The sequence below is a fragment of the Hesperophylax consimilis genome, chromosome 3 (assembly GCF_061612785.1).
Source record: "Hesperophylax consimilis isolate HC1 chromosome 3, BYU_Hcon_1.0, whole genome shotgun sequence".
In the NCBI taxonomy this organism is placed as follows: Eukaryota; Metazoa; Arthropoda; class Insecta; order Trichoptera; family Limnephilidae; genus Hesperophylax; species Hesperophylax consimilis.
Genome location: NC_142838.1, coordinates 37,646,617 through 37,934,974, shown reverse-complemented (window position 1 = coordinate 37,934,974; position 288,358 = coordinate 37,646,617). Strand labels below are relative to the sequence as shown.

Here is a 288,358-nt window from a genome sequence, read left to right as displayed (position 1 = left end):
AACTTATAGACATTGACGGTTGTAACACATATTTAAGCACTGCAAGTCTCCTATGAGCAAATTATATTAGGTACCATAACAGTTAATATCAGTTGTAGACATGTAGTCAATAATAGTGTTTCATTTGAAATAATCCATCACAAAGACGTAAAATTTCATTTATTCAAACAACTGTCATTCTTATTGTGCCTAATTTGAGCATGTTATTATTCATGAACTCCTTCCTGTTCCGTGTTTTAACAATATATACTCACCCTCTCTCTGTGAATGACCTAATATCTATCTATTAAATGTAACTGTTGTTAGTATCACTTAAACTGGGCGCAGCCCAACCAAGTGCCGCCCGCAGGGCCTAGCGTCAAAAACCCGCGGAGCGGGTTTTTAACTGCTAGTTTAGTTATGAATGTTCCATCTCCAGGTCATAAACACCGTATCCGGAAATTGTTAGTCATATAAGTGGAAAACTGGGGAAATACACAGAGAATGCAAATAACTTTTTTTGAATTTTTGAATTTAAAGAAAAACCTTATTTTTATACAATTTAGAATTAAAAAAAAGTTTTATTGGCAACTGAAGGGTAAAAAAAAGTAAGAGCTCGGTCTACACTTCGACACATTTTTAAAAAGAGTATCCCCCTAGTGATCGATTTCTTTTCAAATTCGACCTAAAAAATTGAATTTTCGGTCTCGATTTATTCCAAAACGAAAGCTTAAATCAAAAAATATTGTACCACAAAATAGACTTAAACGTGATGTAGATTAACCATTTTCCAGCTTATACCACTAGTTTTCGGACATAATGTAAAGAAATGCACCCTATTTGTAAACTTAACAATCAACAGTGGCGCTCATATTATTTTAGTAAAATAAACGTTTTTGGTCTGCACAGGAATCAACCCCAAAAACTATCGATTTTTTAATCGAGCTTTTGCTAGTAATCTCTTTTAAGTTCTTAAAAAAGATTTGAAATTTGAAATACAGTTCGAATTCACATTTGTACAAATTCATAAATGTACTTGTTTGTCAATACATAATAATCTACGAATATAAGAGGTTTGATAAATATATTTTTTTAAATTTATTTATCAAATAATATTAAATAAATTAAAAAATTGTATTGGCCCCCTGGCACAGGCACATTAATAAAGGTTTTATCGATAATGTCGACGACAACTGTTGTTAACTCATTGACAAAATCGATAAAACAAAGGGCCGGTGCGGCGCTGGTTTTTAGAGCCCAATTTGGACCCAGATTGCTTGCAGATTAGTTTATTTGTAGGTTCTCTTCTGTAACCGGCCCTGATTTGGTTATCCCTTCGGCATGATTCAGACTTCAGACATACATATTGTGAAATATTGTGGTTGTGAAAGTAATCTTTGCTTTCGGCAGTCTAATTTCTCCAACATTTTTTTCACCACGAGTTAACTGAAAATTAAATATACGATTGTAGTTTTGGACACATAAACACGTTAGTAATCCAGCTTAGATTTTACATTAATGGTAAAATTAAAACCTTTTCTAAATGAAACTAAAACATATGGCGTACACATAAATAATTAACATAATTGTATATTTTCCCAATAAATGTCCACGAGGATAAACATACGTAATTTGTCGTCGGTTTTAACGGGCGCACGGTATTATCGTTATCGCCACACATGAAAGTTTGTATCTATCTGAAACGTGCTTCAAGGGATTCCGAAATTGGTGATTGTTTAGCTTTGTGGTTTATTTGTGCATTTATCAAACGCCTAAGGTCTATTCAATATTTTTTGGGATGCAATCAAACATACTGCGAACGTTGATAAATACGTAATTACACCTCCATAAGTGCAATTACATTGACTTGCGACTTAATAGACGAATACCATTTTTCATTTTTGGTACAACTCCACACATAATTTATATATTTGTGATGACATAGGCCCTCAGGGAAATAATTTCAGTCAGGGCCCATGTCATATTTGGAGATGCTGTATACAGATTATATCAGGTCGTACCCGACAGACTTATTTAGATACAGACAAATTTATTTAGAGCTTATTTAAATTTGTTTATAATATATTGTTTGCACTTTTGTCTTTGGTGACCATGGTCAGTATTTTTATTAGTATTAAATTACGAATTAGCGAAATTGAAAATATTAATTTCGGTTGTTGGTGCATGGGTAAACTGGTAAGTGGTGCTTAATATTTGTTTAGTGACGCTGAATTGTTTTAACGCTTTTTCCGCTCCAACCAATAAGAAGGATAGGATTCAAATTTTACTAGTTTCAATCTGCGCAGTGTGGCTTTGAGTTGAATCTAGCCGCCGGCTCCGCGCCGTAGCGAAAACGTCATCTAATGACAGTTAACAAAAACACCGTACCGATAAAAGAACCGATGTGTCAATTCGAATATTATCCGGAGTTATAATTAGCTCAATCTTATACGAGTGCCTGTGAATTCCTCCACCATACGAGCGCTATCAAAAGAACCATATCATCTAATGTCACAACCAACTCTTCCGTAAGTCACGTTGGCGAATACCTATATTTTTGGTTCAGCGAACAGAACGTTAATTTACATATGCACATACTTTGACGGCCGGCGTGGTCTAGTGGTATACGCTTTTGACTACAGATCCGAAGGTCGCGGGTTCGAACCCGGCGTGCGCAAATAAATTTTATTTGATTAATTTGTGTTATTTCACAATTAATTAATTTAAAATAATATATAGTATATTTGCGGCACGTTCCAGAGTGGAAGATACTCTCAGTATCGCCCTGGTGTAAGACCACCATTCAGAATTGAAACGTTGCTTGAAATGGCTTTAGCCGTGTTTGGTGACCAGATCTGAATAGCCAGGTACTTCCCCACCTTCCTCTTCCCCATCTCCCTCCCCTCCCCAATACCCTCAGCCTCACAACATACCCCAATTGGGGATGCCATAGTCTCACTGGCTCCAGACGGGAGCAGTTGGGACTCTTGTGCGGTAATACTGTAAAAACAAAAAAAAAAAAAAAACTTGCCTAGATTATAACCATTATTATCTAACCCATGTTTCGATAGTCTACGCGAATATCACACATATTATTAGGGTTTTGTGAAATTTTATTTCAAAATTGAAACTACTTTTCATATTTGACAAGCGATAAAGTAGGCATAAAAATTATTCTATAAGGACGGGTTTTTTCACAGAATTTGAACAATGCATCAAATTTCAATGCTGTTTTTTAAGTTCTGTGAAGGTAATAATAATATGCGCATGAAATTGTTCATGATAAGGGTTACAAATTGGAGCAATGAGTTCAAATTAATCCAAAACAGGAAATTCGATGGATCGTTTCCTGATCACAAATAATTAACACCGGGGAAAGGATCTCGATTTCCATTCCAATTAAATTCATTTTACGAGACGGCGTTCATGTTAGAACAAAGATAATAATTATGCTTTATATCTATACATACACCTCCTTGTTATGGTCGCATAATACATTGAATAACAATAATAATTTTCTTCGAAAGTGGGTACATTCTCTTTTAATTCACTTCATTCAATATAATTTAGCTAATATAGGTACCTATCTAACTTACTTTGGCAGGGCTCATATATCAAGTAATCAGGTTGACATAATTATAGCACCTACTGATAAGAATTAGATTGTGTATAGTGCATTGGCCTAGTGTCTAGTCAGTATCTGGTCGCCGGTGTTTAGTTATAGCAAAATCCTAAACCGGTCAAATATTTGCAAAACAACAGGTTGGGTTTCGGACTGTGGGAAGTTTTGTCGGACAATCTGATCAAATTGCAGAATCCAGAAAAGTGATGTAACAAACAATAATAACTAATATTCGTGCTTGCATTTTACAAATGCTAGACAACATGCTGATAGAATTCCTGAAAACCAAAATCAATATCTCGTTTTCCAACTGTAGATCACAGAGACGTTACCACGATCTCTAATTGGGCACAAAATCTTAAAAATAGTGGCGTTGAGTACATAATATTTTTTTTAAATTTTATTTTTAATACTATCTCTTTTAATGTAAGTACCACACGATAGTCCCAGCGGCTCCCAATCTTCTGGAGCCAGTGAGACTAAGGCATCCCAAATTAGAGTAATCTGTTGGGCCAAAGATTGTAGGGAGAGGAAGAAGGTTGAGAAGATTAAGATGGGGAAGTACAGTATTCAGGTCTGGTCACCAAACATGGCTAAAGCTATTTCAAGCAATGTTTCGATTCTCAAAAGATGGTCTTTCATCAGAACGATACTGAAACTATCTACGACGAGTCACAAATAAATAACACAAATGTATCAAATATAATTTAGTCACGCCGGGATTTGAACCCACAATTTGTGGATTCGTAGCTAAGAAGCTTAACCAGTCAACCACGGAGGTCGACAAACGTATCGTATACGGGATATATGTATGTATATATGTCATATATATGTCCGGGGATAAAGTGAAGTTTTTTACTTCTCCGTGATAAAAAGTTTAAAAAAAAACATAATTTTACTCGAAAATTCCTACGTTTTAAGGTACTTTTCAGGTTAAAATTTTGAACTGAAAAAAAAATTTTAGGAAAAAAAAAAAAATTAAAAATAACAATGAAATTTCGAAAAAAGTTATTATTTTTTTTTTATTTTGTCCACCATGAAGACATAACTTCCCGAAGTTTGTGCACTTTACCCCTGGACACCCTGTATAAATATTTCCAAATGACTATGTTTCACACCAGGATACTTAAGAAAATGTATCCTAAAAAAATGTTCGCGTCAACATTCGCTGCAATACCTGTAAGCTATAAGGAAGACATTTATTTACATCAAATCTAACACGTACAGTAAATCTTGTCAACGTGCAAATAGTTAGTATCGTTTACTAATATCATTCCATCGAAACACTATTTTTATTAAAGTACCTTGTAAATCTCTTAGGCCTTTCTCCGCTTGACTGACGCGTGACTACCTCAAGATGGTCGTAATAAATTATTATCTTGAAAATGTAACTGCCATAAGTATCCTACGTCCAGTATCCATTCTGTCCATACCGTTTTGTGTGTAGTGTTTGTTACCTTCTGCAGGGGCGTCCCAGTGTTGAGAGCGATGGTTGCAGCGCACACGGGCGGCTGGATCAAGAGGCGGTCAAACTGATGCATTACATCAATGAATTAATAAATTACAGATAAATTCTTATCTAAGCGTATGTATACAACACTGAATGCCAAATATTATCGAACTGAAGTTATTTTTATTATTAAAAAAAACAATTATTAAAACACCAATATTATTATTAATATTATTTGGGGATCAGGTAGTGAGGCACGAAATAAAAAGGCGGGTGTCGAAGGTCACTGTGTTTATTGATGAGTCAGTGTAGCCGTAACGAGAGTTGACGCTGGACAGAAGAATACACCGGTTGCTGCGGTGATGGCAGGTCAAGCGCGGGTCGGTGAGTCGACGCCGAGCGCTGGTGACCGGGACTCGATGAAGGTCAGGCACTGGCGAAGAACGTAGGTCTTCAGGCACTCCAGTGCTGACGAGACGGCCGAAGGTGCGGCGGACCTTGTAGGCGGTTGAACGGGAGCGGCGTGACCAGTGAGGATGCTGCGTGTCCTCGTGATGGTCATGATGGCGTGGAAGAAGCGCTGGTCAGAGACACTGGAACCAGGGCGGTTGTAATCCGAGTAGCGCTTGCCAGGAACGGCGATCTGGACAAGGCGCTAAGATGATGTCCCGATAGAGTCCATAATGGTACGGGCGAAGCCGGGTATATGTCCTTCGCGGAGGGGCGCGGGGCGCACCAGTTGTCACTCGTGAGATTAGTAAATCGTTGGCGGCAGAGTGATGACTGACTGACTGACTCGCTGCGTCGGGCATATTTATACTACACGGCCGACGGCGGCAGTAGGTAGGTGGATGGCAACTAAATCCTAGGCACTCGCACAGACTGTATGTTTCAGGAACCTTCGATAGCGCGGCAATTATGCATAGGCCGTAGGCCGTAGGTCCTGGGTAGAGAGATGGACTGTGCTTAGAGTTGCTGATTTAGATTAAAATCATCTTTGTTTCAGGTGCCAAGCGTATTGTTCCTGTCACTCCACGGTTACTCCTCTTATAACAAATTTAATATTGTTTATGCGCGATTGCTTTATGTTTTATTTTTATTTTTATATACTCATTGGTTTTACTTTCTTTGTCTTATGGCATGATCGCAATGCATTTATTATTTTATTTGTTTGTTTTATTATTTCTTATTCATTTATTGTGTATACTGGCTTTTTACACCGTTTTTGCCAATTCTTTACACTGTTTTTTTTTTATGCACATTCTTCCTTTTACTTTTGAATTTGGGCCTTATTTATTAGGAACGCATTGATAATGATAATACTGTTTCTTTTTGTGTTTTAGCTCTTTAATACTATGTTAATCTTTTTTTCCCTTCTTTTTTCTTTCTATTATGAACGGTCAATTTGTTGTTGATCACAACTTATTTTCTACGTTTGTTATTTGCCTTTTTATTTGTTACTAACAAATTGGTTTATGAATAGGTTGTCGAACTGAACTCTATCGTACTGTATTGTTCATTTCCCCACCACGGGGGCGGATAGACCCTGTTCCTGCATCCAGTAAGGTGACATTAATCCGGGGCGGCTGTCCCACGAACCACGGGTGCCTCCCCCGGCATCATGAGCGGGCCTGGGGAATGTTTGCGCGAGCCCGGTCCCCTTCCGTCCTGCCTCCGGTGACCTGAGGCTCACTTCATTCCCTAGGGTCTTTGGGAGTATCTCCCCCCCCCCTCCCCCCATTTACATTTCTTCGAGGGTACTCTCGGAAAACTGGCTAAGGGACGCGGGTGCTTGGGATCGTTGTGGCCAGGCCGCTTGCCACGCTCATTCTTGCCGGGACCGCCCCATGATAGTGGGGTAAACTGCCCTCGATACGCGGCTTGTATATTTTTATGTTTCAATCATACTTCCACTTATAAAATTAGTGCTCCTTATTTATTATTTAATTTTAGATGCCAAACCACCAGGCGAACACATTTCATATGTGTTCTTATGTTGTGTTACTATTATTGTAAGTATGCATACATTATTTCGTACTAACAATCATGCATGCAGGGACATTGGAGGGTCTAGAATCGTTTTAAAATAAATGTAGCTTCTTTTTACAAAAAAAAAATTAGAGTCCTGACGTGTGCGGCTAAGGAGGTTAAACAATCAGTTTCCTCACACAGCCGTCGGGAAAGGGTGGGTCCCCTCCAGGCCGTAGACTCGAACCTTCTGGCGAGTTCTCGTAATGTGTAAGACCGACTTGCGATATTATTGTTGTCGTTAGACAAGTAGGTCTTGTAGTACGTAGATTACTTTGTTTACGTTGCGGTTTGGACTGCAGGTACATAATTTGGGAGTAGGTACTAAGTAGGTCGAGCGGTTTATTATTAATTAGTTAATCTAGATTTTTCTCGACGCTATAATTATAAAAATACCAATTTTGGTTTTGGCTCTGGTCTCTCTGGACTGGATTGGAACTGATTGGGCTAAAAATTCAGACGAGCGCTAAAGTATATAAAGAATATTTTTACCTGTGATAAAATATTTAAAAAAATATATATTTTAACTGTCTTTTTCAAAATTGGTACTGATGTGTAAAGAATTCAGACAAGCGATGGAATACCTACCGGTAAAATACTAAATTCTCTTGAATATTTTTTTCTTACTATCTAATTAATTTATACCATAAATATATATATTTTTTACAGCGCCCTTGGGGTGAGTTTTTACGAGAACGGCGCTATGTAAATCAGCAAAATATTATTATTATGTGTATATTATATGCACATGTGGTATTTTACGAACATATATATATTAATTCCTTGGAACAATATTCAAGAGTAAAATTTTCTTTTAAAATTATGTAGAAACCGCGCAGAAAAAAATAACTAACCTTAATTGTAATCATTACTGTGATATGTTATAATAGTTTTCTTGCAATTCCGTGCAACACATCTACAATTTCTGCGAAAGTGTTGCCAGCAAAAAGTAGGTTCAATCGAACATCTAAATGACTCAGTCCAGATATTATTTTTGCAATCAAAAATAACTACTTATAAGGGTAGCATATTTTAGATGATGGATATTTTAGACTTCCGAAAGAAAAATTTGTTGAGAACCAAAAATAGCGGGCCTGTCTATCTGTCAGGTTACGTAAGGCTCCCACCCCCACGGAGTAGGCAGTGCGCCGAGGTGAGTAGTGAGTAGGTACCTGCCGGACCCCTCCTTGGCGCACGTTTCACTGCTCCAGTTTTGCACAACTGTTCGCACGGTGATCGGACATTCTCAAACTTCTACTTACGTTATCCGATCATACGTATTACAGGGTGTCCGGAGTGATTATTTTATTAATTTTTCAATCATGAATTAAAGATTATTGTAATATGAAGGGAATTTAAATATTAGTTATTTATTGAAGACTGAAGAGATGTAGATTATTCGCTTAATTACCACACATAAACACACATTTCACCACAATTTCAGGGACAGTGTAACGCTGTCCAAGAAGGAGGAACCGCAACACGGCATTAATACTCGTACGCCAAAAATAAATCACGTGTAATTTCGACTGAGAAATTCTCAAATCAAGTCTGTAATTAATTATTATAAGTAGTTTTTTTTTGTGAAATGTCTCTAGCGAAAAAAATTGATTTATCCTTTCATGTGAAGATTATGGTGTTCAATGCATAAACCCGTCGTATTTCAACAAAAAATCAAGCCGTCTGTCAGAAAATCTATGTGCTACACAGTAACACTCGAATGTTAAGGTCTAGATGCCATCGGGAAATTTGAAAAGGTTTATTGTGAAGTTTAATAACCAAACTATTTCCACCTCGTGCCAGGAAGCATTAATATATATATTAACCTTAACTGACAAAAAATGAAGCAAGAAGCCATATTTTTATAACCTCTTGAATGGTCACATCAGCAATCAAGAGATTTATAAAATCAATATATTTTAACTATTTCATGCTTCTATTTTTTAATTACTTACATTATCGTCAATTATTTAAGGATTTTTTTGACTGCCACCTTTTTGTTGTGATTGACGGGGTGTAATTAGGAAGCGATAGCTCAATTGGTAGAGACGCCAGTCCCCCCACTAAGCCTAAAGGATCTGGGCTCGATTCTCCATTGCGACCGTCACCTTATATTTTCTGTGTCTTCGTCTCTTTCAAAACAGATGTTACCGGCTTCAATTTTTTAAATTATTTATTTCTATACTTGTTCGTACATTTTACATGTAAATAGATGTTAAGTGCTAGTACCTAATATAAAAATAATGTTGGTAATGTAAAACTTGGTGGTAGAGTGTAAAATAATCTGTAACTGTATGTAAATGGTTGAGGCGATGCACGATGTCGTGTAACATTTGGAATCAGGCCGCTAACAATAACACTCCTTATGTTACTTATGTAGATGGAGATAAGTATAATTCCCGCTCAACACCAGCCGCCTTAAAAAAACAGGGCAAAAATGTGTTTTGTTTTATTTTTTAAATTTAGTTCAGGTACAAATATTTAAATATTCTGCTATCATTTACTGACGAACTTAATTTGCCACATTATACAATAAAACACAAGTAGGATATATTGAAGTTTAAATTGGTTTTTATAGACCTGATACTACATATTTTCTGGGCTTATAAAAATTATTCGATTATTTCAAACGCGAAGATTTGTTCTACCTACTCGCAGTTTTTCACTAAAGCATTTAATTTTATCAAAAACATATACTTTTGGTTGTTTACAGGTGAAAAAAATATAATAAGCAGTAATTGTTGATTGAGGTACTAGTACATATTGAATCATTTGGCGGGTTGGAAATAAGCCGAAATAGCTCATTGGATACAGAGTACCTGACCGGACATCAGAAGGCACGGGTTCAATTGCCGTTGGCGGCATTTATTTTTACTCGGGAGATATTTTCATATTGCATTAATATTTCGCGCAACTAATTATTGCTTATAATTATTTGTTATTCTTTAGGCTATGCATAAAACCTTGTCTTATAAACATTAGTTTATCATTAAAAAATGACTTTGCATTACTTAATGTTTTGTGAACATTTCATCAAAAACATATAATTTTGCATTACTTCATGGTTTGTGAACATCTCATCAAAAACATATAATTTTGCATTACTTCATGTTTTGTGAACATCTCAGAACCTATGCTGGGGTATTCGCACGTTTTAGATAATGGTTAGTGGATTAAATATAAACTTATGTTCCCCCCCCCCCCCTGTATTAATGGTCCCGGTCGGTGAATGTAGGAAATACTTCGGCGCAGCATGCGATAATACCCTAAGTTCGCTTTTCCAAATAGCCGGGTTACATTGGACACTGCGCCCAACGACCAACGATCGACACGAGCCGCGGACACACGGACAGAATATTACGCTATAAGCTATAATGTTATTATGTAGTTGCACGAGTCTCGATTGCGAATGGTGTCAGATGACTTGCAACTTTACGTAATGTAGATTGTTCAAAATGTTCAGTGCCCGCACAAAAGATCAAGTGATTCAAATTCGAGCACAGCATGGAATATATTCAATATATCAACGGGAAATCGGAAATAAATTTACATTGCTGATAGAATGCATGTAGCGGCGAATACAATATAAAATTAAGTTTCATTTTCACTTAGGTATGTATTCTTAGTAGCGTTGGATTGCGATTAATGTTGTTTACGTAAATAAATTGGCAAAAAGATTGCAACAGGAGTCACGACCCTACATTCCGACAAAGTGAACATTTTTCCAAGTCTTGTGATATCGAAGTCCTTTTCATTCCGCAATAAAGGGTAGATAAATTTACAAAATAAACATACACATCCAAATTGATAGGAAAATCTAGGTATCATTTCGACGAGCTTAACCACATAATTATATTCCAGGGACATCAGTCTTACATTGACCGCCGAAGAGCACACATTGATAAAACCAGACCCTGTGCAGAAAAGTGAAGTTCGCTAAACAATGGCAAAGATTTGCAGCCCTGTACATTGCGGAACTTTTCTGCGCAGGATCTGAATGTTCGTTTTTAAACTAAACTACATTTTCACTATTAAACTACATTTTTGACAAAAAAAAAATAATTTTCAACATGCACAAAATAACGCTAACAGACCAGTTAGACAAGCGTACAAAGAAAACTTAAGAACTCCGAAAGTAAATTCAAGCTTTGGACAAAGACACTACCAATACCATGCTATAAAAGCTTTCAACAGTGTAAAACTTGAAATTAAAATTGAGGAAGATAAAAATAAATTCACACACAAAATTACAAAATGGATTAAAGAACAAAAAAGACAATATTACCAAAATGTCGTAGCATAAAATTAAAATAAAACCTACACGTAACACACAAAACCAATATAAACACACATCACTCACAAACACACAAGATTATTTTCAATGTTATTATTTTTTTAATTTTAAATATATTATTATGTATTATGTATTTTTAATTTTTAATTTATTATTTTCTCTTTAAATGTATTATGTAGATTATATTTTCATATTATAAAATGAAGGCCTCAGCACGGGCAAGTCACCCAGTGAGGCCTACATTACTGGAAAACTTATAATGTAAAAAATATTGTAACAAATAAAAACAAGCAAACCGCCTGGCTTAGCGACGCTAAAAATAACAGCGGTGGATAAATTACATCACATTTGTGCCTAATAAACGGTTTACCAAAATATTCAAGGATGGAAACAAATCCGAACTTTTGCTTACCCGATTTGGGATTTGTAGTAATTTGTCAGCAGATTTTATTTTCGAGGATTGAATAGTGATATTACAATGCGAGTTGCCTGTATACTGTCAGATTAAATCTTTCTGGTCGATGAATTTAAATGTCTATTGTAATAAAGCAGTGTAAAAATGAGAAAAATGGGGAAAAGGTATGATTCAAAGATCTGGAAAACCACGCACCTGGTGGGCAGGCGTATTCTGAACAATATACTGCTATGTCGCCAAACGTAGCGAGCCACTTGGGGTGACGTAAGGCAGAGGTATTTGTTATCCAGTAAATGGTTCCCGAGGCGACTTAAACCCGCCTCCCAAATTTAAGATTGACTCTGGGGGCTATCGCCAAATATGTCCGGAATCTTGCCACTACAGTGATTATTATATTCTTTGGAAAGGAATATGGAAAGTTTCGAGGATTCTTGATTGTGACCAAGAGGGAAGATTCCATATGGTTATATATTTAAGTATTAATTATGCCCCAGTGACAAAATGAAACGACATTGAACGTTGTTGAATAATATTCACATACCTTCACACCACGTTCCAGAGTTCATTATGTAAATCGAACTGGTTAAAGACTTATATTCTATTGTCTGAGAAAACCATTCAGAATCAAAACGTTGCCTTGCTTAAAATGGCTTCAACCGTGTTGAGTGACCAGATCTGAATAGCAAGGCACTCCTCTTCAACTTCTTCTCCTCCCCACGACCGTCAACTTCAAAAATCCCCAAAATTGATTATGACATTGTCAAAACGATAACGGAACTCTACTGGAACTCTTGTGCGGTAATCTCACAGAACCGATTAGTGGCTGAATTAACAAATGCGTTTGGTTCCCACCCAGGAGTCGCTGGTTCAATTCCTCGGCAACAGATTTCTAAATCATTCCAAAAGCAAAATCTACGGCATATATTGATGGTAGTAGAATTTTTTCAAACATCATCAGGGTATTCATAATCAGGGAATGTTTATTTCTTTTGAAAACAAAAAAAAGCTTTTAAAGAAAAGGATCATATTTATCTTGAAGCCTCTAAGAGGATGGAGATTTTGAGACCAGCTTATCAGCTAATCCGGTACTGCATGTAGGTCACATAATAAATTGAGCTACCTAATGTTTTTTAGGCGCTAACGATCTAAAAGACAAAGAAAATTCCATCCTAACACCTTACATAAATACTAATAACATATAATAATTACACGTTTTAATTCAAAGATTGATTGAAATAAACTAATCTTTGATGAAGGACATATCGCAATCTCCCGTGTAATTATTCAAATAATCATTTTAATTCAACAGTGTTAATAATTACACAGCTTGAATTAATCAACGTCCGTTTTTATTCGTTTTAATAGTCCGGTTAGGAAATAAACTCCAAGTCATAATTTGTATAAACGATATAATATTTTTCCTACTTAATTAAATATTAAGCTATAGATATGATAGAAAAAAATAATAACACATCTGACTGTATAAAATCCACATACATTTAGTTAGAGCAAGATGTAAATTCAAGATAAAAATGTTTTTGTTGGTGAAACAACTTTGCTTCATCAATCTCTCGAGATAAAAGGCGGTGAAGGGACATGAACTCAAAATCTCACCAGGCCAATGCTCTACCAACTAATCTTAACTAACTAAGTATCATGCAGTTTCCCGTAGGGTAGGCAGCGAGGATGGACAGCCAAACAACTTGGTCATTCACATTTATATATCGTCACACACTATCATAAATAAAGCACTCACTAGATCGATATCTTCGGGCTTTTTGTTGAAAAAAATTGGCCCTAATAACCATAGATATGCCATTATATAGAAAGTGTAATTAACGTTAGGAGCCTACTTATTATACTATACACCAATAGAAAACTCTGAAAGTTTAGTACATAGACTTTCAGAGTTTTTCATTGGTGGATATAGTTAGGCAACAATATGACGTCACAATATTCACGGTTCGAAATTTCGATCGGAGTTATACCCCCCTGCATATTATGTACACCCTTCTGTCCTTCTGACACTTTACAAGGTCCGAATCAAGTATTTGGTTAACTTAATCGTGCGTTGTCTTCTCCGGGCGGCCCCGACTTCTTTCACCATTTGCATTCGCGTCATATATTCTCATTACACTCTCCTTTCTACGTTCATTAACTCTAAATGCTTAAACGCTTTTTAGCTAACATTGAGCCCTTTTGCGGAAAAATAACTTTTTGTGAAAAAGTGAATTCTGAGATTTTGGTTGTTAAACATTTCATTTGACTGTAGTGAGCGTATACACGGTGTCCGGAAACTCGTAGTACAAGCGGGAAACTGGAGAATCTACACCACATGGGGAACCCAAAAAAACATAAAGTTTTTTGATTTGAGCATTTTCAAAAAAAAAAAAAAACCAAAAAAATATTTTTTTCGGCTATTTTAGGGTTAAAGTTTTTTCTGGTGTTTAGGGTTGAATAACAGATGTTTTAACCCTGCAGAGCAAAAATATTTTATGATTACACCGGGTTAAATGAAGGGTGATTTCAAAATAATGCTTCAAATCCGAGTTTCTTCTTTTGTTTTACTTTCAATTAGTTTTAATTAGTTAGGTACTTTGATCTTCAGTAATAATTTATAAGAATTTGATTAAAAAAAAAAAAAAAAAAAAAAAAAACCAACTTCAAACTCGATTTACTCTATAACGAAAGCTCAAATAAAAAAAAAATATACTACAAAATCGACTCCAAATGTGATGTAGATTCACCAGTTTCCCGCTTGTACTACGAGTTTCCGGACACCCTGTATTTCATTTAATAGACAGCACGTTTTACGTATTTTAATCAAGCCATTCATAAATTTTGAATTCAATACACTTAAAAAAAATAGCACCATTTTTCCATGTGTCAATATTTTTTTCGATTTAATGACAAAAATTTCCATAAAATTTGGAAATTAAAAATTCTGGACATGTTATTTACATATTAACAGGTAACACATTTGAAGAAATAAAACTATCTCCATAATAATGACAAATATGCCAAGCGCCGATCGCTCAAACCGGCAGTTTCAATTCAATAACGGCCAACTTGAACTGAGAGCGCGCTATCGGCTGTCACCATAGGCCCTTCTACCGTCGCGGCGTCGTCAATGGTTGAGATTTCAAAACGATTTTTTCTATGAACATAGTTTGATATATGGCACGTAATTTGAACAGATAGACAACCTTATTTCGATAACGTTTTTTTTTCCATATAAGGGTTCAATTATCAATCTACTGTCTGAGCTAGTATATAATATATATTATTCAAACAAAATATTGTTATTTTGATAATAAAGCCGTTCGTTTAAAATACTATTGTTCAAGTAAGATATTAATGCTTGAAGTAGGCAGGTACTCGTATATCCTCTAATAATAAGTAATATATTCTGAATACTTGCCTGTAAACATAATTCTAATATATTTATTATATCAGTACTGTAAAACGGAGTGAATAGGAACGTTTTCATATTTCAGACTCAATTTAAATCATATTTATATTTGCTGAAAGGCTATATTCGTTTGGAAAAAGTTATTTCTACAATCCAGCTGCATGGTGTGGTCATTCAAAACTCTCAATATTCACCCGATATCGATACTTTCCAAAAAATATGGTCTATTCCTATTTACCACCAACAAGGGGTCAATAGGAACGGGAAGGGGATGAATAGGAACGACATTTTTTTCTGAAGTTATTATAGGAAAATTGAATAAAAAGTGGGATATAGTGAAAAAATGTATTTTTAAATATATGTAACGTTTGAATATAGTATTCCAGTTAATATTCTTCCTGTTTATTTTCACACCGTCTGCGTTCCTTTTCACTCCTTTCCCGTTCCTATTTACTCAAAAAAATTAACTAACTTAATGAAAAATATACTAACAAATTTGAAAGGTCTTAGGAAATGAAGGATGCTTTTATATATATATTATTTTTGATTTGGTTCCATGTGTTACGTAAAGTTTTATCAGACAAGAAAAACACGGCGATCGCAACAAACTTTTTGACGTTTGATAAATAATACACGGTCAAGTTTCCTATCCTGTCGTGGTTGGTCAAAAACTAAATAACCCATCAAAAAACATTTTATTTTATTTTATTTTATTTGGAAAATATATGATAGAACGGCAATGATAGCATTGTGGTGATGGTAACACTTTAAATCTTTTTCCTGTGAACTGTTCCTATTCACCACGTTTTGTGAAACTTAAACTTTATTAATAACCATTGATTTTCCTGGGAAAATCTAAAGTAATGATTCTCAAATGCATCCATGAATATCCTTATTTATATCAAGGTCAATCCAAGAGATGGTCGATATTTATGTAGTCATCTTTATGTGTGTTATTGTACTAAACCAATCTATCATTGAGTATGGAATAATCGCATGGGGAGGTGCAACACTATCAGCTATAGATTCATTATCGAAGGCACAAAAATGAATTATGAAAGATATTCTTAAAGTTCCCTTAGAAACAAGTACTGCAGATATATTCTACAAATTCCATGTATTAGATATTCGACAAATTTACACAAAAACTATCTTAACTCATAACTCAACACAGTGACAATTCAACACTCTTTTAAAAAGTGATATAAAGTCATTAGAAACGATGTAAAAAAAATTAAACCTAACCTAACCTACTTAACCCAGTTAATAAAGTTTTTGTTTCATTACTTTCCATGACTTTATATAACTTTTTAGGGTTTTTCGCGGAGAGGAAGTAGTGAACACTGGTCTTGAAGAGACCCATGTTGTGGGAAGGTGGAAATACAGAGGCAATCAAACTTAAGACCGAATCGTAGAAACGACCTGTTCTCATGTGACAAATGTTAGCCGAATTTGGCGGGCGCGCGTTTGGCGTGTTTCCCGACTGTGCACCGGTGCCGAAGGGATCCATGACGCTAGTTCCTCGGAGCATCTTCCATTGTGATACCGATAGAACAAGGACAGCATACCTACCTAACGCCTGTGCTCTAAATATTGCAATCCGTTTAAGATGGGGAATCTATCAAACGGACTGCCTGTTTCTGTAGAGTAAAAGGTTTTATCATGTATTTTAGGGCTCCAGACCAGAGGTGGCTGCCAAATTCAACAGTGGGGTACAACTGGTACCCTGCCAAATTTGTACAGTGTCAAAAGTTGTGCTGCGGTCCCTGTACACTGTACAGTACGCCCAGCTTGTGAGAGGCTAACTGTCTCTGGCTTCGATGGAGCCGTTTGGTTAATGTGAAATATGTATACCTACTTCGGTTGAATTTGTTTAATTTGTCACGAATATATATTTTTCCCAAATAGGCTCAAGAGGTTACGAGAATTCCATATATCTAGTTCCAGAGCGCGGCCTTTCACTGAAGGCGTTGCCACACAACGCAACGTGACGTGCGACACGGGGCGCAACGAATACGAATTTGTTTAACAACGTAGTACACTGGAACGAATCATGCAATACTTTTTTTCTATTCAGTTTTAAATAGATAAAGCAAGGATAATACAAATTATAATATCATAACACAGACCTGTGAAAATCACGGGATATTATGTTAGTAAATCCAGTTATTTTGTAAATAACTCTTTCTTGAAAACAACAACAACAAAAAGTGATATTTTGAATTTATTGTTAACGCAATATGTATAAACGTTGATTTCTATGATTTATTGACCTTCAAATGCAACAAAACATTAATGTTATTAAAAAACATCACTATTTTAGAATTCTTATTAAATTCACACGGTAATGGTCGATTAAAAAATAATGTGTCCGAAATAACCTAACTTTTTTAAGACCGGAATTCCACATGTCAGTCTGCGGAAAATCCAACGTTGCCAGTTCTTTCGGAGCACAGTTAAAGATTTTTTTATTAGTACCAACTCGAATCTAATATTTTACAGTCTTCATACATTCTATCCGAAAGGTCCACCAGATCCTTAGCAAAATGTAACTATAAAGAAGAAAATAAAATTTATCAATCATTGGAGGTATGTAAATAATTTACCCTGTTATTTCTTAAATATGACTAAGATCGCCCTTAAAGCCTAGAAAGCCATTGTATACAGAGATTTGTCTACCGATAGTCTCGTGTCCTGCCAATCGCCATTTGCATTTTTGGCGTATTTAATTATGTCAGTTAAAACATATTTTTACAGGACAATAAAATACGACGCAGTTAGTAAAATAAAATCGCCCCAAGTTAATTTGATTTTAAGCGTATTTTTTGCATTGATTACTTTTGTTTGCTTCCTGATCCATTCGTTTCCTTTCCAGTCTCTATTTGATTATTTTATTAGTAAATATAGATTACTCTTCGAGTACAGCTTGCATATTTCCATCATGAAGAAAGAAATCCGCGAATTTAATTTGAAAACAAGTTCGATGAGTAATGATGATGGACTTTGTCGAATGAATCTTATTTTAATAATCTATAAGGAGCATGATAGTACTACCCGTGGATAAGCATTTTATATTGTTCTTCGCTTGCGGGAAATATATAATTAATCTTTACAAAACTTCTTTTGTTCATCATTTACAAGACAATTTCATAACAAATACTATAAAGCAGTTCATAGAATTCAAATATGCCTAAATTGTCGGACAGAAGTATTTTTACCAACTTGGTATTTAAATTCTAAATGATTCATGTAAAACTCCAGGTTTCTTGCATTTCGAATTACAATACGTAATACTAGAAGTCGGGATTTGTTTCAGTGCAGAAATTCTGGGACTAACTACCATATGTATTCCTCATTTACCCGAATACATCTTCAATTTATCACTAAACAAATACAAAAGATTGTTAATAGATACGTATAATTTTTACTATTCATTTGTAAAATCGGATTTTAATAAATAAACAATAGATTTAAGTTTCAAACTAAAAATCTAAATAAAATGCCAAACCGTGCCTAATATGGAAAATGTAATACAATACATTTCATAAGAAATTTTAATCAAACCGTGAAAGAACTCGACTTCTACTCGAACAAAGCGAATAGTATGAACAGTAAAAATAATGCACAATTTAGTTAAATTTCTCGAAAATAATTAACCATCGAAAGTTAACTTCCTTCGGAGAAAAGAGTACTCAGAATATTGTTATTTTTTTATTTGTTTTCCGACTAAAGTGACAATGACACGAAAAATAAACCCACGCAAGGTCACTTTGATTGATTAATTGAATATCTGCTGGAACTAATCATCAAGTATAGAACTCCGCCATGGAAACCCACGATGCGCGATGGACGAAAAGCAGGAAATGTTCGCTAGAATGACCAATGGTTGATGTTGAAAAGTGGTTCGGGCTGCATTTTCTTGGAACTAAACCAAGGCGAGCGGGAGTGGCGCCACCTCTCTAAAATTATATTCACATGATCGACAAATGAAATGATGGATTTGCTATCATATACATGCTTCAAATTCTTGTTACACATTTTTTTAACTCTTTGCATTAAAATAATCCACTTCGATATCGTATTGCATTGTAATTGCTTATAGCTTGTTTTATGTAACTACTAGCTGAAGTCCCGGCGTTGGCTGGCTTTACATAGAGTTTCTCGAAATCAGATGTAAACATTAATTTTCCTCACTTTGAACGTCAAGTATTGACTTCCTGCTTTTAAGGGGTGGAAAAATGAGATGGAGTGGTTCATCCAAATCTCATGTAGACAGTGACCTTCTCCTTGTTTTGAAGGTCAAGTGTGCAAAATTTCATCAATCTCGGCATAAAACTGTAGATTTATACTAAAATCAAATCAACGCCGCCTGCCCGCCATAGACAGCCTCCTTTATACAAATATATAGACTAGCTGAAGTCCCCGGCGTCGCCCGGGCTTTTAAGACAGTAATTTTCCTCTTATTCTGAACATCAAGTGAGCAAAATTTCATCAAGATATATGAAAATACTGATGAAAGAGTGGGAAAACGGGATGGGATGGTTTTTAGAAATCTAACGTACAGTAACCATCCTCTTGTTTTGAAGGTCATGTATTTAAAATTTCATCAATATGGAAATAAAACTATACACTTGCATAAGAATCAATTCACACCGCCAGCCTGTCACATACACTCTTCATTATAAAAAAAATAATAGGTAGTAGATAGATTTTTGAGTCTTCTACTGAATCAATTATTTACCCTTCATAAACTTCGAAATTTTATTAAGTTGAATGTATATATATATTTTTTTAATATTGTTATCAGTCTTCCACTAAACTGAATTAAATTACCCTTGAAAAGTGTCCTCTACAAGACAGGTGAAGTTCTAGCTTGAAGGTCAATATAATCCGTATAAAAATAAACAATATGATAAGAAAAAAAAATAAAATGGAGTCAGAACTAAGACGAAGAGCCCCCTCTAGGAGATGAAAACTTAGGATGGGTTGTTTCACAGAATTTGAACAATTCATCAAATTTCAAAGCTGGATTTCAAGTTCTGTGAATGATCTATTCAAGTTTTGTTATTATATCACGATTGGCCAGTTGTCTCACAATAGTGAAATAATAACAGAATCTGAATAGAACCTTCACAGAACTTGAAAATCAGCTTCGAAATTTGATGAATTATTCAAATTCTGTGAAACAACTTGTCTTTAGTATAAACATAGAGTAAGAAAACAATATCCCCAAACAAATAGCGATAAAACGCGTTCGCATTCGGTGACACACGTATAAAATACAGACAAAAGGAATTATTCCAGTAGTCAACTTTTTTTAATAATATCCCCGATTAATGACGTTTTTAAGGCATATTTTCATAGAGAAGATGGATGACTTTTTACTCGCAGTAAAAATGACAAATGTTCCCGAATTGCGAATAAACTGACAATATTTGAAAAACTCTTACTACCATCATTATTAATTGTGTTTGTGTACTGACGGAGGACTTAACCAGCAGATAAATTGAAGCCACTACGCCTAGGTAATTAAAAATACCCTCGTAATCAGAACAAACCTTTGTTGAACTACGATTCTATAATATGGATGGCTTTTGTGTTAAGTGATTATATTAGCTAATTATATTTTCCAAGATGAACCACAAAACGAAACAATAATAATTGCAGGTAACTGAATGGTAATCCAGCTAATGAGACAACACAATGCACCGGCCTGATCACGTGTGACAACTTTAATTTACTTTTACCCAGCCAAACGTAACAGTGATTTCACATTGAATTCTGTTTTCTTGTTGCGGGCACAGTTGTATTACATTTGTTTTTTAACTTCAGAGTGCCTGTGCCCTTGGAGGTCGAGTCTCGCGTCCTTCCCAATTAAAATTCAATTACTTAGTTTATTCGTTACAAGCTACGCCAGTAATACATAGTATAGTCTCACGGAATAAAAATATCGTATTGCAAAATTCAGGTAAGATGGAGGTAGGTACTACATCGTTTGTCTGGATTCCAATTTCGAAAATGTAACACTTGTAAAGATGCCAACGAAAATTTATCTTTTTTTGCATCTCAGCAAAATTTAAAAAAATATATTAATTCATTGAGAAAGAGAAGTCAACAATACGACGAAAAACGGAAGGAACTGAGCTCCGTTCGAATTTCTACTTGACTTCCGGTATTTTGTCCTACTTACAGAATTATTATTATTGCAATATTACAAAGATCATTTGTTATAAATAAAGCAAAGTGAACAAAACGGAAACGTGAACTTAAAAATAATTTTCCACTGTTTTTGTCGAAACGACATAACAATCTTATTAAAATCTTTTATTTTCTCCGGTTGTTTTGCGAATTTCAATGAAATATTGTATAGTTTTTTTTATTAATCTGCTAATAAAAACACACCATAATACGCGTAAGAAATAATAATTACCTTATTGAGTTTTATAGAAAAATCAAGGCGATTTTTATTTTTGATATTCGTTAGGTACTTCGTTGGCAAATCTATCTACTTACAGCAAAATAAAACATAATTATATCTCCAAAAACCCAAGTTGGATTTCCGTAATGAAAGAACATGGTTTTTCATAGAATATAGAAGAACACTAAGAAATTCGATGTGGGCGTGTTTGTTCCGGGCCTTAACTAACTAACCAACTAACCATTACGCCGTTTCCCCGCAGGGGTAGGCAGAGAGGACGGACCGCCAAACAACTCGGTCTTGCCACATACTTCTTGCCTCATTCACATTCATACATCGTCTCATACATACTTTTCTATTATTCCGACTCTTGACATGGCCCCACTCAAGTATCTGATTCACCTGATCGTGCCATGTCTTTCTCGGGCGTTCCCGACTTCTGCTACCATTCGTATTTGCGTCATATATTCTTCTTAGACTCCTTTCTTCGCTCATTCGCTCGCTCTACATGCCCAAACCATCTTTGCGGATCTCCACATTTCTCACACGATCACACATGGTTTTACCACACATACGCCTCAGGGAACTCATTTCAACAGCATTCAGTATACATGATATATTCATATATCCTTTCTCTCCCAGTTCCATGCCTCACTTTCAAACATCAAGGGTAGGTACCAGCACTCCATTGTGGACTGCTAACTTCGCTTCTTTTAACATTATTTTGTTAGCGCCAACTATCTATTGTGTATTTTCTATTCAGTGTTGATATTGGAATAAGTACCCGTAATATTATGGTGATTTATTTTTGGGGTATTATGCCGTGTTGCGCTGCCTCCTTCGTAATGATTACACATCTGCCCCTGACGATGGACACTGCAATGTTGGCTAAAGAAGGAGGTAGCGCAAAACGGCGTACAATCCCAAAACTAAATCATTATAATACTCTTGGCCGTGAAAACCATATCTACTTACAATATTTTTTTTCAACACAATTATTTTTTCAATATGTACCTATATGAAAATATGTAATACATATTTTTCGTTTCTATTGTAACAAAATTTCTCAGTTTCAATCTTGGCAATATTTTATAGAATCTAAGAAATGGATCAGTTGGCTATATATGCCATAGAACGCCCGATGGAAATAGAAACACAATGTTGACTCCAATAACTAAATAAAATACGAGATCAACTTCAACTTTCGATCTAGATTCTAGAGTAATAGAACATTATTGTCATTAACGACATCTTTTTACGTATAAAGAAACTAAATGAAAAATTTGGTTTGGGTCCTCGCTTAAACTTGTTATGCGAGTTAAAGTTTGCTGATGTTATTATTAGGCGGAATACCATACATAAACCACCGTAATGCCATACTAATAATATTATAAAAAGTTATTACCTTTACAAATTTTATTGTAATTCAAATTTAAATATTTATTAAGTTTTTTTTACTATTTTTGTGGGTGACATGTTTTTTTATTATAATAATATCGTTACATTTTTTGGCTCAGCTTTGTGTTATATCGCTTCAAGTGCACTTTAGGTTTGTAAATGCCCTGTGGGGCTACTTTATTTCTCCCCACATGTGGCAATACTAACGCGAATTAATCCGCTGCTATACGCAAGCGAGCATGAGAAGAGGAATTTTCATTCCTGTTTTGGCGTTCGATTCAACCGCCAGTACTACCACTCTTTCTGCCACCGTCACCGCGTTCTGTATAAATTATAATATTTGTCACGAATAAACTAAATCAATTGTGCAGACACTCGTTTCAATCTCCCATCTCCTGAACACAATTAACGGTTTGGGAAGGCGCCGTAAATTACAGCTAATTACAACCCACAGCCCTATAGGCGCTCAATAAATAAATGTTAGAGAGAGAGTCATTTGAAGTCCTATTATTATACTAATAAGCCGATATGAAATAAAATCGAAATGACAGAATGGTTCAATGATCTCAAATGATGAAGTCAGGTATTTCCAAACCTCAAACCTCACAACCTCACTTTGTTTTACATTACCTCCACGCTGGAGGCAATGAGAAAAATAATTCTCAGGGATGCAGTGTGGAGGGTCTTTTTTAAAAATGGAAGGAGAGAAAGTTCTGAGAAGGAAAAAGGTAAGAGAGGTGGGTAGGAATCTGGGGGTCGGTGTGTCCAGGATTGACAGACATATGAATTCATCACTCCTACTGAAGTGCAAAGCGATGTTCCGAGAAAGGCCTGTTGGAGAGGTCAAAAGATCTCCCTCAACCAGTCTCTTCCGATCTGGTCTGCCACGGACTTGGGGGGCAAACGCATCCGCCGCTAAGACCCGGACAAACTTCACGAACACAAGCACCCTTGCTGAGTCACCAAAAGTAGCAAACCACCCAGGGTGACCTATGGCAGAGGTGTTCCCGGGGTGGACCCAACCAATACCCTTCTCCCAAATTACAAAAAAAACATGGGGATGCCACAGTCCCACAGGGCCCATGGGTAGCTGGAGTTCTTTCCAGCTGCTGCAAGAATCCAACCTGCAATATCTCCACATACAGTCAAATGCATGGAATTATATTGAACAGTATTATACAAGTAAACACTGTGGAGGTTGTCAAGTTTACACAAAGTTATTTCAAGTGTTATTCCAAGGTTATCAACTATTAACGGACATCTTATATTAATAATGCAGGGATTAGATAAATGTTTCAGGATTCAGTTTTCATTTTTAAAAGAAAACACAATAACTTTTAGCATAGTAATATATTATTAATTTGTAACATTATAATATTACACAATAAATGTACCTATTCAAATTTAGCACCAATGCAATGTATAAAAAGTAATACTGAAAGTTACATATTTTGTTTACATTATCAACATTTTTCAAAATGAGTATTATTTTTTTATAATTTATTTGTCAACCAAAAATTGGATCTGAAAAAATATTTTATAACAAGAATGTAGTACATAATTTGATGTAATTATGTAATATAAATCAGCACATATAAATAGCAGCGTGAAATTATTTTATTTGAAACTTCTAGCAAAAATATCATTCACTACATATTTACAAAAATACAGTAAAAAATTCATTCATATAAAATTAAGTATAAAAACACAGAATAAAGTTTAAAAACATAAAAAAGAAAGATAAAGGTAACAGATTTAATTATAAAACAAGAAAAATTACAATTAATATTAAGTGTCTTTGTTTTTTTTTTGTCATGCTCGCTCCAAATTTGGATTTAGATTCACCTCATTATTATAGTAAATTTAAATAAGTCAATATAAATAATTATAGATTAGTCAACGCAGCAATATTTTACTAGATTTAATAGAGGGAAAGGTAGTCGTACCACCACCATTGAGTATTATAAAATTTCTTAGTATTAATTACTACAGCAAAATAATTTATTTGTAAAAGGGATTCTCAGTACTCACTAAATAATTATATGCCTAGATGAAAACAATTTTTAAAATGGAGTAAAAGTAAAATCTGTTAAAATGCTAGTAACAATTATTATTGGTACAAAATATTCCCTAAATAAATTAAATACAAATCTAATGGAAAACAATAGTGATTCAATTCCACAGACAAATCATTGATGAATGTGTATTAATTTGAATGAATGGAATATTAAAAAATTACTTTGAACATAATTCGGTTTTAAACAAAAAATAATATCAGTGGATATTTGTGCAGCTTAACGGACTACGTGCAGCACCAGGGTGGCATTCTTAGAGGACACTCTCTCCAGGAGGCGATCTCCCAACTCTTTGGAAACTTCTTGCCAAACACATTTTCCAATAATAGGGACCTCCTCCAAAGGAGGTCTGAAAGCCACGAGCAGCGTCAGGCAATTTCCATCTGCTACCGTCTCTGTGTTGTTACAATGCTCCACCGCAAGCAGCCCGTGGGGTCGGTGCTGCGGTAAGTCCGCTCCAAATATCTCCACCAGAAACTTCCTCAAAGTAGAGTGAACGCTCTTGGACGGATTGATCTCAGCAGTGGGAAAGTGCATGGCGGTCTTCTCACTCAACAACACGTGAACTCTATTAGTGGAGCGTCTTTTGATAATCACTACCAGCCGTAAGAGATTTTTCTCATGCGGCTGCGGGGATGGCATGATGTGAGGATGCCAGCTCTTATCGTGCCCTCGGTGAAGATGTGCCTTCGCCCGATCAATGAGATGAACAATGTCAGATGCGCGCAGATTTATCTCTGCCAGGTTCCCCACCCACTTGGCTTGGAGAGATTCTTTATCGGCTCGGGCCGGGGTCTTGAGCTCCCCTCCCACTACGTTAGCCGTCAGAACAAACCTGAACCACGACCCACCGGCACACTCCACAGCCAACAGAGTAGTCGGGACGCAGTCTAATCCAGTTTCCTCGAGGACCTCTCGAGCTGCAGCCTCTATGATATTCTCGCCCTTCTCCATCCGGCCCGCTGGTAGGTACCACTTGCCCGCGCACATCTGCTTCGCTTCCTGAATCATCAGCACTTCATCCTTATCGTTAATGATGACGCAGGCCACAATGTAGGTGACACTTTCGCCGAGAATGGGTTTGTAATTAGAAGGAGCTGCCGGGACAACTCCTTGCGCCTCGGCAGCCGCATTCTGTTCAGCAACAGTAAAATCACATAATTGCGCCTCGGGACCCTCGAGGCCGTGCCCGTCTAATACACGAGTAACACTAATATCAATGGAATGCGGCATGACAGGTGCGGGTTAAATTTTTCACTTTCTAACAACACAACATATTAATTTTTGGTATTTCACGAGGATTGTGGGTAAAATGTGAATTTAATTGCCTTGCATTTAGTAAATCGTAGTGTTTGAAGTCACAAATTAATTAAATAGACATATGTTTACAAACAAAGTCACTCTCCGTCACTCGAACATTCCCAACAACACCTGTACACACCTGAGAATCTGAGATTTCGCGACATACCGGAGATACGTCAACAAAATGTTTCGTTTTACAGTTAAATTTTTGGAGTGAAAATATTACTAGCCAGTAGCTGCCATAGCTGCATAATAGCTGTGAGCTGCTGTGAGCGGTAGAGCCAGTCATTGTTTTTATTGAGAAGATAGAGATAAGTAGTAAACGTTAAAAATGTAACTCTCCAGCTTTTGTTACTTTTATTGTAATTAACATAAATTATTATCTGCTTTTAACCACCTTTTCTTGCGAAATTTATAAAATAAAATATTCGAAAGTTGAATTCAGCACAGTTGGACGGTAATTGAAAAAATATATATTTTACCAACCAACATCTGAAATCGAATCATACTTCTAAAAATCATAAATATCCAGGCAGAGAATAAAATGGATCCTTCAAATCTATGCGTCGTGCAATAATTATAGCAAAAGACTGACTCCTTTACTTTAATCCGGTTTTTTTGCCTAAAAAAGGCTTTTTCGTTTGTTTTGCACTTGAATAAAAATACATTTGCTTTCAAAACCCAAATTTGTGAAATTTCATTTCGTAATTTTTTTTAATTCTACTTAGGAAAGTACCTAGTACCTACTACAAGTGATCTGGCTGTCTATTATTTCACAAATCAGCTGTCTTTATTCTTTATCATTTTTTCTTGAACGTTAAAATTTAAACAACAAATCATTTTTTCCGTTGTTTTGTTCTAAAAAGTTATTTTATTAAAGTTTATGCATATTGTATTTCGAAAATGGATCGTTCTGCCGGCGAGAGGTAAATTAAACTTCCACTAAATTGTGTGGTTCATATTTTTGATCCGAGATGTTCAATTTCAAAAAATGACATTTGAAGTGCGCGCGTTTGAAAATTAGATTTATTGATTTTTTGGGGAGTTTATAAATACTTGTCAATGTAAATAAATAAGTGCATGAAATCCAAATTTTCACGTCAAGATGCCTTTCAAGACATCACCTTTGCACAAGAATAAAAGTGTACTGCTTTCTTGTCATCAAAATAACAATTTATCGAGTTGCTTTGGTATTTTGTGTCCTAAAGCATCTATTTTCATTGCAGTTTTCCATTTGATGATCCGAATCCTCCTACTCCGCTCCGCTTACATCCTTTGAGACGCGTAAATGAACCATTTTCACCAGAACACCTCAACAAAATACCATCAGCAGTATGTATAATGATGTTATTATAGAATTATGGGATTTGTTTTATTTTATGATCCAAGTACAGCAAAATTGCACAGTATTTTTTTACGGAAATGTCAGCTGTGCGCGTCATGTTTTGACGCTTTATACATGAAATATTTGAATAAAATAAAGGTCAAATTGTTAAATATTAACATTCAAATTATAAACTTTAGGTAAAGGTTACGAATTCCGCCTCACGGTAAATACGCAATATTTTACTTTCAAATAAATGGATTTAGCTTTATTAATTCAAAACATGATTTATTATGTCGGGGGAGACGGAAAAATACGCACTTTTAATTTTAATTTCGTTTATTAAGTCACTTACGCGATATGTCACACGAGATTTCAAAGAAACAAAATAATGTGACATTTGCCGGAAATACCACAACTAGTTATTTACCTAGCCAGTGCTCGGGTTAGGTTCAGTACCTACCTACGAACTAATTCAGTTAAAGAAAATAAAATCTTGAAAATATTAAATTAATGTATAAAACCTAACCTAATCTAACTGTGATTTTCTATAGCAAAAAAATGCCCCTTTAATAACGCCTGCTCGCGTCCCCTTTAGAGTTACATCCCAGTTTTCAAATAGTATGTGGGCTACGCTAGGTTTGTATAGACTTGTTTGTGATTTAATTCTAATACCTATTTTCCATGTTCTAACCTAACCTAACCTAAACTACCTAAACGGAATACGTTTAATCACATTTTATTCTATTTGTTTGTTATTCGGGTTATTTAATTTAATTATATGTTGATTATTTGTTATAAATAATACATTGACTTACATATTAATATTGATTAATTATACACGATAATATTATTTATTTTATATGGCAATACTAATTTTTTTTTGGTTGGCAGCAGCGTCTATGAAATATTTTGTAGGTATGAATTACGATATTATGAATATAATCCAACTCTTGATATGAATATAGTCGCTTTCGGCGGCGCCGCATACTAATTAACATATCGCGTAAGTGACTTAATAAACGAAATTAAAATTAAAAGTGTGTATATTTCCGTCTCCCCCGACATAATAAATCATGTTTTGAATTAATAAAGCTAAATCCATTTATTTGAAAGTGAAATATTGCGTATTAAGAGTGAGGCGGAATAGGAGAAAATTAATAAACTTTATTTATGGATAGCCTAAAGCAAAATATTTATATTATATTGTTAATTTGAATGTTTCCTCTAACTGTTGAGATTTAGGATGTTTTGATTTAGTTAAAGAGTAACATTGTAATGTTGTTTTGCAGAATGTTTCTTTTGGAAAGCAGTTCCAACATGTCGAAGCGAAACGGAGACTTCTTGCATCACCTTCAACATATTTATCACCGCATCGGCTAAATAAGTAATTATATTATTTTGTTATCTTCCGTAATACATAATAAATATTTAATCATAGTCTTTTTTTTCAACTGTTTTTTTTACCATTGATGGTGCATATTTCGCCACTTTCATAGTGCACATAATTCGATGTCTAGTAATAAGTACAGTGAAACCAATTATAAACTTTATTCCATTTGTTTATTTTTTCTGACCAGACCGGTTTCAGACAGTCAGATGGACATGATCGTCTGGTCAGAAAAAATAAGCCAGTGGAATAAAGTTTAAAATTGGTTTATAATAATAATAGCATAGCATTTATACAGCGCAGTTTTGTGTCATTTTGTGCTACTTGATATACTTAATAATCATACTATTATATGACTAAATTGATTTGCTATGAATTTGAAATACAATATATTGTTATTATGTTATGTCAGTTCCATTCCGTTTATGTTTATTTGTTTTTTTTTACTATGATAGGTGCAGAAGAAGAAAACTGTATGATTCTATGAACTACGGGAGACCACATGATTATTCATTTGAAGCGAATCAGAGTTTTCCTCGGATAAGTACGTCGCACAAAGCACCTACAATGGACAACGATACGTCTCTCCAAAAAGCAAAACCAACCATGGAGTTTGTCAGAGGTAAATAATAATGACTTATTAACACAATTCGGCCGGGAAAGGTAGTTCTACCCGTTCTGTTGATCGATGCTTGAGGCCAGGAAGGGTAGTTCTACCTTTTGCACCGGCCTCATTTCAATGGCAGAAAAGATGGAATTAATCAATGTTTTTATATGAATATTATGTACCAATCTCTTGCATTTGCAGTGTTGAAGAATCGTGCCCACGCACGGTAAAAAACACTGCAATTGCGGTGTCAACCTTATGCATTCATTTTACTTTATCGGGTATTGTATTGTCTATGTGTTGACTTCCACAAAAATATCTTTTTACTTGTTAAGGTTTCTTGTCCTTAACTTTCATAACTACTAGCTTCATTATTTTATTCAAATTTCAATGAATTGAAACTCTCCAGAAGGTGGGAAATGTTGTGCATAGGTAAAACTATTCCATTTTTTAAATTCAGTTGGGACTGAATAAAATTCTATTTTCCTCTCCTGTTGGAGGTTGGAAATCTTCACCCAGCAGCCTGCACAAAACTGAATAAATGGGGTCTGCTTATTAATAATGGATGTACGTATGTTAACAGTGGATGGGCCAAACGGAGTGCGGTTTAATTCGTCTCTTGCGGCCCTCAGCGACTCGCCGCTGCCAGGCTCTTCCGGTCCCTACCTGCCCGTTGACCGCGTGGCGCAGGGCATCAACCCCAACAAGGCCGTCTTCACTATTGACTCCAAGACCACACAGGCAAGCATTACCACATTATTCAAAGTGGATGGACCAAATGACATGTGGTTTAACCTCTAGGGTGCCAAGAAATTCGTAGCGGATTTCTGATGTTTGTACCATTGGCGGCCGGTGCCAAAATATGTGGGGGTTCACCAGAGTACAACATTAAGGACGGGTTGTTTCACAGAATTTGAACAATTCATCAAATTTGAAAGTTGATTTTCAAGATCTGTGAAGGTTGATTGTATTTTCGTCATTTAAAACCTAATTTTATTTTGTGATAAACAAAATATAAATTGGCTAATATTTGTATCGAAAACAGCTGTTGACATGCGGAATTTAACTCTTAAAAAACAATCTTTAACTCTTAAAAATCAATTTTAACTCCTCCTGACAAATTACGTTTTTGACATGTGGGAGGTATTTTCGCGTTGACAAGGATATAATTTTTTAAAACATTAGAAGAAAAAAAATCATTTTTCCACTATCCTGGGTGGAAGGGATGTCCTGTCTCTCACATGGACTGTAGATATGGGGTGTCGGTCAGTAATGAACTGCTATGGTCAGGGTATCCAGAGGCGAGAGTCCAGGGGAAAGCAAAGTCAAAGTTCAAAGTGGAGATCCAGAGAGAGGTAGTGAGGGCGAACAGTAGAAGTACAATAGTCCGTAGTAGAGTTCCTGGTGAAGGCTGGTACTCCTGTATTTATTCTAAAACCCCCCCCACAGTCAGTTCGGTGCCTTCTTTTGTGGACTTACGTTGTTTCGTGGGTTGTGACGTCCGCTTCGATTTACTTAACGGAGGTTGCAACCTTTGAGGTTACTCTTCTCATCATGCTCTTTCAGCCGTCCTCAACTACCTGTCTCCAGCTTTTTTTTTATTTATTTCACAAACCACATACAAAGTTAAAATTTGGTGGTATTCGGCCCAACATTGTTCAGAGAAATTCTCTTAACATTCTTGTCCAGATCTATTTTACATTTTTATCACTTATAAGGGAAGTTCGGCTTAATTTTTTCTATCATTTATTTTGTAATATTATCATCCAAACTCCCGTAAATATTACCTAAAAATTATATAATGTAACATATTAATAAAGTATCCTTAAGTATTAGTAAAGTCTCTTAAAAATGCCCGGGTTTGCCGAAACGTTCTGATTGGCTGGAACACTCGGCGAACGCGGATACGCAGCCGACCAGCCGGGCCAGGGTAAAGAAGGAACAGGTTAATGGTATCAATGCTTCAAGTAAAGTTTAAGAGCTCCCCGCATGCTGTTCATTCCCCGCCGAGTTCTCAAGCCGTTCACAGCGCAGAGGCGCCCTGCAATAGCCTACTGCAGTAGTGCCTCGAAGGGTTGCAAGCGCGGGGAATAGATGACGAGGACAGAGGCAAAAGTTTCTTCGTTGTTACGCCATGACCCTGTCCGGTATACTAGGGAAACTATATGGTATAGATATTTACAATTTTCATAAATATATAAACACATTATGTGGTAAGAAAGTACAATTTACAAGAACATCATTTTGCAAAAATCAAGCAAGTTATTACAAAAATAGCAATAAGCGGAGCACGGCGGGCAGTTTGATATTTTACCCTGGCACACTGGGTAATTTTAGGTTGCAAAAACCTGGAATTCCAATGGTTAATTCATATCTGGCAGTCGTCAAAAGGGCAAAATAAAGTGTATCAAAATCATTTGTGACTAGAATAATATATTTGGACACTAGTGTCCAGCTCAAGTGTTGCACGCCTCTGGGAGTCTGGAAGAAGCCAACAAAGCAAGGAGTATGTGCCAAGAAATGGTGTGATGGCTAGTTAAGATCTCATAGAGGAATAACTTAGTATCTGTACCCGAAATAAAAGACCTGGGGATAATATTTGACACCAAATTAACATTTATCTCCCACATTAACAATATAACCACCAAAGCGATGCAAATGTTGGGTTTCATATTAAGAACTTCAAAAGATTTCAAAAATTTAAAAACTTTAAAAATATTGTATTCATCCATTGTCAGAAGCCATTTAGAATTCAATTCAACCATTTGGAATCCATTTTACAATATTCATGAAAAATCTATCGAGCGAATCCAACATAAATTTTTACGAAACATAAATTATAGATTAGGTATTCCTATTGAAAACATTAACTACACCTCACTGTTGAAAGTCATGGTCCTTGCCACATTAAAAGAAAGAAGAATATGTTCCAATCTATTTTTTCTTTATAAAATTGTTAATAATATGTTTGACTCCCCTGAACTCCTTAGGTTGATGGACTTTCATGTGCCTAGTAGAACGGTTCGTCAGAAGGTACCTTACCATTGTAACATTGCAGGTACCAAAGCAGAAATAAATTCAGTAATGAACCGACTACACAGTGCAGGAAATAAATATTGCGTGAACACTAACGGTACTGAATGTCTATCAGCCTATAAACACATTATTATTAAATCTGTATGTCAAATATGAACTTGACAAACATTAAACGGGGTATGTGCGAACTATTTCTACTACTCTGCAAACTATTTTTATACTTTCCTATAATCGTTACCATTGATTTGGAGGATTTTGGCAGATTCTCTATTTTTAATCTCAATTATTTGTACCTATATTTTGTTAACTCGGATATTTTTTTATATTATTTTGTATAACATATATTTATCATATAAGATATAAGATCTGTATAATTAAAAAAATATATAAATAAATAAAGATGTACATTATTATCTGTAAAAGCCCTAAGGGCGTTTAAATAAATAAATAAAATAAAACTTTCTGACCTTCCTCTCTCGCATCTCCTTCCTCTCTCCCATTTCCTTCCCCTCCTCACTACCTTCAGCCTTACAACATACCCCAATGGAGATGCCATTGTTTCACTGGCCCCAGGCGGTTGGGAGCAGTTTTCACATAAAAAAAATAATTTTAAAAAAAGATAGCATTATCAGTATAAACCACACATTTAGGCAGCCCGCATAGAGAAACTTTAGCTGTGTAAACAGTTGCGGTGCAACATTTGCTCGCATAAAAATTATTTTCATTATAAGGCGCACACAAGAGACTTTTTAAGAATTTTGGAATAGTTTCCAACTGTTGCCGCAACTAAAGTCTCTCGTCTGCGGGCGCCCTTATTATTTAAATTAACTAAGTTTATTTTTTTTGGTAAACTAATGTTTTAAGACAAGATTTTTTTATGCATAGCACAAAGGGTAATAATTATTTTACAAGCAATAATTATTCGCCTGAAACACTCATCCACATTTAAAAATCTCCTGATAAAAGATACATGACGCCAACGGGACTCGAACCCGTGTCCCTTCGATTTCCGGTCGACAGCTCTGACCACTGAGCTATGGCGGCTTATCTCTTACCCGCGAAATGATTCAATATATACTAGTGTTTCATTCAACAATTACTGCTTAGTCCCGTTGGCGTCATGTATCTTTTATCAGGAGATTTTTCAATGTGGATGAGTGTTTCAGACGAATAATTATTGCTTGTAAAATAATTAACTAAGTTTGTATGTTGATGTGTGTTGTGTTTCGGTTGTCCAGATCCTGATAGTGAACGGGCGCGCCTGCTCCCTGCTAGGCTACTCCTCGGCGGAGCTGTGCGCCCTGCGCCTGGAGCAGTTGCTGCGTTCACGCCCACCTGCCGGCGTGCCCGCTGCTGCACTCAGCGAGGGCAGCCTCAACACGGACGACGGCACGCTGGTGCTCATGAGTGGGAAGGTACACTTGTGCTTTAATGCAACCAAATAGATTATCAGATACAGGACAGTGGCATTTTAGTTTCGTATGGGAATGAAAAAATAATTTATATTTAAATTAGTTGATTTATTAAGGGGTCACCAACGGTTGAGTAACTACACGTCAAGAAACCTTGATAATAGAATTATCACGGCGTTAAAAACAGGCAATTAGTCGACGGGTAGCTTTAATCATCAGGTGGTGAAACAGATATACACTACTTAAGGACTATTCGATAGTTTACTCAGGGGTAGTAAAATTCTTCGTTATTTTTTTTTCCATTAAAAACAGCATTTTATTTTTTTAATACATAATTAACTATAAATGACAAGAAAGAGCAGTGGTAATAATATTTCTACCGTTATTTCTGCAACACCAGTATGACAATCACTGCACAACTAGAAATTTACTAATCTACTGTATATACTACTAGCACAGAGATGTGAAAATCACGGGATATATTTTTAAATTGCCACAGCCGAGAATCGAACCTCGAGCACTGCTTGAAAAGCAACTATGCTGACTATTACTTCACCCTATTATAAGAACAACAGTAAATTCTTTAATGTATTGAAAATATAAGAATTATTTGAAACTAAAAATTTAAGAATTACGTACACATTTAGAATGTTACATGTACATCCGATCTGCATTATTAATTAGTATTTGTTTGCAGGTTGTGGAGATGCTAACGGGGAGTGGCGAGGTGGTGGTGGTGTCTCTGTGGATCCGCCAGCTGGACCAGGAGGGGCCCTGCCTTGCCGTGGCGGAACCCGTGCACATCAAACAGGCTGTGGTGAGCCCCTTCACTTGCTTACAATACTGTGTTGTACATCCACGGGGCTGTATTCACATGATGCACAGTTGCAGGTTAAAAGACTGCTTATGTAGCCGCTAATAGGTCTGGCTCCCTGTACTTGGAAGTATATAAGAAGAGAGATTGCAACGCTGAGGGAATACAAGAAGGCACTGCTAAATAGTGCAATACCTTTACATGAAGATGTCGTCTGTCACGCTGCATACCTTCTAAGTTACCAAAAACCCTGCTGGATGGAAAGAAAACGGCTTCTCTGGATAGCAGATTCTCCAGAATATAGGTTGAAACGTAAGTGACAATCAGCTCACATGAGAAGTGCCAATCTCGTACACAACCCCACTGAGAGACAGCCTGGGTTCGCACTGCCTCGTCAACTTTAGTTCTCCATCAACAGGATAAGATGCTCCCACTGCCAGCAAGTCAGCGATGTGTGAATGTGGTGCCGTCCAGACCATTGAACAAGTGGTCAGCAAATGCCTACTCCATTCATTCCCCAGCGGGATTAATGAGGTTCACAGGATGAAACCTGAGGCCCTAGAATGGCTCGGACTAGATGTCCCCTTCTGAATCCCCCATTTTACAAAAAAGAAGTAGGTTGTTTATCTGTGTTCTATTCAACACATTTCACTGTATTGGGGTTTTACTGTTTGTTTCTGATTTGACAGATTTACGTAGATGGCGACACGGGGCTAACTGTGGGCTGTGACTCGGAAGAGGCTGCCTTAATATTCCAGTGTGACCACACAGACCGACTAATAGGACTACACATATCTACACTGGTGCCATCTCTGAGCATGCCCAGCAAGGAGACGTCAGACATATCCAAACAGATCTCCAAGCAGAAAGCTACAGGTAAATACATATATGTACATACATTATCTTCTAATCTGTTTTCTGACAATATTTAAAAATAATGGATAGTATGTTGACTTTCCTAAAATGGGAATTCTTCCTAGTTAGATAATCAAAGTTCCTCATATCTGTGAATAAATTGTGCAACAAATGAATAAATAAATACATTTACTCTGTATTTAAATATTTCATTGGGTTTGATTGAAGTTCTGATTATTATTATTAGATGTAAATTAGAATAGTATGCTGGCGTTAAAAGTGTTATTATATGGTTTATTTTTATATACATATCCAAGTCCGCCCAACTATTGAATTTGGGAGCCACCTTTGGGCTGGTGCCCCAAAATACTTGATAAACCTGCTTGAATCTGTGCAAAGGAGAGCGATCCGTCTGATTGACAACCCGTTGTTAACAGACCGATTGCCTTCTCTAATGCATAGACGCAATGTAGGCATGCTGTGTCTGTTCTACAGGTATTTCAATGGAGCCTGCTCCAAGGAGCTAGCAGCATTGATTCCTGATGCACCGGTGCACGTGCGCGAAACTCGACAGACACGAACTGAACACCCGTTCACGGTTGACGTTGGCTTCATGAGAACGGGCCGTTTTTACGACTCGTTTTTGTGTAAGTCGGCTCGTATGTGGAACGAGCTACCGGCATCTGTTTTTCCTCCCTCCTATAATCCAAGCCTCTTCAAGGCCCGCATTAACAAATCCCTTCCTACAGCCCCTACCTTATTCCGCCTCACAACGCCGCCCAACCGGGTGGTGACATAGTTCCCCTGTCTGTACACTGCACAGGCAGGGACACTCTTGTGAGGTGTCACATAAAAAAAAAATTAAAAAAAAAAAAAAACATTCTCCTTTATTATTATATGTATTACAATAAAGTAGTTTGTCAACGGTTTCTGTGATTTAATTGATTGTTTCAGGTCGAACTTTTGATGGCAGTACATTTCCGCTCTGCTTGTGGATAAAGCATCATGAAGTTATAGAAGGGAACAAAAATCAAGAAAAGGACACACATGATAGCAAACGATTATATGATATTACTGTTAGGGTAGGCAACTCTTATACTGTTTTATCTTTTCTCTCGACATGTTTGTTAATAAATAGAATAAAATTTATTTTAACACCGTTTTCATCACATGGGGTATTCATTCTTTACCAACCCCTTATCTCTATCAGATCCTACCAGCATGAGAGTAAAGATCTTTAAATTACTTTAGTTTTATAGATGAATAAAGAATTTGCAGTATTTCAGTACCAGATTAATTCACTATATACAAGTAATTAGATCTAAAGATGTACAAACTTTGTTTGTAGGTTTACCACAATGTGAGTGGTCTGCTGGTGGTGGACGAGTCAGGCATTGTGTCCGCCTGCAACCACCACTTCACCATGCTGACGTTCGGCAAGGCGCATGGCGAGGTGGTCAGCAAGCCTATCTCCTCCATCATCACGGCCTTCTGCCACGAGTCCCACCTCATACAGCCCCCGCAGCCTCGCAGTCGCAACATCAGCCTGTCTCCCGTCAATAACAACCACTCTGGTAATAACAACATACATGACCGCAAAACCCTTTAGTTATACTTCTCAGGAACAGGACATGTTAATTAATATATGGTCCGTATTCTGTTTCCTAGATTCTGACTCTGATGCCAATGAGGAAGAGGGTAGCCGCAAATCACCCCTCAGTCAAAGTGTCCAACACTCTCAGGTGTCTCAAGTGACTCGGGACAAGTCCTCCAGCGCCATGTGTGTGGACAAGTCCTCCTGCCAGAGCTGCCAGAACCTGGACAAGACACACACCCCCACGCCCACACAGGACATGGTGTCCAGCATCAGCACCTGCGACCAGCGCCTCGACGCAGACCTCTCCCTCATTCCCGACGTCATCTCCGCACTCTCCAACATGTCCATGGATGATGACTACCACAATTCCAGCATATCCAAATCCCGCTCGGAGAACATCCTCGGATCGGAGAACAGAGAAAATAATCTAAACCTCGCTAACAAACATAATGACACAACCAAATCAACGGATAGATCGGACTCTGTATATTTCACTTCGAGAAAGTCGACAGATTTCAGTATGAACGGATGCCAGCGGGCCAAATGTGCAGATGCAACGGCAAAGCTGAACTTTGACACCAGTAAAAGTTCTACTAAGATGTGTTCGGTTAAGTCAGTGGTCTCCCTGCTGGACCGGAGCACCATGTCCTTGGACCTGTGTGACTCCAATGAAACCAGCGCTGACTTCTTGACCCCCATTAATGAGATGCCTCTCTCCAGCGGGGAAGGGTTTACCGATGACACGGACCTGCTCTCAGAGAAATCTATCGCTTTTAAGCCGGATAAACTTAAAATTGAAATTAAAAGTGCTGAAGTAATCCCGGACAATCCCACTGAACGTAAGTATCTTCTTTATTCGCTTACATTTACTGGTCACTCGCTCTACATGTCCTATGTTGGATATACTTAACCTTTAGGCTGCCTTCAAATGTATGGGCGATTTCACCTCCCCGCCGGACATTTTTTTATCTCGTTTCGCCGACCAATAATGCTTTTTAAAACTGTAATTCAATATATTTTCCATGATCATTCTTTAAGTAATCCTTGCTCAAATTACGCATCCATATCTTAACTAATCATAAATAACTCAAAATAATTGTTTTGGGGCGAGGTTTATATACCTAAGCAAAATCAAATATTACGGAACAGATAAAACATTACTGCATATCAACGCCAGCTGGGCCTTACCGGGCGGTACTTATGTCTGTTTGTGTTTGAATTTTTATATCACATTATTCGACCTATGCGCCGATATCACAAGCGTTTTTGATAAATAAGGATTTATTCATGAACTTATTTGCAATCTTTCAAACATTTTTCTTTTTAAACTTACATATTTATCCACTGGTTGCACATCTAAAAAAATTACCATATATTTAAGTTTAACAGCTCTTATGAGTGTTTATATTAAACATTTACTCAAAATATTTGTTTTGTTCCAGCGATATGATATTGTCAAATGTAATTCCAAAAATCACAATTGCTAAAAAACTGTCGCAAAATCAGCCTAAAATGACACCGCAGTTTCAACAATCGTCTATTGCACATGCGCACCGAGCAAGACCGTTTGAACGGACGCGGCAAATTTGAAACAAGCTGAATGGAAAAACCTGTCTAAGATAAACAAATAAATTTCTGGAACATATTTCTAGAGATATGAATGGGGAACTTTTAAAAATGAATTTCGATTCTGTATCATGCTTGTACGCTTACAGCGAGGACTCAAACCTAGAAATGACTATAGACGCCTTCCGCGTGTTCGGGCAAGTGTGATGAAATGACTATAGACGCTTCCCGCCGGCTGGGGGTTAAAAGAATTCATAATGTGCTCTTTCTTAGAAGGCGCCAATCTATTTATTTTGGGTTTCGCCAATCTCGCCAATCTTCGCCAGTTTCGCCAATCAAATTTTTTTTCACTTTTTTCCAGTTATACTTTAAAATATTTAGATGAATTATTTGTTTGCGCCCGTCCATATACAATATGAATATGGAATTTTTTCCGTATTCAAACTCAATTCTTTCCAGAAAGGCATTCAAATATAATATTGTATCAGTAATTCAATCCAATATTTAAGAAGTATCGTTTTTTCCATCCCTTGAAACTCGTTTTTTTTCCACGTAAGAAGTTTTAGCTAAAACTGCTTATGTGGGAAAGGAAGAGAGAGCCTAAGAAGTTTTAGCTAAACCTCCTTATGTGGGAGAAGAAGAAAGAGCCTAAGAAGTTTTTGCTAAAACTCCTCATGTGAAAAAAGAAGAATGAACCTAAGAAGTTTTAGCTAAAACTCCTTGTGGAGGAAAAGAAGAAAGAGCCTTAAAAATTAAAAAAATTAACGGTGAATCCATCGCAAACGAAAACTAGTTTTTTCCTTTTTCCGAAAGTCATAAAAGTTATCACTTTGTTATTATTTTATGCATCCCATTCAAGAGGTTTTAGAAGTTCAGCAGTAAAACAATAATTTTATTTTTTATAAAAATAAAAAAAAATGTTACATAATTTACACAAAATATATAAATCATTTCACATTTTATACATAAGATGAACCACCATAGTAAAGCTAGGCTTGTGTGTATGGGGGATGTGTCATTTTGTTAATTTGTTTTTATGCTCAAGTACTCAGTTTATATTTTCAGTGTGTTTTTTAATGTGAAGTTTAAAATCTTTAATGCTATTTATATTTCAATAATAAACCGAAATTAGTGTCACAATGTAGGTACCTGAAATGAACCCTTTATTCAACACTAAAATGTATAACTTTGTTGTAGCAGATTATGTGAGTTGCATAATGATTGAAAAAATACTACAATATTTATAATGTTGTAGACGAAAACAATAATATTGTTTTAATTAATTTTAGTTTTGTAATTTAAAAATACATAATACTAATAACTATGTGAACAATACTAGAAAAAAATATTAAAATTGCCTGTTCAGTCCCTTGGAAAACTTCTTGAGAGTTTCACTGTATACCCTTATCATATAAATGTAGAGAGTTGTTGTTAACTGTATGTTAATTAATTGCATGACAGGTGAGCTGATCCACGGCACGCCGCGCATGTTCCGCAGTCACGTGACCACGTCAACCCCGCAGGCGCTGAGGGGGTCCCGCGCCCCCGCCGCCCACGCTGCCCCCCTCCACCCGCTACATCCGCTGCACCACCAGCTACACCGGGAGGCCACCTACAGAGGCACCGTGCTGCACAAGGACGGCACTGAACTCAGTAAGTCAACCCACATACATTACTGATCAACATACATCGCTGGAATAAGGAAGTTGAGTCCATTTTTTTTATTTTTTTTTATCAATGTTCGCATTCAAACTTAAATACTGGTATTTTTTTTTTTTTTTTTTAAAGTTTGTTTTCATAGTTAAATTAATTCTCAAAGTTTAAATTTTATTAAGCCCGCCAAAACGAGCGGAATCCGAGCGGTAACAGGCGGGGTGTAGTGTGACGTCATTAGAACTGTGAAAACCACGTCGCTTAAGCATTATGTATGGAAAAAAATGTAATTCTTCAACAAGGAATTCCAGTAATTTTTTTACCAATGTTAACCGTCTATTATAATTGATGTTATTAAAAAAAAAAGAAAATTGATTAAGATTTCATAGTTAAATTAATATTTTAAGTTAGAATATTTGCTTTTCACGCCCGATACGGTACTTGTACGGTATCGCCGTCGCTACTTGTTGACGTTCCCCGCGCGAATTCAGGACCACCGCGCAGAAAAGTAAAGACCAAAAGTAAAATAACGGTTTACAGCCCAGTTCACTGTGAGACTTTTCTGAGCGGCCGGCGGCCTGAAGTGTATCACATGCTTTGTGACATGTATAATAATAAAAACATCTAAGTTATGCAATAAACAACATATTATTATAAAGCACTATACGAATATGTATCTTTAGAAATCCATTTCATATAATAATAATAACAAATACGTACATATATTTGACAAACCCAAATAAACCTTTGGCCTATACACCTCTCTCATCTAAATCGACCATCTCTCATGTAATAGAAAGAGATGCACCATAGGTGTTCCGTTGTACGTACAAGTCACGACACATGTGACGACAGAATTCTTTCGACCAATCGTGGAGCGTATACAGTATATTGCTATTGAATGCTTTTTCAAGAACGTTTAACTAATTGTAAGAATAATAATATAGAAATATATTTATATATTTAGAATCGATATTTTTTGATCTACATGAACATATTTTTTATAAGTCAAAATATTTTTCACTCAACTTCCTTATTGTGAAAAGAGCAAATTCACTAACATATCTAATCAGGAAAACCTTCCTTGACCTAACACCGGACATGATGTTAAAAATATATAAAACATATGTGCGACCTCTCCTGGAATATGCTTTCCAAATATGGAGTCCTTACTTCGCAAAGGATATAAATCTGTTAGAGAGAGTACAGAGACGTTTCACTAAAATACCAAGAGCTCTGAAAGATCTACGATACGAAGATAGACTCAAAGAACTAAGATTACCAACCTTACAAGAAAGAAGATAAAGGGGTGACTTGATCGAGACTTTCAAAATTTTATCTGGACATTACAGTTGCCCTAGCATCCAAGAAATCTTCACTACTAATAAAAATATAAATCTCCGTGGACACTCAAAAAAATTACCAAAACGCCTTTTGCATCTAATCCTAGAAAACACTTCCTTGCAAATAGAGTAGTGGATGCTTAGAACAAACTCCCACAACATGTCATCGATGCAACAAATATAAATCAATTCAAAGCTCTATTGGATTCACATTTGGAGAGAAGAAAGGACTTAGTTCAAACTTAAAACAGCTCAATTACTGTCAAACTTGTTGTGAAATCAGATATGAGCGCATCAGCAGAATGCTGCCTGCTCATTACATAATAATAATAATAACTAGCCATTAGAAATAACAGCTAGATGCCGTCAACCTCCAACGCTATTGACGCTTTTCTTTCAACAGCTGGATAATCAGTAACTATATACAAATATAATTTAACACAACGCACCGCAGTCTATGACTATGTAGTATTTTAGCAGCCTTAGCCAAATAAATAAAAAGGTGTAACAGTTTCTACTTTGTGAATGATATTGTGTGTAATCTCTCGCATTAGGCCTTGATTTCTTTTGCCAATGACTATTTACCAGCCTCTCCAGGTTTGAGTTCCCTGTATGTATGATTTGTGAATATTGAAGTATCATATTATATATGCTTTGTTTTTTTGTTGCATTCCAGGCGTAGTGTACACAGTGTCCAGCGTAAGTCTGCGTGGCGGCGGCAGCGTGCTGTGCGTGTGGGTGAGTGTGACTAGCCCCGAGCAGCCGGTGCTGCACCCCTCCAGCATCAACTCCACGGCCGAGAACTCCATATCTATTGTACGTACGGATGATAATATGCTCTACACACCCAAATTGTACTAGCTTCATACCGATGTCGACAATTGTCAGTTCATTTATAGAGCGGAGACGGTTTACATATACATAGTTACCGTGAGCACTTAGGCCATAGTCCCATTGTGCTATCTCCCATTTTACCTCATTCCTTTAACAGTCACCCGGTCCCTTTTATAATGTTCACCATGGTTGTGATTGGATATGTGGCTATGTCTTTGGGTTCCACAATGTGTCTTCCCAGGCCTCATCTCTCCTCTCCAATCCCCCTTGTTCCCTGAAGGCCCCACGAGGGAAGAAGGTTTCGTCTCTCCTCTCCACTCCTTGGTTCCCTGAAGGCCCCACCATGGAGGAGTGCACTCCCCCTTGGTTCACTGAAAGCCCCGCGAAGGAAGAGGGTCTCGTCTCAAATCCTCCTTGGTTCCCTGAAGGCCCCACGAGTAAAGAGGGAGTTTTCGAATGGTCCAATTTTCATCCCACTAGTATCTAGGGAAATAGAAGTTCCACTCCAGCAGAGCCCTGAGTGCTGGGGTAAGGTCTAAATCAAGGGTGGCCAACACGCAGCCCGCTGGATGTCTACTTGCTCCCCGCGGAGCATATGCACAATTTTTTTTCTTTTAGTGTACAAAAAAACATTCCAACGTTCATAGTTCGTATCATATCTCGTGTGTGGAAGTATCTCAGTACATTGATTAAACTATCAGTATTGCGCTTCTTGCGAGTATTGTGCTTCTTGCGAGTACTGCGAGTCCAAGTCTTGGACGTCTTTTGCATCCCGTATATGCAATACTTGCCAGCCGCACGACGCTGAGAAGATTGTTCCTCTAGCCGAAATACGGATTATCCGCAAAGCAAATGCACCAGAGGATATGAAAAAAATGGAGGTAATTTTTCGACAGGATATTCTAGAGCTTCTCCCCCCCATGGATTTTTATTCTCTAACAAACCCCCCCCCATGGATTCTAAAAATTATTGTGCATCAATAATTAATCCAGCACCGAGTGAGCAATACCCCATACAATATTTCCTTTCGGCGTACCGTTACTTGTAAAAGTAAGTGCAAGTGCGAAATATTAGGAAACAGGTATTTGGACTAGGTATTTATTCATATTTGTACCAGTTGTTCCAAATATCAAGACGAGCTAGTACGACTCACCTGTAGTACGACCCGGTAGGAAATCTCATTTCTCTCATCAAAAAGGTTGGCCACCCATAGTCTAAATCGTGGTTGGCCAACCTTATCAGCAGCCGGGCCAGATTTTAGAAATGAGATTTCCTACCCGGCCAAACAACTAAATTTATTTTATTATTCAAAGCAAACAAGAAATATATTAAGAAGATAAGATTTAACAAAAATGAGAGTCAAACATATTTATTAGATTAGAGTTAGGCAATACATCAAAATAAACAAAATATAATAAATTTTAGTGAGATGTCTGATTTTGTTTGTCAGAAAGTTTGTTTTGTTGTCATAATCACAAATGTTCATCAGTGATTCGTGTTCTCATTGATATTTAATATGTTTCATTCGACTAAAAAGCTGTTCACACGTGTAAGTGTTTCCAAATAGCGAAATCATCGATAGAGCATGTTTGTAAAATGCAGGATTTTCTCTTTGTCCAAATATTTTTTGTAAAATTCTTCCAAACCAACCTGATTGAATTTCTCCTTTAACTATGCATCACAACACATTTCACAATGTTCCATTTGTAAAATTCCTGGCAATAAATTCACGTCAAAATCTTGAAATCGGTTTTCAAATTCCAGGTTATAGTCGGATATCAATAAAGCTTATTTATCCGCCGCCATTTGTATGACGTCTGGCTGCAATAACAATGCAGAAAAGTGAGTGAATATTTTTGTGCTTAACTATTGTTCCCAAAGGCCAAGTTTAATTTTAAATACGGAAATAAAATCATACATGTTTGATCTTTCCCTTGTAGATGAGTTTTAACAACATTTAGGTGGCTAATTATATCGACCAGAAATGCAAAGTCGCTAACCCACTCCTCGTCTTCAAATTCTGGGATACTTTTTGACTTGCTTGTGAAGAATGATTGTATATCTACCTTCAAATCAAACACTCTTTTCAACATTTTGGTACGGGTCAGCCATCTTACTTCCGCATACAATGTAACGTTATTATACTGTGAATCCAAAGACTTGAGAAGCTCTTGGAACTGACGGTAATTCAACCCCTTCGACTTAATAAAGTTAACTGTTTTGATGACCACCTTCACGACATGTTCCATTTTAAGGGTCTTAGAAAATAAATTCTCCTGATGAATAACGCAATGAAAATTTAGCATCGAAATATTACCAACTTTACAGGCCTCATTTTCAATCAATTTTACTAAACCTTTGTGTGTCCCAACCAGAGGCGGCTCTAGGGATCCAGTCGTAGTAGGTCATTTGAAAAAAATGTGTGACTAATCTTTATTTGATATTGTGAAAAATGCCCATATATTATTATTTTTATCAATTTGTTATATATTATATATTTGTTATGTTATATGTTAACCTCTCGGACAAAGACTATTATTTACTTTGTGTTCCTTTGCGATCTGTCAAAACGTGAAAATTTTTGTGATATTTACGAGTTTTGTTAAAAGCTTCATAACTCACGTTTTGGGAAACGTAGCCTTATTCTAAAAGATGTTTTGGAAAGATTATGAAATTCACTATCGTATTGTATTGTTATACGTAAATATTTGCGTTTCTAAATATACATTTTCTGAAAACGTCAAAAATATGTAAAAATCGCTGACCATTATTTCAAAGCTGTGAAAAATGTACTTTTTTCTGAGTATCATAAAGAAATAACACTTTATATATTGAAGAAATATAATTAAAAACTATTAGTCACCTCAAAATATTAACCGTCCAAACTAAAATATTTTTAATAAATTATTTAGAAACGCAATAAATTATGAACGAACAAGATGACAGATCCAATCGACTTAGATAATGCACCTCTACATTCCATAGATATTCTTGAATACAGACGCGTAGCGTTATTCATTATCGATACTCTGTTTTTTAAATCATGGCAATCCGTATACTAGTGATGGAAATAAATCGTTTTTTGTAAAATCTCGCGCGTTTACGTGAAAAGACGTTCTAATGTCTTGACCGCTATAATCATATTTACGTCTTTTGACGTTCTAATGTTCTGAGTGGTTAATATAGTAAATTGGAAGTTTTAATGTAGTTGTGCACAACATTAAAGTAAATAAAATAATAGTTTGATTCTATTTGACAATGATCTTTTACGTTTTTTGTTTTGTTTCATTCTTCAGCTTGATTCTAAATCGATAACAACTTAAATAATTATTCCAAACCTTTCCCGAACTATCCAATTGAAAAACAACCATTGTTCCACACACTGCAAGCATGTAAAATGAAAAACCGACAGTTGTTTTTGTCACCATCTCTGTAAAACATATAATATTCATCGTATTGTCTCCCCCACGGTCATGACCTAAGCGTCCCTAAACTTTCTTCGGTACCCAATTTTTACTTCGACGAAAAATATAGTACCATCTCATTTATTCTATGGCGCGCATAGGGACAGAAGATGCCAAAGTGGACATTCTTTAAATTGACCCAGTGAATCGTGTGGACTTGTGAATGAAAGCTTCTATTAGAGACAACAGATGTCACTGCTGTTTCACGTCACATTTTAAATAAATTAAGAATAAGACCAGTTGTTTTGATGCACATAATTGATTATTATTGTTGTCTCATAATTTTGGGGGTCAAACACCAATTGACCTAAAGGAAGAACCGCCACTGGTCCCAACCATTGCTGCACCATCTCTTGTTAAACCCGATAGGTTGTTGAGTTGTAACGAAAAGCGATTCAATGTTGATGTAACAGCTCCTAATAAATCTCGTTAGCAAGTAGTGGATAAAGTGCCGCCAATTCTTCTATTTTGTTAAAATGCACATCAACACCCCTGATAAAAATCACCACTTGGGCGATATCTGTGCTTTCATCCAATGCTAGACCACGCCTAGTAATAGTTTGACGAGACATGCTTATTTTTGAAAAATCCGTTTTCTTTTACGGGCACAGAATTTCAACAACACTCACCAAACATTCATTAACCATTTCACCATCTGAATATGGCTTCGATTTTTTTGCTAGTATCATGGCTACTGCATAACTAGCTTTTACATAGCATGTTGACTCTTGAGCTGCTCTAGTAAATATCCAATGTTGTGCAGAAAGTTTTCTTTTTAATTCATTTACTTGTCTTGTCGAAATTGCCCTTCGTACTTATCAAAATTATTTGCATGGTTAGCCTCATAATGACGTTTAATGTTATACTCTTTCAAGACAGAAACAATTATTGCTTATTAAGTTAAATTAAATTCCACGAAAAGATAGTTTATAGTCTGTCTTGAATACTTCTCAGTTCTTCTGTGACTCTTCTCTTCTTTGGTACAACGTCTTTTCTACTCGACGTCATTGTGGGTTTTCGTTTTTAACTTAAAAAATTAATAAAAGGACATCATTATTACATAAACTTTCAGACAAAAGTTTGAGATGTTTGGCGCATTGTAAAATATCTGTAATGACATTAAGGATTTGATTGGGGCTAATTCATTAGTAAAATAAAAATAAAGTAAAACACTAAAGAAAGGCCTTTTATTTTATTTTTTCTAATAAACTTAAAAGTAGGTACATACTCAGACAAAAGCCAGTAGTCAGCACAGTTAGTAATTTGGTAAGATACCTACAATTAAACACAAAACAAAAAAATAGAACTCTACAAAATTAAAGCCAAATATCATAGATTCATTTTAAAAAATAAAAGCTGGGTTTGCTTACCTTCATTGCACTTAAAAAAGTAGACAGGATACTCGGTTTTAGCAACTTGGATTTTTATCAATGTGTATTTAAAAGTCGATCGCAAAATCTCACGAGACACATACATGGCTGTAACGCACACAATGCATTCACACTCACGGCCATCCACGCAAGATTGGCGTGCGCGCTCTTTAAAATCAGCTTAACGATGTGATTGTTTGTTAACACGAATATACCATAGAAGAAATTTTCACGATAGTTGAATCAATATACTGAGATACTTCCATATACGAGATATGATACGAACTACGAACGTTGGAATGATTTTTGGTGGTTTTATGTACACTAAAAGAAAAAAATGTGTGCATATGCTCCGCGGGCTACAAGTACCCTAAGTACACTGTTCCCCAGGTCATTCAGCCTGAGCACGGTAGCCCATACCTTAGCTTGGGATGGCTATTACAGGTTGTGTTTCCACTCCCTGAGCGATTGGTTCGCCATACTCCCTACGCTAATAGTCAGTTAAAGTGTTGCTGTAATTGGTGACCCCATATGCATAGCGAGCTATTTCCAACCCGTCTCTTCCTATTTATTCTTCACCCCCCCCCCCTTGAGCAATATAATCGTAAGCCTCCAAGTTTAATACTTTAAACAGGACAGCCAAATTGTGCACTGTTACTTGTTGAACAATATTAGTGATTATCGTGATTAATTTTTGGGTTATTATGCTGTGTTGTGCTTCCTCTTTCTTTAGCCAACTTTTGAGCGTATGTGGATTGTGGCGAAGTGTGTGTTTATGTATGTAGAAGTGATACCGTGTTGTACGCGTCAATCCTCTTAGGACCGGTATTTCGGTATACATAGGCATTTAATTTTGGTGTAGCCGTCAAGTACAGTACCAAGGACTAACTCTTCTTCCATCCACTTATAATTTGCAGGTTCACAAACAAGGCAGCCACAATGTGAGCCGGCCACTGTCCATTTCCTTGCTGAGCCAGTGCGGCGAGGAGCAGACCTCGGGAGAGTATAATAAAAACTATGTTACTCTCAAACAGATTGGTAAGTTCCTGCAACCGTTATAATGTACTAAATTATTAATTTCCTGCAATAATATTTCGCCTCAAGTATGCTAGTATGTATAAAGAAATAGGTGCATTGGTTGGTATGGGCTGAATAAAGGGTTTAATGTATTAATAATGTAATGTTTGTTGTTGTTGCAGGTAAAGGTGCCTACGGTTGTGTTAAGATGGCGTATCGGAGATCCGATCGGCTGCTGGTGATCGCCAAGTTTATTCTCAAAGAGAAAGTAAACCAACAGTTTTGGGTAGATTGTCCGGACAAACCCGGAAAGAAAGTGCCTCTAGAAGTTAGCCTTCTTCAAACGTTAAAGCATCCTAATATTGTAAGCATACAGTGAAATTAAATAATACATATTTTAATTTCGTAACAGTCTGCAATATGATGTACCTTTTAATGTACATAAATTATTATTGTAAAGTTGTCAGAGTAAAGTTTTGGTATTAAGTTCAAATAAATTTATAGTCTGAACTATTAAACATTTTTTATCTTACGATTGTCATATTAAACATTTTTTATATTATAATTGTCGTATTAATCATTTTTAAACATTAATAATAATTATTGACACATTGTCAGTTATGACTTTCTCACAGGTATGAATGTCATAGATACATACATATAAAGGCTTACAAAATAACTATTTCTTTCAAAATAACTAATACTTCACACGACAAACAAAACATGTTTTTGTTTTATGTTACAGGTTACTGTATTGGATTTGTATGAAAATGAAAAATATTTTCAAATGATAATGGAAAAGCATGGCTCGGGAATGGACCTGTTTGAATTCATCGAGCGCTGGCCCAAGTTGGATGAACCTTTAAATTGTTACATCTTCAAACAGGTAATCTCAACTTCATGGGCTTTTCACGACTCCTTTTAAGTCTTTGTCTGCCCTCCTGGCACTCCTTTCTCCGTCCATGTTTGAAATGGCTTTAGCCATTTTTGGTGGCCAGATCTGAATATCCAGGTACTTCCCCACCTTTCTCTCACCCTCTCATTCCCCTCCTCAAACCCTTAATCCTCACTGGCGCCAGACGGTTCAGAGCAGTTGGGACTCAGGGTTTCACACTTTCGGGCAGTTGAAGCTGTTAAGAACTGGTTAAAGTGAAGTTATAGTAATTTATTTTTGTCCATCGTCAGGACACATCTGCCGTGATGATGCTGATGATAATGCTGTCCGAAACGTTGGCTAAAGAAGGAGGTAGTGCAACACGGCACAGTACCCCAAAAATAAATCGCTATAATACTTTCGACCGTGAAAACTCAAATCATATCCAAAGTGAAGTTAGTAGATAATATGGTTTGTTTGTTAAATTGTAGATAGGCCTGGCCGTGCAGTACCTCCACTCACTGAACATCCTGCACCGGGACATAAAAGATGAGAATGTGATCATCGACAATAAGTTCCATGTGAAGTTGATAGACTTTGGGTCCGCAACCTTCCGCCATGACACCATCCTGTTCTCTACTTTCTACGGCACCACGGAATACTGCAGCCCCGAAGTTCTGGCTGGGAACAAGTAAGTAATCATCATTCATTATACAATACAGTACTATAATATATATAATACAGAAACCGCACAAGAGTTCCCATAACTGCTCCAGTGGAGCCAGTGAGACTATGGCATCCCCAATTGGGGTATGTTGTGAGGCTGAAGGTAGACTGAAAGATACTCTCGGTAACGCTCGGGTGTAAGGGGCCGTACAAGTATTATGTAAGCACTATAGGGGGGCAGGGGGGTCTTTGCTTTGCTTATTTTTGATGATATGGGGGGGTGGGGGGGTCGAGATAGTGATTACGTCAGCAGTAGTTATTTTTTTTACACATTGGCAACCCACTCATTGTCTATGTTTGAACACCGAATACATATTCGGGGATTCCCACAAATAATTAATACGTTTAGGTACTCGCTTAGAAGCGAATGGGGAAATTACCGCGCGCTACTCACTTTTATAAGTGCTACTTATGAATCAATAAAAAAACAGAATACATTAACAGAAAAATGCATATAGGTACCAATTTTTACGTAAGCATGGGAGGGGGGGGGGGTTAGAGCTTTGCTTACTTTTGGTGACAAGGGGGAAGAGGGGGTAAATAATTTTAATAAATCTGCTTACGTAATACTTGAACACCCCTTAGACCACCATTCGGAATTGAAACGTTGCTTGAAATGGCTTTAATCATGTTTGGTGATCAGATCTGAATAGCTAGGTACTCCCCCACCCCCCTCTTTCCTATCCTCTTCCCTCCTCACTACCCTTCAGCCTCACTACATACCCCAGAGACTCTTGTGCGGTATTCACATTTAAAAAAAAAAAAAAAGAGGGGAGGGAAAGGAGATGGGAAAGAGGAAGGTGAAAAAATAACTGGCTATTCAGATCTGGTAACCAAACGCGGTCAAAGCCATTTCAAGTAACGTTTCAATTTTTAATGGTGGTCTTACACCCGGTTAATACCGATAGTATCTTCCGCTCTGGAACTTGCCGCAATTATAACCAAATAATAAAATTTACCTGCGCACGCCGAGATCAAACCCGCGACCTCCAGCTCACTAGTCGAGAGCCTTATCCCTCGACCACGGAGACCATCAGTATGCTTATGTACTTCCCGTTAAAGCTAATTAATAATGTGTTGCTGTGCGTACTGCACAGGGCCCGCGGATGCTTTAATAGTGCACAACTGCTGACCCCGTACAAATCTCAAGTGAAATCTATCGAATTTGGCACCCACCTCTGGTCTGGAGCCCTAAAATACTTTAAAAACCCTCTTGAATCTGTGTAGAAACAAAAGGTCCGTTTGATAAATTCCCCTATCTTTGCAAATGAATTGAAATCTATCACAGGCGTCATGTGGGAATACTGTCCTTGTTCTACCAGTATTTCAATGGAAGATGCTCCGAGGAACTAGCATAATTGATGCATTCGGCACCAGTGCATAGTTGGGAAACACTCCAAATGCGCACCCAACATTTGTACATGGTTGACATTTTTTTTCACATGAGAATGGGTCATTTCTGATTCTTGAGTTCAACAACTCGAATGTGGAACGATTTGCTGGCTTTCGTATTTCATTCCTCCATGTTTATTCCTTCCTCTCTTCAAAAAGACTCTCCATACACCATCTCCAAAGATGACATAGCTTAAAAGATTACTATGTGGAGTTAATGTAAAAAAATTATTATCAATATTTTTTAATTTTGAAATTAAGTTAATCAATAATTAATCATTGTAACAGTTCTACTTCTAAAGTTTCTGTTTAAATTTAGATATGCAGGACCCGAGCTGGAGATGTGGTCCATGGGCATCACGCTGTACATCCTGGTCTTCTTTGAGAACCCATTCATGGATATAGAAGACACCATCCAGGCACATCTGGTTCTGCCACAGAGCATCAGTGCGGAGCTGGAGCACCTATTGCGCTGGATGCTGTGCAAGAAGCCCGAGGAAAGGTGCACCATCTCCCAGCTGATGGCGCACCCCTGGCTGAAGCAGACCGTCAACATGAACAACTACAACTTCAGCGACATCATCGACTGCGAGAGCCAGGAGGCCGCCCCCGAGGTATACTACTCGGGTTGGGGGTGCTCGGGCTCCCCGCTATCGGCCGAGGAGGATGCGCCCTCACTCACCTCGCACTCCGCATCGCACACCGACCCGCCCCTCAACGCTCAGGCTCTCGCACAGGCCCTGCCCCCTGGCACTGACAGACAAGATGGACAAGGTTCTTATTATTTCTTACTATGTTTAGCATACAAACTGTATATCTGTTTAAGCAATTCAATCATTCAAAATACATATTTATACACACCGTGTCCGGAAACTTGCGAACTTACATCACACAGAACCCAAATAAACTTTTTTTTCGATCTGATTTTTTTTACCTTTTTTCGGCAACTAAAATGTTTAAAAAAAACTTTTCTTTTTGAATTCGACATTAAAAATTACAACTTCCCCTAAAATCCTTCAAAGATTTACCCAAAAACGATGCCTAATAGTGATGTAGATTCACCAGTTTCCCGCTTGTTACTAGAATCTTCTTGACGAACAATATTTTCAGATTTAACTGTCAAGAATGATAACACATCTAAAATTACAGCAGTGCAAAACCGAAAATATGTGCCATATTATAGACTTCTGGCTCCAGGTATTATGGGGAAACTCTGAATTAATGTAAATTATTACCGTGGTAATAATTTAATCTAATTGGGGATTGACATCATCCAGAAAACAAAAAATCCATTATGAATACTTTTTACTGAAAACCCTACAAAGAATTGTTATTTTTGGGAAATTCAACTACAAAAAGATTTTTTTAAAACTATCTGTCCTTTTCGAAGCTGCCAAATCACATTATTTTTCCAGGTAATGGAGGTTCTGTATTATTAACCTTTCCGGGAGTAAGTTACGTAATGCTGGCCGTGCTCTGGGGAGTGAGTTTTTTTTACATAAATAAAAAAATATATTTTTTGATTAAATTTTATGATAGTATGCAAAATAAATAACATCTCTGTCGATAATGATGTAAAATGTTTAAAATTGGTGTAAAGTTACAGGAATATGCGACGCATGTCGTCCATTGCCGTCCATACTTCTTTGGCGAAAGTGTGTACCGTCGTTCATTAGCGTCCATACTCCCGGAAAGGTTAATATTTGCCGATATGATTTAGTGAAGAGTTGTCTAGAAAAGTCTTCTAATTTGGATAATGTTAAATGCAATATGTGAATAATAATACACAGATTAATATCCCCCAGGTGCAGGTGCAGGTGGGGCCCTTCCCCAAGAAGGAGTGAGCAAACCAGACGTGAAGCAATTGGCCAAGGACAACCTGAAGAGGAGGTCTCAAGGACAATTTACCGCCATCTCCATGGACAAGGAGTTGCACTCCGATAACTACAGCCTTCGATCTTCTGCAGAAGTAAGTATTCCTAGAGGAGAACTGTTATGACTAGTCCTTGATATTGTCTATGGTGTGTCTCTATCCAACTTTAAAATGATTTATTGTTGGGTTTGTTTGTCTGATGGATCCCCCTATCTCATCAGACGGGTGGATTGCTTGCAATTATAAAGTAGACTTTATTTATTTACCCTGTGTGCTGTGTTTGTTGCTTGTCTCGAGTTGTGTCTTTACGGTGTGTGTGTTGCAGATACTGGACATTTCCAAGCCCATCTCCGATGCGGCCATGACGGACCTGAGCTCAGACGCGACGGGGCGCAGCGCGTGTGAGTTTGAGTGCGACAATGATGACCCCTATGCCTGCGACAGCTGGGACGAGTGTGACCAAGAGAGCCTCTCTTAACACCCTTTACGCTGCCCAAAACAAGGATCCCATTCGGAAATATTGATTTTCTTTTAAACCGCTATGTCTTTGAAAAGTATTCTTTTTATCTAGGTAGTATAACACCCCAGCTATAAAAGTATTTTTTGAAAATAAAGCGTACTTTGTGATACAAATCCATAAACTGATAAAAGTCGGTGTTGGGTCATTATAGTAATTTTTTTTTCTTTTTTTATTAAATTACAAAAATGATTAGTGTTTTCACTTGGCCCAAATCAATATAAAAATTGCATCTCAAGTGCCACAAGTGTAAGGATTTATTACCCGTTCTACAGGTTACAAAGATATTGGTATACATTCTATTATATAAAGTTGATTATCTGTTTGTAGCGGGCGGGCGGGCGGGATGTGTGGAATTGATTTGTATAGAAATCTACAGAAATTTTGCACACTTGATCTACAAAACAAGAGAAAGGTCACTGTGTGCATGGGAATTCGAAAAACCACCCCCTTTCCTATCCCCTATAGCAGTATTTTGATGCTACTCGTCGAATTTTTGAACATTTGACGTTCAAAATAAGACAAAAATTACTGTCTAAATCTGATTTCGAAAAATTCTGCATAAAGGCCGGGAGACAGCTAGTATTCAAATGAGAATTTGGATAACAATGCCTTTCCCTCCATTAGTAGGACCAGCATAAACGGTAGATCTAACCTTTCCACGTTATGGTGTTAGTAACCACTTAACCACTTAGCACTTCACTTTCTGCTGCTCTTTATCCATTCTCTAAATATCTTTTTATTGCATATATTATTATCGTAGGATTGCCTTAGTACAGTTGTTGATTCTCTGTCAAATGTTTTTTTTTTAAATATTTACACAAAACGAATTTTTCCATCGACCACGGGAAGCAAACACATTGAGACTGCGCCGTGATGTTTCAATGTTTTGTATACCTAAATGTTTGGAAATACAAGACATTTCATGCGCAGGAGAACAACCTTTACATACACTATAATGACATATTGTATGGTATTTTTTTAACAATTATTGTGTCACATATTGAATACTCAATTATTTTGCAAAAACCTTTGTCAATTTATTCAACAGTTTTGTTGTGTTTATATTATGTACCTGAATTTTTGAAAAATCCCCAACAGCATTTGAATGAGAGAATAATTTAGTAATTATTTTTGTAGACTTAGGTCAGACATCGGTGTAGTGAATAGTTGTAAATACTTAGAACGGGTTGTTTCACAAAATTTGAACAATTCATCAAATTTCAACGTTGATTTTATAATTCTGTGAAAGTCCTGTTCAAATTCTGTTATTATATCATTATGGGCCAGTAGCTTCACAGAACTGAAATAATAACAGTACTTGAAAATTAAATTATCGAAGGAAGCAAACACTTTGTGGCTTGACACTATATAAATGAAAAAAATAAATCTTTGTTTTAAACCACTTTATTGAGTTATATAGGTCGACCGGTTTCGGTTGGACTTCTTCGGGACAATGGAAATATAAACCTAATTAACTATGAAATTTGATGAATTGTTCAAATTTTGTGAAACAACCCGTCCTTAGTTGATTAGAATGTGATAAATATTTTTTCAATGTTGTAATACATAATAATTAATTACATATCTATATTTTTTTAATGTTGAAAGATCATGACATTGACAAAAGATTAGAAATAGCTGCTTTTATTCACCATAATAATAGGAATTAGTGGGTGGAGCTGGAATCACCACTGACGGGGGTTATCATATCTGAGGGTATTGACTAGAGATCCCTCTTGCACTTGGTGCATTAGCTCTGCAAACAAGCACATGTTTCTAATACACTGCATATTCTTGGAGCACAATTACAGGGCATCCAAGTAGTATTCCACAAGGTCAGGGGTCTGTGCTCTCTCTAATTATTTGTAGATTCTATTGTATCCTAATTCAGTATTATTTATCGTTGGTATAGGATACACTTAAATGTCGCACTGTGTACATAAATAATGATTAATGAATATATTATTTCCGCAGTAAAAATACTAAAGACAGCATAACATTTTTTTTATGGAACCTAAATATTGCTTATGATCTGATGAGGTACATTCTATATCAATTTGATACCCTGACATTATTTACAGTACTTATATTCCTTAGGTTAATAATTTGGCGTAGAAAACTTGCGCAGACCAAGTGATCGTTTGCGTAAAAGGTGCTATTTACGGAGCTTTTAAAGATTATTCTTACAGTAGCTTTGCCATTACAATCTTTGATCTTAATCATTAACACAGCCTCGTGAGAATATTTGGCTTCAAACTTTGGTAGGTAACCCCTTCATTCAACTATATGCCATCTTAGTAATAATGAAGCCCTTTTCTCTCACTTTGATCTCATTACTATGTATGTATTACAAAATTGGTTGTCCATTGAAGACCAAAGATATTATTATAAAAAAATTGTATAGTAACCGAAATAGTTTATGACACCAACAATTTATATAATAATTGAACCTTTTAGATTTTATGGCTTGAGATAATGTATAAATATTATGATGATTGGATACAAAAAGAAAAACTATAAATATAAATTGCTCTAGTGTAAATTTCACATAATGGCGCTTGAACTCTTTTGCCTTTACAGCGTCGATATTTTGAAAAGTTGTCGTATTTCGCCATTAAATCTTTTTCAGGAGTGTCCTGTCAAAATAATAGTGTGCCAGTTATTGAGACATTCAGCTCAATTCAGGAGCTTGTCCTACTAGTATACATACTTACAAATTTGTTAAATCATTTCATTAGACTAATTTTCAATCATTGTTCCGACGATAATATCTCAAATATATGGATTATGATTTATAGGAAACGTGTTAATTATTTATATCAGAATAAACCTTTTTATTAATTAGATAAATCTCTTTTAATTCATAATGCTTTCTTCAACCTTTAAATTATGCATAATAACTACACACCATAATAACTCACAAAATGCATTGTTTTTTATTTCCAGAAACTGAAATACCCATTTACTTCTCATTATTATATAACTGGTGTTTTTAAAATAAAATGTTCGTCAGCGTGTCCCTATTTTCTTAATATGTGTACCAATGTTTATAAATAATAAATATATTTTATATAATATTTGTGCGCTAGGGCGGGGATTGTAACCACAACCTCCCGACTCCAATTCTGCCGTGGAAAGTAAATACACAGTAATTCACATTGGAGTCATTCTCCAGAATCAAGGGTCAAAGCTTTGTTTAACCTTTTAGCATATTTATAATTGGCCTAATGTACTGATTTTTTGTCAGAATACTTGTTCTATGTCTTTAAGAAAAGTTTGCAAAATACAATAATATCCATTTAAAATATGCGACTTTCTGTTTTTACTTACCAACGGTAATGCCTGTAAGTGAAAAAGCAGTATAGATCACAAGAGTCGCAACTACTCTGAGCCAGTAAGACCATGGCATCCCCGATTGGGGTATCTTGTGAGGCAAAAGGAGTGGGGAGGGGAAGGAGACGGGAAGAGAAATTTGGAAAGTACCTGACGGTCGGTGGGGAAGTACCTGACTATTCAGATATATTGTTGTTCGTTGCCATGGGAACGTGTTTAAAATTACTTTTCCTTTGTATGTTCTTCTGTATAAATGTTGTGGTGACCGGTTACTCATCAAAATGACAGTTCAACACACCTACAAAAAGTGATATAATGTAATGAAAAGTGATGAAACAAAAAGTATGTTAAATAGATTACATAGGTAACTATTTAACCTAGTTTTTGTTTGATTACTTTTATTCCATATCACTTTTTAAAAGTGTGTTTAATTGTCATTTTGATAAATTATCATGGAACCGTTTGCAAATGTAAGTATACACGCAGTTTTAATTTGGTAGGCGGGTATGGCTACTGCCGCCCCGGGAATCATTTATTGGGTAACCAACACCTCTTCCATAGGTCACCCCAAGTGGTTTGCTACGTTTGGTGACTGAGCAGGGGTGCCCGCATTCATGAGGTGTGTTCAAGATGCGTCTGCCCACCAGCTGTGTGGCGTGCCAAATCGAGAGAGGTTTGTTCGGGATACTTTGATCTCTCCAGCTGGTCTCTCGACCCATCACCTTGCGCTGCATTGGAAGGGATATATTTATATGTCCGTAACTCCTGGACACATTGATCCCTAGATTCCTACCCAACCCTCACACCTTTTACCTTCCTAGAATTTCCATCTCTTCCTTTTCTTAAAAAAGACCCTCCACCCAGCATCCCAAAAGATGACATAGGCCCTCAGTCAAATTAATTTCCTCAGGGCTCCTGTGTTAGGGCAAAAACAAAGGAAGTAATTTCAACGTACGAACTGCGTATTTACTTACAGAAACAGCATTACTGTGTCTTTACCAATCATGAGCAGTTAAATTACGATAACATCAAATATAATATCCTCTTTTTTTTAATACATAAATGAGAAATTAAAAAAAAAATTATTATTATTATTTTTTTTTTTTATATTAACTCCACACAGGAGGCCCTGAAGAAAATAATTTCCCTCAGGGCCTATGTCATCTTTGGGGATGCTGTGTGGAGGGTCTTTTTGTGGAGAGGAAGGAGTGAACATGGGTCTTGAAGAGTCCCATGTTGTAGGAGGGAGGAAACACAGAGGCCGGCAGTTTGTTCCACAGCCGAGCTGTTGAACGAACGAATCGTAGAAGCGACCCGTTCTCATGTGACAAGTGTCAACCGTGTACAAATGTTGGGCGCGTGTATCCCGACTACGCACCGGTGCCGAAGGGATCAATGACGCTAGTTCCTCAGAGCACCTTCCATTGTAATACCGATAGAACAAGGACAGCATACCTACCTGACACCTGTGCTCTAAAGATTGCAGTCCGTTTGTTAAGATTGGGGAATCTATCAAACGGACCGCCCGTTTTTGCACAGAGTCAAGGGTTTTTTTCAGGTATTTAGGGGCTCCGGACCAGAGATGGCTGCCAAATTCGACAGTAGGGCGCACTTGCGATTTGTACAGGGTCAGCAGTTGTGTACTATTAAAGTATCTGCGGGCCCTGTACAGTACGCCCAGCTTCTGAGAGGCCAGCTTTACTCTGGCAATTAATGGTTAAACATAAAAAATAAGACACTTAGGACGGGTTGTTTCGGAGAATTTGAATAATTCATCAAATTTCAACGTTCATTTTCAAGCTCTGTGAAAGATTTTTTCAAGTTCTGTTTTTATTTCAGTTTTGTCAAGCAACTAGCCTACAATGATATAGTAACAGAACTTGAATAGGACTTTCACAGAACCCGAAAATGAACGTTGAAATTTGATGAATTGTTCAAATTCTCCGAAACAACCCGTCCTTAATAACTTCCCATACTCGACTCATTCTTGCTAATTTATATACGACGGCAGAATTGTAATGAGTATGATGTATTTACCGTTATACTACGGAGATGTGGGTATTCAATAATACATATTTATGTAGGTTCTATACAAATTCAGATGCTTACAGCAATACTTTTATTCTTAGCTCCCAAAGCAGATTTATGTTATTGGCACCGCAACGATTAACACTTTTAATTTCATAGCACAGGTAAATTAAACTACACTCAATGAGGATCGTGTTTCTCAGAGAATTTCTTTGTCTGAAAATCAATTAGTCAATTTAGAAAACAAACAAAAAAAAATTCATAACCACAAAAACAGTCTCCGTCTCACTAATTAGATTCTTACCATAAATATACCACTCTCTTCTTACACTGCCGTTCAATGTTGGTGTAGTAAAGACAACCTCAAGCCTGGTTTAAGATCGTTTGTGTTTATCCAGTCAAAACGTAAAACTAAATAACTTCTGTACGAAATCCAATGAGCTAGAGCATTCCATCTAGTTTGTAAAAACCGTTGAATAGAGAATAAACTGGTAAAAATATTTAGGTGTTAAAATATTAGTTTTATGGTTTTTAATCATAAATAAACCACTCACGTTCGTGAGTGGTTTATTTAAGATTAGAACTCTGCGCAATCACGCCAAAAAGTATGGGAAATAATTGAAGATAATAAATGTTAGTAATTCAAAGATGGAAGTTTGAGATTGATAAAAATGACACAGTGTAATGGTATGGCAATAGCTCAGTTAGTAGAGTGCCAGCATAAATAAACCAATCACTAGATTGATAACTTCGGCCTTTAGTGGGGAGAAATTTTGTCCACGATGACGTCACATCCAGAATTGAGGCATAAACAAACCACTCAGCAAAGTAGAGGAAACTTTAAAAAAAAAAAGCGCGGCCATAGACAATATGATCTTACCTAGGTAGGCACCCAGGGAAGACAATATTGTGCTATTCATCAGCCTAAAATATTATTTTAAAAATAAATTTTAGAAATGTTAACAGATTCTCTCAGGACGACAAGGCTCTAACTCACAAAGTGCGGTCCTGCGAAAATGAGCTATAAGGTATCTTTCCTTACGGCACATTTTCTCAGGACGGCGCTTTGTAAGAAAAATGAAAAACTTTGTTACATGTTGTAAAGTATTTTTTATTTTATTTCAGTAAGATAACAGAAAGAAACAAATAAATTTATAACCACAAAACACATTTTAAATGATTACGAAGTCTGCGACTGAAGCTTTTTCTGGTTTAAATATTCATTTGAGTCGCTAATATTGTTTTAAATTATTAAATATTTCAATTTGAGGATTTAGTCATGAAGTTATTCAAAAAATAATATGAATACAGAAAACATGAGCACAAAACACATCTTAAATTTGTACCAAGTCTGCGACTAAATCTTTTTCTGATTTAAATATTCATTCGAGTCGCTAATATTGTTTTAAATTATTAAATATTTCAATTTGAGGATTTAGTCATGAAGTTATTCAAAAAATAATATGCTTACAGAATTCATGAGCACAAAACACATCTTAAATGTGTACAAAAAACTATAAATATTCTTACGCAGAGGAGCATTGTGTTTCCGTGTAACGGCTGAATTACTGCCGCTGGGTCCCACAGGAACAGGAACACTGATGTCTGAAAACAAAATGATCTTAGTGGTAAGAGGAAAGGAAGAAAAGATCTGCATATTGGATAACAAGTAACATAGAACAGATTTACCTTTGTAATATTCCATGATCTTTTTGGCAGAAGGAACACACCGCTGGTACCCGGTAAGATGTTATCAAGCTCTGAAATAAACATATTTATCGGGTTAACCAAAGTTCCTGAACTAAACATATCATATTGCAAGTAATTATGGTCTTTTATGACATCACACCGTCCTGGTGGAACGCGGACGGGGTCTAAAAGTAAATTCAATTCTTAGGTGAAATTAAGTTACACATTACATGGAACACTGAAGACAAACAAAGGGATATTCACACCTGTATTTTCGTCATAACGGGTTCGATACTGTCTTAAATCTGCATAACTACCAATGCTGGGTAGATTTAAAGTCAGCAGTGCGCATCTTCGAAGGGATCCATTTGGCATTTTTGTTTCTTTTGTAACTTCCGTATTTTGGGTATTTATGACGAGTGGTCTGTCTGTCTGTACACATAACACAGCTTCATAATTTTAGACATTTTCACACAACAACAACTCATGAATTCACGAAAGCAAACAACATAAATAAACCACTCACGCAAACAATCTGAATCTGTCACGATCTGTCAGAAGGACGCAACCATGACGCAATAATGGCGTCACATTGGTCACATTGTTTCCGGGGGAAATGGAGCGTAGCCTCTCTCTCTCTGTTACACGGGAGAGAGTGAGAGATCAAACCAGGACGGCTTTTCATTGGATAGTCTGGAACTGACGTCATCAAAAAACCAAAAAAGTGTCGGAGTTATACCCCCCTGAGTGCCAGTCCCGGCAGTCCCGGTAAGACTAGAAGACCTGGGTTTGAGTCCCAGTTGCAACTTTACCTTTTTTTCTGTCCTGTGTTTTTTATATCATTTGTTTATTATCTTCATCAATGATCAAATATTAAAGAATTGGATGATTTTTTGTTCCGAAACCCGATAGCCTTTAATATTCTCGACAAGGTCCAAAAATCAATGACTAAAGAAAATGCGGTAAATATTTACCTACGACTACCGTTTGAGAAAATATTCCGTACGAGACACTATTTTGACATACCGAGTTCTCGCATTAATTCGCGTTTGTTATTACGTAGTGTAGGGCACTTAGGGAAAATGCCCTTATTCAATGGTAAAGATATATAGACTTGGACTTTTTGTCACTATTTTAGATGATTTTTAAGTTCCCGCTCTTTTGTTTTACACATATGCATATAAGATTGCCACTGTGTAAAAATAAAGTAGCTACTAGAATATCATAATCTAATAGATGCCAATGTCGTGAGAGAAAAAATATTGTGATCGTGGATCTGCCTCATGAAAAGCGTTTTTTTTTCTCAAGTTTCAAGTTTACGCAGTTTGTGATACAATATTTTTTATCGTCTGTTTTGGAATTGTTATGTATGATAATTTCAAATTGTTTAGGGGTGTCTTTTGATTGTATTGCAAATGGAATGACAAATGTTTAATCGCTATTTAGTGATAGTGGGTCATTCCGCCGTTTCGTTCAAATCGCATGTTCTTGCAAAAAAGTCATATGAAAAATAATGTTTTTCAAGAAAGTTTTATTGGAAAATGTAGTTATTTAAAAAAGGAAAAAGTAGTATTTACCGGATTAGGCATTTGTTACTTAATAACTTTATGGTATACAAAAAACATGCTAAAATCTCATTACCTTCCCCGTGTAAATGAGGGACCGGTAAATTGATCAATAAATAAGAACATTTTACACTAGTAAAATCACTACATTCATTAATTGACCTGAATGTACAACTAATTTTGCATATTTATTGGTGTTTAATTTATTTTTAAAGTTACTGTATCATAGAAAGAATTGAGATTTTGTTTTTGTCCAGAAAAAATCGCTGTCGTCTTCCGCCAAAGCGGTAATTAAAATTGTGACCGTGTTTGTCACTGTTCGTCAGCTGTACCCCACCCCGCGCCTCCGTTACTAATCAGTGTACCGCTATATCTGAACGGGGGAGGACGTGCGTCGCTGAATAAAGAAATATCTGCGATCTCCGTGCTCGAAAACGACTTTGTCACCGACCAGGCATCATTACCTTCCAGCATTTTTTAAAGTAAGTACATGTTTTAAAAATTCGAATCATGAACCTATAAACTATAATTAGTCGGACTATTTTTTATTGAAACATAAAGATTTGTAATGTCATTATTAAGCGAGTTATTAAGGAAAGATTGTCAAAACCTCATTACCCTCCGTCTCACTACCTTCCGTATCGTAAATTTTTTTGCCGGATGGTAATTTAGAGGTGTGGAGGGTAATGATAAATTTGTAAGGGTTATTTTTACGTGCATCTGGGACCATGTTTGGGGGTTCATAAAAGTTAATATTATCAATAAAAGCAGTTTCTTGCGTTCTAGCGTCGGACAATTTCAGTTTTGGTGAAATACATATTTTCGTTTTATCTATTTACTGACATGGAAAAACAATCTGTTAAAATTTACCCTGCGAATTTTTATTTGAAAATCGATTTTTTTATTCAATGATATAATTATAATTATTCAAATGTAAACGAATAATATATTAAACAAATGGTTTAACTATTCCCCTACAGTCACAATTATTTTCATTACTTATCTTCATTACTTCAGTTGTCTATTAAAACAGATGAATTTTTACAAAATTTCAAGTTTGTAAACAAATCCAGATTTGAACAAAAATCTATATAAAGGGCATTATTAAGAGTCCAACGCAAATTTCTTGATTAAAAAACCATATCATTACTGTTAGATTTTAAATCATTTAGGGAAAAAAATATTAAACAAAGATATAAAAGTAGTGTAACAATTTTTGGGCTCTCCTGTAAAAGTAACGAAATTGAAATTATCCATATTTGTTATTCAACTTCTCACTTGATCCGATACTTATGATAATTTTTCTTTATTATTTGTTACAGGCTAAACACCATAATCCACAATGGCAAAGTTAAATAAAAAACTGAAAAAAGAAGAAAAGTTATCCAAGGACAGGCTGCGTAAGCAACAAAAATATGCTGAGATTAAAAACAATCCGGAACTGTACAGTCTTCAGAAAGCGAAAGAAAAAAAAAGATACTTAATGCGAAAAGCGCAAAAAAAGATTTGCAGCATTGAAGATATGAGTGAAAGAGCCCAGAGAGAGCAAAGACGAAGATGGCGAAAGAACTCTGTAAATTATTGGAAGAAAAAAGAGGAGCAGCGTAAAATAGAAACGATTTCAGTAGAAATGTAAAGTGAAAATACTCTCAAACGTCCCGTTCGACTATCAGCATTATTCCCTTTATAAAAATAGTACGCAAGAATTCAATCCTTTCGATCAATGTGAGTTCGAGAAGTTCATCCGATCCCTAAGAGTAGAATATCCTGATTTCGATGAATCAAAACAGCAGTCCCCCAAAACTGTGGAACTCCCACACATGGACATTGACGAGGAAACCAACAAAGAGGATAAGGAGGCGCCATTCAAATACTACTTAGATGACTGGATAATGGTTCAATATAAAATAACTAACACGACACATCATTTCATTGGGAAAATTATTGGAAAACATGAGTACACACTAGAGTACAAAGTAATTTTTTTGAAAAAAGCTCAAGGGAATTCCAAAAAATTTGTCTGGCCAACAATTAGTGACGACGATTTCATTTTGGAATCACAAATTCTTCAGCGCTTGCAAGATCCAGATGAGAATGAAAGAGGACAATTCACTTTCAAAAATTTGCCGAACTTTGATTTGAAATAGTTTTCCAGCAAAAACTTTCACAAGAATGATCTCAAGTTCCTTAAATATTATGTTCCTATTTAGATGTAAGACCTTTATCTTGTACTTATTAGTTACATATGTTGTGTTTGTTTTAAGTATCTCTGATTTTATTTTAAACTGCATTTCAATTGACTTCTGATTTTTTCTTATTTTTAATTATTATTTTTATTATTTCTATTTTTCAAATATTACAATGTTTGCTTAGGAATGTGAAAATTTTGTATTTCTTGTGTACAAACCTACTTATAAAACGTAATTATAAAGAATTTGACTATTCCTTATAATTTCTGGGTAAGTAGTATAATAGGAAAATTTTAGTTGTGTTGGGTTTGATGTTCCAGCTGCCTTTTCTTAATTTGTATTTTGATATTTTTTTTCCATTATTTTTTAACAATTCATACAGATATTGCAAAAGCATAAGTAAGCAGAACTGATTACGTCTGAAAAAATGTATTTCTTGTCTCCAATGTTCAAAAGTCTGAATAAAGCATTTAGTTTTTCACTATAATAGGCTTTTCTTCTTTTTCCTAATCCGCTCACCACGTCAAATGATACTTAGCATGATTTGAAATCTATTTTATTATTCAATTTCTATTCAAATTTCATTATTCACAGACATTTTAAGAACCTTAAACATGTTCACTACCATCTATTAATATTTCATTACCAAACTTCATTACCATCCAAATGTTTAAATGACCATCCAACAGTTTTTCATTACCATCCACACCTTCATTACCTTCCATCAATTTTCTTCGAATCCAAGTGTCGCACAAAGGTGCCCTTTTCACTTTTATACATCTGATAGGTACGGGAACCCATTTCTATAAAAATATATAGTAAAAAGGCAAAAAAAAAAAATCCGCGGAAACAGGCAAATTTGAACGAAACGGCGGAATGACCCTGGTAAATTAATGACGAAGAAATTCTTAAGAGTGTTTATGTCTTCTGTGGCTTTTAGCGTTACTTTTTCCCAAATCTTTTCCTTTATTATTAGTACTGTATCGTAGGCATATGAAATAATTTGTCCATGTAATGGTTGATAGAAAATATCGTTAACGTATATGGTAAAAAGAATTGGTCCGAGCACCGTACCTTGCGGGATTCCAAAGTCTGATATTTCTTTATCACTATTAACCGGATTAATTTTTACGACTTGTGGGCGATTTTTTAAATAAGTGGTAATCCATTACGTACGTACGATAAGATGTATAATAAGAGTGTTGAGTGCTGAGATTACTCGTGCAATGATAACTGACTAGTAACACAGTGACATTGACGACTAGTAATTAGATTTGTGATGGTGTTTATTCTTCGTCATAAATAAACCACTCACGTCTTCGTCTTCGCAGTTCTCTACCTATCTCTATGGTCTTGCTCTACGGCATATATTTATGCTCAATTATGCTCTACGGCAGGGGCGTATAACTCTCGCATAACCTTGTAACCCTGATGAGAGGAGTTATCCTCAACCCAAATTCTTATAGACAAAGCTGTTGTGGCTGAAAGCTCAGATCTCATTGGCTCAGAGCAAAAATTGTATCTTGATCTCTCGCTCTCTACCGTAGCGACTCGTGTAACAGAAAGAGAAGCTAAACATGTGTTATGCTCCGATAAAAAAATAACGGTAATTTCCAAGACGTCATTTCGCAGATTGAAGTTAGTTGAAGGTTTTAGCGTAAATATTTTGAATTTTCTTTCACCCATCTAAAAATAATGTTGCGTGCTAGAATTCTTCAAGGTGATAAATTAATGCCGTGTTGTGTTAAAGGTTGCTCAAATGGATTCGATAATCCAGTGCTAGGAAGAAGCACCAAGAAATACGTTTGTTTGTGTGTGCCATTTCGCGATTGAAATAAAAAATACGGTACTTTTGGGATTAAAAAATAATGCGTTGCCAACGCTTAATCTTCCAATCATCATAAAATATCCGGTCTATCTCCACCAATTGAAAGAAGGACCCGATCACGTTGTTAAATACAGGTACTAACCTCTCGTTCTTTGATACAATGTTCATGATTCCTGAATGTACTTCATTGGCTAATAATTTGATTAATTTTCCTTTTCAGACCTATCCGTATTCCGACGCGATCTTATACCACGTATTAGGAGACTAAAATTGATAAACAAAGCCACGATTACATCAAACAAGTTCATTTAAACCTCTCCAGAATTACATCATGTAAGTACCAGTATTTTCAATGATGTTTGCTGACGACAAAGCTGTGAAAATTATATGAAACCCTTGCAGGAGAACTTGAATAACTTCTAGTGCTATTTTGTGTATATATTCTTGTATTTTTGTGCAAGGTCAAATTAAATCCTATTAAGTTGTTGCAGTAAGACAGAAATCCTGGGTTCGATTCCTAGTTACTTCCCCACCTTCCTCTTCCCCATCTCCCTCCCCTCCCCAATACCCTCAGCCTCACAACATACCCCAATTGGGGATGCCATAGTCTCACTGGCTCCAGACGGGAGCAGTTGGGACTCTTGTGCGGTAATACTGTAAAAAAAAAAAAAAAGTTGAGACCGTTACTTTTTATTTTTTTGTGTCTTGTTCTGTTTCATGTTTTGTTTAGATATATTAGTATTATCTTCTACTTCAATGATAAATCAATGCTCAATACATCGGTTGTACTGACCCTGTTTTGTATTACTGTCCATTGTCTTTTTGAAAATAAAAAATATTTTGATGTGTGCATAGCTGTGGGTTTTTTTTATTTTCCTTTTCCTGCATTCCAGTATTTTTTATTATATAATTTTTTTTGGCTAGTGAATGAACGATGTTAGCTGGGTGCAGGTATATTGTCTATGTTTGCCCTTTTTTTAAATGACCTTGAGATTTCTTTATGGTCCACCATATATTTACCTGTCTGGACCAAACGACCGTTTTATCTGTGGTCGTCTGTGGTTAAGGGGGTGACAAAATGGCGCCATACAAAAAGCCCGAAGATATCGATCTAGAGAGTGGTTTATTTATGCTCTACGGGCAACAAGAACACCAATGACGTTAGCTGTCAGAAATCTTTCTCTTCTGTCGATTATCGCTTGTCATCATTTTCAAAGTACTTTCGGCCAAAACGCTATTTCTAAATTGTATCTAGATCGCCGCCAGATTTACTGTTCTTCTCAATCCGTAAGTCTCTAGTTACCCCGCATCTTAACCTCAACAAATTAAAACATGTTTGTGCAACCTACCACACATAACATGTTATTATTAAAATCAATTTAAATCATTTATGAACATAATGGCTTGCTGATATTATTATGTATCCGCGCATGCTCAATTGATCTATCTGGGGTTTCTATCTTAATCTCAATTGTTTTATTGTTTGTTCAGAACGGCAGTTATACATAAGTGGTTCAAGAAATCATTAGTTGAAATTTCACTTTTTCAACTATTTCACTCTCCTCTATTGTGACCCAGCGGTCGGTTATTAATAATTGAACGGTGTGTTAAATAACGAGTTATTTATTCAATTCATTACAGAAATGATCAATAACAATTAAAGCTCACCACTCATCCACTTTCATTTTCTCTGAAAAATACGTCCTTTAATTTTTATGGTTTTAATCACTTTGTCAATATTAAAGAAGATTCAGAAAATGATAATAAATAAAGGTTTTTAATTTTCAGTTTCTTAAACACTATTGTACTAGTGGTGATTCTACTTGTCCGAGACGGCCCAGTATTTTCAAAATGCCTTTTCAATACCCTGCAGCACGTAGAGATGACACCATCTTCGATGAATATCACGGGACCAAGGTAAATTATAATAGATAGGATTTGCCATCGCAAAAGCACGGCTGTGGACAAAAATAATTAAACTTAAAATAGTGTGTAAATATTCAGGATCGCTGGCCATGCTTATTTAAATTATTGTAAATAGCTGTCATCCCATACAGTGAAAGCGAATTTTAATTTTACTTATTTGAAAATTAGAATGTTAAAATTAAAATTTCCCAAATGCAGATAGTTGCCTTTTATAGTAATTAAGATGAATCAAATAAATCGTATTAAGCGTAGCCAGCGATCCCGAATAATTACCAAATAGTGTTATACAAACGCTGTTCTCAATGCAAACAGGCAAATCTCATATTGGAAAATATTTAGGAGAGTCAAAAAAAAGGTTTATATTTACCTAATTCTAATATTTTTTTTACATGATCGCTAATGTGGTTTAAATTTAACTATTTTTTTACCCCATTAGCGAAACTTTTTATTACTAGTGAAAAAAACACTAGCGTTTTTGGGCTCTCCTAAAACAATTCCAAATATGAGATATGCCCTTTTATATTGAGAGCGACAAATAATGTACTATACAATGTCGTTACAATACATCTAGACTTGTTATTGTCTCACAAACTGAAGATAAAATGTGGCAAGTAAGAAACACTATTATTTTCCTTACTTTCCTTAGAGTAAATTCTTAATTCAAACATTGTCCGCGGATGACAAAAATAGACATTCAAAGATAAAATTAAATAAACAATAGCAGGCAGCGTTTTCATATATTATTAATATTTCATTGCGTTGAATACTTCATTCTGTATCATGGGTGTGTCTGAAAAACATGATATGCTTACTGGCTTACACGAAATGAGACAATCTAATGCTATCAGGTTGTCCTTCTACTTATGTGTTGCTACGTTTGCTATCTACTTTCTCTAATGGCGCTGAAAATCTTCAACAGGGAAACAATGGAAATAATTGTACTTTTTAATAATAATAAAATAATTTGTGTGTATTTAGGAATGAAATCTTATTTTAATTTTATAAGCTTTTACTAGTGTCTGCCGAGTAATGAAAATATTTTCTCATCACACACAAAGCCATTTTGGCACTTTTTAATACAATTTACTTGGAGGTAGCACACAACCTTACGCGATGCGTGGCAGTTTAGCACTAAAACTACGAAATCGAAAGCAATAGCCTTGCTTTTGACTTGCCACTTTGAGATTTATATTTTTTCTTTTCATTTCCAAGAATGGTATTCATTCTCATGTTATCTTTTTTTCCCGAAAGTAAGGTATTAGGTTTTTAACATTGTGTCTTAATTTGTTTAATCGCAGCCATTTAGCAAGCTTTGCGATATCTTTATTCACTAGAGCTTCAAGTTTCAGATTTTTACAATGATAGTAAATCACAGTATCATCAGCTTAAAGTTGAAGTTTTCCCGAGATGCCACATTTAGTTACATCATTTATAGTAAGAAAAGTAGAGGTCCAAGAATCGAGCCCTGTGGTGCTCCACATGTAATTATGTAAATACAAGAATACCAATTCCGACAAATGTTACATTATAATAACAAGATAATATGGTGTTAATTCTAACAACAGCTTTCGCTTATAAAAGTTTTTACCAAACATAAATTAAAATGTTTTTCCACCTCCTCCATTGTAAATAGTTGTTTCTTGTAGAAATTTAGTCGAAACAAAATGTTATTTCAATAATTTGATCATATTAATAGTATACGGAGTACGTAAATTTGAACATAAGTTTTTATCTTTTTAGTTTTCTGTGATAAATCTATCATAATCTTTATTAGAAACAAACAGTACATAGATAAAATGAGTGCTAAACACTTTACAAGGTTTTAGAATTTATTACGAGGATCGATACCAATGACATATTTCTATCAAATATCTGGTTAGTAATTTCTGGTTATTACCGGGGGGGGATTAGTACATTTTATGATTGATTTGAGGTAAAGATAGATAAATAAACAAAATAGGTAAAAATAGATAGATAAACGGTATTATAAAAATATATGTGTTGTATAAATGGGTTCCATGACAACTCAGCACAATGGCAAATCAATACTTTGAAAAATAATAATTATTTTTTTGGTAAACTAATGTTTAAGACAAGATTTTTTTTATGCATAGCTCAAAGGGTAACAATAATTTTTATAAGCAATAATTATTAGCCTGAAACACTCATCCAATTGAAAAATCTCCTGATAAAAGATACATGACGCTAACGGGACTTGAACACGTGTCCTTTCGATTGCCGGTCGACAGCTCTGACCACTGAGCTATGGCGGCAATGTGGATGAGTGTTTCAGGCTAATAATTATTGCTTATAAAAATAATTGTTACCCTTTGTGCTATGCATAAAAAAAATCTTGCCTTAAACATTAGTTTACCAAAAAAAAAATAATTAATATTTGACAAGTTCAAGTATCTTCACCAAAAAATGTAGACAATTTGTCTCGACGCCATCTAGTGAGAGAGTTAGCACTTACAATGCCTTTCTCATATAAAATAAAGTTGGTTGTTTTCAGGTGAAAAAATGTAATAAGCAGTAACTGTTGAATGAAACACTAGTAGATATATATTGAATTATTTCGCGGATAAGAGATAAGCCGCCATAGCTCAGTGGTCAGAGCTGTCGACCGGCAATCGAAAGGACACGGGTTCAAGTCCCGTTGGCGTCATGTATCTTTTATCAGGAGATTTTTCAATGTGGATGAGTGTTTCAGGCTAATAATTATTGCTTATAAAAATACTTTGAAAAGTGATATATGTATGTATAAGGACGGGTTGTTTCGGAGAATTTGAACAATTCATCAAATTTCAACGTTCATTTACGGGTTCTGTGAAAATCCTATTCAAATTCTGTTATTATATCATTATAGGCTATTCTTGAAAATTAACTTTGAAATTTGAAGAATTGTTCAAGTTCTCCGAAACAACCCGTCCTTATAGTCATAAGTAATTTAAAAAAAAGGATTTTAAACCTAATGGGTCCTACAGATCATTCAATTTGGTTGAGCGGTTGTATCAATCTGGTTGAGTTGAATGTAAAGTTGAACCATGTGGAGATGCGTTGTATGTAATAAGGTGGCTTGGCTATCAAGTTGAACGGTTGTATCGCTAGAGCATCCAACCACCACCCAACCGTCCAACCAAGATGTATCGTCGGTAGCCTGGCTGAGCAGTTGAACCAACTTGACTATGTCTGTGTAGGGAGCCGTCGTGCGACGTCATTTGTGAGCGTATTTATTAACTAATTTACAAAAAAATGCCAGGCTTGACTATTGAATGTTAAGTTTAATGGATTTTTTGACATTATATTACAGCAGTTCAAATGTATTGAAAACGATGCGATGAATGAAACCGTAAAAAGCTTAATTTTTTTTATTTTAGTAACATCATATGACTGAATTTCTTGCCATTTTTGCCCTCGTTTGTCTTTTTCTTTCCGTGTTAATAGTTAACAATGCTACTAGAGCGATCACAAATTTATTGTTTTTTTTAATAAAGTATGTGGCATGCTGCATTTGTTCCCTAGAGGAGTAACTGACGAAATTGTACTAATCATTGCGTCGTCCGAATGTTATACTCAACGGTTGACACACATTGCACATCCCGGAGTGATGATTCTCTCAGTACCGCCGTGGTTAAAAATCACCATTCAGAATGGAAACATTGCTTGAAATGGTTTAGTGGGGACTGATGTGATGTGCTGTTATTTGCAGATAGCGGATCCGTACCGCTGGCTCGAGGAGCCCGAGTCGGCGGAGACGGCCCAGTTTGTGGATGCGCAGAATGCTGTGACGCGGCCGTACCTGGACGACTGTCCTCACAAGGCCAGCATTAACGCCCGCCTCACGCAGCTCTGGAACCATCCCAAATACTCGTGTCCCTTCAAGAGAGGCGACAAATACTTCTTCTTCATGAATACGGGCCTACAAAACCAAAGGTAACAAACACCACTGAACAGTGGCGGTTTTCTCTAACCACTCGAGCGATTAGTGTCATATATATATATATACCATATTATTTAATTAGTATGGAAACATACGAAACTGATTACTGCGGTTTAGAGCCAATGAATCCAAATAGATTTCACCATCTTTCCCATATTTTTAGGTTCTATAAATTTGGCACATTATGGCAAATGATCACTCAAAACATTTTTGTGAACCTGGCAGATTTGGATGTCCGCATACAGGGCAAGGTCAAGGTCAACTGCTGTGATTTTAACTGTCGAGCACTGACGGTCATGTTGTTATGCTTGTCAATTTATCTAAATTGCCTAAAAATCTAAAATACATCTCTGTGATCATATTTATTGCATAAGTACTTTTTTCTATCGATTTTCAAGGTCTCTTATTTATAATTTTTAAGATACCTATTTAGCAAATATAAATTAGAATATGGAAATAGATTAAGGTTAGGTTAGGTTGCATTTCAAATTTATTAACCTGTTAACCGGGCAATTCCGTTTTGAATTACGCAGCATATAACTGGCGCGAACTCCTTCACTAGGACGTATCAGTACGTCACGCCCGGAGGACGTAATTTCATATTATTATTTTTTTTTCATTTATGCATTATAAAAATTAAAACATCGAATTAAAAAAAATAGAAACTTTACAAATTATAAAGATTACAAAAAATATTACTTAAATTATTAGGAAAGAAAGTATTAATTTATTTTAAATTTAAAGCAACCCAATTTGTGATAAACTTATTTTGATATCAGAAATGAACGCATCAGCAGAATGTTGCCTGCTCATTAAATAATAATAATAATTTCATGTTGACTTGACCGCCAGTTTGAAGGGCCATTAAATGTTAGTAACTATTTATTAAATTTGCAATGTCTTCTAGTGTCCTTTACGTACAAAATTCCCTGGACGAGGAGGCGCGAGTGTTCCTGGACCCCAACACGCTATCAGAAGACGGCACTGTGGCGTTGTCAGGCTCGGCCTTCTCGGAAGACGGCAAGACCTTCGCGTACGGCCTCAGCGCCAGTGGCTCCGATTGGATCACCATCCACATCAAGAATGTTGAGACAGGTATGCAACAATAAGTTATCTTATAATTTAATATTTCTCTTAAATAATAAACTGTTAATATTCATGGTGGAATTCTACTGTAAATTCTACCTAGAATGGCTGAGAAAAATACCTTAACCTCTCAGACAAAGACTTTTATTTACTATGTGTTCCTTTGAGAACTGTCAAAACGTGATAATTTTTGTGTTATTTACGAGTTTTGCTAAAAGCTTCATAACTCACGTTTTGGGAAACGTAGCCTCATTCTAAAAAATGTTTTAGAAAGATTATGAAATCCACTATCGCATTGTGTTGTTATACGTAAATATTTGCATTTCTAACTATACATTTTATGAAAACGTCAAAAATATGTAAAAATCGCTTACCATTATTTCAAAGCCGTGAAAAATGTACTTTTTTTTCTGAGTGTCATAAAGAAATAACACTTTATAGATTGAAGAAATATAATTAAAAACTATTAGTCACCTCAAAATACCGTCCAAATTAATGGACGGTTAATAAAAAACAATATTTTTAATAAATTATTTAGAAACGCAATAAATTATGAACGAACAAGATGACAGATTCAATCGGCTTAGATAATTCACCTCTACGTTCCATAGATATTCTTGAATACAGACGCGTAGCGTTATTCATTATCGATACTCTGTTTTTTAAATCATGGCAATCCGTATACTAGTGATGGAAATAAATCGATTTTTGTAAAATCTCGCGCGTTTACGTGAAAAGACGTTCTAATGTCTTGACCGCTATTATCATATTTACGTCTTTTGACGTTCTAATGTTCTGAGTGGTTAATATTGAAGAGATTTACTGACAGAAGTGTGTTATGTACGTGTCTGTTTTCCCAAAATAAGCAAAAAAAATCTTTGAGGTAAATTTGAGATGGATGCATTAACAACTTGTGATGAAAATTGTATTTTTGAGTAAAACGAGTTCAAAGTTTCTTGAAATGCGTAGTATTCACTCGTGTTCACTTAGTTTTCAAACTTTTGCATCTGTAAAACTTACAAAAGTCATTTTTACCCAGCGGATAAAGAAGGGATTGAAGATACCAAAAAGGCGATGGGAGCAAAAACAGCTTGTGAGCATTTTAATTGTTATAGCGTCCAGCTCCTCAGTTGTCAAACATTTTACAATATCGAAATGAACAGATAATCTATTTCCCCTGTCCGGGTAAATTTGCAAAATCCGTATGCTTTCAAATCAATATGGGTCACCCTTCTTGGGATTATAATTTTTTGACTGCACTGGTTTCGGCATCTCACATCAGTGGCCGTATTCGGTGCCGTACTTACATAATAATAATTTACGTAATTGGTTTTCAGGTGAAGATTACCCCGAAGTTTTGGAGAAGGTGAAGTTTTCTTCAATCTCATGGACGAAGGATAATAAAGGAATATTTTACGGGGTACCTAAGCAAGTTTTTTTCATAAATAAATCAATTTTCTAGAAAGTTTTACTCTTCAAATTAAAGTACTCTCTCAATAATCTGCCACTCCAAAATACACTCTCCCATTAAGAAGACTATATTTTGTAAACTTATTCAAATAAAAAATATGGCAGGATTAAACTAATCGAAACAACTAACGTTCAACAGTTGCTAGAATACACAGAGGACTAACAATAATAATTGATCCTGGCGACCGTGAGACCAAGTCAGACGTGGGTATAGCAACTGAGTGTATAAGTGTAAGAAAATTCAACCCATCTCGTCGGTGTACAAAGCTTGGCGCTCGAGTGTACGCTTGTGGTTGACTACTGAATTTGATTTTAAATTTATTTATTGATTTGAAAGCTAGCAATTTGTAAGCAAGTTTGTATAATTTCTGATTATTCTGTAGCGTTATCCCGACCAGTCGGGTAAGACCGACGGCTCCGAGACTCAGGCCAACAAGGACCACAAGCTTTACTACCACATCGTGAACACTCCTCAGGCTGAAGATGTGCTGGTTGCTGAATTTCCCAACGAACCTCTTTGGCGAATGTAAGTACAGATCACCAAGTTCTCCCGTAGTTGCCTATCGACAGTCATTGCTGTTCTTTCCTGTCTCTAATTTTGATTAAACAATTGTAATCATCGATACAATAAATCGTAATCATCAGTGATTGAATGATTGCAGTGGTGCGGAAGTGAGCGACTGTGGGCGTTACCTGATAGTGACTCCGGTGAAGGATTGCCGGGACAACTTGTTGTTCTTTGCGGACCTCTCCAAGTATCCCCAAATCAACGGGAAACTCGAACTGACGCAGTTTGTTTTCAAATTTGAAGCTGACTATGAGGTGCGTACATTCATTAACCATTGTCACTTATTTATTTAAAAAAAAAAAAAGAGATACATTCCGGTGTTATGAATAACCTGACAATATTTGAAAATCTCCTACCACCACCACAGTAAATGGAAAATGTTGCTTGTCTTGTGATGGAGGACTTAACGTAAAAAAAAATCAAAATGACGTTGATTGTCCATTTGATGGCAATTTTATATTTGAATTACTGTAATTTATATACAACAATCTAATGATTCACATCGTAATACCAATACCTGACCAGAGTTCGGCTAAATAATTGTACATATTACACATCGATAGAAAAAAGAAATGGATTTTAAAATTTGTTTTTGCAGTATATCACTAATGAAGGATCCAAGTGCCTTTTCCGAACAAACAAAGATGCCCCCAACTACCGCCTCATCACCATAGACTTGGATAATCCACAGGAAGAAAATTGGACAACGCTTTTGGCGGTGAGTTTAAGTGTATTCTAATATACTTTTGGACTATTGTGGTAATTAATTATGCATGTTATATTGATTTTATTTTGTTGTAGGAACACTCCACTAACGTTCTAGACTGGGCTGTATGTGTCAATAATGATAAACTAGTCATCAACTACATCCAAGATGTGAAGGTGAGTTAATTGAATGACTCCTTATTTTATAGTGTAATCTTATGTCCGTTGCCACAAAATTTTGAGGATGATGAACTAAGCCAGAAAGGTTCCGATTGCGATCAGTGGCAACGAATGAGTTAAATTGGGTACGGGTACAGGTACCGCCAACCTGAAAACCATTATTTTTTTGATAAACAACTCTTATGTAACCCTGTTTTTAGATGGTTCCGTACATTTTGGTGTGCCTGAGTTAGAGTGTATTTTCTTGCCAAATTATCATGAAAATTAAATTTTTGTTGATCACATCAAAAATCTTAGTTATACAGTAGAACCTCGTTAATTCGAAATCCACGGGACATCAAAAATCAAATTTCGAATTAACGAATTCCCACGTAATTCGAAATTTTATTAAAAAAAAAAAAAAAACGCTGAGAATAGATTTTCTCGGCCGCCTCTTCAAATCCGGGTGGTATTTTAGAAGTAAATTCGTATTAATACCAATTATTTCTTTATTTTCGGGGCCGATTACCGTAGTGGCCGGCCCTTTAAATTCAGATATTAATAAATTCGTAAAAATGCTATATGTTTACGCGTAAATCGAGTTTTCATGGCCGATTTCGGTCGCGGCCTACCCTTTAAATTGAGATATTTGGTGTAAACTCGTAAAACTACGACATATATCCGCGTAAAACGTATTTTCTCAGCCCTTCAAACTCGATAATTGAAATAAATTTGAAAAAATACGACATTCCAGTGTAAATCGATTCAGATTTACAAAATAATAATACTAATTAGGACGATGTATAACCATGTAAAAATACATGTTTCGGCGTTTTACTGCCACGGCTGACTTTTAGATTCAGATTTACAAAATATAATGATTTATTTTCGCAAAAATCAAATTTTTTTGAATTACACGAACAAATTTTCGTGCACGGACAAAAATAAATTACGAATTAACGAATTTCGAATTAAAAAACCATTTTGTATGAAAAAAAATTTCTGCGGAAAGTTTTTTGGCGAAAATTTCGAATTACGCGTTTTTTCTAATTATCGGGGTTTGAATTAACGGGGTTCTACTGTATTTCTAACTAAAAACTCGAGCGTTTGCTGATTTTTATAAATTATTAGAGTGAATTTATTTTAAACTTCCCGCAATCAGCTAATATGTTTAGTTAGTGGGATTAAGCTTTTATCAAATACCAAAAGATGTCACTAACGTTCCTCTCATGGAATATTTCACATGTTTGCATAATTTTTGTATTATTGATTTGTACATAATATGTATTTGTACTTTTCAGAGTATTCTCCAACTGCATTCGCTTGAATCGGCTGAATACCTTAAGACTTTCCCCCTTGAAGTTGGAACGATCGTGGGCTTTTCAGGCAAGAAGAAGCACACTGAAATATTCTACCAGTTTGTTTCCTTCATGACTCCGGGAGTTATTTACCACTATGATTTCAATCAACCCAATGCAGAACCAAAAGTTTTCCGTGAGGTCACAGTGCCTGGACTTGATTCTTCACTATACGAATCCAAGCAAATCTTTTATGAAAGCAAAGACGGAACCAAAGTACCAATGTTTATTGTGTGTAAAAAGGTAAGCCACATTTGCATCTGTCTTATTTTTATTTGCTTTCACAAACAAGTTTTCCAAGCACCAATCCTTGAGCACAGTTGATTTTCAAAATCCTTAAATACAGCTTTACTTCATCAAATGATTTTGTGCTTTTTACGGTCACATCTGGGGCCTTAGCATGAGAAGTCGATATAGCCCTATAGCAATACGATATCGTTAAAATACGTCATCAATGAGCACTTAACGACATATGCTAGCACGATCAAAATATAACAACCGACGATTGTTAAAATTCCTTGTCTATGGTCAAAGTAGCGACGGTATCGTTAAAATTGCGAGCATGAGAATGTGATAACTTCCGACCGACGGTTGCTAAAAGCCCGCCGAATATAACGTGGGGTCTTGAGTGTCAGTTAAAACTTTGGTTGGCTGTCGATATACGTATTTTTTTAATAATGTCGTTCATTATGCAAAATTTCTGGTTCAATGAAAGGAGGCAGGTTAGGGAAGATCGTAGGATTGAAAGGCGTCGTTTACGCGATCAATTGAATCCGTTCGAACTTGCAGAGACGGAATTCAGACAATTGTTTCGAATATCTCGTATTATGGCTAGAGATCTCATTGATCAATTAACTCCTTTTCTAGTGTCAAAAAATACATTAGGACTTCCAGTATACATTAAAGTGAGAGTATTAAATATTATTGATATCTTAGTAAAACAAAAACACAATATAAATCTATCCACCACTGGAACGACCACGTGAAATAAATAAATTTGCTTCGATTGCTAGAGATTTCCAGATGATAATTTTTCGCCGACATTTAAAAAATCATAACTTCGAATTTTAACATGGAAACATAAAAACTTATTAAAGTGCTATATAGTCATTATTCATTGACTATATAGCACTTTACCTGTATTTATCATAATATCAGCATTTTGAATATCTTAAAATACTGCGTATGATTGAAATATTAGTAAAAATAACTTCAAAATTTTGACACAATAGAATGTAAGTATATCTCTTTGATAATAATGGAAATTCTTTCACATAAAAAGATAAATAAATAACTTACCCAGCTACCATTTCTTGCGACATCGTAAAATATTAAAAAAACACGGCGGTTACAATGGTCACGCTTGAAATCTGAAGTTTGACGTCTATCCAATTCATAGACAATTCCGTCCCAGTATTGCCAGCGTATATCGATTTGTATTTATTGCCTTATCGATGTCGTTAGAGATATCAATAGCGTTCTCATGCTAGGGAAGTCATTATAAAATCGTCGGTAGATACGCTTAGCAATCCGATATCGTTAAGTTCGATCGATTCTCATGCTAAGGCCCCTGGGGTATTGAGTTGTGTTTCTTTCTTATTCTCAATACAATGTTTCAGACAGCTTTGCAGCGTCCATCCTCGAGACATATGTGTAGTTGCATGTTTATTTGCGCATCACTGATACTGTGTCACAATCAATATCGTTAATATGGGTTAACTTCAAAGCTTTCTGAAATTTTGGCTCAAGAAGGTGGAGGAAGAAACAAGTGAAACCAATGACATTAAATAACTTACAGACATGTTGTAGATATCTCAAAAGTGGCAAGCAAAAGATACGGCAATTGCCATCCTTTCGGTTTAGTGCTAAACTGTCAAGCATCGCTTGAGGTCATGCACTATCTCTAACCAAATTGCTTAAATAAGTGCCAAATACCCTTGTGTGTAATGAGAAAGTGAGAAAAGCCAAGGAATAACATTTCATTATTAAATTAATGCTATTTCCTTAATAAATAATACAATTATTTCCCGAAAATTGTATGTATCATTAGAGAATGTGAGATAGCGAACGTAGCAACAGATAGTATATGAGGCGTCTCGTAGAGCGTCATATTTGTCTTAGTCTAAGCGAGTAAGCATATTGTTATCTCAATCACACACGTGATGTAGAATGTTGTATTGGACGCAACTTTTAAGTACATAAACGCTGCCCAGTCCTATATCTATTTCGTTAATACACACATATTCATCATGTCTACATCTTCGGATGATCTAAGATTTGTGTTTCAAATTATAAAATATGGGCAATTAAATAAATCGGTATTTCATGATTTTAGAGGCAAGTTTGGAAATTATTTGTGACTTAATTATAATTATTAAGAAAAATAATCTTGCCTTACTATGCAAATATAAAATAAAAAAATATAAATTCTTTCTTTGTCATACGAGTCGGTATCAGCAAGCAGTCGACACCGAAGCACTTGCGCGAAAAAGTAAAGCTCGCTACGGTTTGCAGCGCAGTCATTGTGGGAATTTCTTCACAGGGTTTTCAGTTTATATTGATTGCTTACCGATACCGGCCTAGTGTGATGTCGGCTTAAGTATGTTTGTTTCTTGTCACATTTTGTGAGACAATAACGTGTCTATATGTTTTTATTGTCAGTGGGAATTTCTTCACAGGGTTTTCAGTTTATATTGATTGCTTACCGATACCGGCCTAGTGTGATGTCGGCTTAAGTATGTTTGTTTCTTGTCACATTTTGTGAGACAATAACGTGTCTATATGTTTTTATTGTCATTGCTTAAAACCGGCCCATTTCAGCTAAAAATCTATGAAAATTCTCTTTATTCGTATCTTAATATTGTGTTGTGTTATTGGTGATACGTAATGTATGATTTAATTTCAGGGTATTAAGTTAGACGGCACCAACCCAGTTCTTCTGTATGGTTACGGTGGGTTTAATATAAATATTCAGCCAACATTTAGTGTGACACGACTTGTGTTCATTCAGCATATGAATGGAGTACTCGCTGTCCCTAACATTAGAGGAGGAGGGTAAGCCCCTTTATACTTTCTTCCTCCCCGCTTTGCACATTAAATACCTATGTATATCTCACCTCTTAACATTAAACAGGCGTGCCTTGTAATAACCACCTCTTAGGTTATTATTACGTAGTGAAGTGGTGTTAATATCCACTTCACTATGTAATAATGGAGTATTAACTTTTTGCACTCCTAATTTTTTTTTTAATTACCTACTACCAACTCCTTAATTAATTTACAAAAAAGGGATAAAAAGTGGCCTCAATAAAAAGTTGAACAAAAATTTTTAAAATATGTAATTTTTATTACTCTTTCTTTACATAGAGTACAAAAAACATAGAAATATATAAAATTAACAACTTAATATGCCCTTATTCACTTAAACTTTTTCAGTGCTTTCTCGGCCACGAAATATTTGCTACTAAAAACAGTAAAAACAAATGTAAATACACAAACAGAACAAAATATTATGTGATAACAAGTGAATAGGTATAAGAATCCTTTGTTATGTGTTGGGAGAAATCCCTCAGCGCTTCCTATTGTTACGCAGGTAGACAGGCAAGTACCTACCTACTTACATGCGTCGCAACCTTCATATTCAAAAACTTCAATGTTTACAATGTACAGAAACTATATTCAAAAAATATTTTATTTAAACTGAAAAAAAACATATCCGAATACTCCACTGCCCAACATAAATACACAACCAGGGCAAAAAGCGAAAATATCCTGATTACTCCCAGTTTGAACACATCCTTTGGACAGAGAAATAATAAATTCCATGCTATAAAATTGTTCAATGCTCTACCAAATGAAACCAAAAAAATAAACGAAATGAGTATATTTAAAACAAAAGTCAAAACATGGCTTAGAGATCAAAGTAATAATCAACTTACAAACATTATGAAGACAATGTAAAGACAATTCAAAACTAAATACAAAAATTTAAGAAAAACTACAGGCCGCCTCAGAACAGGAAACCCTAGTGAGGAGGACTGTGAAAAAAATACAAAAAATATACTTATATTATACTTTAAACCTACATAATGTACAAATTTTGCTATTGATATTAATAAAAAAAAAAAAAAAAAAAAAAAAAACCAAATAACTGCGCAGTGCATTTACAAGGTTAAAAATAATATGATTTTAAAAATTATCTAAAAGGCGAAACTTGACGAGATATATGTATTTTGCGTATTCGGAATATTCAGAATGAGATATAAAGTGTTTAAAAGAAAAAAAAATACATTTGATAATTTAAATTATTTTTCGAAATTGCGTTACTATAATGTCGAGTATGACTCGACATAGGAGTTGGTGTAAGAAATATAATGTCGAGCCACACTCGACAAAGGAGTGGTAAGGGTTAACCGCTTGAATGCCAGCATATCGCTGGCGTATATACGAGCACCTCAACTGCACTTCACTCAATTTTATGGTATTTTTTAAGATTAAAAAATGCTCCCAGCCTAAAAATAAAATATATTTATTCGCTTGGCAAGTAAATAATGTATCTTAATATTATTCTATCTTGTCGCTTCGTCACATGCAAACATATTTATTTTATCTTTGAAAAATTTCGTTGCCATTGTGGAGGACGTTGCTTCATCGACCTATTGCATTATAATATTTGGCTAATTTATATAGCGCCGTTTTCGTGAGAAATCACCTAAGGCTGAATTATATGTCATATTACTACATATTATTTTTATTTAGAGGAAATTCAGAAAAAAAAATTGTATGGTTTTATGATAATTTAATACCATAAAAATATCTTTGGATTTTATTTAACTTTTTTATTTAAAATGAGGGATAAAATAATCATTCCTCTGAATATAAGTAGTTATTCTGGGAAAGTTCTTATGCAATATATGTACATAAAATTTTGATTATCTAAACATATTATCTAGTAAAATACTACAATTTACAATAGTACAATAGTATCATCTTCAAAATTAGATCAGTAATCCTACTTCTGTAATAAACATAATGACAGGTTAGTCAGCCAAGTGGTCAAAGCGTAGGGTTCAATCATGTGCTAGCTAAGTCCCTCCATCATTGCACAAACCACATATTCCCACTACATATTATAATGATTAAAGTAGAAGGAATACAAATATTATCACGTTATTCGTAACTGGAGATGTTGAGATTCTTATTTTTTTTATTTTTAATGATAAACAAATGTTTATAATTTAAGGTTTTATGCATAGCACAAATATATCAATACAAATTGAAAATATCTCGCGAGTAAAAATAAATGCTGTAAATAAAATATAATAAGCAGTAATTGTTGATTGCAGTACATATTGAATTATTTGGCGTGTTGGAGATAAGCCGACGTGGCTCAGTGGTCCAGAGCATCTGACCGGACATCAGAAGGTGCGGGTTCAATTTCCGTCGGCGGCATTTATTTTTACTCTTGAGATATTTTCAATTTGTATTAATATTTCAGGCGACTAATTATTGCTTATAATAATATGTTGAGATTCTTTCTAAAAACAAAAAAAATGTTATTGTTCATTAATTAAGAACTTTTTCCTTTTTGATCACAGAATAGAGAAGAACCCAAGAAATGCCTTCCATATAGATTTGACTGAAAACCAATGTCGCCACTGACTTATAGTTCCTTTTGGTTCTAGCCCTTTTAACATGCGCTCTATCTCTCTTGCACTCGCCTGATATCATAATATCGCCATCCCATTTGAATTTTAAGCGGAGAATACTCGGACTTCTGGATTTCGAAACACGCCCACACGGCATTTCTTATGTTCTTTATCTCTGTTTTTGATCATGTCAATGCTTGACACCTTTCGATATTTGTTTTTTGTACAAACCTGAATTGTATGTTTATCAATTGTATGATTTTTAGAGAATATGGAGAGCGGTGGCATAACGCAGGCCGTCTGTTGAACAAGCAGAATGTGTTTGATGATTTCCAAGCCGCAGCGGAGTACCTGATTGATCATAAGTACACCAATCCCAGTCTGTTGACCATCCAGGGGGGCTCCAACGGGGGCCTCCTGGTGGCTGCCTGCATTAACCAGCGCCCCGATCTCTTTGGGGCCGCCATTGCTCAAGTGGGGTTAGTCACAACTACTATTTTTATAAATGTAAGCTGTATGGTAGCAACTATTTGTTGGTGATATCTAATGGTATAGATCCACGATCATTATAGTCAAGGGCAATTTTATTTTTTTACTCTTTTAGGTACCCATGTCATCAACAATCGTTCTCTTCTTTCTCATGTGTCTTGTTTGAAAATGGAAATGGGTCAAAACTTTTCCATTTGAAAATGTAAAATGGTTTTAGAAAAGCATTTCAAATGCAAAATGCAAAATACCTATTTTCAAAATGCATTGAAAATGCAAAATGGTTTCTCAGGTCAAACAATCAAAATAATTATAGAATTTTTAAACAATTTTGTCATTTAATAATGGACATCAATGTAGAACAAACATATTACATGATGGTAAATCCAAAAACACCACAACTACAGATTATGAAACCACTAAAAATTTGCGCTGGACTAATGTTGCCAACGTAAAAACATAGAAACTGCTATCTAACATTTAATATTACAGCGTCATGGCCCTATGTTCAATATTTGAATCAGTATGTTTTGTAATGGTATCACTCAATTGCCAGGGCTCCTACCAGGGAGCAACTTGACAAATGTAAATTATCTCTCATAGCGAGGTTGAGGACCGACTGATATTTGGGGCTTATGAAAAAAAGATGAGTGGAGATAGTAGAAAGAATGTTGCAAAAAAGCATTTAAAATGGAAAATGCAAAATGGAAAATACCCATTTGGCATTTTGCATTTCCATTTGAAATGGATTTATTTGAAATAAAGCACATCTCTGGACGTCACATATAATCTCTCGCTAATAATAATATAATGAAGTTTGTAGATGTGTAATTCTAATTTCAAATATACTTCACAGAAGATAAGTAATAAAATGCTAGCTTCAATCTTCAAGTAGTCGACCGATATCGTTGAAAATTTCAAAGTTTGTTCTTATTAGTGCCAGGAGTGTTTTTTTTTTTCTTGGTTTGAATGGTAGAAGAGGTCGGGGACGCCCGAGGAATACTTCACGCAATATCTCTGCACCCGAATGAGATACGCAGTCAAATTAAAGTTGATGTAATGTAGTTTTTTAACGGTAACATTGTGGTATACAATAATGAATGGTGGAAGAAAGAAAAAAGACATTAGCGTTAGCAATAGGCCCGAGAAAGAAATTAGCAATAGCGAAGCATTGCTGGGTCCACTAGTATTATATAATTATTCTATGTCATATTCAAATTGAAGTTTCGTCGATTTTTTTGTGAAACTAGCTCAGACCCATTCAAAATCACGGCATAGTCTGAATTCTCGACAAATCATTTCCAATTTAGATAATTGCAATAAAAATAATTTTCTGTCAAAAATATTATATTATAGGTAGTTATTTTATCACTTGTCTGAATTCATTAAACAATCAGTTCCAATTTTGAAAATGATACTTAAATTCAATGCAAATTTGAATTCATTGAACACACATTACGGACAACCGAAATTATTATGTTTGATCAAATTTCATTGCATTATAATTTTAATAATATTGTTTTCAATATTTTTGCAGTGTTTTGGACATGCTAAGATTCCACAAATTTACAATTGGCCACGCTTGGGTTTCTGACTACGGCAGTTCTGATGAGGAAAAGGATTTCAATAACCTCATCAAATATTCGCCACTGCATAACATAAAGAACCTCAAAGAATCTGGTGAGTAATTTATTTAATTTCCAATGCACACAAGTTGTAGATATTATAATTCAAAAATTTGGAGTAAGGGAACCACATACAATCACTAGATCTTCCAAGCTAAGGTACATCCAACAAGCAAAAATGAACACTACATTTGAACAGAGAAATTTCATTTTCTACTATGTATATTAAACTTCGTAATAAATTACCATTCTCCTACAAAAACATTACATTAACCCCTTCAGGCAAATTTTTTTGGTTTTGCGAACAAACAGCTATTACCCATAGAGTCAATTTGTTTGCTTTTGCGAACATCTCATATGGCCTCAACGAAATCGGAGCGTCTCCCTTACTGTCATGGTTAGAAATATGTTCTAAACGGTGTTACAAAAAGAAAACACTTTGTATAAAAATCTTGAAGTTAAACACAGAAGAATTAAAATGTACACCTCTATGAAACCAAAGTTTCTGACTTTTTGACAAAGCGATGTTATTATTTATAAATAATTTTTATATGAAACAACTAAAAAATGAGGTGACAGTAATGTTTATATCTAATACATTTGTTTAAAAAAATGTATTTTTTTTGTTATTACTAATTTTAGTTCAGTGTTTAGACCAAACAACGTAAGGTGACCCATTTTTAAAAGTTTTTATCTTTGTAATAAAAATTGTAATATTTCACAAATGATGTTTATTTTTAGTAGTAAAATTTGAAGGCGTATTTTATCGCCTTTTAAAACTCAATTTTTAGTTTTAGACACTATCAGAAGTATTCAATTTATTTGGATTTTATTGCAAAGCAGAAATATTTACAAAATCACCGACATTCTGACAGCGTCTTCTTTAAATAGTATTAAACAATGTCGAAATCCGTGTCTGTCTGTTTGTGCACTTAGTTCTTCTAAACTACGCAACGGATATTGAAAGGGTTTTAACTATCATTTAGAGAATTTCTTCCGGAAGGTTTATATATACATAATAAATGCGTATTATATTTGAAGATAGTAGAGAAAAGTCGATGTTTTGTAAACAAGTCGAAAAAATAAATATTTTAAGGCACTTACATTGCTAACACAGGCTAAACCTTATGAGATACATTAAAATAATGTACTATGGAAATGTATATCTTAAAAAGGCCTACTGAAAATTCCGCAATCGTATATCCATCTCCTAAGGATAACTCCCAGCAACGCTGGGAACACGTCAGCTAATTAAGAAATATAAATGATTCTGAGACAAAATATTACAACGGAACCAAAACTAACAAAATTAATAAAACGACCAACCAAACAAAAATATACATTGAAACAAAACATCTTGTAACCTTATCTTATAAATTCTAACCATTGTAGAGGGCCACCAATATCCGGCTACCCTGGTGCTGACGGCGGATCACGATGACCGCGTGGTGCCGCTGCACTCGCTGAAGTACATCGCGCAGCTGCAGCACACCGCCAGCGGCGCCGGCAAGCAGCGCAACCCACTTCTGGCTCGCGTGGACACTAAGGCCGGACATGGGGGCGGCAAGCCCACTGCCAAGATCGTAAGGCCACCCTGCTTAAACTACTTATATGCTGTCTACCATTTTCTGCATTTTATGTTTTATACAATAAGTATTTCTTCTTTGTGGATGTTTTATTCAATAAGGATTTCTTCTTTGTGAATGTTTTATTCAATAAGGATTTCTTCTTTGTGAATGTTTTATTCAATAAGGATTTCTTCTTTGTGAATGTTTTATTCAATAAGGATTTCTTCTTTGTGAATGTTTTATTCAATAAGGATTTCTTCTTTGTGAATGTTTTATTCAATAAGTATTTCTTCTTTGTGAATGTTTTATTCAATAAGGATTTCTGCATTGTGGATTAATAAGGATTTGTTTATTACTTCCAGATTGAAGAGCACACCGACATCCTGTGTTTCATGGCCCAGTCGCTGGGCATCCAGTTTGTTCAATAAGACTGCATTACTCGTAATGTTCTTTTACCAGATGAGATATAAAACAGTACAATAAGCTTCTTGTATTAATCTAGTATCCTAAGATACCTGACACCCATGTAACAAAGCTCCTGTATAATTAAGTTTGTATGGCCATGTATACATATCTGCATTTACTAACAATTATATGTAATTTCTAATAAGTGCAATCTTTTTATTTACCCATTAATAGAGTGTTGTCTTTTCATATATTAAAAATAATATTTAATAGGTACCTATAGACTTTTAGATATATGATGATGTATGAATGTGACGAGTGTGTCGAGATCGCGTTATTTGGTGCTCCATCCTCTCTGCCTACCCCTGCGGAAAACTATCTGATGGTATTATAGTCCGTTGCCATGACTGATATAGTAGGTACCTATAGACTTGAATGTCTGTGACGATGTATAAATGTGATTGAAACAAGTGCCAGTTGTTTGGCGCTTCATCCTCTGATCTGACTGATGGTATTATAGTCCGTTGCTACGACAGAAATAGTACCTGTAGACTTTTATGTATGAATGTGATTGAAGCAATAATTGTGAGAATGCACTATATTTCGTTTTCATTCACAGCAAATTTAAAAAAGTCTATTTTTAAAGAGAAAATCCGAAAATGAGTTGATAATAAAAACAATGGTAACTTTAATAGAGTTGTTTCATATTGGAGGTAAAGGAACTTGTGGGGAATTTGAAAATCTCTTCATATCTTGCGGGTATTATAAAACGTATGCATTGGCAACTCTGGTCTACATTCATATTTGAACTCATGAAAATATTTTAATGCAGGTTTTTAAACACCAAGAAATTGTTTATCAGGTGAGGTCATGGATGTATTTTTGCACTTTGTTTCAATAAGATAACATTAACAACGAGAGCTAACATTTTACCTACTGTTCTTCGATATTAAAAGTGGGTAATCTTGAGAATAAAAAACGTCTTGGCTCCCATACAAAATACAGCAACGGATGAAAAAAAACAGACTTTTTGAGACTGCTCATCGGTGATGTCACAGGTCACGTACATAGATTCCATGCGTTTTTTTGTAGAACCGAAGAATTAAAACTTTGAACTATTAAAACTAACTCCACTAAAAAATATACAGATATTTAAGTTAGAAGGTCATTATTGATTTTTTTTAAATTAACTGCAAATCCTCATGTCAAAAAGATAGTTGCTGACGGTGACAGGATTTGCCTCTCTCATAGTCAAAACACACTGGTAGATAAAAATAAAGTCAATTATAATATTATTTATTTGGAAACATACATACAAAATATAGGTTTTAAACATAATACATAGATATTTTTTTATAAAACACAATTATTGGCACAAGACAATTATTGAATAGCAACAGTTTTTTTTGTGTCAAAGTTGAGTTCTTGCCCTCTTCTCAAACACTTCCTAAATTAATGATAATCTCTATCGTAAAATACCTTACCAAGACAACACTGTTTATAAAGATTATGTTATTATAATGTTAACCGTTTGAGTGCCAAAAAAATTCATACAGTTGCTTGTAAAATGCCACCAAAAAAACATTATTTTTTTTAAACCCCATAAATTCTTTGAATTTTCAAGGATTTCGATGATTTTTTCGGTGTTTTATTAAAGAATATTGGTTTAGAATCACGCGGAGGAGGATCTCGAAGTCCAGGCGTTTCGAAAAAATGAGAATTTTACGTACAGACGTACGCGCGAATCAGAACACGACTGACGTAATCGACAAAAATCGACGATTGGCACTCAAACGGTTAATATACCAAAACATAGAATATTTTTTAAAAAGCTCTTTTATTGTTTGTCGAATTAAATTAAAATAAAAGCATGATGAAAGTGGAATGCTGAACTGAGATAATCTCCAAAGAGTTAGTATTATTTTAAGGTATTAGTCCGTACTGCGGGCTTCTGAATACAGAGAGAAACATCTCCAGTGGTGATGGCCAAATTTGCAAAACTTTCATCCATATGGTGTGGGGCATATCTGGACGGCTGGCCTTGGTAGTTCTGCTCCCTCAGGGGTCTTGAGACCTTCTCTCTCCGCTCGTGTTTGATGACCATTGGCTTGGGAAGACTCTCGGCCATCAAGCCAACCCGGAAGTTCTTGGGGAGTCTCTGCTCGGGAGGTGTTTCAATCTAGAAGAAAATAATCAAATAAAATTTATTAATTACGTACCTCAATTCAAAATGCCAGAGGTTTCATTTGAGGTTTTTATTAGCCTGGACAGTGTTGTTCAACTGTCTTTGTAGGCTGATGAATAAAACAAGATAATCTTTAAATATTTGGAAAGGTACCAATAATAATTGCACTAACACCAATGAATGGCCATAATGAGCTAGTTTTAAACAGAGATGAGGAGGAGAAAACTGCTTTGTCAATAATGATGAACAACATCATGGGCGGCTGAACCATTAGGTCAATAGGACAATGACCTCCCGACGACAATAATTTTAGTTTTTATTTATTAAATTTTAAACAAATCAAAATAACACTGACCATAATTGATTTAAATACTGCCAAATAGCGAGCAGCGACAAATTGGCGTTTGGCGAGTAGTGACATCTAACATTTCAGTTAGAAGCTCTACCTATTCTGCATGTACCAACGCTCGGTCAAAAAGCCCGCTGACCCAACTTCTGTCTCTATAAGAGCCATACAATAAACTGAATGACACTAAGTGGCATTTCATTTATTGTATGGCTCTTACAGAGACAGAAGTTGGTTCAGCAGGCTTTTTGACCGAATGTAGGTACAAGAAATTTTATAGGACTTATGGCCTAATATTACGGAGACCAAATTTCGCTAACTGGAGATTTGGGTCATGTCCGAGACGGACTGAGAATACGATGATTTAATAATGTGTTTGAAAGAGGTAGTTATAAGCGTAGGTCGAGTAGTTATACAAAGTGTAAACGTAGGGTAAAATTAACTTTTTTTTAAATATTTTTGTTATTTGAGACGGTCATTATATTTTTGTTGTTTGTTTTTGGGGTGTTATGCCGTGTTGCGCTAACTCCTTCTTTAGCCGACGTTTCGGACAGCGTTGCAGTGTCCATCATCAGGGCAGATCCGGTAGATCCGAAGATGTGTCATGTCTGATGATGGACACTGCAACGCTGTCCGAAACGTCGGCTAAAGAAGGAGTTACGCGCAACACGGCATAACACCCCAAAAACAAACAACAAAAATGCTTTTGGCCGTGAGAATCTAAAAACTTACCGGTCATTATATTTTTCGAAATCAGTTGACAGCTATCACTGACCACTTCTCGGCGGTTATAGAAAATAGCTTGATTTAAAACATTTTTTTCTTTATTTTTCACTATTTTTTTATTGAACGAGATTCAATAAATATAAAATCTCACACATTTTTCTTTAGGCCGGGAATGTATTGTGTAGTGATTTCCAAATAAATATTACATGGTTACTGTGGATTCCTAATTCATTTTTTTATTTGGCTAATTTATATAGCGCCGTTTTTGTGAAAAATCACCTCAGGGCACTGTACAAATATATTTATCAAATAATAAATTACTACTCATAAGAAGTTGCGAAATCCTAAGTTACGTGTTTATTAATGTAAATTATAAATGTTTAGCAATATCAAAGTATAATTTTAGTTGAATTGATGAGATTCATTGGCATATTAATTAAAGATTAGTCACAAATATATTTTAAGTGACCTTCCGTGTCTGGACCCCTAGAGCCGCCTCTGAAGAACATAAACGCGGGGATACAGCATCATAATTTTTAATCTAATATCCGGATAAAACCTGCTATTTACGAAAAGTTATATCACCTTGAAAATTTATCCATAAACCTCCAGTAGGTTCCATGGCAACTCAGGACAGTGGCAATTCAACACACTTTTGAAAAGTGAAATAAAGTCATTAAAAACAATGAAAAAATGCCTATAAACCTAATCTAACGTAACCTAGTTTTTTTCATGACCTCTCACAACATTATATGACTTTACAGGAGTGTGTTGAATTACCACTGTTCTGAATAGCCCTGTTACGATTTACGCTAGCTTAGACAAGCGTATGTGTGTGGGAAGGAGTGCGTGCCAGTCAGTGCTGCCCCCAGGCGTTCAATGGAATTCTCTAGAAGTCGCACCCTTGGAACAACATGCTTATATCTAAGTTGGGAACCCCTAAAGTGATAATGCTGGTGCTGATATGATGAAACCATGGGAAGGAAGATAAAATAATTACCATTCTAGTTACAGCAGAAGATTTGTAGGCTCTCTCCTGAAGCGGGGAAGCCTCCTGGGAGACCTTAATGCTCTCCCCGCGGGACGCCTCCCTCTGCGCGTGTTTCTCCCACAAGTTGATCCCAGGACTTACATTCTTAAACTTCGGCACTATAGGGCTGTTCTTAATATAATACTGGACTGGACTAAGTATGTTATCATACTTGGACGGGGTTGTCTTGGACGGAGTTAAATAAGTCTTTGATGGTGTCGACACGGACTGTATTGTCTTTGACGGGGTGAATTTGGATGGCTTTGTGGCTGGAGGAGTATTGTAGAAGAACCTCTTCTTACTTGGTACTTTAAACGGAGACACATCACTAGTAGCGCTGGAAGGAGGAACAAATCGGGGAGACCGCAATTTAAACTTGTTTTCTTTACTTTCCAACGAAGATTTCTTTTTTCCAGCTGGAGACAGAGACCTCGTAGTGTTGTCGATTTCTTTTTTGGTCTCTGTTTGTTTTTTTTCCTGCTTGGACATAGTGTCGTAGTTCATGCCGTATTTGATCAGATAGTCCATTTCTTCCAGAGTATCGTTGAATTTCAAAGAATCATTGCCAGCTGAGTGTCGAGAGGAACACGAAGAATCATCTAATATCAGTGATCTCCGATGGCCTTTACTGTTCTCCTCACCCTTGGCGGAGTGGTCCTCCAATTCCTCCAGAGTATTGTTACAAACATTAGTCTGGTCGGGTGTGTTCACTGATTCAGTGTTTGATTCGTAACTATTGCATGTATCGTATTTGTCATCTGATTGTGTTCCCGTGGAGTCTTTGGCTTTTGACACATCAAAATATTTATCTGTATCCTTCGATATGTCCAAATACTCACTTGCTTTCAACGTGTCTGCAGCAAGCGTTTTGGCAAGAGGACTAAAAGTAATTAAATTACTACTATCATTGAGATGATCTAGTTTTTTCTTGGTAAAAACAGCCTGTTTGCTTTGTAATGGACTCATTACGAGCTGTTCCATTTTGACAAAACTTTCATCTGAAACCTGTCTCCATTTCGGTTCTGGTGATAATATGGTGTAATCGAAACTAGCAAATTTGTCTTTTTCGGGGGAGGACTCACATTCGAATTCAACATCAGGGACTTGTTCATCTTCCAACAGAGGTTCACCATTTTTGACCCTTCCCACTATACTCAGCCAGCGATCCGATATAGAACTGTCCAAACTGTTGCATTCCTTGGCAGTTTTATAATCCTCCGTCTGTACTGTATCGGTCAACTCATTTCCACCGATAATAGTGTTTGCGTTGGATTCCCAATCGTACATTTCTATTATCTTTTTCTTTTCAGTGATATTAGGATCAGATCTTATTTTGAGAAGTTGTAAAATTTTTACGTTTAGGTATTTTTCAGTGGAGCATCTAAAAAATGACACTAACATAAAGTTTATCTTGTTAAAAAATATTTGCAAGCAACTGGCAAACAAGCTTTCAGACATTAGAAATATTAGTGCGTCATAAATAGTGGCATATAATTATAATAGCAAAGTTAATAACACTACAATACACATAATAAATATGTTATGTACACTTGCAAATCATTGGACGAAAAACTCCTTTTGAAATTGGTTTTAGAGTATCCTTGTTCGAAATCAATGTTAAGAAACATTACAAATATTCGGTTATAATATTTCGATAAATGATGTATTATTATTTACCACATCTTCTAGAAAAACACAATCGGAGGTATATGAGCAAAGAGGATTAATAACTACTTTCAAAACTGCACGTTCAAATCTCTCACAACGACAACGAACAACGAACTGCCAAAAGTGCCAAATTCGATTTGAAAACTATTGTTTATTTTTGTCCGTTAAATCCATAGACAAAAATTTCTGGTTGTCTCTGCCCTGAGTAAGCCGGCACGGTAACTACCAAGGTTCGTAAAAAATATAAGGTACCTATCTACATAACATTTTTGTAAATATGAATTTTGATTTGGTTTTCTTGATTGAATTAATTAATTAATGAAATGGAATCTCGGAAGTGGAAATTAACCCACTTCCCGACATTTATTCGAACTGAAAATCGGCAGATAGTCTCGTTCTCGAAGACGCAATTTTACGCATTTTTCTAAAATTGGATGACATAAAAATTTACATCAGTTAATATACGAAATAAATCTCGGTAACCTACCTACGTCTATCTATAATAATAATAATAATGTGCATTAAACTAAAACAAAAACAAGATTACCTACGCAAACTATAATAAATATTATGCTGTGTTTAACATGTGTATATAATCCTATTTCAATACAAAATGACATACCTAATTTACCTAACTATTCAGGGTGTCCGGGGGTAAAATGCGCTTACTTTGAGGTGTGCTTCCACATGATAGTTCAAGTAAAAAATATAAAGAACTTTTTTCGAAATTCCAACGTTTTAAGGTAACAAAAATTGCATTTTTTGTATGGTAAAATAAATATTGTTATAGGGAAAAATATTTTTTTGTGGGTAAATAAACATTGGAATTTCGAAAAAAGTTATTTATCTTTCATACTTCTACAACCACGTAAAATCACCTCCCGAAGAGAGTGCACTTTAACCTCGGACGTCCTGTATTACTACAGTTACATAATTCTAAAGACAATTTCCTAGTAATATTTAAATTGACGTAGGTATAAGGTTTCTACTTTTCATAAAATCATAATTTAAATTGAAGTAGCTTTAATAAGGATTCTACAATTTAGAAAATGGTAATTAAAAAATTAAAGAAATTTAGGCTTCCTATTACTATATTCTGGGAGTATTTTTTTAAAGTTTTCTATTTTTTTAGGGAAGGCACAGCCAGAGTGGTTTATTCATGGCACAGCCTCTCCTACACTCTCCTACCCACTACCCACACTACCTCATTTTACGAACCGCCACATGACCGCCACTGACCTTCTTTCATTTTTCGAACGATTTTTTTTGCAAGTAATTGATAATATGTACGTAGATTATGCAGTTCCATGTTGTTTGCAAAAAATGAATAGATAGTAAAGCAAGTGTAAGTTAGCATGTAACAAGCTGAGCAAGCCAACAAGCCAACTTAGTAGAGTAGCAAGGAGAAATCAAACGGTTAATGTTTTCAAGTCAAACGTCAACACCATTAAAAAGTTCCGTTAAAACGTCAAGTCAAACGTCAAAGTCACATGGGAATTTGTTGTTGTCAATAGTGTTATCGCAAAATAATTCTGTCTTATCTTTCTCTAAAGAAATGTATTAGCATGCTATTAGGCATTTACATGTGAATAATACAGAATATCGTAGTGACAAGTTTAGTGACAAACCAAACTATAAAAGTTGTAAATAAAATAAGTTCTTTGGGTAGTATACAGATTATTTCAAAAACCTTTTTGATTTCTCGGTAACAATATTGTTACTACTTTCAAAAGGCAACATTTTTATCATAATATATTGTCACAATATTGTTACCGCGGGCACATGCAATATCTTTCAGTTGTAAGACTCATTCGGTCTCATTTCTCATTCGCTCTTGGTCCAGTCCACTACTCCTGTAATAAAATCTATTGTGGTTTTTCGGATATCTACCAATTTTACAAATAAATAATATGAATAATCTATATACCCGCCTGCAATTCGTGCCGAAATGTGTAAACAACATCCGTACCTTAGTAAGTAACAACTGTATTCATGATAAGATAAAATTTTCTGCATAATAAATTCTGAGTTCTGAGTTTGCGAAATAATTATGTTTGATAATTTCTGTCGTAATAATTTAGTTTGAGCAGAGTAATTTTTAAATAAAAACCAATAACTTGAATAATATATTGTATAATCCTTTTATCGCACCCAAGTATGTAGTGATGTAGGTAAAAAAAGTTAGGTAATTATTCACGATCGCTGACCACGCTTGTAAATGGCTGTCATCCCATTCAAGTTATTGTTTAATTTCATCACAAGTAATTTTCCTCCGCTTCAACTAAATAATACTTATTCTTGTCTTTTATCTATATTGAGTGCAAATAAAATTAATGTTTCAGACTCAAGCGAAGTTAAGGTCAAAGAATGAATTCCGGGTTGTTGAGGTCGGGCCGCGTGATGGCTTGCAAAATGAACCCATCAATGTGTCGGCAGAAGTTAGAATTGAATTCATCAACATGCTCTCCAATTGCGGACTGTCATCTATTGAAGTCGCCAGGTAACAACAACACTAACCCTCAATGTAACATTATTTGTACCTAGTAAACTTCCTACCTATTAGATTTTGAGCAATGCTTTAGTATTGAACACAAGCATTGCTTTGGTTAAAAGGGGAAGTCAATATTAATCCACAAAAAATAATGGAAATAATACTTCTTTTTAACTTAATTACTACAAGAAATAGTTATTTCCCTAACCGCCTCACTTTCAGGCACAGATTATAGAAATTACACTTTTTTTCAACAATTACTACAAGAAACAACTATTTACATGTACAACATATGTTAGATTCTTAGTTTGGATCAATTAAGTAATTTATGCATATTTAGATTGAAACGAAACACACGCAAGTCTCACTCCATACAACGGATCGTTTTATAATGTAAATTTTGAACATTGATTGAAAAAATAGAATTATAATGCATCTTTTCCCATCCATCCCGTAACTCGTTGTTTCTTATAGTAATTCAGTTGAAACGAACTGTAATTTCTATAATCTGTGCCTATGAAAATTACGGCGGTTAGGGAAACATTTACCCAAGAAACAACTATTTACGTCGGGAGTGATGCAAAAAATTTATTAAAGTTATATTTAGTTAAATATGCAATATTTCCCGTGTTGAGTTCATGACATGTTTCGCTCGTTTTACATTTTATTTGTCTGTAAATATATTCGTTTCTGGTTCAAGATGGTGGCCATTTTAATGGTTCAGTAAAAATTCTTTTTCAAATGTGAAATCGTCATATTTATTTGGACTTTCTTATTCGCATTTCGCATGAAAGTTTGAAAAAAGAATTGCCGTTTTTTGGGCAAATTGTGTGATTCCTTATTTGAAATTAAAAACATGTGTCATAATTAGGTAGGTAGGTATTTAAGTACCTACATATGAAACCTTCTTTTTGGGGAAAATTTTGGTTTTTGATTTATTAAATACTGGATAATTAGAAACACACTTTTTTGGACGTGAGGCATTCATAGAACAACTAGTACTAATAAGATTTAACATGGTGTCAATTATAATGATAAATTCCGCTTTTAAAGTTTCTACCATTATGTATTGCAAAAAGTTGTTTTTTCATAGTAATTAAGTTGAAAAAAATTATTATTTCAATAATTTATGCTTATTGATTGATGCGGTATACATTTAATTTAATTTTACTGTATGAAGTTCTCTAACAATGTGGATTATACATGCGTGAATAACTTTATAATCAAATATGCAACAAATTTATACCTACCTACATACTTTCACATTGTGACTGGAATAAACAATGCACCCTATTATTAACTAAAAATATTATTAAATATTGCGTGATAAACTACAAAAGTAGTTTAGCAGGATTTAAACGTAAATAAAGTATGTTTAAATGTAAATGAAGAAAAAATTGATAGTATATAGTTTTAATAGTTTATTATTTTAATTTGTGACATTATTGTTGGCCTTCGAAAATTTGGTAATGAGAAGGCAAGATGCTATTATAATCATATTTCAAATTAGTTTTTTTAAAATCTTCTTTACTTTCGCTTTTTTAATTTTTGCGGTGGGTAAAAAAAATCGATATTAAATTTAGCAATATAAAAAAAAAACTATTTTATACTACCTATCTATATTTTATACCTCTTCAGTAGAATTTTATTAAAATTACAAACAAATTTGCTAAGCTATTAATTTGACTATTTTTGGACGTACAAATCAATTCACGGGTAATTTGTACAGCTAGGTAACTCCAAAATCAGCTTTTTCGATTTACACAGTAATCCACATCTCTATTTTCTAGTCCTTGTATGTCACTACTGCAACATAATGTGTTGTGGCTTATATGGGTGCGGAAGTAAAAGTATGGTTGTGTTTCTAGTTTGGAAAAGCTGATTTCAGAATTACCTAGTTGTAGCAATTACCCCACGAATTATTAATATTGTTTTTTAGTTCAACAAACTGAACAAAAATAAACGATAGTATTTTTTTCTGGCTTACAGTTTCGTTAGTCCCAAAAAAGTTCCTCAAATGGCCAATAGTGCAGAGGTGATTAAAGGTATCTCTAAAAATCCAAACATTAGATATCCTGTCCTGGTGCCAAACATGAAAGGATTCCACGCAGCCGTAAGTTCTATGAGATTAATTGCTTACGATAACACCAAATCTTAAAATAGTACATGCTCCGGTGGTAGCCTTTTATAGCTATATCTAATAGCCTTTTTAAAAATCCGCTTTGGAATTTTTTATGAAATCTGGAGTCACTAAAAATTGTTTAGAACACCTTGAATGTAATAAAACACATTGTCGTTTTATGCTAAATATCTAGTTATAAGTATCTACTACATATCTTCTATTTAAGATATTTGTAGGTCTTCCTGACCGAATGGCCATTTGCAATTTCATCTTCATTACAGATGGAAGCTGGGGCAAAGGAAATAGCCATCTTCGGCTCAGCAAGTGAAGCTTTCTCATATAGAAATGTGAATTGCTCCATTGAAGAATCCATCGAAAGGTATCGAGAGGTGACTGAAGCGGCCAGGGAGAACAATATTAAAGTTAGAGGGTATGTCTCTTGTGTCACTGGCTGTCCCTATGAAGGCGCTGTCACACCGTACAAAGTTGCACAGGTAATGGTTTAAATCTCAATCATTTTATTTTGAACCTATTTACCAGACGTACGCATTTCATAGAGGCTGTAAAACATTGCATTTGATGAATAAAGGCTCTGGTAAAAGGAGAACTTTTTACAACAATTTCTTGCCGGCAAGGTATTTCCGTAATGTCGGTCAAGATTCTTGTGAAAACCTATTCTAGTCGCCTTGACGATGAGTTTGCTCGGCTACCGCTATTATGACAATGTTTCCAGGCTCTCTCTATTTTCTTTTCGCTCTGTTACATATGTACGTCTCTGTTCGCCACCTAACCGCTACTAAAACTATCAATTTCATAAACGATTAATACACTTCGGTGGGAAGGGTAGTTCTGCCCTTTATACCGGTCCTATTTGAATGGCGGGAAAGGCATTGCTGTCTGATAATTTTATATCAATCTCTTTGTAAGGGTCCAAAGTGCATGTATATATATATTTAAAAACCATCTTCAACATCTTGTATTTTGTGTGGAAGAATATTAATCAAAATTGGGACACGATAATATTTACGGCCAACACCTTGACTAGTGCAAGACTATTGACAGCAAAGACAAGTTCGGCAATAGTGTTAATGTTTCGGCAATTATCTTGCTCGTTTACCAGCACCTTAAATGGTGTAAATAAATAATTTTACGGCCTTTACGGACTACCACTCGTCCACGTCAATGCTTACGTATTATTATTTAAATTTTTGTCTTTTTGGGTTTATTTTATATATTTTAATTTTAAAATCATTATTACTTTATTAAGTTACACAAATAATTAATGTTAAATACAGTGAAATCTTGATCGTTCCTCGCATAATCGATTTCACACATGTGTCATTTATTTCTTCCAGTCCAGAAATAATTTCATACAAAACTCGCAAAAATAGATTGCATCAATCGTTCCCCTATGCTAGTAAGTTCCTCTTTAATCGTTTAAAGAATGCAGTTTTTTTAAAAACTGTTTTACTCAATCGATTGCTGCCATTCAAACATAGTGGTATATGCATGCGGTCCTTTTACTTTCTAGTTTTTGAGCATTTCAACCTTAAAAAAGAATCTTCTGGTGAAAAAAGGGCTTACGCTTCAATAAATACGATACGATTGATCAGCCGGGAGCAATCCTGTCCCGGTGCAATCTGTACACCAGGGGGTACTGATTTGTTAGGAATTGGAACACATGTTTTGAGGATGGGAAGGAGATTGGAATTTAATCGACCGGTATATATGGCAAACTAATTAGTCAAAACATATTGGAATTTAGGATGGGCTTAAATGGGATTAGAGGAATTGATGGAGCTTTGTTTTTTCTTCTTTACGTCTTTCTTCTTCTTGCCTCCTTTTGGCTCTTCCTAGTTCATCTTGTCTTTCTTGGCTCTTCTTGTTTCTTCTAGTTTCTCTAGGCTCTTCTTGCCTCTTCTTGGTTCACCTTAGCTTTTTTTGCATCTTCTTACACCTTCTCGCCCCTTTTTGGCTCGTTTATGTTGTCGTATAATAACTATAGATCTTGAATGCCATGCGAGTCCAGTGTTCCGAAATGCTAACATAAACAATTTTAACCAAATTATAAAGAAAAGTAACTAAATGGAAAAAAATACTTGAGAGTATCTCATTGGTGTCATTACTTTTGGCAAATCCTTTGTATTCACTCGAATTCACTTGTAAACTTTGTCATTTTTACCACTATTGCAACAATGCAGAACCAAGTCATGATGAAATTACGGAGCTGTAACCAAAACCCATCTTTTGACACATTTTCAATGAGACTGGACCAAAGGGCCCCTGACATCAAAATAAACATGCAGAGCAGGCAGATTCACATCTTGTCGAAACGAAACGCAACAACTTCTCTCCATACTTAAACTTCAATAAAGATGAAAAATTGTCAAAGTAAAAAAAGAATCGCCTGAAAAACGCATTGATGTTGCCAAGAGTTTAGTAATTGCATAATATTTATTTAAACACATTCATTTTTATGTGAAATATGTATCTTTAAAAAATTATTTAGCATTTATGTTTGAATGTTACTTTTTTTATATATTCCCGCATCCATTATTTTTCTGAGTTCATAGTTTATTTCAACAGGACCCTTCAAAAATGATAGAGATTTCACTGTATTTAAATTACCATGCATGCACTTAAAAGCATTTGGACTAATGGCTTAGATGAATGTAAAGTTTGTCATTAAAAATAAATAAATTAGAATATAAGAGATATCAATGACATTGTTATCTAGATGACGTCCGCCATGTTCACCATGGGCTGCTACGAGGTGTCCCTGGGCGACACCATTGGCGTGGGAACCGTGGGTGCCATGAAGCGCATGCTCAAGGAGGTTGCCCACGTGTCCACCCCCGATCTGCTGGCGCTGCACTGCCACAACACCTATGGACAGGCGCTGGCCAACGTTCTTGTGGGACTTGAAGTAAGTCCAATCTTTTTTATTAAAATTAATTTTTACTTGACACTTGTCACTTAGTCCATCAACTCACTGATCATATTTCGATGTTTGCAACCCTTTTGGCTCCTAGGCTCCTTTTGGCATACAGACACATTTTGAAGGGTAATTAATTAACAAAATTTTGTAGGAAGGAATCACTTGCTTCGATTCATCTGTCTCCGGCCTGGGCGGGTGTCCATACGCCAAGGGGGCCACGGGAAACCTAGCCACTGAGGACCTGGTCTACATGATGCAGGGCTTCGGGGTGCCCACGGGGATCGACCTCCTGGGCCTCATAAAGGCCGGCCGGTTCATCTGCAAGCACCTCGGAAAGGAGCCCGACTCCCGCGTCAACAACTCCCTCTGGGACAAAGTCACCCACAATGAAGAAATATTGGAGCTCTCCATGAATGTTAAAAGCAAGAAGAGTCATAATTTTTAAATATTTTTCTGTCTTTTTATTGAAGTTGTGCCTATCGAAAAATGGCAACATTATTTAAAGTTGATTTTAACAAAAATAGCTACATTATCATTTAAATAAATTTATCCGACAAATGGCAACATTATCATTTTAAATTTGTCAAATGGAAACATTAGCATTTTTAAATTGTGTCTAATAATAGTAAATAATTAATTTAGTACCAACCTATTACTTTTTAATATCTACACATCAGGGTAACCAAGGCTACAAATAGAATTTAAGGTTTATTTTAAGATAATATTTTATATTGTATTTTGAAAATTATATTTTATGCGCTTTATAGTTTTTGTCGTTGAAACCAAATAATAACATTGCTCTTTGAGAGTTTTAAAATTGTGATAATTTTAATATTCAGTCATTACTGCTAATTTTATATAAAATATTTAAAATAAAAATGCAAAAATTTTACATATTTCCTACATAGCTTAAAATGAAAAGAACTTATTTTTTAAACTGAATAGATTTTTGAGACTTTGTTATTTAGTTTGTAAGAGAAAAAATTGTTAATAAATTATGTGTTGGATACACAATAAGCTCATTTGAATAAAAAAATCATTATTTTATAAATCAATTGTGTTTTCTCATTCCCATTATTGTGACTAGGGTTAGTAAGTCCCGCGGGATTGCAGGATACAATTTAGAAATCCTTGATTTTTATGAAGAGGTATTAATTTGAAATAATGCCAACATTTCATTAACTTTTTTTTATTATTTGGTATGGATTATCTTTAATACAAGTAAGTATAAGACATTGAAAAGGTGACATAGTAAGTCATTTAAGGGGACTTTTCGTATCATTCATCTTTGGAACTAGTAGTTATTTATAAAAATAAATTGAAAAATTAACATAAGTATTTTAAGACTAATATAAAAACATAACTGTCATTGACATGACTCTCCGCAGTAATTTGGGATTAATCATCTTTGGGACTATATTGTTCAGATATATATCGAAAATAATCTCTCTGCTTCCACACTAGTTGGTGGGATTATCATCAAGAAAGTATGTGCTAACTGAATTATCAGAGGGAGATCCATCTGATATCTCCGTTTTCTAAAAGGAACATTTTCTTCAAAATGGATTTCAGATCTTGAAGTTACCGAGCTTGAGATGCGGCTCTGTCCTCTCTTCCTAACATAAAGTTCAGATCCTCTTTGGCTGCCTTTTTCATTATCATTGATTGACCACCACTTATTTATATAAACAGATTGTTTTTGGTGTAAGTTTTGTATTTTATTCAATCCCGCAAATCCCGCACATTATAATATCGCAAATCTGTGGAATAAAATTTTGCAGATATCCCGCGGGATTGCGAACTCTAATTGTGATTGACCCAGTAAAAAATACAGTGTGTGGCAAGCCTACGCACGACGGAAGTGAAACTTTTAGTATTCTTCTCTATTTTCATTTCATATTATTATTATTCAGAATGCTGTACATTATAGTTTTAAAAAGCATAAATTTATTTATAGGCGTGTTGTTAACAAATGAATGTTTAACTAGATTCATAATATTGACATATTTATAAGTAGCATGTGATAAAAAAAAATTAAAATTACAAAAATATGGGATTCGAACCCGGGTCCTGCATAACGAGTGTCGAACGCTCTGCCTCTAGACCGCGAGGAGAGGTATCTTGCGCGACGAAAATCGCCTATACAGCGTGTACTCCTCTTTTTCGTTTTCGTTTTCAAACAAGGCAAATTAATAATATCACATAACGTCTCGTTAACGCTTTATATAGGGTCGAATCGAAAATATATCGGCAGTGTGAAGTCATATCTGTCGTTTTTCAAAATATTTCCGTATATTTGTCCGTTTTGGAAAAGATCTAACGTGTTTTAACAGTCTCATACCCGTATGGAGTCTGAATTTGAAAAACATTTCTAAATTTTGAAAAACTCACTTACGTCTGTGTTTTTTACTAAAAAAACTTGTCTCGCACGTCTGCGAGGGTAATTAGTCGCGTTATCGGTCTTGATTAGTAATTTTAATGATTCAAAATAAAAATAATTAATCAAAATACCGAGCGACTCTACCGGCTCGATTTGTAAGCTATATTTCGACCAAAATATCATATAGTCAAAATATCTAAAAGTCGCAGCACGAGAGCATTTTATCACTTTTCCTCGTATTAAAAAAATCACAAAAAGAAAAAAAAATTAGTTAAAAAGGGGATCGAACCTCGGTTCTTCACGACAACAGTTGGGCGCTCTGCCTCTAGACCGCGAAGCTGAGTTTGGAGAGTGACCTAAACTAGGTATATAATATTAGCTAGGCTCCTATAGCGAAATGAACACGGTTTTTCGTGACGGTTCATGAGTCGGTTTTACTCCGGTCCTCGAAATTGCATGACGCGCGTAAAGAAGTTTCACTTAAAAAAATGACAACTATTATTATTCAATAATTAACCTTTTCCGTAAATACAAATTTGTTGAGAAAACATAATTTTCCCGAAACGAATTCTGTGAAGTGGGAATTAGTAATAATATTTTTCATCTACGCATGTTCCCCTCGTCATCACACTCTCAATATTTGTTTTACCAAGGCTGAAGTCATTAAATTAGTTTGTGAAAACCTCGGCACCTCAAGTGATGATTAAAGATGACCTTTCTCCAACTGCTGCGGTTGGTCGAGCTGCGCAGTGTCAGTCCGGTGCATTCCATCGGCGAAATGTTAATTTAACAGGAGCGAGAAGTTGGCCGCGCGGACCAGAAGCCAGAAGCCCAGAAACCCGGATTTGGCTTCTTGCCCGTGCTGGGTCTCCAGTCAGTCAAGCTGGCGGACTGCGCGCTGCCGGACCGCCGAGAAAATACACCGGCTAAATGCGATCCCCAGTCCAGGCGGGTTTATTCGCTGAGTTCCAATTATATCGCCGCTTTTCTCCATGACCGTTCAGTGATCGACGCGCCATCGCCGCCGTCCGCGCGCCGACGGAAAACGCGCGTAAACGGAAGAAACGTCCCAATTATGTAATAAGGGAATGCTGCCCTATCGTTCCAACTTCAAAAAAGATCAACACTAACGTCGCTACATAAGTACTTAGTCCAAATCTAAATTAAAAGCACCTACCCAGTTACCATTAGGCGTGAAAATCCAGTAAGCTCGTTTTGTTAGAATCGACCGTTCCCCGTGTCTAAGTTTTTTTTATGGCGCACGTTTTCCACGTAGGTGCTGAAAATAGAGTTTCGACTTTCATCGCATTTATCATCATCTGACGTCACAGCGACTGTTTACATGAATCTGCTAATCCAGAAACACGCGGCACTCTAAACTTTGTCAAATCCCTACATGACATATGATTGAAGTTTCACCTGAAATCATTAAAATAATTTTAATTGTGGTGACAAATTAAGAAAGAAGTGAATTGAAATGAACTTTCTTGACGAGATAAGGTGTATCAGTGAAATTGTTTGTGACAAAGTTGATAAATTAAGTGGCATTTAAAATATATCGAAAGTGTAAGATTCTCACAATTAGACATAACTACCTACGTATTTTAAAACCGAAACGACACGATAAAACACTTTTGACAACCACGGACGTCACAACGTCCAGCATTAATCAATCCTACGTGTGTACCTAATACCTATATTCTATTATCCTTGTTAGGTACCTACTAGAAGGAGGTGGAAATATTTATTTGCAAATGTTTTGTGTGTCACACTATTTTCAAGCCAGCTACATAATTTGAAATCATTATAATTTAATAATAGGTACTCCCCATTTACTGTGCCCTTTTAAACCCACTCAAGTTTTTACTTGGTTTTACAATAATAACAGTGAATCAAAATAAATAAAATAAAGTCCCCTCGAGTGTTGCGGTAAATAATCCCATGTTATATACTCAAGAACAAAAGGTATTCGTGAAAAGTCGTTAAGTTAATTTATGGTTTTATGGCAACACTATTGTCATTGGTTAATGGCAACACAGTTGTGTGGCCGTACACGTAAAATAATAGGAATTATTCGTGGGATGCGTGTTTAGACAGAGTTTAGTGAAGATGCACCACCTGTACCCCCTGGCGAAGGGGGATCCCCTGTGCCCCCTTGGCTTCCACCCGCAGGTCAGGTGGCCCACGCGGTGCAAGAGGTGCTTCAGGGACTACAAGGAGCATGGAGGGAGGAAGAAGGACGAGGACCTGACGGTGTCCTCGCCCAGCCTGGCATCCTGGAACTCAGCTTCTTCACGGTAAGACCTGACGACGTATATTTAAAAAATATATTTTTTATTCACTAAGTAGATACCCACCTATGATCTAATGTACCTAGGCCAACATTGAATTTAATACACTCCTGAAAACGGCTGACTTTTCTGGTTGTCGTGTACCTACAGGTCATTTTTTTCTTTGAGGCATCTGGCTAATTAGATCTGGCCGCTTTTTATGTGAATAGGACGGGTTGCTTCACAGAATTTGAACAATTCATCAATTTGGAAAGTTAAATTCAAGTTCTATTATAGTTTAATTTTTTGAAGAATCTGGCCTATAATGACGTTATAACAGAACTTGAATAGGACTTTCAAAGAATTTGAAAATTAAACGTTGAAATTTGATGATTTTTTCAAATTCTGTGAAACAACCCGTCCTAAGAGTCTTAACTGCTTCCCTCTAACCGAAGCGTATGTGGAAGTGAAGGAAATGCGGCAAAGGATAATAGTGAAGTACCTATCTATTCAGATATGGTCACCAAACACGGCTTAAGCCATTTCAAGCAACGTTTCATATTGAATAGTGGTCTTTCATTAGGAAGATTTTTATTTTTTAAAATTTTTTTATTTTAAAAAGAAAGTCAAACATTCCCAGGTTACGAATAACCTGACAATATTTGAAAATCTCCTACTACCATATACTTCTGGTATGTTGTTTGTACTGCTGCTCGTCATTCTGAACTGGACCAAGGTTTTTAAAACAAGAATACAAAATATGTTTGTTTGACCGACCTGACATTATTTGTCAACGTCTCAATCAATGGTCAGCACTATTTTTTTACGCGACGGCTTGTCAGATTTTATGTTAGGCTGTTTGATCAGACTTTGATTAATCCGTCGATAATAACGCTCATCAAAATTAACCAAACACTGACAAACCGAAAATCGGGGTTAACGGAGATCCTTCAAATGAAAATATTCAGAATCGTCGATTTTTGACTTGTGATGATATCAAAAAATGAGATGGCCAGTTAAAGTTGCCCTAAATTTACCTACGTTACGTTGGTTGTGAAATCAACACCTTTATCCTCTCAACATCATTTAAAATCTCAAAAAAATTAATTAACAGAGAGTTGTGAGTTTTCATAATCTGATAATCTATTTCGCTGAAGACAGATCTCTTTCTTTAAATATTTTTGTTGTCAGTAAGAAATTACGCAGGCGTGATTTTCACGTACCGATTATGTTTCGTAGCGATATTATAACCCTGCCACACGCTTATTATGATATTACACACGATCGGAATTACACCCGGAGAGAATTATTACTCCTATTGAAATACCTATGTCTACATTAAAAAATCTGTTTCTTAATCACCTCAGTGTTTTAATTTTAATTCGGGGTGTTAGGATCTACAAAAAACATAGTTTTGAGATACACCTTTTAAATCGTGTATGTATCTTTTAAACGGCTGTATGTACGAGATAGAGCTTCGTGTCACTAATAAATATGATTGTGGCATTACCGAAACACCAGTTTTTGTAGTTAGGCTCTTGCGAGCTCAAGCCCCCGCATTTTAACACAATGTTTAGGTGAAATGCACCTCTGTGTAATATCGTACTGTAATATTTTATTCTAAAAAAAAATTATTGGAAAAAAAACAATATTTGAATTTTTTTACCTTACTTCTTATTAATTAACATTTCCTTTCTACTTAATTAGTTACTTACTTACTGCAAGAAAAACACTATAAAACCAGGGGAGACAAACTGAGGGTTGCAATTTAATTAAAAAATTAAAATTTCACGTGATTTGACGCCGTGTGGTATTTGCCGGAAGGGGTTCTAAACAAACCAAAACAAGAACCTAATAAACTATTTTTTTCATGTTTTTCCACCTGCCGTGATGTAAATAGTTGTTTCTTTCGTTATGTTGAAACGAAGTGATATTATTTCAATAATTTGTGCGAATTTAGAAGTAAGCGAAGAATGGAAATATTATGCAATATTTTTCTACTTGAGATCGATATTAATGGCGTGTCTGTATTTTGTATTGATAATTTTTGTATGCTCGTGTAAAAAGAGTGAAATGACCTCGGTTCATATTTTTGGAGGGCAGTACCATTAAACATTCCTATCAGATAATCACGTGCCAAACACGTAAAATCTCTATTATCGTTTATTATTATTGCGTTCATAAAATCACCACGCGTTTTGTGAACATTTGATTTATAAAATTATTCACTATGGGTTAATTTCCTGGGAAGGTGCACGGAGAAAAATGAGTATTACTTATTTATTAAGAATCTTTTCTGATTATTGGTAATCTGGTTAAAAACGGGATTGCAGGATCTTAACCCATATTTCGCTGACGTTGCAAAAACGCAACAGTTTGGTTGCTGGGTCATATTTTGAGAACTCGATAAGGATTCACCATTATTCTTTCAGTTACTTATAGAAAAAGTTTGACTTTACCGTTAGAACTTGAAAGATAGAAACATATTTGCTTCAGTGACAAAGTAGACGCCCCCAAAGTCGGACAAAATACGACACTCAGATAAGCAATTTTTAAATAATTATTATCGTTGACATAGACCAAAATTCTAAATATATTTTAGCCTTCTTTAATACAGAATCGATTCCTATTTAATTATATGTACCTACACTTTAAAAAAAATCATTTCTGTAGGTACTCATTTTACGTAATTTATTTAAGTGATGCATTAATGCAACGTCAGCGAAATGCGGGGGTAAAAACTTTTGAATTATTTTAATCGTAATAACCGGCAACAATCGCTTTTATTGTATTTTTTTCTTTTGAATAAGATTAATCCAAATAACTTTTTTACCGTACAAGAGGCTGCCGACTTTATCGCAAAGAATTGGAATATCGACGATGAAGATGACGAAGAAGATATTCTAGATGTGGTCGTTTTACCTCCTAAACTCGCCGAAATTTCTGATAAAGAGGATTTTGATGACAATGACACGAAGACGCTGCATTTAGCCATACGTTCGGGGATACGGCAGGAACTTTGAAAGTCCACTCCAAGAGGCTCGTGAGTGAACCTTCAACAACTCCATCCCGACCCCAACCATCAACATCTACGTCGTCAGTACCAAGGGAAATGCGTGGGAAGTAATCGAAACCTAGATATCCGCGAGTGCCAAATAACTTTGAGAACAGAAGAGTTGAATATGCGAAAAAAAATTGTGGGTAAATCTTGTACCGAGTTCTTTGAACTATTTTTTTATTGTGATCTCATTAACTTAACTGTACAACAATCAGCAATCGTTCTCTCCGTACTCGGATGATCGGAATCCTGGTGAAGATGGCTCACCAGGAGTCGTGAATAGGCGTGATTACCGTCCACTATAATGGTTGTCCGCACTTCTTGGGGCACTTTACTGAGGGCTTGTAAACGTGAGTCCATTCTCAGTAGGCCGTCAGGTCCAAGGAAGGGGTTCAATGCTTTGAGCCGACTGTCACTTGCTAATGTAGCTCCTTTCTGGAGCGCATTTATCTCGATGGCAAATGTTTCATTTTAACATATTTTCACCCATCAGGCCTCTGCTTATTTTATCTCATCGTTTCTTATATGTTTGTCGGGTTGTTCGTGGCTTTGTCCACGACACCTTTTGATAAAACGATGGACTCAGCTGGTAGTCCGGGTTAGGCGAAGCCACGACGAAAATCGTTTGATTTCGGGCAGTGTCTCTGTCACAGTTGTAGTGAGGCCAACGTGTTGGGGCCTTATTTCTGATGTGCTGTCATCGGGCTTTATTCATTAAAAAACAAAATAAACACATCATTGAATATAAATAATATAAAAAATTACAGGATTTTTATTTTAAACTGGATATCATAGGTTACCTCGTTAGGAATGTATTGGTCTCTAGATGAGGACATTAAAAATCTTTTTGAAAGGTCATGCATGACCAGACAAACCTATCGTGATGTCAAGAGCAATTTACATTTGGATGACAATTCAAATTTCGATTCTACCGACAAACTTTATAAAGTTAGACCATATTTGACCTTATGAGTTTATTTATTACCCTGTTATACGTGGTGGAATTATATAGTGTTAGAATAGAAAATAAAACATTTTTTAACTTATTTCCACTTGTTTATTTTACCAGTACCGGTTTCGTCCTATTATGGACATCTTCAGGCTGGCAATTGAAATTCTTTTGTTACAGAATTTATACAAAATTAGGTACACAATTAGATCCAACCCCAAAATTTACCGCAGAAATAAATTCAATTCTTAGTACATGCCAAACACTTGTTAAAGATAAATTCCAAAAATCCTACCTCACTGTCATGAACCCCCAATGTCCACGATTGTATGGACAACCTAAAGTTCACAAATTAGATATACCAGTGAGACCCGTCGTAGCTTATAACTCAGCACCAGCCTACAAGCTAGCAAAATACGCCAATATATAGAATCATTAAAAATACTTTAAATTTCAAACCAAAATATGGTATTAAAAATTGTTTACAACTAATACACCTGATAAAAGATATAAATATACCAAACAACGCCTCTCTAGTGTCATTTGACGTTGTTAGTCTATTCACAAGTGTACCTACAGATGAATTAAAAATAATAATCAATAACTATATGGAGAAATGCAACATAAATATTATAAAAAAGAGAGAAATTAATCAAATAATAAATGTGTGCATAAAACAAAACTTTTTTAGATTTGATAATAAATTCTATTTACAATCGAAAGATTTGGCAATGGGTAGCCCAATCTCTCCAATTTTAGCAGAGATCATGATGGACCACTTAGAAGAGACCATTGAGAGGTTAGTGTCCTTTAAGAATGTTGTTTTCTATCGGAGATACGTGGATGACATTTTGATCGTATGGACTGGTACACAGAGGCAGCTGGATATCTTCATCAAGGAGATAAATCAAATCAATAGGTCGATTCAATTCACTATGGAGATAGGAGGAGATAGAATCAACTTTTTAGATGTAGGAATTAGGATTGTTAATAACAAGTTGGAATTTTCGATATACAGGAAGCCTACATATAGTGATAATATCATCCACAGCTCTTCGAGACATCACATCTCACACAAATTGTCGATATTCCATTGTCTAATCCATAGACTGTTACATGTACCATTGAATGATATAGATTACAGTAATGAATTGAATGTTATCAAAGCTTTTTTTTTTTTGTATTAGGCAATTCACCCTAAAAAGAGTGCTGTGTGCCGTTAAAGTTAGGGGAGATGGTTATAATTTTATGGGAAATCTATACGGGAATAGGAAATCTCAAATATTGAAGTCATTCAAGTCTATGAACTTGTATAGAACTGAGAAAATGCGAGAATTGTTAAGAGAAAGTAAATAAGGAATACTAAGGGGAGATTGGTGGGTGATTTTTATAAGTAAACGATAAATGCCTTTGAAAGATGAATGATTTTTACAATTAAAGAAAACATGATCAAGAGTCTCATTTTCCATGCCGCACTGGCAGAGTGGACTATCTAGGACCCGGATTTTAAACAAATGGGATGCAATGGAGCAATGACCAATTCTCATTCTCGAGATACAGGAAATAAATATTTTGGATTTTTTCTTGCCGTGGAATTATATAATTATATAATTGGTTTACTTGGTATATGATTTTGTATTCCAGCATAAAAAGCACCAGTTCGGGTTTTCGTATTAGACCAATTTTCTTCCCAGGAGCGAATCATATTGGATTTAAGAATTGGGATGACGTCAGAGATAGGAATTCTAAAATCTAAAGGATTAGAGCCAGAAATTGTTCCAAGTTTAGCTAGAGAATCGGCTTTCTCGTTACCCTCAATTCCCAAATGGCCAGGGACCCAAACCAATATTGTCTCGAAATTTAATTCATTTAAAGATTTAAGGGTGTTTCTGATATTATAAATAATATAGTCTTCTGGTTTATGGATATTTGAGGAAATTTTCAACACTGCGCTTAGTGAGTCAGTGCACAGTAAGGCTCGTCGAATATTGAAAAGCTGGATTTGGCTCAAAGCTTGTTCAATTGCGAAGCATTCTGCAGTAAATATAGAAATTTCTTTAGGCAATTTATAAGACAAATCTAAATCGAATTCGGGAATGTGTACCGCAGCTCCACAATCTTTGTTATCAGACTTAGAACCATCTGTGTAAATGAGTGAAAATTCTGGAAACTTAGAAGATGTAATGTTTTTAAATTTTTCCTCAACATTTTGATTAGATGAGGTTAAAATATCAGTTCGGAAGTCTGAAGTTATAACATTGGGGATATAATTGATAGAATCAAATGGGATAGTGAAAATAGGAAGGATAGGATATTTTTGTAGATTTTGGAGGGAAGAGGACAGAGATTTGAATGAAAGAAAACTTTTTAGAAGGAGAGGAAGTCGATTTTTATCTGTCGATCTTTTTTCGTTATTTAAGTTATTGAACAAATAATCAAGGCTTTGTTCTAAAGGGTGACGCGATACAGAAAAAGATTTAAAAATATATTTATCAGCCAGGAATTGTCTCCTCAGAATTAAGGGGGGATCAACACATTCTACCTGGAGAGAATTAATTGGAGAAGATTTCATCGCTCCAATAATTATTCTGAGCGCTTTCGACTGAATTCTTTCAAGTTTTTTGTCCAAATATTTAGGAAGAGGATCGAAAAGAAATGTTCCATAATCCAAATGGCTTTGCACTAGAGCACCATACATCAATTTAAGAGTAGTAGGATGAGATCCCCACCACACTCTGGAAACAGCTCGCATAATATTTAGCCCCTTTTCACACTTAGCCGAAATTTTCTGAATATGCGGGAGCCAGGAAAGTTTATGATCCAAAAGTAGTCCATGAAATTTAATTTGCTTAACGATTTGAAGAGGGACATTATCAAAGCAGACAGAAAAGGGGGGTATTTTTCTTTTGCGCGTAAAAGCCACTACTTTGGTTTTAGACGTAGCTAAATTCATCCCATTTGTCAACAACCAAACTTTAATATTATGTAAAGCCAAATTCAATTCCTTCGCAGCGCGCGATAGATTTTTGTGTGATAAATATATAAGGAAATCATCAGCAAAATAAAGTCGCTTGATAGATGAAGGAATTACATTGTCTAAATCACTTATATATATATTAAATAATAATGGACTGATTACGGACCCCTGAGGTAACCCCTTCCATAGTTTGCGATTTATTGTTTTTGAGGAAAAGTGGATAATAATGGATCTGTCTGTTAGCAAATTAATAATAAATTGAACTAGTTTTAAGGGAATTTTTATTAATTTTTCTTTCAAAATGTTAATTAATACATCGTCGTAAGCTGACGAAAGATCAAGAAATGTGGCCAGAGTGCAAGAATTAAGGGACTGAGATATACGGATGTCTGTTGTTAATACACTTAAATTATCTATGGTTGATTTCTTTTTCCGGAAGCCATATTGATTAGGAGAGATAATTCTGTTATTTTCAACAAACCATTCCAATCTGTTCTTTATCAAGTGTTCTGCTACTTTCATTAAACACGACGAAAGAGCAATAGGACGATAGGATGAGATTTCAGATGGATTTTTGCCAGGTTTTAAAATCGGAAGAATTTTTTGAACTTTCCAGACTTCAGGAATAAATCCCGTTTCGAACATGTAATTAATTAGGGATAAAAAATATTCAACCGACATGTCTGAGAATGCTTTAATGAAACTATATAAGATTCCACCAGGGCCAGGAGAAGAGTCTGGAAGGGAATTGATTACTCGATTTAATTCACTTACTGAGAAAGGAGAGTCCAGCCAGCTAGAGTGAGATGGATAAGAAATAAAGGAAGGCATTTCCTCACATCTGGCAACTGACGGAGGAGCTATCTTATCAGCAAAACCTATAATAATTTCTTCTGGAATATGTTTGGAACGCTGGGGAGTATATGACGAACCGAATTTTTTTAAATTGGACCATACGGATGACTGGGGAGATTCAGGAGACAAGCGTTCACAGAATTTTCGCCATCCAGACCGCTTTTTGTTTTTCAAAACGCGTTTCGCTTCTGCCTGGGCGCGTTTCACAGAAAGGTAATTTTCGAAAGACATACATTTACGGAAAATGGAAATTGCTTCTCTTCTGGATTTGACGACACTAGTGCATTCTTCATCCCACCATGGGGTGGAATGTTTTATCTTAATGTTTACATTACGTTTTTTAAGTGTTTTTTCTGCAGCTTTTATTATCATGTTAGGAAATAATTCACATTGTAAACTAGTGTTGACAAGGGAAGACTTAGATGCTTGAACAATGGAGTCTAATTCTGAAGAAAAATTTCTCCAATTCGCGTCTTTCGTTTTAAATTTAAAACTATTGTTTATCGAAAAGGAATGCGTGGAAGATAGATGGTGGAAGGTAATTATTATAGGAAAATGGTCACTGGAAAGTGGATCTTTAAGAATGTTCCAAGAACATATGGGAATCACCGAAGATGAGCAAAGAGATAAATCGACTGCACTTTTCCGATGTTGAGGGGCAGTGAAACGAGTTGGAGATCCATCATTTAGAATACATAAATTATAGGTATCCATAAATTCTAATAGATTATGGCCAGAACGGTTTGTTAACTCACTGCCCCAAGAAGGAGAATGAGCATTGAAGTCCCCAAGTATCATATACGGGGGACGAATCTGGGATATAAATGTTGACCATTCGTTTTCAACAAAAATTGTAGAGGGAGGGATATATATTGATAGTAATGTAATATCAGATACAACAGCTGCTACTATCTGAAAATTATTGGGGAGAGTGTTGAAAGTAATTTGTTTAAAAGGGATAGAATTATGTATAATAAGAGCAGTGCCACCTTTGCCATCCAGTCTATCATGTCTTAGACAATGATATCCAGGAATCTTAAATCGGTATGAGGGTTTTAACCACGTTTAGGAGATTGCAGCAACTGAAATATTATGTTCATCAAGTAACTGTACAAGATCAATTTTGTTGGCGAATAGACTTCTACTATTCCATTGAAGTATTTTGCTCAGTTGCGGATACATCGGGAAGGCTAGAAAGTAAAGATTTCATATAATCGGCAGCGTTGGACGGTACTTTATTGTTATTTGAAAGGATCGTAATTAATAGGGTAATTAAAGTTTGAATAAAAGAAGAATTTTCAATCATGACTTTAGGTAAGATATCGGAAGTGGAACAGTTTTTTAAGGCAGTCCCATTGGGAGCCTGGGATTTATTATTCCCATTCGGGTTAAGTAAAAGATCATTATGTAGTTTTTTATCGAAAGAAGGAATAAATTTTGGATTAGATTTTATCGGTTTGAAAATTGTTTCTTTGTGGGAAGATGATAGAGGGGATTTAGGGGAAGAAAAATGAAAGATAGAAGCGTTAGACGTTATCTCTGCAAAAGATTTTTTCGTAGGAGAGAATAATTTAGAAGCCTGAAAGTAGGAAATGTTGTCTGCAGCCATTGACTGTTTGATATTTCTCTGTCTAGATAACTCTGGACAGGCCACACTAACAGCAGTATGGTTGCCCTTACAATTAATACAAATAGGGTTATTCGTTGTATTTTGACACTGTTCAAAGAGATGATCCTCTCCGCAATGGAAACAACGAGGAGGGGAACGACAAATAGGTTTTGAATGGCCAAAACGGCAACAGTTGAAACATTGGATCGTCGGGAATCTGTATACTTCAACGGGAAGAGCGTTATAATAAATAAATACACGGGATGGTAATGTTTGACCTTCAAAAGTGATAACAACGGATTGGGAAGGTTTCCATATAGTGGTGCCGGTGGAAGTATCCTTGAAATTCAAACGACGTGCTTTTAAAACTTTTGGAGTTAATTGAGAGTCATTAAGAGCGTCTACTATTTCTGTTTCTGATAGATCGGTTGGGATACCTCTTACTCTGCCCATTCTGGTTAAATTGAAAGTAGGTATGAAAGATTTAAATTTATTATTTGAAAGAGAACCTATTTTTTTAACAAAATCATTAGCTAATGTGGCGGATTTAAATTCTATGGATAGTTTGTATCGACCTTCCGGTTTTATTGATCCATTTATAATACCGAGGTTATTGAGTTTTGAGCTAAAAATAAATTTACCGAAATCCAGGGGATGAATTATTTTCCCCTGTTCAGTCCTTTGGACATAAACAATAAATGGAGCTGAAGATGAAATAGAATACATAAGCTCAATGGCTTTTGCTTCTGTAGGAATGGTATCATTATAACTTCCATGAGAGATTGGGGATTCGTTTGTTTGTGAAAGAGATTTAATTTTAGGAGGTACATTAAGACAAAGCGGAGGTCGTCGTTTTCGGGAAGGAATGGTTACAGAAGCTTGGGAATCATCAGAATCGTAGACGTCTGCAATCTTAGAAATGGACTCAGGGTCAGGAGGTCGATTTTCATCCTCCTCCATTTCAACAAATTAAAAAAAAATGAAACAATAAATACTATTTAAGAAATAATAAATGGTAGAAATAATACACGCAACTGCGTCGCAAACTAATAATAGAAACAAAAATAATGAATACGAAAATGTAACAATAAATAAATCTTATCTGTACGCCGCGCCGCCGTCAGTCAGCCGTCAAACACAGAGCACTGGAAGTTAACACGACTGCACACTACCGAGGTTCGGTGACTACTCATTATCAAAGCTATTGCGGTGAATAATGGTTACGATAGCGGAATAATAGATAATCTAATAAAAAAGAAAAATAAAAAACTCACTGTAACTTCAATTACATATGGCCATACACCAGAAAACGAAATTGAAACAAAACAATGGTGTAAAATACCATACCTTGGGAAAGTATCAAATAAAGTTTCGAAATTGATAGACAATGACAAGAAGTGTAAGACAGCTTTTTGTAGCGTGAATTCTTTGGGTAAGATATTAATAAACAATAAGGATAAGAGAGATAAATTGGATAACTCTGGAATTTACCAAGTGAATTGCTCGAATTGCCCTGCATGTTACGTGGGACAGACAGGAAGAGCAGTATCGACCCGTATAAAGGAGCATTTCGCATGTTGGGTAAATCGAAAGGGAGATTTATCGAACGTAGCCTTGCATTTGCTAGAGAACCAACATACTTTTGACAAGGATAGAGATGTCAAGGTTCTTCACGTTTGTGAAAAGGGACAGAAATTAGACAGATTAGAATTACTAGAAATTAATCGCCTAACGAAGAAAATTGATCGTAAATATGTCATGAATAAACAGTTGGAACATGGTGCTCAGTCACCATTAATATATCCATTGTAATTAATTTGAATAATGTTACCTTAGACTCTGAGGTAACATTTTATTCTAAGTAATTTGCGATGTATGTATTGATGATTATTGAACATTTTGTTATTCATGACTTATTTACCTTAAATAACAGTTGTGTAATTTAATTATGTAATCCTTTGTTACAAACGTTAAGAGTTTTGACATCTCTATCTTTGTGGAAATAATTTTCGTTTTCTGGTAAATGCAAAATTATGTTCAATAGATCATAACCCCCCCCCACTTTTTGATTTGCCCAACTAAGGAGGTGTTCTTTTATACAGTTTGATTCTTCTCTTCCGGATTGTCCTGCGTGGTATGCAGGAAAATTCATTATTTTATTTACTAAATTATCGATTATTCTGCTATAGTGACTATTGTTATATTATTATTTCTAATTTATGACATATTAACCTTAAAGAACCAGTGTAATTTAATAACCCAAACATATGTACCTACCTTGACATTGTGTACGTAATTTTGTATAAATTCTGTAACAAAAGAATTTCAATTGCCAGCCTGAAGATGTCCATAATAGGACGAAACCTGTACTGGTAAAATAAACAAGTGGAAATAAGTTAAAAAATGTTTTATTTTCTATTCTAATATTTGACCTTGTTAAATAAAATTTTAAAACAGTTCTGAATTATACGGCATGCCCCCTTATAGAGGAAAGCATTCGTGTAAAATGTATACCTATTCATGGCAAGCCTATCACGTTTGGATATAAGTCTTGGATTAGTCGTAGATTTGCGACAGCATCGAGGTAAAAGTAAAACAGGGAGTAGTTATTTTTAAAATAAAGGAGAAAATAGAAAGAGATGTCGTATATATCATTCATAAACATATTATATGTGTCCAGAGTGTAATGTGGCATTGCGCCATAAATGTAACGAAATTTACCATACCGGAAAATAATGTTTATTGTAATATTTATGTATGCTAATTTCTTATTATGTCTTTTGGAAAGGTGCACTTTCCTACTTATTCCTACAATATCTTAAATTTTAGCTACTGTTAGTAATATGATTTATAAATTAATACAAATAAATCCACTTTAAAAAAACTTATTTTGTTACATACATTTACTTTTTACCCCCCTATTTCGCTGACGTTGCGAAAACGCAACATCTCATATTTGTTTAAGTATAAGTATTTTAATTTTTTTAATTTTCTTAATTGGGTGTTTTTTTTTTATTTAGAAGAAAAAAAAGATACAGATATCAATTGACAAGAATATACAAAACATCAACTAGAGAATTCACCTGCATCCAAACTATTTCTCAAGAAAAGAATATACAAAACATCAACTAGAGAATTCACCTGCATCCAAACTATTTCTCACGAATTTACTTAAACAGCAGTTAAAATAATTTACAAATATTTTGACTTATAAATAGGGGAAAAATATATACATAAGAATATTATTTTACAAATAGAGATATGAAAGAAATACGCAATATCCTTATAAGAATTTACAAATTATTTTTGAAAAAATTTAGAGGGTAAAACAAAAAAAAAAAAAATATATATATACATATATATATATATATATATATGTTATGGTTAAGGTTTTCACGGGTGTAAGATGTAGAATAATGTTCTCGGTTTACCCGCGTAAAGTAGTCCTTAAAAGGACTTTTAAGGACTACTTTACGCGGGTAAACCGAGAACATTATTCTATATATATGTATGTTGTTATATATATATATATATATATATATATATATATATATATATATATATATATATATATATATATATATAACAACATACTACGGGAAGAGGAGATATATATATATATATAAATAGATAAACAATGTTAAACAGAGAAAACAGTTATTTAAACGAAGTATGTCTAAGTTGTTTACTTTGAACTTTGTAAGAAAACAGTCTTCATTTTTCTACTAAAAGTAGTGCGTGTATCAAAAAATAAGTCAAAGTCCTTGAGGTTTTGATTCTGATTGAGTGATTCGCACATCCTTCTGATTGGATCCCTGACACCAGCATTTGTACGCGTCCTGCTAATGTGGAATAAGTCGTTAAGCCTTGTTACTCTGGGTGGTACTTTGAAGTTTATTAATTTCAGTAAGTCGGGACAGTCAATAACGTTGTTACCGATTTTATACAGAGTCATGAGATCAAGGTATGTTCACCGGTTAGATAGAGTGGAGACGTTATAACTCGAGAGCATATTTATGTACCCGCGTTTGGGTGCGCTCATTCTGTAATTGAGGCATCGCAAAAATTTCTTTTGAATACTTTCAATATTTTCTTTATAGATATCGTAAAGTGGATTCCATATGGAGGTGCAGTATTCAAGTTGAGAACGGACCAGAGTGTGGTAAAGAAGAAGATATGTTTCAGGTTTTCGAAATTCACGTCTGTTTCTGATGACAAATCCTAGTATGCTGTAAGCTTTATTCACAATATTATCAATGTGCGCATCGAATTGGAGTTTGGAATCAAAAAGTACGCCTAGATCTCTTATACAGTAAACGCGCTCGAGTAAATAATTACCAATACAATAATTGTGTTTGATAGCGTTGTGATTTTTAGTAAAACTTATTTGTTTACATTTATTGTAACTTAGGTAAATTTTGTTTTCATTGCAAAACGTTTCGAACCTTACTAAGTCGCTTTGTATGAGCAGACAATCGTTTAAATTCCGAACAATGGCAAATATTTTTATGTCATCAGCGTACAAAAGATATAAACAATATAACAATAATAACAAAGTTTATATGCAACATATCCAAATTTCATCAATATCTGACTACGGGAAGTGATAGCGGCGAAATATGGGTTAACCCAATCATAAATAGGTTTCCTGATAAACTTTTAGTAAAATATGAATGCATTATCATGATAGATGAAACACGTGTTCATAAAAATCGTAATATTTTCGCATTTCATCATTCGTATTATCAAGGCAGATGCAGGGGCATGAAAGAACATGTGTAGAGATATATTAGGAATTTACTAAAAGTTTATCAGGAAACGGCCTGCAATGCCGTTTTTAATCAGATTACCGATAATTTGAAGAAATTCTTAATAAATTAGCTATACTGATTTGTCTCCGTGTTGGATATCTAATGTTTAGATATATTATATTATAAATAGTTTCCTTGTTACCCTAAAAAAACACGGAATGTAACTTAGTTGCCATAATGAAAACTGTCCATTTTTTTCTAAAATCTCAAAAAATATTTGTTGCGTTTCGCCTTATTTTCTAGTACTTACCTAAGCCATAATTGTAATCAGTAATTATTATGATAGACAAAAAATAACGTCTCATGATGATAATAGATTTTTATATATAATCATCAAGAGACATACGAGTATATAAATAAAAAAATATTTTCAAACTATCATCGAAATATGTGATTTTTTTTTCTTTTATTTAAAAATTTAACTCCACGCACTTTAAAATGGCTTATACATGGATAATGTCTAAATTTAAAATAATGTCAAAAATATTTGTTTTTATAAAAATTTCCCGATCCATTTTCCGAGCCTCTAATATCCGAATTAAAATTTTTCCGAAAGAATTTTTTTCCGAAAAATTTCTTAATTTTTAACTGTTTTTATAAAAATTCTTGACCCACTTTCTAAACTATTTTCCGATCTAAAATGATATACTTTTCTAGTATGCAGGAATAATTTAAAAAAAAAATTCCCGACATTGAATTTTTTTTAAACTTCACATAATATCAAAAAGAGAAATGTTTTTATACAATTTTCCAGATTCATTTTTTCTGACCTATTTCCCGAATAATTTTCCGAGCTAAAAGACAGTTTTTCTAATTTACCCGGGATAGTATTTTTCCGAATTTTTTTATATGAAAAAAAAATAGTAAAGTATATTATGTCAAACTTCATATGATATCGAGTCTTACCGTAAAAAAAAACCAAGCTATTTTCCGACCAATTATCCAAATAGAAATTTTGCTGAAATTTAACGTTTGCCAGGATCAAAAATTTTCCAGAATAAAATTTTCCAAACTTCGAATAACGAAATTAAACACATAATGTCTAAACAAACATAACTTTTTCCAAAGTAAAACATAAGAATGGGTTGTTAGAATTTGAACAATTCATCAAATTCGAAAGCTGTTTATCAAGTTCTCTGAAGTTTCTATTCAAGTTCTGTTATAAAATAATTATTTGCCGGTTGTTTCAGAAAACTAATAACAGAACCAGAAAATCAAAAAAATTGATGAATTATTCAATTTAATAAATTTTGTAAAAAAACCCGTCTTAAAAATTAAAATAAAAAAATCTAACTTATGAAACCAACTCCAAGTATGTCGATATTCCTGTCGACGGTTTTCCGGTGACTGCTACCACTGAATCGCCCGGTATTATATTTTCCAAGGAACCGGCTATTTTCGAAAACGATTCCCTTTGGAATTCCCATCTGGAAAATAATTCACCGACTCCAGATATTTTCATATCTATTTATTTAATATCAACGGTATAAATATACCATAATCTATAAGATAATAATTGTCATTTTAAAATTTGGTATTAGAATATCCCGCGAGTTTTCAAGTTTTTTTAAACAATAGTTCCAAACAGGGGGCCCTGAGGTAAATATTATGCCCCAGGACCTTCGTCATCTTTGGGGATGCTGTGTGAAGGGTATTTTTAAGGAAAGAAAGGAGAGGACGTTCAGAGAAGGAGAAAGGTGTGGGTAGGATCTGGGGGTCAGATCTCTCTCAAACCGGCCTCTTCCGATCCGCTCACCATAAACATCACCGTGAGAACTCGGGCACCCCTGCTAAGTCACCAAGCTTAGGGAACCGCTTGGGGTGATTTATGGCAGACGTGTTGGTTGTCCAATGAAAGGTTCAATTAACTTGAATTTGCAAAATTTAAACAGATTATGTGAAGAATCCAGATTATATCTGCAGTATTTTCTTTAAAAGAAAATTAAACTTTTCGAAGGTCTGTGCTTTTCCATTTTCAAGAAAGCGTTATTTACTAGGCATAAATAAACCACTCACTACTAGATAACGTAGGTAACTAACTAGATGTCTAATGGTGTTCATTCGAGAGGCAAATTTCTGATAATCAATAAACATATAGCAGCTATCAAGAATATCGTACCCACCAAAACGATCTCAATCTCAGTCCTTTAATTCTACACATGAATATAAGAAGTTTGGAACGAAACATGGATGAATTTTTGACAACAGTAAATAATGATCTCAGGAAGCCCGCTTGCATTGTGTTAACGGAAACACATTCAAGTGGCGAAGTGGCGTACTATATACCGGGATATACCTGTGTATCTACTACAAACCGAATTAACAAAAACAGTGGAATCGTTATGTTCCTACAAAATAATTGTGACATATTGTGCGAGGAAGAAATTAATGTGAATGGAACAAACTGCTTACACGTACAAATGAAGTGTTATAACAAAAAAATTGATATTATCTCTCTATACAGAACGCACTCGTCTACTGTAAGTTTGTTTATAGAAGAATTAAGACATGTGTTATTAAACTACAGAAACGCGAATACAATAGTTTTAGGTGACATTAATTTAAATATATCGCACGATTATACATCGAACGATAAAGATAATTACTTAAATATGATGGCGGAATTGAATTATGTGTCGTGTATTAACTCTTACACCAGAAACGTCAATGGGCAACGTCCATCATGCATTGACCACATTTTCACAAATATCAAGGATATAAATAATTTAAACTCGGGAATTATAAAAACCTCAATTACCGACCATTACATGACTTTGCTACATTACAATCCAATAATACCTCAGGCGATAAACCAACATTGCGGACAAACTGCTAATAATAAGAAAGAAATATCTATTGTTAATATCGAATCTTTGAAAAATAAATTGTCATCTGAATTATGGTTAGATATTCTCCGAAGTGAAAACGTCAACGAGTGCTGTAAAATATTTGAAAATAGATTAACAAACTTTATAAATGATTCAAAACAAATTATTCCAAAAGGAAATACAGCAAAATTTCGTAAAATCAAACCGTGGATAACACATGGGCTTGTTGTGTCCATAAGACACAAAGAATGACTTTATAAAGAAACAAAAAAAAACCACTAGACATTAAATTAAATGTTCATTTTAGAGAATACAAAAATAAATTAACCACGCTCATAAAAAACACGAAAGAAATTTATTATAAAAACAAACTTGATGATTCTGAAAATGACAGTAAGAAAGTTTGGAATATAATCAATGAAATCATGGAAAATAAACAAAAAACCAAAAGTAATACTATTAAGAGTGTAATACAAAACAATAACATAATTAACTGTATTGAAGAACCTAAAAAAGGAGCAAACGCTTTTAATGATTTCTTTGCAAATATAGGAAAGAGTCTAGCAGAAAAAATTACCGTGAAAAAAATAAATAATATGTATATTGAAAATATTCCGAATATAGAAACTAAACTTGAACTCTTCGAACCAACCAATCCGTCTGAAATTGTACAAATTATATCAAAAATGCGAGGTGGTTCTGCTCCGGGATTTGACGGTCTCACCGTAAAAACACTAAAAATCATTAAAAATTATGTTTCTACACCAATCTCTCATATTATAAACAATAGCTTTAAGACAGGAGTTTTCCCGAGCACGTATAAGAAAACCATAATCTCTCCAATATTTAAGTCCGGTAGCCCGGAGGACATTTCTAATTATAGACCCATTTCACTCTTATCTAATATATCGAAAATTTTTGAAAAAATTGCTAAAAAAAGACTAACTGCATTCTTAAATAAAAACAAAATTATAAATGAAAATCAATTCGGTTTCACAGAGGGAAAAAGTACCCAAGATGCCATTGCAAAAATTTCATCTAGTATTCAGAGTACCCTGGACAAATCAAATAAATGTATAGGAATTTTTATTGACTTAAAGAAAGCATTTGACAGCATTTCCCATGAAAAACTTATATTAAAATTAAAACAAAATGGCATTGACCACTTAGCCCTTAAATGGATAGAAAGCTACTTAACAGAGAGACCTCAAATTGTAAAATTAAACCAAACTTTTAGTACACCACTAACAAGTACATTTGGCATTCCTCAAGGCACGGTCCTCGGACCATTACTATTTTTAATGTATGTAAATGACATTTTCCAACAGAAAATCAAAGGTGAATTAATCTCTTATGCTGATGATACTGTTTTATTAATAAAAGGTCAAACATGGGAACTAGTTAACAAACTTGCAAATGAATGTATTAATATCTTAAAATCATGGTTTGATAATAACCTACTCACACTTAATGCTAAAAAAACAACATATGTATTATTTTCACTACAAAAAATACCTAAACACGAAGTAAATATCATAATCCATGATGAAAATTGTGACAATATCAACTGTCAACTACTTAATCCTATGTGTACTGTAATCAACTCTTCTTCTGAAATCAAATATCTTGGTGTGATCATCGATGAAAATCTGAAATGGAAAAGCCATATTAGGGAGTTAGTAAAGAGAATAAGGAAATGTATATATATATTTGTTAGGTTAAGAAATATTTTAAATGTGAAAATACTAAAAAATGTATATTATGCTCTTGTCCACTCCCTGCTTATTTACGGAATCATAGGTTGGGGAGGATCTTATAAAAACAACCTAAACTCAGTAAAAGTCTCGCAAAAAATTATTATAAAAGTAATACTTAAAAAAAACTCTACTTTCCCAACAAAATTGCTTTTTAAATTGTTTCTAGTACCAAATATTGATGATATATTTAAGCAAACTTCCATTATAAAAATGTGTAAAGAAAAAAATAACACAGAATATCAAGAATTTTATAAACTCATGAGAAATGGAAATCAATTTATTACGCCAATCTTTAAAACAACTCAAATGCAAAACCATTATATTTACCAAGCCATAAAAAACTACAATAATCTCCCTTCCGAATTGCGCTGTATTACGAACCAACAAGAACAAATAAATAAAATCAAACTTTTTTTCCAAAAAAACTTATATTAAACAAAAATAAAAATATATATATATTATTATTATAATATATATTATTATATTTTTATTATTATATCTCATTATGAATTATGAATCTAAGTAAGAATCGTGGCTCCCTTATCAGGCACAAGAGCTCCTCTTTTCTGATAAGGTATACATGACCATATATGAACCTTAATATTATATTTTGCAAAATATGTATGTATTAATGTAACCCATATGATGTATATTAAAATAATAAAAAAAAAAAAAAAAAATCGATCTGTGAGTAATTTATTTATGGTTGATCTAATTTGTCAACATAAAATATAATTATACATATTATAAAAAAATTGAAAATAGTATTTGTTTTTGAAAGGTAAAAAGGCAAGACAAATATTTTATGGGTAAATTCATAAATCCTACAATAATTATATTTTATAGGTAAATTCACAAATCGTAAAATAATTATATTTTATATGTAAATTCACAAATCCTGCAATAATTGTATTTTATAGGTAAATTCACAAATCCTACAATAATTATATTTTATAGGTAAAATCACAATTCCTACAATAATTATATTTTATAGGTAAATTCACAAATCGTATAATAATTATATTTTATGGGTAAATTCATAAATCCTAAAATAATTATATTTTATAGGTAAATTCAAAAATCCTACAATAATTATATTTTATGGGTAAATTCACAAACCCTACAATAATTATAATAACCCAAATCATTCCGCAATGGAAAAATTACTAGTTTTATCATTTTTTAAAGTTTTATATCACAAAATTGTTATATTGGAATTTCCAACTCGCGAACAAAATACCCTGACAATAAGCTCATCAAATGTTTTTAATGACATGATAGGTATTATTGTGTTTGCTACAGCTATTTATTTTCCATGTAAAAACGGTAGGATGAATAATATCTTATGTTTTATTTTAAGATACAGCTGCTACGACGTTATTATCATTTAACTTCTAACTGCATTCCTTTGTGTTCTATTATTATAATGTTGCGTGTTTGCGGTGGTAACCTACTATTCGACTAAATTAATAATATTCCGTTATTTTAAAGACTCTTCTCATTATGAAAGTACATATTACGAAATCTATAATACAATCGAAAATTTAAGTTATAATTCGACGTAAATCTAAATTGCTACTCTGTCAACCTATTAAAAACATATTTTTATTGAGATATAATTAATTTATGTTCACTAAATACCAGCCTTACAAATCGAAATCCAAATTTGATAATAAACTATTTTTACACCTATTAGGGGAAAGAATGATACAGGATTTTCCAATAAGAGGTGTTATTTTGAATAGCCCGCTATTTCTATAGATGTTACTTTTCAAGCTGTCATTTTATGACATTTGACGACAAGTAGAAACTACGCCATTAATAAAAATGGATCGATACACGCTTCAAAAACTCATTGAAATTATTAAAATTCACTTGAGTGAATCAAATGCAAACCATCTTGATTGATGAGGCCCATTTCCACCTCGGTGGCTTCGTCAACAATCAAAATTGAGGCAACTGGGGCTCGGAAAACCCAAGAGTTATTGTTGAAAAGCCTCTCTATCCTCAATGTGTGACTGTTTGGTGCAGTTTATGGTCCGGCGGAGTCATCGGACCTTACTTTTTCGAAAATGAGGCTTGAGCAACAGTTACGGTGAATGGATTGCGCTATCGAGAGATGATTAATGATTTTTTATGGCCGGAATTGGATGGTATTGATCTGGACAACGTTTACTTTCAACAAGACGGCGCTACGTGCCACACAAGCAACGAAACCATTGATCTTTTACGATTGAATATCAAAATAACACCTCTTATTGGAAAACCCTGTATAATACTGTTTATTGTTTACATTATAAATAAAATCATTATTCCCGTGATTATTTAATTGTGACAGGAAATAGGTATTAAGTAGGTACATAAAAGCTTAATTAAGCTTGATATTATTGCATTATAAACTGGACAATATTTCCGCGAGCCGAGCCGCGAATTATAGCACAGGAACGAAGTAACCGCAAACACCCTTATACGCTCTATGTTTCATTAGTTAGAAGTCAAGTGGAATATAATTCACGTATCTGATCCCCTTTGTATAAATTATAAAGTTCATTCAAACAATGAACAAACGAACGAGTTCAGCACAAATTTCTTAGATATTTAAATTTTCAGGTCAAAATTCCTATCGACTATATTGATTATGTCAGTTTGATGAATCAATAGCATCTAATAACACTGTCTGACAGGAGAATTATGTCAGACCTGATTGCATTAAGAGTAATTAACAGCTTAGTTGACAGCCCTGCCATCGTCGCCAATATTCATGTTCCATAAATCGTTCCAGTTCCAGTAGCATTCCAATTCCATGTAGCGACTTGGAACACAAGACAAAATTTAATATTTTTCTGCAATACAATCCCAACCAACTATCAGAAAAACTAAAAAAAATAACCAATAGGATGCATGATCTAGGCAACAAGTTTGGGGGTAGGTACTATTGATATATATTTATTGACACCATTTTTCTAGAATTAGCGTAATCTATACCAGCACTTCGTTGAATCCTGCAAGTTATAGTAGCGTTGGTAATGTAATTTCGACTACCATAATACGGACATGTGTCTAGTGTGGTAGTCGAAAAGCATGTAAAAAAACTGTATTCAAATATATTTTATGAATAAAGAAAAAAAAAGTTCTAGTGATTAGACTTATACAAGGGTCCGTTGATTAAATGGCGCTAACTTCAGAAGGTGATTATACATGATGGTAGAAGTAAAAAAGATTTACTATTAACTATTTTCGATATTCCAATGTTTATTTTTCCATAAAAAATATTTTTTCTTTGAAGATTATTTATTTTTCCATACAAAAAATTCAACTTTTTAACCTAAAAACTACCCTAAAAGATTGGAATTTCGAAATTATCTTTTTTTCTTCTAAAAATCATGTAGAATAAAAAATGAAATAAAATTATTATTAAACAAAACTAAATACGAACAAAGAAATGACGTACCAAAGTCATTACTATACAATTCTGTAAATTTATTATCTGTTCGTGCTTTATTGTGGCTTAAAATTGCGAGTCAGCATACATCTCAATCTGAACATAATAAAATAGTGACACATGTTCATAATACAAGACTAATTGCAAACGATGGACTTGTAGTTCCCAGATACCTGAATAAATACGGTCAAAGAACTCTAGAATACCTCGTTCCAATAATTTACAACAACTTACCAAACTCAATAAAAAGCTGTGAATTGACTCACAGAAGGAAATGTATGTTAAAAAAATGGTTAGGTATGTGAAAGAATTTTTTTGTACTAATGTAATTATGTGTATATTTTATGTAAGTACTTGTTAAAATTGTATATGTATTTAAAAAGTAATTGTTAAAAGAACCCATTGACAAACTGATATCAATCAGTTTAACGGGACTTAATTGTAAAAAAATGTATTTTTGAAAGTTAATAAATAAAAAAATAAAAAACGCACTTTAACCCCGGACACCCTGTATGTAGTATTGTTCTAGTTTCTATTGTATTTTATGTTACTTTTACATGTTTCACTAATATTATGCAAATGTGAATGGTAGCAGAAGACATGGCACGATCAACTGAATCAGATAGAGAGATACTCGAGTCGGGCCATGTTCAGAGTCAGAATAATAGAAGATGTATGAGACGATGTATGAATGTGAATGAGGCAAGAAGTGCGTGCCAAGACCGAGTTGTTTGGCGGTCCGTCCTCTCTGCCAAAGATTAATCGAAAATTCAATGTAAGATAAGATTATTTGAATCCGTACACATTCCTGTCTGCATCTTTAGCCGTCACTGAATTTCGCCGATGTTTCGGTTTTTGCTGACGAGGTTGAAATAGTAGTTGTTTGTTTGAATTCGCGTGCGAGATGGTTTCATTATGTATTGCCAAATTTTTTAAAACTTACAAAAATAATTACGTAGTTACCCGCTGTCTGCGTCATAGCTGTGATGCTCCCCGCAGATTCACGAAGAAAGATTGTCATATTTTTGTTTCGTGCCAATTCGCACCTCAAGACAAAGAAAATCATGTTGTCTATTAGTAATTAAATGCGTACAACAACTAATTAAATCTAATTCATTGACTGAGCGTAGCGAATTCCTGTTTTAATTTTAAATATTAAAACATGCAAAATGTGCTTCATCGGTTCAATAATAACTAAATGGTTGATTGGCTTGGGAAGGGTGGAGTCTGAAAAACTATTGAATAATGTCGCTTAAAATTTTACATGGTTACCTATTAATGGCTCATTTATTAAATACTTGATATATATATTCAATTTTGATAAAAAAAACAACACTTAAATTTTACATAATTAATTTTTAGCAATTTTAACAGCTTTTGGTTCCTTAGAACGGGCATTCTGCCTAGCTAGGAACTAATATCGACCTAAAATTCATAATAACACTTGTACTTATTTTTAATATACGTATACAGTTATTGCATTATTATTATCTTGTCATTTTTGATATACACATGTATCTACTGTAATGTGATAAATAAATAAAAAAAATAATTAAAATCGACTGTAAATATGTTTGTGTGTTCTGTTTCCGATACTACTTTTTTTATACCCCAGAGTTCGCATGAGCGTGAATTCTAATCGGTATAATTAATATTATTGTACCTACCTACCTGTCTGAAAAAAATTTTAAACGAAGAATATTGTCATTGAGATACCACTGGTGTTTCTTTGGAAAAATTGTGTAATTCCTTACTAGAAACAAAATAAAATAAAATGTTACAGATAATATTTGTGATTTATGATTAAGTAGGTAGGTATTTAAGAACCTACTTACAAATCTTATAGTTTTAGAGGAAATTTCGGTTAAGCGAGGTCTCCGGTCACATTACTTTTGCGAAGGTCCGAAAAAGGCAAGTACGTTATTTATATTTTAGTAAACATTTTAATACCAGGAATTACCTATGACCGTTAATAAATAATAAAACATTAATGAAATTCATTAAAGATTTATAATATTTATTATTTAGTAATTATTAAATATAATTTATTTATTACTCACTAATTTATTTTCTATTTTATTATATTATGTATCATAATACAATTATGTCATTCCGTCTGCACGTGGAAGTAACAAATTCACAATGAAAATTTTATTTATCGTCTGGCAGAATTTATATGCAGGAATTTGTATTAGGGGGCCGACAGACGTAGCTATAAAAGATCAAAAGTTATTTGGCTTGGCGTATTTCGGCATATCGCTCGCCATACATTTCAATTGGAAATGTACGGCGAGCGATATGCCGAAATACGCCAAGCCAAATATCTTTTGATCTTTTATAGCTACGTCTGTCGGCACCATTAAAATTTTATTGAGCTCGATGCATAGAACGTAGAGACGAATATTATGTTGTTCTATCAAAGGCACAACAAAGGTAGATATTTTCTTTTGTAAGATCGATTGTTGGTACCTACCTAGTAGGTGAATTTTTATTTTTTATTATGTGTCATTTCACACAATACATAATGAATGTATTTGTGACTTTAGCCGTCTTTTATTTATTTATTTATTAACGGACATCGTTCAAATTACAAAATAATAACACGAATACAGTAAAATGAAAAATACAGGATTAGACAAAGGTACATGAAAGCAAAGACATAAGACAGATATAATATAAGAAAATAAAGTGACAAGTCGAATCAAGTCAAGACTGCGACGTGGGTCAGGACCACGGGACACTTATAATATTCCGTCACTTGTTTAGCGAACGGCAAAAATAATTCAGACTTATCCCAAAAAAGTTAAGGTTTTGACTTGAGTAGACCAGTCTACACATTCTGGACAATGGTGAATAATATCCATAATTTGTCGAATGATGGTTGAGGAAGAGCAGTTCATTATTTCTGAGTATGTGCGAGGGGATATTGAAGGGAATGAGTTGCGGTAGAGTAGGTGAATCAATAATACCATTTATTATTTTGAAGAAGCAAATGAGGTAATTTCTTTCCCGACGGACTTCCAAAGGAGAGAGGTATAGAGTTAGTTCAATTTCATCATATGAGTATTTGCCTTTTTCTAAACCTAGCCTCTTAGCAATCCCTCTTAAGAACCGATGTTGAACAGATTCAATGCGTCGAATGTGGACAGCATAAAAAGGAGACCAAATAACACAAGCATATTCAAGATGGGGGCGAACCAAGGAGCAGTAAAGAGTTCTAAGGGTATTTACGTTTTTGAAGTCCGAAGTGATTCTAGTGATGAAACCAAGTAGTTTGAGGGATTTATTAAAGATTGCAGTTACGTGAACCCGAAAAGAAAGCTTGCTATCGAAAGAGACACCAAGGTCTTTAATAGATGTTACAGTTGTTAAGCAAATATTATTAATTATTTATTTTTTTTGGTAAACTAATGTTTAAGACAAGATTTTTTATCCATAGCACAAAGGGTAACAATTATTTTTATAAGCAATAATTATTAGCCTGAAACACTCATCCACATTGAAAAATCTCCTGATAAAAGATAAATGATGCCAACGGGACTTGAATCCGTGTCCTTTCGATTTCCGGTCGACAGCTCTGACCACTGAGCTATGGCGGCTTATCTCTTATCCATATAAGATAAGAGATACATATAAGATAAGAGATAAGCCGCCATAGCTCAGTGTTCAGAGCTGTCGACCGGCAATCGAAAGGACACGGGTTCAAGTCCCGTTGGCGTCATGTATCTTTTATCAGGAGATTTTTCAATGTGGATGAGTGTTTCAGGCTAATAATTATTGCTTATAAAAATAAATATTATTAAGTTTGTATTCGAAGACAATCGTTTTTTTTATATATAGAAGGACATAATTTTGCATTTATCGACATTTAGTTTTAAACAATTAATTTTACACCAATCATAGAAAGAGTCGATATCCGATTGTAAAATAAGGCAGTCATCGTGATTTTTTATTATTTTTAGAATCTTACTGTCGTCCGCAAAAAGCCAAAAGCGTGTATGAGAAAAAATACTAATAATGTCGTTTATAAATAAGTTAAAAAGAAGCGGCGCTAGAGGTGCTCCTTGAGGTACGCCGGACGTTACTTCAATAATAGTAGACACAAAGTTGTTTAATTCAACTCTTTGTTTTCTATTGCTTGTAAGAATTAAAGAAGGATAGCAAGGGGTTTCTAATACAGATAGCATATAGTTTGGCCATAAGGATTGAGTGGTTTACTTTGTCGAAAGCTTTAGAGAAGTCGGTATATAGAACATCTATTTGTGGGTTATCTCCTAGGCCATTGACGATGGAATTGGTAAAGGATAGTAAGTTAGTAGTAGTAGATTTAGCAGATCTAAAATCCATGCTGTTCCTCGATCAGTACGTTTATAAAGATAGGTGTGATTTTCTTCGTGATTATTGACTCAAATATTTTAGGAATATGGGATAGTATCGATATGGGTCTATAGTTTTCTACATTCGACTTATTGCCTGATTTGAAAATAAGTCTGATATAAGAAACTTTCCAGGAGTCCGGAAAAGTGGCAGATGATATTGACAAGTTATATAACAAACAAATTGGCTTAGATATAGTAAATTTAATTCCTTCAGTAATATTTCTGGAATATCATCAGGACCAGTGCTTGTTTTGCTGGGGAGATTTTTTAAGGAGTTAAAGACATCTATGAGTGTGATTTGGCAATTATTTAAATCAATACCATTAGTATAGTTGAGTGGAGGGATAGTGCCAGGGCCGTATTTGTACTTTTCACAAGTATAGGCCACTTCGTTTGCGCCGCCCCCTACCCCCTTCTTGGAAATTGCCACCGATAATATCTATTATCAAAAAAATTAAGAAAAAAAAAAAAAAAAAAACACACAATCACTCATTTTTAGGCTGGTGACACACAATTTTAAAAATAAATATTCAAATGTAGGAAGTAGGTATTCAAAAATAAAATAAACAAACGAATTAGTACAATTTAATTTAATTAGTCAAATTTAATAAAAAGAATTACAATTTTTTTCGGGTTTTTTTATTGACAAAATCATCTATAATATCTTCATAGCTAATAGTATTCATTAAGTCTGCTTCAACATTACACAGAGATTGTTTCCTCAAAAACTTAAAAAGATTCAGTAATGATGTCAATTCAGGTTTCTCTGCCGTCTTATTAGAGGAAATGTGACTACAAAAGTGTACACATTCCTGAACTAAATCGTCTTCTAAATCATTACAGTAATATTGCACAAGAGACTGAGCTTTTTCTGAGACTCTTTATGTTGAAAGTTCACTCATTCTTGTTAAAAATGAAAAATTTTCTTTAAAAATTATATATGCACCATGTCTTCTCTCTAATTCAGCTCTCAGTCTGTCCAGAATTACCAAAAAGGTGTCGACTCTGAAAGATTCTCTGGAAGTTGTTTCAATTTCCTCATTTGATGCTTCTTCTATGAAGTTTTTTTCTCTTAGGATTCCTCTTACTCTTAATGTCGCCCTGATATTGCTTAAGTGCGCTCATTTCAATTACACTTTTTTCGAAAAAATCAAAGTTTTCTCGCTCTGCTATTGTAAATTCGAGAAGAGATCCATAAAGATCAGATACCGTCAGTACATCAACAGATGAGTTCTGAATCTGAGCACTCACTTTATTTAATCTATCCAAAATACGATCATAAATGCCGTTTCCAGTTTTTCCAATTTAAGGCGAATTCCCTTTGCTTCAATTCGTGGGATGGGTTTCTGTGTAGCATCATTTTCAATCATTTTTAAAACCGTAAGTACTTCATCCCAGGAATCTCTTACACTTTGACAGGCATCTGCTCTTGCTGACCAACGTGTGAGGTTTACTCTCTTCAGCGTCTTTCGTTTTCCTATTTCATTGGCCAATTTTTTTCCAACGATCGGTTGACTTCACAAAGAAAGTATATACCTCTTCCAGCAACATGAAGAAGTGACAGGCTTCTGTACAAGACTCAGTGGCCGAGGTTCCCACCAAATTCAATGAATGAGCTGCACAAGGGACGAACATGGCAAGTGGTGCTTGTTCTTGAATTTTGGCTTGTAAACCATTATAAATTCCTGACATGTTCGAGGCATTATCATATGACTGACCCCGGCAGTCTTCTAGATTTATGTTCAACTTTTCTAGCTCTGAAGTAATGGCATCAAACATATCTTGAGCCTTGTGTCCTACAGAAGGTAAGAATTTAAGAAATCTCTCACATGGCTCTCCATTATTTAAAACATATCTAATCACAAGTGTCAGTTGATAATAATAATAACATAGCATTTATATAGCGCAGTTTTGTGTTGTTTCACTTCAAGTGCTATATACGTGTGCTGCATCCGGTCTAGAGTCTACAATTAATTGACACAAGTATACACACGAAACTGCCGCTTTGCACTGCAGGCCGGCCCGGCGCGCGCGTGATACGGTATATTATGTGTTCGTACGGGCGCGGGCGGGTAGCGGGGTGACTGTTCATCACATCACCCGCCCCCGATCCGCCGCCACCCTTTACCCTTGCCTACCGTGCAGTAATATAAATATAAGTAACTATCTAACTAAAGTACTAGGAATTAGCGCCTTTAAAAATGATATTTATCGTCTAGTAGTTATAAAACTCTGTCTATCCACAGGGACTTTTTTGTTTCTAATCGCATACACGGCTTACCAAAGCGAGCGAGTGCCGCCCCCTGAACTCTGCCGCCCCTAGGCCGCGGCCGATAAGGCCTATTGACAAATCCAGGACTGGATAGTGCACGAGGTATCAGAGTAGACGGAGGAGAAGTGTTCAGCGAAAAGGTTAGCAATGTCGAGACCGTTGGTAGCATGATTTTCATTTAAGAACATACTTGGAGGGAGATCATTATCATCAGTACGTTTTTGTTTCACAAATTTCCAGAATTGTTTAGGATTAAGATTTAATTGTGTCTCAGTGAGTTCGATGTAGGATTTGTAGCACCTAACAGATTCAATTTTGGATAGTTCTCTTAGTTGAGAAAATTTTTGATAATACGCTAAGTTGTTCGTACATTTGAATAATTTGTGTATTTTCTTTTTCTCGATTATCAACTTCTTTTTTTATTTCTTTTTGTGTATTACAGACTGTGTGTCCATTTACAATACACATGTAACATTAACTACATATAGATGATACGAAACAATGAAAGAAAAAAAGAATAGAAATAACAAGTTATAAATAGTGATTTTTGGCATTGACATGCCTCTTGAATTCTTCAAGGCTACTATTAAAAATATCGATAGTCTTGGAAGCGTTGTTTAACAGCGCCATACCTCGTGTCATGCTATGCCGAGCCAGTACGTCCGTTCTGCCACGTGGGATACATAGCAGATCATAGTGCCGTCCCTGGCTGTAGCTGTTCGGTACGAACAACTTATAGCATTCCAGAAAGTATGGGCTATCTATTAAGTTATTAAGAATTTTGTACGCCGTTACTGCAAGGGCCCCACTCCTCCTCGAGTGGAGACTTTGGTAGCGCGTTTCGGCAAGCAAATATTCGTGATGCTTGAATCGCGGGTACTCTCCGTGCATTCTCAAATACATGTATCTCAAAAACTTTTTTTGAATCTGTTATAATTTTTCAATGTATTTTTGTTGTTATGGGGCCCATACAGCAGAGGCGTATTCAATTTTAGACCTTATAATGCAGTTGTACAAAGTCATCATTGGCTCGGGATTGGAAAATTGAATTGAATAGTTTCATGCTGAACCAAATGGGAAACTTAGGCTGGGAATAAGTTCCCTTAGGTACAAATAAGTCTATAGCATTAGTTATACATTCGTTGAATTTAAATGTAGCATCGTTAATATTGATGTTTGATTCAAGAAATGTCCAGTCAGTTTGGGCGAGATATCTGTTCATGCTAGTATAGTCACCTTTGTTAAATTTGTAGTGGTATGTAACCGTTGATTTTAAGGTAACATTTTTGAAAAGATTAGTGAAGTTGATATCGAGTGGTGGGTGATATTTATCTATTGGTAGTAATGAGTCCGAAGCTTCACTTACACAAACGCTAGGCGTGTTAGTAAAGATCAGGTCAAGACAGTAACCTTGACAGTTATGGATCGAGTTTAGTTGGAACATGTTCAAGTAGGCAAATAGATTAATTATTAGAAGCTTGAAGAGAATAAATAGCCAAGAAATAGCCTTTTATGAATAAATAGCCAGGTACTTCGCAACCTTTCTATTTCACATCTCCTTCTCCTCCCACTCCCCCCTCACAACATACCACAGTTATTGAGGATACCATAGTCCCACTGGCTCCTAATGGTTGGAAGCAGTTGGCACTCTTGTGCGGTATTCACATAAAAGAAAAAAATCCAATTTTCTCGAGAAATTTACCTACTTAGTACTTCAGAAATTTAAGTACTTCCTATTACCTACACCTACAACCTAACAGAATCCCAAATCATCAACGCCAATTTAATATTTTGATAAGGAGAATCCATTGTAACAGAATCAAGGGAGATATACCACAACCATTATGAAATAGCGCGCACAAAAGCGTCGCCAACATCGTTCACCCGTACTTCTGCAAATCGCATCGCCCCACCTTTTTTCTATCTACACACCAAACGCATAACTTTCATTGGCTCTGCCGCTTTGACAGTCCCTGCAGTTTGGTCGTGGCACGTTTATGTGCCATATCTACATTGGTTTCTATTATCAATGGGCAAATCCTTAGAGCCACTATATATATATAAATATATCATATATGTATCCGAAAGAAAAGTAGGTATGTAGGGGCTTACTCTTGAAAATTCAGGTCACCGGTGGTCAACTGGAAATAAAAATACACCAAAGCTGACCTTTGTTGCATTTAGTCACTTTGCCAACAGACCACTGCCAAGTCAACGCAAATAACTGGCGATATTTACGAGATACGGATACTTGACAGAAAACCGCCACAAATTGGTTGTATTTTCGTATTCCTAACAACTCTGCTCTATTACGTTAATGACTCTATTACTTTCTGATCACCGTTGTGGTATTTATTTTCGCACTACATGCAGAGTTATTAGTTTGGAATCTGCTCTTCAACTTCAGTGAGATAATAAAATCACTCAAGAAATATATATTTAACCCCGCCTGGTATTTCGGGAAATCTCTGAAGATAGAACCTATCAACGAACTGGAGTGCTTTTTAAAGTGATTTTCAAAAATAGTTCGATGTCAGTCGTAACTCCTGACGTCACCCCCCTTATTTATAAACATTGTGCAAATGTTAAGCGGCGCGTATGGTCGGAATAACGAATAGCTTGACTTATTTATTTACTTGCTTCTTATTTTTGACTGTCCTAAAACGGGAAACCTTCCTAATTGGACAGTCAAAAGCTTCCTTCCATATAATGTAATGTATCTTTTCAAAATAAATAAATAAAATATTATCACGTTCCATGTAGGTATAGTCAAAACCAAAGATATTAGAAGAACGAGATATGCTATGTTGGCCGCCGGACCATAGGCGGAGTACTACCTAATTAGGGTACTTTGAACGGTATCGGGGGATTAGTCATCGAACTACGGTAGTGGATAGTCGTGCTCTGTGTTTGACGAATTGCCTACCTGCTGTCGCGGACTTCGTACAGATAAGAAATTATTGTTACATTTTTGTTTTCTATTATTTGTTTGTTATATTTAGGTTTTGAAATTCGTGTGTACAGTCAATCAAATAGACTGTATTATTGTTTTTTTTGTTAATTAATTGATAAATATGGAGGAAGATGAAGATCGACCTCCTGACCCCGAGTCCATATTTAATATTGGAGATGAGTATGAATCGGATGTTTCTATAATACTCCCTTCCAGAAAACGAAGACCATCGCTCTGTCTTAATGTACCTCCCAAAATTAAACCTTCGCAATCCGATGAAACCTCAAACCCTAAGGAAATTCGTAAGGATACCATATTATCAGAATCTAAAAATACTGAACTAAGTTAATCCCCATCCTCCTCGGCTCCATTCATTGTCAATGTCCAAAGTACTGAACAAGGAAAAATTATTCATCCTCTGGATTTCGGGAAATTCATTTTTAGTTCAAAAAACAATAACCTTGGCATAGTTAACGGATCTATTAAGCCGGAAGGCCGCTATAAGTTATCCCTAGAATTTAAATCCGCAAACTTTGCAAATGAATTTGTCCAAAAAATTGATACGCTTTCACACCACAAATTTAAAGCTTATATTCCAACTTACAACCTTACTAGAATGGGCCGAGTGAGAGGTATACCAACCGATCTCTCAGAATCTGAAATTGTTGATGCACTTAATGATTCTCAAGTGACCCCTAAGGTTTTAAAAGCACGTAGATTAAATTACAAAGATACATCTAATGGAACCACTACATGGAAACCCTCACAATCGGTTGTTATTACTTTTGAAGGCCAAACTTTGCCATCTCGGGTATTTATTTATTACAACGCACTCCCTGTGGAAGTATATAAATTCCCGACGATACAGTGTTTTAACTGCTGCCGTTTCGGACACTCTAAACCCATATGTCGTTCCCCTCCACGTTGTTTTCATTGCGGAGAGGACCACCCCTTTGATCTTTGCCAAAAATCATCGAATGATCCACGTTGCATTAACTGCAAGGGAAATCATACAGCGGTTAGTGTGGCCTGTCCAGAATTGACCAGACAAAGGAATATTAAACAATCAATGGCTTCAGACAACATTTCCTATTTCCAGGCATCAAAATTATTCCCACCTGCAATAAAATCGTTTGCAGAGGTAACATCTACCTCAATTCCTTGCAATCTATCTTACTCTAAATCTCCTCCATCATCTTCTCACAGGGAAACAATTTTTATACCACTAAAACCAAAACCAAAATTTATTGCTTCTATTGATAAAAATCAACATAATGATATTTTGTTTAACCCAAATGGGAATTATAAATCTCAGACACTCAATGGGAGTGCTTTAAATAGTTCCCAATCTTCCCCTAATTTAGGGAAAGTGGTGAATGAAAATTCTGCTTTCATTCAGACTTTAATTACCCTCTTAATTTCTATTCTTTCAAACAACAATAATATACCGTCCAACGCTGCCGATTGCATTAAATCTTTACTATCCTGTCTTCCTAATGTCTCCGAAACTGAACAGAATTCTTCAGTGGAATATCAGAAGTCTAATCTGTAATAAATTTGAACTTGTAAAATTACTCGATGAACATGAAATTTCAGTTGCCGCTATTTCTGAAACGTGGTTTAAACCCTCGTATCTATTTAAGATTTCGGGATATAATTGTCTTAGACATGATAGACTGGATGGTAAAGGTGGCGCTGCCTTAATCATCCATGACTCTATCCCTTTCAAACCAATCATGTTTCATACTCTCTCTAACAATTTTCAGATAGTAGCAGCTGTTGTATGTGATATTACAATACTATCAATATATGTCCCTCCCTCCACTATTTTTGATGAAAACGAATGGTCATCATTTATGTCTCAGATCCGTCCCCCGTATATGTTACTGGGCGACTTTAACGCTCATTCTACCTCTTGGGGTAGTGAATTAACGAATCGTTCTGGCCGTAATCTTTTAGATTTTATTGATTCCCATAATTTATGTATTTTAAACGACGGATCTCCAACCCGATTCACCCCCCCTCAACAAAGGAAAAGTGTTGTTGATTTATCTCTCTGTTCATCTTCGGTGATACGTAAATGTTCTTGGAACATACTTAAAGACCCCCTTTCCAGTGATCATTTCCCTATTATAATCCTCTTTCACTATCTAACCACCTCGCATTCCTTTACAATTAACAATAATTTTAAATTTAAAACGAAAGATGCGAACTGGAGATTTTTTTCTTCTGTATTAGACTCTCTTGTTCACTCTGTAAAATCTTCTCTTGGGAACATCAGAACTCAATGTGAATTATTTCCTAGTATAGTTATAAAAGCAGCAGAAAAATCCATTCCAAAGCGTAAAGTTAACATTAAAACTAAACATTCGACTCCGTGGTGGGACGAAGAATGCACTCGTGCTGTTAACTCTAGAAAAGAAGCAGTTTCCATTTACCGCAAATGCATGTCTTTTGAAAATTTCTTATCAGTAAAACGCGTCCAATCAGAAACTAAACGTATTTTGAAAAATAAAAAGCGGTCTGGATGGCGAAAATTTTGTGAAAACTTGTCTCCTGAAACTCCCCAGTCATCTGTTTGGACTAATTTAAAAAAATTCGGTTCGTCATATGCTCCGGAGCGTACCAAACATATTCCGGAGGAAATTATTATAGGTTTTGCTGATAAGATTGCCCCTTCTTCAGTTGCCAGATGTGAAGAAATGCCCTCTTTTATTTCATATCCATCTCACTCTAACTGGCTAGACTCTCCTTTCTTAGTTAGTGAACTAAAACGAGTAATTAAATCTCTTTCTGACTCTTCTCCGGGTCCTGATGGAATATTATATAGCTTCTTTAAAGCATTCTCCGACATGTCGGTTGAATATTTCTTATCCTTAATTAATAACATGTTTGAAACAGGATTTATTCCGGATGTCTGGAAAGTTCAAAAAATCCTCCCGGTTTTAAAACCAGGAAAAAATCCGTCCGAAGTCTCATCCTATCGTCCTATTGCTCTTTCGTCGTGTTTAATTAAAGTAGTGGAACATTTGATAAAGAACAGATTAGAATGGTTTGTTGAAAATCACAGTATTATCCCTCCTAATCAATACGGCTTTCGGAAAAAGAAATCTACTATGGATAATTTAAGTTTGTTAACAACAGATATCCGTATTTCTCAATCTCTTAACTCTTGTACATTGGCCACATTTCTAGATCTTTCTTCAGCTTACGACGATGTATTAATTGATGTTTTGAAGGAAAAATTAATTAAAATAAAAATCCCTATAAAATTAGCTCAATTTATTATCAACTTGCTAACAGACAGATCTATTATTATCCACTCTTCCTCAAACATATTGAAGCGCAAACTTTGGAAAGGGCTACCCCAGGGGTCTGTAATCAGTCCATTATTATTTAATATTTATATTAGTGATTTAGACATTGTAATCCCTTCGTCTATTAAGCGACTTTATTTTGCGGACGATTTTCTCATATATTTATCTCACAAAAATTTATCACATGCTGCGAAGGAATTAAATTTGGCCTTACATAATATTAAAGTTTGGATGTTGACAAATGGAATGAATTTAGCTACCTCTAAAACCAAGGTAGTGGCTTTTACTCGCAAAAGAAAACTGCCTCACTTTACAGTCTCTTTTGATAATTTCCCCCTTCAAATCGTTAAGCAAATAAAATTTCTTGGCCTGCTTTTGGACCATAAGCTTTCCTGGCTCCCGCATATTCAGAACGTTTCTGCTAAGTGTGAAAAGGGGCTTAATATGATGCGAGCTGTTTCCAGAGTATGGTGGGGATCCCATCCTACTACTCTTAAACTAATGTATAATTCCCTCGTTCGAAGTCACTTGGATTATGGCACATTTCTTTTCGACCCACTTCCTAAATATCTGGATAAGAAACTTGAAAGAATCCAATCAAAAGGGCTCAGAATGATTATTGGGGCAATGCAATCTTCTCCAATTAATGCTCTTCAGATAGAATGTGTAGATCCTCCCTTATTTTTGAGAAGACAATACCTCGCGGATAGATATATCTTCAAAGCGTTATCTTTATCGCGTCACTCATTGGAACAGAGTCTCGATCGTTTGTTCAGTATTTTGAATAACAGAAGGAGGGTAATAGATAGAGATCGGTTCCCTCTCTTACTAAAAAGTTTTCTATCATTTAGATCTCTGTCTTCTAACCTTCAAAATCTACAAGATGATCCAATCCTTCCTATTTACAGTACCCCGTTTAATGCTATTAATTTTATCCCAAGCGTAATAATTTCTGACTTCCGGACGAACATTTTATCATCAGCTAATAACTTTCAAAATGTTGAAGAACATTTTAAAAACTTTATATTTTCAAAGTTTCCTGGATTTTCCCTCATATACACAGATGGTTCCAAATCCGACCACAAAGAATGTGGCGCATCGGTATATATTCCTGAATTCAATGTTAATCTGTCTTATAAATTGCCTAAAGAAATTTCCATATTTACTGCAGAATGCTTCGCAATTGAACAAGCTTTAATTCAAATCCAACTCCTCAATATTCGTCGAGCCTTACTGTGTACTGACTCTCTAAGTGCAGTATTAAAAATTTCCTCTAATATCGTTCGAAGTCCAGAAGACTATGTTATTTGTAATATTAAAAACATCCTCGATTCTTTAAACGAATCTATGTTTGAGACAATACTGGTTTGGGTGCCTGGCCATCTAGGAATTGAGGGTAACGAGCAAGCTGATTCTCTCGCTAAACTTGGAACTGTATCTGGTTCTATTCCTTTAGATTTTAAAATTCCTGTCTCTGACGTCTTCTCTATTCTTAAATCCAACATGTCTCGTTCCTGGGAAGAAAATTGGACGATCACGAAAACTCAAACTGGATCTTTCTATGCTGGAATACAAAATCATATTCCAAGTAAACCCTGGTTCCACGGAATAAAAAAGTCCAAAAGATTTATTTCCTGTATCTCGAGAATGAGAATTGGCCACTGCTCTATAGCAACTCATTTGTTTAAAATTCGGGTACTCGAAAGTTCATTATGCCAGTGTGGTGTGGAGGATGAGACTCTTGACCATGTCTTCTTCAATTGTAAAAACCATTCTTCTTTCAAGGGCATGTATCGATTGCTTATTAAAATCACCCACCAGTCTCCCCTTAGTATTCCATATTTGCTGTCTCTCAACAACTCTCGCGTATATTCTATTCTTTATAAGTTTATAGATTTGAATGACTTTAATATATGATATGTCCAGTCCCCTTATAGATAATTCACATCAGTTTAACCATATATCTTAACCCAATCGGCACAAAGCACTCTCTTTAGGGTGAATTGCCTAATACAAAAAAAAAAAAAAACGGTATCGGGACGTGTACGCACAGAAATCTGTTCTATGTATTAGTGCGGATACCTTAGCGTAAGCGAAGGTGTGCAGTAGTATTGGTGAACAAAACCGGCGACACTCGGCAAAACAATTCCACACAGTATGAACTGCTCATAGCACATCTCGTTCTTCTAATATCTTTGGTCAAAACGAATTTAAGGCCGGATTAACTACTATACCAACGTGGGAACGGTATTCCCAACAAAGCTATTCCAAATTTTATGCATAGTTCTGAGATCATAGTAATGAAAACAGATGCATCGAAAACTTCATTTTCGGTGTAGAAACAATTTTTTTTTTAATATAGGGTTTTCCAATAAGAGGTGTTATTTTGAATAGCCCGCTATTTCGGTAGATGTTACTTTTGAAGCTGTCATTTTTTGACATTTGACAAGTAGAAACTACGCCATTAATAAAAATGGAACGATACACGCTTCAACAACGCATTGAAATTATTAAAATTCACTATTATTAATTATTAGAATTCCATCGAAAAATCATCTTGAGTGATGAGGCCCATTTCCACCTCGGTGGCTTCGTCAACAAGCAAAATTGTCGCATCTGGGGCTCGGAAAACCCAAGAGTTATTGTTGAAAAGCCTCTCTATCTTCAACGTGTGACTGTTTGGTGCGGTTTATGGTCCGGAGTCATTGGACCTTACTTTTTAGAAAATGAGGCTAGAGCAACAGTTACGGTAAATAGATTGCGCTATCGAGAGATGATTAATGATTTTTTATGGCCGGAATTGGATTAAAATGTGCATAGTCTAGGTCAGGGATGATCAACCTTTATGACTAATTTCTTTTTCTATAAGCCATTAGTCCAGCAGTCGATTTTTAGCATTCTGGAATATAAAATAATAAAAAAAACACTTTCCATTTCGAGCGGCTGATTAAAAAAAAACAGACACAAGTTAACAATTGTAACGTCATTGCGCGAAGCCCTTTCGTATTTAGTAATAATTACATATTTTGAAAACGTAAAATTTTTTAATAATGTCACCGGAAATCCTAACTACTGTTATTAAAAAATAAGTATAATCGTAAATGCCTGTTATTTGGCTATTTCTCTAATTGTGGTACCAATAAAATCACATCAAAAACACGCAGAAACTACGCGGAATCTAACTAGATTTCGAGTTGCGTAGGTACGCTTATTTTATTCAGGAAAAAAATAGCTCTTGTAAAGTATTTCACTCCCTGAATAGGTACAGGTGATTTAGCAGAACGCAATGTCGAAAAGTTTGTAGGTAACACTTTTCGGAATTTAGAAAAATTCCAAGGTTTTTATAATTGGTACTAGGGAGGAGCCGTGATAAATCACAAAATAGTCTGAAATTTAGTAACTAAATAACGCTTTCTTAAAAATGGAAAAAAAGCGCAGTGGCTTGAAAAACATGATGTACTTGTCAAGATTGAGATTAACCATCGACATCTTATGTGCTGTAGAATATTATATTCTAAAAAATTCTGATAAAATCGCAAACTACCAATGGGTAGTTTAGACAAGTAGTTATTATTTTTAGTTACTATTATTTTATGAAATGCTTCCAATTTGTAATGTCATTAAATCTATTGGATCGTAAATAGATAAAAGTAGGTACCTACTCTCAAAATTCTGAGTAAGCAAATTGTTAATGTTTCGAGGTAGGTAGGTACACGATTCAACTAAAACCGCCCAAGTAGGTACCTACACTTAGGTACTTCAGTATTTTATATGGCAACTGAATTCATAATTATTGCCATTCGCCGTGGAGATATCGCAAGCAATATCAACAAGTAATGAATTTGGAAGCTGGACGGGAGAATAAACACATCCCCGCTAATGTTTCAGCAGCTTTGCATAATACCCAGCGCGTCTCTCAGTGACTGGCCATGTGTTTGTAAACATACGTTTCTCAGCAGATGTTCTGGAAAACTGCTATTATTTTTCTTCTTTCATCGGAATTTGGCCCAAGGGTGTTTAGTTCATGAAATATGATTTCTTCGGATATTATTAGGTGTTTTTATCAATACCTAAAATAAACATTATGAAATTGATTCACCGAACAAAATATTTTTGTAAGAAAGTAGTTATCCCTAATATTATGTATACATTGCGATTGAGAGTGGTACCGCGAAATTTCAGGAGGTGTCTTATTCATTAAATTTAAAGATACTTCCTAATGAAGTGTTTCAAACAGAGCAATTATTCTACTTTTCAAATAACAACAATAATTATTTCAAAGTTGAATCGTGCTCCTAGCTTTCTTTACCCGCCTTTTATGTATGTAGGTACCTAAACATCAGTCGTAAGGTTCTGGTCAGACAAACAGATTTCGCATTTAGAGAGCCACTAAGCCTCTGATAAACAAGCAGCTTTTCACAACAATTTCTTGTTAGAAAGTTATTTCCGTCAAAATTTCCGCATTGCCGGCAAGACTGCGCAAGATAAGCGTGTATGTATTGCCTATTCTTATCGGCGCATTGCCCTGTCATAACGGTGAGTTTGCTCGTTTACCGAAACTACGACAAAACCACGACAATCTTACGCAATCTTTACCGACAATATAGAAATCTTTTGAATACGTTTGTCATGATTCAATGAATTGTTTGCAGTTTCTTTCAATACGATATCCTCAGAATTAGACAATTTTCAATTATTCCATGCAAATTACGTCAACAATGATACACATAATTTCGCGGGACTAATGTTCAAGTTCAAGATGGTTATCGTTTATCACACAAAAAACTTTCGAGTGACATTTTTTCACATCTCCCTTTAATACCTTAATAATCCTAGGTCGTAGATATCTCATCGCGGTCTGGTCCAAAAAAACATTAAAAATAAATTTTGTATAATACCAACCATACGTCAGACATGATAGTGTTCACCTCTTTGTCTGTATAGCAAAAAGAAAGAAAGGAGATAGTTTTGGGACAAAATTTAAAGTGACCCACGGTAGGTACATAAAAAAGCTTCTCATTTGTACGCTAGATGACACTGGAACGAATCGAAAAATGTACGAATCTGCACAAATATAAAAATTAATTAATAATCGGGTAGTTTGTTAAATCTCTTTTAATGTTAATACTATTGCAGCATATTTTTTGGAGGTCATTGACCAAACGACCTACCTAGAAAAGCCGCCACTGAGCGTAATATGTCTAAGGCTTAACACAGGGACATCCCTAGCATGGAGGGTGAAATAATAGGTGAATATCGAAATTCTTTCTGGAGCGGATAATCAATTTCATGGAGCATATGAGTCGAAAGGTATTATCTAAATGGGTGACCTCCGTTATCAGTTTTATTTTAAGAAAATGTATTGATCACTCTTCTGCGAATGGTCTGTTCAGTGTAGGTATCTAGTGAAGTCATTTGCTGCTTAAATTTTTCTACTCCCTACTGTGAGTGGTTTATTTATGTCTCTACTTTTACCGGCTAAAATCAAAGTGGTGCTTTCAAATAAATAAAAAATGTAAATATGCCTCTCAGAATGATGGTTCCATTTAAATCTTGAATTTCTTGATCTCTTTCCTAAATCTATATAAATAAAAATGTCTGTTTGTTCATAATCTTAAATCTCCGAAAGTTCTTTGCCGATTGCTTTGAAATTTTTACACAACGTTCCATTTGAATACGCGTGTGTTTTTATATAGATGTGACCTGTGACAGGTAAAAACAAGCTTTTTTGAAAAACTGCGCCAACTGTTGGACGTAATAGCAACACGCGCTCTTACAATTGGTTCCCTATCTGCACAGACAGACAGAGAACCAGCACCGCGTGGCGGGGCACAGCTAGTGTTTCAATACATATCACAACCACATACATTTTTGAGGAAATGCTGAATACAAATGTGGAAAAAACTTGTATTGCTTTTTTTTCATCTTTCCAAATAAATGTTATCTCTAAATAGTATAAAATAAAGTCGCTATCCACAAATGTTTGTTTGTGCGCTTAGTTCTTCTACGGATTCTACTTGTAACGGATTTTTATAGAGTTTTCACCATCGTTTAGAGAATTTCTTCCGGAAGGTTTATAAATACAATCCAAGATCCGAGCTACGCCGGGCACATATCAGCCTGTAAATTATAAACGTTACCTTTATGAACACAACTAATTAAATGACTTTAGCCATTTTTGGTGACTAGATCTGAATAGCCCGGTATTTCCAGGGCAAGGATTGAGCCGAACGGCGCCTGGCACGAGCAAACTCTGCGCCCATTGTCAAAACCAGTAGACGCCTCTGTAATCAATAATATTAGGATGATTTGTGCATTTATGTAGCTCCGTTTTTATGAAAAATAATATCAAGGGCGATGTTTAGGACTGTTAGGTGTTAGGTATTATTAGCGCCTTGGCGCTTTGGTAATTCGGCGCCCGGAGTGGACTGCACCAATTAGCCGGCCCTGGGTATTTCCTAACCTACCCCTCCGCTCCCTCCAGCCTCACAACATACCCCAATCTAGGAAGACGTAGTCCCGCTGGCTTCAAACGGATGGGAGTATTTGGGACTATTGTTCGGTATTCACATTAACCTTTGAAATGCCTAGCCGACCTTCAGATTATCAATTTGATACGCTGGCGCTTAACGGATATAAATTTTTCGTATCCAATGGATACTGTGGTGCTTAAGAAGTAAAAAAAAATGGGTTTGAAAAAATTATTTGTTTCCAGGAGTCGTGATGGAGAACGCAGTCCAAGCAAGGAGCCCGGTGTGCGAGGCTGGGTTTCCAGCCAGAACCTTAATCAGGACTCGCACGCCAAAACAGATAAGACTGAACCTTTCAACACAGGTAAAACAATATCAATCATCTCATCTTGCAACTTGCAACCTTCGTATTTTATGTATCGGTGTTACAATATTCATCTCCATCTGAATATCAAATAGTTTACAGATATCTCAAGCAAATATATGTTGTAACCAAAAACTTTACCACATTTTGAACCATGGTTAAGATTTTCAGTTTCTAAGGTACAATGGTTCGGAATAGTTTATGTACCTGTTTGTCAAACTCTACTATGATTTTTCCTTATCTTAGTTTGTATGACATCTGTTTTCCCTACTGATCGCATTGTCAAACTGGTTTGAAACATTAGGCTCTGCCACATGTACGCTTCGGAGCGGTGGTACCACGCCCCACTCCAGGCCGCCGCGCAGTAAGTCCGAAAGTAAGGTAACGGTTTGCAGCGCAGTCCATTGTGAACAAGCGGCGGCCTGGAGCGGCGCATGGTACCGCCTCTCCGAAGTGTACGTGTTGCAGAGTCTAATGCCACACTAAACTTATGCTTAGCTTAAGCTCTCAGAATCTTATATCATGTCTGGTTTGAAACAGATTTAAAAAGAAATGCATTTAAGCAATATTTTGCTTGAGATAGTAAGGTTGGGTATAATTGCACAATTTTTTTGTAACTTTGATGTTGTATTAATCTCTTTGAATAGGTGTTTTAGCTTTGTCGTACTATGTACTTATTAGTTATAAACACTCTGCAAGGTGCTACATATATTTTATATCATACTTTGTATTTTCCTTTTAAAATCTTTTCACAAATAAATTTAACATAATACATTCTGTTGGTACATATTATGTAGAATTTATTTTTTTATTAAAACACAACTCAGTTCTATCACTACAAAACATTGTCACGATTGTTACTCAGGTAGAGTTTGTTTGAAAGCAGGGTTTGGACGAACAAGTTCATCTTGGACGTCGACTCCTGACCTCGGTGGCATCAGTGATGACACGAAGGCGGTGACCTTCAGCTTGACTCTACCAAAAAAACGACCCACCCCAGTCGACACGGGACAGCACACAGTCCATGCTACCCTCACCGGTAATTTTACTTTAAGAAAGCAAATGCCCCTGAGTTCCTCTCTCCCTTCAGATAACGGACGGAATGGGTTGTGAAATAATCCGTTTGTCTATTTAAGGAAATCAAGTTTTGACCTTAACTGATGTACATATTCAGAGAAGTATTGGAATGGTAATATTATGAATTACTTACACCTTATTAATGGCATGGAATCAAAGAAATCTTCTGATAAGTTGCTTGCAAGTATGATGATTATTTGTACCCGTTCTAATTGATTTTTGACATGTTATGAATTGAATGAGTTGCAGCATGAAAAGTGATTTTGTATAATTAACATACAATGTAATGGGATGGAACATCGTTTGTGCATGCCTAGCATATGTACTGTATACTGTAAATTTCTTTGCTTTCCGTTTACTTAATAAGAAACGAAGAGTTTTAATATTTATTGATCAGAAAACTTTCATGTTTGTTAACAATTTCCTAGTCTCACGGTAGGCGGAGCCAAATCGATCCGTCACTCTAATACAGTCATGATATTCATACCCTGACAAAAATAACAAAAACATTATTCAATCCACATAATACATGGAACAATTCCAATACCCCTCCAAAGATTAAACACCACCCTGTACATATTTATTGTGATTTCTTTTTAATACATCTATTTGAATATAGATTTTGTTTGCAAGAATGAAATGCAATCTTGGAAGTGGAAATTAACCCACTTTCCGACATCCGATCGATCTGAAACTCGGAATAAAGAATCTTTCTCGATGACAATGCATTCTGTAAACTTTTGGTAGCAATCACGCATTTCCCTAAAAATAAAATGTATGTATTTTTAAATTCATCAATTAATAAATATAGATGTATTATGGTAATAACAATTTTTTGTTTTGATTTTTTATCTAGGTACCTATTAATTTATTTCTTTTGCTGCTCAACTGAGCCACACATTTTTTTTTCTTACGTTAACCGACACAGGCGACGTCTTCTTTGGGGATGCTGTAAGGAGGGTCTTTTTAAGATTAGGAAGTTCTGGGAAGGAAATAGGTATAAGGGTTGGGTGGGAATCTAAGGATCAGCGTGTCCTGGAGTGACGGACGTATAATCTAAACCTAGGCGCTAGGCGATAGGTCAAGAGACACCGTTTTGAGAGGTCATTGGTTGGTTATCCAATAAATGTTTCCCAGGGCGGCGGTATCCAAATCCGGACTATTCTGGTTACTTCAAAACCTGTTGTGGTATTAATTTGAAAATATTCTCACTTTTTAAATTCTTATTTATTATTGGCAATCAATAATATCATAATAATTAACCATTCCAAGCCAAAAAAGGGTGTCGGTGACAAGTTGCTACTCTGGAGAGCTAAAACAGCTAAAATTTTTCTTTATGTAAATATCAATTTAAAGCAATATTTTTTTTACTAATATACTGTACTTAATGACATAAATATTCAATATAATTATGTACATATTTAAATGCACAAATTTTTTTTTACAAAAATATTCCAAAAAGTTGTGATTTATCAGTAATATTAAAATTTAGGTGATAAATTTCAACAAGGAATATATCACATTGTTTTCATCTGTGGAAAATCATAGTCTACAGAAACATAAAGAAAAATAAATTTTATTACCGTATTTCAACGATTTATTCTAAACGAATATTTGAAAATATGCGTGCATCAATAATTTTTTTTCAACAAAATTTTAAGAGACTGACGTTTGATTTTGAGATGATACAGGGATAGATAGATCACCAGCACACATTTGAAATGATAGCCCGGATTCAGTCAGATCAAACCAGTACTGATTAATTTGAAATGTTTAAAGAATAACATACTGCTCTGTACAGGATGTCTAAAATTATCCTTGTTTAAAAAACTTTTTGCTTTCTACCGCTGTTTAAAAAGTTCATACAGGAGGATAGGAGTCTAAACTTTTCACAAAATAAGAATTTAAGACCTGAAAACTTATAAAAATATGTACTGGGTTATAGATATAATCATACCGCTGGTAGCACTTTGTTATCTATCCCTCTTTTTCATAAACAACGCATAAAGAAGGGTTACAACATAGCTCTCAGTGGCAGGAGAAGAGTAGGTATTACACACTGAACAAACATTACACACTAAAAATGCCTTCCATGTAGATTTGAATGGAAATCAATGTCACCACTGACTTGGTACATTGGTCTAGTACCCTACATTTGATCGAAATGTAAATTTCATCATGACGATGAAACACAGTTTTTGCATATGAAATTTAAGCAAAGAGTGGTCAGACTTTTGGATCATGAAACGCACCCACATTGCATTTTGTAGTGTATGGAGTATTGTCGTGCCTTTAGGTGATCTATGTACTGGTATTTATTGGCGAGCTGTTGTAACAAAAGAGGCACACAACCTACGTACGTCGTCGCAAACATGCTATCTCGCTTGCACTCATATGCATTCGCACAGACATCACATATTTCTTGTGTTCTTCTTTATTCTATGGTATTATGTGTAAAATGTTGCATATTACAATTTGTTAATTTAGTTACATATTTACAGAATTACCAAGTGTGATCACGTTAAGAAGGCCGGGAGGGACACCCCCTCCCACTCCCACCCACCTGATGATCAACAAAAGTGATTCTTTAGCGGAAAGAGTGAGAAAGGTAGGTACCTACTTTCGGATTTGTATTATTTATTACTACACTAGTGCAGACCCATGAAATTTATGGGATATTATGATGAGGAACAGCAGTAAATTTTTTAATTTTTTTAAATCAATAATGACCTAATAGCTTAAATACTTAGTTCTAAACTCTGGTAAAATATTTTTTTTTTCGGTGCTCTAAAAACGCACCAAATCTCTGCACGTGACCCGTAATGTCACTAGTCTCAAAAAGCCTACTTTTTTTTTCAACCGTTGCTGTACTTTGTATGGGAGTTGAGACGTTTTTATTTTTAAGATTACCCGCTTTTAACATCAAAGAACTCTCGATAAAATGTTAGCATCTCATCACTAATGTTATCATATTGAATCAAAGTGCAACCATTACCAATAACATAATATTGTTTATAATATATTATAAACAATTTACTGGTTTAAAAACCTGCATTAAAATGTTTTCATCGGTTCGAATGTGAGTTGCTAATGGATAAAATATTCTAAAATATCCACAAGAGATGAAGAAATTTTCAAATTCCCCACAAGTTAATTTATCTCCAAAATTAATCAAAATTCTATCGAAATAAACATTGATTTTATATTATCCAGTAATTTTAGATTTTCCTCTTTCCTTCTAAGCTTTAAAAATAGACTTTTTTTGATAATTTCCTGCAAAAGAAAACGAATCATGGTGCATTCTCATTATTATTGTAAACATTATTATCGGTCAGTGGCGGAGTTGGCATCGCTTTTGGGTCTAACCCAGACTTATTGAGTTCAATTCTTCGGCTGGATAAATCTTCCATCACAACACAAGCAACATTTTTCGCTTACTGTGATGGTAGTATGAAATTTTCAAATATTGTCAGGTTATTCGTAACCCGGGAATGTTAGTCTATCTGTTAAAAAAATATATATATATATTATATGGTTGGATAATCAAGAAATGCCCAGAATCCCCGCATTTTCCCACAAATAACCAAATTCTTGAAAATCTTAAAAATTCTTCACAATTTGGGGAACTCTCCACGAAGTGGCAACCTTGATATGGATGTTTTACACCATAGATATATTACTCACATAGACTAGTTGTGATGAAACTGCGGGTTCAGTGTGTGTTTTAATAACATGGTATTTTCATTTTTAAATGACGATTTATAAATTCTATGTATAAATAATTCATAATAATATTATGAAAATATGTTATATTGTAATTGAACATGAACATCCTGTTGACAAACTGCTTAATTGCGGTTTAGTGGGATTGTAATTTGAAGAACAATAAATAAAAATAATAAAAAAATAAAAATAAAACATATATTTTCAGAATCAGCGTTTGTTGATCTATATGAATAATTTTTTTAGGCAATAATATTTTTCACGGAAGTTCCTTATTATTACAAATTTTTGCAATTGCAATCAAGTAACATGTTCACTGTGCAATGAACTTGTTAAATAATAATATTAATTAAGTTTTACTATTCATTGATACAAATCTAAATTGGAAATCGCAAATAAATAAAACCATCTCTAAATAAAGATATCTTACGTTCATATTTTAAACACTTAATTAAAAACGTAGTCAATGTTGACAAATGTTTAGAATTCCAATTTAGTTTTCTTGATTGAATGAATAAATTAATGAATTAATGAAAGGTAATCTTGAAAGTGGAAATTAACCCACTTCCTAAAGTACGTTCGAACAGAAACTCGGACTCGTTGTCGATGATAATGCATTCTATTAATTTTGGTTGCACACATGCATCTTTTTGAAATTGGATGATATTATGTTTAAAAATTTACACCAGTTAATTTACAATTTATTTTCAATTTGGTTGATTTGATACCGCTGCTCTGGGAACCATTTTTTTGGATAGCCAACACCTTTGCCATAGGTCACCCCAAGTGGTTCGCTACATTTGATGACAGGGGTGCCCGGGTTCATCGGGTGAGGTGTGTTCAGGATGCCCCTCCCCACAGCTGCGTGGCGTACCAGATCGGGAGAGGCTGGTTTGGGGAGACCCTTTGACCTCTCCAACTGATCTCTCGAACTATCGTATTGTGACTACAGTGGGTCGCATACGTCCGTCACTCCTGGACATACTTATCCCTAGGTTCCTACCCAACCCTCATACCTTCCTAGAACTTCCTCTCCTTCTTTTCCTTAAAAAATACCCTCCCAAAAGATGACATAGGCAACTTAACAAAAAAGAAATGCAAAATAATTGTCGGTACTTTTGAATTAAGATATTGGTGGTATTGACTCTAATCCCTGGGGAGGAAGATTCCGTCTTCCAAATTTTTCCTACAATCAGTTCCAATTTTGAATTAAATTCAAAGCAAATCCAAGCTCTAGAGTTCTTTGAACCAGAGTTACAGACAGAGGCACAACCGAAATTAGTATTTTTTTACTTTATATAGTATATACGCAGTTGTCACATATGTGACCCATCGGTGGCTACCCCTTCATGTGGGTGTTGCATAAGTCAAAACGTGCCACTTGATATTGCTTTGAAAATGCCAGCGTCCAAAAGGTTACTGAACAAATAAAATTGTGTTAATTGTTAAGTATTCTTTGTTGCCATTTCAGATGCAAGCGATAAAAGCACATTGCAATAGTTTTGCTAAGTATTCTTTGTTGCCATTTCAGACGCAAGCGATGAAAGCACATAGTAATAGTTTTGTTAAGTATTCTTTGTTGACATTTCAGATGCAAGCGATGAAAGCACATAGTAATAGTTTTGTTAAGTATTCTTTGTTGCCATTTCAGACGCAAGCGATGAAAGCACATAGTAATAGTTTTGTTAAGTATTCTTTGCTGCCATTACAGACGCAAGCGATGAAAGCACATAGTAATAGTTTTGTTAAGTATTATTTGTTGACATTTCAGATGCAAGCGATGAAAGCACATAGTAATAGTTTTGACAAGGAGTCCAGCATGGAGAGGCAACCTGATGCTAACAAAAAAGAGAAACCAAGAGAGACGACTTCTAGTAGTACTACTACTCAAAGTGTTAAGCTGCCGCCTCCCAAACCCTCTGTAAAACTAGCGAAACCTTCCGATAATTCCAAAGCAAATGATGTCAACTTCTTAATAAAGGTTTGTTTACTGATGATAATCTAAACTAATAATTGTCTGTATTATATAAAAGTCTGATCTGCGATATTGGCCTTTATACATATATTTCATTTGACTGTCGTGAGTACCTATATATCGCAGATCTAGATGTCCCCCTCTGACCCCCCACCATACGAAAGAAGAAGAAGAACCTATATATACATACACTTTAGTGTTTTTTTAATCAATTTATTCAGAAGATTTGAGTACTTACCTAAAATAATAAAATAACAACAATAATGCCACTTTTCTATAAAACAATAAATCGGCATTTTCTTAATGTTACGTGTCGATAAAATAAGTTTATTCAATGTCAGTTTCACTGCTGAGTTTATCAGGATAATTTTAATTAGTGATTGGAGAAAATTGTAATACATTTTTCAACTAATCAGCATTCCTCACTGAAAGAGTTCTAATCATGATAAATACTCCAAGCACCACTGCACAAACTGTTAGTTTTAAATAATGTGTAATAGCCGTCTTGTATGGATAAAGAGCGCACTGGCTACCCTCACTCTTGGTCTTGCACTACCTTCTGTGGTTTATATGGCGGTTATAGGTAAAATGATCATATACAAAATTATTGTAATCAAAAGATCGTAACTTTCAAATGATCGTAAGCAAAATGATTGTATGTAAAATGATCGTAGGCAAATAATAGTGCCTGTGTGTCGTGTTAAAGTAAAAAGATTTGATATAATTTAAAGATTTGATATGATTTCCTAGTGAGACAGGCAAAGCCCAAAGATATTAGAAGAACGAGATATGCTATGTTGGCCGCCGGACCGTAGCCGGAGTACTACCTAATTAGGGTACTTTGAACGGTATCGGGACGTGTACGCACAGAAATCTGTTCTATGTATTAGTGCGGATACCTTAGCGCAAGCGAAAGTGTGCAGTAGTATTGGTGAACAAAACCGGCGACACTCGGCAAAACAATTCCACTCAGTACGAACTGCGCATAGCACATCTCGTTCTTCTAATATCTTTGGGCAAAGCCAAAAAAAAAATGTAAACCTTTTTATATAGATGCACATAATAAATAAATATTATCTTTTGCTTACGATCAAAATGGCTGTTACCAAATGGTAACTTTTATGGACTTGCACAAAACAGCTTCTGTTTTTTCTGTAGGTGGGCCCAATTGTATAACACAGTAATTTAACTGACTGAGTAATACGTATTATATACTTATGTAAATAATGTCTAGTACGTAAATATAAAACCTATTAAGCAGATAAATATTTTATACATAAATCATCCCCTCATAGTCTTGTGGCTCCGTGCGGTTTATGCAGTACTTGTGCAGTGTTCATATAAAAAAATCCATTTTACAAAATATACTTAGACCCTCAGATGTTTTCATAAGAGTGGAGACACATTACGCTACACGCATCATGACTTGGCCTCTTTCACCATATCGTTCTGTTGCGTGGTCTGTCACAGACTTTAACGTGTTTGTTGTTATGTTTTCAGGTTAAGAGTGCCCCCAGACCTGCAGGCTCCCGTCCTCCGTTAAGAGGGGGTCCTCTCAAAGACCTGGTCAATGGGGGATCATCCAGAGACAGCCACAGTGACAGAGACGACTCAGATTCTAACCTAGAAGATGATAACATCAGCACTTCGGGCACATCCACCACAGAAACTACACTAGTAGACCATAATCATTTTGATCATCAGGTATTTAAAAATATATCATTTCAACTGAATGTTTATGTTTAAGAAAATAAAAAATTATGGGTGCTACATAAGTATGATTTATGTTAACTGTTAAATAAAAGGACATGTTTGTATTGAAAGTTCCAAAAAATTTTTTCAATGGTACCGGAAAAATAAGATGCTAGATAGTTAGTAGGTTTAGGTACATATGTCCAGATGTCGGACTGTCAAACGCTGTTTACATCTCTGACCATGTAATGATAATTGATGCTTGGATAATTTTAATGGCGGTATTTTTTAAATTATCTTCTGATAAAAAAGAATAACCGTTCAATTGAGCCATGGTACGGTTTTCCGGGAGTCATACGAATACGGCTCATCGAAAAGAGCTAGCTCGAACAACTCACCGCTACACCACTACACAACCAAGGGTCTATTTAAAAATAATTTACTTACCTAACCTTTGTTTTGTTTTTATTTTATTCGTTTGGAAATGGAAATAACGAAACATCAATCCTAAAAATCATTTTTGATTTGAGCCCCTACAGAAAAAAATACGATGATAAAGAAATTTGACTATGCTTTTTCTTGATTTCAGCAAATGGAAAGTCTCAGAGAGGAAGTAGAGAGTTTACGGAAGAGATGTGAGAGGGTAGAAAAAGAGAAGAGTGACATACTTCTCCGGAGGTTGGCATCCCTGGATACTTCTTCATCGAAAACAAACTCCCGGCCATCGGAGATGTTGAAGTTGCAACAAAAAATCAACGAGCTGACAGTCCAGAATGAAGACCTGAAGGATGAGAAAAAGCATTTACAAGTGAGGATTCGAGAATTCGAATCAGATGTTGAGGTAAAATTATAAATTTTAGCTTTTAAATGTATTTTTAAACAGTTTCCATTTTAACAGGGTGATAAAATTTTCCAAAAATTACCAAATATGTTTCATGGTCATGTTGTCAAAATAAAGAGCCATTGTTTAATAGATTTTAATATTCAACATTTTGAACATATAAATCGACCCCTCCCATGTAAACTATTGTATCTGCAAAGTCCATATTGTTGAGGAGAGCAGTTTAAAGTTTATTTTGATCACTTTCCAATTTTATTACGAATATTTTCATTTCATTTTACCTATTTATATAAAGGAGAGTGACTGTGCCCAATGGTGGCAATCACTGGCGGGCATTGATTTTATACTAATCTACAGTTTTGTTCCGATATTGATGAAATTTTGCACATTTTGCAACGAGAGGAAGGTTACTGGCTACATTATTAGATTTATAAATGTCGGGGACTTCAAAATGTAAAATGAAAATATTTGTAAAAAAAATCGATTGAATTGTAAACAATTTGGAATTACAGTGGTAAAAATATACTTTAAGCCGCTCTCCTCAGCAATCGAGATTTTGAAGATACAATAGTTTACATAGGAGAGACAAAATACGTATTTCGTAATCACTTGTTGTCCCTTTCTAGCTAATAGTAGGCGTAAGCAAGACAAAATGCTTTCAGAAGTGTACATATTCAATTAATAAGTGTATCTAAATATGTATTAATCAATACATTTAATCCCAAGTATACGTTGTTCACATTAACTTTGATTGTGTGAGTATTACAAGTATGTTGTTTGCTTCATGTCATAATTATTATGAAAGAAATTAACATGGCAAACACTTGAAAAAAATCATTGCTGTTTTGATTTAGAAATGTTATGAATATTTTAGAGCCGACCCACACCCGAGTCGGTGGCTCGGACGGCAGAGCAGCTCCGCTCCAAGCTGCTGGCTGCGGAGACGCTGTGCGAGGAGCTCATGGATGAGAACGAGGACATGAAGAGGGAACTGCGCTCCATGGAGGAGGAGATTGAGGAGATGCAGGACAACTTTAGGTAAGAATTCTTATAATACTGCAGTCGCCGAGAGAATGACGGCGGAAAAATTATGTACTATGATTAATACAACACTAAAAGCACAATTTAGAAAATGTTGAAAAACTGTATGGGGCCTGATCAAAGGAAAAATGGTTCAAAGTAAAAATTATGTAAGTTTATTAAAAGTACTATGGAACAAGGGAATGAATTGAGTTACGCCATTTTTACTCTCTAGTGTCAAACTGTCAAATTCAGAAGTTGAGATGGGACTCACATTTGAATCTAGTATATTTTTTTCTAAATAAGAATAAAATGACAATTTTTTCCTGGTATGAAAATAACATTGTCTTCCATTTATGTAACAATACATTCTAATCAATAACTACTATTTTTGAAAGTAAATTCTACGAAATCAATAATCCATACAGTCATGATGTTTGGATGCGCCTTGTTGAAGTATGGATCCCGACAGTCCTTAGTCCCTACCCTACGAGGATGCAGGGATGATGTTGAAAATTAAGAATAGTATTTTTTGTTTCCAGGGAGGACCAGGCAGATGAATATAGTTCACTGAGGAAAGAATTGGAACAAACAACCAAGAACTGCAGAGTACTCTCCTTCAAATTAAAGAAAACGGAAAGAAAGGCAGAACAGCTAGAACAAGAGAAAAAGGACCATGAAAAGAAACTGCTCGAGGTATTTAAAATGGTTTTATTATTATTTTTAAAAGAATCTCGTTGGAGCAAACGAATGTTTTTACCTCGTACATATTCGTTCGGTTCGCAGTTTGGAACGGGGTTTAGAGCCGAATGATGGGACAGCATCGTGCGTGGTACATTGTTTTATTTGTGCTCACGAACCTCCAGACCCTATCGTCTATTTTATTTCATGCCTATTGATTTGGTAGATTTAAAAACGAATTATTAATGCAATAGTCAGAGGAAAATATAATGAAAATGTTTACTCTGGGATCCTTCACATAAGGACCACTTTGATTTTTAATTTTAGGTCAGTAATTTAATTTTAATTATGAAATAATCATAAATTAAATCATTAATAATTATTGAAGGTCTTGGATATTGCTGTCTTTATTTCTATAAGGCACCCTCCATTTGGACTTTTTTGAGCCGATTTGAATTTATTTTTTATTAGTTAAAAAACACTAGTTCTCAAAAAAGTTTACAGAATACAACATGTTTGAATAAATTAAAGAATTATTAGGTAATTGTACATAATATGTACTTTGTAATTCTAACATTGTTTTTTTGTTTGTTTTTTTCCTCATTTGAAATATTTGAATGTATGTTTTATAACTAAATATATTCGTTCTGTTATTTATTATTAAAATAGTGGTTCAAAAAAGTTATTTATTATCATTTGAATGTATGTTTTTATGAGTTGCATTAATGTACCAATAAAAATTTGTTGATTGAGTATAATATCGTTCTTTTGTCCATAATTTAACAATATTTAAGTGGCTGCCTCTATGATACATCGGCTGCTATCTCTGTAAGTGGATGTCACATAAGTGATCCATGAAGTTTCATTAAAATACACTTTATAATGTGTCCAAACGTTGAAAAGACCAGCATTTTAAAGGTTAAAAACAACCAAAGATTTCTCTTAAAATTTAGCCTTGTTTGAATAGATAAAGTTGATTATTCCAGCTGGCAGGGGGGGCCGCAGGGCTGGATAGGGTGGCCAAGATAAAGCAGATGGAGCTGGACATGGCCTTGTCCAACGAGGTGGCCCTACGCTTGCAGAAAGAGCTGCAGGAGGCCAACGCCAAGCTGAACCAACTGGCGGGGCCTAACGGCAAGAAGGCCCCCGCGCTGGCTAACGTCGGCAAGTCTCAGAGTACGGATGCGGTGAGTTCCTCATTCCAATTATGTTATATACGTGGCAGTCTACCCTCTCCGCCTACATCTGTGGAGAAACAGCTCTACGGTTAGTCAAACTAGTTGTAACTCATGAAAAATCACGGAATATAACGTGGCTTGTTAACACCACCAACATAAGAATGGCGGCATATGTTCTGAAAATAATGAGAGTTATGTATTTTTGCATTTTTTAATGTTAATTTTTAATGTTGCGCAAGAAAATTTTATTTTATGAATTTGTGTTATTTCAAAATTCATTAAATATAAATAATATGTAGTATACTTGTGGCACGTTCTAGAGTGGAAGATATTTTCAGTATCGCCCTGGTGTAAGACCACCATTCAGAATTTAAATGTTGCTTGAAATGGCTTAAGCCTTATTTGGTGACCAGGTCTGAATAGCCAGGTACTCCTCCACCTTTGTCCTCTCTGTCTCCTACCCCTCCCCACTGCCTTCAGCCTCACAACATACGCAATTGGGGATGCTATAGCCTTACTGGCTCCACTAATTTCTATCAACATAAAACAAATTCTCACACCACATCACATGACAGTGTTTAATTAATAATGCTCCACCACAAAGATACTAACTTCTAAATATATTATTGCAATTTTCAGAGACCAAGCCGTGCGACCCTCACGAGAGGTGGATCTCAAGAGGACCCTCAAAAGCTCCTCCGGGATCTCCAGGACTCTCTGGAGAGAGAGGCTGACCTCAGGGAACAACTCAAGAATGCAGAAGAAGAGGTACATATCGTTTTAATCACTATCCTGTACTCTTAGTGCATATGACCAACTAAACCAAAAATGATTTACACTTGCTTAACAGGGTAGAATATCAGAATCATTGTGATAGTAATTTGATTTGACCATATTCTGTTCTGTGAGTTAAGTTTTTAAGGTAGCAGGTTCAATTCAAATTAGATTTAATACTTGCAACAAATATTAACATTCAATCTTTTGATAAACTGAATTTTGTAACATTTTGACTTTAAATGTGCAGTAAGCATAGAAAAAAGAAGAAAATTAGAAGTGCCTTCCAAACAAATTTGAATGAAAACAAATGTGCAAATATTTGGATCATGAAACACGTCAACAAGGCATTTCTCGTGTTTTTCTTTATTCATGGTAAATAAAGTAAATAATATATGTTTTAAAAATAGATATAATAATATACCATGAGCAGCGTCCTCGTGTTGACTCCAGAAGCCTCCAGTCAGTTTGTAAGGCTGATCGGCTTGTGTTGGCTTCTTTCGTTTCACGCAAGGATTGGCTTGCCGTTGAGATAGATTTGAGGTTAGCTTCTCAGTAAAACACTTGTGTTTTTTTGTTGATACGTTTAATATGTCACACAGACGAGGGTAGACATTAAAACGAGAGAGAGAAGCGAGAGTTGGTTGATAATGATTGTTGAAGAATTGATAATGTAGAATTGAATGGTATCTGCATCACAACAAGCTATTTATAAAACATATATTATTATAAAAGTTAAATTATTTAAAATTATTTAAAACATATAAAAGTAAATAATTGGTTGAACTAATAAGCTAATAAGCAATTGACAGGGACTTTGATATATTCCGTGTCACTTTTAATCCATTTACATTTGGATGATTAGAATTTTTTTAAAGTAAAACAATAAATAATTACAGTTAATGGTTTTACCAATGACAGTCTCCCATTTGTTGTGTCTAAGAAATATATAAATAGGCAGCGAAAGTAGGGAGATAGAAATAGCCGCTGAGATGTTAAATAAATGTCACGCCATGAGGAAGTTTGAACTCAATCAACAGAACGCAATTGACTTGCGGAGTTCATTGCAGTTGTCAACCTTTTTAAATATTAAAAGTTGTACATAGGTATACATACGTTAAAGAATATTTCAAACTATATATAAATATACGTAAAATATTTTGCAATCATTGTTTTTTTCAAATCTTCAATGAAACTAAAAATTATTTAAATCTACTATCCGAAACTATTTTAGTATCCAAATATTGTGTTATTTAAATGAAATATTACGTATCCTTTCAATTATTATGTATGTCAATTTATTTATTATGTATTTATTTAAATATGAAACTGTCTTCTTACAACTGGTGACAAGAGTGACTAACGCTGGATGAAGCCAATTGGCATATTGCCTCAGTGATGCGTTTGATTAGTTGCATTCAACCTACATTGCTTCTAATCACATTTCCTCTTTTGTCTGCCAAAGGGCAATCTCTTTTGAATTGGGGCAGAGTTTATTCACTTTTGCTTATAGTCGTTGCGAAAGAGTATAAAAATATATTTGTTTATTTTTATTTTTTTAGTACCTACATACTTTTTAAAAATAAGATTGCAGAATAAAATGTAGAAATATTTTTGTATATACCTACAGGCCAGTTGGTATCGTGAACGCCAAGGAGGAGGGAGAATATCTCCCTCTCGCAAGATCCATTCCCTCCCATCTCCCTTCACCCGCCCCCAACTCCCGGCTTTCCCCCATCCCCAACCCTCCTTCTCCCATCCGGACCTTATCCCTCCATCACGCTCTGTAGATGACTTTGATGAAGACGTCGAAGTCCAAACAGTTGACCAGAACACAGCCCAACGGCTTCATGTTTTGCAGATGCAATTGGCTTTGGGAAAGCATTTCAGTTCTCTTGATATGAACAATATCTCTATTGGCTTGAACAAACTTACTCAGACAAAACCGAATCTATTTTGCATTGCTAGTCAAACTGATGACATTCTTTACGTAGATTCTTCCTGCAATACAATACTTAATTCTGAGACTAAGGCGGCACAATGTGTTTCGATGGTTAACTTTGCAACGGTGCAAACTGATGAACTTTCGATAACAGACGGGGTTACACAAACAGATCGGGAATATATTGTTGAAACAGAAACACAAACTGAAGAAACATTGTGCAAAGATAATTGTACCTTAATGGATAAGCCTTTGCTGATTGACAATTCTATGCAAGTTGAAAGTAATAACTTAAGCCAGAGAGATTGCAGTAGTGGAAGTGATGCCTGTAGTACGCAATGCACCATGACTGAAGCTTCCTACATCTTGAGTGATATGTTGACCACAAAACTTTCTGTAGAAAATGCGAAAGTATTATCTACAGATGGAATATTGACCGAAATTACTTCGGAATCTCTTGCTTTGCAAACGACAAAGCGAGATAATTCCCAAAGTCCACCCCTGACTCCCCCGGCTCCCACAGAATCCGTGCTCCAGAGCTTCCCCTATCCATTCATGTCTGTTTTCAATGCAATGGCAGGAAGAATACCGTATCTAGGTATTGATGGATTATTATTTCATTGGTTGTGCCTTTCTGCCCATTTAACAGTTTATGATATTCTTGCAATGAACATTAATGTTGTGATTCTTAAACATGTACTTGTTATAACTTCACTGTCTTAACAGAACTCCAAAGAACTTTTATTTCATTTTCAGTCTACCTGTTATTCGTTTAGACGAATAACTCTTATTTATGGAACAGAAATAGTCTCATGGTTGTGAAAACTGCATGATGATTATCAAGTAGTTTAACAAAACAAAAATGATACATTTAATGGGGCTGACATTGCTTGAAATCACAAAATGAAACAATAGCGACATTGCCATTTATAATCACATGGTTCTTGTATTGACTTACTTTCAGGGAGTAAACTTACGTAAGAAGGGATCTCGCTTAGAGGATGACAATGAGTCGCTGGTCCTGCAGCTGAAGAAAATGGCTACCAAGGCCAGAAGTATGTTCCCAAAGAAAAACGCCCGTGTTTGCCTTTCCCTTTTCCAAAATAGAAACAAACCCTTGCAAAAGTACTGTGTGTCAATTACATAGAAATATCATCTATGTATTACAATTAAAATTCACTTAACACATTTTTTTTAAACCCAAATGAATTTTTACATTTTTGTGATGGCTGAATTAACAATTAACCCCCAAATGCCGGAATCGAGCATACCTGATCTTGTAGCCATTTTCTGCGGTTGTCTTCTCTAGTCTAAATGAGCTTATTTTTTAGGTTTTATTGTTTCTTTATCATCACTGGAATACTCAAATTACAGATCCTCTATTAACATGAATTTTTTTTCTATGTGTAGTGTTCTAACTAATATTGTTAGGATGGGTTGTTTCGCCAAATTTGAACATATCATCAAATTTCAACATTCTTTTTCTTTGAAAGTCCTATTAAAGTTCTGTTATTATATCATTACAGGCTAGTTGCTTGACAGAACTTGAAAAAATCTTTCACAGAACTTGAAAATTAACTTTGAAATTTGAAGAATTGTTTAAATTCTCCAAAACAACCTGTCCTTAGTTTATTCTTTTAAATGTCGTTTTGTGCGTGTCTTTGAAAAAGTATTTTATTTTACTTTATTACTAAAGTATTATTAACCAAGTAATAATGTGGTTATCATCTTAAAGACAGAAGAACTACATTGAAAATTTAAAAATCATGTTTGATTTTGCTTTGACTGTCCCTTATTATTTTTATTTTTATTTTTATGTCATGAAGTTAAGACTAAATAATGAAAAACTACCTTATATAAATAATTTATGAAGCATAAAAATACTAACATGTTGTCTTGTGTAGGTCGTAAGCTATCACCGACGCCGCCAGCTAACCGACTCACAATTGAGAATGTGGTTGAGAAAGACGAAGGCATTTCTGATGAAGAAGATCCCGCTGAACTTAGGATTCTTCTGGAATTGAATGAACAGGTAAATTTAAATGTATTAAACATTATTAGCTACTAGCTCTTGTGTATCCGGCATTGCTTGGGGTTATGAATATTTTGGAGAAAAGTTTTGAGGTTGTGTACCAGAAAACTGAATGCATTTTTAACATGGCAGTAACATTGTGGTAAAAATTGATAAAGCTTACTTTTTAAAAGTATTGTTACACTTTATTGTGTCATTCCTGCATTGGGCATCATCTACTTCTTTTACCTTTCACTTTCACGTCATACATCATCCTTACACCCTTTCTTTCTTCATCGCATATGCCACATTTTAAGTATTTGATTCATTTGACCATGCCATGTCTTCCTCGGGTGTCCCCGACTCTGTCTACCATTCACTAATGTATATCACATTGTCACCATTAAAAAACTCTGCTATTCGACTTCATATCTCATTCCAGTGCAGAGATAATGCGTATAGTCTTCCTCAGGCATCCCCGACTTCTTCTACTTTTTAAACCACTCTCTAAACACTCCTGGCACTAATAAGAACAAACTTCGAAATTTTCAGCAAAATTGGTGCAGTAGTTTTTGAGGCTACAAGGGACAAACAAAAAATTTATTTTTATTTTTTATATTTACAGACTATGATTTCATTTCGGCAAGTCGAATTATAATATAGGGCAATGAAAATAAAATTCGATTAATTTAATTCTAATGCACATTTCAGGAAGCATCAGTCCTCAGAAGAAAGGTTGAAGAACTCGAGCATGAAGGGGAATCCCTCAAAACTCAGCTCAAGGAAATGGCCGACAAACTGACCGCAGCTAACCTCAAAGCCCCCGCCCCGGTTAAGAAAACCATCTTTGGTAGCAACAAAGGTCCTAATCTATCCGAGGAAAAAATAAAGGTGGGCCTTCATTCAATACAATCTACGTGTTCCTTGAATACTGTCTTCTGTAGGATTAACTTTCTGACTTTTGTTGAATAGAATGAATTGTCTTCCGACACTAAGTTTTCGCGGTCCGCTGAGCTGATTGTATTTTTGTAATAACTTTGAAATTTTTGTAAATTGTACCATACCAGATAATGTGTTTATATTTTCATATGAATAGTATAAAGTAGTTTTCCCAGAATAGCTAGTTATATTCAGAGAAATGATTTTTTGAAAATATTCAGGAAATGTAGACACAAAAGAAGTTAACGTTCATTATTGTTTGTATGACCAGATATTAGAAGATGAAATAGCAGAAGTCAGGAAGAAGCTGATAGAAAAGGAACGTGACTGTGAAAGACTTCACGCTGAACTCAGTCTTACACAGAAGAGATCGAAGGCTTCACTCGTTAAAAGCAAGTATGTCTGTTCATAGATTATTGTTTATCAGAAAAACGAAATTATAAAGCGTTCATTGATTGTTTTTGTACTTATAAAATGTATATTTTTGCCAGCTCTTTATTTATTTTAAATGCATAATTACATCGACAGAAATTATGAATACTGTTTAAGGTCATTGGATGGAGCCAACGAACAGCAAAACGTTGATCTCAAGCGGCAATTACAGCTTATAGAACAAGAGGCATCCGTTTTGACAACCAAAAATCAAACTTTGGAGGCTGACAATGAAAAGTTACAGGCTGAAAACAAAAAGAATCAGGTAAACATCATTCACACCATTTGCTACATAAATTATTGAAAAAAAGCTGTGTCTTGCATCTAGAAAATAATATGTTTGGTATGTTTTTCACAGCTTCTCCGGGGAACCAAAACACTAAAGAGTGAGAAGTCTATTGAGCTAAATTCTGAGAAAATAACACAATTGGAAGCTGAGCTCCAAGAAGCACATAATAAAATTAAGGAACTGGAAATTGCTAACAAGGATGCAGATAAACCCGTTGAGAAGAAAGTCACCTTTGGTACAGCTGCTTCTAAAAAGGACGCAGAGGCACTAAAAGCCAAGCAGGATGAGTTGGACAAGTTAAAATTAACAATGAAAAAGGTTGGTAAAATGTGAAATAAATTGTATTAAAAAGAGTCTTTTCATCTGGTCGCTGATTCAACACTCTTGTACCCACGCTTAAGTATTACTATTTGTTTGATTTAGGTGGAAACCGAAAAGGACAAGTTGGCAGACCTTATCAGAAACTTGAAAGACGAAGCCATCAAATCTTTCAGGCCTAGAACACCTAAAAAACCAACCGATTTCACAACCAAACTGCAACTCAAGAAAATGGTTGAGGATTTGGAGAGTGAAATAGGTAAAATAACTCGGAACCATATTTTTTTATCGTGAAACTTGGGTGACACATGTATTGTATTTTGATTATCGTTCTGTTTCTCAGGTGAAATGTTTGTAGTGATGAAGAATGCTGATATGCAAACATTGGGGAAGAAACAATTGGAGGTCGAGTCCCTGGAAAAGACTGTACAAGAATTACGGAACACGCTCAACAAGAATGATAACGAGATGAAGTCTGAAAAGTTAAAACTTCAGTTCGAAATTAATAAACTAAATGACATCAATATTAAATATGAGAAGGAGAAAAAATCTTTGTCAGACCAACTCATCAACTGTGAGAAGGAAAGGAACCAAGTGAAGGAGGATTATAGGAGAGTACAAGAAAACAATAAAAAACTCGATGAAATGATTGACAAACTCAACATTGATCTCAGTGAGTGCTTTATTTTTTTACAGCTTTTAAGATAATTTTTGTAGAGCTTTTAAGATAAACATTAAATTATTATTGCCCTTTTCCCCAATAGAATCTGCAAATTCCAAAAACACAGAATATTCCAATTCCAAAAACACAGATTTGGCAGAACTAAAGAGAAAAATAGAAGAACTTAAAATGGATCTGCTAAAGAAGGATAAGGAAGTTTTAAAACTGAAGAAAGACTTGGAAACTGCCGCCGATCACGAGGAAGCTAAAAACAAGCTCATGAGAGAGGCATGTTATGATTTCAAAATGATTTATCAAATCTAAACACATAATGGAAAATGCAATAGTTGTTATAATATTAAATAAAATTGCAGGCTGGTGACAAGGCCAAAAAGATTTTGGAGCTGGAGAATAAATTGAAGGAGTCTGATGACAAATGCAAAAGAACAGAGAAGATGCTCAACGTAAGGAAGGAAAGAGTCGCCCAATTGGAAAAGAATGTAAGTTTGTCATTATTGTCATTTTATGAACCTAGAGGTGACTATTCATTTGATATGGTTCCACGACAGAACAGAACATTGAAGAAAAGAACAAACAAACGTAAACGTACAGAAAAGTGGGACACGGTTAATACGCACTTTAGAAAAAAAAACACTTTGTACCAGTTAGATAATAATGAGATGTAATTATTTCAGTTTCTGGAAACGGAATATAATGTGTTTTAAAGTTATTTTATTAAAATTAAAATCTATTGTTCACTTGTCTGCCATTGTTATTGATGTAAAAGTGTTGTGGTTAGTTTTTCCTTCAATTATTTAACCCAAAAGTTTGGGTTAAATTAAAAAATATATTATAAAAAGCTAACCTAAAAAACTATTTTAATATTATTTTATCAAAACATGGCGCAAAGAAAAAACGTCAAATTATCCGCTTTTTAACGAAATAGCTGTAAAAATGGATTATTTTTCATTTTTGGAAATAGTTGTTTCTCATTCAAAGTGTTTTTAAAATAAAATGGCCGTTTTAATTGTGTCCCACTTTTCTGTATATTTACTTTGTATCTTCTGTTTTATCTGGTTACCATTTGATATAATGTATGTTATGTTTAAATCGATGTGTTGCTTTTTACTTGAATAATAGTTGTCTGAGGAGAAAGAACAGAAAGAGAACACTTCTGAGAAGCAGAAGCTTTTGTTAGAGGAGTGGCAACTGGAGAGGGACACACTGCAGCTGAAGTTGGCAGAGATGGATGCCAATCTGAGCACCGTCTCCAGCCAGGAGACGTCTTGGAAGGAGAAGTCAGCGTACCTGGAAGGAAAGGTCCTCACCCTGGAATCCCAGTTGTCGGCCAAACATGCGCATATAAAGCAGCTGGTAAAATACACGGGAGTAATAAGCCTGAATCACCCTAGATGTTGTCATTGTAGTGCTGTCCGATGTGTTGTCTTTTTCCTGGCAACTTCACATGAGAATGTCTGTTGTTTAATAATAATTCCCACCCGTACTACCAATCATAAAAGAATATTATAAATCCATTATATTATTTATTAGTATTTATAATTTATTTTTCTTGTTTTCATAACCATATTTATACTATGTATTTAATTTATACACTTCCCTAAGGACAGTTTGTTTCACAGAATTTGAACAATTCTTCAAATTTAAAAGTTGATTTTCAAGTTCTGTGAAGGTTCTATTCAAGTTCTGTAATTATTTCAGTTTGTGAAATATCTGGCCAGTAAAATACTATTAGTGTATGTACCATTATGTTTATTATATTGAATTAATTATTATACACGGTGTCCGGAAACTCGTAGTACAAGCGGGAAACTGGAGAATCTACACCACATGGGGAACCCAAATAAACATAAAGTTTTTTGATTTGAGCATTTTCACAAAAAAAAAAAAAAAAACCAAAAAAAAATATTTTTTGGCTATTTTAGGGTTAAAGTTTTTTCTGGTGTTTAGGGTTGAACAACAGATGTTTAAACCCTGGAGAGCAGAAATATTTTATGATTACACCGGATTAAATGAAGGGTGATTTCAAAATAATGCTTCAAATCCGAGTTTCTTCATTTGTTTTACTTTCAAATAGTTTTAATTAGTTGGGTACTTTGATCTTCAGTAATAATTTATAAGAATTTGATTAAAAAAAATTAAAAAAATCAACTTCTAACACGATTTACTCGATAACGATGGCTCAAATAAAAAAAAATATACTACAAAATCGACTCCAAATGTGATGTAGATTCACCAGTTTCCCGCTTGTACTACGAGTACTACCGGGCACCCTGTATATTTATTTTATTTAAACAATTAAGTTATTTTATGAAGTATTCAAAATTTTTGATTAACTTTAAAACCGCTATGTAGTAATAAGAAATTATTGTAGGTGTTAATTCACATTATTTAATCAATTAGATGTATATAAGAATACACAATGCATAATTTGTTTGTTTGTCATATTACCTAACTATTTATCTTAGATAAAATTTAATTGTTTTAATATCACTGTTATCCCTATTTTAACCTCTCTTTTTTTTCTTACAAATAACCATAGATAATAGAAACAACATAGATGGGTCATGAATCATAATAAAACGAGAGCAAAATGCGTGTCGCCAGTGTCGATCGCCCATACGCATGTAAGCACAGCGGCGTCCCATCTTTGTTCCTACCTACACATCAAGTCTATCGCTGCTTTGATAGTCAGGGAAGTTTGTTCGTAGTTCTGCGATAGTCGGCACACTTCCGTATCTCCCTTTGTTTCTATTATCTATTTAAATAAGATATGTAAGGCCCTTGTTCCACAGGGATATGCAAATATTCAATTGTCTGACGTTGTGTATTTATGTAGTAAACAACTTGCGCCCAGCCATACAAGTCGGTGCTGAAATCACAAGACCTGCGTTGCCACAAATCAGTAAAATCCAGAATGCTTTCATAACCTCACTCACAACCAAACAGTTGCTCTAGCTGTCATTCTTTGTTGCCTGTTTTATTCGTAGCATTATTCTAAAGCATTCGCATTGTTACAAAATGTCTGCCAATAAGTGACGCCTGTGTGACTGTTTAAAGCAGAAGTCCCCAAACTTTTTTGTCCCGCAGATCACGTTCCGATTTTCTGTTTTGGGTAAACCCCCTGCTTTCCTAATATTGGTTTTTCCGACCCTAAATTTTCCTAAATTTTATATTGGGTTTGTATGTGAGATTTCCCTAGAATTTGACCTGTTCGTCAACACTTCAGAATTTCTCTAGATATAACATCATTGTTGTACTTGAAAAACTATTCCATATGAAACCACAAATGTGACCCTCATTTACATCTCACGCACCCCCAATTTTTTATTTCATTGACATGGACCCGCTGCAGGTCGAATTGATGATATGGACCATTTTGGGACTGATTGGTTAAAAGTCTCGTCGATGTGAGTGGCGACAATCGCGCCTGGCCGGCCCCGAGAGACAAGCGTCGTCGACGAGTTAACAAAATGTCGGCAACATGTGCCTGGGGGTGGACCTCCATGCAGATGCTTGGCTGTAGTTGCCTAGTTACTTGAATCTACAAGTATCGGATACTTGCGTAGCCTTATGAACGAAGGGTCTAGGAGATAGGTCACAGCGGAGTTCTCAGCGGCCAGAAATGCATGCATAAATATGTAAAAATTAATTTCCACTCACATTCTAGGAGGAGTCGATGTCCAGTCAGTCTCCCAACAGTGGCGCCTCGCAGGTGGAGTTGGCCCAGGTGAAGGAGCACCTAGAGACAGTGCGGCGGGAGGTGGTGCTGAAGGAGCAGGAGCTATCGGCCATGCGCCAGGACCAGCAGGCCACGCACACGGAGCTGGTGCGCGCGCAGGATGAGCTGGGCACAGCCCGCCAAGACCTGCTCAAGCTGCAGCACGAGAAGCGGGACCTGGACTCCAAGGTCAAGAGCCACGCCAAGGAGAACAAGGAGCTGCAGAGCAAGATATCGGAGCTGGATGTGGACTACCAGGTATATAATAATGGATTAGAATAAAATCACATTACTTTATAACCTAAATTATACATGGCGTCTGAAAATTATTAGTACATGTGGACAACTGGTGAATCTGCATCAGATTTGGAGTCGATTTTGTGAAATAACTTTTTTTTTAGTTGAGCTTTTGTTTACGGGTAAATCAAGTCCAATGTTGAAATTTTCCCGGGTTAAATTTGAAAAAAATCTATTGCTAGGGGGAATAACAGCTGTTTGTTGTCTTTTATAATCCGTCAAAGTTTATCCCTGCTCCAAAAGTTTTTCAACCCTTTAGTTGCCGAAAAAAAAGAAAAAGTTTTTTTGGGTTCTTTATGTGATTCATCTGTTTCCCGCTTGTACTACAAGTTTCCCTAACACCAAACGAACATTTACATGTACAAAAAGTCTTTCATCAAAATACGATAAGTCCAAAGATGTTATCTTTAGTGAAAGTATTGTAAAAGACACATTTCTCAGTTTGAATCTTTCACCTGTCCCAAAACCTTGGTTACACCGGTTTGGTGAATTATTAACACATGTATTATGATAAGTCTTAACATTATTTTTCTTTGTCTGGTTCACTTTCCTATTAATGATTGGCTATCATCGTGGCGATCTTGACTCTGCAGGCGGCAGCTTAGAACAACTTACTCTGCTGAACTGCATTCTTACCAATCAAGTAGATTGATTACAAAGCCAAATCAAATATATAATTCAATTGAAATAATTCTAATGTTTCAGGCTGAGAGGCAGAGGCTAGAAAGGATGAAGGTAATTCATGACAAGGATCTCAAGAACAAGGAGATTGAACTGGCAACCCTTAAAGGAAAGCTGAGGACTCTGGAACAGACTTCGGGGGCCGGCAGCAAGAAGATAGAAGACCTCAAGAAGGAATACGAAATGAAATTCAAACGTAAGTTCAAGAAATATAAGCAAGAAAAACATTTTGAGAGATCTAATTTTAGCTTAACTCTAGAAATGTTGTAAGTTCTACATTCTTTGTTCTGAAATAAATTGTAACTAAGAAAATAATGATATTAGGTAACTTCTGTAGTACGCAGTTTGTGGTATGGTCCGTCACAGAATGTTAACACATTTCGGCCGGGTATTTTTTGCACTGCCCAATGCTGTCTCAGGGCGAAAAAAATAGGTTCCATGCAAATTTCTTTAATTTGTTTTAAATCGCTATATCTTTGAAAATAATAAAAATATTTAATAAAAATTTCTACGCAGTAACACAGCATACCTAAGCTATAAAAGTACTAAACGAAATACGACTATTATTTGAAATGAAACTCAATTAACCTTGTAGTATGTTTATTATGGTCCACCTATCGGTATTTGCACATACCTGCTTTCTTTAAATACGCCCGACATCTCGCTCGCTTGCACACAAGAGTTGAGTGGGGCGGAACAGAGATTCGAATCGGGTTTCACGGTCATAAAAACCCTAATTCCAGGAATTGAATCATTACAATAACAAATGATATACTATCCTTTTGTTGAAATACCGATGTAAACGAAAGGCACGAAGATAAATATAAAAAGAAGACTTGCTTTATGATTTGATAATTACATATATACTTATAGTTGGGACCTTTAAAAAGAGCTTTGCTATATAAAATTCATATGAAAACATTGAATAATTACATCATTTCTGCCATTGAAATAAGACCAGCACAAAATGTAGAACTACCCTTCCCAGCTTTAAGCATCAATCGACCGAACGGGTAGAACTACCTTTCCCGGCCGAAATGTGTTAATTTAAGCAATATCTGTGTTATTTTGTATTTTAGAATTGGAGTCAAATCTTGCAGCCGAAAAGAAAGAATATGATGACTTAACTGCCAAGTATGAGATTCTTGAAGAGGAGCATGTTGTCACAAAGGCTAAACTTACCATAGAAAAAGAAACTGCACAAGGGTAAGAAATAGGCACGCTACTTCCTTACAAATATGATATGCGTTAAAATGTGATCACTTTTAAATCACCAATTTCCTTTGCAGGGAAGTGTTACAACTGCAAAAACAAATTTCTAGTTCTTCAGTTGAACTCAAAAACCTACAAGACACTTACAATACAAAGACCGATGCCTGGATCAAAGAACAAATAGAATATCAGGTAAAGAAATTGTATGCAAGTAGGTACCTGTCTAAACACAAGTAAATTCCGTCAACTCAACACAATTCTGAATTCAAATTTGAAAATGGCCATAAAAATATTATATTATAGGTAGGTACTTTGTCGCTTGTCTGTATTCTCTAAACAAAAACGTCCAATTTTGTAAATGGTAATAAAAATATTTTTTTGTTAAGAATATTATATTATAGGTAGGTACTTTATCGCTTGTCTGTATTCTCTAAACAAAAACGTCCAATTTTGAAAATAAGACTTAAATTCAAAACAAAACATGGAGTCACATCCGAAATTAGTAGTACCTGTGAAATAGGCTTTATCAATTTAAGAAAATATTAGGTACGAATTTATTAATTAGAATAAAATAATTTAGGTACCCACTTACTTGTCTGAATTGTTCCCACAATCAGTTGAAATTTTGAAAATGGCACTTAGATTCAAAGCAAATCCAAGTTCTAGAGTTCATTGAACCGCAGTTACACACAGAGTCACAACCTAAATTATATTTTTTAATAAGTTCCATGATTCTGTAAGGACGGGTTGTTTCGGAGAATTTGAACAATTCATCACATTTCAAAGTTCATTTTCAAGTTCTGTGAATGATTTTTTCAAGTTCTGTTTTTATTTCAGTTTTTTCAAGCAACTAGCCTACAATTATATAATAATAGAACTTGAATAGGACTTTCACAGAACCCGAAAATGAACGTTGAAATTTGATGAATTGTTCAAATTCTCCGAAACAACCCGTCCTTAGTAAGTACAATGTAATTATTGTCATTGTGATGAAATCTAACAGCAGTGTTAATTTTTTTGAGGCATTGTCGGCTAGAAAGAGATGCCGAATATTAGATGTCTAATGTCTGGATGAGGCCTGATGATGAGCAGAAGGAGCAGGGTTTTCCAACTACGTGAATCTAAAGTGACGCACTTACTTGCAGGAAAAATTGTCTTCCCTAGAGGAGAGGCTATGTGGAGGCGGCTGGGAGGTAGAGAAGGCGCGCCTGCTGAACCGGCTGCAGCAGAAAGAGAAGGAGCTGGACCACATCACCAAGGAGAGAGATGTCAGCAACCACCTGCAGGACGCACTCAAGCGAGAGGTACTATCCCATCAATTAATACAATCATACCGTGTTCAATTCATTCACGGTTGACATTTGTCACATGAGAGCGACCGTCGAAAGATTTGCTGGCCTGTGTTTCCTCCCTTCTACATCATGGGTCTCTTCAAGACCCATATTCACTCCTTCCTCTCCTCAAGGAGACCCTCTACACTGCATCAGGGAAATTATTATCCTCTGGGCCTCCTGTGTGGAGTTAATGTTTAAAAAAAATCATAATGTAACTTGAATACCACAATCATAAAACTTGAATACCTAGAAGCATACAACTTGAATACAATCCTACAACTTGAATACAATCATACAAAAATTTGAATCGTAGGGTCCAGAATACAAATCACTGCAAGATTATAAGATGTTGTTCAAATTTCCTCCTTAAAAAACCAATTCCTCGCACATATTTTTTTTTTTAATTAGCTTCAATGGCAATGTTTGTACATGATGTAGATATAAGGTATAATATAAGTATAAATTAATTTTTTTTTCACAGTCCTCACTAGGATTTCTTGTTCTAAGGCGGCCTGTAGTTTTTTTAAACTTTTGTATTTAGTTTCGAGTCGTCTTTACATCGTCTTCATAATGTTTGTAAGTTAATTATCACTTTGTTCTTTCAGCCATTTTTTGGTTTGCGTCAGATGTTTCCTAATTCATTAACAAATGTCATTTTTGGCCTAAAAATTCATATTATAAAACCTTATATTACATAACTATTTTAAATAGATTCTGTCTCTTTTTTCGATGCTTCGTCTGTGTTTTGAAGAGTATTGTAATTTGTAAACAAGTCGTTTTATACTCAATATTCTAAATTCAAATAAATTCTGTGTGAACAGCAAACATTGGATTTCTTTTGATAAGCCATTTATCTAACCCAGGGTAAAATAATTCCGAAGAAAACTCAAATTAGCATAATTATCATGCATCAACAGTTGGTCAGCTAATCATGGATTTTCCCGTTAGGTTGAGGAAGTTCGCCAGAAGCTGGACGACTACGATAAGGTTACCAAGGTACATCGCAACCTCACTATGGATAACTCCAACATGGAAAAAGAGATTAAGACATTGCAGAACCGCCTGGCTCTTGCTGACAAGACCAAGAAGTCGGAGGTGGCCGACTGCAAGCTGCGATACGAGGCGCAGATGCAGTCCATTCAGGAGGAGATGCAGTCTGTTCAGACACAGGTAACAAGCATATTGCAACCTATAATTACAGCCGTATAGAATATTCAGGGTTTTGATGTAATACCATAAAAAATTTGCAGGTTTCAAGATTCAAGCGGGAGAGAGACATGTACAAGCAGATGTTGGATGGAGCCCATAAGACCATGTCAGAGATGAGAGCCAATAGCGGAGACACAGTCAACAGAAACAGCAATAGGTCGTCTACTTCCAGCATTGAGGAGGTAGGGAAAAAATTTGGTTTAGAAAATGATATCCATAGAATAACAGTTTTTATAGAATAGGATCGAACTGTAAAGTGTTGCCATCACTTGGAAGTTGGGTAAGTACTAAATGATTGTAGATATCTATGATCGACTACATGCTTAACTTTGAAGTTATGTAGTGACGGCATCGCTAGTGTAGATTGTATGTATTCATACGAAAAAAATATGGATTTAAAAGTAGTTTGTGCGTACCTTCTTTGTGTACATCTACAATATGTCGTCCCATAGCTTACAACACCGCTCAAGTCGAAAATTGGCGGTTTTCACATTTTAATGCCGATAGATAGAGCTGCTCATTGCGCGTCTAACCATTGGTCACATGATATAGATTTCAGTCAATTAGAAGCCTTAATTAAAAAAGTAGTAACAGCGCGCAAGTCGGTTAGCCTCTCAACACCGCACAAGTCGTTAGTCTGTCATACATTTCTCGTAAGAGTACTTCGCGCTCCGTGATTATTATATTTTTATGTGAGTTTTATCGCTGAAAGGTCTTTGCAAGATGTTTTAATAGAAGATTAAGAGGTAAGCTATATAATACAGTAATGTTTATTGATTATCACATAATATTCATATAGAAAAAATCATTATTGAATATCTTCATTTACTTAAGCGGTGTTTACTAACCAGCTTTTTTAACTTGGGCGGTGTTTCAAAATGTATTTTATTTCTTTGAGGAAGCTCAATAATTGAAATACACTATGGATGGAGAAGAAATTGATTCATGGAGTTCAGGTGATGATGGTGTTTTGCAAGAAATCTAAACTCAGATCATGTGACAACATAACGAACAAAAGCGGCAATATTTATTTGAAAATTTCTGGAAGAACATGAACTGGGAGCAGCAAAGATCATTGATAACTTCTCATGTTAATAAAGTACCAAAGAAAATTACAAAAAATCCAGAAATCATCCAAAAGAACTGATAGTCGAACTTACGTTTTCAAGATTGATAATGTACGTCACCAAGTCTTTAAAAAAATGTTCTTGGCCACTCTTGGCATTAAAGATTCGTTTATAAGATATTGGCTGACAAAAACAGACTGTGCCATGCCTCCAGATTTGTCTACTTCAACCAGTAACCGCAGAAATCCAGAGAAAATTGAAGACCACAAATATGTTGAAAAGTTTTTAGCAGGTCTTCCAAATATGCCGTCGCATTACTGTCGTGCTAAAACGTCACGAGAATACTTAGAACCAATTTTCTCGAACATGACACAGCTCTACCACACATATCAAGAGAATTGTGAGTTAGAGGGTAGAGAATGCCTTGGTCGTAAATTATTCGACAAATTATTTTTGAAACTCAATCTGAGCCTATTCTACCCGAAGAAAGATCAATGTAACGATTGTTGCAATCATAAAACTGGAAACATTACGGATGAAGAATACGCACAACATGTTTTGAAGAAAGATCGAGCCAGGAGAGAGAAAGATACTGACAAAGATATTGCACAGTCCGGAGCTTGTCATGTATTCACACAGGATGTTGAATAGGTAAAATTGGCTCCGTATCTTCAAGCTAATGCAATTTATTATAAAACTAAATTATGCATCCATAATTTTACATTATACAATTTAGCAACTAAAGAAGTAATGTGTTATTGGTTCGATGAGTCAAATAGCACACTTGAAGCCTTTGTTTTTGCTTCATACTTAGTAGACTATCTAGAGAAAGTTTTGAGCCAGAAATTATTGCCTGTGATTTTATATTCCGATGGCTGTTGTGCTCAAAATCGCTATGATACCTTAAGCAATGCTTTATTACGTTTAGCGATTGAAAAAAAAATTGTAATTACTCAAAAGTACCTGGTAAAAGGCCATACCCACATGGAATGTGATTCCGTACACAGTGCAATAGAGTGTAAAATAAAAGGTAAAGAAATTTACCTTCCACAACAATACATGGCTATTACTAAAACCGCTAGGAGTGATCCTATGACTTACGAAGCTCGTTATTTGGACTATACCTTTTTTACCAACTTTTCGAAAGAATTAATTTATAAATATATACGGCCTTGTAAAAAAGCAGGTGACCCAGTCGTCACAGATGTACGTATGCTAGAATACAGACCAAATAGTACAATTTGGTAAAAAATTGGTTTTGATGACGAGCTTCAGCCGTTACCACATCGTCCCACGCCAATTAACAGCATTAAACAAATAAATCACCTGCAGAAATTGTATGCAGCTAGAATACCAATTACAAATCGGAAGTATAAAGATTTGTAAGACCTAAAAAGTGTATTACCATCTAGTTGCCACTCTTTTTATGATGACCTTCCGCACAGCAATCGCTAAAGACTGCAACTAACTATTAGACTAGAGATTTCGAGTATATTTTTTTATTTTTATAATTTTATTACTATTATATCTTGTTTAGTTGGAGTTAATTAAAGACTATGTTTTAAATATTTACATGGTAAAATAAAAATAATAATAATAATAATTGCACTTAGGTACGCTCTAAAGGTTCGTGTGTCACCAAATAACTTTAAGCAATTGATCTCAACAATGTTATTCTTAAGATTTAGGTTATAAATACCTATTTATAACGATTGTTAATTATTTTTGAAATATTTCTTGATAAAAAATTTTCTTTGTAAATCATCTTTAATACCTTATTCCCTAACATTTCCGCAAGCAACACCGCCTAAATCTAATAAAATATCAGTCAACACAGCTCAAGTCATAAAATAAAAGTTAAAATAAAGTAAATTGTCAAAGTAAGTATAAATAATTATTTCTTAACCTCTAACTAGGGTATTTATTAAGTAATAACAGAAAAAATCCACCGAGTTTTTAAAATAAACAGTTTTTTTCGTCTCCTGTAAAGTTGGTAAAAATGACTTATGCGGTGTTGTTAGCTAAGGGACGATGTTTTGAATTGTTTTTGAAAATAGAATGTCCTATAACAGTTAAAGTGTTGCCATTTACAGAATGATAATAAAGTATGGTAAAATGAATCGGGTGATATTATTGTGAGTTGTCTATGATAAATAATTATTTAGTTGTGATACGAAATATTTTTGAAAATACGTAGAATATTGATTAGTCTAGAATCTGAAAAAATATTAATAATTAAATAATATGAGTATTTTATATTGCCAGTTGGAAGAGAGCAAGTCCCGTGTGGCAAACCTGCAGCAGCAGGTAGCTTGTCTGGAGGACGGGCTATGCGAGGCGCGCATGGAGGCCTCCCGCGCTCGCACAGAGCTGGTCAGTGAGCGCTCTACCTCTGAAATCCGACTCTCCGAGATGCAGTCCAAACTCAATGAGGTAAGCCATCACACATATTGTTATTTCACACAAGTTGATCTGTAGCATTCCTTATTGTTTATTAGAAGCCCTAAGCCAAGTTCCTCTGAAGCAGAAAAAATCTCAGACAGTGAATTCTGGCATCATGATATCTGCAGAGCTTTTTCTGTATTATGAAATATATGATAGTTTTACTGTGATTGATTTTTGGGACATTGTGCCATGTTGGGCTTTTTCCTCCTTTAGCTAACATTTCAGATGGCCTTGCAGTGTCCATCATCAGGGCAGATGACACTACAAGACTGTCTGAAACGTTGGCTAAAGGAGGAGGAAGCGGAGCATAGCAGTTACCATGGAAATCAATCATGATAATACTTTAGGCTGAGAAAATCTCAAATCATGTAATTGTTCGCTCAAATCCTGAGTGAAGCCATCTAGAAAATGTGTTTTTGGGTGTTGCCAAAATGTATTCAAAAAATAATTTGATATTTTCAGTTTGAGGAGGAGCGATTAGTGGCATCCGGCCGGACTAAAATCCCCGGTCTGCGCACCCGGCTGGAGCTGGCCTGGCAGAAGGAGCGCGAGGACCAGCAGCGGCTGCTGCAGGAGACATCCACCCTGGCCAGGGACCTGCGCCAAACTCTATTTGAGGTAACACGCACTCAATATATTATAACTCTATTCAGTGAAACTTTAGCCCGAGGTCTACCTTTACATTTCTATTTTAGCGTGCGTCCTAATGATTATTGATTGATTATAATATTGATTGATTATAATATTGATTACATTTTATGATTTTGGCTGTCCAACTAGGAAGGATTCCCGTTTCAGGAGTATATATACTGATATTTATTAAATTGTTTTAAATGCTTAGTTTGCAGCAATAAACTGTTTGCTGTATTAGGTTAGGTTAGGTTAAAATAGAATCAGCTGGGATATATGACGAAAATTTATCTTTGGTACAACAAGAGTTAATGTAAAAAGTGTTCCGATACGTCACTGTTCTGTAGAAATATTAGATCTCACGTTGAAGTAGCACCATCTATTATTAGCTGTAACACTTACTCAAACATGTAAGTCTTATTTGTTAAACATTATTTAAATCTATTCGAGGCAACACTTCCTAAAATGTATGTCACTTCATGACAATGCACATTGATGCCAATTCCCATTTCAAAGATAAAATACCAAATATTCCAAATGGAGTAAGTCAGCATCAACCCTTTATGTGCGATATGCCTATATATTGGACTTATGTTGGACACTGTAACACTGTCCAAAATGTTGGCTAAATAAGGAGGAAGCGCAACACGGTATAATTAATCACAATGATATCATAACTTTATTTTTCCATGAATTATTGACACTTCTTATGAAACTCTGAAAAAAACAACAAACGCACATAAAAGCAGAGGGACGCATCCATCATTTTTTTTAAGCAAGGTTGCAAATCCAAAATAAATTGCTACATAGTAGGAATTTACATTTTAAAATGATTTGGTAGCAAAATTAACCCAACAAGTGGAAATTTTGAGTTCTCTAATGCATATCATTAACCGTTTGTGTGCTGGGCCTTTTTTCATAATATGTACTAAAATTGTCTGTCAAAAAATGGGGAAAAAATTATTACAATCCTACATATTCTTGTTGAACGTATTTTTGCTGTGAAATCACGGCTCGCAATTCACTGTTTTTATAATTGAAATAAGCGATTTAAAAAAAAAATAACGCACACCACAAGCACTACCTCGCACGCCGAACTCTCAACGCGCACTAAAGAAGCAAAAATCTTCAAAATATCATTAAAACGGTTAAATTTGTATTTTTATTTCGGTAATCAACAATAATAATAAGTGTTTTATTATATTTTTTTATATAATATATAAGGATCTCCCATGTTGAGGATTTCATTTTCAATAATGTGAATTTGTTTGATAGGTGGAACGTGAAAGAGATAAGGAGAAGCTGGACATGAAGAGAAGAAACGACCAGCTGAAGAAGAGTGCTGAGGAAGAGACGGAAGAAAATAAAAAGAAGGTACCGATTACGCTACTGAATTCCCCAAAAAGGTTGTGATCCCCAAACATCACAATAAGTGTGATTGTGAAGACAGGGAAATTAATATCTAGGAAAACAGGCCTTAAAAAGGGTTAGAAAAGAGACTAAGAGAAAGGGTATTTCTTGAGTTTTCTTTTTGGCCGATTCTAACTTTGAATTCCATTTGAAAATTTGCACCTAATGTGGAACTGAGGCCCAGGCTTTGGTCGACACACTGAAGATGTTAATCTGACCAGTTGTGAGTTACAAAATAAAGTGATCTGTACTTAGTATGTACTGATGCAGATCTGTGAAAAATAACGAGATAGTTTAAATTCTCAACCAATTTTTTAAATGGTAATTAAAATACTTTTCTGTTGAAAAGCATTATATCATAGGTCCGTACTTTTTCGCTTGTCTGAATTCTTCACACAATCAGTTCCAATTTTGAAAATTCAATGCAAATTTGAATTCATTATACCAGAGTTACGCAGGACACACAGACAATAGAAATTAGTATTTTTGATTTTGATAAGCTCGTTTTCTTCAATAACAATTTTTTTTTCACTGTTTTCTTTCTCCTAAAAAGAAGCATTTTGTCACTTACACCCTTTTGGCTTGAGACAATCGAAATGATAACAATTCAAAATTTAGGCGTATTAGATTTGTCAAAGAATTTATACATAAAAATGCAAAAATCAGTCACTTTAAATACATGTAGGATTACGAAAGATTTTTTTAATATTTTTATGAGGGATCAGTAGGATTTATAGGTCCAATTAGAAGTTCTACCAAGCCGAACCCTCTGATATGAAAATATCTAGAGTCGGTGAATTATTTTCCCATTTGACGTGTTGTTTTTGTATTATTTTCTATTTATTATGCTTATATAATGAACTTGCGTAATGTGGATTGACTAGATGATCATTTGTGGAAAAGTGTGTGAAAGGGTTTAGTTTTTCCTGTGGTGAAGATTTAACCCGGACATAAAGTCAGAAAAAAAAAATGGTCAGTATTATGTAATATATGTTATATCATGTTAGTGTTATCCTTGGTGCATCAAAACTCATACCCAAAAGTTTGTTCACATGACAATATATTGCAACTGGCATCCGAATGAAGAACTTAAGTGTTACGTTTGTTTCCAGGTAACAGAGCTGCAGTGTGACCTGCTGGAGCTGCGCGACGCACACGCGAAGTTGCGCACCACTAACGAGAAGCTGAGGAGGGAGAAGGAGAGGCACGACAGAGACAGGGAGCAACACAAGATGTCCATGGCGGCGCTCAAGCGATCACAACAGGTCAAATTAAATACATGCAATATTTTTGAAATTTAGCTAAAAATGTACATTTTATTTTTACTTTCAATGAATTTCAAATACTTTTTGTGAGTGTATCAAAACCAGCAGAAATCTACAGAGCGGGTTTCGCAACTCCATAGCTCATTTATAATGTCTGTCCATGCAAAATCGATAATGTCTAAAAGAAGGTATATTTTAGGCAGAAATTTTTAAAAAGCAGAGGGTTTTTGCAACTGTAGGACACAAATCAAATAATAGATAAAAAATTCTATTTTTGAATATTTACAATAAAGGCGGATACCATAGACAACAGAACCAAAAGGAGATATGAGATAAAACAACAACAAAAATTTTGAGTCAATGAAAGTTATGAATTCGATGTGTAGGTAGAAACAAAGGTGGAGCCTGCTGAGTGTAGATGCAAATTGAGGTAGTATGGGTGAACGATGTTGGCAACAATTTTTAAGTTTGTGAATGCGGTTTCTTACTAATGTGTAATGGTTTGGGGCCCATCTTCCTTGTTTCTGTTATCTATGGTTAAATACTAAACCATCAAGCAATGGCGCTAAGACAATTATTTATAATAGAGTATGTTGACAGGACGAGGACAGGAAGATCAGCTACCTGCTGGAGCTGGTGGACGAGCTGACCAAGATGACCCCTGACGACCTCACCCGGGCACAAGACCCCTCCAGCACTCTCAGCTACCTGACCCCTACTCCACCGCGTAGGAACAGAGTGAGACATCAACTTTATATTAACTCCACAAGGAACCCTGTGTCATCTCTTGAGAGACTTTTTTTTAAGGAAAGGAACGAGTGTTCATTCAATCAAATCCCAAGATAAATCCCAGTAATTATTTAAAATTTGACCTTGCTCTCTGTCACTTTCATTACTGGCAACACTGACTACAGAACAAATATGATAAGATTCAAATGAGAGGTTAACTGACAGTATGGTATTAGCCGTGTTTTTTTTTTTTTCTACATTTTCAGTCTTGTAACACCGAGGTTATTGAAATAAACCGTGGACTCCTTTTGGAAATAAATATAAAATTTGAATTGTATTACAGTCGAGCAAGTCCCGTTCCCGCGAGGCCACCCCCGAGGAGAGCTTCTCTGACTCAGGCCCCCTCAACCCGCTGTCCCGTCTCAAGATGGCCTCCCAAGATGTCCGCGCTGTGATTCAGAGTGACCGACAGAGGCGACAGGCTAACATGCGCAGGTAGGCAAATGAGTTAAACCCACACATAAAATGAAAGGTTCCCACATAAAATCATTGAACAATATATGATTCAATTAAATATTTAAGCCATAGATACTGTTACCCTAACATAAACATAATTTTTAACAACTTCTATATTATAATTTATATTCACTACATACTTCATAATGGACATCTTGGCCGACTTAACAATTTATGTGCTTAACACTTAATTATCGCAGTGCAGCAGCTGATTCTATTTTTGTGATAACTTACTTGTTTTTTTTGTAAAATGTGCCTGTCAGATTCACGATTTAATAGAAATATTCCCACTTAACATTCATTTCCAGATAGATTCGCTATTTTTTAACGCATCTCAAAATAAAATACTGCTGATGAAAAACTCTTTCAGATTTTAATATTACAAATGGACATTACACTATTAATAATAGTTAGGTTTTTTTTTCAATTATTTTTTCACTTACCAATTGTTTTGTTCGTGTAAACTGCGCAAATACCACACTATACGAAACTAAAAAACATACTTAATTAAACAAACATAGGTTATTCAATTTTTTGTCATTTCAAAAATAAAATTATTAAAATATTGACAATGACAAATCTTTCGGAAACATGCAAGCCATTGCTGTCCATGACTTTTGGAATATATTACAATTATTTGTAAGTGTCCATGGTAAACTTTTAAATAAAAAGCAAAGTGTAGTGTTGACTCTTTCTAAAACTGTTTATATCTAATATCTCACCATAATAAAAATGGAGATAGAACGACTTTTATGAGTTTGTGCCGTAAATGGCACAAAAAGACTGCCATCGATATATTGTCTACTAAAAGGCACAAGGGTGAACCTGAGGGGTTAAACCATATGTTGCGCAGTACTTTAATTTGAATTTCGCCGCTAATCGAAAAGGCTGTTAAATTTTATTATTTCGGTCTACCGATTATATCCAATAAATAATGTATAATTAAAAAATAACTTTTTGCTACAGGGCTGCATCTACTGAACCCCGGGACACCATAGTCACCACCGTGACACCACGGGCCTCCAACGGGCGCACCCCCTCACTCAAGAAGAGATCTATTTCATTGGAGCAGACTAATAATGACCAAGTACGCAACATCTATAACTTTTAAATTAAATAATTACTAGTACATAATATTATTATTGTGTATGCCACGTTACACTTCCTACTCCTTGAGCCCCCCTTTCAGACAGCCTTGCGGTGTCCATCATCTGGGCATGCAAGTAAATTGTGGTGAAGAGTGTATTTATTTGTGTAAAATCAATCACAATAATATGTAAAGTCCGAGGGAATCTCAAATCATGTCCACCTTTTATGGTGTTTCATTGTTCAATTTAACCCCTCCGACTTTTCGCGAACTTGAACCTAAAATGTCTTTATCGAAATGTCAATTTCACGAAAACGTTGTGTTATTACCGCCTCACAATCAAAGCTCTATAAATGAAACATTACTGAACGGAGCCGAATAGTAAAAACTGTTTTAGAAAGGTTACAAAATAGGCTTTCAAATTGTTGTATCATAAATAAATATTAACATTTGTAAATATTTAAATTTAGAATGGAAACATGAAAAAATTGTAAAAATGACTCACCTGTAATGTTTTATGTAAAAACGATACTAAAATCACGGATAATGTAAAAAAAAAACACTTATTTCATCGTACAAATGTACAATAAACAATTCTGTCACTTCACTTTTTGACCATTTCATACAAAATATATTTTTAAAAAAATAATTAAACTTGCGAGGCGGGTCGGCACGTCAAACGGCTTTCTTGGCGTCGTTTTACGATTTGGCGGGTAAAATTTGCTTCCACTGAGTAGGTCTTTTTACGGGTTTCTATGGATAACTTTGAATAGAGATGTGAAGCTTCATTCAATACGAATATTCTACTTTTTGTTTTAGGGATGTCACTAGAAGAATAACGGAGTTATGACGATTTTTGTGGAAACACACGCGTTGACGTGTAAACACGCTTATTGTACTTGACTGCTATCGTTATTTTATCGTGTATATCTGCTTACGTTGCTGACCGGTTAATACTGTATACTGCAAAGATATTAGAAGAACGAGATATGCTATGTTGGCCGCCGGACCGTAGGCGGAGTACTACCTAATTAGGGTACTTTGAACACCATCGGGACGTGTACGCACAGAAATCTGTTCTCTGTATTAGTGCGGATACCTTAGCGTAAGCGAAGGTGTGCAGTAGTATTGGTGAACAAAACCGGCGACACTGGGCAAAACAATTCCACACAGTATGAACTGCTCATAGCACATCTCGTTCTTCTAATATCTTTGGTATACTGTAATTTCACAAAACTATGTTCCAAAATCACTCCTCTTTTAATTTTCCGTTACCTATAACTTTTATGACATGTCCTTAAAAAAAGGGGTTCCATGATAACACAATACAATGACAATTCAACACACCTTTACCAAGTGATATAAAGTCATTAAAAGCGACAAAAAAAAAACTAACATATAAACCTAATCTACATAACCCAGGTTTTGATTTATCACTTTTCATAACTTTATATCACTTTTTAAAGGTTTGTTAAATTATGATTGTGTTGAGTTGTGCGGTTACCAAAAAAGATTATCTTTGCTGATGAAGAATTGGAAAATGATATTAAAAACTTTTGTTATTCATTTAAAGTTGAAATCTATTAAAAAATTGTTTAATTTGGACTTAGTTAATTAATGTAGTTAGTTGTTTAGTTAATAAATGACCGTGTATGTGAAAACCTTACTAATAACGTAAAATAGATCATATATGCATCGCTTTTATCCAGTCAAAGGGGGTAGTTTATCTGTTGTAAATTTTTTGAAAGAACAATATTTTCTCAATGAATTTCGGAATTTTTCCAAGGTGTTTTAAATGTTCTACGTATTTTTTCATTTTAAAGATGTCGTAAAAACAAATACTATTTTAAAAACTAGATAAAATTACCTTTTAGATTTTTGTATTTGAAATATACTTTAATGCTTAAAAATTGCAATATTTTAGTTTCAATCATGAAAAAGGTTGAATAAAAAAGCACAAATATTTTTTATTCAACACAGTCCTTTTATTTAAGGATTTTACAAGATAAACTGTCATTTCACTTTTTATCTCGATCATACCATTAAAAATGATCAGACATTTTGTCATCAATATAAACGTTGATTTTTTTAAACTTTGCATTTACCTACAAATGCATAAGGCATTTATTTTATTAAACAACACCACTTTCATGGAAGTTTTATTAAATAAGTTGGTAAAAGTCAATTCAAAAATAATAAGTTCGAATTAACCTGGCTTTTTCCGATAAGATGAAACTATATTATTCACAATATGACTTAACGAATTAAAACTGATGAAAAATAATAGTAAATGTATTGAATTATACTAATATAATAGTGATTGGTCATTAAAATAGAAATTATTATTAAAAACATGATTTTAATCACAAATGCCAAATCAACACAGTCATTCGTGGTGAAACTGATGTGCATGGCGCGCATGCGTAAAAGTAGCGCATGCGCATAAGTCTGAAAAAATGAAATTTTGCCAGACATTTTTTATTAGTAATGATTCTAAATAAAAAGTTTACAGTCTTTGTACAATATGAAACAAAAACATCATTTATTGGTTGTGAAGTGATTTTTTATTAGTAAGTGTTTAAACTGTTCACTAGATAGGATGATCTGAAAAATATCTACATTTTGTTCTTATTGTTATGGATAATAATATAAAAGTATTGTCACCTTCCAGGGTAAAATATGGAAAACTGATGATGACAGTATGTCTTCCCTTCAATCCCTGGATACTGAAGCTCTGGACAGTACCCGCCATTACACCATGCAGAGAGACACCAGCTTAGACAGGTTTGCTCACAATTATTATTACATATATCTAATGCATTCATACAGAAACGTAATCATGCAGAATTAGTCAAATGTAAACCTGGATAATGATACAAGCGTAGGTAATAAAAACAAAAGCAGATATTGGTGACTGTCGCCGAGCTACAACCAAACTGCTGTGTTTGGGGTGTAGGTAGAAACAGAGCCAGAGCGTCACTGTGCTGAGATGTGATTAGCAGTAATATGTGTATGTATATTTAAAAAATATTGTCTTCCTTAAATTACATACAGTGTTACCGTGGGATTAAGTGGCAAAAGTAAGGATGGGTTTATTATCTAGAAATAAAAAATATTTAAGAATACTAAAAAGACTAAAAAATTAAACAAAAAAGACTAAAAAATTAAAATTAATTAGCATCCTACTATATAATCTGTCTGGCAAAGGGCTTGCATAGGTAAAATGAAGGTGTGATACCAGTTCGTTCTTGATGCGAAGTAGTAGATTCCGGTTCTTCACAGCAACTCCCAGTTTATAATTTATCCAAAAATAATCTTGTAGTCCAATGCAAAACAGCCTCACGCTGCTGGTCTCCAAAAGGGTCCCTCTTAACCAATGAGGATCGGCAGATGCCATCCGATTCCATCAATCCAATGGTCAATGCTCCATATGCAAAGCTGATGCTCACAAAAATTGGCGAATGTGTTCGTCAAACCTCAGCCAAGAGGAATGCCCGCTGTTCTAGGCTGGTGATCAAAGAATGGCTACTGCTTCCAATGCAAATCACAGATCCTTGCTCCCTCAGGTTTGGCAACTCTCCAAGTCAGAATTCCAGGGCTGTCAATTTGACCAATAGCAAAATGACAATGTGTAGGTACTTAAAGGTCCCACACACCAAGACCATAGATGCGATGTAAGTAAAAGTGATGCACACACACCTTGTTACAAATCTTATATGTAACAACAGGAAATCGTAATAATTCCTTGATAAACTACATCGGGATGAATGCCCTTTCCTCTTTTCGTGCTGCAGAGGCCTGAGAAGCCCAGTAGATTCCTGTAATGTAAATGATCTATGATTCAATTCCTGTGTGCATGCAAAAATCTATTGACGTGGCTTTTTCATTTCACATACGAATGCCGTCAGTAGTGCGGTTGTGCTGTTAAGCCTGATGGATTTTGCACCAGTTGTAAATTGTCAAAGGAAAGTTCGATAAATAAGAGTTCAAAATGATTGCTGCCAAATTAAACTAAATATTACTTTCCATTGTTTTTCTTTCAGCCGATTGTCAGGCGGGTCCACCCAGAGCGATGTGCTGCCCACAGGTGACAAGAAGAAGAAGAAGGGAATATTTGGCAAGCTGAAGCGCCTCACTAAATCCCGTTCCATTGACGACACAGCGGGTCCTGAGGTCGTGGACGTGTATACGCCTATGGGATCACAGGTAATACATGCTTCATTATGTACAAAGCATATGATATAAAATAAATAACTTTCGAACTGTATGTAGAGTAATACAGAAAAAATTCTATGAAATAATAAGGTATAATTATTGGTAGTGTCCATAGTAACTTTGTTTTTTTTCTCCACGTGTACAGGGTGGTTCGGATTCCGATATGAGTAATGCAGGCAGCAAGAGAGACTTGAGGGGAAGAATCTCAGATATGTTCTCAAGGAAGGGGGGAGCAGGCTCATCTTCATCTAGTGTTGGGTATGTTTTCAAATCAATTTGATTTATTATTTCAAAAACTTTACAAAATTGTTAATTTTAAAGCGTTTTTAAATAAATTTCTAGTACAGAATTACATAAATATGTGACATATATGTAGCAGAAGTATAAAATAAAATGTAGGCATCATATATATGTTGCTGCAGCTGGTATATACTTGCCTTTTAAAAGCAGTTTACATATTATTTTTTTTAAAGAAAGACAAACATTCCCAGGTTACGAATAAACTGACAATAGGTGAAAATCTCCTACTACCACCACAGAAAGCAGAAAATGTTGCTTATGTTGTGATGGAGGACTTAGCCAGCCGAGGAATTGAACACACTACGCCTGGGTGAGACCCAAGTGCGATGTCAACTCGGCCACCGACTGGTCAAAATATTATAAGTTAATTTGATAGGTGGGTGTGAATACCACCGCCCCGTGAACCAACACCCCTGCCATAGATCACCTAAGTGATTAGACACGCTTGGTGACTTAGCAGGGGTGCCCGGGTTCGAGTTTGTCTATGTCTTGGTGGCTCACTGACCACTTAGCGGGCCGGATCGGAACTGACTGATTGAGGGAGACCTTTAGACCACATCACCTTGTACTGCTGTGGGAGGGATGGATTCATACGTCCGTCACTCCTGAATACGCTGATCCCTAGATTCCCACCGACCCCTCAAACTTTTATCCTTCCTTTCATTAAAAAAACCCTCCCACAGCAGCCACAACGATGACAGGCCCTAAGGGAAATTATTTTCCTCAGGGCCTCCTGAATGGAATTAATTGATGCTGCTCCAACAATAAGATTGCCTTCTCCACCAGCATGACCATTGGCAAGTTAGTCATGCAGGTTTGGGAGATAAAACTGTCTATGCTGTCTGCAATGGAAATATACATAGAAATATGCTCTCCTTGATAGCCGAGTTTCCAAACCGTCCACGAATCAGTCTGAAGAAGTGTGTAGAAACATGCACATCATAAAAGAAAGTCAGTAGTAGCCATACTCCCCCAGGTAGTGATCTCATAAATGTTAGTATAGAAAAAAAATTATAAATCAGTATCTTTTTAGTTATTTTAGGAAATATTTTATGTTGCAGGAAGGAGCGCAGAAAAGAGCTGATGACCCCCGTGGCCTCTCGCTCTGACTCTCTGCAGCGCCCCCTGTCCAGGAACGGCAGCTCCAACCAGATAGCACGAGCATCGCCCGCTGTAAGTTAAACAGACTCCCCTTCCTTCTCTAGTCACGCTAACGGGTCAGAGTTGTATGAGAGACCGACTGAGTGATTGCCCTATCTGGGATTTGAGCTATGGAGAATCTTCTATTAGTTAACCGCTCTGAATCACTGAGTTATCGAGGGGTACTTACTGTGACCCATCGTGAATTACCAATATTATTATTAGTTAACGACCAATCAGCATGCTGATGATGCACTCATATCTGATTTCACAATAAGTTAAATAATAATTGAAACAATTTTAATTGAAAAAATAAGGACGGGTTGTTTCAGAGAATTTGAACAATTCTTCAAATTTCAAAGTTAATTTTCAAGTTCTTTTCAGTTTATGCTATTATTTCAGTTCTGTCAAGTAACTGGCCTATAATGATATAATAGCAGAACTTGAATGGGACTTGCATGGAACCCGAAAATGAATGTTTATTCTCTCCGAATGAGAACCAGTCGAGCCATATACAGGTTTTCCAATAAGAGGTGTTATTTTGATATTCAATCATAAAAGATCAATGGTTTCGTTGCTTGTGTTGCACGTAGCGCCGTCTTGTTGAAAGTAAACGTTGTCCAGATCAATACCATCCAATTCCGGCCATAAAAAATCATTAATCATCTCTCGATAGCGCAATCCATTCACCGTAACTCTTGCTCCAGCCTCATTTTCGAAAAGGTAAGGTCCAATGACTCCGCCGTACCATAAACCGCACCAAACAGTCACACGTTGAGGATAAAGAGGCTTTTCAACAATAACTCTTGGGTTTTCCGAGCCCCAGATGCGACAATTTTGCTTGTTGACGAAGCCACCGAGGTGGAAATGGGCCTCATCACTCAAGATGATTTGCATTCTACCGTGGTAGTGTGTAGACGTGTTTATAGAAAGACAATACATTATTAGAGAATTGTCACATTTATCTAATTTTTGCCGGGAGCGAGGTGTTCCGCGAGGCGGTCACAAGCTTAACCCATTATGGACGTGCTGTCGATAATAGAAAACATAAAATTAGAAATTTCAAATATTTCTACGGTAAAGGACTCGAAAGCTAAAAATAATCTGGAATTAAATATAAAACTATTAGAAGAAAAATGGACTCAGGAAAAAATATCTTTTCAAAACGAGATTGTTTGTCTCCAGTCAAAACTAATTGAAAAATTAGAAAAAAAAATCGAGAATACGAGCAATTTTGAAAAAAAAACATACGCAAGTTGTCTCAAAGTAATCCCGGAATCCAAATTCTCATTGATCATCAAAGGTGAAGATTCGAACATGACATCGGATGCTATTAAAGAACAAATCGTAAAGAAAATTAAAATAGCAAACTTGGGTATCGCAGTGAACGGAATACGAAAAGCCTCGCAAAATAAATTAATTATATCTTGTACTTCAAAAGAACATGCAGAGAAATTGACAGATGAAATCAATAAAACCCTTAAAAAAAACATGGTTGCAGAGGAATTAAGAAAGAAAAATCCAAAAATATTCATAAGAAATCTTCAAGTAGATTTAACTGAAGAGGACATAATTGAGGCAATAAAAACACAAAACGATGGAATAAAAGATATCATGAATAGCGATACTAAAAACACGATTAAACTAATAAAAATGTTTAAACCAAAAAACCAAAATGGACTCACTAATTATATATTTGAAACCAGCGGAGCAGTAAGGTCATACCTCATGGAAAAGGAAAAAATTAACATTGGTTTTAGCAGAGTACGAGTGGAAGATGCCAGCCCCTTGACGCAATGCTACCATTGTCTCAAATTTGGTCACACTGCATTAAAATGTTTTAATAAGGACAAACGTGCGACGTGTTTACATTGCGCAAAAGATCACGAATGGAAGGAATGCCCTAACAAAAACACTGAAGAAAAATGTAGTAACTGTGCACATCAGAACACCTTATTCAAGATGACCCTAAATACCAATCACAAAGCTAATAATACTAATTGTTCTTACTACAAAAAGATGATGCATATCGCTCAAAGTCGTATAGACTATGATTAGGTATGTATTATAATTCTAAAAAACAAAAAAGTCGCATAAACTATGATTAGGTATGTTTATATGTATTATTATTCTAAAAAATCAATGCTTCTAACCAAAACTTTATTTAAATACTTAACATCTTCTTCTGATAAGCACAATAATGTATATCTTTTACTTCCGAAATATGAGTATCTCATATCTTTGATATTTTTTTCTTCTTTGAATATATTATATTCTAATTTATTGTCCGGTATCTATAGTGTTAACACGGGAGTTTTGAAATGTATATTGATGTTAGTTTATCCTAGGTATACCCATACATGTAGAAAAAATATTTATTGTTGTCAATTATTTAACCAAAAACTTACTGAACAAAGCAAAAATCTAACTAGGAATATATTGGTAATGTTTACTTCCGTAAAAATATTTATTCAATTTATTTGCCTTGATAAATCCTCACACTTGTTTAAATACTATTGCCGCCTATTAAAATATTATTCAATATGGGTGATTTGAACGTAGATTTTGACACCTCTGAAATCGCTTATGAACGCACACAAAGTTTTGAGAACTGGATTATCAAAAAACATGTTTCGGGAAATAATAATTTAACTGCAATCAACTTAAATATTCGATCCTTATCAAAATATTGGGATACGTTTCTTGTCGTTATCTCTAGCTCTCTAAGTAATATTGATATAATCACGCTTTGTGAAACGTCGATTAATGAAAATGACATACATCTATACAAAATATTGGGTTTTACTTCTCATTACTTTTGTCGAAAAAACAAATCGGGAGGCGGGATTATTTTATATGTGAAAGATCACCTAACGTTTGAACAAATTAACATAATGCCAACTAAATTTGAATGTGTCTACGGAACTATTTCTGTCAAAAAACATAAACGTCTACATATATTGGCAATATACAGACCACCTAATTCAAATAAAAAAATATTTCTCGAAGAGCTAGATGTAATATTGGGAAATATTGAAATTAAAGAATCCGTTATGGTACTTGGGGATACGAACATAAACTTATTAAATTATCAGGAACCAATTGTAATGCAATATGAAAACATTATGGCTAAATTTGGATTTTTAAAATGTATTAATGACGTTACCCGTGAAGCCATACTGACTAACTATGTAACGGCTACATGTCTAGACCATATCTATGTAAGAGAGAGAGAGACAAATGAAATCAGCTCATGTGTATGTGAAACTATAATAGCGGATCACTACCTTATTGCAACAACGATGCGTTTCTCTACCTATGAGGCAGGTACCACCAATAAATCGCACCATACGAAATATACTGTAATATCGGAAAAAAAAGTCGACCTACTTATTGAAATCACTGATTGGAATGAAATACTAAACATAACGGAACCTAACTTAATTTATGAAGAAATTAAATCGAAATTCAAATATATTTACGAAAAAAGTACTGAAACAAAATCAAATACAAATAAACAGCGTAATAACCATAAGGGCTGGATAAATTATAATCTCATTGAAAATATACAACTACGTGATACATTATGGAGGAAATGGAAAAACACGCCTAACAATAAAATATATGAAATCGAATTCAAGAAATACAGAAATAAACTAAATAAAAAAATATTAAACACAAAAAAAAATACTATAATAACAAATTTAAACATTGTTTCAAGGACATTAAAAAAACATGGAATGAAGTAAATCAAGTATTGGGTAGGAAAAATAAATCAGATTGTGATGAAGTCATATCTAAATATTTCTTAAATTCCCAAACTGCGGATGTGGTGGCAGAAAACTTTGCAAAATTCTTTGACGACGGCGTAAATCAGTTATTGCACGAATGCAATGTTCGGGCGTCTGAGTTGAAGCAAGAACATTTGCAACATTCAATGTACCTACCAAGAGCTAATACAGAACAAACTGAATGCATTATCGGAAGAATGAAAAATTCAAAGACACCGGGCGTGGATCTAATTCGCATGTATGATCTAAAAAAACATGTTAAATTATTTAGTCCTATAATTACTCACCTAATTAACAGAATTATTGACACAAGTCACATTCCAGCTGAACTAAAATGCAGCATCATAAGGCCCATTTTTAAAAATGGAGATCACACCGTAACAAATAATTATAGGCCTATTTCCTTATTACCCGCATTAGAAAAAATATTAGAAAAATATATATCTATAAATTTGGATAAATATTTAAATAATTTGGGCATTATTGATGAATGTCAGTATGGCTTCCAAAAACAAAAAAGCTGTGATAAACTGCTCGAAAAATTTTCCAATTATATAAATTCAGAGCTTAACTCAAAAAAACATGTACTAGTATTATTTATTGATTTCTCAAAAGCTTTCGATACACTCAGCCATACACAATTAATCAAGGTACTCGAAATCATAGGAATCCGTGGTAAACTCCTATCATTTTTCAAAAACTATTTAACAAATAGAAAAATGTATGTAAAGATTTTGAATGTAATGAGTAATTTTAGATTTATTAAATCAGGGGTGCCACAAGGGTCAATTTTAGGACCAAAATTATACATTATATATGTAATTGCCATGTCTAAACTTTTTAAAATAGCCCGTAGATTTATTTTTGCTGATGATACTGCACTAGTTGTCTCTAATGAAAACCCTGAAATAGCTATTCAAGAATTACAAATTGACTTTAACGAACTACTTAAATGGTCTCATGATGTAGGATTAATTATTAATGTCAAAAAAACTAAATGCATGTATATAAGATCACCGAGCTTGAAAATGTGGAACTTACCTAAAATAACTGCACATAATTTTGATTGTATACATAAAAAAATGGATAATATCTGCTGCTGTGAAAAAATTGATTTTGCAAACGAATATACTTACCTTGGCATAATCGTAGACAATAACTTTAAATGGGACAAAAGTGTGATCAAAATTTGTAACCAGCTCCGATGTTTAGCGAGTAATTTTTATAAATTAAAATTTGTATTGCCTCGATGTACTCTCAAACTTATATATCATTCTATGGTCGAATCAATACTTAGATATGGAATTCGAACTTGGGGACACTCGAGTAATATTAATATTAAATTCATTCAAAATCTACAAACTGCTATAATTAAAAAAATTGTTAAACCTAGCATTTACAAACAAAGAAACAACTTAAAATTACTGTATGGCTCTGAGGGCCTACTCCCAATTAAAGGGCTTCTCTGGTTTATTATAATTATGGATAATGCGGGAGAAAATGCGTACAAAAAGCCATTGGTGCATAGTCACAAAACAAGATTTACTGAAAAAAAAGGCCTAAAAATTCCACTAATATCAAATAAGTATGGTAGCAGAACACTTGACTATTTGATACCTGTGATTTATAACAAATTTAACAAAAACTTTAACTTGAAAAATAATGAGGAACCCTGCCCTAAACTGACAAAAAAGTGGTTAATAAATGAACAAAACGTTTATCTATCCTAAACATTATATTTGGTATTAATATTTAAACTTAAGCTAATGTGTATTATGTTATAACATTAAATGGTAGAACCTACAGACAAGCTGATTGTCACAGCTTTGTGGGACTACCCATATCTTATATTGTATTAAATGTAATTATATTAAATTTAATAAATAAAAAAAAAAAATAAAAAAAAAAAAAAAAAAATTTGATTCACTCAAGTGAATTTTAATAATTTCAATGCGTTGTTGAAGCGTGTATCGTTCCATTTTTGTTAATGGCGTAGTTTCTACTTGTCAAATGTCAAAAAATGACGGCTTCAAAAGTAACATCTACCGAAATAGCGGGCTATTCAAAATAACACCTCTTATTGGAAAACCTGTATAATAAAAATAATACTAATAAATAAATGTTTTACTTTCTTGCTTTTTTTGGATCAAATAGAGATAATGATATCCTTACTGGGATCGAGACCGTGCTGAGGATTTCATTTAGACTATTCAAATTTAGTAGTATGGATAATATGAAGTAATTATAAATATAATATGTAGTGTTTTTTCTGAAATAATAATAAATACATTACATGGTTTTTTTAATGCACTAAGTGGTTTTGGTTTCAGTCTGTATGTATTTGGTGTCAGTATATCTTCTGTTTCTGATCTCCCTATGTTATGCATCCAGCTTTATATTTTTACCATCAATGAAACTGTGGAAGTTTGTTCCATGCTTCCACTACTATATTTGCAAGCAAGTATTTCCTAGGATTTTATGCAAAAGGTGTTTTGTTAATTTTTTTTTAAGTGTCATGGAGATTGTGTTGATGGTGAAGACCAGATAAAATTTTGAACGTCTCAATCAAGTCACCCTTTCTATTCTTTCTTTTAGGGTGTTAGTTTTAGTTCCTTGAGTCTATCTTCATGTTGCTGGTGTTTCAAAGCTCTGTGAAACGTCTCTGTACCCTCTCTATTAAATCTATAATCCTTCACAAAATATGGACTCCATATAATGAGTATGTATTTGTAGCTGAATGTGGTGATAACTAACTGTTGGTGATGTTGTTTGTTCCAGAGCGACATAGTGAGCCCGCCAGTCCGCTCAGTGAGCATGACCCCCGGACTTCAGAGAAAGGCCAAATAATTAATATATTGATTCCCACATTTCCCTATCATTAAACAAACCTGCCTCCATAAATTTACTAGTTAAATAAAAATATGTATATTATTATTGTTGTAACATGATTTGTATCTTTTGAATATATTTAAATATTAAAAACAATTTGAATTTTTTTCAAAAAATTTATTCACCTCTCAGACATTTTAACATAATATATCTCATACACACACATTTTCCAGTGAATTGAAAGAAATAGCACATGTACAAATGAGAATTTAACTCTTTTCTAGGTAATACTAGAAAAGTCATTCCTCCGATCTACGGAACAAACAGATATAACAAGTTTCTCCACCACGAGATATCACAAAGTCGCTTTTGCATCAAATAAATGTAAAAAGAAACAAATATCTCTCTACTGAAAACTTTGCATTGGTTTATTGTTTACATATTTATTAGTATGTAGCCTATTTGGCTAAATTACCTCTGGTCCAGAGCTAGTCCAAGAGATTTCTAAAGACAAATACTGATCGTCTTTTAAATGTTAATATACCCAAACAAACTCTCTACTAAATCCAAAAAAAAAAAAAAAACATTTCTAAGTCATAATTTCTTGATATATCCACATAGTTAAAAGACTTACTTAGTGAAAAATTACTAGCTGTTCTCGCCAGTTAGAAAAAATAATATCACACGGAATGATGATAATTAATATAACATAATTTTCATCTACATACACATCTTTCTTTCCACAATCATACGCGTCTTACGCATTGAGTTCACCGTATTTTACTGGTGAAAATGAAATTAATTTATTCTTATGCAGTGTGCACATACACATAAAGGCCAGAAAAAATATGTATCCAATAACTGCCCTGCAACGTTATTATAAAACGGTATATTCAATTTGTCTCTTGAAATTTTTATTAAATGCAAAAGATAATGTTTATCAAAGTAATAAAATTGCAAAATTGCCAAATGCAAATTAACAAGCATGCTGAAAAAATCATTATTCCAGATCAATAAAAAGTTTGTATTTATTTTTTCCCAGTGCAAAATGATATATGATATAAACTATTATATTATTTGCATAGGTAAGGTACTCACTCATAAAAAGGTATCTCTAACTAGATGATTCGAGAAATCAACCTACAGAGTATCAGGCAAAATTATCCATCCTTAAAAGTGCAAATCTATCTCCATGCGGACCATATTTAGTCAGTTTTCAGGGGAGACAAAAACTTGGCGGCAATTTAACGCACTTTTCCCAAATACATATTTCTTGTCTATGCAAGAATATTTTTTCTGCCATCAAATGGCATTTCGGGATGACTTGACCGATGATGGATTCGCAATGACAAAACTCTACTTTGTAAAGCGCAGCAGATACAATAATAAAGTAAAAAAACAAGCAAGCACCCTTTAGCGGAAACGCTGGGGAAAGAAGTACATAAAAGTTTTTATTAATTTTGTTTATTTTTATCAGGTAAGTGTAACCTTTTCGTAAACATGCAATAAACCATTGGAAAATTGCTTCTGAATATAATATAAATAAAATATATAATCAAAAGTAGGCAAATTGGCGTGATTATTATATTTTAGTTAGCACAATTACCTACTATAGTGGTACAGTAAAATAAATTAATAAAAGCGACACGAGTACATTTTTCAATAGAAAGTAAAGGGTTATAGATCGAATGGGAAGATTAAAATAAAAACCCTATTTGACGGTGATAGTTTCCTAGCACTTGTGTGCTTGTGGATGGATATTTAGCCTTACCTACGACGAGAGAGTAAGAAGGAAGGTTGGTTGGTTCAGTTAGTTGGTTGCTTGGTTTGTTGGATGGCTCGGCACTGGCTGGCCTCAACTCTGGTCCATGAGATTTGGGTCTACGCTGCCGCCACTGGAGTCCTTCAGGATGGACTCAAAGATGGGGTGCAGTTCGGGGAAGGAGTTTATCTGCGCCACAAACTCCATTAGATGGGGATTTTTATCTGGCAAATAAAAAAATATTGTTATTGAAAATTCACCAGAAAAGCTTTAAGAAGTTTTAAATGAAAATTCAATGAATTCTATTCAGTTCAAGCGGTGAAAGCTGTAATTGTAATTACCTGCTTCTGGGATTTGCAAGAGAGCGGCGGCCGCCCGCATGGCTGACCTCTTGAGTTCGTCTTGCTTCTCGTACTCCTGCTTCACGGAGTTTGCCTTCACTTTGGTTGTGCACGTCACTCTCAGGGGCTCCACGAGGCCTTCCAACCCTGAAAACAACAAATACGTTACATTAAACTATTTGTTTAATATTATTGACTTTAAAAACCTTATCAAATAAATGCCCTCAAAAATGAAAATAATAAAAATTAGATATTTGAAGTATCCATCTGTCACTTTATCCCTTTTGACATGGAACAGTTGATACGTCATTTCTTGACAGTTCATGCCATTTGTAAGTGTATCAAATCTTCTTCTATATATAAAGAAGAGCGTCTGTGGCGACGTGGCATTGCTTTTTACATTTTATATAAAAATTACATTTTTATAACTAAATTAAAACATACAAAAAAAAAATCTACAGATTTATCCCGAGATTGATGAAATTTTGCATACTTGATCTCCAAAACAAAAGGAAGGTCTGTCTATATGATATTTAGAAAAACTTTGTGTGAAGCCAGGGCAACGCAGAGAAATTAGATGGTAGTATATAATATAAAGAGTATCTGTGGCGGCAGTCTACATGAAATTTACATCATCATTTTACAAATATCGATATAAAACTTCATAATTTTACAGTAATCAATATAAAACTTCATCATTTTACAGTAATCGATATAAAACTTCATCATTTTACAGTAATCGATATAAAACTTCATAATTTTACAGTAATCAATATAAAACTTCATCATTTTACAGTAATCGATATAAAACTTCATCATTTTACAGTAATCGATATAAAACTCCATAATTTTACAGTAATCAATATAAAACTTCATCATTTTACAGTAATCGATATAAAACTTCATCATTTTACATTAATCGATATAAAACTTCATAATTTTACAGTAATTGATACAAAACTTCATCATTTTACAGTAATCGATACAAAACTTCATCATTTTACAGTAATCGATATAAAACTTCATAATTTTACAGTAATCAATATAAAACTTCATCATTTTACAGTAATCGATATAAAACTTCATCATTTTACATAAATCGATAAAAAACGTCATAATTTTACAGTAATTGATACAAAACTTCATCATTTTACAGTAATCGATACAAAACTTCATCATTTTACAGTAATCGATATAAAACTTAATAATTTTACAATAATCAATAAAAAACTTCATAATTTTACAGTAATCAATATAAAATTAAGAAGGAAGAAAAAAGGGGTATGGTAAGTTATGTTCTTTTCGCATGAACATCTAAAAATGGTCAGTATCATTGAATAGTTGATTGGCCGTAACGCTGTTGTACTCACTCTGTAACACCACGGAGGGGCAGAGATGCGCCAGGCGCGCCGTCATGAGGTAGGTGAGCATCTTGATGTCGTAATGGTCGCGCAGGCCACCCTCCACGTGTTGCAGGAAGAGGAACACATCCAGGCGGTCCAAGCACGTGCCCAGCAGCGTGTACATGCACTCAAAGGCGGCTTTGCGCAGGTCCAGCCCGTCGTCCACTGTGTGCTTAAAGGGTCCCATCTCCACCTCGCGAATCAGCTCTTTCTACAAATGCAAAATAACAAAACATTTTAGGACGGATAGAATAAACAACGCATTGACACTATTCAGCTATTTCTTTAAAAAATATATATTAATGTACTGACAGTGATTAAGATAAAAAAAAATAGTAAAGAATAAATAGCAACCTTCCAAAATAGCGTACAACAAACAACATAAAATAAGAACAAAAAACACAAGAGACAATAAAGTTTGAGTCAAGTGAAGTCAAGTTATAACAAGAGATTCAAGAAATGATGTAAAGTTCTGGGGACTATTGCTAAATATGTGCGGAATCTTCCCAACAGTGTTATATAGTCGCACAAGAGATTGAGAGAAGGTTAAGATGGTTCTTTGGAAAGGAATATGGAAAGTTTTGAGGTTTCTTAACCCATTGGCCTCCGAATTGTTTTGTACCGAAGTTTTAAATCTGCAGTGGTGTACTAAATCTTACATAACTTTTAAACTAAACATGCAAACGAAACAATTTTTTTAAATTTACTCGTTCATTGAATTAAGGTATGCAAAAAATATATGCAGTTTTTTGAAAAATAATATTAATATGATTAAACGAGGATATAAAAATATTTTTTTTATAAAAACCATTTTTTTTTCTTTTTTTTATAATTGGATTAAGAAAAGTTTTACATTAATCATACTTATGACCATAATATATTTTATTTCAATTTGGGCTGATGTTATCCGCCCACCACGCATTTTACGAACAAGCTTGTCAACCACGAACCACACGCTATTTAAAAAAAAATTCAATGACGCTGAAATATAACAAAATTTCAATCGTAAATATCAGGAAAAAACTGTACCAACGGAGTCCTGCCAATTACTACGAAATGAATGCTTAATTATCTACAGAGCGATTGGCATTTAAAATTTTAAACACAGATGTCAATAATGTATCCCTTTTTCGTTTTTAAGCCGACGACACCAGACCCGCCGGGACGGCGTCGTTTGAGGCCAATGGGTTAATAGAAGGTTGATATTGATTTGGCCAAGAGGGAAGATTGTATAAGGTTAATATGGATGTGAATGAGTATTCTAGGAACACAAAATAAAAAAAAGATTTAAGGTTTGGTAGGTACCTTGACTTTGGTCTCCTGGTAGAGCTGCGGCAGGATGTCATCTAGCAGGTCGCGCACCAGCGAGGGCTTGTTGTGCGCGGCGGAGTTGAAAGCCACCAGCGCCACGCGCCGTACGCCCAGGTCGTGGTCCCGCAGCGTCCACAGGAACTCGCCCATGCACTCGCGGAGCAGCGGGTCGATGGCTTGCGGCTGGAATGTTTCAAATGCCACGAATACCATTAGTTCTTACATTAGGTATTTTCAAAATACCTAGACAATTAAAGCACCTCTTGTGGTAGATTTATAGGCATTTTGTTTGAATTCATCAATACCCCGCACAAGAGTCCCGACTCTCCAGAGCCAGTGGGACTTTGACATCCTCAAACCGAGGAATGTTGTGAGGCTGGTAAGTATATACAATTCGGGAGGGGAAGAAGAGAAAGAATTTATACAGGAAAGTTTTGGTATATACAGGGTGTATCGGCACGTACCCGACAAACTTTAACCAGCTATTCCTTAGCACATTTGGAGTAAAAAATGTTATGGGCACTTTGCTGTCCGGTAGCATTTTTTTTTCAATTAAAAACAAAAAAATTTAAAATTTCCACACTACATCACTGTTATTGGCATTGCGTTTCGTGTTCAACAGCTGTTATAAGCAAGTATATCAAAAAGCGTCTTCGCTTTTTCGCACACACTAAATAATAATAGTTAAAAATGAGACGAATGGTGCCGTGCCATAAGTAAGTGTGCGCCAATATAGGTACACACGTGCATTATTCAACGGAATTCGAATAAAATATTTGCCAGATGGGTTTTCAAACTTTGACAAAGGATAAAACAGTGGTGACATGTGGTGAAAATATGAATAGTAAATTTTTTATTAAAAAAAAACGTTACCGGACAGCAAAGTGCAAATAAGATTTTTTACTCCAAATATGCTAAAGAATAGCTGGTTAAAGTTTGTCGGGTACGTGCCGATACACCCTGTATACACGTCAAACAAGTTTTGTTACACTTTAATTCAAATTGTTTGACTGCGTATGATGCATAAATAGAGAATGTGGATAGTATTATGAAGTGTGTATGTGTTGAATGAAGATTGATTCATCTATTGTGCATACCTGATCAGAGATAGTGAACTTGATGGCTGTGACGGCGGTGGTCCTGGTGAGGGGCTCGGGGGCCTGCAGGAATGTCTGCAGCTCGGGCAGCAGTACTCGCGGCTCCAGGAGGCACAGCTTGCCCAGGCATTCAGATACCTGCAACGCAAAACCAATAAACATATTAAAAGCCCATATTTACTTCCTCTCCTTCCGTCGTATGGTAGGGGTCAAAAATGGACATCAGGATCCCTGAACTGGTTTCAGCTTTTAAACCGTATCAATTCATTAATTAAAATGAAATGCTCAGTAGTCTGCGCCGCAATACAATCATCATCACTCATGTGAACACAATGGCTGTGGGGGCCACCTTATTCTATTGATGGAGGCTTATAGACTAGGAAGAACCCAGGCTGTCTCTACGGTAATTTTAGATTTACAAAAGGGACAGAAATTGGCTTTTACTGAACCTTTATGAAAGGATATAGCACTAAGGCTTTACTCTTAACATTCTGTGGCGGATCATACAACAAACTGCATACAACAGAAGTTACCTAATATCATTATTTTCTTAGTTACAAATTATTTCAGAACAAAGAATGAAAAACTTACAACATTTCTAGAACCTTCTTCAGCGCACTGACAGTGTCCTGCCAGCTGCTGCCAGATTGAGGGGATGAAGGGGCGCAGCGCCTCCACTCCCTGGGGGCTGCATGACTGCGAGGAGATTATCTATGAAAAAAACAAATAAATAATGAAATCATAGGTTAGACGAGTCTTCTTCTTCATATAGCTGGTTACCCACAAATGGTGATGGAGGTTCTTCATACATTAGTGTTATATATTGCACTTGAAGTGAAATGATACTAAACTGCGCTAAATAAATGCTATGTGATTCTTATTATTAATACAGACTTAAGTCCCCATTTGTACATTACACTTAATTCTTTTTTAGCATGGTGGATACATTCCACCAGTGGCGGTTCTAGACTTTTAGTGAGCTAGAGTGGTAAAATTGAAAAATTGGACATTATTTGGGGAGGCACAGCCTGAAAAGTCACGGACCGCCACTGAATTTCATAGAATATTGTGTAAAAATAAATTTAAAAAAAAACAGTACATATTATTTTACTTGGTTTTGCGCCCAGTTGGGCTTTTACATGCATTTTAAAACAGAATCTATCTAGTAAGCATCGAAAATTATACAAAAAAAAATGAAAGTTCATGAATATAAAATAATAATATTAGTAAAACATGTAACAGTAACATAAAATATTATAGAAACTAGAACAATACTACATATAAGACAAATCACTAAAACTAAATTACCAACGCTACTATAATTTGTAGGATTCAACAAAGTGCTGTTATAAATTACGCTTAATTCTATAAAGGAGTCAATAAATATATCAATAGTACCCCCCCATACTTGTTGCCAGATCATGCATCCTATTGGTCAGTGAGCTATTTTGCATAGTAATGGGAGATAGGTACCATTGTAAAATGTATATTATAATGCTTAAGACAATAAATGCATCCATGTTAGCATGTTAAGCACGAAATCACTTTCAATTTAAACATTTTCCAAGAGACAGGATTAGTTCTTGTATTGCAATAATTGTGATAAATTACAGACTTTGTTATTTTAGTTAGTTGAAGAAGTAATGGAAATGTTACCTCCTTGAGCGAGTGCAGCAGGAGGTACTGCCTCTTGGGCGTGACCTGGATCTCGTGCAGGATGAAGGGCAGGAACTGTGGCAGGTTGCCCACGGCCACAGAGCCCAGCGCGTAGCTGGCTGCCGATTTCACCTCTTCTGAGGGCGGCGAGAACGATGCCAGTAAGATCTCCTTCAGATTGGTGATGGGGCTCAAGTCGCTGCAAACAAACAATATTACACACCACATTTTCATTTTAAAACAAATATTTAAGATAGGATGGTTAAATTTCAAATACGTTGTCATGGCCGAGGAAAGGAAGTGAATTGGGATGGACGATAAAATATCCTGGCATTGAAACTGGAAATATGCATGTGATTGTTTGGCAGAATGTAGCTCTCAGTTTAAGACTAGATGAACTGAAAACTGTTCTCCTGCAAAATGTTATTGTGGGAAAATTGTATCAGAAAATGGTCCAGACTTATAAACTATCTTCTTTCTTGTTTTCCAAACATAATAGAAATAAATACATAAAATAATGTGAATATACTAATTACTAATAAAATTGATATATTGCAAGTTTTTCATCGTTATGCCAACATTTCCATTATTTTATAAGTAAAAATATCAAAACCAAAAAAAGGTCATTTCACTTTGGCAATGCAATATGTCGTGTAATATTTTTAATTGAGCCGCTATCAATAACAACCCTTACGTAGATGGCGATAAGGTTTAAATTCCCGCTTAACACCATCCGCCTGTTTTGATTTATGCAGGAAAAAAACATGGCCAAAAAGTGCCTTTTATTTTATTTTGTGGATGTTCAGGCATAAATATCTAATTTTTTTTCGATCATTTTATAGATAACTTAATTTGCCACATTAAACAATAAAATCATAACCTAAAATGGGTTCGTAAGTAGGAGATTTTGAACTTTAAAGCAGTTTTCATAGGCCTTATAAATTATTGTTTCTGGGCTTATAAAAAGACTTATGTAAAAAATACTTGATTATTTCAAAGGTCAAGATGTATTCTACTCGTAGTATTTAATTAAAGCATCTGAAACATTTCTAGGCGACCAAATTTTCAAACCAAAAACACATGATTTTGCATTACTACGTATGGCATCGCCTTAAAGGGCTTTCTTGGCATTCCCGTGTCGAGATTATTTATTTATTAACGCCCTTTTTAGGGGCTTTTACATATGAATAGTAAAAATTATACAGAACATAACTAAACTGCCTCTGTAACAATCTTTTGTATTTGTTAAGTGATAAATTAAAGATGTCCACTGACTGGGAATAATTATTTACCTCCATAAGTATTCTGGGCAATGAGGAATACATATGGTAGTTAGTCCCAGAATTTCTACACTGAAATAAATCCCGACTTCTAGAATTACATAGCAGAATGCGAAAGCTTATCAATGCAAGCGATTCTGAATTATCAAATTATCATTTAGAATTTCATATAGAAATATTAAGTCGGACAAAATCGTTTTCTCCAAAAATTTAAGCATATTCATTTCATTTAACAGTGTTGTAGTTAAAAACAAAATTGCACGAATATCCATTTTAAAACTTAGAAAATGTATAAATTTATTTTGTATTCTTTCAATAGCTTGTATATGAATAATGTAATGTGGGTTCCAGATGGCGAGAATCGTGCTCAAGTTGACTTCTAACAAAGGCAAAATAAAACAGTTTAATTCACTTACTATTGTAGAAATTTCTAGTTAACCTAGTTAAAAATCCCAACATTTGTAAGCCCTTGTTAGAAATTTCTGTTATGTTACAAATAGCTTTCAAGTACATTAAAATGTTTCAGAATCGGATAATACCCATTGTTAACATACCCTTGAAATTAAAACATTATATATATCGTCGCATTAATTCGTAGACTGCGTAACTCCAAATTTTTCGAAAATACGTTTTTAATGCCATCTGGTGTTAAAATTAGTCCCGCATCGACTAGTAAAACTCGAAAATTTATAAAAAAATTAACCTTTTAGATCAAGGCTGCCCAACCCCAGGCCCGCGGGCCACAATGTGGCCCGCGAACGAATTATAAGTGGCCCGCGTGAAACATTTTCAAAAAACCCGCCAATCCGCCAATTTGAAAAAGTGTCGCGGGCCCGCGGTAAAACAAACAATGCAGCTTGCGTGCGGTCACCAGTGTTGCCAACGACGGCGATTTATCGCTATTTAGGCTACTCAGGACGAGAATCAGCGACGAAAAAATCTAACCTGTTGAACTTACTTTTGAAACAAAAATACACCGGTTTTCGATATAATATATTTTTTGCGTCGAAATGGAATCCTGTAGCCACCCCCCCCCCCCCCATGGAATTCTAAAAATTGCTGTGGGGTATCACATATGTTGTTCGGGTGTGCGGAAATTTTTCTCAGCGAAGTTCCGCAACAACCCCCCCCCCCATGGATTTCAAATATTTTGTGGGGGAGCACTTATTTAGATTTTTTTTTGTGGGGAATTATCTTTCATAGAAATTCTCTAACAACCCCCCCCCCCCCCATGGAAATAGGAACCGTCATGTATTCAGTGGCCCGCCAGTGATTCAAAATCGTCAATTTTGCCCAACTGCTAAAAAGGTTGGGCAGCCTTGTTTTAGATAAACACAAATTAGGAAACTGCGTAAAATCATGGTGCCATTTTTACTCGCGAATACTTCGTAACTCCTTAATTCAGTATTGGCCGGTGAGCCGTGCACGCTTGTTGTGTTTTTGAGTGAGGAAATTTATTTACGGTGTAATAGTTTTACCGTGAAATTAACTGAGATAAGTTGATTAAATCAATTTTGAACATTTTATAACCTTAATTTTAATTGTGAAGTCACGAATAGTGTTTTGTATCTGTAGTCTAAACTGACGTCTTCTGCACCGTGTGACGCTCTGCCGTAGCTCTCTTGTTTTATGTGCCTCTGCGGTTGCGTTCACCGCTTTTACAGTGGTACCTGCTTATCACCACACGCCCTCCTGATGTCATCATCACTGCACGAATTGATTTAACCAACCCGGAGCTCTTCGCGTCCTACCTAATAGGTCGTTGTTCTGTGATTATCTCTTCTTCAAGGTTTTTCTCCACCACCACCACCTCTTTGCACGTGGATTTCCTTCCGATTCATATCCGGATCCGGTTCTTCACTGTCCTCTTCAAACAAACCCAAAATATTGACGGTGGAACGTGCGGCAATTCCATCTCGTCTCTCCTCAGACACAGTCCGTTCTCTGTCCGGCATCTTTTCGCGGGTCAAGCACATGTCTTGGTATGCCATCTATTTCGATGTTGTTGACTGAAGTAAGTCCTGTCAGGGCCCGTTCCCACTTCCGTTTTCAAATCGGAGGCGGGTCCCGTTTTAAAAACGGATGCCCTAGTGGCTGTAGTGGATGTATGGAGCTGTTCACACTTGTCCGACACGATTTGAAAACGGATCCGACATTTTTTGTCGGATGGCTCGCCTACGCAGCGCGTCCGTTTTCAAATCGTGTCGGCACACGCTCGCTCATAGTGTTGTATGGAGCTGTTCACACTTGTCGTCCAGTCGTTCCGGCAGAGTCCCCGCCAAACCCCGACCCCTCCCCGCCCGCTCCCTGTCGCAAGGAAGCAGGCACGCTGCGTGCTTGTATTTGGTTATTTTGTTAAGTAAATAAATCAAAACTACAATAATGGATAAGGAAATAAATCCCGAAAATTTAATACCACTGGTCGAAGAAAGAGTATGGTAATATTTTATCTTCAACTAAATAAAAACAAAACACTTGGTGTACACAACTTTTGTACATCAAAATTTTTATTTTTATTTTTTTAAGTTTACTTTTTTTAAATTTTAAAGCTTTAATGAGATGCACGGAAGAGCGTATTAGTTTAATAAACACATAATAAAAAATATTTGAGTTGTTATTGTTTTCTTACTTTAAAATATCGATAGCCTTTCTTCAGGACAAATGCACTTTCTCAATTTTCTATTTTGATATGTTAAGCTCTCTGAAACTCATTCCAGTAGATGGTTAAAGGAAGTGATAGACATTCTCTTAAGCCATTAAGCACCCTTGAGGTGATTTTTCATGGTGAAAACGGCGCTAATAAATAATCCAATCATTATTATTCTAAAATAATTAAAGAACTTTAGTTCATCACTTCTCAACTCACCAATTAACACTTGGAAAATTCCTACAGAAAATCATTCGGCTATGATTGGGCGTACCCAAAATTTTCTTTTCACTTTTTTCCTTCTTTTTAATAAGTACAACATGACAACAAGAGCTTCATCGTCGTCCATTGCGCACCATTACTGAAGAATGAGCAAATAACATGTTTTTGTTGAATCGACAATTATTTTTTTTCGTAGAGTATGGTCCGTTTTTAAAACGGATCCGTTTTTAAAACGGTAGTGTGAACAGGGCCATTGGCCATCCGTTTTTAAAACGGGACCCGCCTCCGATTTGAAAACGGAAGTGAGAACGGGCCCTCACCCTTCCATGCACGATGTGCATCTCCCATCTACTGGCTTAACCGCAAGAAGATCGCCCACTTAGAACTCAGTCAATACTTCCTCTTCTATATTCACTTGCGCAGAAGGGTGTCTCCACGAGTAAGTGTGAACTATACTAGACAGCGCAACACCTTGATCATCCTGACTTTTTGCAGCCAATGATTGTACCAAAACACTGCCTGCAGGGGATCGCTACGGTCGAATTTGGCAGCCATCTCTGGTCTGGAGCCCCTAAATACCTGAAAAAAACCCTTGACTCTGTGCAGAAACGGGCGGTCCGTTTGATAGATTCCCCAATCTTAACAAACGGACTGCAATCTTTAGAGCACAGGCGTCAGGTAGGTATGCTGTCCTTGTTCTATCGGTATTACAATGGAAGATGCTCTGAGGAACTAGCGTCATTGATCCCTTCGGCACCGGTGTGTAGTCGGGATACACGCCAAACGCGCACCCAACATTTGTACACAGTTGACACTTGTCACATGAGAATGGGTCGCTTCTACGATTCGTTCTTAAGTTCAACAGCTCGGCTGTGGAACGAACTGCCGGCCTCTGTGTTTCCTCCCTCCTACAACATGGGACTCTTCAAGACCCATGTTCACTCCTTCCTCTCCACAAAAAGACCCTCCACACAGCATCCCCAAAGATGACATAGGCCCTGAGGGAAATTATTTTCTTCAGGGCCTCCTGTGTGGAGTAAATATAAAAAAAAAAAAAAAAAAAAACTTCTGGCTGCAGTTCTCTTTATTGTTTGATGATGTCGTTCAACTATACCGTTTCCAGCTGCTCGGTATGCCGCGCGAAATCTTTGACGAACATTCCATCTCTTACACTTAACTGTAACACTGTAGGAACAAAATGCAGTACCATTGTCCATGAGAACTACTTTGGGCGGGCCTCTTTCCCGAAACACTTCTTCCAAATGTCTGATAATCGAAGCTGCATTATCTGACTCGATTTCCCGCCACACGGCAAATCTACTTGGACCGCAATCGATAAATGTGAGTAAACATTTCCTACCGAAATGAGTAACATCAACTGCCAAGCGACTCCAGGTTGTCACAACATTAAGATTACCCGCTTCATGGGATGATGGCGGAGGGTCAATTGTCCTGCATTGTACGCAGGAACGCACGCATCTATCGACGTCCTTTCTTCTCGCCTCGGGATCGACCAGCCGGGCAAGATGAAACGTTCACTTTACTCCAAAGTGATGCTGAGCATGAAAAGTTTCTACGCTTAAAGCACATGTTTGCTCACCAGTTCCACTTTCAAGTCTCTCCCACCTATCTTCACACTCTGAGGAGTCTCTTTCACAACGTTTCCTGTCATGGCTACTTTTTGCCCGGGTCATGCAAACCCTAGTAAGTACATCAGTTTTATTTCTACAGGACAACAAGGGTGATCGACAATGTCAGATCAAATTCTTCTACAATCTCCTTCATCAACCCCAAGCGTCACTTTACGAGCATCTCTGACACGACTACACCCGGTCAGTGTAGATCTCACCCAGCACAAAACCGTCGCCGAATCTGTAATGATCTCCAGAGTTTGAAGATTTCACTTGAGAGTCAGATTTAATCCCTTAAGGAAGGAAAAGTACCAGCATTTACAAGACTTAAAACAGACATTAGAAAAGGATTACCACTCCTTTTACGATAACCTTCCGCATCATTAAAATCATTAAAATGCATCTAAATAGACTGCCTCGACATATACATACATTGTTGTGTTTTATTTTGTGAATGTAAAATTCCTATCTCCCAAATTTTCCGCTAGGTTGTTCATAAAACTGTTCGCAGAAAAGTATGTATCTTTTGTAAAATACGTATCTCCATTCTCGGTTTTTATGTAAACTTCCTAACTCCGATTTGAAATAGAAAGCCTTAAATTACAAAAGTTTGATGATTGAAAATAAATTTCGAAATATATTATATGTTCGAAACATAAATAAAAAGAATGAGCCGTCTTTCATTTTTTTCACTACGAGGTTTTTTGTGCCTCCTGTAAAATTTTACATTTGGTGGTTACGCATTCTACGAATTAATGCGACGATATGTGAGTTACTATATGAAAGAATTATCCTTCAAAAAAGTAGACTTACATGTGTCTTCCGATCTCGGCAATGCCCAGCAGAGCAAACATGTGGTGGGCATCGCTGGTGGGGGAGTGTGCGTCCTGCAGGAACTGCTGGGCCACTCGGAGCGCCTCCACTGGGGTCTCCACTGTCAGGGCCGATACACACTTGGCTAGCGAGTGGAAGGCCTGCAAATCCAAGGGAGATTTCACATCATGTTTCTACATTTATTAAATTCAAGCACATATTAAGGAACTCCAGCCCATTGTAAATTTTTTTATCGATAATGACCTTCTAACTTTAATACCGGCATAAATATTTTTGTAGTAAGTTTGACCTATTTTTATTTAACAGAAAATTATTTTCTATGATCTTTTTCAAAATTGGAATTATAAAATTCGCGGATTATTATAATTCCAATTTCGACAAAGATAATAAAAAGAATTTTCTATTAAATAAAAATATTATATTATGGGCTTTGATTATATAAATGTCTAGATTGAGCGTTCGAGCGACGAAACGCCAAAAAAAATATCAGCCAACTGTTGGCTGATAAGCTCGTTCAGTCCGCACAGTTGCGAAACTATCGCTGTGCGGTAAACACGTGTTGTGTGACATTTGAAAATGACGATTTGCGCTATAACATTGTGCAGAAATTACAAAGGACGATTGAAAATAACTAAAAATGTTACCTATCATAGGTAAGTTACCTTTTCAAATAATAATAATAATAATAATAATAATAATTGGATAATTTGTAGAGCGCCGTTTTTGTGAAAAATCACCTCAAGGGCGCTGTACAATTTATTTCCTAGGATCTACATTTGTTATTTAGAAAAGATACCAAAACATACTTACCTGGCAAGTCACTTCCAACAAACACACTTATATTAAAAAGTTTATGCTTATAAAAGATAGAACTGCACGCAGAGGACACTATATCAAAAAACACTGGTCGTCGCATGATCTTAAGTCTGCTATAGTTTTTATTTTAATTTAAATGTATTTTAACTGTCTTAAAAGCCTACAAATTGTTAGTTGTTATCATTTTTATTTATTTATTTTTAATAATTATTTTTATTTATTTTATTTTATTTTTAGTATTTTTACATTTTGTTAATTTAAATTTAAATTGCCGTCAACTGTGAAAGTGGAGGTTTCTGAAATTATGGATACGACTGTCTGAAAAGGTGCGTTTTAAGTTTAGACCTAAATTCTGTCGAGTCTGCGATCATTCTCAAATCATGTGGCAGTCCATTCCAGGCTTTAGGTCCTGACACGGCAAAAGCACGCTCACCGAACTTAGTATCTGGTGTGCGCTTTGGTTCCTTCAACCTTCCGATAGCTGATGACGTTGCTGACCTAAGGGTTGACTGTCGGGAATTGGAATCTTCTGGAATACACAATTCTGATAAATAAGCCAAAGCCATTCCGTTAAGTGACTTAAATACCATCCAGCATACCTTGAACTGGATTCTTTCAGGACATTTGAGCCAGTGCAGATTTTTGAGATGCTCTGAAATGTGGGAGTATTTAGATACTCCGGTGATGAGCCTTGCCGCGGCGTTGAAAACGGATTGAATTTGTTGATTTGACATTTAGGGAGACTTGCATATATTCCGTTGCAATAATCTAGACGTGAAACAACATAGGAATTGACTAGCAATTTAGTCGCCTCTGTTGGCAGGTTTCTCCGCACTGCTTTAATTTGCCTTAATTGAAAGAACCCCGTGCTTACAGTTCTGTTCACCTGAGTTTTAAGGGAAAAATTAGCGTCCAGATTGACACCCAGTAATTTGATGCACGTTTTTGGAGTGATGTCACTTCCGGAAATGGTTATTGGGGAGTTTTCAATGTTATGCTGACGTCTGCTTGTAGCAGTCCACAGAAACTCAGTCTTTGTGGGATTCAGTTTCAATCTATTTGAGGTCATCCAGCGAGTAATTGCTTCTATACACTCAGTTATACGAATTTTTAGACTGTTTATTTCTTCTGGTAAGCAGTAAAAATAAACTTGCTGGTCATCAGCGTAGCAGTGAGATAGAAGGCCGAATGATTCTATTATTTTAGCGACATCATTTGTGAAGAGGATGAAGAGTAGTGGGCCCAGAACGGACCCTTGGGGTACTCCAGATGAAAGGGTTGCATAATTTGATTGGTTTTTTCCTACTTTTACGGCTTGTAAACGGTTGGCCAGGTACGATGTCAGCCAGGTCTTAACATCACAGTTTAAACCAAATGATTCATCTAATCGTTTAATAAGAAAGTCATGGTCAATCGTGTCAAATGCAGCACTCATGTCCAAGACTGAAAGAAGTGCCAGTTTACCCGACTCAATGGCAGTAGTTATGTCCAAAACACGTAGTAACCCGGTTTCTGTGGAGTGGAACCGTCTATATGCAGATTGGTATTTAGTTAATAATTCATTTGAATTTAAGTGACATATGACCTGTGAGGCAGCGATTTTTTCTAATATTTTTGATATAAAAGGCAGATTTGAAACGGGTCGGTAATTTGAAAGATCTTCAGCGTCCAGTTGTGGTTTTTTTAATAATGGAGTTACGATAGCTGATTTAAGGGATTTTGGAAAGTCACCCGTGCTAAGTGACTTATTGAAAAGATGAACTAAAAAGGGAGCAATTTCATTGCAACACTTTTTCAGTAGCCACGTTGGAATAGGGTCGAGCGAACACTGCTTGTTCGGTGAAGTAAGAATTAATTTCCTTACTTCTTCTAGGGATGTAGGTTTGAAGGCAGAAAGGTTTTCTCTATTGCATTTAGTAAAATACGGTGGTGGAGCGTAGGTTGTTAGGGCTCGTATTGACTCAATTTTGTCAAGGAAAAACTTGGAGAAGATTTCCGGAGCTATGTCGATTGTAATTGGTGCATGGACATCAGCAATGACTGTCTTAACCGAGTTCCAAAGACTACGTGGATTTTGACGCTCTGAAGTGATCCTATTTGTCCAATATTCAGACCTTTTTGAACGGATTAAGATCATGTACTCTTTTTGAGCCTGTATCCAATCGTTCCGTGATGTAACCCCCGAGTGTCTGTAGGACCTCTCTAATTTACGCATCAATCTCTTCTGGCTCCGACATTCTTCGTCAAACCAGGCATCAGATTTTCGTAGACGCCGAGTTTTTGTAGAAATTGGAGCATATGTATTTAAAAGGGTTGAAAGGATGGTGTTATAATCTGCTGCTAGTTTGGTTGGCGACTCTGTTTCCCATGCGCTATGTGTACAGAGCGGAGAAGCTTTTAGTTCTGACAGGAAGTCGTCAAAGTTAAAACCGCGCCATGCTCTTGATGTGATAGTAACGTAAGGAATTTTCGGTGGGTTAAAATCGATTTCTGCGCGAATAAGTCGATGGTCTGATAGTCCTACATCCACACTATCCGCTACCAGAAACGGACCGCTTGACTTTGAGATAAAAATGTCCAAAGTTCCGCCAGCATCGTGAGTTGGGGAACTAACCCATTGACGGCATCCGAAGCAGTCTAATAAATCAGTGAATTTAAGAGTATTTGGTGATTCTAGATGCTCTAAGTGAATGTTAATGTCGCCTGTTATGAAAATATTATCGGAAAGTCCCACAACCCGCTCGAGAAAACACGAAAATTCATTAAAAAAGTCCAAAGTGATTTGTTTTGAACCAGGCCGGTATAGGGTACATAAAATGAATGATGCTCCTGCAGACGAAACTCGGCATCCCAAGTGCTCAAAGGTTCGGTATGCACCAATTGACACCCTTGTTAAACGCAAGCCCTGGCGACCTAAAATCACGATACCTCCGTGATTTACGCTAGCGATGTTGTCATCCCGAGAAATTGTTGCTTTAGGTCGGGCTTCTTCTAGCACGACATAACCTAAAGCTCGGAGTCTCTTTATTGAAAAAGAGTCACTATTTTCGTGCCAAGTCTCAGTTATGGCCAGGACATGAAGATTCTGTTCGTTGAAAACCTCCCCTACTTCCTCTATCTTGTTATTGAGAGATCTAACATTCCAGGATCCTATACCTAGTTGACGGCTCTTAAAGTTGGCATGCCGTTGTATACAAGCATTAACTGTGTTATATTCTCTCTCCGGATTCGGGAGAATTTGAGTTGCTACTTTTCCCTGTTCTTCTGTTAGCGGTGACGTAACTATTTCGATGCTGTGTTCTAGATGTTTTTTCCTACTGCGTCCAGCTCTGCAACCACGAAACCTAATTTTACGGGTAGTTGTTTTAGTAATAACGCGTCCAAGGTTATACAGCGATATCTTTGCAGCTATTGCAGGGTCCAAATAGACACTTTCACTATTAAGTCTGAGTAGTGTGGCCCGGTCATATCCGACATTGTTTACAACCATCATAGCCCAGAGGATACCCTCATAAATCACTTACACGCACTTGAAACTGTTCACTAGTCTATCACCGTGCACATGTGGTAAGCATTTAAAACCGACGACCGATGTTTTGCCTTTCACTGTGCACTTTTTGGATAACGTGGCAGATTTGAACTAAAAATATGTAAAACTTTATATTAAAACTTGAATTAAGCCCGAAGGGGCTACAGAAAAATTATTTTACTTTTATACACGTAAACTAAAACTTAATGCGGTTATTTTATGCTAAATTTACACCTGGAAAATTGAGGACTTCCCAGGATTTCAAAAATAAACTCGGAGCGCTTCCAAAAAGCAGCCGGCAGCCCCGAAGAGCGCCCGAGTATATATCAAAGCCATATAATAACCATTTAGTTAAAGAAACAATTCAGTTTTAATAGTGTAATTTAGTCTTACAATCGTCTTGACAACGCCATATTTTGACGCATTGTTTACAGGGTTGCCTGTTCTTTAAATTAAAATACCCACATAAGGTAAAAATTGCAAGGCGCAAATGACGCCGTTCTATTTATAAAGAACATTAACTTTAAATTCAGTAAATTTAAATGATTCATCTCTTTAAGAAATATAAGAATCTAGTAAATAAAAAAAATAAATTTAGACACAGCGACACCTGCCGGCCATTTGGCAGCGTCTAGGAATGTATCTTTCTTATTTTCCGTATTTCTTGTTTATTTGTTAAAAATAATCAAATAAAAATAAATCTCTTTTAACAATGATTTTATTTTCATTTATATCATTATATTTATGTAGAAAACTATCTTACTTAAATGAATTCAAAATTAAACGAATTATAGGTCCCGCAAAATCGAAACATATTTTTTCCCAACTTTTTTGGGAAATACTAGGGAGCTGGTATCACTCAATACGCCTACATTGACGTTAAGCGCTTACGTCAACGATATAAGTTGCGTATACTTGTGTGCGTGACACGCACACAAGTATTTCAAATCTGGCCTGCTCTTTCTGTCGGAATAACAGTGCGACACTCTATCTAGACATTTATATAATCAAAGATTATGGGTAGTACCAACTTTATCAGTTGTCTGTTCCAATTTTAAAAATGACACTATTCAAAGAAAAATATAAGTTCATTGAACCAGATTTCACGGGGATAAACACGGACACACAGACAACCGAAATTAGTATGTTTGATGATGTGGCTACTATTTTAATGTTGATGATAGTTTTGAATACGTAGTGCATACCTGTTTGTGAAGATGGGGCAGAGCGTTGTGTGGCACGAGTTGCTTGACGGGAGCCACCAGCAGCTGCAGCAGGTCCTGGTAGCCGAGTCCGGGCAGGCCAGTCTTCACCAGAGCTTGGAACAGCTCAAGCATGGAGTTCAGGGCGGCACCTTAACCAAAATTCTTTAATTGAACTACGATTTTTGAGATAAATATGGCTGTAGTTTAATAGAATTCACGATACAGACAAGATTCATTGGAGGGGACCAACCCTTTCCCAATGGCTGTGTTAGAAAACCGATTGCTTGACCTCCTTAGCCGCACACATCAGGACTCATTTATTTTTAAAACGATTCTAGATCTTCCAATGTCCCTGCACTGATTGTTAGTACGAAATAATGTATGCTTACTTACATTAATAGTAACACAAAATAAGGACACATCAGAGATGTGTTCGCCTGATGGTTTGGCATCTAAATTGAAATAATAAAGAAAGAAAACAAAATGTATTTACAAGTGGAAGTATGATTAAAACATGAAAATATACAAGCTGCGTATCGAGGGCAGTTTACCCCACTATCACAGGACAATCCCGGCGAGAATGAGCGTGGCGAGCGGCCTGGCCACAACGAGCCCAAGCACCCGCATCCCTTAAAGACAGACAAGATTCAGAAGTTAAAAGGTATAGCAGTACCTTGTAGCAGTGGACTCCTGGCCAGGGACAGCACCTGCGGCAGGGAGGTGCGGTGCAGGTCGGCCATGGCGATGGGGTGCGAGGCACACACGGAGCACAGCAGCCCGAGGGTCAGCTGCGCGATGTGCAGGTCACTTTCGCTGACCAGGGGCGGCAGCTCCACCAACACCTGCATCAGACAACAAAACATATTAGCAATCACAATTTTTTTTATGTTTTCTGACAGGTATTATATTTTTCTTTGAATAATTTGTGTATTGCAGAATGTAGCTCCAAGTTTAGACTTGATAAACCTAAAAATGTTCTTCTGCAAACGTTACTTTGGGAAGATTGTATCAGAAGATGATCGAAACTTTAAGACTACCTTCTTTCTTGTCTTCCAAATTAAATTAAACTATTGTACAGTGAAAATATTCATACTTGTACTGGATTCTTACAGATATTCTCACTTACATGAGTTATCATCTAGTTACAAAAACTCAGTTTCATATTACACAAATAAATTTACAAGAAAATTTACTGTGAAAGAAAACAAAATATAGTAAATTATCACAATTCTTGCAAAAAATATTTTTTCAATATGGTTGGATAATCAAATAATGCCCAGGATCCCCACATTTTCCTCATAAAACATCCAATTCTTAAAAATCCTCTTAAAATTCTCCAAAAATTGTCAACACAGATGTGGATGTCGTAGACCAGAGGTTCCCAAACTTTTTTGCCCCATAGACCACTTGCCAAATTTTTTTTTTTCCGTAGACCCCCTGCCTGCTAAATATTGAATTTTCCTAAAACTATCAACGTACCATGTGATAATCATTTATTTTTTTAGTAAGAATATTTCCCTTCCCCTGCCTGCCCAACAACCGGGTGGCGGTATAGTTGCACTGTCTTTACATTGTGCAGACAGGGGCACCCTTGTGAGGTATTACACCAAATGAAAATGAAGCAGGATAAGCAACAGGAATTTCTTTCTGTAGCTAGCCCCACAGAACTGCCCCTTAAGTTCTTTTTCAGTGCTTATTCCGGTCAGTTCTTCCTGTCACATGATATCCGATTCTTCAACGTTGCATTTCCATAGTCAAAATGTCCTCAAACTTAGTATTGAAGTCTGTGTAAAGTACATTTAAATGTTGAACGTCATTATTACCCTGGACGTTTTTCAAAAACAAGTTGGGGAACTAGGAAAATTCGCGGCTTCCGATGTGCAATGTTTTGCTTGAATATATTAATTCTAACGAGAAAAGGAACGTAGACTCTATTTATATACCTCAATTAACAACTTTACGAAATACAAAAATACAAATATCAAATAAGTAATTTCAAAATCTATTATATTTGTGTTAGGTAAATTGTGTCATTTACGGAACTCTTAAATGTTGACTTGAGATAAATGGGGGTCCGGTCGTATGAACCCCCATTTGAATCTCGTGGACCCCCAAATTTTTTTCTCGCTGACATAGACCCCCAGCAAGCCTATATCGACCCCTGGGGGTCGATATAGACCACTTTGGGAACCTCTGTCGTAGACCATAGATATATTACTAAAGTAGACTGGTCATGATGAATAAGCAGATTAAGTTGTACCAACCAAACAGCGTGTTAAATAGATGTTGTTTTATATTCAGAACCAGAGTTTGTTGATCTATCTATAATGATGGCACTTTTAAAAAAAAAAAAATGTGATTCCAATATATGGCGCTGTTTTCGAAATAAAGCAGGTTTTTCGAACAGATGGCGCTGTTTTTAGAAGAATGTTTTCCCCTGTAACAGTTGACATATATGTACATATAATATAGGTATATAAAGACACACATGTATTCAAATGCAACATTATGTCAAAATTTCGAAGCAATCGGTGAAGAACTTTTGGAGATTTAAGATTTTGAACAAACAAACATTAACATTTTTATTTATATAGATAGATGAATATATTTTAAGCCATAATATTTTTCCCCAGAGTTTCTTATTGTTACATTTTTTTGAATATCCAAACATTTTTTTCTAGAACTGTATCAATTATCGACCAAAATGTCTACTATGTCAGAGGGCTAAAATAGATGAAATTATTTTTTACTTTATTCAGATGAAACATGCTATGACGTCAACTGATCAATTGGTTTTATTAATTACGCAAAGTTTACCTTATTGAGGAGTTCCGGGTTAAGGGCACTGCTGTAATTCTTCACCAATGTATCCAGCAGGGTGAGAGTGGATAGCTTCAGGGCTCGCTGGTTCTTACGCAGGAAGGAGCCAAGAATCGGAACTGCATCAGCCTAAACAATAAATAATGTCAAATAAAAGATGGATTAAAAATAGACCAAGTTTTATGCCCTTATACAAAATAAGTGAGTTCTTACCATGATGGGTCTCAGGTCAATCCTCAGGGGAGAGGCAGCCACTTTGGTCAGGGCTTTGACGGTGGTTAGCCGTGTTATCTCATTGCGTAACCTCTCCAGGAATATTGGAAGACACACGGGGAGTTCCGCCTAAAATACCAACAAATAATCAATGTTAACACAATCCTCCAAAGTCTCTCTATAGTGTGTTATAATTTAAAGAATGTCTGTGACAGTGTGGTTTGTTTTTCATACAAATCTACAGTTTTATTCTGAGATTGATGAAATTTTGCGTACTTGACGTTTCAAAATAAGAGGAAAATTACCGTCAACATCTGATTTAGATAAAAATTCTGTGTACAGTACGGGTAAAGCCGGGGACTTTTTTTTTTTTTTTTTTCTTTTTTTTTTATATTAACTCCACACAGGAGGCCCTGAAGAAAATAATTTCCCTCAGGGCCTATGTCATCTCTGGGGATGCTGTGTGGAGGGTCTTTTTGTGGAGAGGAAGGAGTGAACATGGGTCTTGAAGAGTCCCATGTTGTAGGAGGGAGGAAACACAGAGGCCGGCAGTTCGTTCCACAGCCGAGCTGTTGAACTTAAGAATGAATCGTAGAAGCGACCCGTTCTCATGTGACAAATGTCAACTGTGTACAAATGTTGGGCGCGCGTTTGGCGTGTATCCCGATTACGCACCGGTGCCGAAGGGATCAATGACGCTAGTTCCTCAGAGCATCTTCCATTGTAATATAGATAGAACAAGGACAGCATGCCTACCTGACGCCTGTGCTCTAAAGATTGCAGTCCGTCTGTTAAGATTGGGGAATCTATCAAACGGACCGCCCGTTTTTGCACAGAGTCAAGGGTTTTTTTCAGGTATTTAGGGGCTCCGGACCAAAGATAGCTGCCAAATTCGACAGTAGGGCGCACTTGCGATTTGTACAGGGTCAGCAGTTGTGTACTATTAAAGTATCTGCGGGCCCTGTACAGTACGCCCAGCTTCTGAGAGGCCAACTTTACTCTGGCTTTGATGGAGCTCCCGTACCTGAGCTGGTCACTTATAGTTATACCAAGCATATCAATGGAAGGCCTGTTCGGAAGTTTGTTTCCGTTGAAGGAGACTAGATTATCATTTGGATCCCTTTTAGACGTAATCAGCTAGTAACATATAAAACAAACTGAACATAAAAGATAACTGGGTTAGAAAATTCAATAATATTAAAGATCTCTTGGAAGGGTATCATAAAAAACAAATATAAAGTTTGCTGGAGTAGAAAAATCAGTAAAATGAAATATCTCTTGAAGGAGAAAATACTAATAAAAAAAAACTAGAAACTTCAGTGGACAAATGAACATAGATAGTATATTTGGTTACCTGTAGCTGGTCTCCGAGGTGGCTCAGCAGCTGCCCCATTGTGGCGATGGCTCTCTCCTTCACCTCCTGGTCGATGTCGGCCGCCCGCAGTCGCACCAGTGTGCATTCGTACATGGGTGCCGTGAACGCCGCAAGATCTGCGCTTAGCTCCACTGGCTCATCTGCAAATAATATCAAGATGTTCAAAATTATTACAAATACGAGTGCCATCCAATAATGAACTAAATTTTTAAAAATTCAATCAATGTTAAACTTATTGTAAAATTGGATATGAGCGCATCGGCAGAATGTTGCCTGCTTATTAAATAATGATAATAATAATGAACCCTGGTGTAATGACTGGTAAAAAAGTCAGCGGGAGCAAGCTAGACGGCGGAATAGTAACTGAGTGTGTACGAGTAAGATAACACAACCTTTCGGCGTACAAAACTTGGCACTCGAGTCTAGGCACACGGCGAACTACTGAATTTGACGTGAATGACTGCTGGATTATAGTATTCGTCGGAAAATCAACCGGCAGATTACCAAGAGAGTACCATATACAGTTATTTTATAGCAACAAACTAAGATCACTGGATACCACTCAGTGAAAAAAAATAGAAGTACCTCAGTCGCTGTTGCACAACACAATCTTATATAGCTAGACCGCAAGCAAAAGAAGGGGCACAGACGCAAGTTTCTTGCTATGTGCTGAAAGTGCAAGATTTATTAGTAGTTCGCCAGCATTCGTTTGTGGCTTGAGTCCAGCGACACACTTCATTCCAGACAAAACCAGGGAACGGTTTGTTGTTTTGGGTGAAACTATAACTCACTGAGAGGGCGGATGACCTTGACCAGCGCCTGCATGACCCTGAGTGCTTCGGCTGTGATCTTGTAGAAGGGATCCCTGACACAGGCCAGCAGCGCGGGGAGCAGAGTGGTAGCATGGGGACGTAGGGCGGGGCCGCAGGGCCCCCCCAATACCCACTGAACAAACACCAGTGTGTCTATCTTCATGTTGGATGAGGAGTTCTTGTCACTGAAACAGACGGATTTTTATTACTTAATTACTTACTTACTTTGTAAATTAGAAGGCTAGGATGAGACTGGTAAAGTGAGAACAAGGCAGTAGTAGCAAATCAAGGTAGACTGCTTAGATTATAATATTGACTAGAAATATTATCATTCAAAGTCACCCTGGGGCACGATTCAATACATTAGTAGTTGTTGTAGAAACATAGTTAAAAATATTGTAACGCCTTTTTATAATTGTGGCAAAGTACGTATATTTTGACCAACCTGGCTATATACGGTGTCCAAGCGGGAAACTGATGAATCTACAGGACATTTGGAGTCGATTTTATGGAATTATTTTTTTTGATTTGAAATTTCGATTTCGAGTAAATCAAGGCCAAAGTTGGAATTTTTCAGGATAAATTGCTAGGGGGTTAACATCAGGTGTTCAATGTCTTAAAATGCATCGAAGTATATTCGGCTCCAGAAGTTTTTTTAACCCTTTAGTTGTGGAAAAAATTGAACAAAAATTTCCCGCTTGTACTACGAGTTTCCGGACACCGTGTATATGATACCAATAACCGGATAAAACAGAACAGTGACAAATCAGAACACGATAAAAATTCGATAGGTAGGGCTACTGTTTTTTTTCTTCAATGTTCTGAATTGTCACGGAACCGTGATTACTGCACAAGTAACTATTATAAAGTAGTAGACTCTTTATTTTCCTGTTGAGAAACCACCTTTCTGTGGATAGGTGGTTTCACCTCACTCAGTTCAGGCTTCCAAGTGGTGCAGTATACCTGAGCGAGTAGTGCAGCGCCGGCACTAGGCGGGGGACGTGGGGGGCGAGGGCGGCGGGACGGGCTGCCAGCAGCTCGCGCAGCAGCAGCAGGGCCTCCTGGCGCGCGCGCACAGACCTGCCGCGCAGTACGGGCAGCAAACCTCTCACTACGCTACCCACCTGCAACCAAACAAACACTCATTGTAACTGTAAATAATAACTCTACTAGGTGAACATCAAGATCTCCGATTCAATCAAGGGCCTCAGGTGGTGCCCAGTGGACTTAGGTTAGGTGTTCTAGATTCTATCACGTTTGATAACCATCAAATCGACACTCTCATTAATTTTTGACATTTCAATGAATTCCGTTAAATGCCAATTCTCAAGAAAGACAAATATTCCCAGGTTACAAATAGCCTGACAATTTTTAAAAACTTCATTACTCTCATCATTATGTTGCTTGTGCAATGATGGAAGATTAGAAAAATAAACTTCCGATGTAAGGGAACCTTAAATGTGGGACAAATTGGGCCTCTCTTCAAGGGACCGATAAAACAGAAGTGGGTTTAAATTTCAACGTTCATTTGCGAGTTCTGTGAATGTCCTATTTAAGTTCTGTTATTTTGTCATTATAGGCCAGTTATCTGACAGAACTGAAATAATAACAGAACTTGAAAAGAACTTTCACAGAACTTGAAAATTGACTTTGAAATTTGAAGAAGATCAGAAAAATAAACTTCCGATGTAGGAGATCCTTAAATGTGGGACAGATTGGGCCTCTCTTCAAGGGACCGAAAAAACAGAAGTGGGTTTCACTGTACATGCAATGAATTGTTTACCTGATCCTGGAGCAGGGCGAGGGGGGAGTCGGGTGCCAGAGGGGGCTCGGGGGCTGAGGGGGAACCTCCGCTGGAGGGGCGGGTGGCCCTCAGGAGAGCGATGTACGCAGAGAATATGTCGCACTTCACATTCTCTTCACGCTCTGCAAATACAAAATCAATATTATAAATATTGCTCGTTCAATAGTTACTCTTTTGGTCACCTTGGTAATTTATTTATTCTACTTAAATGCCCAAAGGGCTTTTACAGACAATGCAGTACCTACATATTTTTTGTAAAATTATAAAGAAAATAAATAGTTTACATAAAATATAATATAATGTTTTTGATTCTCTTCTGTCTGCCAGCACAAACAAGTTATGTACAAGAGGGTATGTAGTGAGTTTTTACAACAATTAGAAAAGTTATTATCAATTTTTTCTTTGACATAAGATTTATTAAAAAATTTCCAAGCCTTGACAAATATTTTTCAAATGATCAATGCTGTTTCATAGAATTATTTCAAAGTTTTCACAGGCAAACATACAAATCGTAGTGTTCTCTCTTTCTAACACTTTTTAAATCCTATATCTCACCATGGTACAAAATGAAATAGCATGCCTTTTATGAGTTCATGTCAGACTAGGAGAAATGTCTCTCAAAAATTGCTCTAGAGGTTGAGAAAAGTACGCTTGGATGATTTGGACATGTAGAATGGATGCCGTAGTAAATATGACGGGGAAGTGAATGGTAGGTTAGGGACGCACGAGTATGTGGCAATCTATCAGCGGAGAAATGATGCGATGGTTAGTTAGTAACCTTTAAATCTGGCGATCAGCGCCGGCGACACGGTCTTGTAGAAGTCGGCCAGCAGCTCGTGTCGGGTGGCGATGACGGACTCGAGGCACTTGGCAGCCGCGCGGCGCACCTTCCAGGACATGTCGTCATCGTCCGAGTACTCCTCGCTGTCGGGCCCCTCCTCACCCTCCGCCCCGGCCTCTTCCTCCTCCACCAGCATGTCCGCCTCCTCCTCGGCACCTCCCTCCGACCCCTCCCCCTCGTAATTGTAGTTGGGGTCGTACACCATCATCTTCAGACACAGCTGGGTTATCTGCAATATACAAATAATATGTATTTTACTTCATACAATCTACATACATCATTTTATAATACGATAGAAAAGCATACATGTGTTGCAGATTTTTGCCCAACTTATGCATTTGATTCACTTAACCCTTGGAATGCCAAGCTCAGACATACTATTTCACAGATATGATAAATATGTTTGCAAGTGACGAAACGACAAGCTAGAATAATATTATGATACATTATTTTCTTGACAAGCGAATAAAATACATTTTATTATGCTAAGTGCGTTTGTAAAGGTTACAAATAAACTATAAAATCGAGGAAAGTGTGCTGAGCTCAGACGTCTCCAACATATTTGATACCCCTGATTTATTATATGTAATCTCTTTTCATACTCCAAGCAGGTCGGTTACAAAACAGTACCTACCATATTATTGTAGCAATTCTATATCAACGTCCCAATATCACACTCCTATGCGACGGATTCAACAGCTAGGAAACAAATACTACGATGTTGATACATCAGTACATCAATTTCAATATATAAGCATACCCTATTGAAGTTTTTTTCATCAAGTAGTGGAATATTTTAATAAAGGTATTTAATTTGACTAACACTAATAATTTTGTCAACTGAAACAGAAAAAAATATTTTGGATTTTTTATATTTTGTGCCTACATGCTGTGTGGATCAAGTTCAGTGATATTTTGACTTTATATTTATTTTTCTGCAATTGTTTTAAATAGTCATTCCTGCACTATTTTCGTGTATAATTTCGTAAATATTTTTTATATACATATATGTATGTAAAAGCCTTAATAGGCGTGAAATAAATAAATATTCTACCATTCACTTCCATGTCACATACTCTCTTTACACTTCTTTCTTCGTTCATTTGTTCTAAATGCCCTAACCATCTCATCTTTCTTAAACATATTCATAAAGCCTACATCAACCTTGCATTCTTTCCAAATATTCACATTTGTAAAACAGTAATAAATGGTTTCAACACACATACTTTCACACTTCCTCCGCCAATTCCGTACTTCACTATATTATATCAGAGATGGTATTAGGACTACATTGATTTCACAGCATTTGGATAAGTGAGTGACGAGTAACGAGGCAGCTACTAACAGTGGGGATGTGCTCGGTGACCTCCTTGGGACACTTGAGAACAAAGGCCTCCAGGGCCTGCAGCGCGTGTTCCTGCAGCTCCTCGTCTGGCTCCGCCGAGTGCCCCAGAACCAGGGGCGCCACCCGCCACAGTTGGCACCCAAACCTGTGCCCTGCTTGACGGCTGGACACAAATAACTTTTATTAGTAACTTATAATAGCTTTTCTCATACATGTCATTTATAGAGCGAGTTCAGAGAAAACCTAGTAAAAAGGAGATTTAACAATTATAGTCACAGATGTTTACAGTATTGCAGTGTTTATGTTTATAGCGAACATAGCACGCTATTTACTAACCAAGTCCTTAAGTCAAAAATTTATCTTGGTAATCTCGCTGAAAGGGACAGCACATCTTGCTGTCGGAATCATGTGTTGAGCCTACGATTTGATATGGATTTCTAATTTAAAGTTGCATAACAGATTTTATAGGCGGCATATGATACATCATACTGTGAGGGTCATTAATTAGAGAGTGCGTAACCAATCTGATATCTATGTTCCCAGTGCTCCGTAGAAAGGGATGTCATCTAAGGCGGGAGTGAGAAGGTATTGGAAAGCGCGTTACAAAAGTCAGAAATTGAATTGTGAAGTGTCCAACTGAAGGTAACTTAGGACGGGTTGTTTAGTAGAATTTTAACAATTCATCAAATTTCAATGTTAATTTTCAAGTTCTTCGAAAGTCTTATTGAAGTTCGGTTATCATATCATTACGGGCCAGTTGCTTCACAGAACTGAAATAATAATAGAACTTTCACAGAACTTGAAAATTACCTTTGAAATTTGATGAATTGTTCAAATTCTGTGAAACAACCCGTACTTCGCATGGATTGTTTAATAGAATTTGAACAATTCATCAAATTTCAACGTTCATTTGCGAGTTCTGTGAATGTCCTATTCAAGTTCTGTTATTATATCATTATAGGCCAGTTATCTGACAGAACTGAAATAACAACAGAACTTGAAAAGAACTTTCACAGAACTTGAAAATTGACTTTGAAATTTGAAGAATTATTCAAATTATCTGAAACAATCCATCTTTAGCTTTTGCTAATTTTTTTTTTAATAGAAAAGACAGAAGTTGTAGGAAGAATACATAAATACTGTAAATTGGCACCACATATTATTTAGCAGATATTATGTAGCTGCAAATCCATCAATGGCGCTTGCCAATTTACAGTTTCAAGACATTCTTTTACGACGGTAAAAGTTGTACATTGGTAGTAATAAAATCTGATGTACCTATGGGAATGATCCTAAAATGATAATTTCAGGGGGATTATGTACCTCTTGGAAAAAAATGCCAAATGTAACTTAAGCGGAGATGGATTGGATAAGGTAAATGAGACTTCTTAGTGAAAAGGTTGTCATGCGATAGAGGGCTCGGCGTTGTGTTGGTTGTCTCACCATATAGAAGCGATACATTGTATGTGAGTGCGGCGAACGGAGGCCGTGGAGTTGGGGCCCAGGCCGTCCAGAAGGTGGTCCACCAGCTTGTTGTAGAGCGGGGCGGAGCAGGTCATCACCAGGTGCGATAGCGCCACGATGGTTCTCTTGCGCACTGCCTAAACACAACAATACATAAAGTTAGTCTTAATATTCTTTTAGAAAGGATGTGCATTCCAAAGAAAATTATAAAAGTACAGTAATCGCTTAGTAATTTCAGACACCATTATTTTTACTTGATGAAAGCACAAAATCAAACTCTAAATTCGCCGATATTCGTAAATAAAATTTAATAGGCCACCGAGTGCCTAGACTCAAGCTTTGTACAGCAACAAGTTGAGTTCTCTTACTCTAAACATTCAGTTACAATTCTGCCCTCTTGCTTAGCTTGCCCTCGCTGACCATTTTACCAAGGTTCATTGTTGTTGTTTTAGGACATTTCGGTTTTCGGTTAGACCTCTGTGTATTCATTTCGTTCCGCTACGTTTATTGTTGGAATATGTTTAAAAAATGGAGTCTTCTCGCAAGCGTTTTACATGATTTTCACATCTAGCAAACACTTTGTGGATATACATAATTATTATGTTAACATGATTCCTGACTTTTTTTACCAAAAAATGGAAATTTACGAAAGATTGATAGATGGTTTTTACAAAATATCTGTTTTCATTTATTTTTATTAATTATGCACCATAATTAACCGCTAATTTTCCCTTTCCTAAGTGCCTAAATTGGGCACTTGCCCGGTTTTTTTAATTTTTTTTTATTTTATTTTTTTATTTTATTTTGTTACTTTTTTAAATAATTAGGTACATTTTTGTATGGCACATGAAATAAAATATATATATAAAATTAAAACAGATCATTGAAGTCCTCCTCACTAGGAGATCCTGTGCTGAGGGGGACTATATCGCACCTCCGGTGCTAAACTGTCACTTATGCAAGTTTTGTCAAAATTGATCTGAGTATGAGAAAAAATAACTAATGTACCTCTTTACTTAGTGTGTAATCGTCGCTTGTGTAGTGCGTATAATTTCCGCGTGAGGGCAGTTATGTCGTTATGGTTTTGGTGCAAATCTAACCTCCACTGGGAGAAAGAACGTTTCATTGGTTAGTTGCGCGCGGCACCCCGCACGAATAGCTGTCTCCTGGAGCTACAACGCCACTAAGGTAATTGTGACAATTCAGTTTTATGATTTTGGAGCAATAACAACACTTAGGTTTGTTGTGACATTTGTTTCTTGGAATAATAAAGATACTTGTGTACGTAGTGACATTGTTTCCCCAATCCTTATGTTTTATGGTTTAAAGTTTTCGTTCGTTTAACAATTGTGACAATGTGCCTCCAGAATAGTAAGGTTTAATGATTTTATTTTGTATAAAAAATGACATTATACAAGTAATGACGTTATTGCTTTAAAATGCTTTTCATTTTGCATACAAATATTATTTGAATGGGGTGTGCGATTCCTTTTTGAATATCAATTTAGTAATTGTTTAGTGGTAATTATAATTTCAGCAGGCCACTTTAACGTAATATCAATATTTTGGTCGGTCAATGGTTTGTTTTGTTTTTATAACCTTTTTTTAGGTTTGTAATCATTATGTTGGTATTTTGTTTCTTTTCAGACCTTCAATGAATCAACGCAGCAAAACACTTGTGCAACTTGCACAACTTGGCAACTTGGTTGAAGTGCAAGCTTTAGCCAACAATGCTACAAGGATCGAGCAACATGTGCAACATTCAGAACAAAAAAATACAGTGTCTCATCATACAATCTCCGAGAATAAAGCAGCACCAGCCAACCCAGATGAACCAACAACTACTACTCCAGAGCAGGATTATACTACTTTAGGGAATCCCAGTAACTCTTCATCTATTTTAGCTGACACTAATGAATCGAATGAACGAGGTGTCTTCTCAACAGGCAATTTTTCCGGCACCGATTCCAATTATGAATACATTCCTGGCCCCCGTTCGAGGTCGTCTTCATCCAGTAGCTCCAGTAGCAGTTCCAGTAGTTCCAGTGGCAGCTCAAGAAGCAGTTCCAGTGATTCTCCTGCTGAAAATAATAATTCTAACAACGAGAGCCTTGTTTACGAGCATAACCAACCTGCGCAACCTATAACTAAATCAAGAGGCAAAAAGCGAACTCGTAATCCAACAACCTGGAAAAAGAATGTTGCTAAGCGATTGAAAAATTCTGGTCAAGCTTATATCTCAGCGAAATCTAAAAAAGTAAATCAAGGTAAAACAATGGGACCTACATGTACATCTAAATGTCGGTTGTCTTGTGTTTCAAAATTTACTGAACAAAAGAGGACGGAACTATTTGAATCTTACTGGAAGTTGACAAGTATAGAAAGGCAACGGGATTTTTTGAATGCTTGTACAAGAAGACTAAAATGTACTTACCGCCGCATAAAAACCAACAAAATATACGACAGAAAAGAAAACACTGCATATTACTTAGTTAATGAAAATAAAGAAATTCGCGTCTGTAAAACTTTTCTGATCAACACTTTGGGCATCACACAACGGATTATACGGACTGTTATCGATGGCAAGGCACGGAATGATGGTTTTGTTCCACCTGATCTACGAGGAAAACACGGAAAACAGTGCAAATTGCAACCTGAAGTCATACAAGCCGTAAAGGATCACATCGAATCAATCCCAAATATCGATAGTCACTATCTTAGGGCTAGTACTAGCAGAGTATTCATTGATGGGGGTTTGACAGTCGCAGAGTTGCACAGAAATTATTCTGAAATTCAGAAACAAAAAAACAAGCCTATTGTAAACTACGACGCCTACTCACGGATTTTCAATCAAGATTTTAATATTGGATTTTTCAAACCCAAAAAAGATCGCTGCGACGAGTGCGAAGCATACGAAAATGCTTCTGAAGAAGAAAAGAATAAATTACATGACAGGTTCAAGTTACATCAGGAAGAAAAAAATTTAAGTAGACTTGAAAAAGACAGGGATATGAAAAAGTGTCATGAACCTGACACCAACACAATTGTTTTCATCTATGACTTACAAGCAGTGTTACCCTGTCCGGTTGGCAAATCAAGCTCTTTTTACTACAAATCGAGACTAAATTGTTATAATTTAACAATTTCTAATGCAAAAAAGAAAGAAACAACCTGTTATTTTTGGCACGAAGGCTTAGGCAATAGAGGAGCCATAGAAATAGGATCGTGTGTGTATAAATACCTGGAACAGATTGCACTTGAAAGTCATGGCTGCGATATAATTATTTACTCGGACAATTGCTGTGGCCAACAAAAGAACAGGTTTGTGTTTGCGATGTACTATTATGCAGTCAGTAAGTTTGACATTAATTCCATTCAACATAACTTTTTGATTCGAGGTCATACGCAAAACGAAGGCGACGTAGCGCATTCGGTTATTGAAAAAGCTGTAACAAGAGCAAAAAATGCTGGATCTATTTATGTACCCGACCAATACATATCACTGATTCGTGGGGCGAAGAAGACTGGTAAACCATTTGTGGTAAAAGAAATGAATTACGATGATTTCTTTGATTTGAAGTCACTTGAGGAAAACATGAAGTTCAATATAGCAAAAAATTTAAACGGAGATGTAATCAAAACTGGTGATATTAAATGCATTAAATTCACAAAGAATTGTGAAAATTACCAATATCGAACAACTTACAAAACTGAAAACTGGGAGGAAGCAAAAGCTATAATTCAACCAAGAGGAAAAAATTTACGCGGAAGTAGAGGCAACGCCCAAAGAATAGATGAAATTCCCTTCAAGCAAGCATACACTTCAAAAATACCAATTACAGAACGCAAAAAGCGTGATTTATTGCAATTAGTGGAGGCAAATATCATACCAAGATACTATGAAAATTTCTACAATGATCTCATTTAATTTTTTGTACTTCTAACATTCTATAAAGTCACATTTCCACTTGAAGGGAAAACAAGTTTATTGAAACCGCGGCGTTAAAGACTCCCTGATTTTCCTGGGAAAGTGACAATAAATTTAAGGTTTTTGATTTTTTAAGAGTACCCAATTAGTACAAAATTAATGCTTATTAAAATAATAATAATAAGTAAAAGAAATTGTATTTGTTTGATACTGTTGTTAATTGCGTAATTATAGTATTTAAATAGGTACCATACGTGACCAACGACTGATTTAATATGAAACGTCGCTGAAAACCGTTCGTAAAATGGTAAGAAGACTGAGATTAAAAAGTCTGATTAATAGTAAAGTTCTATATGTAGAGTTAAGAAATTTTGTTATACTGCGTTGATATTTTAATTAATAAAACTTTAGAAAAGTATGATATCGTGTTTTGATTGTTATGACATAATTGCCTGGTAAATTGTTTTCTAGTGCCATAACGTCACTTCTGGGAGGGTTGTAAACTTAAAATGTTCATATTTTTTTATTACAAAGTTGTGAGACGTTTGCTTTTACTTTGATGTGAAGTTTAAAGTTGTAGTTTAAATAATTACCAGTTCATTTTTTAGACAAGAAGAACTATACATTATAATAGGATGTCGAATTTTCAAACGCTTCTCCTGAAAAATTACATTATTTGCATAAGTGACAGTTTAGCACCGGAGGTGCGATATATGTTAGTATACGTTTTCAGCAACTAAGATGATGTTTTAAATATATTAGCTAGTTCTTCTTACGATATTTCCTTAAGCCAAGATTTGATGTCCTTAATGTAGTTATTTTTCGTTTTCCTTTGTTTGATGTTGAGAGGGAGTTTATTATATAATTTAATTGCTTGTTTTAGGGTGGCGGTTTGCTGAGAGTACTGTAATGTATTCATTAGTTGAATGTACATATTCTGTAAAACGTTTCCTGTTTATTATACTTTATTGCTTGTTCATTTCTGGAAGTTAGTTTCTGTAATTAATGTTTTCTGTTTCTATCGTCTTGTGAAATGTTTTGACATATCATCTTTTTCCATGTTTTTGTGTTTTTTTTTTTTAATTTTTCATAATTTTATTGTTTGCTTGGTCTTTATGGTAAATTTTACTGTAGAGTTTGTTGTTCCCTTTCAAAAAATAATTGTTCGGGCACCTTACATGCATTCATAATTGACGCCAACGTCACACCTCCCCTTTATGATATCCCTTTTTCCCTTGAAAAAAAATGTGACTGTTAACTACTACGTTTCAAACCCCTCCATGCACAAGCCAAAAGTGCAATGCCGTGTTAAGAGCAAAGAGGCAAACCTGATTTCGCCATGAAGTTTTCATGAAGTGCATATTCAAATTCTAGAGAATCACCAAGGTATAGTATTATTTCACAGCTTTTTCCACTTTCTTCCGATCCCTGAATTCCCATCTTTCATCAATTTAGATCCCGAATCCAAATTAACTCCACTCCCAACCCAAGATTGAAATTTTCCCTAGAGCCATCGTAACAATAATTGTTACTAATCATATAATTGTTGTTATAAATGTTTGTTACTTGTCTGGGAGAGGCGAGCTGGGGCAGGAGGGCCGCCACCAGCACGGGGTGGAAGGTGATCATCTGGTTGCCGAACCTGCTCAGCAAGTCCGCCAGGATGTCCAACGCCTCCAGCTGCACCGAAACATCTTCTTGCTGCAAAAATTCAACCGACCAACATAAAATACATGGAAAACATTAAACAAGTATTAGCCAAGATAGATGTAAATAAATTGTTTCCATGACCAAACAACACCGAAGAAAAATAATAAACAAATAACAAACTTAACCCTCCCCCATCGCAGGGGGTAATACACATCCCCCAAACGAGTTTTTTTGCAATATCTATGGTGTTTTTCACATCACATACTCTATGACCTTCTAACAGAATATGCCAGAGACCTGAGGGGTTAAGTGTGAAGATTTTAACAGAAATCTGCTATTTTTATATATTTATCGATAGGATTTTTTCTATATTGACTGTCCCAAATCAAAAGAGCATGACAAAGTGATAAATTGCTTTTTTCAGGGGAACAAAAAGAGTGAAAAATTTAAGGAAGTGTTGTCTCACAGAATTTGAACAATTTGTCAAATTTCAAAGTTGATTTTCAAGTTCTGTGAAGGTTCTATTCAAGTTCTGTCGTGATTTAAATTCAGTGAAGCAACTGGCCAATAATGATATAATAATAGAACCTTTACAGAACTTGCAAATCAACTTCGAAATTTGATGAATTGTTCAAATTCTGTGAAACAATCTATCCTAAATATCTTTTTTTTATGATGTATTCAATGTAAGTTTGAATAAAATACCAAAACTTTGATGACACTGCATAAATTGAAAATATTTTAAAGTATGATAAAGAATGGTTTGGTCATTGGATTATAGAGTTTTATCAATTGTATTATGATAATAAAATATTAAAAGGCAGTTGTTATAATATTGGGAGTCATAAATAGATAAATAAAACCGAAAACAATTCACGCTTATTTCGAAAATAACATAATTTGAGATAATGACATGACGAAGTTAATGTTGGCATCTTTCCAAAGTCGGGTTTTGCAAATATGAAGTGTGTACAACATGTTTATTTGAAAAACAACTACACTATTTACTTGCTAAAACAACATTCTTCCAGAGAGTGTTTACACAACCGCTCCGTCGCATTGGCAGACATTTAGTCCATTTAATGGCGATACATCTTTTGCTCTTAACTGTTTAATGATTTTTTTTTTAAAAAGACAAACATTCCCGGGTTACGAATAACCTGACAATATTTGAAAATCTTCTACTACCACTACAGTAAGCGGAAAATATTGCTTTTGTTGTGATGGAGGACTTAGCCAGCCTAGGAATTCTCAGACAAACGATACAAGGTGTCCGGAAACTCATAGTAAAAGCGGGAAACTAGTCAGACTACATCACAGTTGGATTTTGTGGTATGTATAACTTTTTTTCACTTGAGATTTCATTTTCAAGCAAATTTTTTTTTTTTTTTTTTTTCTTTAAATTATCTTCTCGTTAAACTACAATTAAGCAGGTTGTCAACAGGATCTACAAGTTGAATTAAAATGTGAATATGTATCCATAATATTATTACTAATTATAAATATACATATTTTTAATTTTATGTATTTCTTTATATGTTTATTTTTTTGCCATTTAATATGTTGTGTATGTAAAAAATACTAAATCAACATTTAACTCAATGGAACTTAATTGGTCTAGAACATATGAATGTTTATTGTTATATTTTTTACTGTACGACTGTTTGCTTCCTAAATAAAAATAAATAAATACATAATGTTGTTGCTACTTATTAAATATTCTGGCACACTAAGATTCTTTATGCTAATAAATTATTATTGATTGATAGTAATGATTAGTATAAACTATTTCTACTTATGAGCCATGTTTTCAGTATATATCTGAATCTATTTGGAAATTTACAATTTTGTATGTTACTTGGCAACATATTGAACATTTTGGGTACGTTATATTCTAGGTTTCGCTGTCCGTATGTATTGTTATATTTTGGAACAAGCATGCTTTCATTCATTGTGAACCTAGTGTTGTGTTCATGTTCCAATTTATTTTTATATTCAGAGTCAGATATATGTTGAATCAATATTTTGTCCCGTAGCAAGGTTTGCACAGGCAAGATATTTGAGTTTCGACACAATAATGAAATTTTACATCTCTGTGAAAATAATTTTTTGAAACTAGTAATTTAACCATGGCATTTTGAACAATTTTTTTTTTTTTAATATTGCCGGTAACCCGGTCGTTTATTAACATCGATGGGTTATTCACAAATCATGTGCGCTACCCGACTCATTAGACAATATCTGTTCTGAGCCGGGTAGCAGTATCATTACATATATTTTGTAGACAAATCAGGGTTTAATAAAAAATATAAAAGAATGCATAAAATAATCACGATATAAAGTATTACATACATATATAAAAATAATTGAACAATCTTTAGTGTGAGAGTTCTTATTGAGATGGAGTACCCCATAAAAACCATATAATTGTTGTTATATCATATGTATAAAGTAAAGTTGTGTTTAAAAATAAAAATAAGTAAGAAAAATACTTTAGCAATTGCATTTAAAACATTACAAACAGTATAATAGTCTGTGAATGTGTAAAAAATAAAATAAAATGAAATAATAACACTCTCAATTGCTTCACATAAATAATAAATACATTGCAAGGAAAGAAAAATGCAATAAAGAAAAAAGAAAAAAAAGAGAGAGAAAAATAGTATTCAATATATAGGAGACACATTAGAAACCATTTTCGGTGTAATAATTACATTTACTTAAAATTAATTAAATCGAGTCCAAAGTTGTAATTTTTTAGGTGAAACTTGAAAAAAAAAATCCCTAGGGGGTTAAAATCAGCTGATCAATGAGTCGAAGCATAGACCTATGTCCAAATATTTTTTTTAACCCTTTAGCGGCCGAAAAATGAAATAAGGAAGAAAAAAATCGAAATACTCAACAGAATTGTTTTTTTTGGGTTCACTATGTGATGTAGATTTGCTAGATTACCGCTTGTACTACAAGTTTCCGGACACAGTGTATATATAAATACATAATATTCAAATATATATATATATATAAATTATTAATTATATATATAAATTATTAATTATATATATAAATTATTAATTATATTACATATATAAATTATTAATTATACATATAAATTATTGATTATATATATAAATTATTAATTATATATTTAAATTATTAATTATACAGGGTGTATCGGCACGTACCTGACAAACTTTAACCAGCTATTCCTTAGCATATTTGGAGTAAAAAATCTTATGTGCACTTTGCTGTCCGGTGACGTTTTTTTTAATAAAAAATTTATTATTCATATTTTCACCACATGTCACCACTGTTTTATCCTTTGTCAAAGTTTGAAAACCCATCTGGCAAATATTTTATTCGAATTCCGTCGAATAATGCACGTGTGTACCTATATTGGCGCACTTCTACAATCACAACGAAATGGCACGGCACCATTCGTCTCATTTTTAACTATTATTATTTAGTGTGTGCGAAAGAGCGAAGACGCTTTTTGACATACTTGCTTATAACAGCTGTTGAACACGAAACGCAATGCCAATGACAGTGATGTAGTGTGGAATTTTTTTTTTTTTGTTTTTAATTGAAAAAAAATGCTACCGGACAGCAAAGTGCACATAACATTTTTTACTCCAAATGTGCTAAGGAATAGCTGGTTAAAGTTTGTCGGGTTAGTTCCGATACACCCTGTATATATAAATGATTAATTATATATATATATAAATTATTAATTATATATATAAATTCATAATCATTCAAATCTTTTTAATCATTTTACTGAGATGTATGAATTCACAACTCCGTAGTGAATACACTTTTGTTTTTATATGTATATGTTCCTTAATACATATTTAGCTTTCCGTAATCCACACTATTAATTTGAATTAACCTTAATTTAATCAAAAATCATAATTTATTGTAACCTATGTAACACAACTGAACTTACTTGTTAACTACTTTTGTAAAAGCCCATTAGGGCGTAAATAAATAAATAATGATATTAATTGTATCTATTAAAATATAAAAGATTTGAAAGAAGACTAATGCAATTATATCGAAGTGAAGTGTTAAACTAAAGGAGACGAAGGAATACAAGCAATGAATGATTACCTTTTCGATAGCACTGCTCAGCCGGCCGGTGATCTTCTTGCAGACATTGGCGGCCAGCGCACTGGAGCCCAGCGGCAACTCCGAGATGACCGTCTTGAGGCCGATGCTGCTGATATCCCGCAGCTGCTCTTTATCCGACAACATATTGGCGCACAGGGCCTCCACGATGGACTCCACCTGGTACTCCTTCACCTTGTTCACCAGCGGGCCCAGGCTGGAATCATTCATTTTTTACAAACAATTCCGGGTTACAATCTTATAATAACCTGACTATAATTTGAAAAACTCATACTACCATCATTATAAACGCAAAATGTTGCTTATGTAATGGTGGGGGACTTAACCAGCAGAGTGGTAACCCGATGCATTTGTCAATTCAGCCCCTAAATGGTCATTATGTGTTAGGGTTGGATACTTTTAACATGAGCTCTCTTGTCTTAGACCCTTACACAATACTTTACAGTAATACCTTGTTCAATAAAGTATAATCAAGTTACGAAAAAATATCAATTACCAGAAACATTGTCATCCCAGGCAGAAAACAAAATAAGGATAGAAATTTATGCAGTTGACTAAGTTTGAGATGGTTTAGTAAAAATTACTATTAACCCTTCAGGCAAATTTTTTCGCTTTTGGGAACAACTCACATAGACCCACAGAAATCTTGTAACATCCTTACTGTTGTGGTGGGAATATGATCTAAACGGTCTTAGAAAGAGAAACCATCATACTTTATATTCAAATCTAGAAGTTAACCACAGAAAAATAAAAATGTGCACCTTTATGAAACCAAAGGTACCGTCCGCAATTTCAAAAAAACTTATGAGATTTTGTGAATTTTTTATTTATTATTTTTATATGAAACGACAAAAAAATGAGGTGACGATAATGTTTCTAATATATTTGTCTAATAAAATAAGAGCGTTTTTATATATTGTTCGGTTGTCAGTAATTTTAGTTACATAAAAAGTAAAGCGAGCCATTTTATTTTATTTTTTATGTTAGCATTCAAAATTTTAATATTTGTTTTTTACTAATAATAAAGTATTTTATCACCTTTTCAAAAACAGTTTTTAGTTTTTGGATACATTCAGAAATATTCCATTTATTTGGATTTTATTGCAAAGCCGAAATACTCCGACCGTCTGACAGAATATGGCTGAGTCCCGAGGAGTTAACTAATAATTTATTCCAACTGATTAATTGGCCCACAAGAATAAATTATTATCAATTGATAGAAATTGCTTCCAATTACTGTCAATACAGTACACTCTCGGTAATCCACCATTATTTTTGCTAGACAATGCCGAAGGCTCTATAAGTCGCCGCATGATTAGATTCTCGCCAAGCTTTGTACACCGACGCAACGGGTTGGTTTATCTTACACAATAAGTTACTATACCAGTTTAGTTTGCTCTCGCTAAGCATTTTACTAGTCGCCGGAATTAATAATTGTTGTTTTAGATCATTTTGGTTAGTCTTCTGTTTATTCTGTATGGTGAGTTAATTTACTTACGCGTTAAGATAATTAGATATATTGTAAAATTATATAACTATACAGTGGTAATGCGATGAAAAAGATAAATTGAACCTATTTATACGATATTCTTAATTCAAAAGAATAATTATGACTATATTTACAGAACTTGCTCGGGAGTTTTCTAATAAATTTAGCAGGCTGTATTGCTGAAAAGTGAAAAGACTAGGTAGGCACAATTTTTAAAGGTTTCCTGCAATCTAATTTCCAATATGTAGCAAAGCTTCATGTTAACATGTTAACAAGATAAAAATTACAAGTTTATAAACATAAAGTGTTTGTGTTACAGGTCATTTGACATAATTTTGAAATGTAACCTTGACTTTCGTTTCATTATTTTATTGAAATAAGATCTCTGATTATCCAATCGGAAAGTAAATTCTAAAGAATACAAGTTTTTTTGTTTATGTCTTTGTAGTACAACCAACCATAACCTAAGAATGATTTACCATTTACAGATTTTTCATTTTAAAATGTATGGCTTATTTGATAAACAGGGAGACTATTGATGAAAATAAATATGTAATAATATAATTGCAAGAGAAGTTACCATTTGACAGCTAGATTCTGCACCTCTCCGTTTTTGTCTTCTAATAACCGAAGAAGCATTTTGACGACTTTTCTTTCAGAATCATCGTCCAATTTAATGCTATCTTTCTGTAACTCTGTCATTAAGTCATTTGTAGCCATAAAACGAAAGTCTTTGTCATTCGAAGTCATCTGAAAAAGCAAGGTTTCATATAGCATGTAAAATTTTTGAATTATCATACACAACATTACAGATATCAAAATGTGATAATTTTGCATCAATTTACCTTTTCTAGCAAATTTGCTATCTGATATGAAACGCTCGCCATGGCGAAAAGATTTATATTTTTCCGCTTTAAATTATATCTAAATAACTACGATAAACACCACATTCAATATACTATTTTAGACTTCCATTAATTCGCCGGTGAAACCAGACGTAAAAACTTGCAATATTTTGATCCAACGACAAAAATAGTCGACGACGTAAAATATACCATAGACGATAAATGGGCATAAACAAAAGACAATTTTACATTCCGTCATGGACCTAATAAAAAGGCGATTTTGTATGAATGGCATTGAAGCCAAATCTATGGTGGCAGCCATCTTGTGTGATTAACTAAGGAACAATTATTATTTTTTTTGTGCACTTATAACGATAGTTGATTTATGCTTATAACGGCTTATGATTTTGGGGGTATTTGATGAGATATGGAATGGGATACGTCATTAAAAAATTAAATTCGTTTACGCATTTTTCATTCATTTCCCCCTCACCCCGCGGCCTCAAATTGTTGCGAATTGCTCCATCCGGGGCTTTTTAAGTCCACGCATTCCGTTCACAAGCTTTCGAAGGTCTCTAATCAAACACGAAAAACCTGAAGCACTGAAGCATTGCCAAAATAAAGATGGCGGTGGCGAAGCCATCTTTTGAATTCAATCAATACAAAAAAAATATTATTATTTTTCTTAGTTAGTGCTGAAATTGAATAGCAATACAGATTTTCATTGTTTTTGTCGGAAAAGCGGGAAAGTTTTCTCAGTTTGTTTTTAGGAAACGAACAACAAATACGTAACATTCAATTACAATGTTACATGCACTTATAATTTGAATATGTACAAAAAAAAATTAAAATATCATAATCGAAGAGTAAATGAAAAGGTTATTTTGCGACAAACAACAACTGTCCATCGAACTTGTAAAAGTGCGTTTTATTGTGTATCAAAGTTTTATTTATTATAGTCAAATTAATGCCTACATTAATTATAATGATAAAAAATAGTCCATTCTTTGGTAATGAAAATATCATGTCTGGTAATGGTAAACGAAAGGTAATATTATACTGTCAACAATTCATATTTTCTTTCATATCGCACCATTTTGTTTATTATATATTGAGCGCCTCCTAGTGGCGCGAGTTGTACAGCTTGGTTTTCTTTCATACATTTAATTTATTAGTTTTGTTCGTTTAAAAACTCAACTCTTTCGAGAAAGGAATACAAATACAATATTGTACCTATGATTTAACATAATTTCAAACTGTTTATTCATATTCATGTTGGGTATGTACGGGCGCAAACAAATATTTGGTCTTAATATTGTAGAGCAATACCTTGCAAAAAGAGTATTTAAAAAAATAAATTAATTAACACCTATTTTAATAAAATAAATTAATTAAGGTGTCAATTAATTTATTTTAAAATAAATTAATTAACACCATCTATGATCTTGTAGAATATAACGAGTGTTGCGTTTAACCTTAAGGGTAGACATAAAAGAATTAATAATCTGGTCTTTCATAGATGGCGCAAATTTAATAATTTCACATATACGTTTTACAAGTTATGCTAAAATATTGACGAATTAGTTTTTTGCGTCTGTAATTAAGCAATATGAATATAAAAAATAGTTTTTTTCCGAATAAAAACTATTTATTTCAAGAAAGGCATACAAATACAATATTGAATCAGTGATTCATTCAAAATTATATTTTCATGCCTTATTTGAATGATAACAGTTTTTATACGGACAATACTACTTATTCATATTCATATTGCGTGTGTACGGGGGGAAACAAATAATTTGTTTAAAATTTTTTAAGCATGCATGCAAAAAGTGTATTTTAATAAAATAATTACATTAACGCCACATCGCGTAGATTATAACGGACATCGCGTTTAACCTTAACCTTAAGCCCAAAGATTCATCATAGTCTCATGATCCGTATAGCCAAATGTCTAGAAGCACTAACTCGTTGGATGTCTTCAAATAAGCTGAAGCTGAATCCATCTAAGACTGAGTTTCTCTGGGCTGTCACAAACAAACGCCAACATTTCATTCAAATATTTCTACATCCGGCAGCGATGTTATCCCAAACCCAACACTCAAACTTCTCGGTGTTCTTCTTCGATTCGGACTTTTAGTTTAGAAGTCAAATAAATAGGACTTTAAGCACCGTTTTTTTTCACCTCAGACAGCTCACGTCAAAGCCAAAGAAACCTTTCTACAGAGACAACAAAACTACTTATTAACTCTTACCTCTCGATTACTGCAACGGAAATTATGCCAGCCTTCCAAAATATCTAACTGACAAACTTCAATCAATATATTTAATGCAGCAGCATGGCTCATAATTGGGGACTCTAAATATTCGCATATTTCAGAACACCTTCGTAACCTTCACTGGCTCAAGTGCCTTGATAGAATCCAGTACAAATTGTGCTGGATGGTGTTTAAATCCATCAATGAAATGGCCCCACCCTACTACATCTCTGAACTATGCGTCTCGGAAAACACTGGTCTGAGGCAGTCAACTCCTAGATCAGCAACATCATCAGCTGTAGGCAGACTGATGGAACCTAAGCGCAAGCCAAATACATACTAAGTTTGATGATCGCGCTTTCGGAGCATCTGGGCCGAAAGCTTGGAATAAACTTCCTCCGGAACAAAGATGCATCATAACAAGTCCAACAGAATTCAGGTTTAAACTAAAAACTTACCTTTTTAAGCTCTCATACCCTTAAATTAAATATACCTGCCTAAGAGTAGCATTCTTGTATTGCCTATAATACATCCTAATCATACTTTTCTTATTGGATTTATATTATTCGTAATCTGTCTTATACCGTGGGACTGATCACATTTAGGAAGATGAATTCTGATCAAAACCTTATATGTACTCTGGTTCCACCCAGCACAAAGTTCCTAAACTCATTCATTAAAAAATATAATTACATATTATTAAAATAAATACCGGAAACTCCAATTATGTCGTAAATGTGCAAACCGTATCTAAATTTCTTTAATAATCAATAAACAGTGTTAATCTCAAGTGACCTACCAGGTAAGTATGGTACTGTATATTATCTGCCTGTATAAAATGTAAATAAATAATAATAACAACATCATCAGTACCCTTGAGGTGATTTTTCACAAAAACGGCGCTGTATATATTAGCCAAATTTTATATATACATTCCAGCATCACTTTCATCAATCAAATGCATTGTACATATGACTTTGTATTGGTGGTTGACGAACCGGTAGGTGCAACTGTTAGCAATAAATTGATTATAGTTGTACTAGTCTATAGTTTGTAATAAGATAAAGATATATATATTTGTACAGCGCCCTTGAGGTGATTTTGCTCAAAAACGGCACTATACAAATCAAACAAATATTATTATTAAAGATGAGCTCTCAGCGTAAAAGCAAACATGCTCAGCAGCAGATTTTGCCATTGCAGTACCGCTGTGAAAAAGACGCTCTTCCTTGACTTCTGCACAACATTGTGTGAAATTTGAGCGGAACTTAGAAAAACAGCTGTATAAAAAGAGTTTATCCAATATAATGCCTTCTGCATAATGTTTGGTCTCCTCAGACACTGCAGCGCTTCCGGTATGTTCACGAAGGGGCGAGTTAGCGGTTCGCAGCCTTTATGAGGTCCGGGGTGGTAGGTATGAGGGAAAGGATTAACAGCTTCGGGAAAATCCCCATCATGGAAGCTCGCCTCAGTCCAGTCTCCAGCATCGACACATACTGTAGAACAGTGTTTCCCACGGTGGGGCGTACTCCCTAACGGTGGGGCATAACGCCTCAGAGGTGGGGCACCACACTTCAGAGGTGAGACACGTAGGCATTCCACATATAAATGGGAATACTCATTGATTATACAAAAAATTTTAGCACCATTAGCGATTTACTCATTAAAAAACGAAATCGATTGGATATAACTAATAGAGGGGACCTAAGACTGAAATTAAATAAGTTAGATCCGGACATAAAATTTCTTTGTAGCAAGCGTTACTGAATTTAATAATGAATTAGGCGTCAATATATGTGTGTATTTGTACTAAATTTCAATTGTTACTTGTGTTTTATTATTGTTTTAATTTTTATTTTATTCTACTTTTACATTTTCAATTTGTGTTTTGTAATAATTCCAGTTATAATATATGTATTAGAATAGGTTTTATTTAATTTCAGTAGGGGTTCATATGTTTACAAATACATTACAATATGAATTGAAAATTTACCTGCTGTTTAATTGTAAAAGATGTCGGTGGGGCATGGCATAAAGAAGGCTGGGAAACACTGATGTAGAAAGATACTGACCCCTCACAATCTTCATTTAATATTAAATTAGTACTTATTTTTTGAGTCTTATGTATAATATAATCCAATGTATACTCTTCATGGGATGTGTGGGACTATACATACTAACCTTTCCACAAATATTACTTATTATTATTAATAGATAAAAAATAAAAAAAGGCAAGTAAAAAAACAATCTTCTTTTAATATAAAAAAAAAAAATTTAAACGACTTAAAGTGTAATAGTACAATTTTTTCAAACATTGGCATTTCTTCTAGCTACAACACGAGTGTTGCACTCTTTAATAATTATAATCAATAGGAACTTTCAATCAATAGTTATAATTATTATAAATATTATTTCTGTAATTTTGTCACTACATAATTAATCACCGTAGGTGTGTAGACGTCTATGACATAAAAAAACCATTTTAAAAATTCACAACTGATATAAATATTATTGTTTGCTGCCTGTAATAGTAGGGTGGTAAATTAAATACCACCGCATGAATGTTCTAAATATCTAACGATGGACCACTCTAGTTCAACATATTCTAGCTGGGCATCAGTCAGAAGAAAACATGTTCTAAGTCAGGGGTGCAAAAAGTTATAGATTTGAAAATGCGTTCAAATTTTGTGTATCATATAAAATTACTTATCCAATACTGATAAACTTTAATTACAATTACATCATTTTAATAACACATTTTAACAACTATGTTTAATATAATAAAAATAAAATCTGCTGGGAACATCCAGTATTCCTCGCAAATAGATACAATAAATCTACAAATGACAGAACCGAGCTGTCGAAATACATAAAATAATTAATAAGAATCTTAAATGAAACTAAATGAGAACGATAATCAGATCATAGAAAACAATATCATTAATACTAAACAATTTAAGTCTTTGTAACTTTTCACAGGTTTAATTTTTGATATCATTTAACACTAACTTGCATTGCACAATTTAAAAAATCTTAACATTATAAATTAACAAATATAATAGCACAGCTATATTTTGTCATTTTAAAACCATTGGAGAACTGCTTTATTTCTTTTAAAAAGAATATTTATATTTGACACTACCTAACATAAAAGCATTTCTTTTAACGCGTTTTGCACACTTTCAAAATGAGTTCAAACTTTGGTAAAAGATTGACCATTTTGAAAATTGCAAACTTTACAATATTATATTCAATTAGGCACTTCCCTTTATTCAGTCAACTAATTTTAATTTACTTAGAAATAAAGCAATGCATTGCATTGAACAGTGATTATTCAAATAACAGTCTCAATGTTAATTTGGTTTCGAAATTATTTAGTTACAACTTGGAATAGTGACGCCAGTTTTAAGTAGGAAACCTGTCCTATCATTTAAAACTGACGTTGTTGAACACAGTAAAATGAACTTATAATAGAGAATACATTTGCATTGTGACATTCAATTATAGTTTATTTAATATTATGCTGTTAGTGTATCACTAAAATCATATATCTGGAGTACAGAACAAGATGTTTGCAATTTTTGAAAATCTGTTCTCAGGCAAAAATATATATGTACATAAATACCCGGGGAAATAATGCCAAAAGGTAGAAAGTCTAAATATAGCAAGGGAGTGGCAATGAATGCACAAATATCTAAAGAAGTTTTTAGGCCATCTACAAATCAATTTTAGAAGCAAAATTGAATAGAAGTCTGATTTTGGGTAAAACATTAATCTTTTAAATATAAATATATGACTTACTAACTTTTGGCAATAACCCCGATTTTTAAAGTTTTGTGTTCAGCTCAATCATCAATATTAATCTTGAAATCAATGTGAATAATAAAGATGATTTCACTGAATAACAATAAACTGGTGATGATGTTATACATCTATTTAATATTATAGGCGCTTAAAAACTGGGCCCCTTTTCTTCTACACACCATCACTCAAATACACCCTAAAACACTGCTATGAGGTTGTGCGCAGTTTTTATTTGTAATGGCTACTGAGTATAAACCAATGTGACTATATTTAAAAGTCCAATACTTCAGTTTCGCTTACCTCTCGATAACTATTATTCAAAATAATCACTCATTGACTGACTCGCAAAAAAAAAAACACCATATGTGCAGTTGACAAACACTCAAATGTATGAAATAATAAATGCTTGGCTGTATTCCAACTATCGGAAACAGTGTCAACTAAAACATTTAACATATTGAGTAAATTGCAATGCTTCTCTCAGAATGTAAAGCAAACTCATACTAGGTTTTTATACTTAGGGTTCAAATGCAAAGTTTATCAGTGAGGTAATTGATGTGGTAGGCGCTACAAATAACTGTCACAATGGTGGCAAGAGATATGTAGGAGTGCATCCGCCTGAATTTGCGGAGGATGCCCATGTAGTGTGGGCAGTTCGCCAGTTCGCCGAGGACGTGGTGGCCGACTTCTTGGCCGGTTCCGGCTTCGGCTTCGATCCTCGTCTTCTGATGCTTCACCAAGACTAGGGCTTGGGAGACGTACAATCTGATGACTAGTTCAATGCACAGGGTGAATGTCATAACTGTGATCTGGAAAAAAAATGAAACATTGGTCAGTTATATGATTTATTACGAGAAATGATTTAATTTGAAAGGGTTACCGAGGTTCTCAGGTGTTTTGTCAAACGTGCAATGGCAAATGGCAATGGGGTGGGGTGGGCAAAGAGTTGGGACGTGTTGTATTATTGGTGTGAATAATGATGTAAACATTACAAGATTTGTTTTTATTACCTGGACCATTTCTGTGGAGCCCAGACCTATTTGAGTTTGGGTGTTGATGTAAGCCATGATCTGTATGAAGCTCATGGTAGCATTGAACATATAGAAGAACGGAAAGATGACTTCTTGCACTTGTCCGAACACGTGTCTCGGGAGGTTAAAGTAAAGCACCAAACCTGAAACAATTAGAGATAAAAAATTATAAAATAATACAATAATAATAAAGATTTGAGATGGTAAATTAATGCAATTCCAGTTTATGCAATTTCAATAACTTCCTCTTTTCTGTTGCCGCACAATGAAATGTGAGGAAGTATTAATTGAAATCGCAAATCAGTTGTGAAATTATAAAAGATAAGAATACAGTGGAAAATATATTTACAATCAACATACTCGGCACAACGTACTGTAATTTATGGATTAAACTTTTGTTACTACATTTTTTATGAAGGTAATATTGATTTTTCAACATAATTATATGTACTTGAAAAATTCAGCATTTTTTAACAAATGCTAGACTTGAATCCAGAATTCTAATTAAAAAGATTTGTTCACGGGTGTAAAAAAATAATATTTAAATCGAATGATATGAATCAAACATGTGATTTAAAATTAATTGATCTTAGCTTCATATGAATTGATTGCTGACTGTACATTTCTTGCACCTACCGACTTGATCTAAATCTTGACATGCTTACTCTGCAGGTGACCAAAGGAGGAATTAACAAATGAACACACTTTTTTTAATTTTTGTGTGTGCATTGTTTTTTTGTTTTCAAAATATTTTCAGTGTTGTCACTATCAAGTAATCTAAGGGATGGTATATCAGTTATTTTAAGTAACGGAATCGCTGAGCTTTACTGAGCTTATATTGTCAGGAAAACAACTGAAATTTTGCGCCTAAATGTATCCACTTGTACATACTTCTTATATCTTTTATATACATATCTTTTATCTATGGATTGAGTTCATAGTTCATAGACAAAAATGAAACATTAGTTAGTTTATCAAATTCAAATTTAAAGATAAAGTATTTACCTGCAACCAGAGTCATCCAGATCTGGGTGCCAAAGTGGGTGGCGAAAGCTATTAGGTAGAAAAGCATCCATATACGGTTCCTTGGCTCCTGGTCAGGAAGGAACTCCTTAGCGAGGAGGCAGGCCAGGATGGTGGTAAGAACCAGAGGGATAGTTGCATTGGTTATGTTCCTCGAACTGGGCAGCATGCTGATGACAAAATAAAACATAAAAATTATAATCTTTGTTTTGAAAGAGTGTTTGTTTGGGATTTCAAATTCTGGCATTTTAAGTGAGTGGAGGCCTCTAGTGGACAAAATTGGAAACAGTGTTAATAATAAACGACGAATTGTTTCACAGACTTGGAACAATTCATGAAGTTTCAAAGTCAAAATTCTAGTTCTGTGAAAGTATTTGTATGAATATTTTTGTATGGACACGAAATTTTCGTCCGTTGGTAACATTGAGGAAATAAATGTAAAAGTAGGTAAATTATATTTTCATAACAAAGAGGTATCAAATAATTTTTTATTATTGATTGATTATGAACGTGTGTTTTATTGAAGTATGAAAATGTGCATACAACTGAATTGTGATTGATTATATTTGTTTAACTATAATAAATAAAGAAGTTGCACACGCTTATTTTTTAACAACTGGACACACAAACAGATTTTATTAATTAACGTTGCTTAGCGATAAGCGGAAAGAAAATATTATAAATTATATCAAAGGACAAATTAATTAAGTACCTACTGTAAATTTTACAATGGTTGCTAATTCACTAATGAATTTTTTATTTGTTGTGATAGGCAGTTTTTGAAAAAACAGATTGCAGTTGAAAAAACTTTGGTAAAGCTGTTGAATTCGGCTTATTCGGCATTTAAGTCGGGGGTTTATCTAAATATGCAAAAAATAGGTTTTCAGGTTGGTAGTTTGGGTAATTTCAAAAATTTATGCGTATTTCCTAACCTTCAAATTTAACTTTGTTTGAGAAAAAAATGAACTATAATGCATCTTTTACCATCTCCCCCGATAAAAATAATTGTTTTTTGTATTAATTAAGTTGAAACTGATTGCTATTTTTTTGCGTACTAAGTGTGGAATTCGACAAGTTTATCAAAACGGCGAGTTATGACGACACGAAACTTGCATAGATTTGACACATCATGAGCTATGGACCGTTGCATCATTGAAATATTAATTTAGCTGTCATATTGATTTTGCGTATTTTTCAATAATTGTTTTATTGAAAGGTGATTTTGAAAAAAAGAGTGATACAATCTATTGAAAGAAACATCAAATTTTGGTCGTTATCGGGTAGTAACTATTGTTTATTTGTAAAATAATAATAATAAAGGAAACGAAGTGATTATATGAAGAAAAGTAAAATACATATATTTAATTTGATTTGTACATTAGAATTATTTTAATAACAATAATAACCGTAAACCGTAAAGAGTAATGTTATAGTGTACTTATGTTCTTATGCCATTGTTAACAAAATTAAACCATTTAACTGTAAATAATAATGTTCTTGTGATAATAATATTTTTTCGCTGATAACAACCAATCGGAGATTAATGACCATGTCGATAATGAATATTCATTGCTTGATGTGATTTTAAATTAATATCTCGATGATCGATCGAGATAACTTTGGATGGGTAGGTACTAGCTTAAAACTGATAAAAATGATTGAGTTAATATTTTCACTATCATTAAACCATCAGTCAAAAGTTTTAGCTATGATATATATGTACAATATTATCTAAATCTCGACTTTAATAATAAAAGAGGAAAAGTTTGAACAATTTAAAATCATTCTCTAAATAGATAGGTACATTCGGATATTTGACGGCAAAAAAATTAAATATTAAATTTATAAAAAAAAAATCACATTTGCTTTGAAATAACTAATAACAATTATATTATATAAAATGGATCCCCGATTTTTCTTCAATAAACGTAACATTTAACCGCTGAATTGTAATTATTGATGAAAAAATTAACAGACACAAAAAAAGAAAATTTAAAAAATTTCACCACGTATTTTTTAAAGTCTAAAATCGTAAAAATGTAAATAACGTTACACCGCTAACTACAAGTAAGTTCAGTATTAAAGAAAAATTAACAGCATAAAATAATGCAAAAAATTTCAGCACTGATTAACAACCCCTTATATTTTTTTCACGTCTGAAATCATAAAATGAATTTTAAAATTTATGAAACACATAAAATATTCACCTTCGTAAGTGACTCTTTCCAGATTTGGCATACAGCGTGGAGGCGAACTCCAGGCAAACCTTGCTCTTAGACGTGATGACAGAAAGCCAGTCTGGGGTATATTGCGGTGCCGGACGGGGCGGAACTCCTCCCCTCAGCGCGAGGTGCTTCTGCTTGAGGCGGTAGTATTGCACAATGCGGGGGATTTTGACGGGAGCTTTTGCGGCTTCCGGCGCTAAAGCCAGCGGCCTCAACCCTTCTACTGCCTTATCCCTGGCGCACATCTTTCTAGGTTTAGTTCGACACACGTTAACTGGGAGCGCGTTGTAACCGATCAGCGCGAGCGCCTTCGGTTGAGTTTTGAATACTGAGTTGGCCGACTGTGACGGGTTGCGTTTTATACCTATACTGAAACGAGTTGAGAGCCGCCCCCCTCCAGCGTCGAGCTCACCAACACATTCGATGCGGGCGCAGTTCTCAGTGGCTTGACGCCCGATCGCCAATTATAATATTATAATAATAGTTAGGATGACGTAACTCGGTGTGGGCTTTTCTCGCTGACTGTCAGCTGCCCCTACGTGCCGTTGGGGGATCGTCTGCTCCGCCGAGGATGTCTGCACGTGCAGTTTGAATCGCACGTGCCGCATTGTCGGCGCTGTTAGTCATCCGTGCAATATATGGTTTCTGGTCGTTTGCCAGAAGTGTCAGATTCGACATCCAACACCCACCGGTTCAAATCTAGTTAAACCAATCATCGTGCCAAACTATCCGGCGCTTCTCGTACTGAGATTATTGGACTAAAGCATTGCACTCTTGGAGACACAAGCACAAGGAAAAGTCGGATAACTTTCCTAAGGCCATCGCACTCGTTATTGAAATTAAATTACAATTTTTTTCAGAAAACATACTTTCAAATTTATTGTTATCAAGTTTAATTTCTAGAACTCCATTTTAATTTAAGTTTTTCTGATATATATTTCATAATATCATTATTCAAATTACTAAAAAACAGTTTATTTATAACCACCGGACATTTTGACGGTCTTCATGGTCAAGTGGTAAGGCTCTCGATTACCAAGCTGGAGATCGCGAGTTCAAATCCCGGCAAGCTCTAGTAAATTTTATATTATTAATTTGTATTATTTCACAATTTCCTCATTTAAAATAAAATATAGTATATTTGCGGTATGTTCAAGAAAGGAAGAAATTCTCAGTATTGCCCTGCTTGAAATGGCTTTCCGATCTCCTTCCCCTCCCAACCACTTTCAGCCTCACAACATACCCCAATTGTGGATGCCATAGTTTCACTGACTCCAGACGGTTGGGGGCAGTTGGGAATCTTGTGCGGTTTCACATAGAAAGAAACAAGTTATGCTGTGTAATTGTTGTTTCGCCTTCTGAAGGCATTATCAAACTGTTATCGAATATTATCGACAGTTTCATTATGCTTTCAGAAGACGAAACAGCTGTCACGGGTATTAATAATCACACATAAAAACTTGCTTATAAATGAACTGTTTTTATGCTTTTTAAAGTTAGGGAAAACGCAAATTAACGTACATTTAATATAAGTTTGCTTCACTCGTTATTTAAATTAAAACCACTTGATTTACATGCAACATAAACATGATATTTATAAACACAGCGAATGACAGATAACTACTTATGAAGACATGGCACGGTTAGATAAATAAAATAAAATGGAAGGTGATACAAGAGACATAACCAAGACTAAGTAGAAATGTATGCGAAATGGGAGTGTGCTATGGGAATGTTCTACGTTGTTCTATCCTGTCTTTCTACCCATGCGGAGAAATGCCGTGATGGCTAGGTACGGTATATACTACCTAACTAACGCCAACATCACGCCGTTTCTCTGCTGGGATAGGCAGAGAAGACAGACCGCCCAAAAACTCGGTTTTAGCACACACTACTTGCCTCATTCACGTTCATAAATGGTCTCATACATACTCTTCTATTATTCTGACTCTTTACATGGCCTGAATCAAGTATTTGGTTCACTTGATCGTCTCATGTCTTCCTCGGGCGTCTGCGACTTCTTCTACTGTTCACATTCGTCTCATATATTCTCCTTAAACTCCAATTTTCGTTCATTCGCTCTATTCATGCCAAAACCATCCAAGCCTCATTTTTAATCTTACTCATTACGCTTATTTGCGAATCTCCGCATCCTCACACGATCAGACATGGTTTTAGCAGACATGCGCCTCAGGGATCTCATTTCCACAGCATTCAGTCTCCTTTCATCCTTTCTCTGCCAAGTCAGAGTAGATATCAGAACTCTATATCACAGTTCCAGTTATCATTAACCATACACATGTATTAATTCCTCAGTCGTATTAAAACAAACTGGTTTTGTAATGATTAATCAAGCCTTTTGGCGAAGCGGAACTTAAAGCCAATAAATTGCTTATTCACCTTTAAAAAAATAAATGTGGGTCAAATCACCTACCCTGCAACATCAGCATTTCGATCTTTGTGAATACAGAGACACCGACAGTTAACACATGAACAGTTATCATCCGACATTGTAACTCGTTGGTTTACAAATAAATTAATGAAATATTCAGTTACTCTATTCACGTTATTTTGCACTTGAAACAATGAGAAAACCCCGAACATTATTAAGAACTACGAACGAAAGCGCCGCGTGGGCACGTAGACAAGCAATGTTTTATTATTAAAATGGGTTTAAATCACAGCACAAACTCCATTGTTCAACTATAAATAATAATGTAGCGTAACTTAATCAAGATTAAAGGAACACGTGCGTATTTTATATGCTCGTAAATACATTTTTCAGTATAAAAAACAGGATACAATTGGACTGAACAATGAGGTCGCCGACTGAATTGTTCGTAAAATCCATTTAAATCACACAGTCAAATATGTAAGATGTAGGTAGATATATCATTTATGTAGAAAAATTCAGCCTTATTTAGAAAACTTGTAGCAATATTTATTGCTGAAATAAGTCAGGTAGTGTAGGTACTGCAGAATCGCTAACCAAATAATTGAATTTATTATTTTGACCTTGGTAAAATACATTTTACGGATAAGTTAGTAGGTAGGTAGTACCTACCTAATATTTTTATCATCGAAAATATAGGTAGGTACCTTCATTAATCGATCGATTTTGTTAAAAAAATACGGATAATTCATTTATGTGCTTGTAACACTATCAATAAATTTGATCCTTGGAAATTATAATTTTTGCTGTAGAGATTAAAATGATACTAACAATATAATGTTTATTCTGGGTTTACGAACTTATAGGTACGGAAAAGCAAATGTGTGAACTTGTTTCTTTTCAAAAAATTTCATCACAATTTAGCATACTACTGAAAGAGACGAGTCCGTACGAAACAAAACGCCATCTAGGTATATAAAATATGTATGCAAATTATATTGGTTATTTTTGAAATTCGAATATGATGTATTTACCGGTAGAGGCGCTGCTATCTCTAAATGGTATAAAATAAAGTCGCTATCCGCGTCTGTATGTACATGCCAGCAATCTATCTATTATAATTAATTTTCGTTCATTTTAGATGTTCAATGGCGTTTCCCAATAGTTAGACTGTGTGCGATTTGCTGATAGGACTTGCAAAATTGCAGCCATAATACGAAAAGCGATAAATATTTTGCCGACAAAGATATTCGGTAATTTAAAAAAAAAATCTACCTAGGCTTACCAAGTGTTGCGAAATAACATTAAAAAATTTGCATTTTTTACGGCATCGTTCCATTAACATTTATTTCAAGTTTTTTTCTTTTATGTGAATCATATCAAATATAAACCAATATAACAACACCCCCATACACACAAGCCCTGCTTATTTATGGGGGTACATCAAATACTTATATTATGTAATTAATAACTGTACTATATTCAATATTGTGTAATGTAATTCGTGTATCTTTTTTTACTAATAAATGTCTTCAATAAATTATTATTGAATCATAATAATAATGTTAATATTTTATATATAGTTTTACATGACAAAATTAAAAAATAACTTATATCATTGATGTCGCTATTCCAAATTCTTGTAATATTCAAAAATCTGTTAGTGAAAAAATAAGAAAATACACAGATTTAGGAAATGAAATAAAAAGAATTTGGCATTCTCAGACTATAAAAATATTACCATTCGTTATTTCGGCTACTGGCATTATACCTAGCTCTCTAATTAAAAATTTTGGCGTAGGTATTAGATCTATCAAAAAAATTATATATAAAGATGCAAAAGTCGATCATTTTGAATACATGTAGGATAACAAAAGATTTTTTAAATATTTATGTTGAGGGTTGAGGGATCAGTAGGATTTATAGGCCCTGTTAGAAGTTCTACCGAGCCGAACCCTCTGATATGAAAATATCTGGAGTCGGTGAATTATTTTCCCATTTGATCTCTGGTGAATTGACGTGTTGTTCTTGTATTGTTTTGTATTTATTTTGCTTATATAATGCACTTGCATAATGTTGATTGACTAGCTGATCATTTGTGGAAAAGTGTGTGGAAGGGTTTAGTTTTTCCTATGGGGAAGATTTAACCCGGACATAAAATCGGAAATATTAAAAAAAAACAATAATTATTGTATGTCCATTATTTTATACTTGATGTAAAACAAATCAAAAACTTTTAAAAACAAAATTTAGATTCAAGACGAATTTCCTCAATTTGCCGATGAATTTGGAGAGCAATGAAAACATCTTATTAAATTTTGAAAGATCTTTTTGAGTTTCACCTTTGTTTCTTTGAATGAATGAATAAATAAATTAATGGCTGAAGTGAAATTTCAGAAGTGGAAATTAACCCACTTCCCGATCGAGCTGAAGCTCGGCAGAAATACTCGCTGTCGATGACAATGCAACTTTTGGTGGCACTCACGCGCCACACATGCATTTCTCCGAAATTGGATGATTTTATAATTATTTTGTAAAAAAATAAAGCATTTAAAATACGAAATAAATATCGGTACATATTTGTTAGCGTTGTTGACTCCAGTCCCTGGGGAGGAAGGTTCAATCCTCAGTCAAACCAATTTCTTTTAACCCTTCAGTACTTTAATCATATTTATTCAGTTTGCAATGTTTAATGTGTATTTCAAATGCGCTGCGTACAGCTTAATTTTTAATTTCCCGTAAAAAAATACTGTTTTAGAATCTAGATAAAATTATTTTATTTTATCTAATGACTTTATATCACTTTTTAAAAGTGTGTTGAATTGTCACTGTGTTGAGTTATCATGAAACCGTAGAATGTCAACTGTTTTCTGTAAAAAGATAACAGAAAATGCTGCTCCAAGCCATATTTATTCCTTGCCATAGCACCTACAAAATTATGCATAAAAAAATACCCAACATTATTCCATCAATAACTCAACATCGATAATTTTGTTGGATACAACATTATTCCGGGTAAGAGTTCAAATACAGATCTGCATTTTAAACTCATTTTAGCTAACATATTAACTCCCATAAGTTGCAAGTGGCGTTGCTATCCTTCGTCAAATAAACATTTGATATTTAATTAAATCAATCGATTATTTTTACGTTCAATCGCTGCTGTTATTATTGGTGTTATATTAATATTAAGATCGAAATACTGTATTAGTTACATTAACTTGTTACGGATATTAAAATATTTTTAGATTAGATAATTATTTATTATTTATATCGGCAGCAACTGTTGCCCTGCACTGAGAGTAATAAATTTATCGATTTTATTTTTCCAGGCAATGATAGTTTTATGGTACTGTCAGACGACGCCATACACATCAAGGGTTTTGTATGCGTGATCACCATATCGCTCGCCATTCAATCCTGCAGAGACATGTCACTCCGGACAGATGATGTGTTTTTAATCGCCTAGATGATATATGCCGTGAACAGCTGGCCGGGTGATATTTGAAAATGATGATGGGGGAGGAAGATTATAGCTTCGTGTGACACTACAACACAATATAATCTCTATATGCCACGCCCAATAAACGTTTGATGCGTATTATAGCGTATTCTGACACAGGCTTTAAACCTCTAATGATCGCCATTGATTCACGTGTCGCTAATGTCGCTGGCCGATTTCATGAAAGTATATCAGCGCAGACCTGTGAAAAATCATGGGCTAGTCTGAATTCTTGACAAATCAATACGAATTTTGAAACTACGTTAGCTTCAAAGTTGAAAATTGGTCAGTCACCCCAGTTAAAGGTACAAGTTTTTTCGAAATGCGTATGTCGTATGTAAGTATCTACTTAATGATCGATCGATGTGGTTGGCGCCGCGAAGTAACACGTTCGATATTTTATTTTACCGTAATTGCAATTCCGCGTGCAGTGTGCCCCGTCGGGATCTCGCTAATAATTTATTGCATTTTATAAGGTCGTTACCATGCGCAAACTGGATATGAATTAAGAATAAGTTGGGCATTGGAGAAATTAATGGATTACTGGCAGATTCTTTATTGATTGGGCGTCGCGCGTTTTCCGCATGGGTTTTGCCACTTTTTCTGCTTTATTAGTCTGGGTGTCGTGAGTTGTGATGGTGATTGTTGAAACCATTGATGTAATATAAATACAAGATATGGGGTAGCAACCATTATTTGTACAAACCGGGCACGCAAAAGTGTCGCCAATATAAATATTACTGCAAATTGCATATACGCACAGCGGCGCTTATGCCTTTCTACTGAGGTCGACTACACCATAGACGTCACGTGATTCAGTCAGTGCCATCGATCAAGGGAAGTTTGCAAATAGCGTTTATTGTTTATATCGTTATTCCTGCTGATTTGTGTTGTTTTACCTTAACCATATTAAATAAAAATAATGTTTTTTTCACATTAGCTTCACCCAGGAGGACCTGAAGGTAATCATTTCCCTCAGAGCCTGTCATCTTTTGGAATGCTGTGCGGAGTGTATTTTTAAGGAAATTAATGAGGGGAAGTTCTGGATAGGAAAATAGTATGAGGGGTGGGTAGGAATTTGGGGGTTAGTGTCAAGGTGTGTACCACCGTGGTGCAAGGCAATAGGTCGAGAGAGTTACCTTAGATAATGCAAATTTAAAAAAAAAGTTTACTTAGCGACATAACTGAATTCTTTGGCTGTCGCGCGCCTACCTACACACAATGGATCGGCTGTAGATAGTTCATGCAGTTTGATCGTAGCTCGGCGAAAGTCGGCAAGTCCATGTCTTTAACTTTCTATCATCTATGGAAGATTAATGAGCCTTGAAAAAATGGCTTTACACTATTGTTTAGCGAACCCGGATAGTAAAATCACAACAATTTACTCGCATATAAATATATCGATTTGCGGTTTGTCGAAGTAAAACAATACGTAGACTGTATGCCAAAAGGGAAAATTTGGATTTCTTGTGAAATGTTTTTTTTCTTTCTTGAGATTTTAATCCATAAATCTGAACGTTTTCACGGCCCGCAGCATCTGTACTTTTTTAAAATCCAGAGCATGTGGGTCTATGGCTTCCCCATTTGGGGCACGGTATGGGGCTGAAGGGGATTGGGAATCATTAAGAAAGGAGACGGTGAGAGATGAGATTGTAACATGGCTAAAGTCATTACTAGCACTGTTTTATTTCGGAATAGTGGTTACCCACAAGGACGATATTGATGATTTTTTTCAAGTGACTGAAAATTATCATTTCAACTTTTAAGAATTCATCCATTAATCGAATTCCGGAAAAACGTGTGTAGTAAACAAATGTGTTTTTAAAGCATGTATCTACCATAGAAAATGTATGGATTATAATCAGTCCGGATATCGTAATGCATTACTTACGTAGCGTGTTAGCGTAACCCAGTGTGTTTTTACCAAAATACGCTCGTGTATGTCAAAAGGCACGAGATCTGCTTTTCATATCTCATATGTTTTGGGAAAACGGAGTCTGAAAATGATTTGACGAATTTTCAAATATTTTTATAAATTCAAACATATACAGATGTTTTCTTTAACTGTAATTAGTATAAAAGAGTTATCGTGATTATTTTTTGGGTTATTACGCCGTGTTGCGCTACTTACTTCTTTAGAGAACGTTTCGGAAAGCGTTACACTGTCCACCATCAGGGCATATGTGTGATCCATACGGTAATTCGTATGATTATACATCTGGCCTGATGATGTCTACTGTAACGCTGTCCGAATCGTTGACTATTCCCCAAATACCCCAAAATTACACTTTTGGACGTGAAAATCTCAAATCAGTGTAAAAAAGTTTTATCTTTTGTAATTTTTTTTTATTGAATACTACTTTTTAGATTAAAAATATATAAATTTGTTATAATTGCAGAGAACCAAACCTTAAAATAATGGTGAAATTAGACAAATAACAGATATTATGGTCTTTTTAAATACATCCATTTCAATTTCACATAATGTTTACGGTAACGAATGAATGCAAATTCTGGAAACGGAAATTAATTCACTTCCTGATATGCAATCGAGCTTAAACTCGGCAAATAGACTCGCTGTCGATAAAAGTGCATTATATCATTGGTGTCAAACACATACACACATAATATACTAAATAAATGTCGGTCCTACCCTAAATTAAAACAAAAAAATGTTTTAATATACATTTAAAAATAGATGTAATATAGTTAAAAAAATACTTTTTACTAAATGAATTTAAAGTTGGCGAATTCATGGATATAATCTGCATTTTTAATTCAAAATCGTGATTTTCGCACATGTGCTTCTTTTGAATTACATTGATATAATATGCAACAGTTTTGCACTGGCTAAATTATTCTCAATCCCCTGGGTAACGTTATAGTTAAATAAACATTTACTTCATCATTTGATAATAATAATAGGTCTGCACAGACAATTCTTGGTTGATAAATATTAATGATGAAATTATTATGAATAATATTTATAGAGTTTATTATACTCTTTGCAAAGTTGTATTTGTATTGTAATATTTTATTTAATATGTTTCAGTACTTACGTCGTAAAATTACGTCACATCGTAAAATATGATGTAGATTTAGTAACGGTGTGTTTTTCCTAAGCACAACGCTATAAAAATCATCTAAATTTTATGACGACCTGACGTCATGAGTTAGAAACCCGGCAAACAATTTTCTTATTTTTATGTGAATACCGCACAACTGTTTCCAATCGTTAGGAGCTAGCGGGGCTACGACATCCCTAATTGGGAAACATGGTTAAAACTTACTGATATAAAATATTTCTGATTTATTAAAAATATCTTTTATTTCGTATTCTGGTTAAAAACGGGACTACAGGCCTTTAACGAATGAATTGGCAGGTTTCCTAATAAACTATCGGTATAACACGAATGTGAAATGGTGATGTCCGAACACGTGTTCATAAAGATTCTAATATTTTTGCATTTCGTTATTGAGTATTATCAGGACAAACTGTTCGGATTTGTTATGAATGTAATAAAATTTTATTAGGAAAGGGCATGATATCCCGTTTTTAACAGGATTTTAGTACATCAACTCATTTTTCTTCGCGTAGGTACCTATGTTGTGAGGTTAAAGCAGGGGTTCCCAACCTTTTTGTACTCTAGAGCACATTCTAAAATATCGGTAGGGTGGCGGGCACCACCTATTTTTAATCGACAAACTCGGGGCAGCAATCGCAATCAAAATGACAACAATGCGGTTCCAGGCGGGGAATGCTATTTGCACATCACTCCTTGTACACGCTGAAAAACCGAAGTGAGCCGATGATCGCCGAACCGATCGGGACGGTACGAGCTTGTGACTACTGTCAGTTTGGCTGTCGGGGCCACGCTTATTGCTTTCACGTGCTAGCAGAGGCATGTGCCATGTGTTTTGGCGCCTTCGGCGTTCATCGGCTCAGTTCGTGGCGTTCGTTCACATCGAGTTTTCTGAATTAGAACTCTCCGTTCCAGGCTAGCGTGAAGAGTGCAGTCTGGCTCGCCGCTAGACAGGTTGCGTCAAGTACTGTCAGCAAAGGAACCACTCATACATACAATATAGCAAACATACGGACGTATTTAATAAACCTAGGAACTAAAAAAAATAAAACTCTAACAAATAAATAAAAATAATTCACATTTTTGATTAATGTTTATGAAAAAAATATTTAACAGTCGAATAGTGGCGGGCACATACGAACCCCTGGGTTAAAAGAAGAGGGAAGAGACGGTGATGAGATAGAGGAAGGTAGGGAAGCAAAAAATGTGTTTTTCTTTCTATAAACCTTCGAAAATCTGTCACCAAATGATTTAAAACTACATTATTATTTAGGCCTTAACATCAGATTGACGATTGTGAATGAAAATTTCAAATACGATCAGAAATAATTAAAATAAACCCCACGGATATATCAATTTTTTAGGCCTGCTAAGGCAAAATCAACCGTAGGTCCGTCCATTACGCCGGGGCGCGCATCGAATATGTTTTTACACGACTTCATCACTTATGTCGTTATGATTCAAGATATTTGTGAATAGTTGATTAATCGCCGACGCGCGGTGTTCAGTGCGTTTTAAGTAGGTATTTAGTACCTAAATTATAGACTTAACGGGAGCTATGTTTCAATGAGTAGATAACTTATGTCAATATTATTAGAATCGTGTTGCCATGCCTGATGTTTGCATACGCCTGATGAAATTGTGTTGCAAATTACTATCTGAGATATATTATACTTGATAACTCAATATTGATCACTTGGGCAATTTGCACCTGTAAAGCCCATCCTTAAATTTGAACGGACGTTGTTTTCATATCAAATTTAGTGAAAGGGCAAAATTATCTTCGTTGAAGAATATGGAAGATTTATTAGTCATTGTAAATATTTTATTATATTTTATTCCATGCAGGAGGCCATGAAATGATTTCCCTCAGGGCCTATGACCTATGGAGGTCGCGGGTTCAAATACCGGCGTGCGCAAGTAAATTTAATTTGATTTTTTTTTTATTTCACATATTACTAATTGAAAATAATATGTAGTAAATTTGCGGCACTTTCGGTATTATCCGAAAAAAGAAAAAGTAAGACCAAGAATTGAAAAGTTTCTTAAAATGGCTTGTGTTTAGGTACTTCCACACCTTCCTCTTTCCCATCTCTTTCCTCTCCCCACTACCTTCAGTCTAACATCATACTCCAATTGGGACTGGGAGCCAGTCTCCCTGGCTTCAGACGGTTGGGAGCAGTTGAAACTCTTGTGCAGTTTCACATTAAAAAAAATTGTAAGATACTCTCGGTATCGCCCTTGTGGATGACCACCATTCAGATTTGAAACGTTGCTTGAAATGGCTTTAACCGCGTTTGGTGACCAAACTTGAATAGCCAGGTATTTCCCCACCTTCCTCTTCCCCATCTCCTTCCCCTCTCCACTACCTTCAGCTCACAACATACCCCGATTGGGGATGGGATTGGGAGCACTTGGGACTCTTTTGCGGTTCTCACATAATTTTTTTTTAAACATTGATAGTTTTAATTCTTTACACAACAGGACTTTAACTAGATCACTCAATTTAACTTTTCATCCTTTCTTCTTTCTTTTCATCCCTCGTTTTTGTATCCTAATCCTTCGCCTCCTCTTCATTCCCCACTATAAAATGTAACTAAAAAATTACTTATAATATCATACTTCTATCGATCAGTGTCAGCAGAGGAAAGTTCATAATTAATTTCAGTTAACAATTTGTATTATTATACTAGCTGTAACCCGCCACGCCATGCTTTGGCTCAGTTTGTCGGTGCAGAGAGATGAACAATAGCGGGTGTTGCTTTTACATCCAACACATGGCGCTGTTTAAAAAAAATGTTTTTGCCTCTCACAGCTGTAATCTATATAATGTAGATATACAGGGTGTCCGGAAACTCGTAGTACAAGCGGGAAACTGGTGAATCTACATCACATTTGGAGTCGATTTTGTAGTATATTTTTTTTTTATTTGAGCTTTCGTTATCGAGTAAATCGAGTTTGAAGTTGATTTTTTTTTTATTATTTTTTTTTTTTTTTTTATCAAATTCTTATAAATTATTACTGAAGATCAAAGTACCCAACTAATTAAAACTATTTGAAAGTAAAACAAATGAAGAAACTCGGATTTGAAGCATTATTTTGAAATCACCCTTCATTTAACCCGGTGTAATCATAAAATATTTCTGCTCTGCAGGGTTAAAACATCTGTTATTCAACCCTAAACACCAGAAAAAACTTTAACCCTAAAATAGCCGAAAAATATTTTTTTTTGGTTTTTTTTTTTTTTTTTGAAAATGCTCAAATCAAAAAACTTTATGTTTTTTTGGGTTCCCCATGTGGTGTAGATTCTCCAGTTTCCCGCTTGTACTACGAGTTTCCGGACACCGTGTATAAAAATACACACGTAATGCAATGTTGTGTTAAAATTTCGAAGCAATCGGTGAAGAATTTTTGAAGATTTAAGATTTTGATCAAACGAACATTTATATTTTTATTTATATAGGTGGATGTATGTTAATTTTGGTAACTGCACAACTCACCATAATGACAATTTAACACATCTTTATAAAGAGATATAATTAATGTCTTTAAAAGTGATGAAACAATAACTAGGGATGGTCCGATGCTCTGTAGGAAACTCGCTTGCACAGCGCGGGTGTAAACTGTGCACCCTAAAGTTTAAGTTTAGACTTACGGAATTCAATACTTCGTTTGTGTGAAAGCACTATGAAACAATACATGATTATTAAACAATAACTATGTTAAATATGTTACGTCAGTTAGGATGGTTTTTCACAAATCTTTAATCACTTTTAGAGGTGTGTTGTCATTATGTTGAGTTACCACGGAACCGTTGTTTTTAAAAGATTTGCTGTCAACTTTCCAAAAAACAACTGGATTTACTACACACTACTGGAGTAAACCTGAATACGTTCAATTCTAAATATAAAACCCTCTTTTACGCTCGTTTTTGTTATTACAAATATATATTATAAAAGTAAGTGTACAATGGGCGTGTCGCTAAAACGGTTCCCGTTTTTACCTGAATCGTGTGCTTTTGAAGATAAAAGGACTGGAAGTTTCTCCCTCTAGAAATTTCTAGAATAGTCCAGAAGTTTCGAGAGTATTCGAGAGCATTCCACAATATTCCAGAACATCCCCGAACATTCTAGAATCTTGTGGAATGTTCTGGAATAGTCTGGAACGTTCGGAAACATCTTAATATGTAAACCAATTCAGCCTGATTATGTTAGTGCTCGCAAAACTCGAAAAAAAGTCGACTGACATCGCTAAAAATAAAAAAGTTTATTGTTATTAGTACCAGGAGTGATGATAGAAGAAGTTGGGGGTGCCGGAGGAATACTTATGCAATATCTCTGCACCGTAATGAGATATGGAGTAAAATTAGTTGAAATAATGTACTTTTTTAACAGTAACATTGTGGTGTGCAGTTAGGGTTGCCAGCTCCCGTTTTATGAATTAGAGGATTTGATACGATTAAATAAAGGACATATGATGAAAATAAAGGACGTCAATATTTTTTTAATAAAATGCTGTTATGGTATCAGAAGTCACATTTATTAATAAAAAAAACAATGTTAATCGAAGCCAAGTAAGTAGTACGACCTTAATTATTCATTTTGCATTTAAAGTAATAAAAAAGTTAATATTTGGTATTACTTTTGGCTGCTCTAAGAGCTTCTTCGTTTGCTATAATGAAATTATAATTTTTTTGCATTTCATGTTGAAGTTCTACATTATTTGTAGTTCTGCTTTTACAGTATCAATATTTAACTTATTTCGGTTTTTGGTCCACGTATTCGTACACAAGGAAAAATCCTTTCGGCTTGGGCATTAGAAACGGGGATGGAAAATACGTATTGTATTATTTTTAGCAGATTCTTGTTTTCATCCGTAGATTTGAGAATCTGAATCCAAATTTCAAGAATATTTTCACACTTCTTATCGTCTATAATTTTCTTCAGGAGAGGCTTTAATATACAGAACTCTTCATACCATGCATCAATTTACGCTGATTCATTTATTTTTGCCAAATTAAACGATAAAGTATTGTCCTCTATTGAAGATATTAAATTAGAGGACAAGATCAATTTTTGGGTCTGAAATAGAGGACGTCCTTTAAAATATAGGACGTCTGGCAACCCTATGTGCAGTAGTTAATGATGGAAGAAGTCAGAGGCGCCTGAGAAAGACCGTAGCGATATTCTAAATAAATTAATACATTTTGAAAAACTCTGTGTAAAACCAGGGCATTACCCGGGGCTTCAGATAGTAAATAATAAGGACGTGTTGTTCCGCAGATTTTTGAATAATTAACAAAATTTAAGTTAAAATTCAAGTTTTATTTTAGTTTTTTTCTTTCATTATTTCAGTTCTGTGTAGCAACTGGCCCATAATGATACGATATTAGAACTTGAATTTCAGCTGTGAAATTTGATGAATTGTTTAAATTCTATGAAACAACTGGCGCTATTCTTTGGGGATGGGGATTTCTATAATCGCCGGCGTCATATTAAAATACGTGCATAAGTAGGCGTCGTAATAATTTGAAGTGGGTACCTAACTATGTATCGGAAATTACCAACTGAATATGAATTCTGGAATTTACCATGCTGTTAGCAAAACGTAACAAAAAAATCTAAGTACCTACCTACCTTTCGTAGGCGCTGTTGATAATCTGTCGATAGTCGCGGTCTGTAGTCCAATTGATTCAAGTACCTATCTATTAACTACCTGTCTTGTCAAATGACGAAGCCTTGTTTACCCCATGTTTAAATGTGAAGTGTACTACTATATACTTGTACTTATAGCACGCAAAACTGACTCATCTCTAAATAGTATAAAAAAAGTCGCTATCCGAGTCTATCTGTTTGTGCGCTCCGTTCTTCTAAACTACGCAACAGATAGTGATATAGTTTTCACTATCATTTAGAGAATTTCTTCCGAAAGGTTTACATATATAATACATGTATATTATATTTATAGAAAGTAGAGAAAAGTGGAAAAAGGGAAAACAAAATATTGGATTCATATTAAGCAACTCTCATCTCGTAAGACATTCTTTGCATCTCTCGTCGATCGATTGTATCATAAAGTGTATTTTTTTATTATAGATGTACTATTGACGGCTTTCGTGGTCAAGGGCTGAGGATCTAGACTAGCAAGTCGAAGGTCGAGGGTTCAAATCCCGGCGTGCGCAAGTAAATTTTATTTGATGAATTTGTGTTATTTCACAATTTATTCATTTAAAATAATATATCGTATAAACAGTAGAAGATACTCTCGGTATCGCCCTTGTGAAAGATCCATTAATTATTGAAAAGTTGCTTGAAATGGCTTTAGCCGTGTTTGACGACCAGATCTGAATAGCCAGGTACTGCCGTACCCTCATATCCCCCATCGCCTTCCCCTCCAATTGGACTCCAGACGGTTGGGAGCAGTGTGTGGTATTCACATAAAAAATATAATATTTGATTCACTTCATTTGGCAAAAATGCTTCCTATACTATGGTACTAAACTCTACAACAAAATCCCACTCTCATTCAAAACACAAACAATATTTTAACATTTAAATCTCAAATAAAAAGCTGGATACAAAATATAGGGAGATCAGAAATAGATAATATACTGACACCAAATACAAACTGAACAAAAAAACACCATGTAATATATTTATAATTATTTCAGAAAAAGACACTCTTTATAATTACTTCATATTATCCATACTGCTAATTTATATTAATATGTCAATGAAATCCTCAGCACGGGAGATCCCAATGAGGATATCATTATATCTATTTGTTACAAAAAAAGAATATAATACACTTATTATTATAATTATGATTGTCATATTTTCATTCACTTGATACTTCTTTCTTCGTCCATCTGCTCAATATTTCCAATCCATCTAATCGTCCCTTTTCTCTCTCGAATCTCCGCAGTCATACGGTTGTACATTAATATGATTTTATCACCATTTATAACAACCTGATATAAACTTCTTACAACATGGTCGGTAGCAGAATTCCAGTGTGGACTGCAATCCTTGTTTCCTTTGATACATTTTTTATTTTATTTTACTGACTTTCTAACTAACTAACTAACTAACCATCACGCCGTTTCCCCGCAACGGTAGGCAGAGATGACGGACCGCCAAACAGCTCGGTCATGGAACACACTTCTTGCCTCATTCACATTCATACATCGTCTCATACTACTTCTATTATTCTGACTCTTGACATGGCCCCACACTTGATCGTGCCATGTCTTCCTCGGGCATCCCCGACTTCTGCTACCATTCGCATCATATATTCTCCTTACATTTCTTTCTTCGCTCATTCGCTCTACATGCCCAAACCATCTAAGCGTCCCTTTCTTAATCTTAATCATTATGCTTACATCAGTATTGCACTATTTGCGGATCTCCACATTTTTCACACTATCATACATGGTTTTATTATACATACGCCTCAGGAATCTACTTTCATCTTCCTCTGCCGGTTCAATGCTTCACTTCCATATATCAGAGCCAGCATTCCATTGTGGACTGCTAACTTCGCTTCTTTGGACATTTTTTGCTAGCGCCAACTGCGTTCAGTCCTTCATTAATGGAGTTACCTGCATTTAACCTTCTTTCAATATCTCTGTCAGCCTTCCCATCTCTCGTAATAATGATTGGATTATTTATATAGCGCCGTTTTTGTGAGAAAATCACCTCAAGGGCGCTTTACAACTAAATTTATGCATTGATTACTTAGACTTAATTACTTTTGGTTTATAACTTCATAGATAAAGAGAGACTTATAACTAAGATTAATGTCGAGTGATTTACAACTAAGACTTTTAGCTAATGACTTAAGCTATACATATTTTTATGACCAAGTGGGCATTTAAACAATACCGCTATAATACGACTTACAGCTACGGCTTAAACTAGAGATTTACGACTAACATAAATATTTAATTTATATTTAAAAATACAGATTGTAATGATTTCTGCCCGTGGTGTCAGTTATAAAATATAAAAAAATTGTTTACCCGTAAAAAACGGTTAATAATAGTGAAAAAAAAGTCCAAGTAGAAAATCTCCTGGACTGAGCAATGAAATACTAAAACATACTTCCTAAATACATAAACTCATCCATCTGCTCCAAGTATTCCTCATTCACAACTATATTTTACTGCAATCACCCTTTTTCTAAAAAGATATTTTTTGTATTGTAATGTCACTGCTTTTCTGTGTTTTTCCAGCAGTCTTCCCATCACTTGCGGATATACTTCCTAAATATACATACTCATCCACTTACTACAAGGATTAACCGTTAATTATAACCATGTCCTCATCTACTTCAGGCTTCGGCTCTCTTACATTGGACATTGACTGGTCCTGACATTTACCGCAGAGCAAACAATACGAAATGTATACTTACTTGCGCGATGGTGATGAACTTGTACACAGGTTTGTTAATTAATTTTAATTAAATATCAGTCAGGTTAGAATGAACAATGAAAGGACTTATTTCAATCGTAAATATCTGTTTGACTTATTCTTACAGTCTTTGATTTCACGTTGGGATCTCCCATGCTGAACCCGTGAGTTCAGATGGGAGTCAGGAGACGAGCCGCCGTCCGTTGCAAAAAGCATGTATTTTTTTTTGTTATTTTATTTTTTCTTATAATTTATTATTCATACTATCCATGTTGTAATTGTTAGTATGGTTACCCTATGCTTGTGTCTGATAAGCCAGCACAGGTACCTTGTACTTTAGTTAACAGAAGAATATTATTGTTGCCAACTTGCTATAAACTACAGCCCAATGCTTCTTTTGTTGACATTTTTGTTTTATTTTTCGTACATTTGTTACTAAAATTTTGTTTATTTTTGTCTACCGGTCTCGACACAACCGTGTCAGTAACTTTTCTTTTCTTGGGTTTAAATTTAATGTTATTATTATATTAAGTTTACATATATGATTTTTTTTAAATGATGTACCTAATTGTAAAGCTGCACATCTTGATACAGCAATGCCCTAGTGAGATGTGCAGAGTATGTTTTTTATGTTAAAAACTGTTTTTTGAATAAATAAATATGTTATCCTTTACGCTAAGTACAAAAACCTTGTCACATATACATTAGTTTATCAATAAAAATAACACCACATATTTGAGTTTCACTTTTTATTTCGGTAATGAATGAATGAATTAATGCATATCTCAAAAGTGTAAATTAACCCATTTACTGACTTCCAATCGAGCTGTAACTCGGCAGATAAACTCGTTGTTGATGACAATGCATTCTATCAACTTTTGATGGCATTCACTTGCACACACGACATATACCTACGCCTTTATCTGAAATTGGATGACATTACAGCAATTAATATACGAAATAATTGTCGGTCCTACCCGGTATATGGTGATGTTGGTACAGTTTTCGACTCCAGTTGGTGGGTAGGAAGGTTCAATCCTGAGTCAAACCAAATTTTATTTTATATTTTTAATTTTAAAAACTTTTTCAAATAGACGTATTATAGTTAAAAAAACGTTTTTACGTTTTGGTTTGAAAAAAAGGCTTTAAAAAAGCTCTTTACAAACACAATGCCACTGGCCACGATAAACAGGATAATTTTGTCCTGTTTATACGTACCCTTAGAGTAACTTTTACTCTGAGCTACCTACCTATGTATATCTTTATATCCAGAGGGAAATATAAACAACCTTTCTGAATAAAATGCTACCAGTGTTTGAATATTTTAGAGTGAAAGTCACCTCAGAAGGTATAAAAAAGAATCCCTTTCTTTTGACGTCAGTCCACTATTTGCAATCGGATAAAATTTCTGTTCCATTTTGATTAAAAAGATTATCATCACAGACGTCATAGCGACGGTTTTTATTTTTTTTGATGCCCTAAGAATTTGTTTAACCGTTTAGCTGCCGAACACACTGAAAAAAATACTTTTGAATGTCTATGTGATATATATTCACAGTTTTCCGCTTGTCCTGTGTATTTCCGGCACCATTTATAACAAAATTCTTGCCCATCACTCATCAGTATGCTTACACGGCAAAATACTAAACTCGATAACATGGGTCAATCTACCCCTAGGACTAGAAATATTTATTAAACACCATTTTTACCCAACATTGTTAGTTTAGTCTTCGCTTCTGCCAAATTCAAGTAACTTTAAATTCTTCAAGAAATAATCAAAATGCTGCTGAACAACAATTGTTTAACCTAAAAAGGTGGATCTTTATTATTTTGTTGTAAAGAAACCCCAGCGTTATAAAATTACCATGGGACATACATTATTGTGAGTGATAATTTATGATTTATGATCCTAGAATATATCAGGGAAGTGCGTCCCACAAGTGTCGCTTGACGACAATAAAGTTGTTTTATTGGGCGTATGGGGGGTCTTTTGGAATGATGCAATATTGCATCTGTTTATACGGGAGTACAAAGGAGGATGAGGATAATACATACTATTAACGTATAAGGTGCAAGTAAATGGAAGATCAAGAATTCTCCAGGCAAATAAGAAAAAAAAGTCTTATCTAACCAAATATCGATTCTATCTATTTGGGAGTGTCTCATTCGATTCAGCACGAATAAAACATAGTAAACGATACCTCACTTGACCATGTTTGTAAACATGTATTACTCGAAAATTCCACCCCCACCCTTAGTGTGGAATGTCGGTGTCCGTGACTCTCCAAGCAGCGCAGAATCATGAGGAGTGGAGAAGCCAGGATTTTCAGAACTACTGGAGTAAGAGTCACAATACTCTGCAATGAGGTAATGTCTCAATAATAATACAGACGTAACTTTACCAAAAGCTTTCCTGATTATTTAGGTGTTTTTTTTTCAACAACATAAACGGCGCTATACAAATTATCCTATAATTATTATTTTGTGCCGTTTCATCCTCTGTGTTTACCCTTGACGAGAAATATTTTTGAGTATTATTGAAGCTCAGTTGAGGCTCTCATTAGCTAGAATAAGATCGTTTTGATCGAAGTCGAAAGCTTTTAGATTAATATATCCTACATTAACCTCGGCACAGAAGTCCTTGAAATATTAGCACCCTATTATACGTAGTATGCCCGCAGATCCTCTCACTAACCTTCTAAGTCCAGCAGTTAGCTGTGAATAGTAACCGTTAACCTACAAAATTACAATCATAACAATAATCCTAGTTGTTATGTTGTAATGTCATGCATTACAAGTGTACAAAGCAAATCTAAAGTGTAATTTAATTACCTTAAACAATTCTTGATCGAAAATTGCAAAATACGTAGTGCGAAAGGCGTACCTGGTACATACGTAATATAGCAGAAATTAGGTAGGCGGGTAGGTACTACGGGCAAATTTGGTTTGCAGTGTTTTTCTGATTTATATTTGAAACCAATATTTTTTAATCGTCATTTCATCCATATAACAAAAGCAAAACTTAATGCTTAATCACTATTTTCAATTAACCTTTAAAATATGCTGCGGATAAATTAATGCTTTTACTATGGTTTCCCGTGAGTAGAATTAAAATGAAATTGTTAATCTCTAAATAGTATAAAATAAAGTCGCTATCCGTGTCTGTCTGTTTGTGCGCTTAGTTCTTCTAAACTACGCAACAGACTGTGATAGGATTTCCACTTTCATTTAGAGAATTTTTTCCGAAAGGTTTATGTATATATTACTTATAGAAAGTAGAGAAAAGTCAATGTTCTGTAATCAAGCCGCAATTTTTTTTTCGTGCGCTTTCATTGCTAACGCTGGTAAAACCTTATGAGATACATCAAAATCGTGTACTACGGAATTGTATATCTTGAACAGTTCTACCGAAAAGTCCAGAATGGTATATGTCTATCTCCTAAATATAACCCGCAGCAACGCCAGGTACAAGTCAGCTAGTTACATTTTAAATAATATAAGTATTTAAAAATTGTATTTTCCATTAAAAATGTTAGAAAGCGTTTAAGAAACAACTTAAAAAATATAATATTATGGCTAAGATTATCTGTGATAGTTTCCCTTCATTAACCTTTTCTTTCATATAAAATTATTCGCAAAATAAATAAAACCACTCGTTGACGCAACTCTTAATCTTCCATTAACATTGTCCTTGCAATTTTTCCGATCCTATTTACCTACAAGTATTTATCATTATCTGACCCACGTGTTTATGTGACATTTTTCAACAGTAAAAGTGACTGTCAATGCAGTTTATTGATGGAGCCTGTTTGGTGAACATCTATTTGTATTTAGTGCTGTTATTGATATCAACTCAGGGTAGAAGGCCTGTGAAGTGAATATATTCGGTTCCCTCAGTGTCTTTCGTATCTAACCTGGATGTTAGGGAAGCTTGTGGGTGAAATAAATCATATCTCCTGTGAGTGAAACCAACCATCAACATCTTTGAAGAACATCAAAAGTGTAAGTCGGATTCCTGCCTTACTCCATGTTCACCATCTCCAACCATAGTTGTGTCAACTTCCAAGTTCACAATTAATTTTTACAGCTCACTCTTGATTTGCCTATTGCGATCACATCACTTTCGGGCTTGAAATCGAGGGTTTCTAGACTCCGTTTGTCGAACGATTTTTATGCCTATTACTTATTATTTATTATTACCTAATATATCGGAACACGTGTTCATGTACGAGCCTAAATAATATATGTTATATCTGCAGATTACTTAGTTTGCAGATTTAAGTGTTGGGAACTCTTTGTTAAAAAGTAAAAGGTTCTACTTATAATTGTGTTTATCACGTTACAAATATTAGGTCTGGATTTAGCTACACTATTCATTACCCGAGGGTTGGTAATTCTCTGCTTCGAGAAGCTTGTTCCCTGTCACTATAACCTCACAAGCATCTGTTACACTCTAGCGACATCTGACGGACTCTGGAGTAAGCTTTATGACTAGCGCCATCTATCGCTTAAATACTCAACTTATTACCATACATCACAATATATAATGATGAAATAATTTGAAGAGATTCTTAATAAATTAGCATTATTCATTTTTTCCTTGCATGCATCATTAATAAATAGTATATATTTGCGCGTATATCGCGTGTCGCCTACATCGTTCACCCATAGTTAACGCATAACTTTCACTGTGTGGCCGCCTAGATTATCAATGCATTTTTGTCGTAGCTCTATGACCAGAACACGGAAGAGCAGTCCGACCCTGGTGTACTACGTTTAGTGGCCAGACGGTCACACGAGTGTTGGTATAACGTTTATGATGCAATTCCACCGATCACCTTGTGGCTTATTGTGGATGCGCTTTGATCACAGCCAATTGACGGTTATCAGACAAAATTCACCAGTCACTGCTAACTGATATGGCTGAGTACCTATCTACATTTGCATGTTTACGTCACGTAATCATATTTATTTGCAGCGCTTGAACTCAATACTTTTACGACAAGCACACACGGAGAAAACATACTAATAATATTGCTAATTTATTAAAAACAAAACTGCATCCTTTGACGTATGATTTGACTGATTTCTTAATAAACTTTTAGTAAAATTGAAAAGCTTCCGGATTCCACAACGTAATACTAGAAGTCAGGATTTATTTCAGTGCAGAAATTCTGGGACTAACTACCACATGTATTCCTCTTTGCCCAGAATATTAATGGAGGGAAACAATTATCTTAGACATCTTCAAGTTGTCTTTAAAAAGAGTGGTGTTGTGTGGTGAGTTTGTTAACTTTAAGAATAATTTGACCTTTTTCTTGAATGATACCAGAAATGTTATTTTTTAACTTTATTCTTCGGGAAGGCTATTAAAATGTGTTTGTACCTTTGAAAGTATGTATATCTTTATATATAAATGGATTTATTTATAGGAGCCATGTGGCAGCTTCGCTGGACTACCTATGTATTGTCTAAATATATGTTATTTACGCATTTCATCATTAATAAACGCAGATGCATGAACACTTGTTTCGATATGCTATGAAAGTACTTATAGTTTATTAGGAAATGGTCTACTATCACATTTTTAACAGGATTTTAATAAATAACCAATTCTCATGAATTGATGATTTATAAACTCGAGAGAATCAGATACTCGAGTCGGGCCAAGTCAAGAGTCAGAATAATAGAAGAGTATGTATGAGACGATGTATGAATGCGAATGAGGCAAGAAGTGTGTGCCAGGACCGAGTTGTTTGGTGGTCCGTCCTCTCTGCCTACCCCTGCGGGGAAATTGTTTGATGGTTAGTTAGTTAGTTCATCTTCTCACCCTTGCCTTATTCGGTTCGTCCCATCGCCTCCTCCGTCTTCCACCCACGGTAGGCCAACCTCTCGCTAAGTTTATAGAGTTCCTCTCAACTGCCTGGAGCCGCCAAATGGACTATGTGGAACGCGAACCAAGATCCATAGATCACCTCAAGTGGTTCGCTACGTTTGGTGACTGGTAGAGGTGCCTGGGATCACTGCGTGAGGTTTATCTAGGTCTTGGTGGCGGATGCGCCTATAGGCTGGATCGGGAGAGGCCGGTTGAGAAAGACCCTTTGACCTGTCCAGCCAGACTCTCGCGACCCATCGCCTTGTGCCGTAGTGGAAAGGATAGAATCATGCGTTTGTCACTACTGAACACTGAACACACTGACCCTCAGATTCCTACACACCCCTTATACCCATTTCTTTCCCAAAACTTCCATTTCGTCCAATCATTAAAAGAACTTCAATATATCATTCCCAAACCTGAAAGGCCCTGAAAAATATTTTCGTCGTAGCCTCCTATGTGGAGTGAATGTAAAAACGTCTTTCCACTGAAATGACACCTATGGAATGTTCAGATTTTTGGCATTATTAATTCTTAGTACACGACGAAGGTCTTTTATGGCATTATAATTCTTAGTATATGACCAAAGTCTCTTTTGGCATTATTAATTCTTACTACATGACCAAGGTCTCTTTTGGCATTATTAATTCTTAGTACATGACCAAGGTCTCTTTTGGCATTATTAATTCTTAGTACACGACCAAGGTCTCTTTTAGCTTTATTAAATTTTAGTACACGGCCACGATCTCTTTTGGCATTATTAATTCTTAGTACATGACCAAGGTCACTTTTGGCATTATTAATTCTTAGTACATGACCAAGGTCTCTTTTGGCATTATTAATTCTTAGTACACGACCAAGGTCTCTTTTAGCTTTATTAATTTTTAGTACATGACCAAGATCTCTTTTTGCTTTATTTACTCTTAATACACGACCAAGCTACAAAAAACATTTTTACGAAAAAAATTTGATATTCAATGTTGTGATCAAAATCAACCAATATACCGGGCTTATGGTCGTAGGGAGAGTATCATACACTCCTAGGCGGCTCCCTCATGTGCCAGTAAGGATTCGACATAAACCCAACCCAAGACTCGCCGACCACATTTTAAAAAGAGTATCATCGCAGTGATATTGTGAACTGTTTAATGCTCTTATACATCGTTTCACTTCTATATTTATTTATTCATTACTGGGGAAAATCACAATATATACCACTCCTTCTCACACCTAAAAACAAACTCACACACTTTATATCACACATGCAACGGGCGGTTGATAGATGCCTCTATATTAACAAACGGATTACAACCTTAAGAGCACGAGCGTCAGGTAGGCATGCTGTCCTTGTTCTACTGGTATTACAATTGAAGATGCTCTGAGGAACTTGCGTCATTGATCCTTCGTCACTGGTACATAGTCGCAAAGCACGCCAAACGCACGCCCAACATATGTACAAAAATGTATATGCATTTGTCACACGACAACGGGTCACTTCTCGCTTCTCCACAAATGTGGTTGCAATAGCGACACTTTTTCGATTTAGAAAAATACCCCAGAATTTTTTATTTTGATTCACTATGTGCACGGAGCATTATGCTGTTTTGTGAAATAAATTGAACGTTAATACATAATTAATTAAGCGTTTATTGAAGTTATCGGATTAATCTGAATAAATTATCTTTATCAATACGTCAGTACGCAGCGGAAAAACCCTTTCGACATAATATGTTTGTTGTGATTCTTAAAATAAAAATGTAAACATTGGGCCCAAGCAAAAACAAAAACCGACGACAATCGTAAAGATTGACATTGTAGTGTATCTTTATTTTAATTTATTTATGAATCTTAAATGATACAAATAACATAATTTAGAATAAAAAGTTTTTTTTTTTCATAATATTAATCACATTTTTAGAGCATGTGCTCGTGTTAAAAAAAATTAACATACATTTATCAGAAAAAGCTATTGAATATTGCTTGTGAAAATAATAGATCCGAAAGGGAAAAGAAAAGAGGGCATATGATATTATTATTGAAAAATATTATATTATATTACAAAGTATGTATATTAAATGAGAACTACTATTTTTATAGAATAAGTTTCTCGTTAACTCTTTAAATTTTTAAGTCCCAAAAAAATAATATTGTTTTTTGAAGATAATATCAATAAATATGTTATGCCGAAACGTTAATAAGGAAGTTGAGTGAAAAATATTTTGACTTATAAAAAATATGTTCATGTAGATCAAAAAATAAATATATAAATATATTTCTATATTATTATTCTTAGAATTAGTTAAACGTTCTTGAAAAAGCATTCAATAGCAATAGATTGTATACGCTCCACGATTGGTCGAAAGAATTCTGACGTCACATGTGTCGTGACTTGTACGTACAACGGATCACCTATGGTGCATCTCTTTCTATTACATGAGAGATGGTCGGTTTAGATGAGAGAGGTGTATAGGCCAAACTTTTATTTGAGTTTGTCAAATATAATATATTATGTACGTATTTGTTGTTATTATTATATTAAATGGATTTCTAAAGATACATATTCGTATAGTGCTTTATAATAATATGTTGTTTATTGCATAAGTTTTTATTATTATACATGTCACATAACATGTGATACACTTCAGGCCGCCGGCCGCCCAGAAAAGTCTCACAGTGAACTGGGCTGTAAACCGTTATTTTACTTTTGGTCTTTACTTTTCTGCGCGGTGGTCTTGAATTCGCGCGGGGCACGTCAACAAATTGCGACGGCAATTCCGTAAAAGTACCGTACCGGGCGGGAAAAGCAAATATTCTAACTTAAAATATTAATTTAACTATGAAATCTTAATCAATTTTCTTTTTTTTTAATAACATCAATTCTAATAGACGGTTAACATTGGTAAAAAAATTACTGGAATTCCTTGTTGAAGAATTAAAAATTTTTCCATACAAAATGCTTAAGCGACGTGGTTTTCACAGTTCGAATGACGTCACACCCACACCCCGCCTCTTACCGCTCGGATTCCGCTCGTTTTGGCGGGCTTAATAAAATTTAAACTTTGAGAATTAATTTAATTATGAAAACAAACTTTAAAAAAAAAAAATACCAGTATTTAAGTTTGAATGCGAACATTGATAAAAAAAAAAAATGGACTCAACTTCCTTATTATATTAAATTCCCTCGATAGAAAAAAATCCCAAAGTAAGCTCCGAAAATTATTAAAAACACGTTTTGTTCTGTTATTTAATATGTTATAGGCATGAAAAAATTCACAGTGTATCATTAAAAATGCAACTAAAGCATTTGTCTAGAGATATTCAATATTTTTAACATTTTCGCTTAATTATTATCGTTTTTTAATATTAGCGCGCAACATTCGTATTTACATAATCTTCCCTTCAAATCATATTTGAAAGATTACTACGGGGCCTTAACCGGGGTTCCATGATAAATCAAAACATCGACAATTCAACACACCTTTAAAAAGTGATAAAAAGTCATTAGAAACGATGAAAAAAAAAATTTAAACCTAACCTAACCTACTTAACCCAGTTAATAAAGTTTTAGGTTTCATCACTTTCCATGACTTTATATAACTTTTTAAAGATATGATGAATTATCATTTTAATGATTTATCCGGTCACCCTTAACCGATAATTGGTTAAAAAATTTCACTTCCATAGTAAAATTGTTGGGCTGTGGTGATGTTATTAAACGGAATAATTATTGAGCCAAGAACATTTGGTCTATTGCTATTCGAAAAAGTGCTAAATATTCATTTGGCTATTTTTTATAAATACTTTGTAGGGGAATGAATATGGAAATATTTAAATTCTTGAAATAATCTGATAGTGGGGTAATCACATGGCTTATTTAAAATGATTATTATATAACAGCTATATATCACTCAAATACTTAGTCGATTTTTATCAATATTAAATTTGCTGAAAGACCACAACAAACTCGTGCAACTAGAATTTGCTCTACTTTGAACTTTGTGGCGGTATAAACTAAAACTTCTTTTGGTCAAAGAAACTATTTATATCAGGCACCACTTATGTTTAATATTCTTCCAAAACGTATTAAGGACGGGTTGTTTCGGAGAATTTGAACAATTCTTTAAATTTCAAAGTTAATTTTCAGGTTCTGTGAAAGATTTTTTCAAGTTCTGTTTTTATTTCAGTTTTGTCAAGCAACTACCCTATGCTGATATAATAACAGAACTTGAATAGGACTTTCACAGAACCCGGAAATCAACGTTGAATTTTGATGAATTGTTCAAATTCTCCGAAACAACCCGTCCTAAGTCTACCAATTCCTTAGTTAAATTAAAAAAAATTTATTACGATGTTTGTATTGACAGACGATTGTCTGAATATTTTTCATCCTTGTTCTTTCTTAAATAATAATATTTTATATAAGTCACATTTGCTAAAAACTGAATGTCACCCTAGCTGTCTTTATCATCTACTTGTTTCTTCTTTTTCTATTTTCTTTTTGAAATGTTTTTTTTTGTTGGTAGTATTACTTTATGTTTGTGATTACTCTATGTTTGCTTCACTCAATTGTAAAATGTTTACCTAAATACAGGCTTAGTCCTAGTGAGGTAAATTTTTATGAAAAAACGTGATTTATCTATAGCGAGATGCAATAAAATAAAAATAATAAATAAAATAAATATAATATTCTTATGATGATTTCTAATGGTAAGATATATAAATGTCTTGAAAGCACCATCCCAGCAGCAATTCCATATTGCAGTGCAGATTGAATTAGGGAAAAATAAATGGATCATAATTGAAAAAAAAAAAAATGTTTCGTGTTCTAATAAATATGAACCGTGTGCTTAACCTTTCTACTGTTGCTCTATAAATTTCACCTCAATTATTTATAATCTGGATGGAAGATACAGTAGATTTGTACTTTGCGCATGAAAGTAAATATATATGAAAACGGTTCAATTATAATCAGCGTATTTAATTAATTTTCTTTACCTATATGTTTACTTATTATTATGCATAGTTGCTGAGGCGCCGTTTTTATGAAATTACTATTAGCTTGGGTTTACATAGAAAATTGTTAAGGTACTATCATTATTTTATATTTCAAAAGGCGCCAAGATTGAAGTTGTTTCAGGCGCCATTTGTCGATCATTGACAATTATAAATTATAAATTAGTTGACTATTGCCATTTTATTTCTTTAAATATGGCAACTGATTGTTTTCATGTCGCTGTAAGTAGGTAACAACAGGTACTGTAACAATGCCAGTAATTGGTTCAGGTGAATATTTAATTTGCATAAAACCTTTTTTATTAACGATTATTGGGGTGATGTAAAATGGAGAGACTTTGATCAATTTTCAACTATGAAACTAAATGTTTTTTACAAAACCATTAATGTTGAAATAATTAAGCATTAATTAACACATTAAGCACATATTTAAACATATAAAATTATATTTTATATAAAATATATATATTGTGATTGGGGAACCAAAAAAAAAATTAAACGATGACCTTATAACTGTCAAAATACAAAACGGCATTGAATAGCCATTAGAAAATAAGCAACCCGTTCTGAGGCGAAGCAATTTGTGACAATACAAAGAAAACATTAAAAAATACAAAGGAACTATGAACGTTGTAAGTCACCTTTCGGAGACACCATTATAAATTATTATTATAATTATCATCTGATAGTATTATTATCCTTATTAGTGGAATGGAAGTGGCGCCATCTTTTATTTTCGAAAACAACCGTTGAACAAACAAAAATTCACAAAACTTGGAATTTATCAGTTTCAAAAACTTTCACACATTTTCGCGAACCATTTTCCCAATTTTTTCCCAGTTTTCAATTTTCCCAGACCATTTTTTTTCTATGTTTTTTCTGACATCAATATTAAAAAGAAATTCAAACTTTACAAAACAACATTTGTTACTGACTGCCAATGAACTCGATACATACAGTAACTAGAAGAAGACATTAATTAATCGTTAATTAATAATACAAGACAATAAAACCAGGAGTAGCAAATGAAAACAGCTACTATAAACAAAGTATGCAATTCCAGGATTTAATGTCCTCTATTCTAACAGACTTCGTCATTCCTTATTAACATGATGACGTGATACTTATATAATATTGAACATTCCCTTGTTCTCTCCGATTCTCTCAGTTCCCTTCAAAAACTTAAATCCAGTCCTACTCTTCGGATAGAACGTATTAGGTATTTACAAAAAGATAAATGTATTTTGTAAATGAAGCCTCGTAAAACTATAGTAACCCCACTTTATATTTTACGGTTTAGGTAGGTACCTACTAAAGATTAAAGTATTTCAAAATAAAGAAAATGGAAGTATTTTTGTTTTTACTTGTCTTGGATAAATATAGATAGGACCTACTGCGAAAAAATTTACATATGTGGGAACACGTCATCAAGAGTGAAGAATTGAACAAGAATAAAAACGATTTAAAAATCTAAATTGTAGAAGAGTAAGTTTAGTTTTTTTTTTGAGAAAATTTATCCGTTTACTTCTCTTCTATCTTGCATGGCAACTAACAAATAAGTGTTTATTTATTTCAGCGAATCCATTCCTTGCCTTTATCTGCAATCAAGTAGGGTAATTACTTATTTAGTTTGTGCAATTGGCATGTCCATTTGTAGGACCAAGTGCAGTTTGTTGATGAGCCTTACTATATTATTATTATAGAGAGTGTACACGATGCTTTAGGCTAAAGATTAGTTCGTTCTTGTTTCCATACAAATAATTATTGGTTAGTCCCAGGCAACGGTAGCTACGTGTGAAAAGTCGCGTACGAGGTTTTCAAACGCAATGTGATGTATATTATATATTTTGTATATCATTCGGGTGATAAAAGTAGATCATCATTATTGCGACAGGCGATCGCGTGGCTTAGGGCCTTCTCATGGCCGTGCAACTCAGGGGTAATTCACATTGCACTGTCAACTGTCATCAACTGTCATCATCTATCAAGCGGCATATCCGAAAAAAATCAAGTTTTTAAGTGTCAAGCGTCAGCTACACTACTCGCTTCGACGCTTCGACGAAGTCCTCGACGAAGTTAGCCGAAGTTCGAAGTGCGTGCCCACACTCGTGTAACTTCGCGAGTAACTCAGTCCAGTCCTTTGACTCGGGCGCATTTACCGACAACAATCGGAAGTCGGGCGAAGCGAAGCGAAGTTGCCCGAAGCGAAGCGAAGTTCGTGCCCACACTATCGTATTCGGTCAACTTCGATCAACTTCGCGAGTAGTGTAGCTGGGCTTTCAGGATTACGAAGCTAGCAAAGCGAAAATGAAAAAAATCGTGATTGTTGCGTTAGAATAAGTATTTAGGTAAACTGTCTACAGCGGACAATCGTGACACAGTGCGTGTCCCAGTAGGCTCATAACCGGGGTTTCAAAATATTCGCACATTTCAGAACACCTTCGTAACCTTCACTGGCTCAAGTGCCCTGAAAGAATCCAGTACAAACTGTGCTGGATGGTGTGTAAATCCATCAATGAAATGGCCCCACCCTACATCTCTGAACTATGCGTCCCGGAAAACACTGGTCTGAGGCAGTCAACGCTTAGATCAGCAACATCATCAGCTGTAGGCAGACTGATAGAACCTAAGCGCAAGCCAAATACTAAGTTTGGTGATCGCGCTTTCGGAGTATCTGGGCCGAAGGCTTGGAATAAACTCCCTCCGGAACTAAGATCCATAACAAGTTCAACAGAATTCAGGTCTAAACTGAAAACTTTACCCTTAAATTAAATATACCATTCCTAAGAGAAAGTCCAGTTACATTCAATTTTTCAATAAAGTCCTAAATCCTGTATCTAAATTTCGCCAATAAACAATTAGATAATGTTAATTAAGTGTTAATCTCAAGTGACCTACCAGGTAAGTATTGTACTGTATAGTTTCTCCATAAATAGTTAAGTAATAACATAGATAACTGTAGAAATGTATCATAGGTTTGTACAGCGCCCTTGAGGTGATTTTGCACAAAAACGGCGCTATACAAGTCATCCAATTATTATTATTATTATTATTATGTAACCCAGAGGCTGACTGATGATGAGGTAGATTGACTGCGTTACAGAAGATGGTAGCAGGGGCTAGTTAGGAGGATTTACAGCAGAGTTTGACCTAATGTAGATAATAACACTATATGGTCGGGCATTTTGCCGCCAAATTAGGGGCGGAGCGCGGGTGTTTTTTTTAATTTTAGCGCCAAAATTAGACTTCCCGCAAAATATTCATATCTTATGATCTATTTGATATTTTTCTATGAAACTTTCAGTGTTTTACTTTAAAAAGATGTCTCTATTTATTTACGTAGCAATGTATGTGTAATTCCTTTTTTTGTGAACAAAAACTTTCTACTTTCTTGGGAATCATAGAAACAACAGTATTTCACAATCGAAATAACATATCTAAATTTATTCATTATTCAAAATTACAAGATTATTTAGAAATTTTCAATACATATAAAAAAAATTATAACCTAATAGTGATTCAATGTGTGATAGCGTTCGAATCACTTTCCTTTATGCAGGGGCACATTGCAAAACTTGCACATGTACCGCGTTTCACTGCGTAGTTTGTGAGCGGAATATACGCGACAGCGATTTTATTATTTTAATTTTTTTGTTGTGTTTCTAACTCGTTGTATTGACAGGTAGATAAATCGGGTACCGCCGAAAATATAAAACACATGACCCCGCACCCATTTGGAACCCCTTGTTTACAAGTTTCCCGCTCCTTACCACTTTGCGCAACAAAACGAGTAAACTCGTCTCCCGCGTCTTACTGTAAAAAGGCGTATGACGAGTTTTCTCGTTTCCCGCAAAGAATGTGTTAAAAGACATATTTTTGTATAGATATATTTACTCCATAGGAATGGGACAGTATAAAATAATCCAGAAGATCTAGCTCTAGTTTACAAATATTATTTATCGAGCAGCCCAATTTTAGACATGTCCCCATTCTGTTGACGTACACCATCTCTCTATTACCAACAAACACCCCCCCGCTACGATTGAAGTTATCTCTTTCTATATTTCAAAATTTTTGATTTTCGAATGATTTGACAGATTTCCTAATAAACTCTAAGTAAAACACGAATGTGTTATGTCGGAATAGGTGTTCATAAAGATTATAATATTTTCGCATTTCGTCATTATATAATAAAATAATGAACAGAGCTGCATAGACACGTGTACCGATATATTATGAAAACAATAACAGTATTATTTGATTTTATAAATTAACGGTATTATTTTTTTTTCTCCGTGCACTGTATACACTCAATAAAGTGGTTTGAGATGAAGTATCTTTTAATCAATATAATATTTTATGAACAGCCTTCGAGATGTGGATCATAGAAAGTAGCTTGGTGTTTCTTAAGGTTAAACATGACGTTCGTTATAATCTACGTTTTCGTAGATAACGTTAATTAAATTATTTTATTAAAATACGCTTTTTGCAAGTTATGCTTTACAATACGAAGACGAATTATTTATTTGCGCTCGTATATATGCAATATAAATATGAATAAATAGTTTTGTACTTATAAAATTACAATTCTTTCAAGAAAGGCATACAAATACAATACAATATTGCATCGTTGATTTAATCGAGGATCAATCTGGGAAACTCGTTTTGGTCAACTCTCAGAGGGCTACCGAAGAAAGAAGTATTTTCTTCCTGATGGATATCGTGTAGAACCTGGTTCGAAACATGGATATATTTTTATGGTTAAACGCGACGTTCTTTATAATCTACTATACAATATTGTTTCGTTGATTCAATGCAACATTGTATTTGTATGCCTTTCTTGAAAAAATGAGTTTTTATACAGGCTGTAGCAATCCATGTGTCTGGAATGCTCCAGAAAGTCGGCCTGAATATAACGCATGGCCCGAGAATGTACGAGACATTTTACGCTACAGCACTCCTTCTCCAACCGATCACCCATTTATTCATTAAAACTATTTATTCATATTCATATTGCGGATGTGCAGGCTTAATAATGATTAATAATACGTCTTAATGTTGTAAAGCATAACTGATTTTTTTTATATAAGTAAATTAACGCCATATATGAACACGTAGATTATAACAAACGTCGAATTTAACCTTAAAAATGTATCCAAGTTTCGAACCAGGTTCTACTCGAAATCCATCAGGAAGAAAAGACTTATTTCTTCGGTAGCCCACTTAGGGTTGGCCAAAACGAATTTCCCAGATTGATCCTGGATGGTAGAAGGAAAGGTTCCGTGAAGAAGAATACTAGGAAGACAACGTAATAAATGTGTAGATAACAACAAGGAATGGATCAGAATGCTAAATTAAACGATATAAATAAATTATGATTGCTGGACACCTTTGGCATGATGTTACCAGTGATTATGGTAATCGCCGCTTCCCCGGACGCCACACTTAATGCTGTGATCCCCAAGAAGCCTGTCTTATTTTATACAAAATCACATAAAATACTGAAGAATAATTTTGGGGATGGCTGGTTGGCTAATTACCATAATTTGTCATATGCCGATGTATCATGTCAAATTGACGCAGTCATCATGATTGACCCGAATAAAGTTTATATGTTGTACACGACTTTTCATTTCAAGTATAAAAATAGATTGAAATGCACTTCTGTAATCAATTAATCTGTTCCACATAATTGAAAAAAAATCGTTATCTTGATATGACCACAGACCACACAATGGGAGTGATGGAACTAAATATAAATTTAACGATTTACCTGAGTAACAGGTAAGAGTCTGAACTCTCAGACGTCACATTTGATTGTGATAATAGAGATTTAATTAATTTGCACGAGTTTTGTTGTGTTAAAATTCATTGAAAGTTTTGCAATTACGCTAATAATACACATCTGCATACAACATAAAAACAATTCTCAGAAGAATTTATTTATTTTGAGTAACTTTCGTAGAAGTTCTATTTCTTCTATGAGTGTTACATCAAAAGTCAGCAGATAAAGCTCGCTACTCACAACTCGTGATTGGGTTTGGTTTGACAACTACGAAATACCTTTATTTTTAGAAATTCACAATTTCCAGGAATAGGGAAAAAACGTGGAAGAAATATCTCGTGATAATAACTCGTGATTGCGCTCGATATGATGAGCGAGTGAGAGCTTTTGGAAAAATGCCAAACATATCCACAGAACTTTTGAGTGTGACTCAATTTGAGTAATTACTATTAATTTGTCCTTATGTTTGCACTTGAGGTTTTGTGCACATTTAGTGCTGAGCCTTTATCATGAAATGATTTTTTTAGTCCTGTTCATCTCTATCTATTATTACCATTTTCCGACTTTATGTCCGGGTTAAATCTTCCCCACAGGAAAAACTAAGCCCTTCCACACACTTTTCCACAAATAATCATCTAGTCAATCCACATTATTTAAGTGCATTTTATAAGCATAAGATATACAAAACAATACAAGAACAAAACGTAAACTCATCAGAGATCAAATGGGAATATAATTCTGCTTACTGTGGTGGTAGTAGAAGATTTTCAAATATTGTCTGTCTATGGTACTGGATCTATATATCCTACTGATCCCTCCGTATAAATATTTAAAAAATCTGTTGTATTTAAAATCACTGATTTTAGCATTTTGTAAATAAAAATTCTTTGACAGATCTAATGCGCCTAAATTTTGAATGAGAGAGCTAGGTATAATGCCAGTAGCCGAAATAACAAATGGTCATATTTTTATAGTCTGAGAGTGCCAAATTCTTTTAATTTCATTTCCTAAATCTGTGTATTTTCTTATTTTTATGTTTATTATGACTATCGGTCTGTTAGTAAAGTTTTTATCATAATATATTTTATAAAATTCATTTTCTACAAATGAATTTGGTTCGTATTCATAATCTATATTCATGTCAATTCTAAAATAATTATAATTATTATTTATAAATATGTTTTCGAGCGGGCATGCGGGCAGCTTGAATTTAATGTTTATACAAATCTAAAGTTGTATTCCGAAATTGATAACATTTTGCAAACAAGAGGAAGTCTAAATTAGATTTTGACAACTCTGCGGAAAGTCTGGGAACGACGCGACGCGACGGGGTGAATACCTAGTGGAGAGCAGATATGGTTTATTGGGAGTGCGGCCCAACATATAAATCTGCAGCAGGAGAATGGATCAGAACAATTTACAGAGCGCCGTAAATACGCGGCTGTCATCTGTGAAAGTGACAGATCCCATACAAAAAAATGATACTCGGCGGCAGTTCCCTAATTGATCAGACCCCCTCTCCTGAGTAAGATAATAGCGGAGTGTGTTACCCAAACGTATAATACGTATATGTCACGTCCAAATTATGTGCACATAATAAGCGTAACGTGTCTAAGGCTTAATGTAAAACAATAAAAAGCCTTTCCTTAACATAAAGAGACAATTTTTCAATTTTAGCGGAAATTCATTAATATTTTCGACAATTTTTAGATTTAAAGGAGGATTATTACAGTATACGTATTCAGAGATAGGTATTTTAAAAGTGTTTGTTATAAAATTTTGGGATTTTAATATTATTCAGATTTCTTGCTGATAAGTTATTTTATTTTGTTTTTTTTTCTCTATTCATAAAATATATTTGAATACAGTTTTTTATAATACATGTTCATTTGTTAATACATATTTTGTGAAATGCAATGAATTTGTAAAATAGGTAATACTTTAACTGAAAATAATAATAAGAAAGAGATGAAAATAAAGATAAATTAATTAATTATTTTAAAAATAAATTTTAAACAGAAATTAAATGAAAAAAGAAAGAATAATAAAGCAAAATAACTAATTAATTTAATGATGTCAGGCATTCTTTAAAATAGTTCCTTCCCTTCATAAATAACCAATTCTGAATATATAATATTAGGTAGATTGAATCTTGTAAAAATAAAGATACAAATAAAAATAAGGTAGGATACAAATAAAAATAATAGATAATGTTAGGGAAAATAGAAATAAAAATAAGAATAATCGCATCAGCGTAATATAAAGTTTTTGTTGAAAGTTAATTTAGAGATAAAATTTTTACTCGAGAAATATGAAAAAATAAGAACAGTTTTAAGATGTAAGGCATTCTTTATAATATTTCCTTCTCTGAGCAAATAACCAGTTCTGGACACAAGTGGCATAAAGATCATCAGTTTTCGATGTCTTAATATCAATACTCAGTAAGTTGAACATTTTAGGCATTTTTACATTTTTTTAACTGCATTTCCTTAAAAAAAAATTAATTGAATATTTTTATACATATTATAGTCTATTGTGGGTACATTGAATATTGAAAAGAGAATTTCGGTAGAAAAAATAGATAGTTTTTTCAAGATTTCCTCAATTATCAATCTTTGAACTATTTTAATTGAATATAAAATATTTTCATATATTCCTCCCCGACCAATAACACATTGTAATGTAGATTAGTACACTTTTTAGGTTTTCTAGTCTACATGTATATACGAGTATGTGTATACATATAACATTATATGAAATGATTACTACCTATGTACATTGTAACTTATTTTATGTACCTGATGTAACATTACTTTTTTTAATAAACATATCGTCAGATGACATCCATGATAGTTGGGAAGAGAAAAAAACACAGATCGCTCACATGTGAGTTGGGTTGACGACCTAATGAAATCTCCCGGCTTCAGTTGGGTGAGAAACGCTAAGAACCGGCTAAACTTGACACGATGAAGAATAAAAAATGTACATTAAATATGTGCAAAAAATCATTTCCTCGAGCGGTCTTGCTCGAGTGATCGTAAACGTATGTAAATGTGTTTATTGCGGTAATATAAATAAACGTGAGCGAGCTTTTACGATCGGGTAGTGAATTATTCCGCAAGACAAGTGTAAGGTCGCTTAGTGACAGTCTCAGTTCATAGACCGTAGTTTTTTTGGGGTGCAGCTGTGTCGGGGTCACACGTGTTTTACCCCAATTTGAACGGGATATTTGTGTGATATTATTATAGTTGCAAACATGTTTTTTTTTCAATCTGACAGCGCGTGCACATGGGAATCATAGACATAATATGGTCAAGCGATTTTGCCAAACCGACATTTAAAATCGAGCAAAAATATATATTGAAATTGCAGTATATTGATCACGACTTTGATCAAATTTTATGCACTTTTTGCACTAAAGTACATGTTCTGTGTAATTTAACTATAAACTTTTTGCACTACAGTACATATTTTGTGTAATTTAATTATAAAATTTTTGCACTACGGTACATCTTCTGTGTAATTGAATTATACAATTGATTGACGATGATGATGGACACACAAAATATTGGCTAAAAAAGAAGGTAGCGCAACACGGCATACTACCCCAAAATAAATCGATATAATACAATTGGTATAAGATCATCGTGTTGAAAAAAGCAAAGAATTATTGATAATTTTTCTCCCTACAGAATATGCCAGTTAAAGTGTTGCGATTTCCTCTGGAATCTCCAATAGATCACGAGTCACGTGAAACTAAACATTAGCCAGCCACAATAAAGTTATCTTAAACCATAAATATTAACAATTCCGTTTTATTATGACGAATTAACCTTTGCATACGAAAAGATATCAGGTACCTACTAATATTGATATTCACACATCATCCATCAATCTTATTGCGATAATACATTGATAGTAAGTTCCTCCTTATTCGTTCCAAGTAGACTGTTTAATTAAACTGCGACCTTCTGCTTTAACGTTAAGAGTTATGACTCATGACACAAGTTACAGTATTTATTAATAATTAATTTATTACTTTCATGAGGCCAAATGGTGGACGATCAAAGTCCTAAAACATCGATTGCTTAAACTTTTGATATTGAAATTGGCCGCTGGGTGAAACCTTCAGACCGTTTGAGGTGCAATGAGCATTGAAGGCTATTTTTGATAAAGCTCAACCCCTCCAGCGTTTGAGGGTCATAATATATGACCGGGCATTTTATAAA

The 288,358-nt window shown here is 35.0% G+C and overlaps 8 protein-coding genes, 1 long non-coding RNA gene and 1 other non-coding gene across 14 annotated transcripts; 5 read left to right on the top strand and 5 right to left on the bottom strand.

The window, feature by feature from the left end:
• Positions 1-24,506: 24,506 nt before the first annotated feature.
• On the bottom strand, positions 24,507-26,545 carry LOC149425438 (8-oxo-dGDP phosphatase NUDT18). The gene has a single exon (XM_089651121.1). It carries the CDS (start codon positions 26,322-26,324, stop codon positions 25,311-25,313), a length of 1,014 nt encoding a protein of 337 aa, XP_089507247.1. The 5' UTR covers positions 26,325-26,545; the 3' UTR covers positions 24,507-25,310.
• Positions 26,546-27,197: 652 nt separating this feature from the next.
• On the top strand, positions 27,198-56,870 carry Pask (PAS domain containing serine/threonine kinase). The gene is made up of 20 exons (XM_089650647.1): positions 27,198-27,319; positions 27,620-27,725; positions 29,010-29,104; positions 29,563-29,729; positions 30,298-30,455; positions 33,989-34,165; positions 34,860-34,979; positions 35,666-35,852; positions 36,786-36,913; positions 37,180-37,405; positions 37,500-38,267; positions 40,456-40,647; positions 42,667-42,806; positions 48,576-48,696; positions 48,858-49,039; positions 49,421-49,561; positions 50,041-50,240; positions 51,987-52,441; positions 53,473-53,636; positions 53,866-56,870. The coding sequence occupies exons 1-20, from the start codon at positions 27,297-27,299 to the stop codon at positions 54,016-54,018; spliced, it is 3,903 nt and encodes a 1,300-aa protein (XP_089506773.1). The 5' UTR covers positions 27,198-27,296; the 3' UTR covers positions 54,019-56,870.
• Positions 56,871-60,636: 3,766 nt separating this feature from the next.
• LOC149425436 (uncharacterized) lies at positions 60,637-61,852 on the bottom strand. Its single transcript, XR_016305680.1, has 3 exons — positions 61,377-61,852; positions 61,111-61,181; positions 60,637-61,026 (listed from the first exon to the last, which is right to left on the bottom strand). It is a non-coding gene; the product is annotated as an uncharacterized LOC149425436 (long non-coding RNA).
• Positions 61,853-67,811: 5,959 nt separating this feature from the next.
• LOC149425434 (prolyl endopeptidase) lies at positions 67,812-87,833 on the top strand. 2 transcript variants are annotated; one of them, XM_089651120.1, is made up of 16 exons: positions 67,839-67,979; positions 68,184-68,294; positions 68,481-68,609; positions 72,328-72,551; positions 73,466-73,653; positions 74,982-75,064; positions 75,498-75,640; positions 75,777-75,936; positions 76,281-76,400; positions 76,484-76,564; positions 77,848-78,147; positions 80,810-80,958; positions 83,819-84,031; positions 85,576-85,718; positions 87,056-87,246; positions 87,594-87,833. In XM_089651120.1, exons 3-16 carry the CDS (start codon positions 68,544-68,546, stop codon positions 87,657-87,659), a joined length of 2,127 nt encoding a protein of 708 aa, XP_089507246.1. In that variant the 5' UTR covers positions 67,839-67,979; positions 68,184-68,294; positions 68,481-68,543; the 3' UTR covers positions 87,660-87,833. The 2 variants fall into 2 exon arrangements, with proteins under 2 accessions (XP_089507245.1, XP_089507246.1); XM_089651119.1 differs by lacking the exon at positions 68,184-68,294 and having other exon boundaries at positions 67,812-67,979.
• On the top strand, positions 71,211-71,283 carry TRNAA-GGC (transfer RNA alanine (anticodon GGC)). Its single transcript has one exon. It is a non-coding gene; the product is annotated as a tRNA-Ala (tRNA).
• A 1,108-nt stretch (positions 87,834-88,941) lies between the features above and the next one.
• On the bottom strand, positions 88,942-93,699 carry sip2 (septin interacting protein 2). 2 transcript variants are annotated; one of them, XM_089651118.1, is made up of 3 exons: positions 93,601-93,699; positions 91,894-93,304; positions 88,942-89,815 (listed from the first exon to the last, which is right to left on the bottom strand). In XM_089651118.1, the coding sequence occupies exons 2-3, from the start codon at positions 93,208-93,210 to the stop codon at positions 89,555-89,557; spliced, it is 1,578 nt and encodes a 525-aa protein (XP_089507244.1). In that variant the 5' UTR covers positions 93,211-93,304; positions 93,601-93,699; the 3' UTR covers positions 88,942-89,554. The 2 variants fall into 2 exon arrangements, with proteins under 2 accessions (XP_089507244.1, XP_089507243.1); XM_089651117.1 differs by having other exon boundaries at positions 91,894-93,680.
• Positions 93,700-94,930: 1,231 nt separating this feature from the next.
• Hmgcl (hydroxymethylglutaryl-CoA lyase) lies at positions 94,931-102,061 on the top strand. The gene is made up of 6 exons (XM_089650646.1): positions 94,931-95,564; positions 95,934-96,091; positions 98,072-98,195; positions 98,486-98,698; positions 100,942-101,130; positions 101,294-102,061. The coding sequence occupies exons 1-6, from the start codon at positions 95,502-95,504 to the stop codon at positions 101,585-101,587; spliced, it is 1,041 nt and encodes a 346-aa protein (XP_089506772.1). The 5' UTR covers positions 94,931-95,501; the 3' UTR covers positions 101,588-102,061.
• A 2,237-nt stretch (positions 102,062-104,298) lies between these two features.
• LOC149425431 (uncharacterized) lies at positions 104,299-197,437 on the top strand. 3 transcript variants are annotated; one of them, XM_089650642.1, is made up of 41 exons: positions 104,299-105,819; positions 147,715-147,833; positions 148,720-148,872; positions 151,412-151,518; positions 154,405-154,614; positions 156,109-156,312; positions 156,890-157,141; positions 158,016-158,179; positions 158,704-158,857; positions 159,829-160,029; positions 160,660-160,788; positions 163,701-163,791; positions 164,641-164,768; positions 165,459-165,638; positions 165,958-166,082; positions 166,215-166,383; positions 166,477-166,725; positions 166,831-166,984; positions 167,069-167,398; positions 167,490-167,674; positions 167,761-167,886; positions 168,527-168,760; positions 171,075-171,383; positions 172,128-172,299; positions 173,183-173,309; positions 173,393-173,507; positions 174,461-174,619; positions 175,598-175,819; positions 175,900-176,040; positions 179,191-179,358; positions 179,833-179,988; positions 181,276-181,374; positions 182,523-182,675; positions 183,276-183,413; positions 183,748-183,899; positions 184,887-185,007; positions 187,679-187,791; positions 189,051-189,213; positions 189,368-189,480; positions 190,584-190,695; positions 197,232-197,437. In XM_089650642.1, exons 1-41 carry the CDS (start codon positions 105,632-105,634, stop codon positions 197,298-197,300), a joined length of 6,654 nt encoding a protein of 2,217 aa, XP_089506768.1. In that variant the 5' UTR covers positions 104,299-105,631; the 3' UTR covers positions 197,301-197,437. The 3 variants fall into 3 exon arrangements, with proteins under 3 accessions (XP_089506768.1, XP_089506769.1, XP_089506770.1); XM_089650643.1 differs by having other exon boundaries at positions 104,353-105,819; positions 166,236-166,383; XM_089650644.1 differs by lacking the exon at positions 168,527-168,760 and having other exon boundaries at positions 104,374-105,819; positions 197,232-197,436.
• Positions 197,438-197,450: 13 nt separating this feature from the next.
• Positions 197,451-239,910, bottom strand: Cand1 (Cullin-associated and neddylation-dissociated 1). Its single transcript, XM_089650645.1, has 23 exons — positions 239,728-239,910; positions 239,463-239,632; positions 237,376-237,589; positions 233,185-233,319; positions 227,670-227,827; positions 226,227-226,389; positions 224,819-225,110; positions 224,020-224,162; positions 223,200-223,360; positions 222,216-222,421; positions 221,404-221,564; positions 220,050-220,178; positions 219,834-219,965; positions 217,690-217,858; positions 217,017-217,165; positions 211,446-211,606; positions 204,853-205,051; positions 203,788-203,907; positions 203,197-203,334; positions 202,094-202,282; positions 200,756-200,999; positions 199,386-199,532; positions 197,451-199,268 (listed from the first exon to the last, which is right to left on the bottom strand). Exons 1-23 carry the CDS (start codon positions 239,767-239,769, stop codon positions 199,138-199,140), a joined length of 3,753 nt encoding a protein of 1,250 aa, XP_089506771.1. The 5' UTR covers positions 239,770-239,910; the 3' UTR covers positions 197,451-199,137.
• A 4,335-nt stretch (positions 239,911-244,245) lies between these two features.
• Positions 244,246-250,386, bottom strand: LOC149425429 (transmembrane protein 205). The gene is made up of 4 exons (XM_089651116.1): positions 250,051-250,386; positions 247,826-248,013; positions 246,800-246,963; positions 244,246-246,598 (listed from the first exon to the last, which is right to left on the bottom strand). Exons 1-4 carry the CDS (start codon positions 250,311-250,313, stop codon positions 246,314-246,316), a joined length of 900 nt encoding a protein of 299 aa, XP_089507242.1. The 5' UTR covers positions 250,314-250,386; the 3' UTR covers positions 244,246-246,313.
• Positions 250,387-288,358: the final 37,972 nt, after the last annotated feature.

Bases quoted from the DNA above. Each gene is read 5' to 3' on its own strand.
- LOC149425438 (XM_089651121.1), bottom strand. From the start codon at position 26,324: ATGCCGCATTCCATTGATATTAGTGTTACTCGTGTATTAGACGGGCAC.
- Pask (XM_089650647.1), top strand. From the start codon at position 27,297: ATGGATCGTTCTGCCGGCGAGAG. The intron at 27,726-29,009 runs GTATGTATAATG...GTTGTTTTGCAG, and splicing joins TCAACAAAATACCATCAGCA to AATGTTTCTTTTGGAAAGCA. The intron at 35,853-36,785 runs GTAAATACATAT...TGATTGTTTCAG, and splicing joins CTCCAAGCAGAAAGCTACAG to GTCGAACTTTTGATGGCAGT.
- LOC149425434 (XM_089651119.1), top strand. From the start codon at position 67,848: ATGACGTTAGCTGTCAGAAATCTTTCTCTTCTGTCGATTATCGCTTGT. The intron at 73,654-74,981 runs GTATGCAACAAT...ATTGGTTTTCAG, and splicing joins CATCAAGAATGTTGAGACAG to GTGAAGATTACCCCGAAGTT. The intron at 76,401-76,483 runs GTGAGTTTAAGT...ATTTTGTTGTAG, and splicing joins ATTGGACAACGCTTTTGGCG to GAACACTCCACTAACGTTCT.
- sip2 (XM_089651117.1), bottom strand. From the start codon at position 93,381: ATGTCTGAAAGCTTGTTTGCCAGTTGCTTGCAAATATTTTTTAACAAG. The intron at 89,816-91,893 runs GTAATTATTTTA...ATTTTCTTCTAG, and splicing joins CTTCTGCTGTAACTAGAATG to ATTGAAACACCTCCCGAGCA.
- Hmgcl (XM_089650646.1), top strand. From the start codon at position 95,502: ATGAATAATCTATATACCCGCCTGCAATTCGTGCCGAAATGTGTAAAC. The intron at 98,196-98,485 runs GTAAGTTCTATG...TCTTCATTACAG, and splicing joins TGAAAGGATTCCACGCAGCC to ATGGAAGCTGGGGCAAAGGA. The intron at 101,131-101,293 runs GTAAGTCCAATC...AAAATTTTGTAG, and splicing joins ACGTTCTTGTGGGACTTGAA to GAAGGAATCACTTGCTTCGA.
- LOC149425431 (XM_089650642.1), top strand. From the start codon at position 105,632: ATGCACCACCTGTACCCCCTGGCGAAGGGGGATCCCCTGTGCCCCCTT. The intron at 174,620-175,597 runs GTACTATCCCAT...TTTTCCCGTTAG, and splicing joins AGGACGCACTCAAGCGAGAG to GTTGAGGAAGTTCGCCAGAA. The intron at 181,375-182,522 runs GTACCGATTACG...GTTTGTTTCCAG, and splicing joins CGGAAGAAAATAAAAAGAAG to GTAACAGAGCTGCAGTGTGA.
- Cand1 (XM_089650645.1), bottom strand. From the start codon at position 239,769: ATGGCGAGCGTTTCATATCAGATAGCAAATTTGCTAGAAAAG. The intron at 202,283-203,196 runs GTATGCACAATA...GAAACATTCCAG, and splicing joins AGTTCACTATCTCTGATCAG to CCGCAAGCCATCGACCCGCT. The intron at 199,533-200,755 runs GTGAGTACAACA...TGTTGTTTTCAG, and splicing joins CCCCTCCGTGGTGTTACAGA to GGTTGGAAGGCCTCGTGGAG.
- LOC149425429 (XM_089651116.1), bottom strand. From the start codon at position 250,313: ATGTGCGCCAGGGATAAGGCAGTAGAAGGGTTGAGGCCGCTGGCTTTA. The intron at 246,964-247,825 runs GTAAATACTTTA...TAATTGTTTCAG, and splicing joins CTGGATGACTCTGGTTGCAG to GTTTGGTGCTTTACTTTAAC. The intron at 246,599-246,799 runs GTAATAAAAACA...TTTTTTTTCCAG, and splicing joins GCTCCACAGAAATGGTCCAG to ATCACAGTTATGACATTCAC.